The sequence below is a fragment of the Mobula birostris genome, chromosome 22, assembly GCF_030028105.1.
Source record: "Mobula birostris isolate sMobBir1 chromosome 22, sMobBir1.hap1, whole genome shotgun sequence".
NCBI classification, from domain to species: Eukaryota; Metazoa; Chordata; class Chondrichthyes; order Myliobatiformes; family Myliobatidae; genus Mobula; species Mobula birostris.
In genome coordinates, this window is record NC_092391.1 from 24,016,799 (window position 1) to 24,259,381 (window position 242,583).

A 242,583-nucleotide genomic window follows, 5' to 3' on the forward strand; every position below is an offset into this window, starting at 1 on the left:
GCTGTTAAAAATGCAATTGGTCAAAAGATTGATCAAAGAAGTGTGTTTTAAGGAACATCTTATCAAATGCTGAATTGTTAAATTCAGGGATGATAATGCAGAGTTTCAGGGTTGGAGGAGTTTACAGAGGTAGGGACAGACAAGGTCTTCAAATAATTTTAGATAGGGTAAAAGGAATTTGTGCGAACTTGGAAATGGACAGCAGAATATATGATGACTTCTTCCTAACAAGGAAACCAACCAGGTACGTGTTGGGATAATCAGAGAACTTAAGGAGTCAAACTATGGTAGGTGGAGCTCAGTGTGGGCAGGAACAAGGTCTTTTGAATTTGAGATACGTCTCTACTAAAAGAGGTGTAAAGAACTTCCCTTTGCTACCCCACAGATCACCCTTGGGCAAGATGAATCACCTGTTTAGCGCCCCCCCCAATTCTCCCCCCCCCCCCCCCGATCAGGGTCACGTGAAGCCATGGGAGCAGGTGGTAGATAGTTGTATGAGCACCTGGTGCTTATCACGTCCTGGTTATACAATCACTGACAATCTCTGAAGAGTATTGATAATGGCTAGGGTCACCCGTCTTGTAAAGACATTGCCCAGAAGAAGGCAATGGCAAACCACTTCTGTAGAAAAATTTGCCAAGAACAATCCCAGTCACCATGATTGCCTACATCATACAACACGTCACGTAACGATGATGATAGCTGTGGGGAAAACACAGGTGGTGACTATTGGGGAAGTTACAGTATTTTTTCCAGGAGGAGTTTATATTGATGGGAGTTGGGGGAAGTGGTTCTCCCCAGGAGTGCATCAGGTTGAGGGTTTCCCAGGAAGAATATGTTGACATTTATGAAGGGGAGGTAGCTTTGAGTTTCAAAGGTGAACTCCCGGGATATTGTATGCAATTTTATAAGCGCATTGATATTTATAGGAGATTCCCTGGAGAAAGTGTTCACTGGGAATTCCTTTAGAGTGTGCCGACTGTTACAAGACTTGCAGAGAAACATTGTGACATTTTTGAGGGGCGAGGTTGGTGGGAGGTAAGGGTGTGTGGGACAGATGGTATGGTCTATGTGTTCTTATTTATAAATACCCTAAAAGGGTGGGTTGATACTTCAAGATGTCCGTTCGGGGCGTGTTGAAACTTACAGGATGTCTCTTAGAGTGCGTTGTAATTTACTAGGGAACCCCAAGAGATTGTGTTCATAGTTACAGGAGCTGCCTTGAAAGTGTTAATACTCACAGGTATTCCTGGAAAGAGTTAACGTTTTGAGGGGATGGGAAGGAGGTCAGGGAGACTACATGTTACATTTACTGGAAGTCCCGGGAAAGTGCGTTTATATTTTCACGGATCGTGCCAAATATTAAAAGCGTGCACCTAGGCTGGGGAAATATACCCTTGAAGACCAGTGACTGAAAGATAAATAAATAGCATATGTATTTTGTTAAAAAAACTCGGTGCTGTAGAAAGAACAGGACAAGAATTTAAACGGCACGAACACTGAGTAAGGTAAAACGACACGATCACTGAGTAAGGTAAAACGACAGAGGTGGAATAAACGAGGGCGGGTTAGGACAATAAACTACATCTCCCACAATGCTTGAAGATCATAAATCCCGGAAATCGCCCTGAATGAAGATAAAAGGGTCGGTCCAGCAATTCAGTGAGATACGGAGATTCTGTTTCAAATCACCTTCATCCCAGGAGGTCATTCATTCCATGTCAAAGAGAAACGAGTCTGGGGAGTGAGAGTGGAGCGAGGGGACAGCAGTTACAATATTTACTCTGTTACTGATACCGACAGAGGGACTAGAAACTGACGCGGTGGAGCTCAGGGACATTAATTTATCTCAAGCAGTGACCCAACGGCAACGCGGGTGTTGTAATGGGCAAATAATGTGAAGTATTGTGAGCGGTAGCGACAGTGTGAAGCTGCTGGCTGTCTGGCCAGGCGATGACTACAGTCAGCGGCCGCAGAAGGGTGGGTACAGAGAGAGAGAGAGAGAGAGAGAGAGAGAGAGAGAGAGAGAGAGAGAGAGAGAGAGAGAGAGAGAGAGAGAGAGAGACAGAGAGAGATAGGAAGTCAGCAACATCCTCAAAACTGTTACCAGCAGCCCCAGGGCGCGCGCACACACACTCACGCGGGAGTTTCGGCGTCCACCTTCTATTCTGCCGCTGAGTCGAGCTGATACGACACTCGGGACAGGACGAGAGAGAGGGGGAGAGGGAGAGACCGCGGCAGCCCCAGCTTCTCCCGCTCTCTTCACTTCCTCGCTGGGACATGGCCCGGAGCGGGCGAGCCGGAACCGAGGAGGCTGCAACCCCACAGCCGTGCACTGGGAACCGGGCTGTATGTCCTTCCCACCTGAATGAGAATTAGTTCGCTCCTCGCTTCGGGACTCAACGGGAGAAAGGGACGAGGAGCCATCAGCTCCCCCATTCAAATCTCCTTTCCACAAAAAAAGCCTCCCCTCACCGAAAAAGAAAGGTTAAGGATTTTCTACACGAAAGCAGTGTTATTTACTTGCAGTGTGTTTTAAAACACAAAAGCTTAGGGCCTGTCAGGAGCAGATTTCTCTCTAGCCTTCAGTAGAAGGTTGAATGAACGTCTGCTTATGGGAGCTTGTTGACCGAGTTCTTCCCTCGGTGCAGATGTCAATGGTTCGTCTGGTGACCTGGGGGTTCGCGTCTCTCGCTCTCCTCGTCTTCCCACTAAGTGCCATGGGTTGTATCAACAGCCTCGCCTGTAAGCCGAGGGTGTGCCGGGACTCCATCTCCCTGCAGGAGGTCTCGGCCAGCATCGACAGTAACCCCACCAGCATCGACGAGTCGTCCGACATCGTGCTGCGCTACCGGACTCCCTACTTCAGAGCCTCGGCGCGGGTCTGCGTGCCCCCGATCCTCAAGGCGGACACTTGGGTGGTCGGCTGGATTCAGGCTTGCAACCACATGGAGTTTCACAACACGTACGGCGATGTAGGCATGTGAGTATGTGCTTGTGCGTGAGTGCGGCGAGCGAGGGGAGTTTAACCGGGAGCGGCCGCTGACAGGTGGAGGCGCGGATCTGACATTGAGTGCGACTATGTGCTTGTACGTGTTGTGAGCATTACCGTTTGTGGCCGCGCAATGAACCTACTGTGTGTGTGTGTGTGTGTGTTTGTGTGTGTGTGTTACCTCTGTGCGTGACAGTGTGCTGGTAATGACTGCGAGCTCAATGTCAGGGACTCGCACGGGAGGCTGGACAAGTGCTTTAAAAAGCCGGCGGCTGCCAGCCTCCGCCGCGGAGTGAGCCACTGGACGGTGACATTTAACTGACACGGAATGCCCCGATCGAAGCCGGGGACCGGGCCCGCATCAGCACTCGTGCCTGGGGGGTCGGAGCTGCCGCTAGGCTATTTGCAACACCTCTGACTGCTTCACGCAGTGAGCGTGGCCCTGTTCCGCTTTCAGTTCCGCGCTATTCGACTGTAGTTGGGGGAGAGGGTAACGAAGAGATGGCTGGAGTAAATTCACAGCTATATGCAGATATGTTTAATGAAGCAGTTCAGGCTAAAGTAGCACCCACTCTGTTAACCATGTTTTAACTCGACTATAAAGAGCCATACAGTCAGGGTGATAAATACAGTTGCAACAACAAGCTAGAGTAACTAACCAGTCTCAGTCAGAATGTAGTCATTGTGCAAGGTGCGTGATATTCATAGGCACAGATCGGGAATTAGTATTAATGGAGCATCTTGATTGAAAGGCCTTCGCAGGAAGATCATCGTCAACGTCTAAGCAAAGCCAAGCATGGGTGTTAGGGTAGGTGATCAAACTACCTATAGAAGTGGGCTTTTGGGGGTATTTTAGAATAAGAAAGGCAGAGTGAAAGATTTAGAATGTAGGGTATGTTTTTGGGGACGGGGTTAATGGTGGCTTGGTCTAATACTGGAGATGCTCAGCCAGAATTGAAGGCGCGCAGAGGTCTTCAGGTCTGCAGGAGAGAAGGAGCTGGGGCGGGGGGGGGGGGGGAGCCATGGCACGATTTGAAAGTAAGGACGAGGGATTTAAAGACCAGGCACCGTTTATCCTCTGTATCTCGGCGACCACAGGAGTGACGAGGGAAATGAATTTAGTGCAGGGAAAGATTGATCAGCGGGGTCAATAACCCCGACTTTCTGGAGTGTGGAGCCTTTGAGACCCGGCAGGAGCTCTCACAAATGGAGGTCACGAACGTATGGAGGAGAATTCCAGCAATGGCTGAGCTGGGACCACTCCGAGCCGGGAAATAGAACATAGGACATAGAATAGTACAGCACAGTACAGGCCCTTCGGCCCACAATGTTGTGCCGACCCTTAAACCCTGCCTCCCATATAACCCCCACCTTAAATTCCTCCATATACCTGTCTAGTAGTCTCTTAAACTTCACTAGTGTATCTGCCTCCACCACTGACTCAGGCAGTGCATTCCACGCACTGACCACTCGCTGAGTAAAAAACCTTCCTCTAATATCCCCCTTGAACTTCCCACCCCTTACCTTAAAGCCATGTCCTCTTGTATTGAGCAGTGGTGCCCTGGGGAAGAGGCGCTGGCTACCCACTCTATCTATTCCTCTTATTATCTTGTATACCTCTATCTCTAAATAGGTAGTTTTAATGTTGCCGTGGACATCTGCTCGGGGTTAAACGTGGCCCCGATGTTTTAAAAGTATAGTTCAGCTTCAGACACTTGCTAGGGAGATGGATGGAGTCAGTGGCTAGAGAATGGTGTTTGCAGAAGAGACTGAAGATGGTTCTTTAATATTCCCCTTATATACTGAGAGAACATCAGAAGTCAAGAAAACTGTCCACAAATTGGGGACATAGGAGATCGTGCAGATGCCGGAAATCTTAAGCAGCACAGACACGGAATGCTGGAGGAACTCAGCAGGTCAGGCAGCATCTATGGAGGGAAACAAACAGTTGATGTTTTGGACCAAGACCCTTCAATAATCCTGATGAAGGGTCTTTGCTCATAACTTTGACGTTTCATTTCCCTCCATTGATGTTGCCAGATCTGCTAAGTTCCTCCAGCATTTTGTTAGAAATTGGAGATAGTTGGTGAGAATAGAGTCGTGTCATCACTGTGAATGCAGAACCCGATGCTGTATTTTCCAGTGATATTGCCAAGAGTTGCACGTAGATGAGAAATTGTCAATGGAAGGACTGGAAACTACAGTGGTAAAGCTTTGGAGTTGGATGGTGTGATCAAACACTCCAAGGACTTCAAACAGGTCGAGAAGTATGAGAAGGGACACATTACCTTCAATTGTGACTGTGGTGTGACTGTCAGAGGAAGAAAAATAAACTGGAAGCATTTAAACAAGGAGTTCTAGAGAGGACTGGAGACGGCAGCGTTTTCCAGGCATTGGATTGGAAAGAAATGGGGCAGCTGTTTGTGATGAAAGTGGAGTCAATGGTAGGCTTTTTGAAGAAGTGTGTCAGCAGCAGGTTTGATGGACGTGGGTAGTGATGGAAGGTAACAGAGGACCTGGAATTTGCAGCATCATATATACAAGCAAGGTCAATCCTTGAATAACCAACAAAAGGGAACAAATATAGTCCTGAATGGAGTGATAGAGGCAGGGGTAGGAGAGTCCCTGTGTAACTAATAGGATACATACAAGAACAGATCTTGAATAAGTCACATCGTATTTATAGGCAGAGGAACAGCCATGTGATATACATAAAGAGATAATATAGTCACTGTATAATATTCACAGTATAGTCCTTGTGACCGATTTCTGTTCTACTCTACTGGTCATGACTACCTTACTCATGCTGTGCATGCTCCCTTGCTGCTGTCATGCACAGGGCTGGCAGTAGAGTGCAACTTGATATGTACGTGCACTTCAGTAGAAACTCAGCTCAGCAGAATCGTTCTGCAGCAGTGCTGAGGATTCAGTCACATCTGCCCGATCAGATAGCTCTGACACAGCTCTTCCTGGCTGACACTTCACGATACTGTGGTAGTGGGATCGGTACAGAGGCTGCAAGTTCGTGGCACGCTAAAAATATCATCCAGTGTGACTCCTTTGTGGTGCGAGGACACAAGTCCTTCCTACTAAGCCAAACTGATCCCAATCAGAGCAGCAAGAGAGGCCCCTTAATAATCAGCCACATAACGCAGTGTCACAGAAGCAACAGTGGAAAAGTGGATCAGAACAGGGCTTATTAGGAGGAAGCCTGGCATACTAATGAACTTGGAGCTTTTGGCGGTAGATTCTAGTTTAATTCAAAGTCCTAACACTGATCTGCACCAACTTCCTTTCTGCCTGACCGACCAGACCTTCTGCTCACACATGAGAATACAGAGGCAGGTGTCCCAACCGCTGAAGCAAAGGAGTGTTCCAGGCTGGTGGATAAAATTAGCTCAGTCAGGGAATGGGGCCCGCGAAAACAGGCACCAGAAGAACTGCTATAGTTGAAGCTGGTCCATCACCTCCTTATTGGATCTGCGGTTAGAAGCAGAGAGTTTCGGGGAGACAAATATATTGAACATAGAACAGTACAGCACAGGAACAGGCAATTCGTCCCACAGTGTTGTGCTGAACCAGTGAAAAAGCAAATCAAAAATACCCAAGCATTAATTCCTCCTACCTACACCATGTCCATATTTCACCCTCCTTACACCCATTGTCTGCTGGAAGCCTCTACCTCTGTACTAGGCAGCACATTCCAGGCATCCATATTCTGTTCTGTAAGCACATTTCAAAGACAGTCAAAACATTTTCACCGTCGGTTACCTCAATGCAATGTGAATGACATTCAAGAGCAATTTCTTCAACAACGTCACCTTCTCATTTATCCTAAAACTTACAATTATATTTTGGATCGATCCAATAACGAAGCAAAAGCAGAAATTGCTATTTTAGCTCTTCAAGTCTGTTCTGTCACTTAATGAGATGTCAACAAAACCGTCAGTATCAGTCTTGAAAAACAAATTTTGCGAGCTACAGCAGTGGAACATGAAGGATTTACCAAAGAAGCTGGTCCATTTCAGTACTAGGGTGATATCATTTCAGCTGAATGGCCTTCGGAAGGTATGGTCTCAAAATAAGAGGGATTTATTTCAGACAGATGAGGATGAAAATAGATTTTTAATCAATGTGAAGCAGAGTTAATAGGGTAGGAGCAGAACCGTGGATTAAAAATGTTGGATTAGCATGATCCCATTGAATGGCAGACCAGACGTAATGGACGGAATGGTTTAGTCCTGTCCCTACTTCTTATGATGTTATATTTTGTTTTTTTTTTATATTTTAATGCTTGATGGCTATATGTTAACTTCCTCAAAGTTACAACTCACAGGAGTAGGTCATTTGTTCCTGCAGGTAGGTCCACACAGTGTTTATGTTCCACTGGAGCCTCCTATCACCCACTCGTCATTCCACCCCATCAACATGCCCTTACTTCTTTCTCTCCCTCACAGAATCACAATGAAGCTGACACAACAGGAGGTTATTAGTCCCATCCTGGCAAAAGCTATCAAAGCTCTGTCTGTGTCCATTTTCCTTCTCCTGGGCCTGGCAAACACCTTCACATGTTTATCCCATTCCCTTCGGAAAGTTCCCACTGAATGTGCTTTCACTGTTTTCATTCAGCTTCTACTCAACTGTACACATTTGATTTTTCAGCCACTCACTGTGGTAAGTTCTACAATCTAGCTTCACTCTGGGTATGAAGTTTGTCACAAAATTCCTGTTGGATCTATTGAGCATGCCGACTGCAAGTTACTGGCTAATGTCAATATCTTTGGGTCCTCTGTGACCCAGGGGGTGACAATAGCATAACTAAGAGCTCCTGCATTTTTGTTATTTGTTAAAGGTGGAATGAATATATTATAAATTAAGGCACACCTATCTTTGGAGCACATTGGCAGCTCATTTCTAACCGAGTTTTATACTTGCACCTGAATAATGAATATAAAGCAAAGGTCTATTAACCTTCTCAGTAGCAAAATTACATTGCATTTCTTGCCTTTATTTTGCAAAATGATTTCCCAAGAGAAACAAAACTATTGAAATGCACATGGTTCAGAAATACTAAAGCAAGGGGTTAAACTGGAGTAGATAAAACAGCCCTTGAAACTTGTGTAAACTGCATGAATTTGACAAAAATTACATGTGCCTACTGAGGATGTCATAATGGAGAAATAATTCATGAGGACCATAACTGTGCGTTATGATAGGACAGACCCAAACTTGGCATATCACAATTCCTTCATGTCTGATCAGATAACATTGATCCCTGACTCCTAATGAATTGTAATGTAACTGAAGGGGTGACGAGCACTCAAAAACCATAGCAACAAGCTACTCCTGGGAGAACTCTGTTACTTTATTTAGAATAGGGTTGAAGTAAACCAAGTCCCTCTACCATATCCTTTTTTGAAACCATTTGATACTTAAACAGTGGAGCAATTGCAAGGGGCCTTATGATCTCCTCAATTTTTTATTTATTGTTCTTAGGTCTTTCCTAATGACATCCTCTTGACCTTATAGAGCTCCAGGTCAGATGGCAACTAAAAGCTGTACCTGAACTAAAAGTAAAGCAGGATGCAGGGCTGGATCTGACCATGAATGATTCAACAACAGTTAAAGAGCATCAACCAAGATATTAACTGTTATCTCTTGCTCTGCAGGTGCTGCCTGGCCGGCTAAGAATTTCCAATATTTTTATTTTGGAGCTCCACCATTAGTAGTTTGTTTCAGCTTTTCAAGTGATTCGGTTTTGGTTGATGCTTTTGTGCATGGAAGGGGGGAGAAGGGGCTTTGGGGTTCTGACACTTAATGTTATTTATTCTTTGGGTTTTTTCCTGCTTCATGGATGTCTGTGAAATGTAAGAATTTCAGGTTGTATACTGTATAAATTCTCTGAAATTAAATTGAACTATTGAATCATTACTGAAGTCCCCTTCACCACCATTCCATGAAGGTTCCAAAAAACTCTAGTGCCTTTTAGAAAAGCCAGTCTTCCCATAGTGAGGATCAAAGGAGATACCCTTACCTTTAAATGGGTTTTATTTATTTTAGTTTGGACCATAGGAAATATGTAGATGATAAAAAATGTGCAATGATTGCAGGACTTGGACACCTAGAAAACATTGAAATCTTGCTCTCCAGCTAAAGTACGGCAGCATCAGACTAAATTTACTGCTTTAAATTATAATACTGTACAGAGAGAAAGATGTGGTGAACTTACAAATGAGAAAGGTTTGACTGGTGTTTTGTAATGTTGCATCACAAGCACCACAAAGGAAGGAACAAAAATAACTTTCTCAACCTCCACATGCTAAACTTACAACGCACTCAGTTGTAAAATTACAACCCCTGATCACTGCTTCATCTTACCCACTCCTTCTTCTCTCCTCTCCCGTCCTACAACACCTCACAAGCTTTGCTTCCCCCCCTCCCACAAGCATTCAATGCATCCCTAATTTCCACTGGGTTTAAGCTCTGGTATTTTATGAAAATTCCCCAGGGTCTGGTCAATGGATTGTTCTGGGGTTTACTCATGCACCAATTGAAGCCTATACCTAAAAGGACTTAGAGTGAACGTGTTAGAAAGATTTTCTGAATTGTAATTGTGCCTTCAACCACTTTTGCCATGAGATCTGGACTTTCCCCTCTAAATTTTTCCATTTCTCAACCCCTCTGTTAAGACGCTTCTTAAAAAAAAACTCCCTCTTTGACCAAACTTTGGGTTTCCTGTCATAATAGCTGCTTATGTGATCTGGTGTCAGATTTTGTTTAATTTACACCGTTGTGAATCATTTGGGTGATCTCTCGACGGGTACTCACGGGCACAACGTTGAGACTGATTACCAAGTGTAAACTATCACTATTTATCTCGTTACCAAAACTGCTGCAAGCAGCAAGCAAGATCTACCACCTCGATATCAACCTTGGTGGCCAGTTTTACGCACAACAGCTTAAGCAAAGTTGCTAACATGAAGGTAGAAAAGAAAAGGCAATGAAAAATAAATTAGTCTACAGGCATTAGTCTAGCTAGGAAAGAAAGACTTGCATTCTGTGGTGCCTTTCATGATCCTGGAAAACCCTAACATATTAGAACAGGCAATGAGATTTATTCTGGAATTGGTGTCACCATTGCAATATAGTAAATTCAAGTCAAGTTGTGCAGAGCAAGATTTATTTATTTAGGTACAAGAGCAAGATTTATTTATTTAGGTACAAGAGCAAGATTTACTTATTTAGGTACAGGGCAGAATAGGCTCTTCCGGCCTTTTGAGCCATGCTGCCCAGCAATCCCCAGTGTAATCACGGGACAATTTACAATGACCAACTTGTACGTCTTTGCACAATGGTTGGAAGCTAGAGCACCTGGAGGAAACCCAAGCTGTCACCAGGAGAACATACAAACTCCTTACAGGCAGTGGCGGGATTTGAACCCTGGTCACTGGTCCCGTAAAGTGTTGTGCTAACCACTGTTCTAACAAACAGCAATGAGATGGTGGCCGGGTAATCTGTTTTCTGTCATCAGGAGCTGGTGTAACCGTCTCCCTATCTCATCATTTGGGAAAAGGATACGTGCAGCTTAGAGGAGATTTTTATTTTACTCAGTCAGTTGCTCTGATCTGGTTTACACAGCCTAAAAAGCTGGTGGAAGTACAGTCAACAACGATCAGTTGGCATAAATACCTGAAAGGGAGGGAAGAGTGCAGGGCCATGTGAAAAGATGAGAGAAGTAAATACAGCACCTTAAAGACTAAATAATTATTTTGGAACTAGCGCAGCATGTTGTGCTGAATAACGTACAATACTGTATGATTCCATCTGAGGATCTCCATAAAGGTCTGACAGTTGGGAATCACAGAATGCCTGTTTCCTATTTGATAAGAATTAAGATTTTAGTCCCTGGAGCGTAGGAGAATGACGGGAGATTTCATAGAGGTGTACAAAAATATGAGGGCTACATACAAGGTGAATGCTCGAAGGCTTTTTTCAACCCCTCAGCTCGGGTGAGACTAGAAGTAGAGGTCAATGGTTAAGGGTGAAAGGTGAAATACTGAGGGGGATCAACTTCACTCAGAGGGCGGAACAAGCTGCGAACAGAATTGCTGGATGCAGGACCGATTTCAATACTTAAGAGAAGTACATGGATGGGAGGGGTATGAAGGGTGTGTGTCCATGGGACTCAGCAGAATAACAATTTGTCATGGACTAAATAGGCTAAAATGACTAATTACTCTGCAATAGATCCCATGCAACGTAACAGGCCATGATCCTATACTCATTTGTTGACGATCGACTTTAAAGTGCTCAGAAAGGAACATACCATACAAATAGGGAGCTGTCGCATGTGAAGTAACTAGATAACTTTCATGTGACTGTGGAAAGTAAAGACTATGCTGATGGGGTGTGGCACTGTCAGAGGTGTCATCGTGTGGATGAGATCATAAACCGAGGGAGCTACTTCACAGTCAACGTACTTACTGTTGAAATGTAGAAGCAAAGCTGCAGATTACACAAAGCAAGGTTATCCTTGCAAGTGGAACAAGTGCCACACCTGCCCCACACCTCCTCCCTCACGACCATTCAGGGCCCCAAGCAATCCTTTCAGATGAGGCGACACTTCACCTGTGAGTCCGTTGGGGTCATAAGACCATAAGATATGGGGGCAGGATTAGGTCATTTGGCTCAAGGAGTCTGCTCCACCATTTCATCATAGCTGATCCGATTTTCCTCTCAGCCCCAATTTCCTGCCTTCTCCCCGAATCCCTTCAAGCCATGACCAATCAAGAATCTATCAACCTCTGCCTTAAATATACATAAAGACTTGGACTTCACAGCTGCCTGTGGCAAGGAATTCTACAGACTTACCACTCTCTGGCTAAAGAAATTCCTCCTCATCTCCTTTCTGAAAGGACCCCCTCCCCATTCTGAGATTGTGTCCTCTTTTCTTAAACTCTCCCACCATAAGAAACATCCTCTCCACATCCACTCTATCAAAGCCTTTCACCATTTGGTAGGTTTCAATGAGGTCACCCCTCATTCTTCCGAATTCTAGTGAATACAGGCCCAGAGCCATTACACACTCTATTCAGTGCTCCCAGTGTAGCCTTCATAATAGCAGTGAGACCTGATGAAGATTGGGAGACCACTTCGCTGAGCACCTACGCCAGAAAAAGTGGGATCTCCCAGTGGCCATCCATTTCAATTCTACTTCCCACTCTCATTCCAACATTTCACTCCATTCCCTCCTCTACTGCCCCAATGAGGCCACATTCAGGTTGGAGGAGCAACACCTTATAGTACATATAGGTAGCCTCCAACCAGATAGCATGGATATGTATTTCTCAAAATTCTGGTAATGTCCCCCTGCCCCCCCCACACCTTACCATCCCCATTTCTGTTTCCTTCTCTCCCTTATCTCCTTCCCTGCCAATCACCTCGCTCTGATTCCCCTACCCTTCCCTTTCTTCCATAGTCTTCTCTCCTCTCCTATCTGATTCCCCTTTCTCCAGCCTTTATCTATTTCACCAATCAACTTCCCAGCTCTTTACTTCATCCCCCCCCTCCAAGTTTCATCTATAATCTAAGACTTTGTAGCTCTTCTTCCCCTCTACCTGCTTTCTTACACTGACTTCCCTTTTTATCCCCAGTCCTGATGAAGGGTCTCGGCCCGAAACATGAACTGTTTACTCTTTTCCATAGATGCTGCCAGGCCTGCTGAGGTCCTCCAGCATTTTGTGTGTGTTACTTTCCACAAGGCAAGCTTAAGCAAACAGTAGTGTGATAATGACTGATAAAACTATATTGGTGGAAGGATAAATTTTAGCTAGGCCACCAGAGGGGATACACTTGATCTTTGTCAAAACAGTGCCTTGAGGGCAATGTTGGATTCTGATGTTTTTAATCCAGGGTTCTTTCGGAAGTCAGGAAAGAGGCACAAAACTTGTTGCTTTACAATTGTTTTATTAAGCACAAACAGAACAAAAATAAGTGAAAAATGGACAGTGGTAGAGGCTAGTAACAGAAGGTAGAGAAGAAGAAAAAGATGGCATCACTGTGTGGTCAGCTCTTATACTCCATAGAAAAGAAACATTCCATTTAAAGTTGCAGATAAGAGTTAACCAATCAGATAGCTCCTATTCAAATAACGCAGCACCAGAGCTTTCCAGAATGATACAAAAAACTGTAACCACAAGGACACACACTGAACAACTACATATACATACATACTATGACCACTAGGAAACATACTAAACAGTTACGAGTACACAAGTAGTCATATAAAAATACTAGCAGGCATAAATTGTTAAAATGCAATGATAATGACAATTAAACAGTCTAATCTAAGAATTAAGCAGACCAATCCAACAGCAGATAGGGCAATGGTTTAATGTGCATTCCTAATACCTACACATCCAAGAAGAAATATCAGCCTCAGTCCTGTCCTTGAATCTCCAGAGATGGAAAACAAACAACCTGCTGACACTGAGGTGATAATTCTGCCCACTGAGCGACATACATCAACCACTGATGGTGATCCAGGTGTAGAATATCCACTAGTCTTAGAATGCTTCAAAAAAGTGCTGAGCCGACCAATTCATAAGGTCTTCCACGCAGTCACGGCGTTCCACTGTTACTGCTGCTCTAAGTTATCTACAATCAGTTAAATAGTGCTGGAAGGAGCCAAGATTCAATTTGGTCTTTGGCAATGATTCTAAGATATAATATTACATTTACTCAGCTAATGTGAGGTAGCTAAGCCTCTCAAAGTTCAATCTACCTTTTGGAAGCTCTGTTGAAACTGGAATGATGCTGAAGCACTGGAAATAGCCACAGTCAATGTGATCTGCTGTGTAGCACCTTAAGTCCAATAATGACTGCCCTTTGGTTATCTTCTGACAAAATACTGTATCAATAATAAATACTGCATCAAAACATTTACAACAACTGATTCAAGGCCAAGAAAATATCAATGACACCAGCTTGTTTCTCTCTGCAGGAGTATTTCTAGGAATATTAATAAATTCTCAGGAACTCCTTAGAAATTCTGGCCAGCTTTCAGGCATCTGCTGTATTCCAAACGTTCCAATTCCCATACGCACAGGCATGTTTTTACCGATACCCTCTCACCGACCTCTGTAAATAATGACTGGGACTCCAGGATTTTTCACAAATTCTGACACAATCTGGGAATCCCTGTGCAGTACAGAATACCATCTGCACTCATTGTATATCAGTGACGGAGAAAATTCGTTTTTAAGGTAATCATCAGCCAGCACCATGCCCAGGGTCTACATGAGTGATTTGAGTAAAGTGTCATTTCAGTTGTACCCGTGAGGCTTTGGGAAGTCAGGAAATGAGTAATTTGCAGTAGAAGGTTTAACCCCTGTCCACTCGTAGCATTAACATGTCTGATTTCAGTTGCTGCTTTCAAATAGCCAAACTGACTTTGGCTTGCCCAAAGCTCTTTGCTGCCACATTTATTTGGTGTTGAGACAGTCACACCTGCCCCCACAATTCAGTACACATGTACATTTGGCCCAAGGCTGTAATGAAAACCAAGAGGAGTTATCAACAGCTTCTTGCAAATCTTTACGGGAAAATCTGATAACAGGGTAGTCAATGGTACTTAGCCTCTTCCTCTTTGTTCTGCTCTTGTTATTGGATATCATCAATCTTTAACTTGTTTTTCATTTTGTCATACAACTAAATTTCCCCTTTGAACATGTGTCATTATCTCACACAATCTAGACCATAAGACACAGGAGCAGAATTAGGCCATTTGGAGCATTGAGTCTACTCTCCAATTCCATCGTGGCTGATTTATTATCCCTCTCAACTCCATTCTCCTGCCATCTCCCTGTAACCTTTCATGCCCTATTAATCAAGAAACTATCAGCCTCCACCTTAAACATGCCCAATGATTTGGCCTGCACAGCCATCTTTGGCAATGAATTTCAAAGATTCACTACCCTCTGGTTACAGAAAACCCTTCACATCTCTGTTCTAAGTGGATGTCCTTCTATTCTGAGGCTGCACCCTCTGGTTCTAGACTCCTCCACTATAGAAAACATCCTCTCCACATCACCTCTACCTAGGCCTTTCAGTATTTGATAGGTTTGAGATTCCCCCCTTATTCTTCTAAGCTCCAGTGAGTACAGGCCCAGAGCCATCAAAAACTCTTTATATGCTAACCCTTGCATTCCTGGGATCATTCTCTTGAAGCTCCTCTGAACCTTCTCCAATGCTTTATAAGGCCTCAGCATTACATCCTTGCTTTGAGTTCTAGTCTGCTCGAAATGAATGCTAACATTGCATTTGCCTTCCTCACCACCGACTCAACCTGCAAGTTACCCTTTAGTGAATCTTGCACGAGGACTCCCAAGTTCCTTTTCACCTCTGAGTTTTGAATTTTCTCCCCATTTAGAAATTAGTTCATATCTTTGTTCCTTCTGCCCAAGTGCATGACCATACAGTTTGCTGCTCTATATTCCACCTGCCACTTCTTTGCCCTTTCCCCCAATCTGTTCAAGTCCTTCCGCAGACACCTTGCTCCCTCAACACTACCTGCCCCTCCACCTATCTATGTACCTGCTATATTTAATAACTCAAAAACATTAAACTAATCCAGCATCTTCTCAACCACTGAAGTCAGGCTAACTGGCCTATAATTTCTTCTGTGTCCCTTTCTTATTAAAGAGTGGAATGATACAGTATTTGCAATTTTCCAATCCTGAGGGACTATTCCAGAATCTAGTGATTCTTGAAAGATCATTTCTAATGCCTCCACAATCTCTTCAGCTACCTCTTTCAGAACCTTGGGGTGTAGTCTATCTGGTCCAGGTGACCTACCTACCTTCAGACCTTTCAGCTTTCCAAGCACCTCCGCATTAATAATAGCAATGGCACTCTCGAATTTCTGCCATGCTGCTAGTGTCTTCCACAGTGAAGACTGACACAAAATAGTTATTAAGTTTGTCAACATTTATTTGTTCCCCCATTACTACCTCCCCAGCATCATCTTCCAGTGGTCTGTTATTCACTCTCAGCTCTCTTTTACTCATTATATATCTGAAAAAAAAACTTTTTGTATCCTCTTTTATATTATTGGCTAGCTTACCTTCATAGTTCATCTTTTCTCTCTTTATGGCTTTGTTTATTTGCCTTCTGTTGGTTGTTAAAAGCTTCCCAATCCTCTAACTTCCTACTAATCTTTGCTCTATTATATGCCTTCTATTTTGCTTTTATGCTGTCTCTGACTTTCCTTGTCAGCCATGGTTGCCTCATTCTCCCTTTAGAATACTTATTCATCTTCGGGCTGTATTTTTCCTGCACCTTCCAAACTTCCCCCATAAACACCAGCTGTTGCTGTTGTGCCATCACCCCTGTCAGTGTCCCCTTCCAATCAACCTTTGCCAACTCCTCTCTCATGTCTCTGTAATTCCCATTACTCCACTGTAATACTGATACATCTGATTTTAGCTTCTCCTTTTCAAACCATAGGGTGAGTTCAATCGTATTATGATCACTGTCTCCTAAAGGTTCCTTTTCCTTTAGACCTTAATCAGATCTGGGTTGTTACTTAGTACCCATTCTAGAATTGTTGTTCCTCTAGTGGGCTCAACCACAAAATGCTCTAAAAAACCATCTCATAGGCATTCTACAAATTCCCTCTCTTGGTATTCAGCACCAACCTGATTTTCCCAATCTACCTGCATATTGAAATCCTGCATGTCTATCGTAACATTGCCCTTTTAAATGCCATTTCTATCTCCCATTGTAATTTGTAGCTCAAATCATGGCTACTGTTTGAAGGCCTGCATAAAACTCCCATCAGGGGCTCTTTACCATTGTAGTTTCTTAACCCTACCCACAAGGATTCTCTATCTTCCGATCTTTCTAATGATTTGATTTCATTTTTTACCAACAGAACCCCTCCACCTCCTCTGCCTATTTGTCTGTATCTTTTGAAGTGAAGCTCCCAACTATCATCATCTTTCAACCACAACTTAGAGATGCCCAGAACATCATACCTGCCAATTTCTATCTGTGTTACTAGATCACCTGCCTTATTCTGTATACTGCATGTGTTGCAATATAATATGTCATCACCCTTTTTATTTTGGCCCCCTGTTACACTCGAACTATCCTACTGACTGCAAATTTGCCCTATCATCTGCCAGTCCTTCCTCACAGTCTCTTGACACACTGCATCTACTTGTAAACCAACTGCCCCATCCTCAGGCCGATCACTCCAATTCCCATCACCCTGCCAAATTAGTTTAAACCCTCCCTGACTGCTCGAGCAAACCTGCCCACAAGGATACTTGCACCCCTTGGGACTCATCCCTTTTGTACAGGTCGTACCTTCCCCAAAAGAAAAGCCAACGATCTAGAAGTCTGAAACCCTGCCCCCTGCACCAATTCTTCAACCAAGCATTCATCTGCCAAATCACCCTCTTCTAAACCTCACTGGTGCATGGCACAGACAGCAATCCAGGGATTACTACCTTGGACATCCTGCTTTTCAACTTTCTGCCTAACTCCCTAAGTTCTCGATTCAGGACCTCCTCCCTTTTTCTACCTATGTCATTGGTACCAATATGCACCACAACTTCTTTCACCTTCCTGCTTTAGAATACCATGGTATTGGTCCAAGACATCTCCGATCCTGGCACCTGGGAGACAACATACCATCCGGCTGTCTCTTTCTCATCCACAGAATCTGCTGTCTGATCCTCTGATTATAGAATCCCCTATCACTACTGCACTCCTCTTCTCCCCCCCCCCCGCGCCTCCTTCCGAGCCACATAGCCAGACTCCCTGCCAGAGATAGGCTTGCTGCAGCTTCCTCCTGGTATGTTATCTCCTCCAACGGTATCCAAAGTGGTGTACATTATTGAGGGGAACAGCCACAGGGGTAGTCCTGCACTGGCTGCCTATTCGCTTTCCGTCTCCTGACAGTCACCAGGGTACCTGACTCCTGCAACTTCGGAGTGACTACCTCTCAGTAGCTCCAATCTGTCACCTTCTCATTTTCCCAGAGGAGCTGAAGATCAACCAGCTGCAGCTCCTTAACAGGGTCCCTAAGGACCTGCAGCTTGATGCACTTCACACAGGTGCAGTTATCAAGGAGACTGGAGGTCTCCCAGAGTTCCCACATGTCACACAAGGAACATGCCACTACCACTGGATCCGTTCCCAGCACATTAGCTATGTACTAACAGAAAAAAAATAGGATGGAAGATGGGAGACCTAAAATGTGAGTTAATCACTTTGGGAGGTTCTGCACTTTGCAAGATATGAAAACCAGGAACCGGTTATGTGTGGGCTCTGTGAAGTTAACCAGGGGTGTGCGAGTCACACACATTACGGCGCTCGTCTATGAACAAGCATTGCTCACAAACAAGTAGTGATTCTAACCAGAACCTCCACTGGCACTGGTTCAGTCAGATTCTGGGAGTGTTACAGAGATAATTATTATCACGTTTCAAGTGTGAGGCAGTGTCCCTGGCACATTGCTCAATACTGTCAGTACACATTATCCTTCGTTATTGAAGCACTGTTGAATTGCATTTCACATCGAAGGATTTTAAATCAACTTTTTTTTTAAGGCCTTATGATAAAACAGTCCAGTAGTCAACTTCAGATGATTTAAAAAAAACTGATTTAATTGTTCCAATTTGCTCTGAAATTGGCCCACGTTGAGAATATTGGCTTTATTATAACATCACACACACAAAATGCTGGAGGAACTCAGCAGGCCAGGCGGCATCTATGGAAAAGAGTACAGTCGATGTTTCAGGCTGAAACCCTTCCTCAGGACTTGGATTTCCGAAGAAGGGTCTCAGCCTGAAACGTCAGCTGTTTACTTTTTTCCATAGATCCTGCCTGGCCTGCTGAGTTCCTCTAGCATTTTGTGCGTATGACTTTGATTTCCAGCATCTGTAGATTTTCTCTTGTTTGATCTAACGTCCTATGTTTCTTTTGAAATGTCAATGGTATGTTCCGTTGAAGCAGGGAAATGATGGAAGAGTTAAGGAATCATGGTGTACAAAGTATGTAGAAAGTCTAGTTAAGAAGAAAAGAAAAGCTTACAAAAGATTCAAGAAAATAGGTTCTGTTAGAGCTCTAGAAAATTACAAGGTTGCTAGGGAGGAGCTTAAGAATATGTGAAGAGCAAGAGGATGAGCCATGTGAGAATAGGACCAATCAGGTGCGATAGTGGAAATGTGTGCATAGAGTTGGAGAAGGCAGCGGAGGTACTTAATGAATACTTCGCTTCAGTATTCACTAGGGAAAAATACCTTGGCAATTGTGGGAATGACTTACAGTGGACTGAAACACTTGAGCATATAGATATTAAGAAAGAGGATGTGCTGGAGCTTTTGGAAAGCTTTAAGTTAGATAAGTCAACGGGACCAGTTAACACACACCCCAGGCTACTGTGGGAAGCAAGGGAGGAGATTGCTGAGTCTCTTCCGATGATCTTTGCATCATCAATAGGAACGGAAGAAGTATGGAGGATTGGAGGGTTGCAAATGTTGTTCCCTTGTTCAAGAAAGGGAGTTAACCCAGGAAATTATAGACTAGCGAGTCTGACTTCAGTGGTGGGCAAGTTGTTGGAGAAGATCCTGACAGGCAGGATTGATTTATGAGCATTTGGAGAGACATAATCTGATAAGGGATAGTCAACATGGCTTTGTCAAGGGCAGGTTGTGCCTTACAAGCCTGATTGAATTCTTTGAGGAAGTAACAAAACACATTGATGAAGGTAGAGCAGTGGATGTAGTGTATATGGATTTCAGTAAGGCATTTGATAAGGTTCCCCATGCCAGGCTCCTTCAGAAAGTAAGGAGGCATGGGATCCAAGGAGACCTTGCTTTGTGGATCCAGAATTGGCTTGCCCACAGAAGGCAAAGGGTGTTGTTGTAGATGGTTCATATTCTGCATGGAGGTCAGTGACCAGTGGTGTTCTGTAGGGTTCTGTTCTGGGACCCCTCCTCTTTGTGATTTTTATAAATGTCCTGGATGAAGGAGTAGAAGGGTGGATGAGAAAGTTTGCTGATGACACAAAGGTTGGGGGTGTTGTGGATAGTCTGCAGAGTTGTCAGGGGTTGCAGTAGGACATCAGTAGGATGCAGAACTGGGCTGAGAAGAGGCAGATGGACTTCAACCCTGATAAGTGTGAAGTGGTTCATTTTGGTAGGTCCAAATTGAGGACAGAATATAATGTAAATGGTAAGACTTGAGGCAGTGTGGAGGATCTGAGAGATCTTGGGGTCCGTGTCCATAGGACACTCAAAGCTGCTGCGCAGGTTGACAATGTTGTTAAGAAGGGGTACGGTGTACTGGCATTCATCAGCCATGGGACTGAGTTCAAGAGCCGTGAGGTAATGTAACAACTATACAAGACCTTGGTTAGACCCCATTTGGAGTACTATGTTCAGTTCTGGTCACCTCACTACAGGAAGGATGTGGATATTATAGAGAGAGTGCAGAGGAGATTTACAAGGATGTTGCCTGGATTAGAGGGCGTACCTCATGGGAATAGGTTGAGTGAACTTGGCTTTTTTCTCCTTGGAGCGACGGAGGATGAGAGGTGACCCAATAGAGGTATATAAGATGAGGAGAGGTATTGATCGTGTGGATAGCCAGAGGTTTTTTCCCAGGGCTGAAATGGCTAACACAAGAGGGCATAGTTTTAAGTTGCTTGGAAATAGGTACTGAGGGGATGTCAGGGGTAAGTTTTTCACACAGAGAGTGGTGGGTGTGTGGAATGTACTGCCGGCAGCGGTATTGGAAGAGGATACAATAGAGTCTTTTCAGAGACTCTTAGATAGGTACATGGAGCTTAGAAAAATAGAGGGCTATGCACTAGGGAAATTTTAGGCAGTCTCTTGAGTAGGTTACATGGTTGGCACAATGTTGTGGGCCAAAGGGCCTGTAATGTGCTGTAAATTTCTGTGTTCTATGTCATATCTTTGAATTATCATGTGCAAAAGACTTATTGCCCACAGCGTAAACTTTTATTTATTTACTGACTTACTTAGGTTACAGCTCAGTAACAGGCCCATCGAAGCAAATGAGCCTATGCTGCCCACGGACCTAGTAACCCAAACATCCTTGGAAAATAGGAGGACACCAGAGCACCCGGAGGAAACCTCACACAGTCATGGGGAGAACGTACAAACTCCTTACAGACAGCGGTGAAATTGAATCCGGGTTGTTGCCTCTGTAATAGTGTTATGTTAACCACTTCAGAGAGGCATTGCTGGGGCCTTGACCAATATCCTCTTTATCCACAGTGTCCTCTTTAGCCACAGGCAAAGTTCCAGAGGACTGATGAGTAGCTAATGTTATTGCATTATTCAAAAAGGGAAACAGGGTAATCCTGGAAACTATAGACCAGTGAATCTCACGTCATTGGCAGGGAAGTTACTGGAGGAGATTCTTAGGAATAGAATCCATGGACAATTGGAAAGCTATGGCCTGATTTGGGACAATCAGCATGACATCTTACTAACCTGTATTTTTTGAGGAGGTTATGAAGGAGACTGATGAAGATAGTACTGTGGGTGTTGTTTACATGGATTTTAGCACAACGTTTGAAATGGTCCCTCATGGGTGGCTTATCCAGAAGATTAAGAATTCATAATTGTCTTGCCTGTAGAAATAAGGTAGTGGTTGATGGACCTTAGTCTGTCTGGAAGTCTATGTGTAATCTGGGATCTTTGCTGTTATACAGATAAATGACCTGATGAAAACACAGATGGGTGGGTTACTAAGCTTACAGATGATACAAAGATTGGTGGTGTTGTGGACAGCATAGAGAGAGCAAAGGATACAGCAGGATATAGATTAGTTGCAGAAATTGGTGGAGAAAAGGCATGTGGAGTTTTGCCAGGCTAAGTGTGAAGCTTTGCATCCTGGAAGATCAAATATAAAGAAATGGCAAGACCTTTAACAGAGTTGTTGAGAAGAAGGATCTTGAGGTCCAAGTCCATAGCTCCCTGAACACAGGTTGATGAAATGGTTAAAAAAAACATGCTTGCCTTTAGTAATCGAAGAATTGAGTTCGAGACTCAGGAAGTTATGTTGCAACTTTATAAAACTCTAGTTAGGCCACATCTGGGTTATTGCATTCAGTTCCGCTTACTCCATTTTAGAAAGGATGTTGAGGTTTTGGAGAGGGTGCAGGATGCAGAGGTTTAGTGGGATGCTGCCTGGATTAGAGAGTTGCTTTCTCTGGAGTGGCAGAAGCTGAGAGGAGATCTGGTAGAGGTTTACAAGATTATGAGAGGCATAGAGAGTAGACAGCTGCTATCTTTTCCCCAGGGCATGCATTTAAGATAGTTCAAAGGAGATGGACAGGGCAAGTTAGTTTTACAGAAAGTGGTGGATGCCTGGAATACACAGCGAATACAATGGGGGCATTCTAGATGCACATGAATGCATACCAAATAGAAGGATATGGATATTTTGTAGGCAGAAATGATTAGTTCAATTGGGCATTTGATTATTAATTAGTTCAACACAACATTGTGGGTTGCAGCCCTGTTCCTGTGCTGTACTTTTCCCTCCCACTGGCATTATTATGCTTCCCTTTGAATATCCCTGCAATTGGCCTCAACTGCTTTGTGTTGTGAAAAATAACTCTCCCAGTTCCCTACAGGATCTATTTTCTATTTGTAGTCTCTTTGATTAGAGAAGATTTAGGGAGCAGATCAATCAACTTAACAAGTGTCACATTTCGTAGCAACTCTCAAATCATTTGTGCCAAGTTTGAATGTTGTCTCTTCTGTATAGTTTGCACAATTAATGACAGTACACTGAGAAATTCCATTACGTTCAAGATGACGAGAGAGATCAATTTAGTCAAATTCTTCTTGAAGAAGAATCCACACCTGAACGTTACAGAATTCAAGCTAGGTTTAAGCAAGGACTAGAGGAGGAAGGAAATGTATTGGCTTGATTCATGTAGAGGTTTGGTCCAGATCTTGCTTGTGAGGAGGGAGAAAGAGTACATGACTGCATTAGCTTTACACGGAAAGTGTGCTTAATAGCCCAAATAATTTTAACCATTTCATCCCGTGTTCCGTTAGGAAATATTGCAGCAAACTTGTTTGCTCATTATAGTTGCTGGATATTTTGTCACCTGCCTTCAGTATTTTTTTTAGAAAGGATTATCCTTAGGTTCCGTGAACAATTTACCTTTCTAAAGTTTATTTTAATCTGAAGGAAGATGCAACTTCCACTCCCAAACTTTATAAAATTCCTGTACTTTGATGCTTTATTGCCTCAAAGTTGTTGAGCTAATTGCCATTTTATCATTTAACCTGCGGGTTAAATTCAGGACACTTTTAATTCAGCAATCTGGACTTCCTGCAAACCTTTATGCGTGAGTCATAGCTTAGTGGGTTAGCATGCTTGGCTGTGAGTTTGTACAGTAGCGTGTTCAAATCACCATTCTACTGAGCTGAACAAGGAATGCAGCCACCGTGAACATAATCCAGCACCTATTCACATCTGTTTCGAACATCTGGCATCAAGTGCCTTGTTCAAATGGAACAACAGTTTGTCGGCCCTGTAAAAGTCCCATGCATTGACCACAGCACAGGTTTATGAAAACAAAGACCTGCCTTCTCACCACGGAAATCCTCTGTTATGCTGTTTGGCGCGACAACTGGGCCGGAAAGAATAGGCCAGATCGAAGCTGCAGAGGTGTACTGTATCACGTTTAGTTTTGGATGGCTGCAGACAATTAAACAGCTAAAAGAAAGTGGTGGCTCCAAGAGCCTTCCCACCCTTGCTCCCAATCCCAGCAAACGAGTGCAAAAGGCAATCTTGTTCAACCACATCTTGATGGTAAGAAGAAGGGAGAAGTATTGGGAAAGTGATCCACCTCAGCTTCCTCCTGAAACCCCCACCATTGAGGAAGACAGTCTGTAGCTATTTCAGTGCACTTTACTCAATATAAAGCACTGGATGTGGCAAAGGGCATGGGACCAGACAAAGACGTGCTCCAGAACTAGACTTGATTTGAACCAAACCGTTCCCAGACACTCAGCCATGCGGAAGGCTGCCCAAGTTCATCCCCCTCACAAAAAAGCTGGACATTCCAATCTGACTAATTCTGATCCATCAGTCACTGAAGTGATGGAAAATACCAACAAAATTTCAGTCACATGGAACATACTCACTAATAATTTGTTCACCAACAACCAATTATTTAGGGCCACGATCTGAACTCCGGAAGTGAGGTGAGGTGTCCGGGTAGCATTTGACTGAGTGTGGCATCGAGGAGCCCCGGTAAAACTGGAAGCAATGGTCATCTGGGAGAAAACACATTTGCACAAAGGAAGGTAGATGTTGGAGGTCGATCTTCCCGGCTCAGGACACCTTGCAGGAGAAATTACGAGCTGTGTCCTAGGCCCATCGGTCTTCAACTGCATTGTGAATATCCATCATTAGATTCAGAGGGAGGGATATGTTCACTGACGAATGCAAGAAGTTGAATTCCATTCTCAACTTCTCAGTAAAAGTAGACCACACCTGAGTATAGCAAAACCAAGAAACATTTGAAAAGATACTGTTGAGTGAGAGGTAGTATTTGTGCCACAGAAGTGCTAACAGGAGAGACGAACATCTACAGAGGAACAAGTATCAATGAATGAAAGAATTGCATTGTTGCTTGTGGGAGGCTGCAGTGCACAAAATGGAGGTTGGATTTGAGATGCCTTTATGTTGTGAAAGATGTTGCAGCAATGCAATTCTTTCCTTGTCTACCGTTTGTTAATATAAAGCGGCTTGAGGTAACCAGCCTGCACAAAGGCTCCAATTAAAATTGTGGGTTGTGCTTTAAGGAGTTTACTTTTCTATTTCTGGGCCAAAACTATGAGTAAAAACCTGGCTTCTAAAATTAACAGGCCAGCAAAGAGCTGCGGTGTCTCTTCACATCAGAAAGAAAACACATTAGAAGTCAGTCTTTCTTTGTAGTTTTGCCAAGTCCATGAGTTTTAGTAATTCAGTTTCCGAAAAAGATGTGTTTTTTTAAAAAAAGAAAATTTCATCTTAAGATATACATCTTCAGTTACTCTACAATACTGTAATTATCAGGTTCCATAAATATATGACAATAACATTTACTTAACATAGTGGGATATTTTAAAACCAAGAAGCCAAGTACTATGAAGGCACAGAGAAAGAACTTAGCACTCTTATATGTTGATTTCCAATTCAGAATGTCCTGGACTGTTTCAAACCTATGAAATACTTTCCAAGTGTGGTCAGTGTTGTAATACAGGAAACACCACAGTTATGGCCAGGGGGTGGGGGCAATGTAGCAAATTAGTTTGTGCTACAAAGAGCCAGCACAACCACAACAGACTGAATATCGTTCACCTGTGTTGCGTGGCTTATCGATGACGTCTCAGTGCTTTTAAAACAAAAAAAATTATAAATGGTAATTCCCTTCACGCATTTTTTTAAACTGCTAATAGATAGTGTCCTCTTATTTATATTATTTCTTCTCATTCCTCCCAGGTAACATTTCTCACCATTAATATACATCTGTCACCTCCACCAATCTGTCAACATATTGAAGTCTATTATTACATTCCTCACAGTTCCACTGCGCCTCCAAGTGTCACCTGCAGATTCGGAAATTTGGAAATTGTAGACCCAAGTTCAAAACACACACACACATATATAATGTGTGTAAAAACAGTGGTCCCAGTATGAGACAATGAGACATTGGAAGCTTTACTTTTCAGTTCTATTCAGTCTAAACAACCTGTCACTATTACCCTCTTTTCCACTATTTAGACTACTTTCTGTCCAGGTGACTACACTATCTGTCTTTTATTCAATGGCCTTCAATCTAACGGCAGAATCAGAATCAGGTTTAATATCACCAGCATACATCATGAAACTTGTTAACTTAGCAGCAGCAATACAATGAAATACATGATAAGTATAGAAAAACATAAATAGATGAATTACAGTAAGTACATATGCACATTAAATAGTTAAATTTTTAAAAAGTAGCAGTGCAAAATAAGAAATAATAACTAAAAGTGAGGTAGTCAAATAAACTCACGCTGCCAGCTGGGTGCAGGTGTTGATTTTAACCAACATTTCAATGACAAACTGCTATCTTCGTCAGAGTTTGTCATCGAAATATTGGTTAAAATCAATACCCATACCTGGCTGGAAGCCCGACAAGAGTTTATTCATCATACACGACGGGAAAGCACTAGATCCTTTTTCAAAGTGAGGTAGCATTCATGGATTCAATGTCCATTTAGAAATCTGACGGATGATGAGTGTATTATTCCATCAAATGCTTTCTGGAAGATCAACCATATTGTATAAACTCCAGTCCTCTTATCAGCCCTCTGCGAATTAATCAAAAAACTTCATTAAGTTAATCAGTCACAATTCCGCTTTTAACAAATCCATGCTTGTCCAAATGACTGCTAATACCAACCCCGCCCCGCCCCACCGATGATTGTTTCTAGAACTTTACCAAGCATACAAGTCAAATTGACAGGTTTGTGGTTGCTGGGTTTGTTTTTACAGCTTCTTTGCCTGAGGTTGTTACATTTGTAGTTTTCTAATCCTCAAACACTACGTATGAATCTATGGGTGTTAGGAAGACAATAACCAGGATCTCTGTAATCTCCCACCCTCAACAACCTAGAACACCTCCCTTCTGGATCCAGGTGATTTATCCTCTTTGTATAGATGGCCCCTTCTTGCACCTCCTTTTTACCCCTTCCAGAAACTTCACTTGACCTTTCTGAGACTTTAGCAGCAGCGTTTTCCTTGGTGAATCCTGAGGAGGTCAGGGTGTAGGGGCCTGAGGTGAGGGACAGGCCAGTTCAGCTCACTGCTCCGCTCTGCCCGGAACTATGGACAGATTGTGGACAGACTCTCTTCGTGGACCTCAGTTCAGAATGCTATTTGCTTGTGTTTATTGTTTGCATGATCTGTTTTTTTTTCCCTCTCTGCACATTTGTCTTCTATTTTTTTAATGGCTTCTTTTGGGTTTCTCTGTTTTGTGGCTGCCTGTTAGGAGATGAATCTCAAGATTGTAAAACGTATACATGCTTTGATAATACAGGTACTTTGAACTTCGATAGGAAGTACTCAACTACCTGCTCAGTCAAACCCTGAGTCTCCCTAAATAAACCTTCCCGTTGAGTTCTGATCAGCCCCAGCCCTCCTCTTCCAACCCCTTTCTGTTTACATGCCCAGAAGGTATTTTTTCGGTTTCCTTTTATATTTGTTGCCAGCCTTCAACGTAATTATTTCCCCTTTCCCTGCCACACCTCAACTTACTGTATTCAGCCTGGTTCCCACTTGTACAAATTAATAGTATCTGTTTGCTCTTTTCTCTGTTCTATCTTACTCTCAATCTTTTGCATAAGATTTGTAAACTTAAGTATTCTAAGTCTTATGATCGCTATTTTCTAAATGATACTTGCTCTACCTGGCCCGACCCATTTTCCCGAGCACAAGTATATCAGTGACTAGATCATATGTGGATGTGCACATTGAGAGATGAAATTGGCCAAGTTATTGGTCGTAAGTCCATGATCTTTTTCAAAATGATGCTATGGGGTCCCTTTTATTACCAGAGAGATTAAGCAGAAAGGCCTCAAATTAACTTTTCATTTCACATATTTATTTACCTCAGTGCTGAATAGTTTGTCAGCCTAGATTTTTGTGGTTAAATCCCTGGATTAAGACCTGTAGCCACAATTTTCTGACAGGCTCATGAAAATAAAGACCTGTCTTTGACTGTGACAGATTCTCAGTGACACCCTCTGATGCACTGTGTTCTTTCTCATTCAGTTACCACCCAATTCTCAACGCGGAAGTAGAATTATATAAATTGTACAACTCAGGATTGTGCCATTCTGACCAGCTAATTTATGATTGTGTTTATGCTACTCACAAGCAGCATTTGCTCTCCCTGCTTCTTTAAGTCCAATCAGCACAAATTTTCTTCCTTCTTCCCATGCAAATTCATCAAGCTGCTCCTTATACTATTGACTGCCAACACCTGCATTTCTTGCTTTGTTCACAGGATAAGATTTTTGATGGAATTTGTTACCTAATGAGGCACTGGGGAGGGGGAGCAACAAGTTGTCCATAATTTTACAAGTACTTTGTCTCCCCCACATGTGAAACAACAACTTGCAAAAACTTTCCTAATTTTCCAAGCCCTCTGTCATATCTTTTTTTTTTACTTTCCCTGGAGAAGAGTTGCAGCCTGTTCAATCTTTCCTTTTAGGTTCTGCCTCTGATTGTAAGCATCATTCCATACTTTTGTTTGCATCTTTTCTGGTGCCTTTTTGTGCACTGGGGATTAATTTGATCAAGGTCACTGGTAACATCTGATGCGAGGAAGTCCCAGGATTTTCCATCACTTTTCATTCTCCTTGGCCATTCTTTTCCCACCTTAAATATTGTCATCCATCTGTACTGTGCAAAAGTCATAGATATATATATATAGTGTTGGGGTGCTGAAGGCTTAAGTGCATATGTATAGCCAGGGTGCCTATGACCTTTTGCACAGTACTGTAGTAATTTTATGTTTGCACTGTATTGCTATCGCAATAAAAAGCAAATTTCATGACATATGTGGGTGATGATAAACCTGGTTCTGATATGGGTCTCTATTGTGGCTGAGAGTGGGAAGGGGGCAGGGAGAGGGAATCATGGTTGGGAATGGGGGAAGAACGAAGGAAGGGAGTGGGAAGCACCATATCAATAAACCTGTTGTTTGGAATCAAAGACCTTGCTGGGTGTCTCAGGGCGAGAAGTGTCTGCACCTGCAGCACTGGCACTCCTTCTCTGCCACCCGTCCCACACCCCTCCCATGGTGCTCCTCCCTCATCATTCCCAACACCTTTGATCCCACCAGATTTACAAACTTGCTCCCCGCTCCACGTCAACAAATACAGTACTGTGCAAAAGTAGCTTAGGCACCCGAGCTATATATATGTGCCTAAGACTTTTGCACAGTTCTATAGCTGTAGATGGGCAGGATACTAGCTCATTGGTCTCACCATTCCAATCTGAATGGTTCCTCCTGTACCTTTACAGAGCTCAAACACTGACCCCATTCTCATCTTCAACCACACATTGCAACACTTCGTTTGTACAGCATCTCAAACATATTTAGATTGTTAGAGTTTGGAAAAGTTAACTAAAATGCTTGCTCAGAATAATTTATTTAATAGTTCAATAGTTTGATCTTGGAGGACATATTAGTGCTACTGTGTTTGAGAGGAAATTGAATAACTTTGGGCTTAAACAACTAAAGGTGTGGCCACACTTCTCCTACTCAAATTGTTAGTGTTTCTATTGTATCCAACTAATGATTCAGATGCATTTTACAGAACTTTTCATGGGCTCAGATTGTCTAAAAACTTCTTACAGCCAATTAAATACTTTAAAAGTATAAATATCATTGCCATTATTCTTCTCCAGACAAATCAAGTCAGAAGTGGAGCTGTGCTAATGGGTACTTTAGACATCCCAACCACTTCCCTCCATTCATTCTATCCTATAGCAATCGCCCTTCTGGAGGCTGATAAGAACACTGGCAGACATCAGAAACAGCTTTAGTCTGCAGATATATTCAGCAAGACACTCTATTATAGTGTGATAGATGTACTGATGTTACAAACAATAACTGAGTTGTAAGTGCAAAAGATTCTTTAAAGAATGTCTATCCATTTTTGAAACTTTCTGTTCTTTGCTCCTGTTCTCATCTACGTTTACAGCTCACAACCGGAATATTACTAAACTAATGAAACTGCAGGTCACCAAACGTATCAGAGAAATGTTTCCATTATCTTCTTTGACCCTTTAGCAGTTCAACAGCCAACACAATTTCATTTGCATTGCAGTTAAGCAGTTTGTGGTTAGAATACATCCTGTTAGGCAGAAGTGTCATTTGAATTCAACTGAGTTGGTGAGTTGTTGATGAGAGCGTTAGGCATCTTGAACCAAACAGAGGATTGTTATATTCTGTTTAATTATTTTTTAATAACTATTTTAATTAAAAATATATTTTAATAGTAATAATAAAAGTGGGAAAGGAATTGAGATTAGATTTCTGTTCATTGAAAAGAGGTTCTGAATGTGACTGAATTTTATGACTATTTCTCTCAAAAACATAGGTCCAGCTGGGAGCTGCCAGATCTCAGAGATGGAAAGATTAGTGCAATAAGTGACTCCGATGGAGTGAACTATCCTTGGTATGGTAATACCACTGAAACCCACACAATAGTGGGGCCCACCAGAAGGGAGGTCCGCTTTACCGTCAGCATGAATGACAACTTCTACCCGAGCGTCACCTGGGCCATCCCCGTCAACAAGTCCAACATACCCCAACTATCCAGTATAAAGAGAGACCAAAGCTTCACCACTTGGCTGGTCGCTGCCAATCAAGATACAGGTGAGATTATCGTCTTGCAAACAATCAAATGGAGAATGAAGCTTCACATTGCTGTGGATCCGACAGAAAGCCTGGGACAGCGTGCTGTTCTGATGGAGCCCATCAGTCAAGAACATCCTGTGATTCTCACCAAGAACGAGCCAATCCCACACAATGTATTAAAGAAACCCAACGCAAACGATGCTCAGGTGCTGATGTGGCGGCCGAGTTTTGGGGAATCACAGGTAGTCATTCCTCCGAAGAACTGAAAGAACAAAATCACTAGCAATGTGTTGATGCTCCTGAAATACAACACAGCACTGGATGTTCAAAACCAACCTGTGCACTAATCATATAACAACTGCTCTACCTTAAACCAAAACAGTAGAGAACAACATCACTGTGCTGAAATCTGATTTGTTTGCTGAGCTAAAGGCCATCACACTGTGGGATCATTTCATCTTAAAGACTTTAGCTTTGGCTTCTGGTCCTCTGTTGAAGCATCGCACAAGTCAAAGAAATTTTATTGAATGTCGGTCAAAACTGGAATGCAATTGCACAATGAACAATTTTTGCAAAATTTTGTTTTTGTACTAGAAAAAAAAACTATCTCCTGACCATGCTGCCTTAAGTTAGCAAAAGCATCTCATTGCAAGTATTTGCCTTAAAATGTCAAACTGAATGCTGTTTCATTATGACTGCAATATGCGATTGTAAACCAGCCTGCTCTTGATCTGTGAATAATGTTTCTTCATAAATAACATGTTTCATTTTGTGGTGAGGTCCTGAAAAAGAATTGTCAAGTGGAACCTAATTAACCAACCTTAAAATCTATTCATTGATAGTCAAGAATATGAATGGGATGTGGTACTGTCCAGAATGGGGTGATTTCAAGGAACGGTCAACTTAGAACAAACTGAAGTAGACCACAATATTCCAATATCCAAGACCCTGAGAACCACCAATATCTTGGTAGATTACCAAGATGTTTTATACTATTCTTTCAATTTTCATTGGAAAATATTTCATAGACAATGTAGATCCAATGCATATTATTAATCTAATACCATGGATCAACAGGGTCAGGTTTGAAAAGGCTCCTTCAAATCCTATGTTAATGTTTCTTGTTAAGACCTGAAAGACTAAACCTTCCAGCACTAGGTAGGTGGACTTACAGTAAGATCGGTTTCTGATGTGTTTACCACAAGGGTTATTACAGTTGTTCATGTGTTTGTATTTCCCTTTCAACAATGCTTATCACAGAACTGCAGAGAATTTACAACACAGAAACCCATTTGGGTCTAATTGGTTTGTGATCATGTTTAAGTCTCCTTTGTAGGACTTTATCCAACACTTTTACTTCTTCCAGTCTCATAGGTTTTTCTAGTTTACCCTTAAGTATATCTTTGCTGTTGAATCACTCTATGAGCTACTGAGCTTCAAATTCTCATCACTCTGGGAAAACCTGCATTTCTCCTGAACACCACAGTCGATTTATTAGTGACAATTTTATGTTCATTGCTTGTAATTTTGGGTCACCCTGCCTCCTGCACCACAAGTGAAATAACATCTCCACATTGAACTTTATCAACATGTTAAAGCCATCTCTCAGATCACAGGGAAAGAGGTGATAGCTGTAAAATGGTTTAGTGTAATCCGTATGACAATCAGGGTATTTGTTTAGAAAACGGTGGCATCCTCTATGTCAGACTGAGGTGCCGATAATAATTCAGTGAGTTAAGATTACGTGCCCCTTAACTTATTAATCAGTATGAAAGAGAAAGTGTTAAGGGCAACCAATCCTCAAGCCTGCAAAGTTAATTTATTGAACTACTTGGCTGTAAGGTTTTTGGAAATTATGTAAACTTGATGATGTTGCCATTATTGTAAAACACTGCAACATTTGCACCCTGACAACTGAATCTAAAATGGATCTGTTTTTTTTTGCTGAAGTTATGAAGGCTACAAAAGAAAAAAAGTTTGAAAAATACAATTAAAAAAGTGAAATTGCGTACTCTCACTTGTTGTTCCCATTATTCTCTGCATTACACCTTGTGTGGGAATGAGAAAGAATTAGAATTATTACCTATCTACAGGCTGTCCCTGGGTAACAAGCGGGTTTACTTTTACAAATGTCCTTCAGATTGAAAATACACATGATCTGGTAACCATACCTCCAAGGTATGTTAATGGAATCAAAAGTACATAGTGCTGTGTATTTAATATTTCAGTAATATTTGAATAATATAGTAAATATATTGTTTGATTATGTATTTTTGTTATTTACATAATTCATTACGGGTTATATGTAAAAGTACGTGAATGGCACACGTCATCAGGCCACCAAGTCATTGGTGCATGTCTCACTAAAAGTAAAACTGAAAAGTACACACGCTATTCCATGATCCCCTGGGATCAATAAAGTATGACTATGACTATGACTATGACTATTCCTGGGCTCCCGTGTTTTTCTTTCAATTAGTTTTGGAGTTCAAAACTTAACAGTGGTGATGAGCAAGTTTTAAAACAAATCCCAGACGACTACCTACCTGTTGAAGTGCAGCACGGTTTTCTCCCCCCTTCAGAAGCACAGTGAGATAAATGAGTTTTAACAAAAGGCAGAAAACCAATGAAATTCACAAGTTCATAAACAGTGAGCACCAGGTGATGATAATAACAATGAATAAATAAGCCTCTGCATCATGTTCCCTTACCGGTGCAGAGGAAAATTACACTCAGATTGACAGAGAGGCCTTGAGTCTTGCTTGGGGCATAAAATACTTTAACCGGTATTGTATGGGAGAGAGTTTACCTTCATTACTGACCATTAACCACTGGTGTTCATTTTCAATCTATAGAAGGCTGTTCCACTAACACCAGCATGAATGCAGAGATGGGCTCTGTTCCTTGGAGGACACAAGTACAAGATCGAATTCAAGAGGACAACAAATCATGGAAATGCTGATGGATTGTCCTGTTTATCCTTGGAAAAGGAAGTATATGCAGACTTTACAAAAGAGGACACTGCTCTTAATGTATTCTTCCTAATGCAAATCGAAAGTCTCCCTATTACGGGGAGACGATCCAAAGGGAAACCACAAAAGATCCCACACTATCCAGGTCTACATAGCAACCAACATGACTGGAATGTGCAGCAGAACCTCCAGTTCCCCCACTTTTACCAGTGCTGGGATGAACTTGCCCTCGACAGAGGTTGTCTTATGTGGGCATTGAGAGTTGTACCACCCAAGCTGGGAGCTGGTGTTGGAGGAGCTACATCTCAGTCATCTAGGAGCGGTCAAGATGAAAGCATTGGCTCAAAGCTCTGTCAGGATGCCAACATGTCCAGAAGAAAGGTATTCAGAACTGCCAGAACCACTTCCCGCAGTCCCAGAACGACCATGGAGCAGGTCCCAAACACCTAAGATTGTTTCACAGCCACAAGTCTCACCTGCCAAGCAGTGTGATCTCCCTGGTCAGGGAAGACATTATCCCACAAATCCTCCACAGCAATTAAACCTTTAGGCCTAAATGGGACTATTTAAAATTTACTATACTGTGGACATCTATGTAATAGTTGTATTGTACAGTATACTGAGTATATATTAGATGACTAGAAAGCAATGTATTACATATTTGAGTTGAGATGCATTCTATATTGAGTTGGATTTATAGCCAAGTAGGAAAGAGTGTTGTGCATTCAACATTTCAGCAATATTTGAGTAATATTGTAAATTTGTTGTTTGATTACACATTGTTTATTGTACATAATTCATAATGGGTTGCATGTAAAAGTATAGGAATAGCCAATGTCATTAGGCCACCATGTCATAGGTGCATGCCTCACCAAAAGTAAAATCGAAAAGTACACACATTATTCTCAGGCTCCTGTGTTTTTCTTTTGATTCATTTTGGAGTTACAAAACATAATGGGGGGGCAGGGGAGAACATACCTGTTGCACAGTATATCAGACTCTTGAATTTTACATAGTGGGAGCTTGTTTGTACATTGGACTTGTCCATAACCCAGGCGTTTGTAACCTGAAAGAGCCGTGTACAACTGGGCCACTGTATCTTGTATTTATATAGCACCTTTAACATTACAAAATGTCCAAAGGCTTTTCATAGGAGAGTTCTCAAACAAAATTGCACTGTAGCCAATAACCAAAAGCTCAATCAGTAGTGATAGTTTTAAAAACTGTTATACAGAGAAGAGAGATGGTGAAGTTGAAAGAGGAAATGCCTGAACTTCAGGTCTCAAAGTTGAAGACACGGTCACCAATAAACAAAGCAATGAACTAGGGGATATTCAGGAAGGCAAACTGGAGAAGTTTGTGGGTTATACAGCTGGAGAGGGCGAGGATGCAGAAAGGTTTCAAATCAAGATGAGAACTTTAAAAATAAGTATTGTTGGAGTAAAGGATAAGATGGGTCAGGAAACAGAAGGGCACCTGCCCTTTTACTTTTTGACTTATCTTGACACGGGGCAATGTAGGGATTACAGGTTAGGCACAGTATGTATAGGAAGATCACCTGAGACAGCTTTCCATCATCTTCAGTACAAACATGCACCAAACTTTATGACTAAACTTCAAAACCAATTTCCAATCTTATCCCCATCCACATAAGTTATAAATCAGACACCTCATTCCCCCTCTTTCCTCTCTGAATTAACGACGTCATTCAAGTTCCCATTCTCATACACAGCTGTAGTACAAAGGGAAGCAGATTCCCCTGAGACAGAAAGCTGTGGGTTTGGATTCATACTGGAATACTGTGCACACTAACTGGCTGAAAACCAAAAGAAAACTGATGTGCTGCATAGTTGGAGGTATTAATCCATGTATAAAAATATTTTTCAAGTGGATATTAAAATTTCCGGTATTTTTTTTGAAGTGCATGGATGTTTTCCTGGTATCTTAATCAACAATCAGTCTTCATAGATCATGAAAACTTAATTAGCTGCTTCTTCTAATCACTCTCCACTGCCCATAGAATCTTGCAACATACCATTAAGTTTCTATACTCCCCGCTCAACCTCTTCCTTCAGTTGGTTATCGATTACAACCACTTTGGCTTGCTAGAAGTTTGTCTACTAATGCTCCCACATTGCACCCTTGGACATTTTTACCAGCTCACAGTCATACAAAGCAATAGCGTCTAAAGTGAGAAATTATCCATAGAGCACCGCTCAACAATGCCAGCCACAGCCCACACTTCTCAAACCCATCTTCAGAACAACAGTTACGAAGGTAGGCATCCGTTAGTCTCATGAGACCATGGATTTGCGCCGTGGAATGTTTCCAGGGCACAGGCCTGGACAAGGTTGTATGTAAGACCGGCAGTTGCCTATGCTGAAAGTCTCCCCTCTCCACGCCATTGATGTTGTCCAAGGGAAGGACACTAGGGCTGATACAGCTTGGCACCGGTGTCGTCGCAGAGCAATGTGTGGTTAGGTGCCTTGCTCAAGGACACAACACGCTGCCTCAGCTGAGGCTCGAACTAGCGACCTTCAGATCACTAGACTGATGCCTTAACCACTTGGCCATGCGCCAGTATGAAGGTAGACATCTGAAAAATTGGTATTGATCTGCTTTAATTTCGAATGCAATAATCTGGAGGGAATGCACCACCTTCGTATAAGGGTGTATTCATTCATTTATGTAGGGAAACAGCACAGTATCAGATCTTTCTGGTCCACAAGCCCCTGCCACCCAATTGCACCCACGTGACCAATTAGCCTACTAACCCCCCATGTCTTTGGAATGTGAAAGGAAACCCGAGGACCTGGAGCAAACCCATGCGGTCACGGTGAGAATGTACAAACTCCTTACAGACAGAGCGGGAATCGAACCCAGGTCACTGGCGCTGTAACACACACAAAATGCTGGAGGAATTCGGCAGGCCAGACAGCGTCTCTGGAAAAGAGTACACAGTCAACGTTTCGGGCCGAGAACCTTCATCAGGACTGGAAAGGAAGGGGAGAAGTCAGAGGGAGAAAGTAGGGGAGAGGGGCGGAAGAAGTACAGGGTGGCAGGTGACAGGTGAAACCAGGCACTGTAATAGGTGAAAGATGGCATTGTAATAGTCACAAGCAAGAGAAAATCTGCAGATGCTGGAAATCCAAGCAACACACAGAAAATGCTGGAGGAACTCAGTAGACCAGGCAGCACCTATGGAAAAAAGTACAGTCAATGTTTCAAGCTGAGATAGTGTAATAGTGTTATGATACTGTGCCACCTCGAAATGGCTTATGATATGGTTATATTGAATTGCTATCGATGCTTTTCTCGGTGAATATCAACAACCGATTCATCCTTCTGAGAATTTGACTATTAATTTCTGTCAATTGCATTCACTTCAATTCAATGAAGAGCAGGGATGTTCAAGCACTGTCAAACATTTCATCTTTAATGAGTAATGTTAGAGAATAATTCAGAAAATATTTCATGCGACTGTAAAGAACACTGCCAATTAATGATTATCCACATCCTAAATCACGATTATATTAATTGCTGAATTGGTTAATTGCAGAATTTTGTAGCTGAAATCAGCTGAAAGAAGGCATATGGCACCAAAATGAAAGATGGTACGAGATTACAGAAAACTGATCAAACAGCATGCTTTTAATTATCACTGGCAGCTGCTGAGCAAGAAATAAAGTGACTGATCAGTCTGTTGTCAAGGGAAGGAATTATCCATTTGTTATCACAGATTCAGTCCGTTTGTAGCCAGACGAGTTTCTTTCCCGTTCCTGAATCACGAGGTTGTGTTCATGTCTTACGCCAGAGGCTAACCACTGATACACCAAGCAAACCGGGGATGCTGGGCTGTCAGAGGAATGTGACATCCACGCTGCCTGCTCAAAGAGAACCACAGACATTCTCCAAGGTATCCTGGACAACGTTCAACCCTGAAAAATACTGATACTGAGTGGGCGACACTTAAATTGTGCATCCTCCTTTCTTGCAATGATTACACTTCAGAAACACGTCATTGTGTAGGACAGAGGAATGACCTGGAATTGCAAAAGATGCAATGGGAATGAAAGACCCTTTATTCTGAGTCAAATCTATTACATTTCTCAAGAATGTGTAATCACAGATTCATAACCCCACCATCTTCAACGCCCCCCCCCCCAATTCTGCCTTTATTTTCTCTTGGAGTTGTAACCATTTCTAATGCTCAAAGTGAGAGTGGAATTCTTCCTTGTTTTTCTGGTTCATGACATGACATTTCCAATTTAATATTCATTTGGACATTAAACTATAAACCCAACCTTGAACAGGCCACCCTGTTTAGTAGAAAATTAATAGTTCCGGCATATCTGATCAATATTCAATTTAACAACTTGCATCATATAGAAAATGCAACTCAAATTTTTTCTATAGCTCTTTTAATGAACTGAAAACATTTCATTTTCCATAGATGCTGTCTGACCTGTTGAGTTCCTCCAGCATTTTGTGTGTGCTGCCAAGCATTTCAAAATATTTTACAGCCAATGAAATACTTCTGAATATTGCAGGATAAAGGAATTGGGTGTAGTCACATATTAATACTGGAGGGAAGTTGACATTCACTTTCTATTCTGGTAGACATTACCTGTGCCAGTCAGAACTCGCACAGGAGTGTACATTCATTTCATTCACCCATAATCAGAATCACTTTATTGCCAGTATGGGAAACATACCAGAATTGATTGTGATTTGGTGCCAGGTATAAAACACAGGACAATACCATAAAGGATAACACAATAGCAACCAACAATTTTACAAGACAATCGTGCAAACAGCCACAAGTAATGAACAATCAGCAGAACAGTCACATGCACAGATGTCAATAATCAAATTTGAATAAATGTGTGAACATATGAACAGACTCAATAATTATCAACAGAACAAGGAGAGCAGGAAAGACCATTAAAGGATGCTGTGCAGGGACAGTTGAGGTATCACGCCAGAGTGAACTTTGTTGAGAAGCTGGATAGCTGCAGGAAAGAAGCTTCAGAGATGATGTGCAGTTCTGGTGGCAATGGAGTTGTAGTGTTCCCCTGATGACAGATGGGTGAACGGGTGACTGCTGGGGTGGGTGGAGTCAGCATGGAAACAGGTCCTCCAGCCATAGAAACCTATGGCACAGAAACTTTAGCCCATCTAATCTGTGCCATTCTATTTAAACTATCTAGTCCCACTGACCTACACCTGGACCATAGCCCTCCATACCTCTCCCATCCATGTGTAAATTAAAACTTCTCTTACACGTTGACATTTAAACAGCATCCACTACCTGCTCTAGCAGTACTGCCTATACTCTCACCACCCTCTGAATGAAGTTCTCCCTCATGTTCCGCCTAGACATTTCACCTTTATACTTTATTGTCGCCAAACAATTGATACTAGAACGTACAATCATTACAGCGATATTTGATTCTGCGCTTCGCCCTCCCTGCAGTACAAATCGATAGTAAATATTAAAAATTTAAATTATAAATCATAAATAGAAAATAGAAAAGGGAAAGTAAGGGAGTACAAAAAAACCGAGAGGCAGGTCCGGCTATTTGGAGGGTACGGCACAGATCTGGGTTATGGTTTCACCCTTAACCCATGAACTCTAGTTGCTGTCTCACCCAACCTCAGTGGAAAAAGCCTGTTTGCATTCACACTATCTATACCCCTCATAATTTTGCATACCTCTATCAAATCTCCCCTCAATCTTCTACTATTCAGTCATTCCTTTTAACTCTCGTTCTCCAGACCTGGCAACATCCTTGTAAATTTCTCTGTACTCTTTCAATCTTATTTACATTTTTCCTATTGGTAGATGACCAAAACTGCACATAATACGCTAAATTAGGCCTCACCAACGTCCTACACAATTTCAACATAACTTTCTAACTCCAGTACTCAGTACAGTACTTTTATCTATGAAGGCCAGTGTTCCAAAAGCTTTCTTTATGGCCCTATCTACCTGTGATGCCACTTTCAATGAATTATGAACCTGTATTCCCGGATTCCTTTGTATTCCTCACAGTGTACTTCTCACTCTGTAAGACCTACCCAGGTTGGTCCTCCCAAAGTACAACACCTCACACTTGTCTGCATTAAATTCCACCTACCATTTTTCAGTCCATTTTTCCAACTGGTTCAGATCCTGCTGCAGGTTTTGATGCTCTTCCTCCCTGTCCACAAAACTCCCAATCTTGGTGTCATCTACAAATTTGCTGATTCACTTGACCACATTATCATCGAGATCGTTGATATAGATGGGAAACAATAATGGATACAGCATCAGTCCCTGCAGCTCTCCTCTAGTCACAGGCCTCCAGTCAGAGAGGCAATCGTCTACCACTCTCTGGCTTCTCCAGCAAACCCAATGTCTACTCCAATTTACTACCTCATCCTGAATACCAAGCGACTGAACCCCTTGACCATGCGGGACCTTGTCAAAATGCCTTGCTGAAGGCAATGTAGACAACATCCACTACCCTTGCCTTCATCAACTTTCCTGAAAACATCTTTGAGAAGCTCTTTAGGATTGGTTGGATACGACCTACCATGCACAAGGCCATGCTGACTATCCCCAGTCAATCCCTGTCTATTTAATACTCATATCTGGTCTCTTAGATGACCTTCCAATAACTTTCCCAATACTGGTGTTAGGTTCATCAGCCTATAACTTCTCGGTTTATTCTTGGAGCCTTTCTTAAACAGTGGAACAACATTGGGTTTAGATTGATCATTAAGCACCCAGTCATATTAATCTAACACACTTTCACACGCCTCACATTCCCATGAACCACCTTCAATTTCTCCTACTTACGTGTCCACAAGGGGCAACTTACAATGGGCATTTAATCCTATCAACCTGCACGTCTATGAGCTGTGGGAAGAAAACCTAGTATTCAGAGGAAGCTCATCTGATCTCTGAGAGAACGTGCTCCACACAGAAAGCACTGGGGATCAGGACTGAACCCAGGTCACTGGAGTGTTGAGACAGCAGCTCTACTAGTTGGGCCACTGTGTCACCCCTTTCCAGTCTGATAACAGTAACCCAGACTCCAGTGGGAAAAGAAGCTTGCAGAAACAGAATGCTCAAAGACCACAGCACCTTCACGCTTCCATCAAATTTTCACAGATTTCCAGAAAAGCTACTTGATTTTGTGAAGTTAATTTTTGAATGGAGCCACTGTGTTCTATTCACAGGTCCATTGAAGAAACTTGTCAAGGCACTTCACAGATTTGCAACCTTCTCTACTTAGGAGTGCAACATAAGCAAGTGGATGGGAAAAAAAAAACAATGTTCCTTTCCAAGTGACAGAAACAATCAAAATGACATATGTACATTATATTCAGTGGCCTCTATATTAGGTACATTTATACATCTGCTTGTCAATGCAAATATCTAACCAGCCAATAATGTGGCAGCAAGTCAATGCAGACATGGTTCAGAGGTTTGATATTATTCAGACCAAACATCAAAATGGGGAATAAATATGACCTAAATGACTTTGACCGTGGAATGATTGTTGGTGCCAGACTGGGTGATTTGAGTATCTCAGAAACTGCTGATCTCCTGGGATTTTTACACGCAACTGTCTCTAGGGTTTATAGAGAATGGTGCAAGAAACAAAAAAGAACATCCAGTAAGCCTCAGTTCTGTAGACAAAAATGCCTTGTTAATGAGAGAGGCCAGAGGAGAATGGCCAGACTGGTTCAAGCTGACAGCCAGGTGACAGTAACTCAAATAACCAGGGATTGCAACAGTGGTGTGCAGAAGAGCAACTCTGGTGCACAACATTTCCAACATTGAAGTGGACGGACTACGGCAGTGGAAGAACTAATAAAGTGGCTACTGAGTGTATATTAGCCATTTGTTCATGATCTCTAGTCAAATGACAACTTACCTTATTTTCATGTTTGCACTTTATCACATTGTAAAGCACTGTGAACTACATTGTTGTATGTACTCTGTAAATAAGTTATTAATATTATTATTAAATAGGGTCATTGATTGTAGTAAACTGATTCAAAGTGCTTCACAGCAGCACTGCTAAAAAGAATCTTGGAACCTCTGCTCCAACACCACTTGGGGAAGCAATTTCTTGCACAACTTTCACTTCTAGCTTCTCAAGGGGAACCAGGGCTGGTGTGCAGTGGCAGGAGAAAAGGCAATGAAAGTTAGCCTTGTCAGACACTCACTTCATACCAAGAGTACAAAGAAACAAAAGTTCCAAGTCAGTTGTAAGTATTCCTCCTCTGTAAGTTTCCTCCAGAAATTCCTTGGATAGAATTCTCCAGCACTGACAAAAGAGAACAAGAAGGGAGAAATCAAAGTTGCACATAGTCTGTGACGATTGATTAACAAATGGAACAATTGCAATATTATGGCTTTTTTGCTGGAGTATCATCTAGGTTTGCAAGTCCTCCCAATTCTCAGCAATAGAATTCTCCAAAAAATCGTTCTTTAGTTAGTAAAGGTCAAAGAGCAAAAGAAAAATGAATTTGCATACTTTCATTTTTGACCAAATGTTTAAAAACATTGGAATTGTGATGTGCAGTAAAAGACTCCTTCATTGATAACTATGTTTTAATTAATTAGTTAAGAAATATTCTGTTCTTTTTTCCAGTTGCTCATAGAAAAGATAGTGGCATCATGATGTCATGTGAAGTATCGAATGGAGAAAGCAAGAGGTGTGTCATTTAGAGGTGGATGTTATGATGCTGCTATCTGATCCGGGGGATGGCAGAAATTCTTGTGAGAGGTAGATAGACTTGAGGAGTGGCAACAGTGTAAGGAGGAGGAAGACAGAAAGAGGAAGAAAGGGGAGATGAGAAGCTGGGACAAGGTAAATTGAGAGGTTTAGGGGTTACTGGCCAGCTCACGTGCAAGCTCTTCTAAAACAAAACTGATCCAAAGACCAAATTTCCCAGACCACAATACTGCAAGTGAACAACTGGGTTCTCAACTATCTGGAGAAGTGGCTAGACAGAGAAACGCCTAGTTTCAATCTCAGATAGTTTTGGTGATGAGTGAAACACCAAGCATACAAAATAATCCTTCTGAAGCCGAACAACAAAAAAAAAATGTGTGCATTGGACAAATCGATAGGATTTATCGAGGTTAAACCTCACCCACAAGTCCTAAACACAAGAGATTCCGCAGATGCTAGAAATCTTGAACAACAGACTCAAGATGCTGGAGGAACTCAGCAGGTCAGGCAGCATCTATGCGAGGAATAACAGTTAACGTTTCAGGCCAAGTTTGGGAGAACTGGACCCACAGGTCCTAATTAGTCCCTGGATTTGGGATCACAACGCTGCCAACTCCAGAGAGAAAGACAAAATAAGGAGTTGCTGGTTCAGAAAGAAATGTTCAGTGATGGGGCTTTAGAATTTTGGAATTTGGCATGATAAATCTAGGATAAAGAATTATCTGCTTAAAATATGACTAAACTGAGTGGAGCTGAAGTAAGGTATCTTCATATTGTGTTCTTGCAACAATCTACTGATGGTTTGAGGAACAGACCATCAGATCTCCGAATGAAAAAATAACGTGCATAACAAGTTGAAACAGAGGAGGTGGTTGTGGTGAGCACAGAGAGCTGTGTGATTAACTTGGAAAGATCAGGCAAGAATTTAGTCGGTCAAATAGACTTCTTAAATCTGCCACAAATTGTGCTTTTTTGAACACCTCAAAAGAGCTGACACACAAATTCATAAAGTTACCCAATGCCCTCAATTACTACGTGTATTTCAAACTGATATAATCAAATCTGACCCAATTCTCTTCACAAACTTGAAACCATGACAGCGGAAGAATCTCCGTGTCTGATTCCCTCTGGCTGGACCTCTCTGAAGGTAGTGTCACCGGGACGTAGTAATCAGCTAACATCTAATAGTGCCTTTGCTGCACTTGCCCATTAGGGATCTGTGTGTAACAAATTCCTAGGATATGGTGGCTCTGTTCCCAAGGACAAGTAATAGGCCAGGGAGACATTGCACTTCTAAAATTAGCTTGCAGCTGGGATGCATGTTGAGACCAGCTCTGAAGCCAAGGTTAATTTTAGCTTCTCCATATTCTGAGGGGGACCAGATCAGTGGCACCTGCTTTGTGTCCTGTTAGTTTATTACAGATGAAAGTGGGTGGGTGGGGGGGAAGAAACTTTATATTACAAATCCACATTTTGCCTAGGTCTTGCGTTCATATACAGTCACAGTTTCCCCATAAGGTATCAGGTGTTCAGTGTTGAGATTGGGTGAAATCTCTCCTCTGTGGGCTGGGTGTCTGGAATTTTCTATCCCAGAAGAACTTTGATAGAATTCTGGGCAGAATATAAGTCAAGGGATGTAAGGACAGAGTGGGAAAGTGCAGTGGGGTTCATTTTACTGAATAGTCTATTTCCATATCTACATATACCCATAACTAGCTTAACAATTTTGGCCATTGTTGGTTGAGACACTGACTGTGAAAAATATAAAGGCCAGGGCATACCTTTACCAAACAACCACTGATGGACAGGTAGATCTATGGATATCCTCCTAGCTATTCAATCAATGATTAATTTATTTTGAACACGTACCTGTATCAGGAATACTGCTGGGGTGTATTGGCACGGCATGCAACAAAGCCAGCAACATTTAACAATCATAAAGAATGAAGAATTATATAGAGGTTAACGTACAGATATGGAATAAAATAGGCATTATAGACAGTGGTTTACGGTGTTTGCACTGTATTGCTGTGACTGAGACAGAGGGGATTAGGGGGTTGACTAGAATGACAGACCACATTAACTACCTGGGGGGAAGAAACTTTTATGGTGGCATGAAGTTTTTGTTTTAAGAGCCCTATAGTGCTTCCCAGAATGGAGTTTTGGAAAAGGAGTTTGCAAGGTGGCTTTGTGATCTCAATGATTTTTCCTGCCGGCCTCTTTGTCCTGGGCACGTACAGTGATGGTAGACCGCAGCCAATGACTTTTTCTGCTGACCTGACAGTTTGCTGGAGTTTTCAAATCTTGTGAGAGGGTGCTGCGCCAAACCAGACAGTCATGGCTAATGTGAGGATGTTCGCTATGATGGCACCAGTGTGTTCTGGGAAAGATAGAATTTTACCAGCTGCCACAAGAAGCATATCCTCTGTCAAGCCCTTTGTTGTTGAAGGTATATTTTTATCTTTGGCCATAAACCATAAAATATAGGAACAGAATTAGGCCATCAGCCCATCAGGTCTGCTTGCTATTTCACCCTTGTAAGGTTTCACGCCCTGACGAATCAAGAAACTATCAGTCTCTGTCTTAGGTACACCCACTGACCTGGACTCCACAGCTGCCTGTGGCAACTAACTTCACGGATTCACCAGCCTCTGGCTAAAGAAATTCCTCCTCATCTCCATTGTAAATGGACGTCCCTCAATTCTGAGGCTGGTGCCTGCTGATCCGAGACTCCCCATCATAGGAAATATCTTCTCCACTCTGTCTAGGCCTTTTGATATTCACCCCTCCCCCATTCTTCTAAATTCCAGTATGTCCCAGAGCCACCAAACATTCCTCAAACAAAGCCCTTCATTTCCAGAATCATTCTTATGAACCTCCTCTGAATCCTCTCTGATGTCAGCACATCCTTTCTTAGATAAATTGCCCAAAACTGCTCACAATACTCCAAGTGAGACCTCACCAGTCCCTTATAAAGACTCAGCATTACATATATTCTACTGTCTCGAAATGAATGCCAACATTGTATTTGCCTTTCTCACCATTGATTCAACCTGCCAGTTAACCTTTAGATCACGAAACAAAAGAATACAGCACAGGAAAGGACATTTGACCCACAATGTTGTGCTGATCCAGCAAAAAAGCAAATCAAAACACCCAAACCTAGTCCCTCCTACCTACACCATGTCCACATCATTTCAGCCTCCTTACATCCATGTGTCTATCCAAACACCTCTTTAAAACCACTGATGTATTTGTCTATACCACTGCACCAGGCCGCACATTCCAGACATCAATGGCTCTCTGAGTAAAAAACTTATCCCTCACATCCCCTTGAACCTACCGCCTTTCACCTTCAATGCATGCCCTCTGGTATTAGACATTTCAACTCTGGGAAGCTCTGTCCATTCTATCTATGCTTCTCATAATCTTCAAAGATTCAAAAAAATACTTTATTGTCATTCTAACCGTACATCAGCTCTGCAGGGCAGAATGAGACAGCGTTTCCCAGGAGCAGTGAAATCACAACATAACAAACGCAAAACTAAATAATAAACATAACAATAAATAGTAAAACATAACCGCTACATGTCAGTTAAAATCAAGTTATAACTGTCCAGTGCAAGTTAAAAGTGTCCAAAGCAGAGTCAGGTAGAGCAGCTATTTAGCAGTCTGACTGCCTGTGGGAGGAAGCTTGTGGTTTTAGTTTTGATGCTCCTGTAACGCTTGCCTGATGGCAGAAGAACAAACAGTTCTTGGAGAGGGTGTGAGGAGTCTTTAATGATGTACCGTGTCTTCTGGAGGCATTGACTCTGAAAGAGGTCTTGGACAGAAGGTAAGGAGACCACAATAACCTTCTCTGCTCCCCTAACCACCCTCTGCAAGGCTTTTTTGTTGACAGCACTGCAGCTGGAGTACCAGGTTGTGATGCAAAAGGTCAGCACACTCTCAACCACGCCACTGCTACCAACCCTATAGTTCCCACACCCCGCACTTCCCGTTTCTACCTCCTACCCAAGATCCACAAACCTGCCTGTCCTGGCCGACCTATTGTCTCAGCTTGCTCCTGCCCCACCGAACTCATTTCTGCATACCTCGACACTGTTTTATCACCCTTTGTTCAATCCCTTCCGACCTATGTTCATGACACTTCTCACGCTCTTAAACTTTTCGATGATTTTAAGTTCCCTGGCCCCCACCGCTTTATTTTCACCATGGATGTCCAGTCCTTATATACTTCCATCCCCCATCAGGAAGGTCTCAAAGCTCTACGCTTCTTTTTGGATTCCAGACCTAATCAGTTCCCCTCTACCACCACTCTGCTCCGTCTAGCGGAATTAGTCCTTACGCTTAATAATTTCTCCTTTGGCTCCTCCCACTTCCTCCAAACTAAAGGTGTAGCTATGGGCACCCGTATGGGTCCTAGCTATGCCTGCCTTTTTGTTAGGTTTGTGGAACAATCTATGTTCCGTGCCTATTCTGGTATCTGTCCCCCACTTTTCCTTCGCTACATCGACGACTGCATTGGCGCTGCTTCCTGCACGCATGCAGAACTCGTTGACTTTATTAACTTTGCCTCCAACTTTCACCCTGCCCTCAAGTTTACCTAGTCCATTTTCGACACCTCCCTCCCCTTTCTAGATCTTTCTGTCTCTGTCTCTGGAGACAGTTTATCCACTGATGTCTACTATAAGCCTACTGACTCTCACAGCTATCTGGACTATTCCTCTTCTCACCCTGTCTCTTGCAAAAACGCCATCCCCTTCTCGCAATTCCTCCGTCTCCGCCGCATCTGCTCTCAGGATGAGGCTTTTCATTCTAGGACGAGGGAGATGTCTTCCTTTTTTAAAGAAAGGGGCTTCCCTTCCTCCACTATCAACTCTGCTCTTAAACGCATCTCCCCCATTTCACGTACATCTGCTCTCACTCCATCCTCCCACCACCCCACTAGGAATAGGGTTCCCCTGGTCCTCACCTACCACCACACCAGCCTCCGGGTCCAACATATTATTCTCCGTAACTTCCGCCACCTCCAACGGGATCCCACCACTAAGCACCTTTCCCTCCCCGCCTCTCTCTGCATTCCGCAGGGATCACTCCCTACACAACTCCCTTGTCCATTCGTCCCCCCCATCCCTCCCCACTGATTTCCCTCCTGGCACTTATCCGTGTAAGCGGAACAAGTGCTACACATGCTCTTACACTTCCTTCCTTACCACCATTCAGGGCCCCAAACAGTCCTTCCAGGTGAGGCAACACTTCACCTGTGAGTCGGCTGGTGTGATATACTGCGTCCGGTGCTCCCGATGTGGCCTTTTATATATTGGCGAGACGCGACGCAGACTGGGAGACCGCTTTGCTGAACACCTACGCTCTGTCCGCCAGAGAAAGCAGGATCTCCCAGTGGCCACACATTTTAATTCCACATCCCATTCCCATTCTGACATGTCTATCCACGGCCTCCTCTACTGTAAAGATGAAGCCACACTCAGGTTGGAGGAACAACACCTTATATTCCGTCTGGGTAGCCTCCAACCTGATGGCATGAACATTGACTTCTCTAACTTCCGCTAGGCCCCACCTCCCCCTCGTACCCCATCTGTTACTTATTTTTATGCACACATTCTTTCTCTCACTCTCCTTTTTCTCCCTCTGTCCCTCTGAATATACCCCTTGCCCATCCTCTGGGTCCCCCCCCCCTTGTCTTTCTTCCTGGATCTCCTGTCCCATGATCCTCTCGTATCCCTTTTGCCTATCACCTGTCCAGCTCTTGGCTCCATCCCTCCCCCTCCTGTCTTCTCCTATCATTTTGGATCTCCCCCTCCCCCTGCAACTTTCAAATCCCTTACTCATTCTTCCTTCAGTTAGTCCTGAAAAAGGGTCTCGGCCTGAAACGTCGACTGCACCTCTTCCTACAGATGCTGCTTGGCCTGCTGCGTTCACCAGCAACTTTGATGTGTGTTGCTTGAATTTCCAGCATCTGCAGAATTCCTGTTCTCTGTAGAATGTAGTTATGTTAGTGGGGAGTGATGCTTGTTTAAGCTTCCTCAGAAAGTGCAATCTCTGCTGGGCCCGTTTCACAATCTCGGTGGTGTTCCTGGACCAGGTGAGATTGTCCGAGATCTGCACCCCAAGGAACTTGATGTTTTCCACTCTCTCCACTGTGGAGCCACTGATGCTGAGGGGTGTGTGCTCAGGCTAAGACCGTCTGAAATCGACGATCATCTCCTTGGTTTTCGTGACATTAAGCATCAAGTTGTTATCACTGCACCAGCTCTCTAGGTGTTTTACCTCTTCCCTGTACATTGTTTCATCATTTTTGCTGATGAGCCCCACCACTGTGGTATCATCAGTAATTTTAATGATCAGGTTCTCCTTGAATCTGGCTGCACAGTCATGTGTTAGCAGTGTAAACAGCAATGGGCTAAGCACACAGCCTTGTGGGGATCCAGTGCTCAGTGCGATGGAGTCAGAGATGTTCCTGCCAACACGGACTGACTGTGGTTGCTCTGTCAAGAAATCCAGAATCCAGCGACACATGGCAGAGTAAATGCCAAGCAGCGACAGTTTCTCCACTAGTCTCTGCGGGATGATGGTATTGAATGCTGAAATGAAATCAGTGTACAGGATTCTGGCATAAGTGTCTTTGTGTCCAAATGAGAGAGAACTGTGTGCAGTGTGCTGGATATTGTAAACCTCTATCAGATCTCCCCTCAACCTATGATGCTCCAGAGAAAACAACCCAAGTTTACCAGCCTCTCGTGATAACACATGCTCTCTAAAGCAGGCAGCATCCTGGTAAACCTCTTCTGGACCCTCTCCAAAACTTTAACATCCTTCCTATAGTGGGGAGACCAGAACTGTATGCAATACTCCCGATGTGGCAGAACCAGTTTTATAAAATTGCAACATACTTCTTGACTTAACTCAATACCTTGGCTAGTAAAAGCAAGCATTCCATAAGCTTTCTTAAACACCTTATCATTTCAAGGAGCTATGAACTTGGATCTCAAGATCTCTCTACTTAGCAACACTACTAAGGATTTTGCCTTTTACAGTGTACTGTTTCCTTGCATTTGCCCTATCAAGGTGCAGCACCTCACAAATTTATCTGGGTTAAACTCCATCTGCCATTTCTCTGCCTATATCTGCAACTGATCTATATCATGCTGTATTCTTTGCCAGTTACACTCCCTGCATGAGGACTCCCAAGTTCCTTTGCACATCAGATTTTTGAATGTTCTGCTCATTTAGAAAATAGTCTATGCCTTTCTTCCTTCCACCAAAGTGCATGATCATATGGTCCCCAACACTGTATTCTATCTGCTACTTCTTTGCCCATTCTTCTTATCTGTCTAAGTCCTTTTGTAGCCTCCCTGCTTCCTTAACACTAGCTGCTTTTCCATCTATCTTCATACTGTCTGCAAACTTGGATCCAAAGCTATCAATTCTGTTATATAAATCATTGACATATAATGTAAAAAGCAGTCCCAACAACCCCTGAGTAACACCACTAGTCACTATCAGCCAACTTGAAAAGTCTTCCTTTATTCCCACTCTTTGCCTTTTGCCAATCAGCCAATCCTCTATCCATGTTATAGCTTTCCTGTAATACCATAGGCTCTTATCTTGTTAAGCAGCTTCATGTGCGTCACCTTGGCAAAGGCCTTCTGAAAATCAAGTACACAACAGAGCGGCTGAATTGCCTAATTCTGCTCCTATGTTTTATGTTCTTATGGTCTTAAATATGTAGAGATGGCAAAGTATTGATATTTAGACAATCATGAGTGTAATAGAATCATGCTGAAACAGTTTTTGCAAGTCCATAGCAAATAAAAGACACCCACTTACACTAATCAAACATTAACATCATTTTATTCTCCTCAAATTTGCATCAATTCCCCTCGAATTCTACCACTCACCTGTTCACTAGGGGCAATTTACAAGAAATTAAAGGTGGTAAGTCAAAGGTTGAAAATTAGAGGTGCTTATCACAAGATTATACAGTAACTAAGGTGTACTTTAATCAACACAGACTGGACAATCTGATTTAGTAATGGCAATATGAAGGATAAATCCATGGAGTATACAAGAACCAGTTGTCCATAAGATTGTGTTGAGAAACCAATGAGGAAACTACCTGATATGTCCACATACAAATCCAGTCCAAATCTATCCAACTGGCCCCAGCACATGCATCCCCTTGACCTCCTTCTGTAACAATATTAACTCACTCCTTCTCAAAAGCTGCCCTGGACACAGTTCCACCCTATCCTTTGCCAGATTTAGACTTCCAACAAAAGACTTTTTTTCCTTTCTTGTGATAACAACCACACTTGAATTCTAATGCTCCTCTGAAATTTTCACCCATGTCACCTTTGTCCAACTCATCTTTCCTTGTTGGCCCCACCCTTTGTTGCACTTTCTCAATTCATTTTGACAGTTGCTGATACTGAATGATTAGTCCTGGTTTGGTCAAAAGTCTTCATCCCAGATTATGGACCATCTTCCATCTCCAGAACTCTGACTCCAAATGGTCCCCTCTTTCAAGCCTCTCACTTATTCTGGAACTATTCCTTGTTGATAGCCTTCAGGATACTGACATTCTCAATTGTTTTGGTCATCCTTAGTTACTCTAACACACCCACTTCTGAAATTGTAGGACTCTGCCTACTAAGAACCAACTCCAACATTGTTATAAAACCATCTGACAAAGGAACTGATTTGGCAAAATAACCTTTGCCTTACAGAGGTCAGATGTCAAATCTCAATTACTTACTCTTAATTTCTCTGGACCACGACCATCAGACGGTTGTCTCACAGAAGTCACTGAGTTCACTTTCTTTGAAAATCTTCCTTCTCTGGGCCTCAAGCTTTAAAATCTTTCCATTCCACACAGCCCACTTCCTTATCTCTAAGATCCACACTCAGAACTGTCTTTAAGCCTATCCTTATCCCAGCTCCTACCTTGACTATATTCCTTCCCTAGTTCAGTCCCTTCTCATTTCCAGCCATATTATCTCTGGTGCTTCCTGCCACTTTGATAATTGCCAGTTCCATCTTCCACCATATGGTACTCTAAAATGTTGCAATTTCTGCCAAGCTGTACATTTCTTTCATTTTCATACCATCCATACCAACATCATTCCACTCTTAACTTCTCCATCTTTATCTTAGATCAGCTAGCAACCACGTTTCCATTAGTAGCCCAGAAACTCTCACAACTGTCAACAACACTCCCTCTCACCCTGCTGCCTGTAAGGGCTCCAATCTATTCACCCAGTTTCTCAGTCTTTATCATATCTGTCTGATGACAAGACTTTCCACACTAGAGTTTTTGAGATGTTATCTTGCTTCCTTAAAATGCTTCACTTCTCAACAGTATCCCCTTCAGTTTCACACTTCTATTCTTACCCAAGATATGATTCTCCTTGTCCTTATCTTCCACTGCACAGTTTCCACATTCAACAGACTATCCCCCAATTTCTGTCACCTTCAAAAAGATACACCTCTTCTTTTGCAGCACACACAAAATGCTGGAGGAACTCAGCAGGTCGGGCAGCATCTATGGAAAAGAATAAACAGCAGACATTTGGGCCAAGAGCCTTCATCAAGACCCTTATTTCCAATTGTTCTCCTTTTAAACATACCAAGTAAGCAGTTTCTTCTGTGACTTCCAGGTTTGATCTTCATTCTCCACAAACATTTACTTTCTCATGGTGTCTTCCCACAGAACTGCAGTTTATGCAACCCCTATCCCTGTACTTCTTCCAAGACATAAGTAGGTCTTCCAGATGAAGCAGCTTTTTCTACAGCTTGACCTGTTGCATTGTGTTCACAGCTTTGTCTCTTTGACTATGGATGAACCAAATGCAGGCCGGGTGACTGCTTCAGTGAGTTTGTCTCTTCAGTTCACAAGAGACCCAGAACTTCCAGTACTCACTTTAATTCTCCACCCCGCTCTTTACACTGCTTCAATGAAGTCCAGCAGGAGCTCAGGAATAGCACCTCAACTTCCATCTATGTACATTGCAGCTCCTGAGACTAAATATCAAAGTCACCAATATTAAATAAACCAGCCTTTATGGAATGGAAATATATTCTTTTGTTTTCCTCCCCAACACCCATTTGCCCCCAAATACCCTCATTCATCAGGACAATTCTGAAAACACTGTGTCACCTGAACAGTTTCCACACTACCAGTTCTTTGTTCTTTCAATCCCTCCTCATCTCTGCAACTTAAAGCATTTGTCTCTGAGGCAGGTTTTGACCTGAAATGTTGACAATCCTTTCCTCCCACAGATGTCGCTTGACCCACTGAGTTCCTCCAGCCGACCATTTGTTGCTGCAGACTCCAGGCATCTACAGCCTCACGTTGTCTCACTTCTCTCAGTCCGATGAAAGGTCATTGCCCTGAAACTTTAATTCTGATTCTCTCACTAGATACTTCCTGACCTGCTGAGTTGTTTTTTTTCCTCTTTTTTTTCCCTGTTTTTAGTTGTATTTGCCTGAATCCTAATTTCTTGCTTGAGGTGCAGCAGTTTTCAAGCAGATGCAGAGGTGGGAAAAGCAACAGACATAAGGGGAGGTCTGTGATAAGCAGGATGAGCCAATTCACAAAAGGGACCCAAGGCAAGGTAGTGCAGCAACTAAGGAAATAAACGATGGATCTGGATGGTTTTTAAGTGACATTACCAGCACTTGCCATCCAAAAGAGAGCAGCAGTGGTTACAACCTGAAAATTGGTGGTTATGAAAAAAAAATTGTAAAGAAAACAAGTAATTGAAATACAAGCTGCCAGGCCTCAAACATTTGATTAAGTTTCCAATGAACGGCATCTTCTTCTTGGGCTGCTCCTTGGGACTGACAATTGCCATGCTTCTACTTCAGCTTCTTGGGCACTGAGGAGATTGATGAGGTCAATATGAAAACTGATGGGGCACAAAGAAGCTGTTGCACTTCTCCTGCTATTTATCATGGAATTCTCTGAGCTCCTGAAATACAAACTTTTGAGGCTTTCAATACTATTCTGAATACTCTTTCCACTTTTGAGTAGGAAAGTGAGCTGAGCTGTTCCCACAACCTATAGATTCACTTTCAAGGACTTTTCAGTTCATGTTCTTTATATTTATTGCTTATTTTTTTTTCTCTCTGTATTGGAACAGTTTGTTGTCTTTTGCACTCTAGCTGTCTGCCCCATGGGTGTGGTCTTTTCTATTATGGTTATTGGATTTATTATGCCCATAAAAATGAATCTCAGTGTTGTACATTGAACTTTGATAATAAATTTACTTCAAACCTTCCCCCAGTTCTGAACACATCCCTTGAATCATTTCCTTTCTCTGCTTGGTAATCTGTCCTGTGGCAGCACTCTGAAAAAGAATGTCTATTTTTGGGAGTCTGATGTTGGGTAGGTGAATCATATGGTTTGTCCAATGGACCAACTGACTGTAATTACAGCTTGTACTGGGATTCGCTTTGATGCATTTTGTGAGCCAAGGTACAGATATCAAAATGGATTCCCCCATCTAATTGGATCAGGTGAATATATTGAACTATTCCAATTTTTGCCACTTACTATTTGCCTTTGCTATACTTGCTCTTTTTTTTTGTTAAAAGCTCCTGGATTCAAAAGAGAGACATGATTTAATACAGCAACACTAAAGAAAATCGGATATTTTCAATTTGATCATATTATCACTCAAGTTACCTTGAATATAGTTCAGCCCGTATCCAACCTTTCCAATTTGGCCCGGCGCTTAAATCGGTCCAGCCTCAGCTGGCACAACATTGTTGTGTGAATCATTGCGTTTCATGATGATAATGTAAAATTCTTAGGGACTCCTGATAATACAACATAGTCATTTAGAAAATGGCAACAAAAGCTCAAGAACTAATTTGAAAGAAGGCACTTCAAACATCTAACTTTGTTCGTTGCATCTACAAGTCCCTTGCCTTTGGATCATACTGACGTACAGAGATCCATTCCTGTTTCAACTGAAGCAGAGTCAGATCCTGGTGGTTGGTTTCTGCTCTCTGCTCAGCCTTCTCCTTCCCATCTTCATTGGGGCTCCCCATGCAATCAAATCCAATATTACATCTTCAGTTATTTTACCATGCAGTGCAGTGGGCTGCACTAATTTATTTTATCAGCTGTTGGAGAGGAAACCATTGTGCCAGTCATCAGTTTTTGCCCACAACCTCACAATGCTCTTCATCTTAAACTTTAAAACACAGAAAATCTGGTCATTTAAATTCTGCTGCCCAAGAGGTTGTGCACAAATAGATAGCCACCCTTTCTATATTGGAACAGTGATTAACTTTCAAAACAACACATAAAATGCTGGGAGAATTCAACAGGTCAGGCACGTGAGCTCGGTTGTTGAACTTCAAAAGTATACCACTGATACAAAAGCCTTTTAGGAAAATGTAAAGTTTTGAAATCTGTTGTAAAAATGCAAGATGTGATTTTATCTCTCTTGCAGAACCCTATGATTAGCATGTACATTGAAAATGTTTCAGTAAGGTTTCCCTATTGAAGGAAGAGCATGTTGGTTAACATATTCTTTTTGGAGTTGAGCTTTAGAACTGCCTTTTTTTGCAGTGTGAACGGAAGTTTCAAAGGTGCAGGACAGTTGTCGTGTGTCGTGCACAGGCCAAATCGAGGCAGCAGGACCCAGGCCAGACAAGGGGCAACAAGGCAATATTTGGTTATGGGAGTGGACTCAGAGGTGATTCAAAGTGGCAGAACCGAGGTGAGGCAAAGCCCAGGCCTGGAAATGAGGAACAAGCTGAGGCTGGACCGATTTAAGCACCGGGCCAAATTGGAAAGGTTGGGTACGGGCTGAATTGAGGTGTGGGTCCCAGGCCCAGGAGTATATCAAAGTCTGAGAGTGGTGATTGACCCGAAGTTTGACCGATTTAAGCTCCAATTAAAAAGGACAGAGTGTCAGGGCCAGAGGCAGGGTATGGGCTAGTGTTCAGCTCACTGCTCAGTGAGATTTACTTGTCTTTGTGCTGAACTAAGCCCGTGGCCTGCAACTAACAGGCTCCTGGATCGGCCATGACTGGCTTCGAGACTGTGAACTCACTTTTGTGAATTTCAGTTCTTAATGTTATTTGCTTACTTTTATTGTTTGCACGATTTGTTTTTATTTTGTCCCTTCGCATCGGGTGTCTGATGGTCTTTTTTTAAAAAATGGGTTCTATTGGGGTTCTTTGTTTTGTGGCTCCTGTAAGGTTGTATACAGTATATTCACTTTGACAATAAATGTACTTTGAACTTTGGAGCAATCAACTACATTCTAGTAAAATGTGACTCACAGATGGAGCAATACAAACTGATAAAATATTTCACATCCTTATACTGCAAGAAGCAAGTTTGTAAAGATGTTAGGGGAAACAGACAGTTACATTCTCAACCACCAAACCTCATTTAGCACCACTGTGCCACAACTTCTAACTTGGGGGTATCATACTTCCTGATTTTGTACACACAGGATCTTGTTGCTCAGCTAGCTTTCAAGTTAAATCTTTACTCCGGCCTGGACACATGACATGACTCTATTTTTTGAAAAAAGTAATGTTCCTTGTACACTTAATACACACAAATAAGAAAAAATCTGCAGATGCCGGAAATCAAACTAAAACACACAAAGTCTTGGAGGAACTCAGCAGGCTAGGCAGCATCTATGGAAAAGAGTAAATGGTTAATGTTTCAGGTAGAGACTCTTCATCAAGACTGGGAAAAAAAGCTGAGGTCAGTAAAGAAGGTAGGGGGAGGGGAGGAAGAAGTATAAGGTAGTAGGTGACAGGTGAAACCCAGAGGGAGGAGGGTGAAGAGCTAGGAAGTTGATTGGTGAAAGAGTTAAAGAGAGGGGGAAGGGGGAATCTGGTAGGAGAGGACAGAAGTCCATGGAAGAAAGGGAAGGGGGAGGAGCACCAGTGGGAGGTGATGGGCAGGTGAGGAGATATGGAGAGAGAGGAAAAAGGGACTGGGGAATGGTGGGGGGGGGGCAAATACCAGAAGCTCAAGAAATTGGTGTTCATGCCATCAGGTTGGAGGCTACACAGATGGAATGTAAGATCCTGCTTTTTCTGGCGCATGGGCTCAGTGAAGCTGTCTCCCAATCTACATCGGGTCCCACCAATGTACAGCAGTCCACACTGGGAGCACTGCACATAGTATATGCCCCCAATAGACTCACAGATGAAGTGTCGCCTCACCTGGAGGGACTGTTTGGGGCCCTGAATGGTAGAGAGGGAGGTGTAGGGGCAGGTGTAGCACTTGTACCTCTTGCAAGGATAAGTACCAGGAGGGAGATCAGTGGAGAGGGATGAATGGACAAGAGTCACATAGGGAGTTGGGGGGGGGGGGGTGAAGAGGAGGGAAACGTGTGCTTGATGTTGGGGTCAGCGGAACGTGGGGGGAGGGAAAGATTGTACATTTTATTGGCACATTAAAAACATCAAATGCGTTTAAATTGTTGTCTAAGACAGTCATTGAAAAGATTTATGGATAAGCAGCCTAAAACTCAGTCAAAAGCTTTAAAAATAACATTGCTGGAAACATTTAGCAGGTCAGGCAAAATCTGTGTTATAAGGCAAAGCGTTATCATTTCAGATCAAAGACCCTTAATCAGAACTAAATGAGGTTTGGATTAAGGGCCCCTGACTTGAAAAGTGCTGTGGACCCAGCCCAATACATCATAGGCACCCCTTCCTTTCATTGGTATTATCAACAGGAGATGCAACTTTAAGGCTGAAACATCCATCAAAGACACCTACCATCCAGGCCACTTTCTCACAGCTACCATCAGGTAGGAATTATAGAAGCCTAAATTTCCACACACCAGTAGCTTCAAAAACCTACTTCCCTTCAATCATTTGATTCTTGAATCAAGCAGCACAACACTAATCATTACAGTTTAGCAATACTATGATCAATTTATGTGCTTTAAAAAAATCTAATTGTTTTTTTGTAAAAATTGTGTATACTTTGTTTTGCAAGTGACTATTGCTTATCCGATGTTGTATGCCTATTGCAAGTTTTTCTTTATTGCACCTGTGCAGACACGTACTTGTGCATTAATAAACTCGACTTAGGTTTTTAACTATTCACCCCGCCCCCCCAGAGATGCTGCCCGATCTGCTGAGTATTTCAAGCACCTTTTGTACGACACACACACAAAATGCTGGAGGAACTCCAGCAAGCCAGGTGGCATCTATGGAAAATGAGTAAATAGTTAACATTTCCATCCTGATGAAGGGTCTCAGCCTGAAACATCTACTGTTTACTCTTTTCCATTGATGCTGTCTGACCTGCTGAGTTCCTCCAGCATTTTGTGTGTGCTGCTTTGGATTTCCAGCGCCTGCAGATTTTCTCATGTTTGGGACCTTCTGTAAGTGTGTCAGATTCCCTGCATCTGCAGTTTTTGATTTTCAATTAAAAGAGCTACAAGTGTAAAATACTTTACATGACCCCAGTGGTCACAGAAGGAAGAGGAGAGAATAGGGAGCTTTGGCCTGGATAAGTGAAGCCACAGATAATAATGGCAGTGAGATACAAAAAAAGGGCAGGATTGGAGAACAGGGGTTTGAAAAAGTAACTGAACTGAAATCACAGAGACATCTGAAAGTGGGATGAAAAAAAAAGTAAATGTGGCCCTTCCATTCTGGACACCTCATCATAGGAAGGATGTGGAAGTTTAGAGAGGGTGCAGAGATTACCAGGAGGAAAGACTGAGTGAGCTATGGCTTTTCTCTTTGGAGTGGAGGATGAGAGGTGACTTGATAGAGGTGCATAAGATGAGGGGCATTGATAGTGTGGACAGCTAGCACCCTTTTCCCAGTGCAGAAATGGTTAATGCAAGAGGGCATAGTCTTAAGGTAATCGGTGGTAGGGGAGCGGGGGTGGGGGGTGTTAGAGAGCTTTTACACAGAGTGGTGGGTGCATGGAATGTGCTGCCAGGGTGGTGGTAGAGGCAGAACCATTAGAGACATTTAAACAACTCTTAGACAGGCTCATGGATGAAAACAAAATGGTGGATTATGTGGAAAGGAAGGGAGAGATTGATCTTGGAGTAGGTTAAAGGTTGGCACATCATGCGCTGAAGGGCCTGTATGTACCGTACTATTCTATGTTCTGCTCGATCAGAAACAAATGCAAATTAGTGAGCATGCAAAAGTGATGGACAAATGGAAGTCAACCAGGTTGTGACACAGGCCGAGTTGTAAATGAGCTGACATTGACCAAAAAAATACATTGCTGGCCAGGATAATGTTGAAATGATAAATTAAACAGTATATTCTCTGCACCAGTAAGACTTAAGAAAAGATTCTTAATTTTATTGGTCTTTAGAAAGGGACAAGATACAAAAGACACATGTTGATGGATATCGCTGCAATAGATTTCCAGTAGCTGCAGATATCTAACCATAATAAATGAAAGGCAGTTGCTCTGTCAGCAAATACTCAATATGTTGCATTGTTTAAGTTAAAATCTGCACTGCTACTGTTTAAATTTTAGTTTCAAACAATTGAGTGTTTCATGAAGGAAAAGTGACTTTAACATTGCAGCTGGTGAAAAGATAATTACTTGCAATTTTAAATTACATATAATGGAAACATCTCCTAGTTTAGACTGTGGATTCTCTGACCATCTAAAGATTTACCCTTTTAAATAAAAATGTGAGAGTCAATTGATTACAATGACTTCGTATTTAAAAAGAAAAAGTGATTCCTGCCCTCCATCAAGACTTGTTGAGGAAGTTTCTGCTAACAGGTGGCAAGTTGAGGCAATTATCAATGCATCATTGGATGCCATCTCTCCCTCCTAGGAGGATAAAAGGACGGTAACCCCACAGTACTTGTGCTGGCATATTAAACAAGCTATCCAATTAATTCTCTACCATGTCCTATCCTCATAGCCTTACTATTTTCCCATTTCAAATAGTTCTTCAATTTTCTTCTAAAGATTACTTCCATTAAGACTTCCCTCAAACTCCATTCTAAAAATGACTGCCTACTTCAAAGGCCCTTATTCCTGACAGAGATCTTCAGTCTTTGGCTAGTAGAGTCACGTATACTGCCCTCAGCAGCCTTCTCTGTGTTGTAATTGCCCCAAAGTGTTTCGGAATCATTGACCACCTGGTTCATGAACTTGGACAGCACAATCTGATATGATAAAGCAGCATGATAAACTGCAGAAAGGGAAGTTTCTAATAATTCTGGTTAATCAAACCCCACTGCTTTACAAAAATTCTCGGAAAGGCTGATACGTCTTTGCATCAATGTTGTGATTGTTTTCCGGTCAGCCTGCTTTATTCTCACTATTTTTTCTGGCAACTTTCCAGATACAGTGGTAACAAGAATGTGGGAGTCTTCACAATGGGACAACAAAGTATGGCTCCATCACACCCGAGGGAAGCATTGTATGGCTCCACAATTCTACACAGGAACATTGCACGAGGGAACGATCATGATTCCACAGCAGGGGCTCAAATATCAAAATGGGAATCCTTTACTTGGGCAACACCACAGTGACATAATACTTCTAGTGTACAAAACAGTGAAGAATTGTTGCATAGCCAGCTCCACTGGAACATTCCTACCTGTCAGCCTTGAATGTGAGTAGCATTGCAATGCTCTACCACATTTTATTGAAGGGCTTAACCTTCTGACGAGCAATCAAGTAAACATGAAAAAACATGTTCAAAGACTCGCATCACTGCAGAGTAATCGAGTATTAAAAATAGGATTTATATTGTAGATAAAACAAAAATAGAAAATGCTGAAAATACCAAGCAGGTCTTGCTGCATCTATGCAAACAGAAACTGAGCCAACGTTTCAGGTCAGAGACCTTTGTCAGAAGTGAAAAGACGACAGAGGGCTTGTCTCTGACAAGGTAAAACTAGGGATAAGCTGTAAACCAGGGTACTTGGTCAATGAGAGAATAGAAGCAATTGGAGGGTGAGAACATAAGAATAAAGGAGATACAGAGCAGAAGTATAGACAAAGAAGGTCAGACTAGGCATATCCTCCACTCACAGAGATAAAAGCAAACTGAGCTAATATTACTGTTGGTGTCTGATACAGACTAAGAAAGTACTTTGAGGAACAGCACCTCACTGCAGCCTTCACCCAAGTTAATTTATTCTTTTTAATTCTGATGAAGGGTCTCTGACCTGAAACATTGACCCTATGTTTCTCTTCCCACAGATGCAGTCTGGCCTGTTAAGTACCTACAGCACCAGTTTTTTTTTAAGCTTTCTAGCATCAGCAGTTTGCTTTGATCTTCATTTACATTGCAACTATGAAGCAATTCAGAATATCATGAGATTGCAGGAAACATTAAACCACAGGATTTCAAATATATCTTTTGCTCTTGAACATAATTGTGCATCACTTCTAAGTTTACCACATTGTCCCTAGGGTCTTGCACATGATTTTAAAACTTAGCCTTTACAAAAATTCAAATTCTTCTTGTTGTCGATGGAGCAATGCACATTCTGAAATTGAATACTGCAAAATCTTCACAGAGGTGTTAGGAAAAGCAATATATTTGTATATCGTTCTGAGAAAAAAATGGAACATCGTGACTGTGGAAGACTTAAAAGGATAAAGGGTTAAACTTTCAGCAGCATCTCATCAACAAAAATGGGAAGTTAGGCCAAAATTAAAAAGAATTTTATTTGACAAAATACAGTATTTTTTATGACACCATGTGACATTGATTCCCCCCGCATGATTTCCTCAGGATATGACTTTGCCCTGTACTGCACAGTAACCTGTGAGTTCAAAGGCTTGCGTTTTTATTCACTGTAAATCGCACCAATTATGGTACCTCCTGTCGTACCAAATACCATTTCTTCATGTATATTTATATACATTATACAAGTATAAATGTTATATATAAATGTATACTTATATATGCATTATATATAACATAATATATTTTTTAATTATTCAAAGCAAAGTTGCATTGAATTCAGCCCCTCCATCCACTTGTGAATGACTGACCGGACCTGCAAAAGAGAAAAAGTATTGAGGAAAAATTAAACAAAGTCATTCATAATATCAGAGGTCAATGTGAAACCCAACAACCAACTCTAATTAATTACATCTTCGAGCAGCAGTGATATTTTAATGGGTGAAAATAATTACTTTATCAAAATGTGGTCTGCTTTTACGTCACTAAAGGCATTTTTCAAACTCTCAACTCAATTGCCTAATGTTTACTTCTTACTTCTTCTTCATTAATATGTAATACCTCAGTTAGTAGTAAAATAAGATAGCTGCTTTTCTGTGGAACAGACAAAATTTAAGATTTTATGAAAGTATTCAAATTTATATGGATTGTTGATAGAGGGAAGGGGGTAGGAGAAGAGAGGGCAAGGCAAAAGAATTTCCACAAGATTAGGGAAATTTATTTCAAAAATCACTATATTGGTTTCTGGTGTACTCTCTGTTGCTCCACCACCAACCCCCCAAAATATTGCACAAACCAGCTGAAAGTGAAAGGCAACATAAACCATCAAGTCCACTGAGAAAACACTGCTGCTTTAAGCAAATATATACAAAGGCAGCCCAACATTCAGTCAAGCAGTCTCTTGTCAGAGGCAATGAAAACTGGTCAATGAAGAGAGTGGGGAAGGAAAATGTAGTCCCCTTTTAAAATAACACTATTAACACTAAGAAATTCCTATTCAACCATCTCAAAGTGATCACTAGCAGTTAATCACAATTAGTCAAAAGATTTTGTCCCACCCCTGAGATAAGCACCCAAACAGTACATAAAGCATGGTATATTGTCAGTAACATTAGATTATGCCAATTACATTTTTATCTGAGGTGAATGGTCACATGAATGGCTCCAAGGTGCTACTTCAAAAGGCAAAGGAATTCTCTGTCATCTCCAATGTTTAGAATGAACTTCAAAGTATATTTAATTGGCTATGATGAACTTTGGAAAGAAAAGCACTGTAGAAATATCCTCCCCCACCCCCATCCCCCCAGCGGCATGTCCCTTCTCACCAGTGGCAACAGCAGGAGTTCAGTGCATGTCCACCACCACCCATCTGAAACAGCATATAAACATGGCTACTATTTCCTCTGCTTGATTCAGGGGTTTCTTCAGCCAACCTCAAACCTCAACTCCCGAAGTCGGCTGCCTCAACAAAGCCCAGAGATTAGAATTTGTATCACTCTTTAGATCCTGCAGTTTTGGGGAACACAAACCCATTTCTGATCACACTTATGGGTGTCCCAACTTTGAAGAATGGAAACTATAACATTGAAAGGCCAGTTCGGTAACCAGTAACTATGAGTATGTGTTGCAATAACATTTTAAACTTTGTTTCAGGACATACATTCAGTTCTTAGACCACTTCCTTTTTTAAGAAGCTAACTCACTTTGAGAAAATATTAGAGGAAACAAGAGTTAGCACTTTCATTTGACAGCCAGAATAGGCTGTAAATTTATACAATTATACCAGTGCTGAAGAAGAATGTGGTAGCCTGCCTCAATGACTATCATCCAGCTGCACTTGCATCCATCCACTGTAATGAAGTGCTTTGAGAGGCTGGTGATGAGACACATCAACTCCTGCCTGAAAAGTGACTTGGATCCACTCCAATTTGCTGACCGTCACAACAGGTTAACAACAGATGACATTTCACTGGTTCTCCACTCAACCCTGGAACATCTGGACAGCAAACATGCATACATCAGGATGTTCTTCATCGACTACAGTTCGGTATTCAACACTATCATTCCCTCAAAACTAATCAATACGCTTTAAGACCGTGGCCTCAATACCTCCTTGTGTAATTGGATCCTGGACTCCCTCATTTGCAGACCCCAGTCAGTTCAGACTGGGAACAAGATCACCTGCACAATCTGCATCAGCACAGGTGCACCACAAGGCTGTGTGCTTAGCCCCTGATCTACTCGCTTTATACTTAAGACTGTGAGGCTAAGCACAGCTCCAGTACTATATTTATGCTTGCTGACGACACCACTGTCGTTGGCTGAATCAAAGGTGGTGACGAATCAACATATAGGAGGGAGAGTGAAAATCCAGCTGAGTGGTGCCACAACAACTACCTCTTTACTGGAGCTGATTATTGACTTAAGGAGGGGGAAACTAGAGGTCCAAGCACCAGTCCTCATTGGGGGATCAGTGGTGGTGAGGGTCAGCAACTTCAAATATCCCCAGTGATCTCATTCCAGAGGATCTGTTCTAGGTCAATCACATAAATGCCATTACAAAGAAAGCATGGCAGTACTCTACTTCCTTAGAAGTTTGCAAAGATTCAGCATGACATTTAAAACTTTGATAGATGTGTGGTAGAGAGTATACTGACTCATGGCATCACCGACTGGTGTGGAAACTACAATGCCCCTAAAATGGAAAAGCCTGCAAAAAATAGTGGATACGGCCCAGTCCATCACGGGTAAAGCCCTTCCCACTACTGAGCTCATCTTCATGGAGTGCTGTCAAAGGAAAGCAGCATCAAGGTTTCCCAGCATCCAAATCATGCTCACTTCTCGCTGCTGCCATCAGGAAGGAGGTACAGGAGCCTCAGGACCCACACCACCAGGTTCAGGAATAGTTACTACCCGTCAACCATCAGGCTCTTGTACCAGAGGGGGTAACTTCACTTGCTCCATCACTGAGTGGTTCCCAGAACCTATGGACTCACTTTCAAGGACTATCATCTCATATACTTGATATTTATTGCTTATTTATTATTATTATTCCTTTTGTACTTGCAGTTTGTCTTTTGCACATTAGTTGTTTGTCCCATTACCTGCAGCCTTTCATTGATTCTATTGTTTCTTAGATTTACTGCGTATGTCCGCAAGAAAATGAATCTCAAGGTTGTATATGGTGATATATCTGTGTACTTTGATAATAAATTTACTTTGAACTTTCAACAATTCTATGATTTTTGCCTCTCCTGGTCTGCTTCTGAAATTCTTCACTGGAACAAGGCCAGAGTGGATTTGTGTACTGTATCTTAGTTTTGATATTCCAAAGTGGGTTTCTACCACTTTCAAAAAGTGACAGTATTACAGTTTTCATAGTATCCAAGATAAAGTGGGAAGTTGTTACTATAAAAAATATTGTTCAGTTGAATTGGGTAATTCTGAATGGAGCAGTTTCTGTTACAGTGTGTGTGTGTGTGTGTGTGTGTATGTATATAAATAAAATAAAGGGATCTGAGGCTCATTTTCTGACGAATGCTTGTCTTTGTTTCATATTATTTTACATAAATCCAATTTTATCTACAAGGCGTACTTGCCAAAGCAAATTGTCAATTTTGTCTCAATCTATCACTATCAATGAAGACTGCACAAGGTGTTCTATTCACCATTAAAAAAAAAACCCAAAGCAGGAGGTCAATATTCGATGAAGCATATTTTGATGATACAGATTTAGAGTATGTGCCCATTTGCAGGGGATTGCAAAGATTTAAAAAAAAATCCAGTAAGGAATCTAAAAAAATACCTCTATACAGAGTGATTGAAATGTGAACCCCATTGACACCTGGTAAAGTTGAAGATTGAATGGAAGTGAGATAAATGTATAAGAGAGAAAGCAACTCAATATCTTGACAATGCATATAAGAAGCCTATGCATACAGAGCATAAACACCATCCTTGCTGAATGAGGCTAAATGGGCTGTTTCTGTGTTTGGGACATTGTAGTATTACATGATTTTCAATTAAGGTTTAGTGCACCAAGCATTCAATCCGAGACTTAGACATCATTATTATTATATTTAAGATGCACATTTGAATTGATGATGATCGAATTGGAGGTATATAAAGATTATCACTGAGACAATTCTCTGGAGAAAGCACAACAACCACTTAGTTTATATTATTTGATTTGCATATTTTTTTCTTTGGTCTGCAGAGTTACTTATGATTGAAGCACCTCCTCTAGTTTTCTGCTGAGATCTTCCACTAGAAATGGGCGAGGTGGCCTCAGGGGTATCAGTTCTTTTTGGGTATTTGGGCATCAGCGATTGGCCAGCATTTATTACCTATCCTGATTTCTGTGGGAAAGTGCTGATGAGGACCCTTCTATAACCACTGCTGTAACTTTTGGTGAAGGTATTTCTACAGTGCTGCTGGACAGTGAGCTCCAGTACTTAAACATAGTAATGATGATTGACCCAAGTCTCAATGATGTACAATTTGGAGAAGAACGTGTCACCATGTATCTGCTGCCTTCATCCTCTGGGTGGCAGAGGTTGTAGATTTATCAGATGTTGTAGTAGCGCAGGCAAATAACTTTATACACAAGGCACACTGCAACCACTGTATGTGAGCATGGAGAGTGTGGTTGATAGGTGTCAATCAATCAATCAAGCAGCTGAATAGCATTCTCAAGCTTCTTGAGAGGTGCTGGCGCTCAATCACAGGCAATTAAAGAGTATTCCACCAGACTCTTTGTGCTTTGTAAATTGTAGGGAAGAACTTTGGTGACAGGAGATGAGGCGCTTGTCACAGGATACCCAGCCTCTGACTTGCTTCACCTTATTTTTCAGAACAGATTTCCATAAATTCAATTTAAATGAGCCCAAGGCAGCAAAAATTCAGTGGCTAAATAAAGCATGATTAGATAAATCAAAATAAAATGGACATACCCTGACAAACTTGACTGTCCAAATAAGCCCATTGTCTCCGCCTGCTCCTATCCCACTGAACTCCATTCTATCCCCCTTGGTTCAGTCCTTTCCCACCTACATCTGCGACACTTCACATGCTCTTGATCTCCTAAACAACTTTCAATTCTCTGGGCCTGACAACCGCATTTTCACCATGAATAACCAATCCCAATACACTTCTATCCCCCATCAAGAAGGTTTTAAAGCTCTCTGCTTCTTTCTCAACAAAAGACCCAACCAGTTCCCCTCCATCACCACCTTCCTCCATCCGGCAGAACTGGTCCTCGCCCTCAACAACTTCTCCTTTTGCCCTTCCACTTTCTCCAAACTTGAGAGGTTGTCACGGGCCTCAGCTGGACTTGACTTTTTGTCGGGTACACGGAACAGTCCATATTCAGGCCTTCCTAGGAAACGCTCTCCAACATTTTCTGCACTACCTTGACAACTACATTGGCACTGCTTCATGCACCCATGCTGAGCTTGTCAATTTCATTCACTTTGCCTTCAACTTCCACCCTGCCCTTAAATTCATTCGGTCCATTTCTGACACTTGTCTCCCCTTCCTCAAACTCTGTCTCCAGCTCTGGAGACAAACTGTCTACCAACATCTTTTATAAACCAACTGATTCCTATGGCTATCATAACCATACTTCTTCCCACCCTGAAACATCTTCTGTTTATTCATTTGAGTTCCTCCAGCATTTTATGTGTGCTGCTCTGGATTTCCAGCATCTCTTATGTTTATGATTAGAAAAAAATCCCATCAGAGGACCAGCGCACTGTACACCACAGGTTTGCAATCTGAAAGCTGCAGTGTAGGAAACACAGCGAAAATTGGATTTTGACTGTTCCTGATATAAAGGGACAATTGCTCAGAATTTAAATCATAGAACCAAGCTCTTTGATCCAAATGGTCTATCCAAGGGCATATACTGGAGAAGAGTTCTCTCCAACCTCAGTCTGAGGAGAGTTAAATGGGCAGAATAAAGTCACCAGTTACAATATAATGGAATTATTGAACATTATAATTACAGAATCATGATGAGAGATAACATAACGATTTCACTAAAATGAGAAGTAATCATTGAATTATAATCTGAGAGCAGATGATTGTGAAAGGTTGAGGGTTATTGCTTAATTTGCACTATAAAACAGTTGTTTTAGCCCTGTGTGTTGGTTTCAACATAGATAAGGCTGATGACTTAGTTAGTTGGTTAGGGTCAAATGCACTAGCCTGCAGTCAAGCACATGTTCATCATGGCTCACACCATGGCAATAAGTAGATCGGAATTAAGAACCAAGTTATAAAGACAAATTACAGATTTAAGAATTTGCACTGTTCAACAACGTATCGATCTGAAGTCTGTTATAATAATGTTTAAATTACAAGTAAATTATTAGTGGGTCTTTCCTGGAAATGACCTAACCACTTAGCAGCCAAACCAACTAAACAAATTTTAAATCTATTTGAAATAGATGTGTGATATTTTACTTCACAACTACACTACTTCAAAGGATAGTGACAAATATTGATCGATAATGTAGCACTTGTATAATGTATTGAAAGCAAAATGTAAGTATCCATCATTGTTTGAATTATCTGCCATCTCAGAAAAACCACAGTCATGTAGACAAAGAGTGGGAGAATTCTACTGAAAGAAAAAAGATTAACTTATTATTTATACTCTGAAACTTTGGTCTGCGCAAGAGAAAAATCATACTCAACTCTCAACTCATGCGAACAAATTCACACTCCACATTAACCAAATAACAATGGTTATTCACCCTATGTTTTGAAAAGAAGATCCAATTTATTCAGTTGCTTCCTTATTCCTACGCTAAGCCTCCAGAAATTCAAGAACAAGAAAATGATATTAATTTGTTAAGTCTTTAGCCTTCCATCTCCTAACAGTTGTATAATAAAGTATGTTCCTCCACAGATTAATTCTTTATTGAATTTAGAAACAAGATATCAAAACAGAACAATTCTCTTAAAGCAGAAACAGAAAATAACAGATACACAGTTTAAAACAAGTTAAAACATCTGTAATGTAAAACTGGGAAACATGTCTTTTAGCCCGTAAAGGCTTGGTCACATTTTTTGTAGCTTCAGCTTGTTCAGCAGGCAAGGGTTAATACGATTCCAGGTTCTGGTATCAGTTAGAAATGAACTTTCAGCCTCATTACTTACTGATTTGTGGATCCAAAACCACTTCCAAACCCTGCAAATAATGAAAGAACATTCAAAAAATTAGTTTTGCTGTGAACAGATTTATCCCAACACTCATATAAAAGGAAGAAAACTTTGTATTTCGGGAGTACTTTTCACAATATTAGGACGACTGCAACAATTCAAGTTTGCTGGGAAAGTTATCAGAATATTTTAAAAAATGAATTGCTTCATACATCCATTCAATTTGTTATTGGCTAGTCTCCTCAACACCATGCTGTGTCCCATCCCACATACCTTGAAATCCCTGATGTCAAAAACCTTATGAATCTTTATCCTGACTATACTCAGTAGCTAAACGTGGTTAGCTCTTCACAGCAGACTCACAATCCTGTAAGTTAAGATCTTTTCCCCCTATCTTTGTAACTCTTCCTCAAAAGGGGATTGAAACAACCTTTGAATAACTGTAAGGCAGAAGGGAAAAAGATTACTGATGAACAAGGAGGTAAAAGGACTCGAGGGATAAAAGTGCAAGGTTAGAAATATAACCAGATAAGGCATGATCTTTTTGAATGGCAGACACAGTCAGTGTCCTTCTGCTGTTCCAAATCCAAATGTGCCTGCCCCAAATTCTTATCCTTAGATAATGAACTAAACCATCTCAACTAACCAAAAACTCTGGAATTCTCTCCTTAACCTACCTTTAAGATGCTTGTTATATAGTTTCTCAATCACCAAGGCGTCGTTCATCCTCCCTAACATCACAGTGTCATATTTTCTTTGATAATGTTCTCTATCTAGGGATATGCTACTGTTCTAGTGATAGTTAATATTTTTTACTGAATATTGACCTGCGAATCAATAATCACTTTCTGGAACTGAACAGGTTAAGGAACAAGCAAAATGGAAGATGCTGTATTAAGTTCAAAAACTCCAAAAAGTGCTCATTCTGTAATTCTTTTTAAACCTGCAGCATACCAAAGAACCGAACTTTCACTCAGTCAAGTACAGAACAGCCAGCTGTCATGGTGCATGTGGGTACCAATGACATGGGAGGGATGGGGAGGCAAGTAAAACTGAATGAGGTCCTACAAGCTGAATTTAGAGAGATAAAGGTAATCTCAGGATTGCTATCTGTGTCACATCCTTGTCAGAGTAGGAACAGCAGAATAGTTAGGCTGAATATATGGCTTGAGCGGTGGTGCAGGAGGGACACAATGATTAATTAAATCTAAAAGGACAATGAGAGCAAGGGCACTTCATCTGAATGCCCATAGCGGCCATTACAGAAATATGACTACAGGGTGGAAATGACCCAATTAAACATCTCAGGGTATTGGGTTAAAGCACACTTATGTGTATGGGACAGTTCTGGTCTCGATATTACAGAGAGGATAAAGAAAGAGCAAGAAGAACTTACAAAGTTAATAGCAGAAATGAGTGAGTAAAATCCATCAGCAAATATTGAATGGGCTGGTTCCAGGAAATTAATTGAAGACTGGCCTCAAAAGAGGTTTTAAAATTATGAAAAGATTGTAGGGTAGTTATTTCCAAATCCAGGAGGTACAACTGTAAAAAGCCACCAATAAGCCCATCGAAAACTTCTGATCCAGCCTGTAGTGCAAATGCTAAACTTGCAGAAATCTGAGGCAAACAGTACAAACGTCTTTAGTAGCAAGATAGATTAACAACTGAGAAAGAGATGAGGAGAAAATATGCAGAGAGCATTACATTAAAGAGGGGTAGAAACTAAAAAGCAGCAAAAGCCAACTGGACGGACAGGTCTGTTGTGCCGTAAAATGCTGAAACACAAAACTATTCACAACGAACTTCAGCTGAAAGCATGGCAGTTCTTACCGCCTCCACTAGATCCAAAGCCTGAAAAGCTTGTTCCTTGTGTGCCAAATGCTGATCCCTGTTGTGATACAGATCCAAATGTTGCAGCACTGGATTGATTTGCTAGGCTTCCAAAGGTCTGTGCACTGGGATTGTTTGCAAAACTGTGTTAAATAAAATAACAATTCTTAGAAATTATTTATAATTGAAGTATAATTGAACTTTCAATATAGAGTCCTAAAGCAACATGGCAATTAATCCTTAATATGTAACTGTTTCTCTTTCCATACATGCACCTGCTGAGCTTTTCCAACATTTTCTTTGCCATTTATGCCATGCGATCTTAATATCTAATTATTAGGATGTTAACTTCACTGGCAAAGCCTGCGATTATTTCTGAGCTCAAGGTACTCAACAGGCAGTGCTGGCCTTGCTCTTGACTTACTCATGTTGATTTGGTAAAGGCTCACCAACAATGGTATTCACTGCTGAATTCCAGGATTCTGCCCCAGTAAAGATGAAATATTCTTGTCCATGTAGGTTAAAATAAATACTACGGAGAAAAATAGTAAATACACAGACAGAAACCAATGAACCAGCAAGCCATTTGCAGCAACACACATCAAAGTTGCTGGTGAACGCAGCAGGCCAGGCAGCATCTCTAGGAAGAGGTGCAGTCGACGTTTCAGGCCGAGACCCTTCGTCAGGACTAACTGAAGGAAGAGTGAGTAAGGAATTTGAAAGTGGGAGGGGGAGGGGGAGATCCAAAATGATAGGAGAAGACAGGAGGGGGAGGGATGGAGCCAAGAGCTCGAAAGGTGATAGGCAAAAGGGATACGAGAGGATCATGGGACAGGAGGTCCAAGAAGAAAGACAAGGAGGGGGGGACCCAGAGGATGGGCAAGGGGTATATTCAGAGGGACAGAGGGAGAAAAAGGAGAGTGAGAGAAAGAATGTGTGTATAAAAATAAGTAACAGATGGGGTACGAGGGGGAGGTGGGGCATTAGCGGAAGTTAGAGAAGTCGATGTTCATGCCATCAGGTTGGAGGCTACCCAGACGGAATATAAGGTGTTGTTCCTCCAACCTGATCCATCCTCTGGGTCCCGCCCCCCCCTCCTTGTCTTTCTTCCCGGACCTCCTGTCCCATGATCCTCTCGTGTCCCTTTTGCCTATCACCTGTCCAGCTCTTGGCTCCATCTCTCCCCCTCCTGTCTTCTCCTATCATTTTGGATCTCCCCCTCCCCCTCCAACTTTCAAATCCCTTACTCACTCTTCCTTCAGTTAGTCCTGACGAAGGGTCTCGGCCTGAAACGTCGACTGCACCTCTTCCTACAGATGCTGCCTGGCCTGCTGCGTTCACCAGCAACTTTGATGTGTGTTGCTTGAATTTCCAGCATCTGCAGAATTCCTGTTGTTTGCGTTTTTAAAGCCATTTGCAGGGCTATTTGGAGGTTGCACTACTGCTGTGCCATTCTTCAAAGTCTTCTATCCTTCTGGGTGGAGGTTAGTGGGGGACTTATGGAAGTGATTTGCCTCCTTAGCCTTTGAAATACTGGGACATGGACTCGCTGAAAAGAACATCTCACACACTCAGATGAACACCTCTCACGAAATGTGAATTCAGCTCAAAACGGCACTCAGGAAGACCATAAGTCCAAGGAGCAGAATTAGGCCATTTACTCCACCAAGTCTGCTCCACCATTCAATCATGGCTGATCCTCCTCCCCCCCCCCCCACCCCCATGCCCTGGCCTTCTCCTTGTAACCTTTGATGACATGCCCTATCTGCTTTAAATACTGTACACTCAATGACCTGGCCTCCACAGCTGCCTGTGATAACAATTTCCACATATTCTCTGGCTAAAGAAATTTCTCCACATCTCCATTTTAAAAGGACGCCCCTCTATCCTGAGGGTTTTCCCTCTCGTCCAAGACTCCCCCACCACGGGAAACATCCTTTCCACATCTTACTCCATCCAGGTCTTTCAACATTCAAAAGTTTTCAATAAGATCCCCCCCCCCCATCCTTCTAAATTCCAGCGAGTATAGACCCGTCATCAAATGTTCCTCATATAACCCTTCCATTCACAGAATCATCACTGTGAACCTCCTCTGAACCCTCTCCAATGCCAGCGCATCTTTTCTTAGATAAGGAGCCCAAAACTGTTCACAATACTCAAGGTGAGGCCTCACCAGTACCTTATAAAGCCTCAGCATCACATCCCTGCTCTTGTATTCTAGACCTCTTGAAATAAATGCTAACATTGCATTTGTCTTCCTCACCTCTGACTCTACCTGCAAGTTAACTTTTAGCGTGTTCTGCACAAGAACTCCCAAGTCCCTTTGCATCTCAGATTTTTGGATTTTCTCCCCGTTTTAGAAAACAGTCTGCACATTTATTTCTACTACCAAACCGCATGACCATGCATTTTCCAACATGGTATTTCATTTGCCACTTTTTTGCCCAATCTCCTAATCTGTCTAAATCCTTCTGCAGCCTTCCAGTTTCCTCAACACTACATGCCCACCACCTTTCTTCAAGTCACCTGCAAAATTGGTAACAAAGCCATTTATTCCATCATCTAAATCATTGATATACAGAATAAAAAGAAACGATCCCAACACTGACCACTGCGGAACACCACTAGTTACTGCTAGCCAACCTAAAAGGATAGTTTTATTCCCACTCGCTACCTCCTACCAATCAGCCAGTGCTCTAACCATGCCAGTAACTTTCCTGTAATACCTTGGGCTCTTAATTTGGTAAGCAACCTCATGTATGGCACCTTGTCAAAGGCCTTCTGGAAATCCAAATATACAACATCCGCCACATCCCCTTTATCAATCCTACTTGTAATCCCCTCAAAGAGTTCAACGGATTTGCCAGGCAAGATCTTCCCCCAAGGAAACCATGCTGACTTTGTCCTATCTTGTCCTGCATCACCAAGTCATCCATAACCTCCTCTTTAACAACTGACTCCAACATCTTCCCAACCACTGAGGTCTATAATTTCCTTTCTGCTGCCTTCCTCCTTTTTTAAAGAGTGGAATGAAATTTGCAATTTTCCAGTCCTCCAGTACCATGCCAGAGTCCAATGATTTTTGAAAGATCATTACTAATGCCTCCACAATCTCTACCACTACCTCTTTCAGAACCCTAGGGTGCAGTTCATCTGTTCTGGGCGACTTACATATTAAGCATTCAGATTTCTGCAAAGCATGTTCTCTCCTGCACAAAGCCTTGCTGATTATCTATGTTTTACCAGAAGTGAGTGGATACTATCCCTAAGGCTCTTTCCAATTTCCTTACCATTGATGGAAGTGTCATGGCCATAACTTCCTGGTTTGTCTCTATTGCCTTTCTAAACAGAGGAATAATGTTTGTTATTCTCCAGTCCTCTGAGACTTTGCCTGTGGCTTAAGGGGATACAGAGATTTCTGTCAAAGCTTCCGCAATCTCCATTCTTGCCTCTCTCAATTATCGTAGTCTTTGACATCAATGCAGGAGTTCTTTAGAGCAGAATCCTTGACCCAGCTATCTTCAGCAGTCTCAATGACCTTGCCTCTACATATTGGTCCAGAAATCAGAATGTTGGCTATATTTGTAGTTGTGTGGAGTTCTGGTGACCGTATTACAGGAAGTGTGTGGAAGCTCTGGAAAAGATGTAGAGGAGGTTCACAGGATGTTACCTGGATTTGAAAATTCTGGTTGCAAGGAGAGGTTGGACAAACTTGGGTCATTTTCTCTGGAGCATCAGAGGCTGAGAAGTGACCTGATAGTAGCGTGTAAAATACTGACAGACATGGATAGAGTAGAAAAAGTGTATTTTTCCCCAGGGTGCCAATGTCAAATACTAGAGGGCAAAGCTTTAAAGTGAGAGGGGTAAAATTTAAAGGAGAATTATGAGGCAAGATTCATTTGACACAAAGAATGGCTGATGCCAGACAAAGTGGAAGCAGATATAATAGCAATACTTAAGAAGAAATCACATTGGCGCATGATCAGGCAGAGATTGTTTGTACAGGCAGATGGGATTAGCTTATATGGATATCATGGTCATCAGTCATCTTTCTACAAGTTATGCCAAATGTTGCCTTGACATCAGGGCAATCTCTCTTAACTCTAGATTTATGTATATGTATATGCTTGGAGCACGGACATAACCAGATCAGAATAGGAGGAACTCAACTAAGCAGTAAAAGGAAAATTACTGAATAAATCAGAGCTTTCATCACTTCATTGATGACTGATGGTAAGCAGTCAAAAGCTAGGGACATGCTGAAGGCAAGGACATAATTGGTCAACTGTCCACTTTGTTGAGGAGTTACTGGTAGTGCAACTGTGATAAATATATTTAATACAAGATGTAGTCCAAATACTATAGTTGAGATGTTATGAAGGATCTTAGCCTTTGTAACAGTGAGGAATGGGTTTGCTGGAAAGGAGGAAACAAACTGTGACTGCTTCACTGCAGCTATGGTGTGCAGGTAGTGGAGGGAATGAATGCTTAAGATGCCGAACGGAGTACCAGTCAACTAATCATCTTCATCCTTGAAGATGACAACATTGTTTGGTGTTAGAACTGCACTCATACAAGTGAGCAGATTGCAATTCTATTATGATCTTGGCATAGATTGCAGATAGAGGAACATCATTTGGCCCAGAATACTAGGCCACCAGTGTGGTGCTGTGATCGCAGTATTGATGTGATGGGCTCTGTTAAGTTTCTGCTCAATGATGCACCCAAAATGTTAAAGGTGAGGAAGCCAGCTATGATATGACCATTGAATGTCAAAGACAACTTGCCTGGCAGTTTCTGGCCACAAGTACTCCATCCTATTATCAGTCAATTATTCAATGCAAGCAGGGACCGTGTCATTTGCTGATGAGTTGCAAACAGAATTAAACATAGTGAAGTCATCAGCAAATACCCCTGCTTGACATTGATAAAGCAGCCAAAGATATTGGGCCCAGGAATCTGCCCAAGCTTCACCTGCAATGATCCCTTTGGTCACAGATGATTCACTTCCAAAACAAAAAAAACACTTGCCTTTGTACTGTTTGTAGTTCCAGCTGTCAGTTCAAGTTCAAGTTTAATTGTTATTCAGCCATACATGAATACATCAACACGAAACAGTGTTACTCCAGGGCCAAGGTACAAAACACAGTACCAACAGTCAAGCACAGCACATACAAGACAGCAGTAAAACACAGTCACACAAAAAATATTTAGTCCAAGCCTGAGTCCATGAATGTTGCAGCAGTCTGCAGTTAAACACAATACAGCTTGTCTTCTGCCAAGTGAGCACTTGGGGGCAGCACCGACTCCAGCATGGATGCCACGTCACTCAGGTGGAGTACCTGACTTCGATGCCCGTCCACAGGTGACACTGTGGCTTGAGACCTAGTCCTCACTACAACCAAGGCCACACTGCCCCCTAGCTGTTCGCCACTGGACTTAACAGCATTCCATATCTATGTCCAACAGGGTCTTGTGATCACAAGAAAAGCGACTAAGATGATCATTCACTGTTCAACTGCACACCTCTGCGCACCGACACCTCTCTGCCCCAGGCAGTAGCAAGGTCTACATCAAGTCCAGCTACACTGCCAATGACCAATCCACTGATGGGGTAGACCTGCAGTACTTTTAACTTCTTAATGTCCAGCAGGGTCTTGTGATCATAAGTGATACGTTTAAAAAAGACAATAAGACCTTAGGTTGACCCCTGCAGAAGTTGCTGCATTTGAGTGTGCTGCCATCTTACTGGAAGTACATAGATTGGAGTTTTAGAGTGTTTAGTGACCCTTCTTATCAGAGTTCCTTGAAATCATGTTCTCAAGTGCTGCCTTGACATCAAGTCATACTTGCCTCTCCTCTGGAACTTAAGCTCTTTGGTTCTAGTTGGACTAATGCAGCCATAAGGTTTGAAGCAGAACGGTCCTGGTAAGATGGAATTGAGCATTGGTTTGCTTGACGGTACAGCCAGGAACACGTGGGCACCACAGTAGCACAGTGGTTAGCATAATAATATTACAGTTGGAGCTTGGAGTTCAATTCTGTCACTGTCTGTAAGGAGTCTTTGTACATCCTCCCCATGGAATTTCCCTGGGTGTTCCGGTTTCCTCCCACAGTCCAAAGACATACCAGGTATGTTAACTGGTCATTGTAAATTGTCTTATGATTAGGTTAGGGTTAACTGGGGCTGCTGGGGATTGCTGGGGTGGCATGGCTCAAAGGGCTGGAAGGGGCTACTCCGCCCTGTACTGCTAGATAAACAAACAAATAACACTATCCACTTTTCTGATTGGGTAGTAATTATAGCAAGATTCGCTCAGTTTTTTGTAACTGAGACAATTTTCCACCTGTCAGATGGATGTCAATGTTGAAACAATATTGGAAAAGCAATGTTGAAACAATATTGGAAAAGCTTAGCTAAGTGTGGCTGGGATGTTGTCTGGTCCCACAGTCTTCATCCAATTCTCTCAGTTGTTTCTTGACAGCATATGGAGTCAACTAAATCACTTGAAGACTGATTTCTGTGGTGTGAACAATTGTAGAGGAAGCAGTGATCCACATCCCACTTTTGTATTACTGAGTTGCCATGTCATAGAACAGTCCCACCAGTCCCATTCCCCTTTCTTATTATCTTCCACATACCCAAAAACTCCCCAAAGCTAGTTCTTGTCTAAGGAAGAATTTAATCACAGTCTTAAAATTTTCAACTTATCACCTTAAACAGCATTTTTCATTGTAGAGGGAGGGAATGGATGTGTGTACAGGGCCCCAGATTTCCAGCACCTCACACCTGACTACCCAGCTCTAATTTTAAGGTAATCTTCTTAACCTTCAATATTTTAATTCAATCTCTTTATTAATCTGTACTAACCTAGTGCACACAATCTGACTAGTGAAGCAAGATAAACTGCAAAACTGAATGTAGGGATTATGGTTTACAAGGCTAATTTTGTTGTATATTAAACCGAGCTTCCCTTCAGATCAGGAGAATCTTGCAAATAACAACGTCAATTGTAGGTTATTCAAATAAAATATACATTTCTCTTCAATTCTACTCATGTCATGAAATTTTCATATAGAACAATGATTGCATATTATACACAACATCATTCAGAAATCAGATCCTCCCATCCCAACACCAAATATATCTGAAGCTTACCCAAACCCTCCAGCACTGGCAGCTGCTGTTCCTTCACCGAACACCTTGCCTCCTGAGGAACCCATAGGAGATGAAAAAGCTGGTGACCCGCCAAACGCTGGTGATCCACCGAAAGTTGGGGCACCCCCGAAGGCTGGAGAACTGCCAAACACTGGCGCAGCACCAAAACTACCTAAGCAGAAAAGTGAGACATTGTGATGGAAGAAATATACATATTTGATCACTCAATTACCAAAAATTGAGAACATTTAAAGATAAGCTTAAATATGCCATTTAAGCTTCATCATCACCTTCCCCAAATCACAGCCTCCTCTCCCATCAAAGCCCTTTTTAGAAAATACCACCATGCCTCAAAAGACCTGTATTCATCACCTGCAGGTTTTGGTGGAGTGGAAAAGGAGCCAAATCCTTGGGATGCAACACTAGAGCCAGCACTGAATGAGCCTGGAGACTTCTGGTCTGCTCCAAAAGTGCCAAAAGCCTTAGCACCGCTGTTCCCGAACAGACTGGATGCATCTGTAAGGAAAAGGCACTTCAGCATAGCTACAAGTCAAAACCACTTGGCATTACTCTCTCATTTTAGGTCCCATCATATATCTTGTTTGATTGATATAAGGAGATCCGATTATTAGTTGATTATTTAAGAGTCAGGATTATTCTGTCAGTTCTGTGCCCTATTTAATTGCTGAATGATAGGCAAGTTCTCACAGCAAATTTTTTCCACAAAGAGAATGAGATCTTACTGGATTACTTGGTTGATTTTACTAGGTGAACACCTTATACTACTACAAAGAGTTCTATTGCAATGCTTTTTAACCTCTAGTTTCATGCCTTGTCTCAAAGTTGATGCATCTATCACACAATACTGCATTAAAGAGGCAGGCCAGGATATGCGCTTGCAGGATTGAGACCAAAATATTAACTGATCCAGATCCTTCCCCTCTACAACTTACAGTTCTACTATCAGGCAAATTACAGTACATGTTAACTTTGCTCCCCCCTCCCTGCTATCTGACCTGCTGAGTATTTCCAGTATCTTGTTTTTATTTCAGAATACCAACATAAGCAACTTTCAATTACAGAGGGTAATAGATAGATTACACGAGCGGACAAAGATACGGCAAATGTAGTACGATCTTGTATTTTGTTCCTTTCAAGTCACAAATTTTTGAACTTTTCCTTGAAGGACAGTGGAGACAGCCTTTCAATATTTAAAAACAGAGGTAGGTAGATTCTAGATAAGGAAGGAATGAAAGGTTGCCAGGATAAGTGAGAATACAGAGTTGAGATTACACTCAGATCAGTCATAATAATATTGAACGGTGGCTCAAAGAGCCTGCTGACCTTCTCCTGTTCCCAATTGTTTGCATGGCAATATTAATAAATTTTACATTAATTGTCATTTTTGGTCCAATTAAGTATCCCCAGTCTTCACTGCTTACTAAATAAAGCACACTAAAATACACATGGGTAGCCAATGTGGAAAACAGCCCAGCCGCATTCCGTTAAATTCGGCAGATTATTACCTGATCAGCAGCCGCTCAATTGTTTGCAAAGTGGTAGAAGGTGTCATTGACAGCATTTATCAAATGGCACTTAAACTCCACAGCAATATCCAGTTTAGGGTTTGCAACAACCGCTCAGCTCTAGAACTCATCACAGTCCTGATCCAAATCCCAAATGTGAGGTGAGAATGTTAGATCAAGGGGCCCCGCTAAAGCCGTATTTATTTATTGGCATGCACCGCAGAGTAGGGCATTCTGGCCCTGCGAGTTGTGCCACCCAGCAATACCCCAATTTAATCCTAGCTTATCACAGGACATTTACAATGACTAGCTAACCTACCAACTGGTACATCTTTGGAAAGTGGGAGGTGCCCTAAACACCTGGAAGAAACCCACATGGTCATGGGGAGAACGTACAAACTCCTTACAGGCAGCGGGCAGGAATTGAACCAGGGTCGCTGGTACTAAAAAGTGTTGTGCTACACTACCGTGCAGCCTTAATAGAGTCCCACCTTATCCAAAGGATGGTGTTGCAGATACTGGAGGGCGGAAGTTGCTCAGGGCATTGCCCTCGAACCAACCATTTTCAACTGCTTCATCAGGGATGCTCTTTCCACAAGAGTGAAAGTGGGAATGTTGCACCATGCTCAACTTTGTTTGCAATTTTTTTTAGAAAATGATGTGAAAGTAGAGAAGAAATAAAGCAGAAATAGATCGCTTATGCCTGCTCTGTTTTTCAATAGGAAAATGCTGATGCTAGGCCCCAGAGCCACTCTCAAGCATCAACAGCAAATCCAAAAATGCATTTCATTTTAAAATCTGTTTTGAACAAACCGAGTGTCCACAAGCCTCCTAGGCAGAGAATTCCAAAAATTCATGACCTACTATGCAAAATTAAATTCTCATCTCTGTCACGGATAGATAACATTATGTTTTTAAGACTGGCGTCTGCTAGGGGAAACATTAATCTCATATCTAACCTGTCAAGGCTGTAATAATTTTATGCATTTCAATGAGATCATATCACTATTTTCTAAATGCCACTAAACTAAGAAATCTTCAGGAACAGTGATCATGACACATTTTATGTAAAAACCTGAGAGTGATTGAGTCCAGTTGAAACCGAGGTCTTTAAATATGAATAAAGCACACTAGGAAGGCATGGAGGACTGAGATAGAAACATAGAAAACCTACAGCACAATACAGGCACTTTGGCCCACAATGCTGTGTCGAACACGCACTTACTTTAGAAATTACCTAGGGTTACCCATAGTCCTCTATTTTCCTAAGATGTCTTTTTCTAGCCAGGAGTCTCTTAAAAGACCCTATTGTATCCACCTCCACCACCATCGTCAACAGCCCATTCCACGCACTCACCACTCTCTACATAAAAAACTTAACCACTGACATCCCCTCTGTACCTACTTTCAAGCACCTTAAAACTGTGCCCTCTCGTGTTAGCCAGTTCAGCCCTGGGAAAAAGCCTCTGACTATCCACACAATCAATGCCTCTCATCATCTTGTACACCTCTATCAGGTCACCTCTCATCCTCCATCGCTTCAAGGAGAAAAGGCCAAGTTCACTCAACCTATTCTCGTAAGGCATGCTCCCCAATCTAGGCAACATCCTTGTAAATCTTCTCTGCACCTCCTCTACAGTTTCCACATCCTTCCTGTAGGGGGGTTACCATAACTGAGCACAGTACTTCAAGTGGGGTCTGACCAGGGTCCTATATAGCTGCAACATTACCTCTCAGCTCTTGAACTCAAGATGGCCATGCATATTGGGAAATTACCTTAAGGATATGACAATAAATAAGAGACCAACTTCTTAAAAATTAAAATACAGCTTATGTGTAATATAAAGTTAAAAGAGTAGCATACCCACAGCTACCTATCATTAGATCAAATGAAAAACTTTATATTGCCAAAAGCTTCTATAGTCAATCTCGAAATTTGATAGGCAGAAAGTCTGACGTAGCAGTATTTCAGTGGAGAAAAGGAAATTACAGTTGTATGAGAGAGGAGTTGGCCAAAGTAAATTGGAAGGAGATGCTGGCAGAGATGACAGCAAAGTAGCAATGGTGTGAGTTTCTGGGAAAAATGAGTATGATGCAGGATAAAAAAACAAAAACAAAGAAATACTCAAATGGCAAAATAGTACAACCGTGGCTGACAAGGGAAGTCAAAGCTAATGTAAAAGCAAAAGAGAGGACATACAACAAAGCAAAAATTAGCCGGAAGATAGAGGACTGGGAAACTTTTATAAACCTACAGTGAGCAACTAAAAGAATCATTTGGAGGGAAAAGATGAAATACGAAAGCAAGCTAGCAACAACATCAAAGTTGATAGTAAAAGCTTTTTCAAGTATATATATAAAAAAAAAAGAGAAATCAGAATGGATATAGGACCATTAGAAAATGAGGCCTGAGTAATAATAACTGGGGACAAGGAGATGGCAGATGAACTAAACAGGTATTTTGCATCAGTCTTCACTCTGGAAGACACTAGCAGTATGCCAGATATTGAAGGGTGTGAGGGAAGAGAAGTGAGTGTAGTCACTATTACAAGGGAGAAGGTGCTCAAAAAGATAAAAGACCCAATAAGTCACCCAGACCAGATGAACTGCACCCTAGGGTTCTGAAAGAGGTAGTGGTAGAGATTGTAGAGGCATTAATATATTTCAAAAATCATTGGACTCTGGTATGGTGCCAAAGGACTGGAAAATTGCAAATGTCACTTCACTTTTTAAGAAAGGTGGCAAGCAGCAGAAAGGAAATTATAGACCAGTTAGCCTGATCTCAGTGGTTGGGAAGATGTTGGGTTCAATTGTTAAGGAGGAGGAGGTTATTAGATTAGATTCAACTTTATTGCCATTGTGTCGAGTACAGATACAAAGCCAATGAAGTGCATTTAGCATCTGACCAGAAATGCAAAGAATAGTGTTATTTACAAAATAACTGTGAATAAAAAAAGTGCTACAGCACACAAATATAAAAGTACTGAGACAGTACAATACGGATGCAATACTGCTTAGTGCTGTGATGAGAGGTTCAACAGTGTCACAGCCTCAGGGAAGAAGCTGTTCCTGTGCCTGCTGGTGCGGGAGCGGAGGCTCCTGTAGCGCCTACCGGATGGGAGGTGAGTAAAATGTCCATGGTTAGGGTGAGATGCATCCCTGATAATGCTTTTCGCCCTGCCCAGGCAGCGTTTATGGTAGATGTTCTCAATGGTGGGCAACTGGGTGCCGATCATCCGCTAGGCAGTTTTCATCACACGCTGGAGTGCTTTGTGGTCCGATACGTACGATGGAGTACTTGGTAGGACGAAGTCAGCACTGTTTCCTTAAGAGAAAATATTGCCTGACAAACCTGTTGGAATTCTTTGAGGAAATTACAAATAGGATAGATAAAAGGGGATACAGAGGATGTTGTATATTTGGACTTTCAGAAGCCCTTTGACAAAGTGTCACACATGAGGCTGCTTACTAAACTAAGAGCCCAAGTATTACAAGCAAGTTACTGCCATGGTTAGAGCATTGGCAGATTGGTAGGAGGCAGCAAGTGGGAATAAAAGGATCCTTTCTGGTTAGCTGGCAGTGACTAGTGATATTCCACAGGGGTTGGTGTTTGGACTGTTTATTCTTATACTGTATGTCAGTAATTTAGATGATGGAATAGATGGCTTTCTTGCCAAGTTTGCAGATGATACAAAGATTGGTGGAGGGGCAGGTAGTGTTGAGGAAACAGGTAGGCTGCAGAAGAACTTAGACAGATTAGGAGAATAGGCAAGAAAGTGACAAATGAAATACAATGTTGGAAAAATGCATGGTTATGCACTTTGGTAGAAGAAATAAATGTGCAGACTATTCTCTAAATGAGAAAATCCAAAAATCTGAGATGCAGAGACTTGGGAGTCCTTGTGCAGAACACTCTAAACGTTAACTTGCAGGTAGAGTCAGTGGTGAGGATGGCAAATGCAATGTTCGCATTCATTTCAAGAGGTCCAGAATACAACAGCAAGGATGTGATGCTGAGGTTTTATAAGGCACTAGTGACATCACACCTTGAGTATTGTAAACAGTTTTGGGTTTTTCATCTGAGAAAAGATGTGCTAGCATTGGAGAGGGTTCAGAGGAGATTCACAAGGATGATTCTGAAAATGAAAGTGCTAAAGTAAGAGGAAAGTTTGATAGCTCTGGGTCTGTACTCACTAGAACTTAGAAGGAGAAGGGGAGATTGCATTGAAACCTTTTGGATGTTGAAAGGCCTAGACAGAGTAGATGTGGAAAGGGTGTTTCCCCATGGTGGGGGAGTCTAGGATAAGAGGGCACAGCCTCAGGATAGAGGAGCGTTCATTTAAAAACCAGAAATGGGGAGAAATTTCTTTCACCAGAAGGAGGTGAATTTGTGGAATTTGTTGCCACATGCAGCTGTGAAGGCCAGGTCCTTGGGTGTATTTAAGGCAGAGCTTGACAGTTTCTTGATTGGACACAGCATCAAAGGTTACAGGAAGAAGTGGGGCTGGGGTGGGGTGGGGGGGGGGGGAGATCAGCCATGATTGAATACAGAGCAGGCTCAATGGGCCAAATGGCCGAATTCTGCTCCTTGTCTTATGGTCCAAAAGAGAACAGTAAGCTCAAGGAAAACTGAAGAATTCCACAAAGGAGGACTAAACCATCAATAAGGAAAGGTAAATACAACTGCCAGTGAGAAACACAATGATAGATTCTACACACATGTAAAACATAAAAGTTTAGCAGAATACTTATGTAGGACACTTTCAAACTGAGGAAAAATTATATTTGTGAGAAAGAAAATGGAAGATAAACAAATATAATGTTTCTGTCTTGACTAAAGATACAAAAAGATCCTCCTGGAAATAATGACGAACGACAAGCCTAGCATAAACGAGGAGCTCAAAGAAATAAGCATTACAGTAAAACTCCATTAATTTGACATGTTTGGAACCTCACTGTGTCGGACAGGCTGATTTTCTGGAATACTACATGTTATTCTTATTAATAAATCAATACAATTTCAATTCACTTTTATTTTTTAAAAGTTTCATGATAGAACGAAAAAAAAATTACTAAGGAAACCTGGTAAAGGGAATACAGGAACTGGGACCTGGTATGTAAGATGGAATGCAGGAACCAGGATCCACAGAGTGAGGCAGACACAGGATCTCTAGGATTTTTGAATAGATGGACAGCAGATCATCAGAATTCTACTGAATTTTAAAAAACTAGTAGTGGAGAAATTAATGGGAACAAAAGCTGATAAATCGCAAGCACCTGATGACCAGCATCCTAGGATTTTGAAAGAGGAGACAATGGAAATATGTCATCTCCCAATATTCCACTGGAGTTTAATTCGGGAAGTGTGAACTCACGTATTTCAGTAAGAAGAATCAAGAAGCGGATTATTATCTAAATGGAGGGAGATTAGAAATGAGAAAAGTTCAGAGGGATTTAGGTTTTCTAGTGCATGAATTACAAAAAGTTCATAGACAGATGTAACAAGAGGGCAAGGGGTTGGAGTTCAAGCTTTTGTAACAGTTGTACAATGCTGGTGAGGCCATAACTGAAATACCCACATATTTGCCCTCAAAGGTGAAAAGGAATGATCATCTCCAACAAGAGATTCTCACTACTGCCCCTTGTTATACCAATCTCTGTACTTCCATTTTTAAAAAGCACTTGTCAGGCAGCAACTCAACTGCACCAACACTGGTAGGAGTTATGAAAAGGGAGATTCTACAAAATATAAAAGAAATGGAAAAGGAAGCTCTTGGGAAAGGATAATATGATAAGGTCCTGACTAACCCACAACGTGGTATTTATGCAGTATCTCTGGTTAAAGTGGGTAAGTGGATGATCGAAACATACATCTTTTCCCTTCTGTTGTCAAAAAAAAGCCTTCAATTTCTGCAGTAATTTTCACAAAGTCCCAAAGTGCAGTCACAGTTGTGTTCAATGAAACACAGCAAGCAATATGTGTACTGCCAAGTCTCAATAAATGTATTGAGATAACAGCTTAATAATCCATTATGACAATGTTGGTTGAGGACAAATATTTATTAATTAACAGAGAAAGCTTCCTTGCTGTTTAAATATTGTGATATGACCTTCTAAATAAATGGAAGGCACCATATGGGGGCTTAGTTTAATCCTTGATCTAAAAAAATGGCATGCACAAAATGATAAGCAATACTTGAGAGCTGCCACTTAAAATGTCACCTTAGAATTTGTCCTTTAAGTAGCTGAGGTGGGAATTTAAGCCCACAACATTCAGAATGCTTCTTCCGTGGGGACTGATCTAAAACCCCCAATGCAGAACATCTTATCCAACCATCTTTCAAAACCATCTTTAATATTTCATGTAATATTAATATAATTATGTAAAACATTATTTTACAATACATCTAAAATATACAAGTTATACAAATATGAAATATATTTAAATGACATTAACATAAAATAAAACATCCATCCACTCTAGTCTCACTACCCATCCGTATTCAGATGTGAAATGGAATCCATTTTTGCTGACTTAATTAAGCTGCAAAATGCAAATAATATAGACTATTATGTTCTTAAGCATATTAACCAGAAAGTTCACAAACAAAAATTAAACTTACTTGAAGAGTCAGCAGTTCCAAAACCTATCTGTCTGAATGGATTTTTAGTGGCTGCGTCTTGGCTTGGCTTTCCCCCCAGTCCACTGAAGAACCCAGTTGGAGCAGTTGAAGAGCCAAAGACTGTTCCCTTGGCACCCTGTAGAATCAGGGAATAGTGACAATTCAGCTATGCACCAACTTAATCTTTTGACAAACTAAGCTAGCAGCAAAACTTATTGAATGAAACACAAGAGACTGCAGATGCTGGAATCTTGAGCAACAAATAAAACACTGGAGGAACTCAGCAGGTCAGGGAGCTTCTGTGGAGGAAAATGGGCAGCTGCCATTTCGGGTCAAGACCCTTCATCTGGACAAAGAAAATTTATATAGCACCTAAAAAGTACCGATTGTCCAAAAGGTGCTAAAGCAGAGTATTGTCAGATAAAAGTTCACACTAAGCCACAAAGCTACACAAGAACAAATGAACAATAGGTTAAGGAGAACATCCTGGATGAAAAAAAGCTAAGTGGGTGAGAGAATTGGGAAGGGTAGCTCAGAGAAAAGAGCAATGACAGTGAAAATGCAGCTGCCGAACCTGAACATAGAAATCAGAGATGTGCACATACTTGTAGTCAGGAAACTTAAGATTTTGGGAGGCTACAGGAAATCTGGGAAGGGGAAAGCAAAGACCAAAAGGGTCATGCAATTAAGGGTGAGAATTCTGAAACATAGTTATTGCTACACTACAACCCAATGTGGGGACTGGAGACACAAGAGACTGTGACAATAATCAGTTGACAAATAATCAGCTGAGTTTCTCCAATGCAGGTCAGTGGTCATAAAAAGTCACTTTAGGGTACAGTTTTAAACAAGTTGTTGCACATTAGACACGAGATGCTGGAGGAACTCAGCAGGCCAGGCAGCATCTATAGAAAAAGAGTAAAGTCGAATTTTGGGCTGTGACTCTTAGGCAGGACTGGAGAGAAAAAGCTGAGGGTCTCAGCCCAAAACGTCGGCTGTACTCTTCCATATATGCTGCCTGGCCTGCTGAGCTCCTCCAGCATTTTGTGTGTGTTGCTTGGATTTCCAGCATCTGCAGATTTTCTCTCGTTTGTTATACATCAGATACTGCAGACACTAAATCAGCATCTTCTTTTTGCATACACCAGCACCAGCACAGCAAATAAGCGAGAATCAGAACATCGGTAAGTAGGGTCCTTGTGAAATAAATACAATTCAAATCTAATTGACATGAAAAGCCACATAATTATTATGCTTCAGTTAACAATAGATATACTTGGGAGTAGAAGTCAGAAATTTAGCCTTCAGCCATGATCACTATTATCATTTCAGTTGTTCACTATAATTCTAGTCAGCAGTGCAACTTTACAAGTTCATATGTACACATCCTGAAGTACAATTCTCAGAATGAACGCAGTTTACTCTAGAAGAGTCTTGAAGAAGGGTCTCAGCCTTAAACGTCTACTGTTTATTCATTTCCATAGATGCTGCCTGACCCGCTGAGTTCCTCCAGCATTTTGCATGAGTTGCTTTGGATTTCCAGCATCTGCAGACTTTCTCATGTTTACAGTTTACTCTATTTCTACATCTAAACCATTACAGCATTACAAGATGAGACAACAGAATCAATATCTGGGGAATAATAAAAGTCACATCTTAACAACGAGTACAGGAATGAGACCAAGTCTCTGATGTTAACCCCAGTTCTCTATCCAAAAGCTGATGTCTGGCTTGCTGAATATTCCCAGCATCCATTATTTTCTGCTCAGCAACCTTGTGATTACATGAGCCTATGAAAGAGTAGATCACTTTCTGGCTCGGCTTACAATGGAATTCAATGTGGTTGTGTTTCAAAGTTTACAGAACGTTACCTGACCAAATACGCTGCTGGTATTTGCAGACTGACCAAACACACTGCCTGCCGAAGAACCAGTGAAGCCTGAAAATGACAAGAGTACAGTATCTCAGACATGTAATTCAATTCACAAAGACAATATAGCTAGGAGTTTCATTGCAATTGGATAAGACACTGTCTAAAACTTGCTTCGAAACAAAAAAAATTGGAGCTTAAAACAAGAAAGATTATTTACTGTGCCATTCCTTTTAAAAGGTTGTACATCTTTCCCTTATGAAGTATTCCCTTTGGAAGCATACAGACAATTACACTTCTGACATTGGGTTCCACATCATACAGAAAGCTTCTCCCCATCATCTTCTCACTCCTTTGGCAATTATTTTAAATTGCTCTCCTCTGTCTACATACACCTACCTCAAACTGATGAAAAGTTTCACTTTCACCTATTCTCTCTGGGAAAATATGTTCTATACTTCCATTATTTTAAAGATAGCTTTATTTGTCACGTGTACATCAAATCATACAGTGAAATGTATCATCTGCATCAACGACCAACACAGCTCGAGGATGCGCTGGGGGCAGTAATCAAGTCTCTCCATACTTCCAGTACCAGCATCCATAGCATGGCCGCAACTTACTAACCCTAACCCGTATGTCTTTGGAACGTGGCTAGCCTGATGCTATTACAGCTTTGGGTGTTCCAGAGTTCAACTCCAGTGCCGCCTGTATGAAGTCTTTTTGCCCTCCCTGTGGAACGTGTGGGTTTTCTCCAGGTGCTCTGGTTTCCTCCCACACTCCAAAGATGTACCAGATAGGTTAGGGATAATCGAGGTTGTCAGGGGTCACTAGGGCAGAGTGACTGGCAGGACCAGAGGGCCTACTCGGCGCTGTATTACTAAATAAACAAACAAACCGGAGCACGTGGAGGAAACCCACACAGTCATAGGGAGAACATACAAGCTCCTTACAGACATCAGTGGGAATCAAACCCCAATCACTGGCACTGTAAAGCATTATGCTTACCATTGCACTATCATGCTGCCCTGTTAAATCATCCCATAACTTCGCTCGAAGTGCAATCTCAGTTTCTCCAGCATTTCAACATAAATGAAACCTTTCCGATTCCTGGTGCCATCCTCACAGCCAAGGCATGCAGGAGGAAAGAATGTACCAACTGGACACAAAATACTAGGCCTTATTTAGCAATTGTAAAGATGGTCATAGGAACTCAGCAGGTCAGGCAGCATCTATGGAGAGAATAAACAGTCAATGTTTCAGGCTGAGACATCCTGACGAAGGGTCTCAGCCTAAAACGTCGACTATTTATGCTGTCTGACCCGATGAGTTCCACCAGTTTTTATTGTAATGTACTGAGTGTGAGAAATCCTTTTTAATAACGCAAGACATTCAAATATTCTGCAGGGTGGAATAAAGTCTAGTATCAATTATGGTATCCAAGATCACAAAATGCTCTAAATAGTTAAAACTTAAAGAAAGAGATAGGATAGAAGTATTAGGCACAATTAGCCTTTCTGTGATCAGTTCAATACTTCTAGTCAGGAATACAAAGTAAACATACAAAATAGCAGACTGTGAGAATAACCTAATGGATGTTTGAAATGGAAAGGAACTGAGAAATTGAGGGGTACAAATTTTGGTCAGACAAGTTCTGCAAAAAACTTGAGAACACTGCCTGAAATGGTCCTCATCTTCTGAATGAGACTTGCCCTCCATGCCTTATTGCAATAGTTTTGTGGTCAACACATTCTGAGGAATGCGTATGTATCAGCAAAGGGCATGAAGATATCCGAGATTGGTCGCTGCTGCTAAATGTGGCTACTGTAATCGTGTCACAAAGTCCAGTCATATCACCATTGTGTTAGTTCATTACACTTGGACAAATTAACTAGCGCTGCCCATTGCTCTCCCCCAGGATACACATGGTTACTGAGGACCATTTAGAAGCTGCATGGAGAACAGCAAGAGCACAGAAGGTACTGAAAGGGGAGAACAACACATAGCAACAGTGGCTGGGCAGCATTACTGACTATCCTGCCAGACTGGATCTGTGGCAAGTGGTAGGTGGACCTTCTTCACAATCTATTAGCACAGAATGATGGTTTTTCCGTCACATCAATTAAGGCAGATGTAGAAAAAGCAGTTCAAAATTGGGCATTCAGCTGCAGAATTGTATTCCGCAAGAGTAAGATTCATGACTCAGCATACTCCTCAGGTTTTGATTCAGTGAGCAGTGTAGAGTGGCGCATCAAGAACATTATCAATCAATGTAAATTTAGAACACTATAAATACTTTCACTGTATGCTGAAGAGTGACAGAAAGATCTTCTAAATCAGCTTTATTTGTCACAAGTACCTCAAGTAAAATGCGGTTTTAGTCAGTGAGGACTGTGCTGGGCAGCCTGCATTATGTCTCCCCACCACCCCACCCTCCACTTCCAGTGACAACATAGCATGCCCACAACTCACAAAACCTAACCGTTATGTTTTTGGAATGTGGGAAGAAAACAGAGCACCCAGAGGAAACCCATGCAGTCACGGGGAGAACATACGAAGTCTTTAAAAGCAATGGTGGGAACTGAACTCTGATCAGTAATTGTGGGTACTGTAAATGATGTGCTAACCGCTAACACTACCGTGCTGCCCTACTCTCGATACTGTTAAACTATCCGAAACTAACACTTCAGATCAAAGTTCTGCAGTTCAACGACATCCAGCTGAAATTAGCAGTTTAATTGTTTTTTTTACTTATTCCTTCAAGGGACATACATGTGACAGGCCTGCTCATCTCAATTGGACACAGGCTTTACTCAGCAGTTTTACAGGGCAGTTACATTGAGATGGGTCTGGTGTCATGAAAAAGCTAGAGCCAGTAAAGATACAAGTTACATTCCCTCAAGGATATTAGTAAACCAGATAGATTTAATGACAGTTTAGTACTATTATAGTTCATGTTACCGATGATATAAGCTGCTTTAAAAAAAGTCCCAGATTTAAATGTAGTGCACTTAAATTCCCCAACTGACGTCATAGGATTAAGACCGATGTCTCTAGATGGATGTATTGTATATCTGAACTGCTTCAATCCATGCACTGTCCATTCACTAAAGCAAAGAAGTACTGATTCTCAAATTGGTGTCATAGAATGTGTTGCTGGACAGATAGTTCACTGCTCTCATCTCCCATCTTTGGAACATCTCAGCATTAGCAGTTAACAAGTTTCAAAGTCTAGATTAAAATCAAAGCTAATAGTCCATTTTAACAATCTATTACTTCATGGCAATTTGTAGAAATGGCCTTCAAATCAAACTTACATCAAGCCTCAAATATCCATTTACATTTTAGGAACCTGTACACAGCATTCAGCTGGGGTAAAGATAATAAATATGATCAGTGACAGAACTTGGCCTAGTTCAGACATGCCCCTGGAGAGAGTTGTCACTTCACCTGCACTTCTTTGCTATATAAATATCGCAATAAACTGCTCTGGAAGTTGTACTTGTTGGTATAGCTCTACAAATAAAAAAAGTCATCACCTTAACTTGTTGGAAATCCAACCTGTCAGGCATGATATAGCATAGAAAAATGGGCAGCTTCACCTCTAGGAGTAGCCATCTTTCTACTGAGTGGAGATGTATACAAGTGGAGCTGAGTGGAGCTTTTACAAGTATATTAAGAGCAAAAGGATTGTAAGGGATAAAATTGGTCCTCTAGAAGATCAGAGTGGTCGGCTATGTGCGGAACCAAAGGAAATGGGGGAGATCTTAAATAGGTTTTTTGCATCTGTATTTACTAAGGAAGCTGGCAGGAAATCTATGGAATTAAGGGAATCAAGTAGTGAGACCATGGAAACTGTACAGATTGAAACGGAGGAGGTGCTTGCTGTCTTGAGGAAAATTAAAGTGGATAAATCCCCAGGACCTGACAGAGTGTTCCCTCGGACCTTGAAGGAGACTAGTGTTGAAATTGCGGAGGCCCTGGCAGAAATATTTAAAATGTCGCTGTCTACGGGTGAAGTGCCGGAGGATTGGAGAGTGGCTCATGTTGTTTCGTTGTTTAAAAAAGGATCGAAAAGTAATCCGGGAAATTATAGGCCGGTGAGTTTAACGTCAGTAGTAGGTAAGTTATTGGAGGGAGTACTAAGAGACAGAATCTACAAGCATTTGGGTAGACAGGGGCTTGTTAGGGAGAGTCAACATGGCTTTGTGCGTGGCAGGTCATGTTTGACCAATCTGTTGGAGTTTTTCAAGGAGGTTACCAGGAAAGTGGATGAAGGGGAGGCAGTGGATATTGTCTACATGGACTTCAGTAAGGCCTTTGACAAGGTCCCGCATGGGAGGTTAGTTAGGAAAATTCAGTCGCTAGGTATACATGGAGAGGTGGTAAATTGGATTAGACATTGGCTCGATGGAAGAAGCCAGAGAGTGGTGGTAGAGAATTGCTTCTCTGAGTGGAGGCCTGTGACTAGTGGTGTGCCACAGGGATCAGTGCTGGGTCCATTGTTATTTGTCATCTATATCAATGATCTGGATGATAATGTGGTAAATTGGATCAGCAAGTTTGCTGATGATACAAAGATTGGAGGTGTAGTAGACAGTGAGGAAGGTTTTCAGAGCCTGGAGAGGGACTTGGACCAGCTGGAAAAATGGGCTGAAAAATGGCAGATGGAGCTTAATACTGACAAGTGTGAGGTATTGCACGTTGGAAGGACAAACCAACGTAGAACATACAGGGTTAATGGTAAGGCACTGAGGAGCGCAGTGGAACAGAGGGATCTGGGAATACAGATACAAAATTCCCTAAAAGTGGCGTCACAGGTAGATAGGGTCGTAAAGAGAGCTTTTGGTACATTGGCCTTAATTAATCGAAGTATTGAGTATAAGAGCTGGAATGTTATGATGAGGCTGTACAAGGCATTGGTGAGGCCGAATCTGGAGTATTGTGTTCAGTTTTGGACACGAAATTACAGGAAGGATATAAATAAGGTTGAAAGAGTGCAGAGAAGGTTTACAAGGACGTTGCTGGGACTTGAGAAACTCAGTTACAGAGAAAGGTTGAATAGGTTAGGACTTTATTCCCTGGAGCGTAGAAGAATGAGGGGAGATTTGATAGAGGTATATAAAATTATGATGGGTATAGATAGAGTGAATGCAAGCAGGCTTTTTCCACTGAGGCAAGGGGAGAAAAAAAACCAGAGGACATGGGTTAAGGGTGAGGGGGGAAAAGTTTAAAGGGAACATTGGGGGGGCTTCTTCACACAGAGAGTGGTGGGAGTATGGAATAAGCTGCCAGACGAGGTGGTAAATGCGGGTTCTTTTTTAACATTTAAGAATAAATTGGACAGATACATGGATGGGAGGTGTATGGAGGGATATGGTCCGTATGCAGGTCAGTGGGACTAGGCAGAAAATGGTTCGGCACAGCCAAGAAGGGCCAAAGGGCCTGTTTCTGTGCTGTAGTTTCTATGGTTCTATGGTATATAATTCTCTACAGATAATACTTACCTGCTGAACACTTAAAGAGTGTCCCTTTTATTTTATTTCCAGTATTTGTAGTTCTTTGCCATTCATGACATTGCCTATCCCCATAACAAAAAAAATTAGAGATTGTGAAATAATCTAAAGCACTTAGAAGACCTTAGAATGAATCAGAGTATATGAATTAACTGAAACAAAATAGCACAGAAAGAAATAAAGAATAAAATACCAGACGGAGATAAGCCCTAATAACTAGAGTTTAGCAACACAATGATTTCTTAGATTACACTAAAATAGACTATTTTTCTTCTCATTGTTTTTTTCTTTCAAAAATTGTTTATAATTTATGTTTAATTTATATTTTTCTTGTGACTGATGCTTATATGATGTTAGGTGCCTGTGAGGACGTTGCACTTTCTGTGCATACTACAATAAACTCAGTACGAGAAAAGACAAATGATAGAAAGGTAGAAATTTAAAATGTGCTGTTTTCAGTGCCTAATAATTTATAACTAAAAGGGAATGAGGCTCCATTAGTTTATTCTTTTTCTGAAGGAGAATTGCTAATATACAGACATTAATGATTATCACCTCACTCAAAGGGTATTACTTTATATCATCTCTCCCTTCATCCTGGACTCCACCAACAAACATCAGACCATTCCCTTTCATACAGTAACAGACCTCATTTTCCCTAATCTACACAGTTTTTCAATCTTGTCATGCCACAGCCCATTTCTACTTTCTGCCCAAAACACACAGGCAGAACTTTCCAGGAAGACCCTTGTTTCAACCTGCACTTGCCCTACAAAATTTTCCTTCCTACCCCAACCTTTGTTTTTCTCTGTGATCCAGTGCCTACTCATTTGTATTGCCACTTCTTTTGACAGTTTCCTGATCCCAACCGGTTCATCTTCCAATGGACATACAATCTCTTCCAGTGCCATCCCACATCAGGAGGATCTAAAAGCTCTCAGCTTCTTCCTTGAACAAGGGTCCAACTAATTCCCTCCAACAACATTTTAATTTGCCTGACTGAAATTGTCCTCACATTGAACAACATCTTTCAACAAACAACCTGCTGGAGGAACTCGGTGGGTCAAGCAGCATCTGTGGGAGGACAGGAAACATTTAACGTTTCTTGTTGGAAACCCTCCTGCAGGTCAGCATTACTCATTACTATTACTCTCGCTCCTATTAAATTATATTCTGAAACACACTTTTGTAACTGAACTCACTGAAAATTTTCATTAAAACAATTAAGACAATGTGAGAAATGAAATGAATCCACTTATCAATCATAAATTATATGAATTTGATGCAGTTTTCTACGAAAGTGTTTTTATGTACCTGAAAATGTAACAATTTCTCTCACCATTGCTGAGTACTTCCCCCATTTTGTTTAATTCCTGAAGCACAATCACTTAGTAATCATTTACCACATTAAGTTACCTAATTAAACACCACCATAATCAAATATTTAATGCCCATGAACATGCCCCCAGCCGATATGCAGTGACCAGCAAATGAATGCCAAAAACAAGCTTGAGGGATATGTAACCATCTTCAGTCAAAAGTGGCAAGAATATGATAGACCTCAGCCTCTTTCTCATCCCTTTGTCATTACAGAATTTGTCTTCAGTCAATTCATTTTATTTCACTTCCCTTTATGGAAAAAAAAGTATCATTTGCAAAGTAAGAAGTTATCCAGGTATGTGCATACCCAATCAAACTAATTGATGAGAAATGCCCTGATTCTGGAACTAACACAAAGGAGGTTGTCCCATCCTGATGAAGGGTCTCGGCCCAAAAGGTCATCTGTTTATTTCTCCATAGATACTGCTTTACCTGCTGAATTCCTCCAGCATTTGGTGCATGTCACTCTGGATTTTCAGCATCTGCAGAATCTGTGTTTACAAAGAAAGATGATTGTGCTTGTTTTAGGAAATCTTGGCTGCTGCGGATGCTCCTCAGGTCCGTGTCCTTAACTCAACAAATTTTAAGCTGCTTCATCAATAACTGGTCCTCCAAAGCAAGGTCAGTATTACAGAATCAAGATATTTACAATAAAGGAAGCTATTTAGCACACCTTGGTACATACCAATTGAAAGGTGCCACCTAACCTAATACCATCTTTCAAACCTTCGACTATTGCTTCACAGGTTATGACCCCTGAAGTACAATACATACCCCAAAACACTTTTTTTTAATCTAATGAGATCTTCTGCCCCTACCATCCTCTCCAAATTCTAAATTCCTGCTGCCTTTTGGGGAAAAATATTCACCTTCCCAATAACCCTTCCACAAATAGTTTAAATCTATGCCACCAAGTTTTCAATCTCTAACCTTAGTGAAATAGGTCTATCCCATATCCCACTGACCCCTTATAATTTAGAACAGAAAATGCTAGAAATACTCAGGAGTTTTGGCTGCATTGGTGGAAAGAGAAACAAAGTTAACTTTTCAGGTCAGAGACTCTTCAGCTGTTCTGATGAAGAGACTTAAGGCTGATTTATACTTGTGTGTAAGGGCTACGCCGTAAGCCTGATTTATACTTTTGCGTAGCCCTACGCCGCAGCGAGCATGCGTAATTGTGTCTGCGTCGCTCTGCAATTCACCGCCAAAACGCTAGTTGGCAGTGGGGTTTCTATGCCCGTGTTGAGTTTCTTCATGAGAGACATGGACGAGGAAATGCATTTCAAATATTTTCGGATGTTGGCAGATAAATTTGACAATTTGGTTCAACCATTTGTTTTGCATCAGTGTACAGACTTGGCGGAGAAAAGTAACTAGAAATGCATAGGAGGAAATGCGATGCTACCAAGTGGACCAATCACAGCTGTTGCGGTCTGCGTTGCCGCGACGCGCGAGTTACATTTTTGGGGAGGTATATGTCACCCTACAGCGTAGGGTATGCGGTACCTACGGCATACATTTGACACAGAAGTATAAATTGGGCTTTAGATCTGAAACATTGAAACTATTTTTGATTGTGATACCTGCTGTTTCTTTGAGCTTCATTAATTAATCACCAGTTTTAGTCGTGGTTTGTCCTGTGTTTTCTTGTGATATCATTCTGAGGAACGCTGTATATCATTTTTTAACACATGTCCTTCTAAATGACAATAAACGAAAACTGAACTGAACTGAACCTGTGTACTCTCTCCAGTGCAATCTAACAGCAATGTGACCAGAACTCGGGCAGTATTCCAATAATGGTCTAACAAATGCTTAGCTCACCTCTTTCTTATATTCGATGCCTCAGCTAATAAAGGGATACATACTTTATGCCCTTTTAAATCACTAAACTGACCTGTTCTGCTCCTTTGCGGATGCAACCTTCAAAGTTCCAAAGTCCACACCATTCCGTTTACTGAGCAGTTCCCTCACCTTGCTGCAAATCACCACATGCATGACCTGACCATCTGTATTTTCCTGTAGTCCTAAACTTGCCTCCTCACTGTCAACCACATGGCCAGTTTTTATATCACATGCAAACTTTGTTCCATGATCCTTATATTTAAGCCTACAACATTCATGTTTATTAAGGGAAAGGGGTCATATAGTTTCAGGACTCCATTGTTTGTCTATACCATTCAAGCAAGTTCTGTGAAATCCCACCAGTAACAATATTCCAAATACAAACACAAATATCAATTGCCCCTTTGCTTCCTACTACAAAGTCAATTTCAGATCCAATTTGCCAGGGCCCTGTGGGCTTTTGTGCTTTTCTTGGCCAGCCTTCCATTCAGGCATGTTAAAAAGCTTGCAAGCATACAGTGCTTTCAGTGATCCTGTTATTGTTTGTTCAAACAATGCCATCAAGTCAGCTGGTGGACTGGTGTGAGAACAACAAACTAAGTCTGAATGTGGAGAAGACCAAGGAAATGATTGCGGACTTTAGGAAGGTGCAGATGAACCATCCCCCTCTGCACATACATGGCTCCTCCGTAGACAGAGTTAAGTGCACCAAGTTCATGGGAGTTCACATCACAGATGACCTCACATAGTCCCTCAATATCACCTCCCTGAATAAAAAGGCACAGTAGTGCCTCCACTTCCTGAGGGGATTGAAGTAAGTAAGGCTCCCCCTCCACCCCATCTCAACTGAATTTTACAGGAGCACCTCTGAGAGCATCCTAACAAACTGCATCTCCATCTGGTATGGGAGCAGAGCACTGGACCGGAAGTGCCTACAAAAGACTGTGAGAACGGCTGAGGGGATCACAGGGGTCTCCCTACCATCCATCAGGGACACTTAACAGGAGCGCTGTGTACGCAGGGGCCCTTAGTATTATCAAGGATCTCACCCATCCATCTTGCATCCTCTTTGACTTTCTAGCAGCAGGTAGGAGACTCCAAAACACAAAGACAAGAAAAGTCTTCCCTCAGGCTATTAGGGTTCTGAACTCACTGCCATAATTGTCTTATGTAGACTATTTTCTAAATGAGGGTATTATTAAAAAAATCAGAGGTAACAAAGGGACTTGGGTGCCCTCTTGCAGGATTCCATAAAGATTAACTTGCAAGTTGAGTCAGTGGTAAGGAAGGTAAATGCAATGTTAGTACTTGTTTCAAGACGACTAGAATATAAGAGCAAGGAAGTAATACTGAGATTTTAAAAGGCATTGATTAGATCACACTTGGAGTATTGTGAACAGCTTGAGCCCCTTATCTAAGAAAGGATGTGCTGGGCTTGGAGAGGGTCTGAAGGAGGTTCAGGGAATGATTCCAGGAATGAAAGGGTTAACGTAATGAGGCGCATTTGATGGCTCTAGACCTGTACTAGCTGAAGTTTAGAAGAATGAGGGGGGATCTCATTGAAACCTATTGAACTTTGAAAGCCCTAGATGGAGTGGATGTGGAGAAGATGTTTCCAATAGTGGGTGAGTCTATGACCAGCCTCAGAATAGAGGGCTATCCATTTAGAACAGAGAAGAGGAGGAATTTCTTTAGTCAGAGGATGGTGAATCTGTGAAATTCATTGCCGTGGGCGGCTACTAAGTATATTTAAGCTGGAGGTTGATAGGTTCTTGGTTAGTCAGGGTGTCAAAGGATAAATGAAGACAGGAGAATGGAATTGAAGGGGATAATAAGTCAGCCAAGATGGAATGGCAGAGCAGACTTGATGGTCCGAGTGACCTAATTCTACTCCTACTTATTCATTTATTGAGATACAGCATGGAATAGGCATTTCTGGCCCTTTGAGCCACTCTGCCCAGCAACCCCCAATTTAACCCAAGCCTAATCATGGGACAATATACAATGACTAATTAACTGGTACGTCTTCGGACTGTAAGAGGAAACCTACCTGGAGGAATCCCACGTGGTGACGGGGAGAACCTACAAACTTCTTACAGGCAGCAGCGGGAATCGAACCCGCGTTATCTGCACTGTAAAGCATTGTGCTACCGTTACTATCTATGACTCTTTTGGCCTTAAGAGCAGATCAAAGGCTGGTTCATATTTGCTGAAGCCTCATCTACAGGCTTTCAGGCATGATTAAATCTTCTCCGTAGCACCAAGGCTCAAATTTTGACTGGATTGTCAAAACAAAATAAAAAAAAAAACAATACTCTAGATTGACACTTGACTTGCCCAAACTTTCTCTTCCTCCATTATCACTGCACTATGGATAATCTACTATATCTGTTCCAACAGTGTGATTATAGTCTCTTTGACTGCACCTAAGCTTCAGACAACTGCCAGTCAAAAGAGGGGGCACATCTTCGTCAATGATACCTTTATTACATGAGACAAATGGGAATGTCTCACTCTTAGAAACACGCAGTATGTAAAGCCAAGGCTTTTCCTTGTTATGAAACATTCTGAAGAGATAGGAACAACAGATGGCCAAATTACCTTAAGCTTGGTCATTGTTCAATCAGCTCATGGCTGATCTGCATCATAAATTCATTCATCCATCGTATTTCAAGATCTATTCATGCACAAGCTGTCAGAAGTCTGGCAACCTGTTTGGAAAACTGACCTGTGGTTCAGGCAGCTTGTCTTTTGGGTAAATCATGGGAAGAGAAAACTACATACTTCCACTGACCCATGTGTGGTTATGAATGATAGGATATATAAATGCAATAATTTATTAGTTTTAAGAAAAAAGATAATTAGTGTTAAACATAAAAGTATTTCACAGGAAAATGCCCTTCAACCCAAGACCGTGCTGACCATTCTGCTAATCTAATTAATTCCATTTGCCTGCACTTGGTCCACATCACCCTGTTCATATGCTTGTTTAAATTTCTCTTAAGTGTTTCTATAACCTCCCCCGGCATGTACCATTCTATGTGTAAAAATCTTGCCTCACATATTCCTTTAAACAGCACCCCCCCACCCCATTTTAAACCTATGTTCTCCAGTATTTGACACATTTACATGCTAGGAAAAAGACCCCGCCTACCGACTAAATGACTCTCAATTTTATAAAGATGATTACACAGATGTTAAATCAAATCTCTTTTACCTGAAGGCTGGAAATTAAATCCAGGTGCAAGAGTTGCCGATGTGCTGGATCCAAAACTAGGTGCTTGACCATAATTGGTATTTTGTCCAAATGCGGGAGCACTCGATTGCCCAAACATTACCCCACCACTGGAAGATGGGGTGCCAAATGAAAATGCATTGGCATTGGACGGCCCACTGAAGGGACTGGCAGTCGGCGCAGATGGTGCAGCAGAAGTGGGTTGACCAAAGACTGATGGTGATCCAAACGTTGGTTGTGTAAAACTGAACCCAGCACTGGAGGTACTGGCAGGTTGACCAAAGCCCATAGCATTAGTCTGGCCAAAGGCTGGTTTTCCAAAATTGACGGCTGAGGTACTGCCTGTAAAAGGAGAGTTGGTGGCATCAGATTTGCTTGATGAAGCTTGTACAGCACCTAGGGAGGATGCTGAATTTTGTTGACTGAGCATTAGTCCTGAGGATAGATCCTTATTTTCAGTTTGGTTGAACACGGACACAGGTGTGCTGGAGTTGACATGTGGGGACACCAAGAGTGAGGCCAAGCTGGGCTGGGACGAAGTCCCAAGCTGTTGTGGTAAGGCAGCACTGGTGCTGACAGAGGTACCACTGCTCCCTGACACAATAGCAGCAGTGGACTGAGGATAAACAATGGATGAGGCAACAGATGCTGCTGAAGTCTGGCTGGATTCTGTTGTAGCAGCTACTTCAGTTGGAGCACTTACAGAGGCTAAAGATGGAACAGCAGAGGAACTAGTCACAGTAACAGCTGGTGAAACAAGACTAGACGGTGCACTTGTAATTCCTGTGTTATTTGGTGCGCCAGCTGACACTGGTGGCTCCAAAGCTGATTTTTCAGAGGAACTTGAAATGGAGAGGTTCCCACTGCCAATTTCTTTCTTCTCTTCGGAAGTAGGCAACTTTGAAACTTCAGAAACTATTGCAGTTTCGGAAGCCAAAGAGCTTAATGATCCTGTGAAGCCTGAACCTTGGACACTACCTGCTGCTGTAACAGAAGCAGGACTCTGTACAGAACTGTTAGGCTTAAAAATGGAACTGGACTTACTAGATGCTGATGACAAACTACCACGTAAACTGGAAGATTCAGCATTGGTTGTAGGAACATTGGAAAATAATGGTCCAGACTGTTTGTTGTCAACAGATACAGCTGTCGTTGCTTCCGTGGTATCTAACTTTGCCAGCGGAAAGGCATTCCCAAAAGGCAAAGTAGCTGGAGGTGCTGCTGATGTTCTAGGCGTTTGCGCAAAGCTGAAACTCCCCTGTGGAGATTTATCCAATTTGGTGGCATCATCCATCTGATTGACCACTAGACCAGAGAAGCTGCCGATTGTGACTCCTCCAGTGCTGCCCTGAAAGAAAATGCTTTCAGGCTTGGGCAACTGTGGCTGCTGTGCCACCTCAGGCTTGGATGGCAGCTGCTGCTGCAGCTGCACCTCGGGCTTGGGGGGTGGCTGCTGCTGCAGTGCTGGCTCAGGCTTGGGTGTCGGCTGTTGCTCCACCACCTCGGGCTTGGGGGGTGGCGGCTGCTGCTGCAGTGCCGACTCAAGCTTAGGTGCCAACTGTTGCTGCTGCTGGAGTGATGCTTCAGGCTTGGGTGGTGGCAGTTGCTGCAGTACTGGCTCAGGCTTGGCCAGAGGCTGCTGCTGCTGCTCTCCCTCAGACTTGGGCGGCGGCAGCAGCTGCTGTTGCTGTGTCATTTCAAGCTTGGGTAACGGTTGCTGAGGCTGTTGGACTTTAGGTGCTTGAAACTCTGTTGTGGAAGATCGAGTCCCAGATTTGGAAGGGTGGAGCTCGGCTCTTGACTGCTGCACCTCAGTTTGGCTTGTTGTACCGAGAGTGGCAGGCTCAGTGGGTGTTCCACTTGTAAACTGGCTCTCTGATGCTTGATCTGAACTTACGCAAACACTACTGCCAGAAGTAGTGGACCCAGATAAAGAGGGCTCAAGTGAAGAAGCGGAGCTAGGGATGGTCTTTGTGGTCCCAAAGGAAAAGGGGACATCAGTACTTGATCCAAAGGCAGGCTTAGTTACTCCAAAGCTGGTGGGAAGAGTTTCTTTGGTACTTCCAGGTGTCCCTACAGAATAGAAAGGGTTTAGAGACAATGGATTAATTGAAACTGGGAACAAATTCAATTTTTATTAATTAAAGAAGTTTTCTTTTCTATGGAAATATACAAGGAATAAAATAGTTCCAAGAAAACTTAGTGCTGAGGAGCCTACAATTCAGAGAAACAGTTACATTTTCGGGAAGTCTTCACTATAATAAGCCTCCTGAGAAACAGCTAAAATAATAGTGATAGCCCAGGACTTACCCAGAGTGATGCCATTCAGAGCATTTAAGGAGGTGGTGCTTGGATTTGCAAAACGGAACCCACTGTAAAAGAAAACTAACATTAGAGAATGTTTCCGAATTGAGAATATATTCAACAGGTGCTTTTCAGAGAGAGATCTGTATCATCATATCAGGGATTGAGATTTCCACTGGTGTTACTTAATTCAATAAGAGTGGGCCTCACCAATGATACCTCACAAGATAGATGAGATGTACCAATATGGCCAGAAGAGAAATTACTGCAGCTACCACATGGCACATAAACAAAGAAAACACATCAGTCATGCAATAAATGGGGTAATCAGCACCTTCACAAATTACAATGGACAGTAAAGATTTTGCTTCTTGGATACTTTTTGGTGTCTTATGGATTTTATACCACGATCATAAAATTCACCATGAAATTTCCCTATCACGCACTATTTTTATTTCAATTCATAATTCAATTCAGCTAAAATGTTGCCCACAACATAAGCTGAAAAGTCTTCTGTCTAGTCCAGGCATGCCTTAGTAAGCTTTGGGTTGCCAGCATGACCCACAACAATAGCGTCTTTTTATTGATTCTTCGGTGTTTAGCCTGAAAGCTGTGCTGCTACACAAAGGCAATGTCCACCTTCAATACCAAATGGCTGTGCAGTACACATGAATGAAAACTACTGAAATTTGGAAGTCTTGTTGGAACATATACAATACAGCAACGACAACTGGAACATCTGTAGTGATCTGAAAGTACTAACACTGCTACTACAAATGCCAATGGGATAGCCATGCTAAAAAATCTCACTACATTAACAAAGATTGGCCACTCCAGAAGCAGTTGCTTCTATGGCAGAAAAGTGTAGCACATAAGCCACTTGTACACCGAACAAAGATATTATTACCTCCTCTTCATATAAAATTGGAGCATTTAAAAAAAAATTGTGAAAGCGACGAACAAGGAAGGTGAAGGGTTTTGATACTTGAGACAGATGTTTCCCAGAATAACTGATGCCAAGATGAAGAGGGGCATTTTTTTTGGTTCATAAATCAAACAGGTCATCAATAACAGGCAATTTGTAGAACTTCTAGTGGGACCGGAGAAAACTGCATGTAAGACATTCAAGGATGTCACTGAATTTTTTCTTGGCAACTATAGCACTAAGCTACGTACAGCTGGCTAACAACATGCTTCAAGAATACAAAACCACGAAGTGCAATGTGTCATCAAAGATTCATTTTCTGCATTCCCATTTAGACTTCTTCCCTGCAAATCTTGGCAGTCAGTGATTAGCATGGTGAAAGGTTTCATCAGGGCACTGCGGTTATGGAGAAACGGTATCAGGGCAATTGAAATCCATTAATGCTAGTTGATCATTGTTGAACACTTAAGCAAAAAGCCTCAGACACTAAGTACAAACAAAAATCATCAATAAAACATTTTTAGTTTAGTCAAACTATTGCAAACCGTCAGCAATAAAGGTTAATTTCTTGTTTCTCCAAATTCCTATGCGATACAAGTAGTCTGAAATTATATTTGAGTTCAGCTTCAAGTGGTCTATCAGAATGATGAAAAATTTCTGAGGAAGCAACACTTTAGAAAAAAATTTGCTCTCCAATGTTATTTTTAGTTTATTTTTATTTGGAGAAACAGCATAGTAGCAGGCCCTTCCAGTCCAACCGGCCCAATGACCCCCATGTGAACAATTAACCTACTAACACGTACGTCTTTGGAATGTGGGAGAAAACTGGAGCACCTGGAGGAAACCTACACGGTCAGGGGAGAATGTAGTAATTCCTTACAGATAGCGGTAGGAAATGAACCTGGCACTGACACTGCAGCAGCATCACGCTAACCACTACACTACCAAGCCACCCATTTAATTATCAGTAAAAGGCAAACATGACTTTTGATAAGAAAAACTGATTAACCCACTTTTGCTTTCAATGTATAATTCCAATTTATGTAAATATTCTTCAAACATAAAAATTACTTACGAAGAGGCTCCTGGAAACGAGGAGATTTTTTGGGGAGCAGAAATGACATTTTCAGATTTCAAAAGACTTTGCACTTGACCCCCTGTAAAAAGGACAAATTACTTCTGAGTGGCTGACTTTGGCAAATACAGGGGATCAGCAACCTGAGGAAGATACATAGCTTCATTTTGTATGTTGGGATATGGGTTGAAACATGAGGAGCCAGTGAATCAGCAGTACATTGGATTGTAAAGAAGCACTGTTATTCAGATATCTGTGGCACATCTCAGAAACAGAATTTTAAGACACAGAGAACTACTTGTCCATTGCATTTATGCCAGCAATAAGAATCCAACTGAGAAAATTTCCATTTTTCAGCTTCCAGGTTTAATCTTGTTGGCAAAGATGCAAAGAGGTGCCATTTTGAATATGATAAGAGTACCTGGTTCATTCATCCTTTGTGCAGGAATAAAACAAAAGATTCAAAGGTGGTAATTATACAGATATTTTGTAAATAATTAAGGAAATCAGGTGAAGTATGTTGTTAGAGTTGGGACAGGTCTGTATAAACAGAATGCAAAACAAGCTTTTTACTGCACTTGGAACACGTGACAATAAATCAAATCCAAAAAAACCCATCTTCTTTCAGCATTCCAAAAAGTCCATTCCACCAGTGACTCTCTATCCATCTAGCTAGTCATCCTGCTTCTTATTACACATTTCCATGCAACACCTGCCCTTCTAACTCTTCCATTCTGAGTTATAAAAATGATCCTTCCAGCTGAAGCAACAATTCACTTACACTTTGTCCAATTGCCTGCATTGCATCCAGTGCTTTCAATGTGGTCTCTTCTGCACTAGAGAAACCAAATGCAGAGTGACTGACCATTTTGCAGAACACACATGTTCAGTCTGTAGAAGTCTATGCTGCTGGTACTGTCACTTCAATTTTCCATCACACTTACATACAAAGCTTTCTGTCTTCCAACTTTTACAGTGTTCCATTGCTGCCCAACATAAGCTCAAAGAAGAACTCCTTACCTTTTATCTATGCAGTTCCCCAGACTTAAGGACTCTCAGGAAGTACAATTGCATCCTAGAGAACTTTGATGGACTTGCTTAGACCTACCACTTTGCTAATTGTTTCAGCTTCTGTTTTGTTTCAGCACAAAGACTTCACTTCCCACCTCACCCTGATTACTATAATTCATTTTCCCTAGAAGCAAATGACAAAAGACCCTCAAAAAAAAAAACCTCATTCTCCTTACCTGTGGGAGCAGCGAAGGTAAAACTTTTTACAGATGACGTTGATGAGGATTCTGACAGAGTTAATCCAGTTTCAGGGGGCATCATTGAAGATACCTGCAAATTTGAGTACAAATTCCAACTTAGAAAGTGAAGCACATCAACCTCCTCTGAAGTGCCTGTCTGATTCTCGGTGATGAGGTCCGATGCCGCCTTGTGCACATAAATGCCAACAGATGAAAAGGAAGTGACAGAAGCCTCGCCAATGAAATGAGCACTAAACAAAACTACTAGTTTAGTTGACTGTCAAACATATTAAAAACTGAGTGACTTTGAAACTCGCCGATACTCAAATACAAATTATTTAAATACAATAAAAATAATTCAAATTTTATTAAAAATTGAGAAACAAGACATACAAATATAAAATAAAATAACTTTTAAAAACACTCAGTTTTAATGAAAAAATGTTAGTTTCATAGTATTTGTCTTGCTCCTTAGCAATCACTTATTTGAAACTTAAGTGGAAAACTGCAGCAGTTACATGTGGAATTGCCAGACAATACTGTGGGATGAATGGTATTTCAATTGTATTTCCCATCCTTTGCTACTGGCTATCTTTATTCTACTGCACCATCCTACGAGATCTTTGAGAGGCCTGGCTTGTGTGGCCAATTTTCAAACTCATTTCCAATATTATAGGACAAGTTACATCCACTGCTATGAACATTTGATCACACATCCCGGTTATAGTGAATTGCTTCTTCAGCACCCATATACTGGGCCTTAGCGTCACTAGGAGGTGGGGTGTAGTCTTTCTCTCCCAATTTAATTTAATTCTACAATAATTTCCCACTCAGGATCAATAAAGTACTTACTATTATTTTTACTACTATCTGTCCAATTGGCTACTAAATATGGTTGGAGTACAGAGCTCTGACTACTGCATGCAGCATTTGCTGTTCAGCATACATACAGCTCTGTGCTGTAGCTTTTCAGTGACCTTGGTTTCGGATACACTGGTGTTGTTCCTGGTGCACCTTTCTGCATTTCTCATTGACAACTTCCTTAATTACTGCCCTTGATTGTCAAGAAAGTTTCAAGGGAACATATGCTCTATTTCAAGTGACCACACACAAATGCCAAATCAGCTTCCCTACTGCTGAATGACCACCATCAAGAATTTCCCACTCCCAAACGAACATTGTACAGCAACTTGATAGCAGTCAAAAACCTCTGTACAAGAAACAGATTTTTTAAAGAGATAAATAAACGGTAGCTTTACTGGTTTGATCTGGTCTGAGGGTACTTTCGTCAAGTCCTGATGAGTAACATCTGCATTTGAGACTGGTGTAGATGCACTGAGGAGAGAGCAAACAGCATTGATTAACAAAATACTGCACTGAAAATGCCTCTGAACATACAAATGCCGAACATTAAGTCACTTCTATTCCACTCACTGCTGAAGACATCTCAAATATTTGCGTGCACAACTCTCCGGTGAAAAATGATGTTGTATCTGTTAAATAGGGGCTGTGGACAATTCTGATTTGATGAAGAATGGACGTAAGATCACAGAGGAACATCTGTAGAAATTTCTGAAACGCCCGTCCGCTGCTGTCGTTACTGTGTGGTCAGGAATCTTTTGGAGGGTAGGCCTCAAAATCCCCGGCCTTGTCTGCTTTTGGCGACCGAGAAAGAGGTCGAATCGCTGGGACAGAGATGGTGCTCAGTACTCAGTGTCGGACAGCTGATCAGAACTCGAAGTTTTCAGATGACTCAGAGTCGGACTGTGGTCGGCATGGCAGCAAGAGTTTTTCTCCCCCCTCCTGTCTGCGTGAGATGTGGGACATTTGAGAAACTATGAACTTTACTGTGCTCACGGACTTTCTTCATCAAGTTATGGTATTGTGCACTGTTGTAACTATATGTATAATTATGTGGTTTTGTCAGTTTTTTCAGTCTTGGTTTGTCCTGTTTTTGTGATATCACACCGGAGGAAATAATGTATCATTTCTTAATGCATGCATTACTAAATGACAATAAAAGGGGACTACGTGTCTTCATAATCTAAATATTCATATTTATGTTTAAGAAAATCATAACAGTTTCTAAAGAGAAACAGATGTGAATAAACTCTTTTCGGACTTCCAGCTGGGTACAAATATTGATTTTAACTGATGCTTTGATGACAAACTCAGTCTTCATTAGGGATCCGTGGAAGCCCGAGAAGAGTTTATTCATCATATATAGCAGGAAAGCACTAGATCCATTTTTTTAGAAATAGACATGCTCATATTTGAAACAACCAAAATATCTGAAAACTGAAAATTAATCAGGTGTCTGTTGTGACTCTCAATAAAGTCAACAGATTGGAAGTCCAAGTCCAATTGTAGAATTTCAGCACACCCCTCAGATCATCATTCACCCATGTCAAATTGAAACAATATCCTTAATCTAAAAAAAGGCATAAAAGTGCATTGCAAGAGCATTATCAAGAAGCTTTTCCACAAAGTGATACATTAGAGTGAGTATCTCAAAGCTTGGGAAATGAGTAAGATTTCAAGGAATGTTTAAGGAGAGAAAAACTGGTATAACAGTTTTGGGAGGGAGTAACAGAATCTGGACAGAGTTCAATGGTAATGGTAATGGGAAGCAAATAAATAAATCAATCAATCAATCAGGATCCAGAGGTCAGAATTGGAAAGGTTTGCTGCAAGAGGTTATAAATAAGGCAACGTGACACTATGATGAGATTTAAAAACACCTGAAAGAACTACAAATTGTGGAACCAGTATCCAGCTAAAGCAATGTAACCTGAGCTTTGCATACATAGGTTTCACAAAAAAGCAATATACAAGTGGTTTGCAATGCCAAACAACTATCACTTGTGCTCAAATGACCAAAGAATTTCTAAAAGATCGGATTAGATGCTAGATAGAAAAATAAAGATTTGCTTTACATTGCACTTAACATTGTTTTATTCTAATAGTTCAAAGCTAAACTACTGACAAGATAAAATAATGGACTAGAATAACTGCAACCTTCTCTATTCTAACAGGTTTTGTGACACACTGCAATATATAAAAAAAATTAAAATGTAGATCTGAAATCTGAGGTAAAAACAGAAAATTCTGTGAACACTAAGTTTAGTCAACCCAGTTTAGGCCTCAGATATTTAGTGAGTTTTCCGGATATCTGGTGAAATTAAGAATGGACTACGTTTGGAGTATTTGGTACAGTTCTAGGTGCCTATGCTATATGAAGGATGTTGGTGTAGTGGAGAGGGAGCAAAGCAGAATCATGAGGATGCTGTCTTGGATGAAGCTCTTCAGTTGTGAGGAGAGACTGGATAGACTGTCTTGGAGTGGAGGAGGCTGAGGGAGGATCTGATTAAGGTATACAGAATAACATGGGTAAAGATAGTGGGTATAGTCAGAAAGCCTTATGTCATGGCAGAGTTCTCTAAGATTAGAGGACCCCCGCCTTCTGTAAGGGGATAAGAGGTTTCACCCAGAGCACAGCTGGAATTTGGAACTTGGCAAAGTGGATGACAGAGGGATATATCTAGACAAACACTTAAATCACCAATGCATAGGAGGCCAAGGACCAAATGCTGGTAAAATGGTGTTGATGAAGGTGATGAAGGGTATGGTGGTTTGAAGGACCTTGATATATGATGTGTGACTCAAAAACTCTGAGAAAACCACAGGGAAAAAAGTGAACTGAGGTGATTAAAAAAACACGCTGAGAAATAATAGAAATAAGATTTAAAAGACCAAGAAACTGTAACAAGAAAGGCTATTTATTTATTTTACTTATTGAGGAACAGCACAGAACAGGTCGAGTCGAGCCACACAGCAACCCCGATTTATTTCTAGCCTAATAACGGGACAATTTACAATGACCAATTAACCTACCAGCCAGTACATCTTTGGACTATGGGAGAAAATGCGAGCACCTGGAGGAAATCCACACTGTCAAGGGGAGGATGGACAAACTCCTTACAGGCCGCGACAGTAATTGAACCCTTGTTGTCTATATTGTAAAGTGTTGTACTAACCACTGCATCACCATGCTGCCCTGCATATTTGTACTTTGGTCCATGTACTGTAATACTCAATACTACTGGGAATCCCAGCTCAACAGAATACACAGGTCTTGGAAAGGCAGCATTGCAGGTTCAGGTGGTGATAGCAGGATTAAAATGTTTACTTGATGATTTGGATTAAACTTGCATTCCCTAAAACACTGATGATTAAGAAAGTGGTCACATTGAAAGCTTTAAAATGATAATAAAAAAGTTGTAAACATATTTAGAAAGAAAGAATTTCTTCCATTCAGAATAAAGGTGCACAAGATTAGAGCTACACTGTTTAGGGTAACATCATGAGGGTTTGTAGAAATTTGGAACTCTTCTCCTCTAAAAATACAAAAATTAAATTTTTCAAAACTGAGAATATGTATGTGGAACAATGGTGATAGGGGAAAATCAACGTAAAGTTACTTTAATTAATGGAAATGGCAATTATTGAATTTATAAATTGAAAAGAGTGAATTCTGTCCGAGCAATAATATTAATTTGCATCTCCATCTATTTATCTCAAAGAAGAAATGCTGCAGCTTACCTGATGATAGTTGACAGGCTCGGAGTTTGGTTTGTTTCTTTCAGCATTTGTGCATTGATTAACTGAGAAGCATTCTTCACTGCCACTTCTGTGAGGGAAGCATTTGGAATTAAATTTAAAAGGAGTACAAATCAAAGTAAATAATCATTCAATAAAGTATTAATCTGCAGTTGCTAATATTGTACATCTGAAATGCTATAAAAATGAAGAATGTGGTCACACATGCTGAAGCTATAGAAGACTTGTATTACCATAATTTGACCATCTTCCAATTGCACAACATGGAATTTCACATACATTTTGTATACAAGATGTCCTACGCATCTGATATAGTCAGCTTGAACTGCATAGTACTTCATTTTCATTTTTAAATCTTTTTATTATTATTGAAAATCAACAAAAAATACATTAAAGTAGTCAAATCAACAGATTAATATATACAATAAGAGTTAAACTATCAAATAACTGATTAACCAAGCTAAACAGTATACCAATAATAATAAGAAAAAACAAAATGTTAAAACTATTATTTTTTGGAAAAAAGAACTCCTACTAACTAAAACAAAAAAAATCCCTACTAACCAAAAAAAAACCATTAGGAGAACAACCCCGGAACTATACGCCATACAAGCTTCCATAAAAGAAAAACATCAATCCGCCAACCAAAACTAATTCCACAAGAATCAGAAGTGGACCACCTTAATTAACTCAAATCAAATGACAGTAGTGGGTTCGACTTCTAATTTTCTCCAAACATCACCTGAGAGAACCATTATATCAAAGTGGGAGCAGAGGCATCTTTCCATTTCAATAAAATGATTCTGTTTCAAGAAGGTCGATTGATGTCTTTTGAGAAATTAGGAACTAAATATTCTCTCTCACACTCCCATTTCTTGCAATATCTTCAGGTCAGACATTTCTTACAAGAATATTTAAGTTATTTTCCATATATACAAGATTCTGACCTGTTAGACATTATTTTAAAAGTGAATCCTTTAGTGAAAGGTTTTATTGGGAAAATTTATAATTTATTATTACAACAGTATAATTATCCTTTACTTAAGATTAAGCAAGATTGGGAAAGAGAGCTTAACATGACCTTGATAACAGAGGATTGGTTGCAAATTTTGAAGTTGGTTAACTCTTCTTCGATTTGTGCCAGTCACTCTCTAATTCAATTATTTGACAAAGGAGAGACTGTCTAAAATATTTCCTAATGTTGATAGTCAGTGTGATAGATGTAAAATTGAGACGGCTACATTGACACATATGTTTTGGTCGTGTTCTGTATTGAAACAGTTTTGGAAATCTAGTTTCTCTATAATTTCTAAAGCTTTAAAAAATAATTTCTAAAGCATAGTATTCCATATGGGCTTCTGGTCATGCAACAACTTCATTTTAAAAACTATGTTTTACTTCCTTCCAAATCCTTGGATGGACTCACTTATTCCTTATCCCTCAAAAACCCTTCACCTCAACAGCAGTGTATTCGTCTAATGCTGATCTCTTACACATGATCAGTTTTCATTACCCCTTCATCTCAGTTTTCCAAAGCATGGTCTTGAGGTTTTCAGTACTATTCAAAATTCTCCTTTTATGCTTTGGGTAGTCTTGGACTAAGTATCCACATGAATCAGTAAGAACAATGCATCTTATCCAAGGCATTGAGAAAATTCTTGAAACTTTTTCTCTGAACATCCGATGACCTCTTCTTGTGATGGAGCTTTGAATTTTCTAGTTCTGGCTGTGGGCATGTGAACGATATGGCCTACCCAACAAAGACAATGGAGTGCAACTCAGGGCTCACAGCTGAGTATATCGTGCTAGGAAGGACACTGATATAGACTTGTTTATTCAAAGATTCACTTATTACTCAAAGTATACAATTCTGAAATTCTTCAGTTCTCTCAGTAGCCAAGAAACCAAGAAGGAAAAGAAAGGCAGCACAATCATCAACCCCTAAATCCCACCTCCCCACAAACAAACAAAAACAGAACAGGCACATCAATCCCCAAATCCCTCCTCCTGCACACTTGGTGGTTGTCTCTCGGGGTCCGAGGAAGACTAAACATTGTGCAGTCATCTGTGGATATGCATGTGGCTTCGGAGGCCGAAGGCTGAAGCACACATGCGGTTGCAGGTTGGACATGGAATGGCGGTTGTTAGAACAGATGCATACACAGCTTTGTGGTGTTGGTCTCGTGCTGCTGCAAGGCACTGATTTCGGTCATCCTCAAAGTCAGATGCAGCTTTTCTGGTCGGGGCATGCCACGCAACCCTGTCAGCTGCGGACAGGGTTGTCGAGGCTGGAGGTCTGCCCATTTGATGTACGATTTCAGATTGTCTTTGAATCTTTTTTTGGGGCAGCCCTGATTGCGACTGCCATGCTCAAGCTCACCATAGAGCAGCTGCCTGGGGATTCTTGTTTCACCCATGCAGATTACATGGCCAGTCCAGCGTAGCGGGGCCTGGAGGATCCTTGCCTCAATGCTTGTGCTGTTGGCTCTGTCAAGGACTTCTTGGTTGGTAATTCGGCCCTGCCATCGAATCCTCATGATCGACCACAGAGAGCGTGTGTGAAACTGCTCCAGCTGTTTGATGTGCCTGCGGTACAGAGTCCAGGTTTCGCAGCCGTACAGGAGAGAGGTGAGGACCACAGCCTTGTACACCTTGAGCTTGGTTGAAAGCTGAATGTCCTTGTGCTTCAGAACTTTGACACGGAGTTTCCCGAGTGCCTGGCTGGCTTTCTGGATCCTTGCTATGATCTCTTTGTCAATGGATCTGTCACTGGAGATGGTGCTTCCTAAATACTTGAAGCTCTCCACATTCTTCAGGACAGTGCCTTCGATGGTAATGCATGGCTGAGGAGGGTGACTGTTTGGTGCAGGTTGTAGGAGAACTTCTGTCTTACAGAGGCTGATTGTCAGGCCGAACAGCTTTGAGGCTGCAGAGAACTTGTAGACAATCATATGCAGGTGGTCCTCCTGGTTGGCCATGAGGGCACAGTCATCAGCAAACAGGGCTTCAGTGATGAGCCTCCTCAACGTTTTGGTCTTTGCAGCAAGGCATCTCAGGTCAAACATCGATCCATCTAGGCGATATCTTATGTAAATACCCAGGTCTAGGTCCTTAAGAGCATGCTTCAGCATTTGGGTGAAGAAGAGGTTGAAGAGCACTGGTGCTAGAACGCACCCTTGTTTTATGCCATTTGAAAGTCTCAGATGGGGAACCATCTGAGAACACTTCTCTTGCCATACCATTGTGAAGCAGGCGGATGAGTGTAGTGAATTTCTGCGGGCAGCCAAGCTTTCTAAGGATGACCCACAGCGCGTTTCTGTTGACCATGTCAAGTGCCTTTGTCAGATCAATGAAGACAGAGTATAATGTCATGTTCTGTTCCAGGCACTTCTCCTGCATCTGTCTCACTGCGAAGATGTTGACAGTGCTGCGTTCGGGACGAAAGCCGCATTGCGACTCGGGAAGGTTCTCTTCTGACACTGTTGGAACCAGTCTGTTGAGGATGATGCGGGCAAGGATTTTTCCGGCAAAGGAAAGTAATGAGATGCCTCTGTAGTTCCCACAGTCGGTCCTTGAACCTTTATTTTTGTAGAGGGCGATTATCGTTGCATCTCTGAGGTCAGGGAGCATCTCTTCTTCTTTCCAAATGCTAGTCAGGGTGCTGTGGAAAGCCTCGAGTGACTCCTTGCTGAGTGCCTTGTACAGTTCAGCAGGTATTCCATTCTTGCCAGGCGCCTTGCCACTGCTCATCTGTGTGACAGCCTTCTTGACTTCATCCATCGAGGGAGGATCATCTAGTTCCTTGTGAATAGGCTGCTGGGGGCTTTTGGTCCAGAGCAGACTGGTCGACCGATGAAGGGTGGTTCAGGAGCTGGCTAAAATGCTCTTTCCATCTGTGTTGGATGCTCTCTGTCCTTTAGCAGTGTGGTTCCATCAGCAGACAACAGTGGAGATGAGCCAGATCTTGAGGGCCCGAAGATCATCTTGATGGAGTTGAAAAGCAGCTTTGAGTTGTTGATGTCGGCGAAGCATTGCACCTCTTTAGCTTTCCTATCCCACCACAGGTCATGCATCTTGTGAATTTCCCATTCTCTTGGAGCCAAGGATTGGCTTGCACCCCATCCAGCAGCCTGCCTGCTACAAGGTTCCTGCACATTGTCTCTGCTTCATGGAATCCTCTTGGAGACTACAGAGCACTGGAACATCCAAACGATCTGCAAATTCCTGTATTCAACTTGATGTTTTAATCGTCCTTGTCACTTTAATTAGTGAACAATGGAATCTATAATCAGCGAAATGGGGTCAAGTATCGGCTCGTGCACCATCCTGCAAGCTTCTTGCCAAGAGGTTCGCTCACACTGCCTCCCAGAATCCTCTTGGAGACTACAGAGCATTGAAGCATCCAAATGATCTCCAAACAGCAAAAAAAAATCCATCAATTCCAGAATCACATTCAAGACAAGAAACAAATGTAGAAGACAAACAAAGTGAAAAAGATGGTTTCATGATCTATCCAGAAGTTATCAACCAAAGGAGCGTTGTACGCAGGCGCCATCTTGACTGGAAACTGTTCTTGCAGTGAATCTGGAAGATTTTGCAGAGACAGTGTAACAGAGGGGTGTCATCTCATGGCAACCAGGTGAGGTCTCTATCTGTGGTATTGAAATTGGGTTTTATTTATTTTATACATTTATGACGATCTCCAAACCAAGATGTAACCCATAAGTTTGCCATACTCCCTCCCCAATAATGTCCCATCAGTAACAACCTGCAGTTGCCTACCTGCTGCGAGATTAGTCATCTGTCTCCGAACAGCTGCCTGAGCAGCAGCTTGGGCAGCTGGAACGCTGGTGACTGGCTTCTCAGGGACAAGCAGTCCTTGCTTCACCATCTTGCCTGTTGGCTTTGGAACTACTTGCAATGGGCAAGTCATTGGAAAGAAAATAAATTAATAAAACAATCATATGCATTATTTATCAACATTTTAATTTTTGATAGTGCCCTCAAATTGTCAAAAGTTCAAAGACTTCACAGAAGTGATTACAAAACAGAATTTGGCAGGTATACCTACTTAAAATACTAAGTTTTAAAGAGCATCTTAAAAGAGGAAAGACAGCTTAGGAAGACAACTAATGGACAGGGCAAAACAAAACAAATTAGAGATGCACAAGTTAGAGACCTTAGCATATTGTATTGCAAATGGGGAAACAGGCTTGGTTATGCATGAATGAAGTATCATTTTAATGCTGATCACAAGGCACACAGATCACAATCATAATCATGACATCATTTTGGAAGAACTGAAGTTTACAAAGGATAAAAACAGTACACTAGCTGGAGGTGTATTAAAATAAAAATGAAGATAACCACATCAAATATGCATATTAACAGCCATCAGCTTGTTCACCTTGAATCAGTCAGTCCTCAAGTTGAACTTTACTACTGGATATAGTAAATGGTAAAAGTTTAATCATTGCAAAATGGAACTTTGATTCTTTTGTTTGTTAAATTTAAGGGATTGACACAGGCAAAATAAAAGCGACTCCTCAAATAAAATGAATTGGCACAATGCCACTGGCTGATTCTTTTGTTTTCTTCTTCATTCCTGTGTTAAAACAATCTTTTGATCTGAGTTGGTGCTGCTTTAAAAATATAATAGCTGAGAGACGTGCAAGTAGGCTTTACCCTTCAATTGCAAGTACTGACTTGGAATTAATAACTAATAAAAGCAAGTATCTTATAACCCTCTGCAAAGTTGAAACCTTTCCATGTGGAATTGTGGAATTGAGGAATGGGAAAGGTGTAGTGACGCTTATAGGGATGTATTATAGACCAACTAATGGGGACCAAGAACTGGAGGAGCAAATTTGTAAGGAGATAGCAGATATTTGTAGTAAGCACAAGGTTGTGATTGCGGGAGATTTTAATTTTCCACACATAGACTGGGAAGCCCATTCTGTAAAAGGGCTGGATGGTTTGGAGTTTGTCAAATGTGTGCAAGGTAGTTTTTTGCAGGAATACATAGAGGTACCAACTATAGAAGGGGCAGTGTTGGATCTCCTGTTAGGGAATGAGATAGGGCAGGTGACAAGAGGTACGTGTTGGGGAGCACATCGGGTCCAGTGATCACAATACCATTAGTTTCAGTATAATTATGGAGAAGGATAGGACTAGACCCAGGGTTGAGATTTTTGATTGGAGAAAGGCTAACTTTGAGAGATGCGAAAGGATTTAGAGGGAGTGGATTGGGACAATTCGTTTTAAGGGAAGGATGTAATAGAGAAATGGAGGTCATTTAAAGGTGAAATTTTGAGGGTACAGGATCTTTATGGTCCTGTTAGGTTGAAAGAAAAGGTTAAAAGTTTGAGAGAGTCATGGCTTTCAAGGGATATTGGAAACTTGGTTCAGAAAAAGAGAGGGATCTACAATAAATATAGGCAGCTTGGAGTTAATGAGATGCTTGAGGAATATAAAGAATGTGAAAAGAATCTTAAGAAAGAAATTAGAAAAGCTAAAAGAAGATACGAGGCTGCTTTGGCAAGTAAGGTGAAAATAAATCAAAGGGTTTCTACAGTTATATTAATAGCAAAAGGATAGTGAGGGATAAAATTAGTCCCTTAGAGAATCAGAGTGGACGGCTATGTGCGGAGCCAAAAGAGATGGGGGAGATTTTGAACAACTTCTTTTCTTCGGTATTCACTAAGGAGAAGGATATTGAATTGTGTAAGGTAAAGGAAACAAGAAGGGTAGTTATGGAAAGTATGACAATTAAAGAAGAGGAAGTACTAGCACCTTTAAGGAATATAAAAGTGGATAAGTTTCTGGGTCCGGACAAGATATTCCCTTGAGAGAAGTTAGTGTGGAAATAGCAGGGGCTGTGACAAAAATATTTCAAATGTCATTAGAAACGGGGATGGTGCTGGAGGATTGGCATATTGCTCATGTGGTTCCATAGTTTAAAAAGGGTTCTAATTGTAAACCTAGCAATTATCGGCCTGTGAGTTTGACGTCGGTGGTGGGTAAATTGATGGAAAGTATTCTTAGAGATGGTATATATAATTATCTGGATAGACAGGGTCTGATTAGGAACAGTCAATATGGATTTGTGCGTGGAAGGTCATGTTTGACAAACCTTATTGAATTTTTTGATGAGGTTACTAGGAAAGTTGACGAGGGTAAAGCGGTGGATGTTGTCTATATGGACTTCAGTAAGGCCTTTGACAAGGTTCCACACGGAAGGTTAGTTAGGAAGGTTCAATCGTTAGGCATTAATATCGAAGTAGTAAAATGGATTCAGCAGTGGCTGGATGGGAGATGCCAGAGAGTAGTGGTGGATAACTGTGTGTCAGATTGGAGGACGGTGTCTAACGGTGTGCCTCAGGGATCTGTACTGGGTCCAATGTTGTTTGTCATATACATTAATGATCTGGATGATGGGGTGGTAAATTGGATTAGTAAGTATGCAGATGACACTAAGATAGGTGGCGTTGTGGACAATGAAGCAGGCTTTCAAAGCATGCAGAGAGATTTAGGCCAGTTAGAAGAGTGGGCTGAAAGATGGCAGATGGAGTTTAATGCTGAAAAATGTGAGGTGCTACATTTAGGTAGGACTAATCAAAATAAGACATACACGGTAAATGGTAGGGCATTGAAGAATGCTGTAGGACAGAGGGATCTAGGAATAATGGTGCATAGTTCCCTGAAGGTGGAATCTCATGTGGATAGGGTGGTGAAGAAAGCTTTTGGTATGTTGGCCTTTATTAATCAGAGCATTGAGTATAGGAGTTGGGATGTAATGTTGAAATTGTATAAAGGCATTGGTGAGGCCAAATTTGGAGTATTGTGTACAGTTCTGGTCACCGAATTATAGGAAAGATGTCAATAAAATTGAGAGAGTACAGAGGAGATTTACTAAAATGTTGCCTGGGTTTCATCTCCCAAGTTACAGAGAAAGCTTGAAGAAGTTAGGTCTTTATTCTTTGGACCGTAGAAGGTTGAGGGGGGGACTTGATAGAGGTGTTTAAGATTATGAGGGGGATAGACAGAGTTAACGTGAATAGGCTTTTTCCATTGAGAGTGGGGGAGATTCAAACAAGAGGACATGAGTTGAGAGTTAAAGGACAAAAGTTTAGGGGTAACATGAAGGGGAACTTCTTTACTCAGAGAGTGGTAGCTGTGTGGAACGAGCTTCCAGCAGAAGTGGTTGAGGCAGGTTCGATGTTGTCATTTAAAGTTAAATTGGATAGATATATGGACAGGAAAGGAATGGAGGGTTATGGACTGAGTGCAGGTCGGTGGGACTAGGTGAGAGTAAGAGTTCGGCACGGACTAGAAGGGCCGAGATAGCTTGTTTCCGTGCTGTAATCGTTATATGTTATATGGTTATATGAAGGTACCTAATACATAAGAAAGAGCAGTTCAGTTAATGAGTTGTACCAGAGATGTTCGTGTATGCAAGATCTCATTGAAACTTCTACAGCTGGGAAGTCAAGAAGAGAAGAAAGGGGTTAATCTATTGTACAATTTATAGGATCCTAGGCCAAGACATTCTTACTCAAATTTAGCACAAGTTTTAGTAATAGTGTAGTTCATTGCATGCCTTATTTCCTAAACAACTGATGTATAAAAATAGAAAAAATTTTCCCTCACTGCATTGTTTAAAAGGTTAGGAGGGTTTTCTCGAGCAGTATTTGTATCTCCATCAATTCCATATACTAAAATAAAATCAGAAACAATTATATTGCTACTTATTTCACTGCTATTTGTAAGAACTTATGCTTAAGTTGGCTGCTACATTTCCATGTGCCAATAGTGACTGCATATCAAAAAACGTTATATTATTTGTAAAAAATAATTTGGACTTTGAGCTGGGAAATTGCAATACAAAACTTTCATATTCCTTCATGTACCTGAACTGTAAAACATACCTGCATGGACAGGGGGTTGAACTTTGCTAAAGGGAGTTGACTGTGCAGTGATTAATGCTGGTGTGAAGGATGACTGTCTTGCAACCGGGGAATGCTTGAATGATGCCTCCTCTGGTTCTTCAGTCTGAATAACTGCTTTTTCTGGATGTGGCAATGCAGAGATGGTTTGATTTGAATCCTCCAACTCCTCATAACATTTTGGGGATAGAAATGCAGACCTGGACAAATTAGCTATAGGAGAGAATGTATTTATATTAGATAATTTACATGTTGTCTATGACACAAAGAGTTAAGAGCTTTCTTAAAAAAAAACAAACAGCAGAGACTGATTTTAAAATTGTCTTCAGTGTTTACAGCATTCTGCATTAGCATTAACTTGAGTTTCCTGATGTACACATTAAGGTGGTAAGCGCTATTTATAGTATTTTTAAGAACTTTCCACTGACCTTCCATTGGGTTTCCAACTCCTCTCAGTCATGCAAGTATAAACTGCAGTTGTCATTAAAAGCAAACAACTAATCCACATCAAAAGGGACCAGGAGGGTTTAAGTGCACAAGGTGATTTGATCTACGTTTGAAATATATTAATGACCATAGCATAGAGGCTACCACACCAGTGATCACTGATTAGAGTTCAATTCCTGCCACTGTCTATAAGGAATTCTCCCCATGACTACGCGCAGTTCATCCAGGTGCTCCAGTTTCTTCCCTCATTCCAAAAGACTTTGGTTAGGGTTAGTAAGTTGTGGGCAGGTTACATTGGTGCTGGGAGAAAGGCAAACCTTGCAGGCTGCCCGCAGCACAATCCTCAGACTGTGTCGGTTGTTGACACAAAAACAATGCATTTCACAGTATGTTTTGATAAAATATGACAAATAAAGATAATCTTTAGCTGTAATTAAATTCTAATTAAAAGTCCTGAAAATGCAATTATATACACGGTGATCACTGCAGGTGGATTTGAGTGGGTGGTTTACAAGGGTTCAAATATTAGATCACATTAGCTGCATCAACTCCACAAACATCCAGGAGATCTGCCCATACTTATCCTTACAATTATGTCTCACTGAAGTGAAAATTCACAAGCAAACACAGTCATTTCTGCCAGAACAAAGCTCTTAAGTCATGGAAAATGTCAGTTTTGAAAATAGTTATAACTTCCTGGCTGATGTCAGCACAGATATTATCATGAGTTACCCACAAGCTATACTGACCACTACATTGGCCAATCAGGCTGAAATAAATATAATTCTACTCTAAAACAATGAACATTTGTGCCACCAGCTCCTCTTCGACCTCATTGTGAACTTTCCAGAATACGTGCATTACCTGGTGCAGTAGATCGTACAGGAGGAGTCTGTCTTTTTGAAAGGAAATTCCGTAGCTGAGATTGCTTCATTGGAGATACTTTGCCTGAAAATGTGGGGGAAAAGGCATAAAAGGCACTGCACATAATTAGGAGGTGTAAGTCAACCCAGAGGTATTGATTCAGTTCTCAGAATTACACAACCTAGCCTTTGAGATCAAGTTGACAATGAAAGAGCTTCTTCCCAAAACCCTGCATTGCTGAGATTTTAAGTTCTTTACAATCCACTTCCACCACCCTCTGAAGGCAGCATACATTGGATAGCAATTATCAATATTTTAAACGTGCATTTCCTTGGCCTTTTTTGCTCATCTTAAACCTGAAGCATGTTTTCTCATTCTTTCTATCATTCTGAACACCTCTAATCATTCTCCCTTAACCATTTCTCCATAAAAGAAATTCCTCATCGCTCTACCATTCTTGGAAATACCCTCTGCAGCCACCCCAAGGTCCAGGCGTTTTTGCCTCCACATGCCTTATCCATAATGAGGAACAATTATTTACCCAAGATCCGACCAGTGAAACAAAGTTACGGATTTTATATTCTTTTATCTCTATTGATAAAGGAAATAAATTCCAGACTTTTCTTTGGGTTATAATAAAAAGCTTAACCAACTTGTACCACTGTCTTTAAACCCCAAGAAAATGATCGGACCAATGGGTGGTAGCATCTAAACAGATGATGTTAATTATTTAACATCTGCACCTTTTCTTAATGACACATTTAACATTTACTTGTCTCTTATATCATCTAGAGTTAACCAGCTTAAATAAAAAGCTGCACTGAAATGTTGAATTGTCTGTATTCTCCATGGATCCGGGAGTGGCTATTGATACTTTCAGTATTTGGTTCTTTTTATTGCTGCTTTTGAAAACCTATTCCATGTGCAATATGGCCCTTATATCTAAACAAGTTTATAAGCACTTCTCTGACTGCAAAACCCTAATGACCTGTCCATGCACAAGGGTAGTAAAACTAACAAGAGCAAAGCAGCTGCAGCGAAGTTTTTAAACACAGGCTAAGTTCATTTGGTGCAGCCTTCATGATGTTGCTATTTGCTAGGTAGACATTCTCCATCAATGTTCTGCTTCTGAACACATCCTTCATTCTTCAAACACTGACTCTCTTTAGATTCTCCCCCTTAATCTCACCCTATTCCTCAACGTTCAGCTATAATGATTCAGCTTTAAAGATCAGCATTTTTCTCTCCAGCAGCCTGCTCCCCAACTTTGCTCTTCAAATCCAAACTCTTCAATCATACTTCTTGGTCAGCATCTTTCTCTCCCATCTTTCCATAGCTCAAGCAACTTTTTTGGTCAAACTGTAAAGATTAATTGAAAATTCTACAAGTTCAATTGCAACCTTCTGCATGTTAACTGAGGCACTGGACACCAAAGAATATTCAGTGAAGTTCCACTAGTAAGTAGAGAGATGTCATTATCCTGTTGTTAACACAACCTAATTATTAGTCATATATTGTTATGTGATCCAAAATGCCAAAGCAGAGCTTTATTTCTTCTAATGAACATTACCTTCACTGAAATACGAATCTAACTTTTATGCCTAAATCTCTGGATTGAGTCTGGAGCCTACAACCATTTATTCAGACCATATTGGTAATTGGTTTATTATTGTCACATCTAACGTCCATTGCATGTGCAATACCTGGAAGAAAATTGTGTCCCTTGCAATCCCTGCATTCAAACCCCCTTCCTTCTGCAGACACAATACCTCAATGCACCAACAGCCAAGTGCAGTAGAGAACTGAGTTCATTGATGTCTAATGAAGTACGGTAATTCCTTCCCATCCTGTTCAGTGATTCAAATGTACACAGTTTCCATTCTATTCCATGTGCAACATGGCCCTTATAGCTAAACAGTTTATAAGTATTTCACTGGCTGTCAAGTGCAAAACCCTAATGACTTAAGGGTATAGCAAAAGCAAATTTCTTTCTTTACACTACAAGACCTGTCCGTGCACAAGTATTGTGATCTGCAGCAGGCGTACAGGTCAAGTGTGTCCATCCAACTCTTCCCAATATCTGCCTCAGCTTTGCCCATTCTTTGCAGAGAGGAGCATTACATGATACTAGCACAGATCAGCTTAATCAGCATGGAGATCCCAAGATCATCCAAAATGGGTGTGTTAATGATAAAATCAGATCCTTAAAGATCTTGCCTATGATATGAAAGCAGGTACAGTGTTTGTGATGTTGTACAAATAAATACTTAAAAGTTCTCTTCAAATATATAATCACCATCACCACAAATAAATCAGGAAAAACACACGATTTACCAGGGCTACTTGGAGTTAGCTTTGGTGCAGAATCCAAAGTAGTTTTCACCAGAACATTGCGAAGCATCTCCAGTTCTGTATTCCAGCTGAAGGAAAAGAGCACAATGAATGTATACTAGATGGAACGCAAATTTATTAATGATTCATATTTTGATGAGGAAGACAAACTTGTAAACGCTTTCAAGACTGCAGTGACACAGTGACTCAAGTAGTATCGCCTGCACAAATATTTTCTGGACATAACCAGTTTTTTATCTATCCCAGGACTGCCAAAGAGCATTTACAATATTCTTAAAGATCCATTGTGATAGGGGAATCTCATACCTCTTAAATTTAATACCATATTAAATACATCAACTCCGAAGCCAAACTTCATCTAGTCATCAATATCCATGCAATGCAATTCTGCAACAACAGGAACTGCGCCAAGTTACCAATACTTTCCTTGAGTCAGCAATCCACCTACAAAAATAACTTGAAGAGCATCACCTCGTTCCAATCAGGTTTATAAGCTGGAAGACATAAGTATCTTGACAACTGTTGTCAAGGATAATAAAATCTACACTTTTAAAAACACAGCACTGCTGAAACTGAATAAAGTCGAGAGGTTGATGGGTCAAACAATATTGCAGGTTAAGAAAAATAACTTCCATTTATCAGCTCAAGGTTAGGAGAATTCATCCTTCCTCAATGCTCCATTAATCAATTTATAAGAAAGTTTCAGAACTCTTTCAGTAGGCATACCACTTGCAGATGGAAATTCAAAAACCATTCATAGAAAAACAAAACTCCAGGCAAGCCCTAACCATCCCCTCAAGTGCCAAAAAGGAAGTGTTCAGCACATCGTGCAAAACAAAATCCAGATACTATCATGGCTGGTTAACTTCTTTTAGGAGGGCATACATTGTGAAGGTTGATTTATAAATGAGCTTCTACAACTCTTATTATCTATTATACAAATACAAAAAAAGGTAGAAAGTGCAGATGCTGGAAATCTGACAGAAGAGCAATAAATGCTATAAACACCAAACAGGTCAGGTAGCAGCTGTGGAAAGAGAACCCGAATTAAAGCTTCAGGTCAAATACTCCTTGGCAATGTGTTTTTCATAAAGTCCTTTAAGCTGAGATATTAACTCTCATTTCTCTTTCCACAGATGTTCCCTGACCTACTCTTTCCAGCAGTTTCTGATTTCATTTTTGGTTTATATAATGATCTCAATGCTTTACAGCTCGAGATATTTTCAAAGGTGTAATGGTAGGGAAAACTTAATTTCAATTGTGTCTACTAAAGTCTCACAAACAAGAACAAGATAATGACCAGACTACCCTTCCCTTCCTCTAAATAGGATTATATGATTTTTGTGAAATCCTAAGCAGACAGACAGAATCTCTAACATCTCATCTCTGATGGTGTAAACACAACCTCAGGATTTCATTAGACTAGCCCAACGTATACGGTCTGGAGTGGAGCTGGAACCTCTATCTCTCACAATCAGAGATAACTGCACAATTGTCCAAGTCACAAGTGAAAAATTAATGCAACACAGAGAATCTTATTCCTGACAAGAACATATTGAAACATACCATTGGTCACTCAGACATTTGTCATTGGGCACACACCACTTGGAGGTCTGATTATATAAACGGAGATTCTGCAGGCTGTTTATCAATTCATTTATCTTCTTATCCTGCTGGTTAATAACCTCGTGATGACTTGCCAATGCATTAAACAGTACTTCCCTCTCTGGTAGAAGCAAGTGCCTGGAAGGAAAGAGTCCAAGTTTAGACAACAGTAAAGTAGAACCCACAAAAGCTGATATACGAAGAAGAAAATCGGCAAACTTTGTATAATGAGACCACACACAGTAATGTGCATAGTTCTGATTTCATGTTTTCAAAAGGATGGCAAGGCACTGAGAAGGTTTAACACAGGCTTTCAGCCTGGGACCCCAGAACTGAAGAGACCAGACACCTTTATAATCAAGGTGTTATACTGCTTAGCTTTCAGTTACACACATGTTTCCTCCAGTGCTCTACTTCTTTGGTTAGCTGACTTGTTCCTAGAATTAGAGCACAAATCACTGGCACCATTAAAATTTGGATGGGGACATCAGCAGCAGCAAAAAAAAAGCTGTCAGTAACCGCCTTGAAGAGGATTTATGCAAAGATGTGTTGCGACATTCTGACATCTCCCCTTCTCCAATCTTCTTATCATACTAGTATCCAATAGCAAGGACATGGCATTTCCAATCATGCAGCACAAAATGCTACACAAATGGGAAATAGTAAACTTAAAAAGCCAAATAGCAGGATCTTGCTAAGAGTGTCTGGTTCTCTCCTGATTTGAGGATAGTTGTATTCATATAACTATTTACCTTAGTACACGACACATTGCCTTGACTCCTAACCAGCAATTACAATATGTATTTGCTGTTTTAGGACAGGAAATGCAGTTGGCAATTCGTGCTCAAACACCAACGGGATGATTAAGTAATCATTCTCCTCACATCCCACCCCCAATAAAGTAAGTCTTCTCGTCCTGATCGTTACTTTCCCCAAAGGGAACAGGCAGGGCCCTAATTTTGAAATCATGTAAAAAAAACGGTTGCATCTCCAACAGTGCAGAATATTAAAGTCTCTGGAGTGCAGATTTGAAAACTGCCTGACCCTGAACCATAGCCAAAAATGATTATGAAACTGAAGCAGATTTCAAAGGTAACATTAAACCCCCTTACTTGTGTTTCTTGTTCTTTTCCTGGTATTTCTCCCATTCCAAATCCAGCATATTATTAACGCTTTGTACTGCAAACTTCACGTATTGATGCAGATAGCGTATTTCCTACAAATCAGAAGGGTCATCAAGATTATTTTAATATTTTTCTCCAATCATATTCATAGAGCAAGAAAAAGTGCTTGGTAAGTATAAAAGAGCTAACAGCTAAATTACTTTCACATATCACTGGATTCCCTTTCCTGTGCAAATGACCGGGCTACTTTATTTTTGCATTCTGACTGGACACAGGAAGATTCCTCTGAAGTTCAATGGAACAGGAACATTTAGGTATCAATATATTGAATTTATGGTCTGGAGTCAACCTAAATATTTACTCATTGCTTGTCTTGTCTCAACTCTTTACTTGTATTCTGTACAACACTGAGATTGCTCTTTGTCAATGATGTAAAGACTTTGATGAGATAAGCAAAGGTTTACTTTTATGGGAACAAAACATAATTATTAATGGTACATTATTGAATTGCTAATCCAAAGGGGCCTAACTGGTCAGAGTCTGCACATTCAAACCCCACTACAATTGCTCCCATAATCTTAGTTTACCTGAAAACAAACTAGAAATTAAAAAGAATGGTATCTGCCATCCTTTTCCCAATATACCAGAGAAAACTCTAGGGCCCTACACCTATGAAGTCCTTAACTGTTCTGCCAAGACATTCAATTGCACCAAACCTGGTACATTAGCTCAATAACACAGCCACTCACTACCTCCTTCACACGACAACTATGCACAGGTAATATAAATGCCAATCTTTCAGCAACAAGCACCTGAGATTTTTTTTTACTTCAAAATCTGCAGAATAGTGGTTCAAGTATAGTATGCAAGAATTGACTTTGGATTTCTAAGGCTGAGCATTTTATATGTTTAAAATTCAAAGGAATGGAGAGCCTCGTATTGTGCAAGTTGCTAGAGTCCAGGTAAGCAGTGAGGCAAATCAATGAAAAAGTCTCCAACCATTTGGAGTGAGGCTAAGAATAGAACCCCACTTCAGAATGTTTACAGTATAGAGGGTGCCATGCCCATTCTAGCTCAGCTCTATGTAACAGCAAATCAGCTAACCCCACCCTTCTGACCTTCTCCCAGGAGCCCTCAATCTTTTTTTTGCTTTCAGGTATTCAGTCAACTCCTTCAATTGAATCTGCTCCCATTTCTATGGCACAGAGGTGCAACTAGCAGGACTGCTGTCTTGCAGCTTCAGTGACCTGTGTTCAGTCATTACCAACAGTTCTTTATGTAGAATTTACACAGTGACCACATGGGTTTCTGCTAGGTTCTCCCATTTCCTCCAGTATCTCAAAGATGTGCGAGATAGTAGGTAAGCTGGCCAGTGTAAATTACCCCTACTGTGGAGGTGAGTAACAGAATTAAAGGGAGGTGCGATGGTGGGTTAGGGGATGACAGGAATGTAAGAAGAATGAAATGGGCTAATTGGCCAAGATGGTCAGTGCAGAATCACCAAGCCAAAGGGTCTGTTTCCATGCTGTATGACCCCATACCATAACCTTTACCATCTCTGCTAGTGCCATCCAGACACTGTTGTTTTCCTCACATCACATTGGGTTCCTTTTCCAGTCATTTTCAGGCTATGTGCTGAAGCTCTTGCACCATCTTTTTCTTTCTCTCTTTTCTCCTCTCTAATGTCTTTATAATTTTAAATACCACTATTAAAATCCCTTGCAATCTTCTGTTTGAAGTAGAACAATTCCAGCTGCTTCATTCTGAAGTTCCTCTGTCTTGAAGTCTTTTAGCAAATATTTTCTGCATTTACACCTTCATATCTTTTCCAAAGTTTGGGGGGGGGGGGGGTTCACATGGACACAATACTCCTGCAAAAGTCCATCACAACTTGCTTGAACTTATACTCCAGACAATATCCAAGATATAGCATAATCTTTCAATGACTTTCATCACTTGCCATTTTCGACAATTTATGAATGCACCATACCCTCAGATCTCTGTTCTTTTGCCCCTTTTACAACAGAGCATTTAAATATTATATTACCTTTTCTCAGTCATCCATCATCTGGCACTAATCTGTACTTTTCACCAGTCTCCTTGAAGTGCATCACTATCCTCCACATGGTTCAATATACCACCAAGTTTTACGGCTTTGGCAATTTGGCCCTTAGCCCCTTCACAATTAGATCCAAATCACTAATATACATTAAGAATAACATAATGGAAAAAAAGTGCAGTTTTTGTTTTCTTCCATCATAGAGATCTAATTCACAAACTCAATTTGGCAACATGCAGTAAAGGAACAATTCCTTATGACTGTATTAAACCATCAAGGCTGGGTCAAAGGTGGAACCAAGAAAATGTCAGTCCATGAGACCGTACCATAACTTACAAATGGGAAAAGGAGTAATTAACAGGGGATGGTGCCTTCTCACACCAGAACTAGATACCAGTTCCAAATCTTAATTCAGGTGCAGCCAGAGTAGTAGCCACCATCTACAAATTAGGAATAGCTTTACTTGGTGATCAGTCAAGCCGCAGTACAGATTCTGAAGCATTTTAGGTTGCTTAATCCACAAAGGAAATACATGTTCCACGATGTAGGTCAGACCTTCATTCTAATTGCCTTAGAAACTTATTGGCTAAATTACCTCAAAAACTACGTGTGATACATTCACAATCAAAGATTACAAGCCACCACAGATGATGTTTTCCTGACACTGGGGAGAAGTAATTATCTAGCAAAATAAAAGACTAGCCGAACAATTACATCTTCCTAACATTTAAACTTACAAGGAAATACTTTCTGGGGACAGATTCTCCCAGCAAAGGCACCATGTCAATGACAGCAATTTCTCCATTTTATATACATACTCATTTCCCTTCCAGTTTATAATAAATAAATTCTATTACCAAGTTGAAACCTGATGAGAAACCATGGGATTTGCCTTGATGACCTAACTGAATGATATACTTCGCCAATGTTAGCAAAATCAAACAGTGACATACATTAAGTTGAGTTACACTCTTTGGATCAAGTGGTTTTCGGCGAAGAAGCTGAAGGTAATTCTTGTCCATGCGTCGCTGATTTTGTGCAGTTGCATCTTCCACAGCAGCAAATCCTTCCAGCATCTCAGTTTTCAGGGTGCCCATATCTCCATGCAAGGACTATTGAAGTGGAAGTGGTGGAAAAGAGGTAGAACAAAATAAATACAAATTCATCAACAAAAAACACAGCCAATCAAGAAATTTATTCTGAGAAGAAATAATTCTCCAGCAAAATGATGGACAAGCCAGAGAATTATATCGTAACATTTAAACCTTTTAAGGAATACTTTCTGGGCTTAGATTTTCTTAGCAAAGGCACCAGGTCAATGATGATGTTATGCTGATAAGAGACAATGATAGTGTAAGCAGGCAGCACCTTTTTCCAAAAGGCTAACACGAAAGGGTGTAAGGTTATTGGATGAAAGTATCGGGGGGATGCTAGACGTTTTTTTTAAGCAGAGTGGTAAGTGCACGGAACACGCTGCTGGGGTGATGATAGAGGCAGATACATTAGGGGCATTTAAGAGACTCTTAGGTAGGCACATGGATGAAAGCAAAATGGAGGGATGTGTTAGATTAATCTTGGAGTAGGTTAAAAGGTTGGCTCAACACTGTGGGTCCAAGGGCCTTACTGTGCTATAATGTTCTATGTTCTGCTCAAGTCTGAGGATCAAACCTCCGTAACAATTCTCTTGACAAATGTCATTCTGCATTTGCTCTGTGATGATATTCCTTGAAAAATTTCCTTAGTACCAATGTGTAAAACAGACAAGGAATTAACAGAATCACCCTTGGCAATACAAGGATTACACCACGGAGGGCAGAAACACAGTGCTTGGCGCAGATCCAAGACTTCTTCTCTCCTACTCAGTTGTAGAAAGCCAAGAATAGAAGCAATTCTTTTAGCCTCTCCTTCCTCAACCACCTGTTCCACATTCTGTGAATGTGTGTCTGATCTGTGATCTGCTTTAGACCTTTGATTTAACATAATGTTGAAGTTTCTAATCCTACTGTCCATGCAGTAGAAGTAGAGGCTGTCTCCTCTCTTGGACGTGCTTAATAATTCAAGAACTTCCCTTAGATTAGCCCTAGCTTTAGAAATTCGAGAAAATATAACTCAAAATCTGTGCCTCTTCAGTTATACCATGAAATTGAGGTACGATTTTGGACAGATCATTACTTCACTTCTTCCAAGATTCATAAAACATGGTCACTTCACCAGAAATTCTCCAAGGTCTCCAGACCAAGGATTTGAGAGGTCACAGAAATTCATCTACCTCAGTGTATTCTTGTGCTCAAATCAGAAAGCAGAAATTCCATTAACTAAGGGTGATTTCTCATTGCTGTTTCATAATCACGCTCAATACTCTGAATTTTACTAGGTTTCCATTCTCCAGCAGCTCCATCCACTAATGGAACCCCAATTCACCACTTAGATTTCTATACATTAGAAATATAATGGAGGGGGACTTCCGGGTCATCAAGGGAATGGCGGCGTAAGGAAAATGTCTCTCGACAAAAAACAAGGTAAACTGCCCCAAGATCAAATTTAGACAAATACTTAATATTGCATAACTATATTAATAAAAGCGGCAGGGATGATGTCTAAGGACAAGATTAAAAAGTCCACTCCGAAGGCTGATAAACATAAAGAGATGCAGAAAGGCGACGGGCCTAGCTCCCCCACGGCAAGCCAGGACGGAGATAATGAGGGGGAATCGGTGATTCTGTCTTTGATTCTCGGAGAGATTCGCGAATTCCAAGAAGATAACAGCAAACAGCTGGAAGATATTAAAGGAGAAATAGTAAAAACTAACTCGCGGATAGATGAAGCCGAAGCGAGGATAGTTGGAATTGAAGAGAAGCTACAAAACACAGAGGAGGTGATAGCAGAAATGCTGAAGCTACAAGACCAGCTCCAGTGGAAACTAATAGGTCAAGAAGGCCGCTCGAGAAGGGAAAATGTGAGGATCTACGGAGTTCCCGAAGGAACTGAAGGTAAACCCGGATTGATGATTCCTTTCGTGGAGAAGCTGCTTAGAGAGAACCTTGATATACCGGCTGCAAAAGACCTACAGATAGAAAGGGCTCACCGCGCGTTGACACCACAGCCCCCGGCAGGCGCCCAGCCCAGATCGATTCTGGTCAGATTTCTCAGCTACAGAACGAAGGAAGAGGTGCTTAAAAGGGCATGGCAAAATAAAGGTTTCATGTGAAACAACTGTAAAATCAGTTTAGACCACGACTACGCACCGGGGATTCTTGCCAGATGGAAGGAATATACGGAAACACGGAGAGTCCTGAAGGAAAACAACATCAGATTCCAGACCCTGTATCCAGCTCGGCTGAGAGTCTTTTATGACGAAGGGACAAAAACTTACGCTACGGTGGAGGAGGCAACATTGGACCTGGCGGACCGGGAACTACCTATTAAAGTTACCACCCAACCGGAGTCGCTACTGGAGAGGATTCGGCAGAAGTCGTGGCAGTCAGTGGGGCGAGGACGCTCCACTCGAACCAGAGTGTCAAACTACAAGGAAAAGCTGCAAATATTCAGACGCGAATGTACAGAGAATACAGATTAATTAAGAGAAATGAGTGAAAAGAGTAAATCGGACTTAAAAGTAAAATGAAAACTGGTAACTGAAAATAAACTAGGCGGAATAACTTGAATGATAGCAATTTGGTCGAGACATAAATAGGAGAAAATTCTCTATGATTATTCAAACTGCTGAGGGCTCTCTAATACAGGGTGAAGATAGAGGTTATCCCTCTGAACTGAGGCGGGTCGGTGCTCAGGCCTCACTGTGGGAAGTCGGGAAAAATTTTCAAACGTTACACGTTCAAAAATGTCTAGGGTGTGGTTATATGTCTTGGTTTACTGTTGAGAAGGGATTGCTTACTGTTTGGTTAGAAAAGGAGAGTGTTTTTTTTTCTACTAGAGAAAAATGCAAACTGAATTGGTAAAAATAATTTCCTATAATGTTAATGGGATTTTGAATCCAATTAAAAGAAATAAGATTATGTCTAAATTGAAAAAAGAGAGGGCACAAATAGCTTTCCTCCAGGAAACACATGTGAGCCAATCTGAACATGGAAAATTAAAAAGAATGGGCTTTAAGCATGTATTTTATTCATCATATAAATTGAGTCACAAAAAAGGGGTAGCTACTTTAATATCAAGTACTCTTAATTATGAACATACTTCAGAGACTAGAGACAAAGAAGGACAGTTTGTAAAAATCACAGGAAGAATAGAAGGTACGGAAATAACATTGCTGAATGTTTATGCTCCTCCAGGTTGTGAATGGTCATTTTATAGACACATTTTTGACCTAATGGTCAGTTCTCAAGGGGTAGTAATTTGTGGAGGGGATTTTAATATTAGATTAAATCCTATATTAGATTCTTCAAGAATAGTTACTCAGAATAAACCTCTGACTCAAAGTGAATTCATTGATGGAGGAGTTGGGAATTATAGATGTCTGGAGGGAATTACACCCTACTAGTAAAGATTATACATATTACTCTTTCCCTCATTCAGCCTATTCAAGGATAGACTATTTCTTTATCTTTAATACAGATAGACTCAGGGTAAAAAACTGTAATATTGCAACAATTGATCTGTCAGATCATAGCTCAGTCTCTATGTCTCTAATCCTGGAAAGGAAAATGAGGAAAACACTATGGAGGCTAAACTCACATATACTCAATAACCCGAAAGTAATGGAGAGATTAAGGGGAGAAATCAAAGAATATCTAGACCTTAATGACACGGGAGAAACATCACCAGTGATTTTATGGGATACATTGAAAGCTGTACTGAGAGGGAAAATTATTTCCATTACTACTCACATGAAAAAAATCAATGCACAAAAATTAGCAGACCTTCAAGGAAAATTAAAACAACTTCAAGTTGTAGATAGCAACAAAAGTAATTCAAATCGAAAACAGGAAATTAGGAAATTGCAAAGTGAAATTGACGATATTTATACGTTGGAAACTCAAAGAAATTTTCTTTACCTGAGACAAAAGAATTATGAAGTAGGAGGTAAATCAGCTAGATTATTAGCATATAAATTACGAAAACAACAAGCAGACAATACAATTCATAAAATAAAGAATCCAAAGACAAAGCTTGTGGAGAGTACAATAGGGAAAATTCAAGAGAGTTTTGAAACATATTATCGAGAGCTGTACTCCCAACCCCAGGCCCCCAATGAGCCCTATATAGACAGTGTATTGAATTTTTTAGATCTACCTAAATTTACAGATTTACAAAATGAAAGTTTATTAGAACTAGTAACTGTCAAAGAACTGAACGTGGCCATCTCTAGGTTAAAGGCTGGAAAGTCCCCGGGTTCTGATGGGTTTACCTCAGAGTGGTACAAGTCCCTGAAGACACAGTTAGCCCCATTACTACTTAACACCTTTAATTGGATCTTGCAGAGAGGAGAAACTCCACCTTCCTGGAGAGAAGCGATTATTTCAGTTATTCCTAAAGAGGGTAAAGATAAACTAGAACGTGGCAATTATCAGCCAATTAGTGTTCTTAATTTAGATTACAAACTATTTACATCTATATTAGCGCGCAGATTGGAAAAGCTTTTACCTGGCCTAATCCACTTAGACCAGACTGGATTTATTCAACAAAGACAAACACAGGACAACATAAGGAGAACTCTGCACATATTAGAACAGGTTAATAAGAACGAGACAGAGACAATGGTAGTAGGATTGGACGCTGAGAAAGCTTTTGATTCGGTTAGTTGGGCATTCCTATACAGAGTGTTAGGAAGATTCGGCTTTCAAGAAAGGTTTATTAAAGTAATTCAGACTCTATATGACAGCCCTACAGCCCGAATTAAGATAAATGGGGACCTCTCTGACTCCTTCATCTTAGAGAGAGGCACTAGACAGGGATGCCCAATTTCTCCTCTCCTTTTTGCACCATATATTGAACCACTTGCCCAACTAATAAGACAGAGCGAAATCGTAAAAGGTATCAAGGTGGCAGGGATTGAACAGAAAGTGGTGTTATTCGCAGATGATGTTTTGGTCTATCTGAGTGAACCAGAAAAATCATTTATAGGATTGTTTACACTGTTGGATGACTTTGGGAAAATATCAGGTTATAAAATAAATGTAAAGAAAACGCAGGTTATGTCCCTAAATTATACACCATCCAAAAAATTGCAGGGTACATACGATCTTAAGTGGGAAGCTAAATCATTAAAATATTTAGGAATAATCCTGCCGAAGGACCTTTCAACACTGTCACAGGTAAATTATGGGCCATTAATCTCAGAGATAAAAGCAGATATGCATAGATGGAATCTTATCCCCTTTTTAAGTTTAAATTCAAGGATAAATACTATAAAAATGAATATTCTTCCTCGGTTATTGTATCTTCTCCGTACTTTACCGGTGGAGGTGGATGATAATCAATTCAGGGAATGGAACAAATGGATTTCCCGCTTCATTTGGCAAGGAAGGAAACCTAGAATTCGATATAACACCTTACAGTTAGGGAAGGAAAGAGGAGGTATGGTTCTTCCTTGCCTGAGAAATTATTTTTATGCCTCACAGATCACCCCTCTATTATTGGTGTAATAGGGAATATAAGGCTAGATGGAAGGAAATAGAATTTGGATTAGTTGACAGTTTTCCTCTTCAGGTCTCAATAGCTGACAAAGGATTGATGGCCCAGTTGGAAAAATTTAATAACGCTTGGATAAATCTTACATTAAAAGTATGGCAGAAGGTGGTTAATTCATGTGAAATTAACAACATGTTAAAACTCTTTAGATGGTGTGCATATGATACCGAATTCCTTCCCAACAGAGGAGATAAAAGATTTGAGCTATGGATAAAGAAAGGTCTTACAACCTACCTCTCATTTATAGATAAAAGAGTATTACAAAGTTTCCAAATCCTGCAGGACAAACATGGCCTAGAACATAATGACTTTTTTTAGGTACCTTCAAATACGAAACTATGTTAACCAGAGTTGTAGATATACAGACCTATCAACAGTAGAATTAGAATTTTTCAAGATTCTGAATTCGGCTTGCAGTTCAATACCTAGTAAATCAGTTTCTCGCCTATATAATGCACTCTCCCATGCTAAAAATGTAAATACACTGTATATTAAACAGAATTGGGAGAAAGAAGTGGGGTTGGTACTTTCAGAGGAGGTTTGGGGGAAAATCTGCAGCTTTCAATGGTCCTCGACTAATCCTTTGACTTGGAGAGAACATTGTTGTAAAAACATTATAAGATACTTCAAGACCCCATATCAGGAAAAATATAAAGATACAAATGTGATGTGTTGGAGAAGGTGCGGCTCCAAGGAGGCAAATCATTTTCATATTTTCTGGGATTGCCCTAAATTAAGTCTATTTTGGGAAGGTATTCATAGAACATTAGTTAAGGTACTTAGGTCCCAGATACCTCTGAACTTTGAGACGCTCTATTTGGGGCATGTATTGTTCCTTGAACAGAAGGAAGATATAAAGTTGCTGCAGGCCCTCTTAGTGGCAAGTAAGAAATCAATCACTAGAAAATGGCTAAATCCAATACCACCTACATTAGAAGATTGGTACGAAATTATCTTGGAAATATTTAAAATGGAAAAGTTGACTTACTCCCTGAGAACTCAAAAAGAAAAATTTTATCAAATCTGGAATAAATGGATTGAATATATAACTCCAATGTGAGCAGACTTTAGATGACTCTCCTAATGATTTATATTGCTCTCCTCATCAACACAGTAATATTGCTAACGTAAGCACCCCTAGTCTAAATGTTTGGTTTTTTTTTGTTTTTTTTTTGGAAAATAGAGAATTAACACAAGTAAAGGGAAAGATTTGGGAAAGGGATAAAAAAAAATGAAAAAATTAAGTAAATAAGTACATAGGGATTGGATAATTATGTCTGCGGGCAGGAGCAAGCATGAACAAATTAGGATATAAACACCTACAATGGTTGGTATATAGGCTTGTATACAACATTTTGGACCAGTGGAAATGGTCCAGAAGGGTTGTGTGGAAACTATTATTACCATTTTTCTTAACAACTAATTTCATTACTTAGCCTAATAGGTTAGATTTACCACAGTACATAATTATCTATTTAAATGTTTATTTTCCTTTTATATCATCTCAATGTGTACTTAAGAATGTATAAATAATTGTAGTTTTATACATATAAAAAAATGGAAAAGGTTATATGTGTGAAAAAAGTACATGATATTTGTGAATTCCTTATCCAAGTAAAAATAAAATTTAAAAAAAAAGAAATATAATGGAGATGGAAGTGTTATCAAGCTTGAAACAGGAAATTATTATTTACAAATTTGCACTTGCACAAGAAGATCAAGTATCATATAGCTAAAGAAACAGCAAGAAATTAAGAGAACATAGATGAAGTGAGTGGGCAAGGTAACGGCAGAATATAATGAAGTATGAAATCATTTACAGGATTTTTTTTAATACAAAAGTTAACAGCCAGAGTAACTATGTATTAAAGCTTTGTATATTGTTTGCCAAGGCCTGAATCACAAGAATGAGGTGGTTTTCCTGCTGTTTGGAGAATAGTGTTTGTCTGCTTACCAAGAAAGAATACATTTTGGCCACAGAAGAGACAAGACAAAATAGTTCACTGGACTGATGCCTGTGATGAGGAGATTATCTGATATAGAGTTCAAGTAGTACAACACTTTATTCTCTGGTATTTAAAAATTTTCAAAGGTACATTTAATATCAGAGAAATGTATACAATATCCATCCTGAAATGCTTTTTATTCTCAACCATCCATGAAAAACAAAGGAGTGCCCCCAAAGAATGAATGACAATCATATGTTAGAACCCCAAAGTCCCTCTCACGTGTAAGTGGCAGCAAGCAATGATCTCCCCTCCGCCCACCGACAAAAAAAGCATTGGCACCCACCACCAAGCACTCAAGCATAAGCAAAGCAACAGCAAAGACACAGACTTGCAGGTATACCACAGGCTCTCTCTCTCCTTAATAAGGGAGAAAGAGGTGTCTCCGAGAGGGGAGACATAACAAGCAAATGTAAACTTAATGAAACATAACATTTGAAGAGAATTTAATATAAAAAAAATTCTCAGGACCAGGATTTATTCCCCATTCCTCATGCCATTGGGAAATTAATGGCGTACTTCCTGAACAGTTGTGGCCTTCTAGGTGAAGATACTCCCACAGTGCTATTAGGTAGGGATATCGAGGACTTTAGACCCAGTGACCTCAGTTCAATTCTTACCAATGTGTGATATACTTCCAAAATCAGGATGGTGTGCAAACTGGAGGAAACCTGCAGGTGGTGGTGCTTCCCCACACTTTCTTTCTTGGAGATAGACATTGCAAGTAGAAGAGTTGCAGGCAGAATAACCTGGCCTAATAAATACATTGCATGCTGCAGATGACACTGTGCAATGATGATGTAGGAAGTAACTGTTCAGGGTGGTTGATGGAGTGCTTTGACCTAGAAGGCGTTGAGCTCCTCAAGTATTGATGTTGCACTTACCCAAACAAGTGGAGAGTATTCCAGCTCACTCCGGATTTGAGCCTTGCAGCTGGTATAAAGGGTGTCAAGAGGACAATCAGCCTGTGACCTGTTCTTGCAGTCGTGATATTTGTGTGTGTGGCCAATGATGATTCCAGGATAGTGCTGATGCCACTGAATGTCAAGGGCAGGTAGTTAGCCTTACTTGTCAGAGATAGTCATTGCATGGCAATTCGTGATCTGATTCTTACTTGCCTCCCATCACTCCAAGCCTGAAAATTGTATGTGTGGCCTGCTTCATTTGCTGAGATGTGAATGGAACTGAATGTACAAACTACGAAGTACTTCATACATTCGGTTCCATTCAAAGTACATTTAATATCACCAAAGTATGTATACAGAATACAACTCGTCCTCCCGTAGGCAGCCACGAAACAAAGAAATACCATGGAACCCGTACAAAAATCATCTAACATCCAACTTGCAAAAAAGAACAAATTGCACAAATGGCAAAAAGCAAGCAGACAACAGACTATCAAACCTCGAGCGAGGTATCCAATAGTATTCAGTTTAGTTCAGTTCACTGCCATGCCACTTGCCACTGCAGGCCACAGTTGAAAAGCATTTTTCACTGAAGCGCAGCAGACTGCATTGTTCGCCTCAATCCAACCACTCAAAAACAGCAAAAAAAAAGTAACCAGAACCCAGAAACACATGCATCATGAACTCCAAGGTCCTCCAACACGTCCACGCAGCCTCTCCAATCAATCCTTACAACGTGGATCCCGAGACTCCTGCACTTTCCTCTGACAGCAGCTACCGAGGAGAGGAAGACCAGTCAAATGTAGGCAGAGGGTGCCAAACACCTGCAGGTCTTCCACTCTTGTCCTCATCAACCTCAACCTTCTCGATGCCTCAACTGAAGAGAAGCAATGGAGCAGATCATGGGCTCGAGTCTTATCTCCAGGACTCTGGGCCACACATTTAGTTCCAAACCTCACTGAACTCCCTCAGATATAGCAAAGCACCAGATTGCTCAATCAGTCCAAAAACACAGCATCGAATGTAAATCACAGTTTCCAATTGCACGCAGCTTAGTAGTATAAACATATTTGAAAGTAGTAGTAAAAGAACTAGTTTCATGAACTGTCTGCCAGGCGTTGCGGTTGGTCGCATTGTTTGCTGGTACCATCTTACCATTGAATGCTGGACAATTATCAGTTGAAGGGAGGTTACTGACAAGGTAACTGACTTGAGAAAATGTGCAGTGATGTCCTGGGGCAGGGCTGATTGATGCAACCATCTTTTGTGCAAGGTAAAACACCACTTTTACTGTCTTGCCTCTGATGCCGAGTTGACACAGATGGTGCAGACAGGTCTGTATTCCCAGCTGCTCTATCTACAAAGGGCGACTTGGATTTCGGTCCAGTACTAGGCCACGGAAAAGGCACTGGCTTGCGTCATCAGCAATTCTGCAGGCTCTGTCACAGCAGCTCTTTTAAATCAGAAGCCTTGGGTTCCACCAGGTATGGTCGCTCGAGGGGCAGGAACCTCCAAGTGTGACAGTAGAGTGGCCTCCTGCTACCTAGAGGGTAAAATCTGGGAGCACTACTAGGGATGCACCTGGGGGAAGGTGGATAAATGAATGTGGGTACAGTAACAGAAGATGAACTGGATACAAAATGCAGCAGATGCAATCCTTCAGTGCATAACTGGCAGTCTCAAAACAGTCGTAATCAGCAGCTGTCAGTTCTAATCAATGAATGGGATAGAGTAGATGATGTGATTTCTGTGCACTTGCTGTGGAGGACACAGGTTATGAACTTCCTTTTGGGATGAAAATAATATTGTTTTCTTATACTGAGGTGAAATTAAGACACATTCATGTCCAAAATGGAATATATAAATAACTCTGCTACCAAAATCAAACAATTTCATGCACAGTAAAAAAAAATATAGTGGACATATTGTGTAAGCATGTACACAGGGCAGCGCATAGTTGTGTGGCTACAAAGATGTCCGAGTGACAAGATTTTGGTGGTGGCAGGGCATTTATTAACCTCACAGCCTGAGGGAAGAAGCTGTTACCCAATCCTAGTTCTGATGCCTCTATACCTCCTTCCTGGCGGTAGTAGGTCAGAGATTGTGAGATGCATGGTAGGGATCCTCAACAATGCTTCAGGTCCTTCATATACAATGCTCATGGTAAATGTCACAAAGGGTGGGAAGGGAAACCCTGCTGATCCTCTGCAGGGTCTTGCTGTCTGATGCCTTGCAGCTTCCGCACTACACAATGATGCAGTCAGACAGAACACACTTGATGATGCTCCTGTAGAAAGTTGTTAGAATGGAGGGGGGGGGAAGAGTCTTGCATGCCTCAATCTCCTCAGAAGGTGTAGATGCTGCTGTGCCTTCTTGACTAATGAGGTCTTGTTGTCGGTCCAGGTTAGGTCATCCATTATGTGCACACCAAAGAACTTTGTCCTCTTCACTCTCTCTACGGCAGAACAATTGATGTGCAATGTAGAGTGGCTGACCTGCACTTTCATGAAGTTTGACTTGTTCACGTTGAGACTCAGGTTGTTGTTCTCATACCATTTGACAAGCCTCTACACCTCCTCTATATATGCCGATTCATCATTGTTGCTGACGAGGCTTACCATTATTGTATGACCAGCGAACTTGATGCAGTTTGAGCTGGATCTGGCAGTGCAGTCGTGAGTCAGCAGCATGAACAGCAGCGGGCTGAGTTAACACAACCCTGGGGGCACAGTGCGCAGTGTGATGGAGCTTGAGATGTTGCTGCCAACATGGACTGACTGCAGTCTTCCTGCTAAGAAGTCCAAGATCCAGTTACAGAGCGGGGTGTTGAGGACAGTTTACCCACCAGCCTCTGATCGATGATCATGTTAAATACCGAACTAAAGTTGATGAACAACAACCCCAGAGTGTTCTGAAAGCTATTTATAGAGAGGGTAGATCAATTTTTGAAAGATGAGATAATTCAGGACTATAGGAAACCAGCACAGGACAAAGGTGAGGCCATCCTAGATCAGCCATTATCATATTGAATGGCTGGGAAGATCAATAAGCCATGTGGTCTACTTCTTCTTTTGAGAATGACCAAGAGATGAAAGAGCTAATTAACAACATATTCAAGGTGTTTCTGGACTGGTAGCATTGCCTTTCCTCAATGGAAGAGGATCAGCTTTACAGACAACTGAATGCAGAATTCAAGCAGAAAAAAACCAAAAGATCAGATGGAGAAATCATGGGACTATTGTTATTGGGAAAATGATCGACAGGTTGTTTTAAGAACAGAAGATTCCGAAGATAAGTACATGGATAGGAAAGGTTTAGAGGGCTCTGTGCCAAAAGAAAGCAGATGGGATTAGCTTGCTTGGCAATACAGGCGGCTTGAATAGACTGGGCCAAGAGGGCCTGATTCCATGATTCTGTAACTGATTCTACACCTCTTCAAAATTGTGAATAGTTCAAAGGTGTTAGAATTAGAATCTACTGCAACAGAGGCATTTCATGTTATCAGAAAATGCGTCAACCAGAACTGAGTTGTAAACTCAATTAAGGTCTTGGGTTGGGGTGGGGGGGGGAATGGGAACCTTTAAGGGTCACACAAGGACCAGGTGGGGAATATGATGTTGATCAGGAGCAAATTTGGTGAGTGATGGAGATCAAAAGGAAGTATCAAAGTTCAGTGAGGGACAAAGTGTCCCATGCCCAATTATCATTCCAAAGTCCACATTTCCTAGTAATGCCCGAAAGGACATTGTACTTTTGGACCAGAGTATATAATGTCATGAGCATTTGATAACTCTGGGTCTGTACTTGATGGAGTTTGGAAGGACGAAGGTGGATCTCATTGAAACCTGGCAAATAGTGAAAGGATTAGATTGAGTGAACATGGAGAAGACGTTTCCATCAGGGTTTGAGAGCACAGCTTCCGGAAAAAGGAAGGTTCTTTTAAAAATGAGATGAGATTCTGCCAAATGGTGGTGAATCTGTGGAGTCTGTTGCCACAGAAGACTATGGAGGCCTCATCAGTGGGCGTATTTATGGCGGAGATTCATAGGTAAAGTTGTTAAAGGTTAGGGGAGAGAAGACTGGAGAACAGGTTTGAAAATAAAATCAGCTATGACTCAATGGTGGAGCAGAGTGAAAGGGCAGAATGGCGTAACTCTGCTCCTGTACGTTATGGTGTTATGGACAGGAAGGCAATGACGTTATTAAATTCACAAGTGTGTATTGGAAGAGTGACACACAGTGCCTGGAGGAACTTCTAGAGTGATGTGAAATAGCCCATAAATGGTCAGTGTTAAAGCAACACCATTTTTAAGAGGAATGTTCCAGTTGTGGTAGAATGCAAAACAAGGAACCATTCAAAATCTAATCGGAAAATAAGGAGAAATTGCTCAAACTGGTGGAATGTGAAACTTACAACTCATAGAAAATGGCTGAGGCAACAGTTGCAGCATTTCTAAAAATTACACCAGCAAGGAGGGAAAAGGGAACAGAAAGATTGACTCGCATATCAAGTTAAAACATATGGAATGGAGAGCAGGCTCATATAGTATATTACCAGCATAGTCCAGCTGGGCTAAATGGTCTATATCCAAACAACATGTTAAATTTGCAGGCAGCAATTGTAACAATAAGCTGGGGACTGAGGTTGCGATGGAGGAATGAAGGGGAGGGGGCAAGGCAAGATGATTGAGGTGTAAAGGGCATATGACTCAGGATAAAAGTAGAGAACACTAAAACACTCAGATTTAATCTGAAACAGGAACTCTTTCCATAGATACAGCCCAACATACTAAATACTTCTAGCAATTTCTGTTTTCTTTTCAGATGTTTAACAATTGCAGATAATGGATTTTTCATTGGAGATGCAGGATACACAGTTGGAGTTCGTAGTAGATTGGCAGCACTAATTGCTCTCACCTTTTTGAACCAAGTAGAAACCTGCCCAATATTATTCAATTATTCCTTTTCATTTATCAATCTAGATTGTTAAAAAGACAGTTATGACAAGAAAACAGAGTGCTTTGGACTAATTCAATAGGTCAGATAGTGTCGGGAGAGGGAGGAACACAAACTTAGAATGGACACATGCCTTGATAATTATTTACCATAAACTTGGAATGCTATTGCTTACATTAAGCAATAGATTTACTTTTCCTTATTCACATCTGAGGGGGCCAGAATTCAAATTAGCACAAGCACCAGCAGTGACGCTATGGACAAAGTAGCCAAAATGCTCAGCTCTCCACTTGCCTCTGTAGTCTCCTTGATCTTCAACAGGAAATCGTTGAATGACTCTACATCAAATTTTAGGTTAGCCATGTCGTTTGGGCTGCCAATCACAAAGTTAGCACTTGCCGTGCGAGCCTTTAACTCGTCCAACTCCTTCTGAAAAAGAGCAATCTACACAAAGAGCAGAGTATTAGCATTCCAGAGCCAAGAATGTCTGAACAAGTTATTGTTAAAAGAAGAAATCTTTTCATATTCTCAGAGCAGCCAATGACAGCTCATGAATAACAGGGGATATACCATTACTGTTGCACATTTCACCATGTGGAAACTGCACTTTCATCTGTAAGGGCTAATACTTGTGGAAATCTTTCCCAAACTTTCTCTAATCATTACTTGAAAGCTACCCCTTTATTAAAGCATTGATTTTACTTGTTTTATTTTATTTTGTTGTTTTAATACTTCCTTATTATTTGTGAATATTTTACCCCGTGGGATATGTTACAAGTACTAAAACAAATTCATGTGTTCATGCAGTGGTCTGAACAAAACGTTTGTGTTGTAACACCAGACAAATAGCAGATAATTTGCATGAGAAAAAACCCATGAAGCACAAGAAGATGAACAGGTAAGTCACACTGGCGATGCTGGTTCAGCTATAAATAATAATCGGGAATTGGTGCGAATGCTCCAGAGTTTTCAAATAATAATACAAGATCTTTTGCAACTACTTCCCCCTTCCCCTACCAAGTTGATGGATTCAAAACAACTCCAAGAGAAGTAACTCCAAAATTCAGCTGACTGCAGGAAAGCAAGATCCGCTCACAAGTTCAAAAAGAGCCATGAAACATGAGCATATGTGTACCTTCTCAGGTAGAGAAGTACAGGATTCCTTGGCATTATTTCAAAGATAAAACCTTAACGGGCTGCCCAGAATGCATCCCTCAAAACAAAAAATATTGGATTGTTACGACATTACTGTTTGTGAAATCTTTTGCTGTCCAAATTGGCCGCACCATGTAAGATTGCAACATTAGCTAGTTCTTCACTGGCTGCTGTGCTTTGCAATATACAGCTGTTCTTAAAGTTAACTGCTTTAGCAATCTTGATTACTTTCACGATTGCTAAAGTAGTTCATCTTAAAAATAACTGTGCTCATATAGCATTTTATTTCAGGAACAAAATTCAACAGTATGTCATAAGGAACAGCGACCTCAGATGACAAGATCATGACATCACTGTGAATTTAGCTATTTCAAAATCTTGGAGATTACCATTTCTCAGCAAAGCAGTATTTGGTCTAACACAAAGGGAGAGGTATCTTCCTGAAGAAGGGTCTCAGCCAAAACGTTAACTGTTCATTCTTTACCATAGCAGGTCAGGCAGCATCTGAGTTCTTTCAGCATTTTGTGTATGTTGCAAATGGAAAGATAGTTAATAACTGACAAAGTACTGAATTGTATGCTAATAAAACCAGATGCACACAAGCATGTTGAATATTTTAAACCCACTATTCTCACCTCCTCCATGATTCCCATCATCACTGGGTCTGAGGTTGGCTGTTGTTGCAGTTGCTTTTCCAGATCAGATGCGGAAATCTTTGTTGTTGTGGAGGTCTTGAGAGAAAAGATAAAACAATCTGCATTTACAGTTGTTGGCAAATACTGGTACCCATTATAAATCAGACAAGATGAAGTAAGGACTTATATTAAAATACAAAACATACGAAAATGAAGGCTAGCTGGTGCAAATCTAGAGAAAAAATGCAGAGCTTCTTACAAAGGTATTTGAAAGTAAAAGCAGTGACTGACACTCTTCCTATTTGGAGAATCACATACAATTCACTGAATAGGAAGGGTATCATTAAAAAGTATTTACAAAGATGTTACCAGGTCAGAGGGCTTGTATGATTTAAAAAAAAGGCTGGGTAGGCTAGGACCTTTTGTTCTTTGAGTATAAGAGTTTACAGAGGTTCATTAGATCATGAGAGTTATTAGATAAGGTGATTCGACAGTCTTTTCCCCAGGGTAGGAGTCTGAAACAAAAGGACACAGGTTTTAAAGTAAGAGGAGAAATATTTAATAAAGACCTTAGAGCAACTTTTACACACAGATGATGCCAAGAAAAGTAGTACAGGTAGGTGCCATTGAGATATTTAAATGGCATTTGCACCGTTAAAATGTCTAGAAAAGGGTTTAAGAGCTATACAGGTCAAATGCAGACAAATGGGACTAGCTCAGCCAGGCAACTTGGTCAGGAAGGATAAGTTGCATTAAAAGGTCTGTTGTTACCATGCTATATATGACTATATGAGCCAGTTTATCAAGCTTGTTCAACACAAGAGAATGATAAATGAACAGTTCTCATTCCACTTCCAGGGCTATTCTATTCCACAGAATCTATAGAAAAGCAAATACTCAAAGAAGCACAATTCTATTCCCTCAGAAGATCAAAACCAGTCACAGAGATCAAAAACACTCTCACTCTCTCTCAAGATATTTCCTTTTTTTGTTAAATGTGAGAATATACTTTATACTTTACTGTCGCCAAATAATTGATACCAGAATGTAATCATCACAGCGATATTTGATTCTGTGCTTTCCGCTCCCTGGATTACAAATATTAAATATTAAAAATAGTAAAAATTAATAAATATTAAAAATTTGAATTATAAATCATAAATAGAAAATAGAAAAATGGGAAGTATGGTAGTGCAAAAAAAAACCAAGAGGCAGGTCTGGATATTTGGAGGGTACGGCCCAGATCCGGGTCAGGCCGTTCAGCAGTCTTATAACAGTTGGAAGGAAACTGTTCCCAAATCTGGCCATATGAGTCTTCAAGCTCCTGAGCCTTCTCCTGGAGGGAAGGGGGACAAAAAGTGTGTAGGCTGGGTGGGTCGTGTCCTTGATTATCCTGGCAGCACTGCTCCAACAGCATGCAGTGTAAGGTGGGTCCAAGGACGGAAGATTGATTTGTGTGAAGTGCTGTGCCGTGTTCACGATCTTCTGCAGCTTCTTTCGGCCTTGAACAGGACAACTTCCATACCAGGTTGTGATGCACCCTAGAAGAATACTTTCTACGGTGCATCTATAAAAATTAGTGAGGGTTTTAGGGGACAGGCCAAATTTCTTTAGTTTTCTCAGGAAGTACAGGCATTGGTGGGCCTTCTTGGCAGTGAACTCGGCTTGGTTGGACCAAGTCAGGTCATTTGCGATATTGACCCCGAGGAACTTAAATCTTTTGACCTGTTCTACTTGCGCACCACAGATGTAAAATGGGTTGTGCGGTCCGCTACTCCTTCTGAAGTCAACAACCAATTCCTTCGTCTTGCTGACTTTGAGGGATAGGTTATTGTCGTCACACCATGCCACCAGGTTCTTAATTTCCTCTCTGTATTCAAACTTATCATTACCCGAGATACGGCCTACAATTGTTGTGTCATCAGCAAACTTATATATTGAGTTTGATGGAAACTTGGCCACACAATCATGGGTGTACAGTGAGTACGGCAGGGGGCTGAGTACACAGCCTTGTGGGGCACCAGTGCTCAGAGTGATTGTAGAAGAGAGCTTGTCCCCTATTTTTACAGCCTGGGTCCTGTCTGTGAGGAAGTTGAAGATCCAGCTGCAGATCTGAGTGCTAAGGCCCAGGTTCCAGAGCTTAGGAATCAGTTTATTTGTAATGATGGTATTAAAGGCAGAGCTGTAGTCAATGAAAAGGAGCCTTACATATGCGTCTTTATTCTCCAGATGTTCTAAGGAGGAACGTAGGGCCAGAGAGATGGCATCTGCCGTTGACCTGTTGCTCCGGTAGGTGAATTGCAAAGCGTCGAAGTTGACCGGTAGGCTATGATTGATGTGTGCCATAACAAAATCTCTCGAAGCACTTCAGAGCAATTGATGTCAGAGCCACAGGTCGATAGTCATTCAGGCATGCCACCTTGCTCTTCTTTGGCACTGGGATTATTGTTGCCTTCTTAAAACACGAGGGGATCTTACACTGAAGCAAGGAGCAGTTGAAGATGTCAGCAAACACTCCAGCTTGCTCACCTGCACAGGCCCAGAGAACTCATCCCACAATGCCATTAGGCCCATCGCCTTCCTTGGATTTACCTTCAGGAAGGCCCTCTAACATCCTCCTCGGTGACTACGAATCTCGATGCCACCAGGTCCAGTTCATCCAGATGGAGCAGAACACTCCTCTTCTGTTCGAATCTTGCACAGAATACGTTAGTTCGTCAGGAAGAGAAGCGCCACAATTATTGATATTCCCAGCCTTTTCTTTGCGCCCAGTGATCTCACTTAGACCCTGCCATAGTCATAGTTCCTCACTTCCCGTAAGCCTGGGCTTCCAACTTGGCTCGATATTGCCTCTTGGCGCCCTTAATGGCTTTCCGGAGTTCACGCCTGGATTCTGTGTAGCGACTGGTATCCCCGGACCTAAAAGCCGCAGCTCTAGCCTTTAAAAGGGACTTGACCTCATAATTCATCCAAGGTTTCCGGTTAGGGAATACCCGGATCGTCTTGCCAGACACACAGTCCTCCGTGCATTTCCAAATAAAGTCCGTGACAGCTGAGACATACTCATCGAGGTTAGCTGCCGAGTCCTTGAATACTAACCAGTCCACCGATTCAAAGCAGCCACGAAGAACCTCATCTGTTTCCTCTGTCCAACGCGACATTACTTTTGACACCGTGACCTCCCGCTTCAGTTTCTGTTTGTAAGCCGAGAGGAGGAGTACGGCCTGATGGTCCGATTTTCCGAAGTGAGGTCGTGGGACGGAGCGGTAGGCATCCTTGACTGCTGTGTAGCAGTAGTCAAGTATATTCAGGCCTCTAGTGGGGCAGGAGACATGTTGGTATAACTTTGGCAGCGCCTTTCTGAGGTTGGCCTGGTTAAAGTCCCCAGCTGTAATGAGCAAAGCCGCCAGATACCTGGTCTCAAGTTCACTGATGTTGGTATACAGTATGCTCACAGCACACTCCACATCCACCTGGGGGGGAATGTAGACCGCTGTCAGTATGACCAAGGTGAATTCCCGTGGCAGATAGTAGGGACGACACTTCACCGACAGGTGCTCCAGGTCCGGGCTGCAGGAGCTTGTCAGTGCCACTGGGTCTGAGCACCACACAGTGTTGGTCAGTAGGCAGACACCACCTCCCCTTGTCTTGCCCGAAGACGCCATGCGGTTCATCCGATGGATCAAAAATCCCTCCGGTCGGATGGCACAGTCAGGGGTGGCGGGGGAGAGCCAGGTCTCGGTGAAACAGAATACACAGCAGTTCTGCATCTCCCTACAGTAGGTGAGTCTCCCTTTAAGATCATCCACCTTGTTCTCTATGACTTGCACATTAACTAGTAGGATGGTGGGCATAGGGACCCTGAAGCCCCTCAGCAATCTGACCAGCAGCCCAGCTCTTTTCCCACGCTTCCTCAGTAAATAGTGCATCTTTCCAGGTTTCCATCGATGCAGTGTGTTGTTGTCAGCTCTTTGAGGTTGGTAGACACATCCCGCGGGGATCGATCGGCGGGTCGCGTCGTCGGGCGCTCCGGGTCGGGCTGAGTGACGGGGGAGGCTCCGCTGCCACTTCCAGCTGCTGGGGGTCCAGGCTGTCAATTGGGTCGGGCCCCGAAGCCGACACTTAATCCCGGAGGGCTGGGCTCCTGGCTGAAACAAGTCTGTAAACCGAGTCACGGTTGCGGAGGCCTCCGCTCCAGCTGAGCCTCGGGCTCGATTTCTGAGGTCGGCGGCAGAGGCCTCACTTCTGGCAGCTGTGGATGGCCACCAACGGGGCTTTACGGTGGTCGCTCCGGGGAAGCATCTGAGGCACTTTGAGGCCTCCGCTGTCACTTCTGTGCGGTCGTCTGCTCCGGAGAGGTGCTGGTCGGAATGGGCCGTATCTCCAAACACTCCGGTACAGTAGCAGACTGCGGGTCTCCGGGAACACGATGGGCCTTACTGGTCGGGTCCAGGTGCGGTCCGGAGTTTAAGAAGCAATTCTGGCGCGGTGGTCTCCAGCTGGGTCAGTAGCTTCACCAGGGTGTTATTGATCTTGCTAGATGTAGCAGATTGGAGGTTTAGAAGGGTTTCTCGGGTATAGGATAGTGGAGAGGGCAGTTTGCTCGGGAGAGCACGCGCAAAGTCGCCAGTTACCGGCGTCATCTTAGAATCTGGGAATTGCCCAACTCTCACTTTAGATGGTACAAGCATCAACCACCAGATCCATCTTGATAGGCAGAAAATATGAGAAGACAAGATGCAAATCGTTGATTATAAATGTCTTCAGAAAGGCTTAATTTGCCTCATGCTCATAAAGTACTAAAGTCCTCTGAAAAATCTGCAGATCTTCCACAAAGAAAGAGACAACAATGACATTACTGAAAGGTTGGGTTCCTAGAAATCAGTATCACAAAATCTTATTTTTTATTGAATCCCATTCCTGTCAACAATAATGATGAATAACATAACTGGTAGTTGGCAAGTAGGGGGCTAGGGGAAGTGGGTGGAGACCTGGTGAGATCTGTTTTGGTAACAACAAGACAGTTGCTTAAGTGGTTAGCAGCTGTAGTTTGTTGGACACCACTGTTTTTAATAATACTTTAAAAAGTACAAACAAACTCAGGTATTTTTAACAGTATGTCCCCACTCACTGGCAGAAAGCAGAACAGCAGCTAAACTCAAACAAGAGAAAATCTGCAGATGCTGGAAATCCAAGCAACACACACCAAATGCAGGAGGAGCTCAGCAGGCCAGGCAGCATCTATGGAAAAAAAGTATAGTCCATGTTTTGGGCAGAGACCCTTCATCAGGACTCCAAAGTGTCTTGGTCCAAAACGTCAACTGAACTCTTTTCCACAAATGCTGCCTGGCCTGCTGAGTTCCTCCAGCATTTTGTGTGCATTGCTTAGCAGCTGAACTAATGACTTACCATCTTTCTCATTGGCTAAGTATTAGTACATTACCCACGTGATGTAATTTAATTATGTAGCCTATTAGCGAGATTATCCCTATCTAAGGAATTTCTTATATTATCTATAAAAGAGATGGATTTTTCAGAGGCACCATCTTTATTTCTTCCTCTTCGCATCCATTCTCCTCTTTGCATCATCTCTCAGCTCCTCATCTAGTTTGCTTAGTATTTGCAGGTTTGTTTGTACTCTAAAATAAACTGAAATCTTAGAATTAAGTCTGCTCACCATTTCTGACTCCCAGAATAGCCCTATGGATCAGAAAATAAACAGAGAGCCAGCCAAAAGGTTGGAGGTACAAGCATGTGCTGAAGCTTATCACTTTCCAGCTTCTAGTTTGGATGGTGACATACACTTTTCAAAACATATCAAAGTACAGAAAGTACTTTAAAGATATTATTCATAATAAGACAACAGTAATTATTTAGGTTTGGAACTGGAATTTAAATTTGCTAGCCCTGCTTCAGACATCCTGAGGGCAAATAATATGGAAAACTCTTGGGGGAAAAATACTGATTGAACCTAGCAGGCTTTTAAAAAAAAACATTATCTTTGCATACAACAAAAATGCAAGTTGAAACAAACAAATAAAATTAGTTTCTTTCACATATTTTCTGTATTTTTTTAATTTCTTCCACAAAAACTCCTAAGAGTGAATTTTATTCTGTGACTCAGATTTTTTGGATTACGATCTGTGAATTCCATAAGAGTAAATTTCTGTAACCCAAATGGCTGTAACACAGAGGTCACAGGGAGTTAATTCAGTTTTAGCAACTCTTAGTGGTGAAACAAGTACCTGCACCCAGACATCTAATACTGGATAGCATTTCTTCCCCCAGCAGCGTTAGGCAAGTAGCCATGGCACTGCAAAGGATCGATAGTGATGCTTGTGTGGAAACAACTGGAACACAGCCTATATTGTGAAATTTGACCAATACTGTTAACAAGCCAAAAGAAAGAGCCCAAATTTCATTAATAAACTTGCATCCAACTTCCACATTCATGTAAAAAATCAACAGGAACAAGCAAGTAGTATACAAAGATAAACTACACTACAAACTCATCCTAGAGCAGCGGTCCCCAACCACCGGGGCGTGGACCGGCATCGGACCGCAAAGTATGTGCTACTGGGCTGTGAGGAAACAATATGAGTCAGCTGCACCTTTCCTCATTCCCTGTCACGCACTGTTGAACTTGAACATTGGGTTGCCAACTGTCCCGTATTTGCCGGGACATCCTGTATATTGGGCTAAATTGGTTTGTCCCTTATGGGACCGCCCTTGTCCCGTATTTCCCCCGCTAAGGTACAGCGTTCCTATGAAACCTTTCGTGCCGAAATGGCGTAAGGCGAAGGAGCAATTAACATTAATTTATATGGGAAAAATTTTTGAGCGTTCCCAGACCCAAAAAATAATCTACCAAATCATACCAAGTAACACATAAAACCGAAAATAGCACTAACATATAGTAAAAGCAGGAATGATATGTTAAATACACAGCCTATATAAAGTAGAAATAATGTATGTACAGTGTAGTCGGGAAGATGAAGGCAAAACCAATTTGTGGGGGGAAAAAAAATCGGCAAGTACAGGTGCCCGCGCAAGGCTTCATGATCAAGGTAGTCTTTCCTGGGGTAAAGTGTCCTGGGATTTGACTGCTACTTTTGTCCCTTATTTGGGAGTGAGAAAGTTGGCAATCCTAACTGTAAAAGACATGCTGAGGAGAGTTTATCCCTACTTGAACATCACCTCCCCCCACCTCGGTCAGCTGGTCCACAAGAATATTGGCAATACTAAACCGGTCCGCGGTGCAAAAAAAGGTTGGGGACTCCGTCCTAGAGAATGGTCCAAAGTACCAAGAAGGTACTCAGTGATTGTCCCCTCTCACTTGATCAACATGAAGATGAGTTTTCAACATGGAGTTGTCAACCAAAAGAGAGTGGCAGAAAGTAATCCTTGGCAGACTAAAATGAACCAGAATGGAACAACTCATCGAGTCATACAACACAACTCATCTGTGCCAATCAAGCTGCCTTCCTGAATTTATCCTATTTGTGTGCACTTGACCCACATCCCTCAAAGCAATTCTTATCTACGTACCTGATCTACAATCAACACTGGCGCACCTCAGGGGTGTGTACCTAGCCCGCTGCTCTACTCTCTATACACAGATGACTGTGTGGCTAGGCATAGCTCAAATACCATCCACAAATTTGCTGATGATACAACCATTGTTGGCAGAATCTCAGGTGGTGACGAGAGGGCGTACAGGAGTGAGATATGCCAACTAGTGGAATGGTGCCACAGCAACAACCTGGCACTCAACTTCAGTAAGACGAAAGAGCTGATTGTGGACTTCAGGAAGGGTAAGACGAAGGAACACATACCAATCCTCATAGAGGGATCAGAAGTGGAGAGAGTGAGCAGCGTCAAGATCTCTGAGGATCTAACCTGGTCCCCACACAATGTAGTCATAAAGAAGGCAAGACAGCAGCTATACTTTATTCGAAGTTTGAAGAGATTTGGCATGTCAACAAATACACTCAAAAACTTCTATAGTTGTAACGTGGCGAGCATTCTGACAGGCTGCATCACTGTCTGGTATGGAGGGGCTACTGCACAAGACCAAAAGAAGCTGCAGAAGTTTGTAAATCTAGTCAGCTCCATCTTGGGCACTAGCCTACAAAGTACCCAGGTCATCTTTAGGGAGCGGTGTCTCAGAAATGCAGTGTCCATTATTAAGGACCTCCAGCACCCAGAGCATGCCCTTTTCTCACTGTTACCATCAGATAGGGGATACAGAAGCCTGAAGGCACACACTCAACGATTTAGGAACAGCTTCTTCCCCTCTGCCATCCGATTTCTAAATGGGCAATGAAGCTTTGGACACTACTGTACTTTTTTTAAAATATACAGTATTTCTGTTTTTGCACATTTTTAAAAATCTATTCAATATATGTAATTGATTTACTTGTTTATTTATTATGTTTTATTTAATTTATTTTTTTCTCTCTCTCTGCTACATTATGTATTGTATTGAACTGCCGCTACTCAGTTAACAAATTTCACGTCACATGCCAGTGATAATAAACCTGATTCTGATTCTGTCGAAATATCTTTTAAATGTTGCATCTGAAAATTCCACCACATCCATGTACGCTCCACCACCTGTGTGGAAAAACTTGCACTCCCCCCGCCTCCACCGGTATGCTTTCCCTCCTCACTTTCAACCCATGCCTTCTAGGTTTAGATGGCCCTATCCTGGAAAATAAAGACTGGGATAATTCATCTTTTACTTGCCATTCAGGATATTATAAGCCTCTGTAAAGTCAGGTTTTAAAGATTTGCTCAACTGTTTGTGGGGAAGTGAGCAGTCTCCCCATTATGAAGCACTCATCAGGTCTCATCAAAATTAATGAAATAAAGTACCAATTTATTTCAAAGAGTTTTAAAAATAAAACTCAAGCTGCCCTCTATTGCCATTAAGTGCCTTACATCTAAATTCATCATACGAACTCCAAATGTCACTATTCCAAATCAAATCAGGGTTTGAATTTCTTACCTGAGTAGGGCAAGACTTTGGAGCAGGAACTGCAGCAGCAGAGCCCAATGCACTTCGGGTCACAGCTTCAGAAAGAAAACAAAAGGATTGAAAACTGCTCTGTTTAGTCAATTAACCCGCTCCCAAATTGAAGGGGGAAACGAAGGTCATTTGTTACATTTTTTTCCCCTTTACTTGTTATGGGCTGAATCAGAATTGCAGTTTCTAGAGGGCAAATTCTGAAACTGCAGGCCAAGGAAGAGAATGGAGTTACTTATATTTAACATAAAAAGATGCCATAATGCTTCATAGGAATAGTAACAAAAATCAAAACCAAGCTTTGAGTTTTAACAGCTGAAAATACAAAGGGCTGGGAAAACAAAGGAAGTTCCTTCTAACACTGTCTGCTGTCCGGGAGACAACTTTGGTCAGAAAGGACTAAGGTGATAAGTAAGTGGTTCTTCGGACAAAAGTGGCCAAGACAGTGGAGCATAGATGACCCAAGTTTACAAATGATATGAAAATCTATGAACTTCACATCAGAATTGTCAAATCTGAAGGTGAAACTAGAGCACAACCAGGCAACACAGCAGAAGGGAAAATCAACTGTTGTAATGTTAGCACTGATAATAGGGTCTAAAGCTCAATTCAGAATCAAATACCACACTCCAGTTTTGGCCATTTGTGAGGGAACGGAATGAGTGATTATGATTATGTGGACGTACAAGATTCCGGAAGGATTGGACAGAGCAGATGCTAAGCAGCTGTTTTACCTGCATGGAGGATTTACAAATTTCTTTTACACTGTCAGATGCAATTAATGATAATTCTCCACTTCACAACAGGAATTTAAAGAGAAAGTATGAGGGGAGATTGTGGAGTGTTGCAAGAATAAAGGAACTATCATAGTAAGGGATTTTAACTTTCCTAACATAAACTGGGACTACTACCCTGTTAAGGGCTTAGGGAGCAGGAAGCCCAGAATCACATATATCTGTGATGATTGTACGTTCTAGTATCAATTGTTTGGCGACAATAAAGTATAAAGTATAATGTATTCAGAAAGTTTCCTCAGCTAATATACAGAGAGGGCCCTACTCAGGAGAGAGTAACGCTTGACCTACTTTATGTAATTGGATGGGCTAGTGACTGGTGGGGGAGCACTTTGGGACCAGTGACCTTAGCTCTTCCAGTTTTAAAATAGTGATGAAAAGGAATATAACTGGTCCCTAAGTTCATGTTCTTAACTGGGGCAAGGCAAACTTTGATAGCATGATAGGAGCTTGGAAAGGATGATTAGAATAGGTTGTTTGCAGGCAAAGGGACCTCTAACAAAGAGCTTTAGCTCTGCAGGTTCCTATTAAAGTGAAGGGCAACAAAGTCGTGAGGAGTAGGGAACCTGGGTGATGAGAGACATTGAGGCTCGGGCAAGGAAAATGGAGGCATGGGTTAGGTACAGGCAGTTGGGATCCAAGTGAATCTCTGTAAGAGGAGAGAGTTGCAGGAGTATGCTGAAGAAGGGAATCAGGAAGGCAAATAGGAGGCATGACAGTTTCGTGAAGAACAAGAAGAATCCAAAGAGATTTTATATTAAAGGGGAAAAGATCAACCAGAGAGAGTACAGCGCCTCTCAAAGAGCAAAGCAAACATCTACGTGTCCAGCTGCATGAGATGGGCAAGGTCCTGAATGAGTATTTCTCTGCAACACACATAAAAGTTGCTGGTGAACGCAGCAGGCCAGGCAGCATCTCTAGGAAGAGGTGCAGTCGACGTTTCAGGCTGAGACCCTTCCTCAGGGCTAACTGAAGGAAGAGTGAGTAAGGGATATGAAAGTTGGAGGGGGAGGGGGAGATCCAAAATGATAGGAGAAGACAGGAGGGGGAGAGATGGAGCCAAGAGCAGGACAGGTGATAGGCAAAGGGATATGAGAGGATCATGGGACAGGAGGTCCGGGAAGAAAGACGGGGGGGGGGGGACCCAGAGGATGGGCAAGGGGTATATTCAGAGGGACAGAGGGAGAAAAAGGAGAGTGAGAGAAAGAATGTGTGTATAAAAATAAGTAACAGATGGGGTACGAGGGGGAGGTGGGGCATTAGCGGAAGTTAGAGAAGTCGATGTTCATGCCATCAGGTTGGAGGCTACCCAGACGGAATATAAGGTGTTGTTCCTCCAACCTGAGTGTGGCTTCATCTTTACAGTAGAGGAGGCCGTGGATAGACATGTCAGAATGGGAATGGGATGTGGAATTAAAATGTGTGGCCACTGGGAGATCCTGCTTTCTCTGGCGGACAGAGCGTAGGTGTTCAGCAAAGCAGTCTCCCAGTCTGCGTGGGGTCTCACCAATATATAAAAGGCCACATCGGGAGCACCGGACGCAGTATATCACCCCAGTCGACTCACAGGTGAAGTGTTGCCTCACCTGGAAGGACTGTTTGGGGCCCTGAATGGTGGTAAGGGAGGAAGTGTAAGGGCATGTGTAGCACTTGTTCCGCTTACACGGATAAGTGCCAGGAGGGAGATCAGTGGGGAGGGATGGGGGGGACGAATGGACAAGGGAGTCGCGTAGGGAGCGATCCCTGCGGAATGCAGAGAGAGGGGGGGAGGGAAAGATGTGCTTAGTGGTGGGATCCCGTTGGAGGTGGCAGAAGTTACGGAGAATAATATGTTGGACCCGGAGGCTGGTGGGGTGGTAGGTGAGGACCAGGGGAACCCTATTCCTAGTGGGGTGGCGGGAGGATGGAGTGAGAGCAGATGTACGTGAAATGGGAGAGATGCGTTTAAGAGCAGAATTGATAGTGGACGAAGGGAAGCCCCTTTCTTTAAAAAAGGAAGACATCTCCCTCGTCCTAGAATGAAAAGCCTCATCCTGAGAGCAGATGCAGCAGAGACGGAGGAATTGCGAGAAGGGGATGGCGTTTTTGCAAGAGACAGGGTGAGAAGAGGAATAGTCCAGATAGCTGTGAGAGTCAGTAGGTTTATAGTAGACATCAGTGGATGAGCTGTCTCCAGAGACAGAGGCAGAAAGATCTAGAAAGGGGAGGGAGGTGTCGGAAATGGACCAGGTAAACTTGAGGGCAGGGTGAAAGTTGGAGGCAAAGTTAATAAAGTCAACGAGCTCTGCATGCGTGCAGGAAGCAGCACCAATGCAGTCGTCGATGTAGCGAAGGAAAAGTGGGGGACAGATACCAGAATAGGCACGGAACATAGATTGTTCCACAAACCCAACAAAAAGGCAGGCATAGCTAGGACCCATATGGGTGCCCATAGCTACACCTTTAGTTTGGAGGAAGTGGGAGGAGCCAAAGGAGAAATTATTAAGAGTAAGGACTAATTCCGCTAGACGGAGCAGAGTGGTGGTAGAGGGGAACTGATTAGGTCTGGAATCCAAAATGAAGCGTAGAGCTTTGAGACCTTCCTGATGGGGGATGGAAATATATAGGGACTGGACATCCATGGTGAAAATAAAGCGGTGGGGGCCAGGGAACTTAAAATCATCGAAAAGTTCAAGAGCGTGAGAAGTGTCACGAACATAGGTAGGAAGGGATTGAACAAGGGGGGATAAAACCGTGTCGAGGTATGCAGAAACGAGTTCAGTGGGGCAGGAGCAAGCTGAGACAATAGGTCGGCCAGGACAGGCAGGTTTGTGGATCTTGGGTAGGAGGTAGAAACGGGAAGTGCGAGGTGTGTGAACTATAAGGTTGGTAGCAGTGGATGGGAGATCCCCTGAGCGGATAAAGTCGGTGATGGTGTGGGAGACAATGGCCTGGTGCTCCTTAGTGGGGTCACGGTCGAAGGGTAAATAAGAGGAGGTATCCGCGAGTTGTCGCTGTGCCGCAGAATATTTCTCTTCTGCTTTTACTATGAACAAAGATAGGAAAGGAAACACTGGATATTTTGAAGTGTGTGTATATGTTAAAGGAAGAGGTCAGGCAAGTTAAGACCCTTTCTACCCTTGGAGCATAGGAGACTGAGAAGTAATCCTCTAGAGGTGCAAAAAAATCATGAGGAGTATAGATGGAATGAAGTACTCCATCCTTTTTCAAGAGTTGGGGAACCAAGAACTACAATTAAAATGAGAAGTAAAGACTTAAGGGGCAACCTTTGTTTTTCTTTCTCTTTACACTGAGGGCGGTAAGTATGACAAAGTGGCTGAGGCAGAAATAATAACAACTTTTAAAAGACAATTGGACAGGCACATGGATAGGCGAGGTTTAGAAAGTCATGTCCGAACATCTGGCAAAAGGAACTGGCTTGGATGCACATCTTGATCGGCATGGATCAATTGGGCTGAAGGGCCTGTTTGTGCACTGTGTGACTCTGTATGACACAGAAAGAAGACGAAGGAGAACACCAAAAACAGAATGAAAGTTTGGCTTTCATTTTTTTAATATAAAGAGTGGTGATTACCAGCAGAGATTGTTCTTGCATCATGGAATGGTTTTGGCGCATGACCTAAGGGCTGCACAAGTGACAGTTCACTTTCTGAGCTGGACTGCTGCTGGAATGATTCAGATGATGAGTCAGATAAAACTTTGGTTGATTCTAAATCTGAGAACCTATAATGGAAAACACCATCATTACTATTGAAACTAGAAGAAAACAAAACCAATTAATTATTCATGTAATAAGAAACTGTGAAGACAGCAGCTCAGAATGTAAACAAGACACACAACACACTGCAGATGCTCAAGTCCGGAGGACTCAGAACATCAGGCAACATCCATGGAGGAAAATGCTTCGTTGACATTTTGGGTCGAGACCCTTCATCAGGACTGTCCATTGCACTCCACAGATGCTGCCTGACCTGCTGAGTTCCTCTAACAATAAATCAAACCTTTTAGGCCATCAAATATGTACATTTGACAAATAATATGTGGTCTACCCCATATCGCACTGAATCATTTAAACAAGGGAGGCAGAGAACAAGAGAACTGAAGAGGAGAAGGCAGTTCTTAACACTGAGATATATTTATAAACTTTAAGGAAATCAAGTATTCTGGGGCCAAACAGGAAGGTAAAATAGAAGCCAAGATTAAATCAGTTTGGGGCGGCACACGGCTGACCACTGTTCCCAGCTTTTACTGTGATGAATGAGGGGCTGAGCGGCCTCTTCCTGTTCCTACATTAAAATTGGAGCGTTTTTCCAAAAGCTGTAAGATGATGTGATACAAGTCCTTAAGCATAAAAGCTAAAAGGGTAGATATTTCTACATGGGAGACACTCAAGACTCAACAATATGATAGCATTAAGGAATTCAGAAAAAGGAATTATTTAACTAATTAAAGGCATTCATTACCACAACAATGATACAATAACTGGGAAAACAGAGGATTTGCTAATTTCAGGAAGGTGATTATTGGAAGACCCACCTATATAAATGGCCAATTGTTTGAAATAAACTCAATGTAACTCCACGAGCTACTTAAGAAAAAACACAGGATAGAACTTACCGAACAAACTTGGGAGAGGCAAGAGCCTTCTGCTTTTGCATGTCATCTACATCAGAGTCCCAGGAAGAACTGGAACCAAGAGTATAAGAGGAAGGCCAGTCTTTGGTAGGTGCGGCAGAAGTTCCACTCTCAACATTAGTGCCATCTGCAGGACCTGCTTCAGGTTGCATTATTGTAGCCTGAGGTGCCATTGTGTTATTTGAAAAGCGGGCTAAAGTAGGCAAGCCCACTGACGGGAAAGCAGGTGAATGATGAGCAGCAGCAGGCTGCACGATTTTTGAAGAGGGTCGTGACGGTGCAGTTGAAGTCTGCGGCGGCGACAATACAGGAGCAGGGACTGATGGTTGAGCTGCAAGGAAAATAAAGTGTTTCAAATTCACATTAAAATTCATACTTTTCCAAAGTAGCTAAGTACAAGCCTTGCAGAAAATTCAAATAATTTATCTCCATTCACCAATACTCTGCAGATTTTGAAACAATATTAAATTTCCCCATAAACTTCACCACTGAAACAAGATCCTTCGTTTCTCTCATTTCCTCACATAACTCACACCCCTCCTCCCAGGCGACATTCTGAATAAGCCCATCACCACACTTTGCAAGAATAAGTGGTATATTAGTCTCGCATCCTGAATCATTTTAAAAGTTCCACAACTCTGTCAGTCACCTATAAGGTAGCATCACTGTCCCTAAATTGGACGATCAGGAATTTGAATCTCATTTCAGAGATCCAAACAAAAACCTAGGCTGACGTACAATTTTACAGCGACCAAAATATGGATTAATTTTTAAACTGTGACCCAATCTGACCTCAGATGAACAGTTTACATCATACTACTGAGGAAAAACAAAACAAGGAAATTCTGCCTTATGTACTGACTACATTCACACAAAACCAAAAAAACTCACCTTTAGCACATTGCTGGCTATGGAAGCTTGTGCTTATATTAGTTGCTGCATTCTCACATCATCAATGCTGACACCAAGAAGATTAAAGCTGACCCCAAGAGAAACTCTCGTACTCTTAAAGAATTACCATGGCTCAGAAGTAAGTTATTAAGCCCATCATCCCAGGCCACCTCTACAGCATAATTCAAAATCATCCTTTTCCCCTTTCTTTCCCCTACAAATAATTCTTATTCAAGTGCCTATCCAATTCATTTATCAAAGTCCTGACAGGCTCAGTTTCCACCAATCTTACAGAGAATGATCCGAACAACACCATCAGCTTCATCTTAACTTTGCAGACAAAATCATTCATCCCTTGCAAAACATCTGAGCACCTTTTACTTTCATGTGAGGGCACTCGCAGCCAATTAATTTAATAGCATCTTTGAAAGAAACCATCCCGGAAATGAAGTACTTCCTCACTATTGCTTTGGCAACAGCATGGAGTCGAGTCTTTTTACTACTGGTGCATTGGTTCAATCTAAAAGGTGGTAATAATGTGAAAAACCACTTCACGTAACAAGCAAATGAACTTTTCTTTGTGCACAAAGGTCTGTTTTGTGTACTTCTGCTGCTTTCTATAAATTTAGTACATACATGAGGGAGGTTCTCTCTCTCCTTCAAGACGTGGACATACTGATGGCTTCACTACTGATTTCACTCCGGGGTTGTAGTTGAGCATGTGGAATGGACAAAGGAGCCCTTCGGTTGTGAGCAGCATCAAGATAGGAGAAGGAGCATAAATCTTCTCATCACCTACAAAACCATCAAATGAATCCATTTCAAAACTTGCAAAAGAGACAGGATTTCTATTAATCAAACTATTAGATCAAATCTACATTCCTTCTATTTAGAACAGACTTAAATGATAATGACATGAAAACTATTAAATATTAACAGAAAAGAAATTTAACTTCATGCCTACACTTACTGAATACTTGAATCTTGTACAATTGTATCATTTTCCCTCATGTCTTTAAACATTCAAATTTGCTGCGTGCCCTGAGAGTCAAAATTATATTTCACTCTATTCCCGTAACGGACAAGAAACTAAAGAACACATTACTACTACAAGTGTGACAGAATACTGATGCACTTTGATAAATTATATGGAACCATCTATTATTATCATGCCAAGGAAAATAAAGAGGTAAAAATCCACATTAACAAAGGATACTTAACAGCTCATAATCTCCCGAAGTACCGTACACTCACTCTCTTGTAGTTCAATCATAATTGTAATGAGTGAATCAAGGCAGCAAATTTGTTCTCATCCAATTCATTCCAACAGCAATGAATACATAATCAATTTTAGTATTTCCTTATACATTGAAAGAAGATTTTCAGTCTATCAAGTCCATGCTGGCTCTCAGAAGAATGTCATGGATGTGACTGCTCTTGAAGAGTCCTGAACTTGAAATAATAAAACAGCTTCGCTTTCCAAAGATGCTGCTTGATTTGCTGAGTGCTTCCAGTAGTTTTTTTTAAAATAATATCTCCAGCATCCATATTCAATCTCTTTTCCAACACTTTATTCCCCTGTAGCCTATTCTCACTCACGTTTTTGGAGGAAAAGCAGCCAAATTTTAAGGACTATTTGACCCAGACTTGAAAAGAACAGGGCCACATCTCAGCCATATTCTACTCCTGAAGGGTGGACACTGGCCAGAGAATTTCACTGAAGGAAATAACAATAGGTTGAGCCATAAACAGCTGCTCAAAGCACTTGGGACATCAACCTGTACTATATGATTTAAATGAGACCGTATGTAGTTGCAGCATACAGTTTTGCGAAAGGGGGCAGCATTACTCACCCAAGATTACACTGCAGCACCAACTAGTACATGATATTTACACTCCCACAACTCTCCTTCTGATAGCCTATGATTGAGAGGTCCAGTTATGTTACAGGAACAGAATAACGCTGACCAAATTAGGGTGTGAGCAGAGGAAGGAAGTTTACTTTTACACATGATTCTCTATTTCAGGTGCAAAGACCTTGCTATGAACAAGCTCTTAAATGGATCTACACCCTTGCCTCAATGATCAAGATGTTCTATCGCCCCTCTTCTGACAACCGAACATACCATTCAAACCTACAAACAATGCACAAAACTCACCAACTTTTACGGGAGTTTGACTGGTGATATCAATAGCAACTCCAACAGGCATGGTGTCATCACTGTTCTCGGTCACGGGAAGTTCTGCCCGAGCTGCATCTTCAAGGACCCAAACCTCCCAGTTGACCTGAACACAGAGGCTCACAGACTTAGAACTTGCAACACCGAAACAGGGTATTCAACAAGACCGTACCACCACTTGTACCCTACAAGAACTTCGATGTCATCTTAAACACATCCCACCAGCTTGTCATTCATTTCCTTTCATCCGACTTCTCCCTCCAATCTGCTTATGCAAATTATTTTAACTTCTACACAAAGCAAGTCCCACTAACTTCCTTTCACAGGCAAAGAGTTTTCAGAGATTTCAAAATCCCTACTTAAATTTGTATTTATTTTACATTGATATCCTGTCATTTTGTTCCAGCCCACAAATCATATTTTAAAAATCTACCCAATCAAAATCCTTCCAAATTTTAAATGTTTCATTCAACCTGCCTTTTTCTTTTAAGATTAAATGCTCAACCCACTCTCACTCCAGTACTTTCTCAATTATTACAAAAATTAACACCAATTATTTTTAAAAAAGCTTTTTAAAAGAACATTTACCTTGTCTTGTTGCCGAGCAATGACACTGACTTCAATGGATGCTGCTGAAGCAGCAACGAGAAGTTCCCTGGGAAATAATACAGAGTCAATTGCCTCTAATAGCCAGACTGCAACTCAAGTAGAATTTCCTCAGATTCTTGACATTAATGATATACATTAAATAGACATTTACCCTGCAAATAATCTTGACATTAATGATATACATTTAATAGACATTTACCCTGCAAATAATAAATCAACACATCAATGAACATTAACTTAGGTGCAGTTGATTAAAATGGCAAACATATGGAAATGTATGCCAAACTTGCCGAATTTGTAAAAAAAGAAATAGCTCTTTTGGATCCTGATTGCAGAAATATCACCCTCAAAACATTTTCTATGTTTTAGCACAAATCACATTTAAAAATCGGAACTGGACTCAACCCACAAACATCTTTCTCAAAGGTCCAAGTATTATCCATTTGGAATATACCAAGTTCTGCATTGAGCAAAGGAACTAAACCCATTCAGGACTGTTTCAGAGGTGCAATATATAGGTCCTTAAATCAAGAAAGGAGAGGCATACTCACTACTTCTGAACATATTCAACAAGTGCCATAGATATGAAGATCAGTGTCAGAACCAGCCTTTGCTATGATGTCAATAGACATAAGGTTCAATCCCCAAGTAGGATGAAACTTTATTGATAATTGGAACATGCTTGCTAGTTGACATGCTACTTAGTTAATGGATATGAAAATTATATCATTCACACACCAGCTTTCAACGTAGTGAAGATAGTAATGGTGCTGTCTCTCTGTTGTCACTCCAAAACACAGCTCATTAAAGTTCAAAAATTGGTCCTCTTTCTTCTCATCCTTTTTCTGGAAAAAAAAACTTCCTTATCGTAAAACTATGTACACAATTTTACTTTAAACTATGCAGGTGGTATAAAATGTCTGGACACAAGGACAGAAAACACTAATTTTCATTTTCATTAGTTATTTTATGATTACACCAAAGACATGCTTGGCAAATTCAAATAAAGAAAATATTGTAATAATGAAAGTCTCATTCAAGTTCAGCCATCTTGCATTGGATCTGATCAAAGTAATGTGTTCTCGTTCACAACTCTTGCTGTTGCTTTCATGGCCTGGTATGAAACACAAAAAGTAACAGATACAGACCAATCCATCAGAGGTAAAGCTCTCCCCACCGTTGAGCACATCTACAAGGAGTGCTGTACCAGGAAAGCAACATCCATCATTAAGGCGTCCCAACATCTAATCCACGCTTTCTTCTCGCTGCTACCATCAGAAAGGAGGTACAAGAGCCTTAAGTCCCACACCTCCAGTTTCAGAACAGTTATTACCCCTCAACCATCAGGCTCCTGAACCAATGGATAACTTCACTCACACCAACACTGAACTGATTACACAAATGATAAGACTCACTTTCAAGGACTCTCCAACTCATGTTCTCGATATTACTTATTTATTACCATTATTTTGTTTTTATATATATGCACAATTTGCTGTCTATTGCACATTGGTTGTTTGTCCGTCTTTGTGTGCAGTTTTTCAATGATTCTGTGTTTCTTTGTATTTACTGTGAATGCCCATGAGAAAATGAAACTCAAGGCAATATATGGTGACAAAAATTGACCTTGATAACAAATTTACTTTGAACTTTGGATTCTCACTATTGCTGCAAATCCAGCCTGTTTTTCACTTCGCAAAGATATAGTCTAGAATTCGTCAATTTCCCTCTGGTTAAAGAACAAAAATGTATTTCATGCCCTTGGAACTTCACTCCACTGGGTGCAGGTAACCTTGGTGCTTCAGTGTAGTTGATGTAAATTAAACAGTTTCAATGTCTGAAGATTAGCTCCGATGCACCAGAAGCTTGTTGGAGATAAGATACAGCATTGCAGCAAGGAAGATCAAGAAAGTTTGAGGAACGATGCAGCTTTGATTGATGTATTCAATCAATGCCAATTTGCATGTTACTGAGGAAGAAACCCAAGAAATTATCAATCATTTAATCTGAATCCATATTTCTCCCCCCTCCCAGAATCTCCTCCTTCCACAGCACTGGATCCTTCTGCTCCTACTCCCAAGTTTAACTCCAGCCCAAAGGACCTTCAAACCCAGACACCCAGCATGCAACAAGGCTGAGACAACAATGTCAAATGTCCTATTTGCATAAATTTCCATTATTATTATACTCCTCTGCATTCACCAACTTAAATGGTCCACTACATTAGATGGATGGTCAGTTTGCTTAGCCTCCTTGCAGGGTCTGCTCTTATTCACCAGAGGTCACAAATATTTAACAAGTGCATGGGAAGATGTTCTCCCGATGATACCTGCTTAATCCCTCGTCCTTGTCTCACTTGGAGTGTCACCACCTTGAGTGAGCAATCCTGCAGGTTATAATACAAGGCATAGAATCTCGCGAATCTCGCTCGTGAAACAAATCTCAAGCAGCAGCTTATCAATTTGAAACTCAAGTTCTTTGAGCTTGCTCACATGTTACTTCACCTCCGGAGTTGCAATATATCACTGCCCTGCCATGCCCATCATCACAGAATTACTTAATGGATTTGTGTATTTATTTCAATATTAAGCTGCTCATCTGCCTTGTCCAGGCCCACCTTCTTACTCAACTATATACTCTGTAGGCCCGGCACTCGGGTCAACAAAGCAGACCACACAAATATTGGATAAACCTTCCACGCTTCTTAGGCATGGATTTTTTTTCATTCAGTTGAGATAGAAAGGACACCAAACTTAAGTCTTATCTGAAAAAGAGCATCTCTTATGCATTGCAGAAGTCAAGTGTCACTTTGGAATACAGTCTTAATTTTCAGGACTGGGATAGCTGGAGGATAGTACCAGCAACAAACTACGTTCATTTAGAGAGTGCCCTGAACTTAGTAAAAGCTTATGACATTTTTATGTTAGAAAAATAGATGACTTTCAAAAATACAGAGCCTGGCTGGAAGGAGACCAAATATTCCCATAAAAAAACACCTACCGCTAAGGAAATAATCACAAGTTCAGGAGGGTTTTCCAAGGATCCATCTACAGCTACAAACACGACAGTGAAGACATATGTACTGATCCAGTGTATATCCAAAACTGCAAAAGGAAATGTAACAGATTTATAAATAAGTAACTTTTAAATAGTAGAACAGATGTTAATAGCAAAAAATTGAAATCACACCAATGAGCTAACACCTTAAAGGTGTATGTGCCATTTAATTTGAAATGGGGTTGCAAAATCTTACATCCTGAGTGTGATTTTCAGGCTAGAGTAGATCATGTGCTAAAATGATTTCTAGAACATTTTGACGCATAATGTGCTAATGCCCCACCACAACTGAGCTTTTGAACCAGCTCCATCTTGCATTGAATAGTTATTTAAAAAAATGTGCAAAAATAAATTCTACATATATGTGAGATCCAAGCATACTAAGGGCCTCAAATACTGAAACAGTTGAACTACAGAGTTAAAATTAAATCTGTGGTTTTCTGATCTGATCTAACTCAGGCCAATGCCACAAGTTCTGCTGAGTACATCTTCATGATAGATGTCATCTTCAAATCTATTGATCAATTACTGAAATCCCTGTGGCATGAAATCAATTAGTTCTAGCTATTCAATCCTATCAGTGGCCAACTATATGGATTAAAATAAATTTGACAAGTTTTTAATTTGCACTTGTCCAATTCCATAAATAAACACAAACAATGAAACACTGATGTGTGACTTTGCAATTTGTATTGCTAAATCACCAGCCACAAATACAGCTACATTCTCACATCAGAACAATCATAGACAGACACAGCAGAGCACAGGAGCAGGCTATTTGGCTCATAATGTTGTGCCCAACCAGCCTAAAAAGCAAATCAAAAACACCCAAACATTAATCCCTCATACCTACACAATGTCCATATCCCTCCACCTTCCTTACATCCGCATGCCCATCCAAACGTCTCTCAAAAGCCTCCAACATATTTGCTTATACCACCAAACCAGGCAGCGCATTCCAGGCATTCGCGACTCGGGAGTAAAAAACTTACCCCTCATATCCTCCTTGAACCTTCTCCCTCTCTCCTCCAATGCATGCCCTCTGATATTAGACATTTCAACTCTGGTAAACAGATACTCACTGTACACTCTGTCTATGCCCCTCAATCTTATAAACCTCTATCAGATCTCACATCAGCCTCTGGTGCTCCGGAGAAATCAACCCAAGTTTATCCAGCCTCTCAAGATAGCACATGCCCTCTAAACCAGGCAGCATCCTGGTAAACTTCTTCTGCACCCTCTCCAATGCCTCAACACCCTTCCTATAGTGGGGTGGCCAGAACTGTATGAAATACTCCAGATGTGGCCTAACCAGTTTTATAAAGTTGCAACATAACCTCCTGACTTTTGCACTCAATGCCTTGTCTAATAAAAGCAAGCATTCCACAAGTCATCTTAACCACCCCATTGACCTGTCCTGCTGAAGGATCTCAGCCCGAAACGTCCACTATACTTTTTTCCCATAGTTGCTGCCTGGCCTGCTGAGTTCCTCCAGCAGCTTGCGTGTGTTGCTTGGATTTCTAGCATCTGCAGATTTTTTCTTATTTGTTCCTGTATAGCCAGTTTCAAGGAGCTATGACCTTGGATCCCAAGATCTCTCTGCCCAGCAACACCGTTGAGGATCTTGTAATTAACAGTGTACTGTCTCCTTGCATTTGCCCTACCAAGGTGCAACACCTCACATTTAACTGGGCTAAACTCTCTGCCCACATCTGCAATTGATCTATATCGTGCTGCATTATTTGCCAGTCTTCTGCACTATCCACAACTCCACCAATCGAGGTACCATCCACAAACTTACTAGCCCACCCATCCACATTTTCATCTAGGTCATTTATATACATCACAAACAGCAGAGGTCCCAACATAGATCCCTGAGGAACACCATAAATTACAGACCTCCAGTTCAAATAATCCCCTTCCACCAATACCCTCTGTCTTCTACGCACAAGCCAGTTATGAATCCAAACAACCAATTCATCACGGACCACATGCATCTTAATCTTCTGGATTAGTCTCCCATGAGGGACTTTGTCAAATACCTTAACACTCGGTAGCAGATCAAACATTTCCTCGTCCTTGCCCTCTAAATGTGCTAACGTATGTATACACTCAGCACTGATTTCCCGGTCCTCTATGTCCTTTTCCTTGGTAAATACTGAAGCAAAGTTCTCATTAAGTAACACACACAAAATGTTGGAGGAACTCAGCAGGCCCACCAGCATCTATATTATAGAACCTGCCTGGCCTGCTGAGTTCCCCCAGCACTTCGTACATGTTGTTTTGATTTCCAGCAACTGCAGATTTTCTCGTTTGAGATTTGACTATTCATTAAGTATCTCACTCACGTTCTCCCGCATCCGAGCAAATGCTTTTTCCTTGAGTGATCTCACCTTCTCCCTAGTTATCCTTTTGCACTTGATGTTTGGAATGCCTTGGGATTCACCTTAGTCTTATTTGCCAAGGACTTTCCATGATACCTCCTGGTTTTCCTAATTCCCTTCTTTAGTTCTTTTCTGGCTTCTTTGTACTCATGTGCTTCATTTGATCTTAACTTCCGAAGCCTTATATACATTTCCCTTTTCTCCATGACTAAATTCATCACCTCTCTGGACATCATCTTTACAATTCTTTGGCAGCACCATTCAATTTGTCCTAAGCATATACTGTACATGTTAAATTGTACACAGATTACATTCATGAAGCTGACAAATAAACAAAGGAGAGAAAATAAGGAGTATGAAATTGAGGAGAGGTTACGTCATTTAACAGCATTAATTATATAGCCTCATATTATTGCTTCATCATATCAAATACTTATTTAGAAGTACAGCATGATAACAGGCCCTTCCAGCCCAACAAGCCCTCACTGCCCACCTACACCCGTGTGACCAATTAACCTATTCACCCGTAAGTACTGAAATGCGAGGGGAAGCTGGGGCATCTGGAGGAAACCTGTGCGGTCACAGAGAAAACATACAAACGCCTTACAGATAGTGCCAGAATTGGACCTGGGTCACTGTAATAGTATTACCCTACATAATACACTACTGTGCTACCCCAATAATTGAATCTCAGTCCAAAGTTAAAGTTTAAATTTAAAGTGAGAGAAGCAATGGCGTGACAGTGTAGTTGGCCAACATGAGGACAAACTAGTAAACGTTGTTATTAATGATAGAATTGATTTAACTAAATGGCCTGATACTCAGGAATTCAATAGTTAAAGCTCAGTTGCATGTGTATACAAAATTGCTGTATTACCATACTGAAGTATGCAAATATTAATAAAATTTGATCCAGTAAGAAAATATTACCTTCAATGAACAGCCAACAACTAAATGAATGACAAAACAGATTCAAAGGACTGAAAGATCTCTATTCACAAAGTCACAGCAGGAGAAATTGCTGATAGTTTCAATAAATCAGATGCTCAAAATCAGAAGTCCACAATGATTTAAAAATAAAATGAGACAAAACCAATTAACAAATTTTTGCCAGTAGAGGTCCCCACAGTCTGTACAACATCATTAAAGTATTTTACCATTGTATGTAATAAAGTCAGTAAGAGTAACACATTTTGGAATGAAGAGCAACTAGAGGAGAAATTAAATAAAAGACCTCATTTTGAAGGCAGTAAAAAGGTGTGCTCTGCAGGTCTACCAACAGAAGGAATAGTTTCAAGATAACTCAACAGAATTTGGAAATGTAAGCACAAATCTTTCTACTCAGTGGCTGATGGCATATAATTCTTGAAAGAGTGATGGAAACTATTCCTAAAGAGACAATTTTAAATACTTGAAAAGAAAAACAATGCAGATCTACAGAAAGAAAAAAGCGAGCTCTCAGAGACCCAGCATAACAAATAAAACAACTAAGGTTCTGTACATCGCACCTTTAACTGGGTTATCTGAACTGTAGAAGTGTGGGCAAGGGATAACCTTCTTTTCTTGCAATGTCTACAAAGAAAATAAAAACTGTTAATTACGATCATGTTGCAAGTACAAAAACAGCAAACCAGACTTTCTTTTGGAAGATATCACTAATAGGAAAAAAATTAGGAAGAACCAGATCAGATTATTTGTTCCTTTCAAAAGGTCCCACAAAATATTGGCATGCAAATTTTATGTATATGGTATTGAGAACAAGCTATGGATATGGATAAAGAAACGCTTGGTTGACAGGAATCAAGAGGTTCACATATCTATTAAATTCCATAAATTGAAAAACAACTGAAACCATCAAAATAAAATTAAACTCTTGCAGGAAGCTATCTTATTCACAGCTTCATATCACTTTATAATCACACTCTCTACGTCTCTCCTTTCTGCAATCATTTTGGAAGAATTAACCCAAGGAATCAATAAGAGAATGCAGAAGCAATAAGCACATCAAACCTATTCTGCTAGTTTAACATCTACCATGTTGGCTCCTCATCTCCTAACACCCTCACATGACAAAAGGTTACAACTGCTGTTTTGAATTTTTCCAAGGATACATGGTCTCAAAAATTTTCTAAAGAATAAGATATTATATTTATGCTAAAATGACTCTATTCAAAGGCATTGATGGATACATGGTCTCAAAACACTTTCTAAGGAATAAGGTATTAGACTTATGCTAAAATGACTCTACTCAAAGGCACTGATGGCATCAACCCCGAAGACAACAGCTCCAATCCTAAAGTGATACCCCACAAGCTTTGCACTCCTCTAGCCCTGCCTTCAATACTATAATTCCAAGCAAACACAAATCCAAGTTCCTTGAAACTGGACTCAACGCCTCCCTTTGCAATTAGATCCTGGATCCTTGACTTCCCAACAACAGAATCGCAATTAATAAGGATAGAGTCTACACCTCCACAATGATTATCCTCAACACTGGTGTTCCACCCTATTCTACTCCTTAAAACTCTCACGATGTGTGGCCACTTTATTCCGCACTCTGTTTTACCTTCTATTGCCTCAATGCACTGTTGTAATGCGAGACAAGTTTTTTTCACTGCTCAACTTTAAGCAAGAATAGTGTATTAGTTTGGACCTTTCACAATGTGATTTTGCCTACTATTCCTATATATATGAGAGAGAGAGAGAGAGAGAGAGAGAGAGAAAGCGAGAGCAAGAGAGAGAGAGAGAGAGAGAGAATTGTTAATAGCCCAAAGGAGTTCAGAGAATTAAGTCTAAATCGCACGGATATTCCTTAAAAAAAGGAATTAAAAAGGGTACAGTACAAAATTCCAAAAAACTTAGGGCATAAGCAACTGATAATAAAGATAACAAATAACAGACAAGGTCAGAATTGGAGGAGAGTTAAGGCTTCAAGGGACTGAGAGAGGTTGCAGAGACTTAGGGAGAAGAGTAAAAACTCACTAGAAGATATGAGCAAGCAGACCCACTTACCGGTGAATATTGAACTACTGTTCCATCTCGTTTTCCAGCAGCCAACTGCTTCCCTTTTGGACTCCAGCATACTAGAGAATGGAGATGGAGGAGGAGCAAGATTGGGGTGGGAAGTGTGAGAGAGAGCAAAGTGGAGGGGCAAGGACAGAGACAATATATTAAACTTCGAACAATGGATTACAATCTCAGCCTAATCACTTTACATTTTACAACAGCACACTCCTAGAACAGGTTGTTAAGATGGGGCTTCATGTCCAAGATTACTCATGTGGCCAATAATTTAAAGTGGTGGTTGAATTAAATTAGTTTTGCTTCACTCAATTTGTACATTTTCAAGGAATTTGAGTTGAGCTTAGCAAGAAATGCACACATATATTTGCACTTTAAATTATTTTCAAAATATTCAAGATTATGAAGATTGATCACAAATGCATTACAAAATCTAGTGAAGCAACGAGTAAGAACACTATGACAGTTTAACGTTTACACTTTATAATGTAAGTGCTCTAGAAAAATTCTGAAATCATATTATTAACCTACTACATCAAGGTGTGTACTGCCTATTAAAGAGAGCCAAGTAAGGTATAAAGCTGGCCAGTGGTGCAGTGGCATCAGCATCGGACTCCAAAGCAAATGGCCCCGGGATTGAATCTGGCCAGTCTCTTGCACACTTTCCATCCATGCTGGAGAGAGGGCCGAATGAGCAACTCAGCCTTGATAAAAACAGACAAATGCTAAGGAAATGGCAAAAAATGCTGCCCAGGGCGAAAAAGGAACAAGTCACATATAGATAAGCAATACCTACATGAAGTGATGCCAGCTGTGGCTGGAAGGCTGGCATGTTGTTTAATAACATCAGTAACCTCCAATATTGTTACGCTTCCATCTGACATGCAGATTGCCAGGATGGAAGTCACCGTGGGATTCCATTTTAAATCCAACACTGTACAGTTTTTTCCTGGCTTGTAGTGCAAAAATGGTCGTTTCTGAGATTTCTCCTACAATAAAAACAGAACTGCTGTTATTGCATAACGACACACACACAGACGGCACTTGACAGTGGTACAATCAGACAGTTTACAGGGAGCTAGATATGAAGATCTTTAAACACCTGACCCAAAATTTGACCAGAAAGGTTTTAAGGACTAACACACATCTGGAAGTTACTACTCGGTAGTTGATGGAATTGGCAAGGGTTTTTGAACAGGCATTTGGGTCAGCCTTAAAATAAGTTGTAGAGTTTTGGAGTAAAGGAATAACTAAACTTGGAGCTGGCGATGGTCTAACTAGCCTCCTCCTGTAGCATCCAAATTCTGATCTCATAAGATAATAGGAAAACTTGAGATAGTAGCCAGTGTTCATAGTGTTGAAGCAATAAAGGAATATTGAAGAGCAAGGGTACAGAAAAATTAGAACACACTGATCTCAAACGACTGCAGTGCTGGAGAAAACGATGGAGAAGAATCAGCATATAAGGGGAGAATGAAAATCTGGCTAGGTGGTGTAACAATAACATTTTCTCAGTGTCAGCAAGACCAAGGAACTGATTACTGACTTCAAGAGGAGGAAACCAGAGGTCTATGAGCCAGTCCTCACTGGAGAATCAGAGGTGGAGAGAGTCAGCAACTTTAAATTCCTCAGTGTTATCATTTCAGAGGACCTGTCCCGGGCCCAGTACAGTAACTGCAATTATGAAGAAAACACAGCAGTGTCTATACTTCCTTAGGAGTTTGCGAAAATTTGGCGTGACAACTAAAACTTCGACAAACTTCTATAGGTGTGTGGTGGAGAGTGTATTGACTCGCTGCATCACAGCCTCGTATGGAAACACCTATGCCCTTGAAAGGAAAATCCTACAAAAAGTAGTGTTCATGGCCCAATTCATCTCCCCACCATTGATCACATCTACAAAGAGCACTGTCGCAGAAAAGCAGCATCTATCATCAGAGACCCCCACCACCCAGGTCATGCTCTCTTCTCTCTGTTGCCATCATAAAGAAGGTAGAGGAGCCTCAGGACTCAAACCAGGTTCAGTAACAGTCATTACCCCTCAATCATCAGGCTCTTGAACCAGAGGGGATAACTTCGCTCACCCCCATCATTGAACTGCTCCCACAACTTATGGACTCTTCATCTCATGTTCTCGATATTTATTGCTTATTTACTTATCATTTATTTCTTTTTGTATTTGCATAGTCTGTTGTCTTTTGCACAACGTCCAGTTGGTGCAGTTTTTCATTGATTCTATTATGGTTATTATTCTATAATGGATTTATTGAGTACGCCTACAAGAAAATGAATTTCAGGGTTGTACATGGTGACATATATGTATTTGATAATAAATTTACTTTGAACTTTTGAGTTAGAAATGGCAAGGCCATGGGGCTCTGAGCACATGGACTTTAAAAAATTTGAATATCAACCATCAAAGTAGTACAACTGAGATAAGACAACATATTAATATACACATATTATAAAAAGACATTCAAATTAACTGGCTTATTCAGAATTTAAGCTCAATATAAATTTCTTTTATAGATGATCAAACTATTTACCCCTTCACTAATTTGGTTTTCATTTCTTTTACAATCCAACATAAGGAGGAAAAGAACAGAAGAGCATGGGAAAGGGGTTAGAATTTCCATTTTTATGCCATGGACCAATACCGTGTGGGAGCCCTTGAGTTCGATGAAGAAGGACAAGAGCACATGTTGCACAAATACTGAAGATGATCATTTGAGCACTCTGTTCTTGAGTGGCAAATTTTAAATAATTCTTCAGACCCAATGACCCTTCTAACTTCTAAATATAAATATAGCTTGTACTCACTCTCTATCCCACCCCAGAGAGTGAATACAATGAAGCTGATAAGACAACTTCTTCATCCATGTAATACTTTAGTATAACCACTTCAGAAGCCAATTAAAGAACAAGGTTGGTGCAAGATTAGAATTATTTCTAGAGAGGCAGTGGTTTCCTTCTCTAAAATACACACATAAACCAGTTACAGACAAGCCGACAGTTTCATAATCACATTTAAAATAAAAAGCTTTTACCAGCTATCTTTTTCCAATATGACAAACTGATGAGATTTTTTATTTTTGCCCCACTGTTTCACATGAGTGGAACAGAGTGTAACAGCTAAGAGCCAGCGTAGAAACAATGGCCTACTTCTCTGTTCCACAACATCCTAACCAATGAAAGCAAACACAATGCAATGTGTGGAACATATGAATGAAAATGTGATGGATTACATCTACTGGCATTAGATGAAGGAAAGTGTGCGATGACGGCAAGTTTATGTTCACATGAAGAGAACCAGCACCCACCTTGTTCAGCAACGTTCGAACGTCAAAGAAACAAATGACCAGTCCATGCTCTTCTGACACCATGGCAACAGAAAGGGTGAATTCGTCACAACTGAGAGCAATATGGTGCAAAGGGAACTTCAAACTAACTGTCATAAAAGGTGCATCTTCGACTGGAACACAAAAAGAGATAACCTGTTCAATCACTTAGCCATATATAGACAAAATTACAGCTTCAAGATACAGAAACAATATAGCATAGCATCAGGGTCATCTTTTATCTAAGAAGCTGATAGCCTTGGAGAAACAGAAATTCCATTAACTTGCTCCTCTTAAAGAAAAAGGTGAGTGAGAGATCTCAATGCTTCATTGTGGGTGTAAGCAGACTTATGATGGCAATTCCTTTCCCCTCTATATCTCATATATCCTGGCCTCATAAGCACTGTCACTCAGACTCAGCAAAACTGCCTGACAGCCTAATAACCCAAATTGCTGCAAATTTGTTCTGAGACAATGCAATCTCAAGCCCAGTGAGAGATTTGTTTTTTTTAAATAGCCAAGTGAAAATTTGTGTATAAAATTAAGAGGCTAAGAGAGGCTGAATAGTAATAACCAATTTCTCTCAGCATAGATATCATGAAGTAATGGGTTTAGACCTAAAGAAAGAAGATGAAAGGAGTGTTGAGGAAAAGAAATTCAGCCAACATTAGTGAGAGACTGGATGTCACCACCTGAAAGTTCAATGCAGACAGAAAGCCTCGTCATATTTAAAATGTTACGCAGTGGATCCAATGTCACCCACTAGACTAGGGATCAAGAGCTCAAAAGTGGAATTAGTCTCAATATTTCTATTATGTTTCATATGAAAACAATGGGGCAAACAGCTTCCCTCCACACTACAAGTTTCAAAACTCAATATGAGAACAGGCGGAATTTGGTTCTTTATCTCCATTTTGCTCTCACTTCATCTCAGTAACCACCTTGTTTCTATGTACTGTGTTATTCTAGTTCAACAAAAATCTTGGTCTTTTGAAATGGCTTCACTCTAATTTTAAGACAAATGTCTTAAATTTCAATTGGATACTGGAGGCGATTTTCTGTATGAGCCTCTATCATATTAAACATAATTTCCTCTGATAACGAACACAACCTTCTAAACCCGAAAACGAATCTAGTCAAACTGCACAACATCTGTCCAAGGAAAACACTCTTCCTGAGAATCTTCACAAAAACAATATAACTTCTGTGGTTCTAACTAATGCTCTACAAGGGGTGATTGATAAGTTTGTGGCCTAAGGTAGAAGGAGTCAATTTTTAAAACCCTAGCATATTTACTTTTCAACATAGTCCCCTCCTACACTTACACACTTAGTCCAGTGGTCGTGGAGCACACGGATCTTGTACCTCCAGAAGGTGTCCACAGCAGGGGTGTTTGATAAGTTTGTGGTCTAATTTAGAAGGAGATGAGTTATACGGCTCTCGTTACATGCACATGCAAGTCAACTCTTTGAGTGATTATGCAGAAAGTTTGAAGTTAATAACTCATCAGTTAATAACTCATCGGGGTGATTAATAAGTTTGTGGCCTAGGGTAGACGGAGATGAGTTATTAACTTCAAACTTTCTGCATAATTACTCAGAGTTAAACTGCATGCGCATGTAACGAGAGCTGTATAACTCATCTCCTTAGGCCACGAACTTATGAATCACCCCTGCTGTGGACACTTTCTGGAGGTCCAAGATCCATATGCTCCACGACCGCTGGACTAAGTGTGTAAACGTAGGAGGGGACTAAGTTGAAAAAGAAATGTGCTAAGTTTTCTAAAATTGACTCCTTCTACTTTAGGCCACAAACTTATCAATCACCCCCTGTATGCAACTTCTTCACTTTTGAATTCCAAACACAAGCCACCCCACTGTCCCCAACAACTCTTGAGATGAGCATGATGTCCTAAAAGCCACTTTATTTATGAACTAGACACAGAATATGAGTAATTTGCACCAAATCTAATTTTGTTACTCCACACTTCCCATTAAGAGGGAAATCTAATTTCTTTGTCAGACCCAAAATGAATGAAAACACACTTTCTTTCCCTCAATGATTCCATTTGAGTACAGATGGATTAAGAGAGTGGACAGACATTTTCTGATCCTATCTACACAACTACTATTTTCCCAAAAATGGCAACCAAAGACTTCAATTTCTTCATACAAATAATTTGAATTAAAGTAATTCACTGAGAATACAGCTCATCTGATTGTAATCTCACCTACGCATTCCCATCTACACTCAGTTACCACTTTATTAAGTACACATGCTCGCTAATACAAATATCTAATCAGCCAATCATTTGAAGCAGCTTAATGCATAAAACCATGCAGACATGGTCAAGAGGTTCGGTTGTTGTTCAGACCTAAGATCAGAATGGGGATAATTGGGATCCAAGTGACTTTGAACATGGAATGATTATTGGTGCCAGGCAGGGTAGTTTGAGTATCAGAAACTGCCGATCCCCTGGGACTTTCATGCACAAGTCTCTAAAGTTTAAAGAGAATGGTGCGAAAACAAAAAAATATCAGTGAGCAGCAATTCTCAAGGTGAAAATGCCTTGTTGATTAGAGAGGTCAGATGGGCTCAAGCTGAAAGGAAGGCAACAGTAACTCAAATAACCACGCATTGTAACAGTGGTGTGCCGAAGAGCATGAACGTACACTCAATGCCCACTTTGTTAGGTATAGGAGGTACCTAATAAGGTGACCTGAGTGTATCTGCCTCAAACTTTACATTAGAGGGAATGTACTACAAGGAGATGTTGAACAAACAATGGTTGCTTTCTCTAAAGCAATCGACACTGAGGGGAGACCTGAATGAAGTTTACAAAATTATGATAGACGGCTATCTTTTCACCAGGGTTGAAATGTCTAATACTAGAGGCATGTATTTAAGGCAAAACAGGGAAAGTTCAAAAGAGATGTCTAGGGCTTTTTCATATATACGTACACAGCATGGTAGGTGTTTGGAAAGCACTGCCAAGAGTAGTGCTGGAGGCAGATACAATTAAAGCATTTTAAATGCTCTTACATTGGCACAAGAATATGCAGAGAATGGAGGGATATACGGATTAGTGTAATCAGGCATCATGTGCTTAATTAGTTCAGCACAACATTAAGGTCTGTTCTTATGCTGTACTTGCTCTACGCTAATTTCCCTGTAATCCAATATATTGAAACATTGCAGTCTCTTTTCAGAATTCCCAGGGTATCTTAATAAACATAGAAAATAGGAAAATAGGTGCAGGAGTAGGCCATTCGGCCCTTCGAGCCTGCACTGCCATTTATTATGATCATGGCGATCATCTAACCCAGAACCCCGCCCCAGCCTTCCCTCCATACCCCCTGATCCCCGTAGCCACAAGGGCCATATTTAACTCCCTCTTAAATACAGCCAATGAACTGGCCTCAACTGTTTCCTGTGGCAGAGAATTCCACAGATTCACCACTCTCTGTGTGAAGAAGTTTTTCCTAATCTCGGTCCTAAAAGGCATCCCCTTTATCCTCAAACTGTGACCCCTTGTTCTGGACTTCCCCAACATCGGGAACAATCTTCCTGCATCTAGCCTGTCCAATCCCTTTAGGATTTTATACGTTTCAATCAGATCCCCCCCCTCAATCTTCTAAATTCCAATGAGTACAAGCCCAGTTCATCCAGTCTTTCTTCATATGAAAGTCCTGCCATCCTAGGAATCAATCTGGTGAACCTTCTTTGCACTCCCTCTATGGCAAGGATGTCTTTCCTCAGATTAGGGAACCAAAACTGCACACAATACTCCAGGTGTGGTCTCACCAAGGCCTTGTACAACTGCAGTAGTACCTCCCTGCTCCTGTACTCGAATCCTCTCGCTATAAATGCCAGCATACCATTCGCCTTTTTCACCGCCTGCTGTACCTGCATGCCCACTTTCAATGACTGGTGTATAATGACACCCAGGTCTCGTTGCACCTCCCCTTTTCCTAATCGGCCACCATTCAGATAATAATCTGTTTTCCTATTTTTGCCACCAAAGTGGATAACTTCACATTTATCCACATTAAATTGCATCTGCCATGAATTTGCCCACTCACCCAACCTATCCAAGTCACTCTGCATCCTCCTCACAGCTAACACTGCCACCCAGCTTTGTGTCATCTGCAAACTTGGAGATGCTGCATTTAATTCCCTCATCCAAGTCATTAATATATATTGTAAACAACTGGGGTCCCAGCACTGAGCCTTGCGGTACCCCACTAGTCACTGCCTGCCGTTCTGAAAAGGTCCCGTTTATTCCCACTCTTTGCTTCCTGTCTGCTAACCAATTCTCCATCCACATCAATACCTTACCCCCAATACCGTGTGCTTTAAGTTTGCACACTAATCTCCTGTGTGGGACCTTGTCAAAAGCCTTCTGAAAATCCAAATATACCACATCCACTGGTTCTCCCCTATCCACTCTACTAGTTACATCCTCAAAAAATTCTATGAGATTCGTCAGACATGATTTTCCTTTCACAAATCCATGCTGACTTTGTCCGATGATTTCACCGCTTTCCAAATGTGCTGTTATCACATCTTTGATAACTGACTCCAGCAGTTTCCCCACCACCGACGTTAGGCTAACCGGTCTATAATTCCCCGGTTTCTCTCTCCCTCCTTTTTTAAAAAGTGGGGTTACATTAGCCACCCTCCAATCCCCAGGAACTAATCCAGAATCTAACGAGTTTTGAAAAATTATCACTAATGCATCCACTATTTCCTGGGCTACTTCCTGCTGAGCCTGTGCAGCAGCAGTTCTGAGGCCAAAGCACCCTCTCAAAAGGTGCACTGCCCATGTCTGAGAGAAAACCTTTTCAAAGCACGCACATTACTCTGGGCTAAAAGGGAGCAGTCAAATTTTCCCACAGTCTAGCTCAAATAAAGATTCTCAGTGTACTTACTAATTTCATTTATACTTCCTTCTTCCTTGTCAGCCAAAGAAATGTATTCACTACTGAGAATTTTTAGGCCTCCGTTGCCTCCCATAAAGGTGAGTCCATAAGTATTGGAGATGACTAGGAGATTGACCCTGTCCTTCGGCAATTCATCAGGAGACTGAAAGACACGGATTCTCTTCATTTGTCGAAACATGAAGTACTGCAAAAGAAAATGTGACATGTTTAAACACCAAGCATTACAACACTCACTAAAGGAAACCAGTAAAACTTAAAGTGGACATCAAGGCAACAAGACAATCCATGCATGAGAATTAAATACATTGGCATAAGTTGCTGGGCCTTAGGAAAAAACAAGGACAAATTGGATAGCAGTGTCAAAAGGCTCATACTGATATAAATGATAACATGGCAATCATCAACATTATATGATTGTACAATTACTAGCCTCCGTCACATCAGCTTTGTTGCAACAGTTGTACTACCTTAGAACCTTTACTGCAACTGAAATCTGAAATAAAACCACAGCATGCTGGAAAAGCATTTTCAGGATCGCCAAAACATCAGAGAACATTGATGAAACTCAACATGGAAAAGCTGCTGCAATCAACAAAGAAAAAAGTCAAAGTTTGTAAGACTGACGGTATTTTGGCATTCATTACAAGGAAACTGACTACAGGAATAAAATGATGCAAGTTGTGGAGCCTAATGGCAACTCCTTTACTTGCATCCTCGGAAACAGCTGTATTTCTATCTTTAATATCTCTATTTGAAGACCCTGACCTGGAGTTACACGCTGACTTCAGTTGTTTGCAGGAATGGGACCCACTCTCAAGGTCTCACGACTGGTCGCTAATTGATATACCAAGGATGCGGCCTAGAAGACTAGCGCGCCTTCAGGGTTCCGGGATTTCATGGCTCTGGAGGCGGACGGACTCGGGGTCAGTGCCTCCACAGGAAATTGGTGTGTCGCGGGAGTACAGGGAAGATTGAAAGCAGCGAGCTGGCTGCTGGCTGTGTGCCCAGAGACCTGAGTTCTTTGGGCACAGAGCTCAGAAAAAGCGACACAATAGACTTTTAACATCGTAAATCAACGAGCTGTTTTGTTATGTCTCCCCTCTCGCTGTAAAACAGGGGCATCTCTTTTTCCCTTATTAGGGAGAGAGAGCGAACCTGTGGCACGTTGAATTACTGAGTGAACGAGTAGTCATTGGAGGTACTGCAAGTCTGTGTCTTTATTGATGCTTTGCTGCACACTAGAGTGCTCGGTGGGGAATGCCGATACTTTTTTGTTGGTAAGTGAGGGGGGATCATTGTTTTGCTGCTGCTTATGCATGGGAGAGGGGAGCTAGGGGGTGGGCTTTAGGGTTCTAACATTTAATTGTCATCATTCTTTGGGGCACTCCTCTGATTTCGTGGATGGTTGCAAAGAAAAAGAATTTCAGGACGTTTATTGTATACATTTCTCTGATATTAAGCATACCTTTGAAACCAAATTAATTCACACCCAGTGCACAGTTTTAAAATCATTACCTAAAAAAGGGATATACTTGTCATTGAGGTGGTGCAATGAAAATTTACTTGATTAGCTCCAGAGATGTCAGATTTCCTAGGTGAGGAGACATTGAGAAAACTAGATGCGTTTTCTCTCAAATTTAAAAAAACGAGAGGAGATCTCATCGAAACTTGAAAAAATACTTGCAGGACTCAACAAGCTGGATGGCGGACTGAGGAACCAAGAACTAAAGGTTACACTTCCAGACCAACGTGCAAGAAAGTTATGACTGAGCCAAAGGGGAATTTCTTATCCAGAAGACTGTGTATCTTTGGAATTGTCAGAGTGCTGCAGAGGTTCAGTTGCAGAGTTCATTCAAAAAAAGAAAGTGATAGATTTCTCATCAGTAGGGAGACAAGAGAAAAGTGGTCAATGCCAGAAAATAGCATTGAGGTACATAATAGATGACTTAAAGGGCCAAATAATCGACTCTTGCTTCTATTTCTTTTGCATTGGAAGCAATTCAAACAAGTTTTAATCGACCAGTATCAAGAATGAGCTGGCTATCAGTTACTTTTGTATGTGACGGAGTTTAGACGAGTCAAAAGTAATTCGATTGAATTTTAAAAATTCCAATGGACTCTGACAGGAGGACTGTGCAGAGGATTTTTCTTTTGGAGGAGAATCTAGAACTAAAGTGATAATTGTTTAAAGCTGAGAGTTTTGGGTTGTTTTATCCGAGGATCCCAAGGCTTTGAAATTCTCTTCCTCAAAGGGCAGTAAAGGCAAAGACAGATGGATTTTTGAAAAGAAAGGTTACCAGAGATATGCAAAAATGCAGAACTAAACTTACACTAGAGCAGCCACAACCTTACTAAATGTTGTAATCATCATCCTAATCCATATGCTTAAGATGGAAAGGTTTTGATACAACTAAAGATGGTTGGGCCTGGGACACTGACATGAGGCTGGAATGACTGGCCTCAAACAATCATCTTGGCTGTCAAGGCATGGTCCAGCCCAATCAGTGATTTTCCCTTTGGTGCCCATCAAATCCAGCCCTTTAATGTCACACTCAGTCAAACACTGCCTTGATGTCAAGGGAAGTCACTTTTACCTTGCCTCTGCAATTTAGCTCGTAAACGTTTGGACTGAGACTATAGATTCATGTAGCCATTTGGCACAAAAACACGATCTTCAACCTATCGTATACATGCCGTTCGCTATATTTATTGATACTAGTCCCATTTGCTTTGGCAATTCAAGTGCTTGTCTAGATGCTTCTTAAATGTTATAAAAGTACCTGCATCTCACAACCTCCTCAGCATTTCAGATTCCATTGACTCTCTGTATGAAAAATTTCTTCCTCAAATCCTACCTAAACCTCCTATATCTAACCTTACATATACAGTTGCAAGAAAAAGTCTGTGAACACTTTGCAATTACCCGGTTTTCTGCACTGATTACTCATAAAATGTGGTCTGATCTTCATTTAAGTCACATTAATATACAAAGACATTCTGCCCAAACTAATAACGAACAATTGTACATCTTCTCCTCAATACTGAGTGCGCTATTTAAACAATCACAGTCTAGGTTCAAAAAGTATGTGAATCTCTGGGATAATGCTTTCTACAAAAGCCATTTGGAGTCAGGTGTTCCAACCAATGAGATGAGACTTGAGGTGTGGGTTGTAGAGCTGCCCTGCCCTACAAAAAGGATACACAAAGTCAAGTTACTGACAGAGCTTGCTCTTCTCAAGAAAGATTTGTTAACGTGCGCCGTGCCTAGATCAAAACAACTTTAGAGGAATTGTAGAGATGCATGAAGCTGGAAAAGGCTACAAAAGCATTCTCAAAGACCTGAGTGTTCACCAATCCGCAATAAGAGAAATTGTCTACAAATGGAGGAAATTCATTACTGTCGCTACTCTCCCTAGGCCTGATCAAAGATCACAACGTGCAATGCTTAAGGAGGTGTACAAGAACCCAAGGGTAGCAGCAAAAAGACACACAGGAATCTCTATAACTTGCTGAAGTCTCTGTTCACGTGTCCACTATCAGAAAAACACTGAACAAGAATGGTTTTCATGGAAGGACATGAAAAGTACAATTGTTCATGTGTTGCTACTTTTGGCAGATTGTGTTTGTCTATTATTGTGACTTAGATGAAGACCAGACCACAATTTGAGTAATTAATGCAAAAAAACAGATACTTGCAAAGGATTCACAAACTTTTTCTTGCAACGCCATGTCCTCGTATTTTAGACAACCCCCACTAAATGAGATTGTTATCTACTCTACTTATCAACCCCCTCACAATTCTGTATACCTTCAAAGTATTTCTACAGGTTTATAAAGATTGACTTTAAAATATTACTACAGGTTTATAAAGCACTGAATGGTCTGGGGCCAAAATACATCTCTGATCTCTTGCTGGATTGTGAACTTTCCCGAGCTCTCAGGTCATCTGGGGCGGGTCTGCTTACCGTCCCCAGGGTCAAAACTAAACATGGTGAAGCAGCTTTTAGTTACTATGCACCACATATCTGGAATGGCTTTCCAGGGGATCTGTAGTCTGCCCCTTTAAGCTCTTTTAAATCAAAGCCTAAACATAGAACATAGAAATCTAGAGCACATTACAGGCCCTTTGGCTCACAATGTTCAGGTGACCATGTAACCTACTCTAGAAATCGCCTAGAATTTCCCTAGCACATAGCCCTCTATTTTTCTAAGCTCCAGGTACCTATCTAAGAGTCTCTTAAAAGACCCTATTGTATCCACCTCTACCACTGTTGCTGGCAGTGCATTCCACACACCCACCACTCTGTGTGAAAAACTTACTTCTGACATCTACCTTGTACCAACTTCCAAGCACCTTAAAACAATGGCCCCTCGTGTTAGCCAGTTCAGCCCAGGAAAAAGCCTCTGGCTATCCACATGAACAATGACCTCCCAAGTGAAGGCTTAAAACTTTGCTTTTCGCTATAGTTTCTAATTAGAATCTCTGCATTGTAACTTCTATTTATCATATCTATTTTTGTGTGATTTTATTCTCTTACATATTGTTTGATATTTGATATTTATATATTATTCTATGTAAAGCATTTTGAACAGCCCTGTGTTTGAAGAGTGCTATATTAATAAACTGGCTTGCTTTGGTGCCACTTCCAGAGATCAATGGGCTTGTATCCCAAGGTCCCTCTGTTCACCTACAGTCCCACTATCCTACCACTCACTGTGTTTGTCCTTTTCGTGTATCTGAGGCCTTCCGTTGACCATGGGTGTTGCGTGCCAGCTGTCTATGTAATATGCAGACTAGTACACAAACAAGCCAGGGCAGTCTGATATGGAGAGCAAGCCATTGCCCGTGCAGCAGGCTCCCCCTTGCCTCGCCACACAGCTGATGAACCCAAAGGAACAGCAGAGACTGACATAGTTTGGTACCAGCAGCATCACAGGAGTTGCCAGTCAGCATTGAACTCAATGTAGGACAGCCTTAAGGACTCCAGCTCCGGATTTTTCCCTTGGGGTTTACTCCCAAAGCCTTCCCCATGAGTGGGTATAGCCAAAAGGTAGTGGAGGTTAGAGATCATAATTTTCCTTCTCCTGGTCCAGCTGCCAGGTACGGTTGATGAGCTATGTTGCCTCTAAGCCGTGCGTGTGTGTGCATGCGCACACGTTTTTCAACCAGCGCACAAAGGAAATTAATGTGCGCACAAAAGGTTAGTTACCTGAAATAATGTAGTAATTAATAATTATACTTATTGAAAATAATCTTTTAGCTAAATGTTCCTGTTAACTAGTCTATTTTTCAAATACCACAATGCACGTCACTAATCTACGTTACCTCACCTCTCCTGTTCCAGTTTGTACAGCTGCATCACGGCGGCAGCCATCTTTGGCGGACAGTGTTCATATTGTAAAGTTTACAAAGATCTGTTTCAAATCCTGTAGATAGCTTACTAAGTTTTTACTGAAAAAATATTGATTCACTATGTCAAATTCAAAAGAAGCGAAGGGCATGAAGCGCAAAAGACAAAGTGGCAAAGTCAAAGTTTTGCTAAGCCAACAAAGTGAAGAAAACGACACAGTAGATACAAGTTCGCTGTTGACTTTTATAAATAGTCTTTGTGTTCATTTAGAAGAACGGTTTCCTGAAGATGAGGTACAAAAATGGTCAGCTTTTGATTTCTCGGCAATTGCAGACTGTGACTTCACATTTGGCGATGAACAAGGTAATGCCTTATGTCTAAAATATCATGATTTTCTAGCTGAAAATACTGTCATAGTTAGACAGTATTTTCCGTGCAAGAAAAAAATTAAACCCAAACTGATTTCAAACTTTGCTCAAATGGTGGCACTTGTACTTCAAAATGAAGTTTTGCGACCTTGCACAGTTGATGGACATTGGGGGAACCTTTCTTGCATCTAGTGCGGACTATGAGCGAGGTCTTAGCCCAATGAATCAACTCAAAAACAAGCTGAGAAACCGTTTAGGTGAATGTCATTTGGATATGTTAATGAGAATCAAAAGCTATCAATTGGATGGAAGTTCTATTAGTCTAGACAGAGTTTACAAAGAATGGCTAAATGCCAAAGACAGGAGAGAGAAAAAATAACTGAGTGACTTAAACATGTATATTACTTTGTTGTTATTCTGTGCAGTTTTATGTCAAATATTTTGTAAACCTACATAAACTGTGCCATGTGTGCATTCAGTGCTCACATACTTTTGAAGCAGGAAAAATATTTGCACAACATAAGATTTTTGCACACACTGACTACGAAAAATTAGAGGGAACATTGCTGATGAGCCCAAGCTGCCTGAAGCGACTGGTTTAAGGGCACTAGTAACCTGCCTTTCCCTGTATTCTGTCAACAGAAATGGTTTCACCAGGCTTGGTAGTTAAACCACATGTAAAGGCCAAGAGTTGGACTTGGTTGTCAGAGGCTATTTGAGGCGTAGGCCATTGGGAACATTTAATAGATTGTGGAAGCTTATCCCCACTACCTCTTCCAACTACGACAACCTTAAGGAACATGAATGACATTCATTCATACATGACCTTCCAAGATGCATAATTTCACACCTGCCATGACTAAACTTCATCTGCATTGTTCCACACAGTTTTCCATCTGAGCAGCATTACACTGTTGGCTACGACAGTTTTCCTGGTCATATACAGAATCACGAGGTCTTTAGCAGAGAAATCCAAAAGTGGGCATTAGTGAACAGGTTGTTGGTGAATAAGTGCAACTTGATAACACTGATAATTACCCCTTTACTTTACAATGATTGGGAGAAGACTGATTCTGCAATAATCAGCTGGATTGTGGTGCTTTTTATGCATATGGTTTATCTTGGCAATGTTCCACATTGTTGGGTGGATGCCAGTGTTGTAACTGTACTGGAATCACTTGGTTTGAGGGCAGATCTTCAGCATCGCTGCTGAAATTCTGCCTCCTCTCACAGCCCTTATTGTATCCAGAGCTCATCACACTGAATTAATCAATTTGATTAAACACCAGTTTTGTGTCATTTCAGCTTGCTCCTGAGATCCCCACCACAAGCAGAAGAACTACAGGCCGGTCTGCAGCACGCACCTTCTGGGCCCTGCCATCACTATGGGAATATTCATGGAGACTACTCCCCCAACCAGTTGTTCAATTACACACCATAATTCATAATGGTGGACAATGATGGCAGATATGACATTACTGCAGATGTTTTATCTGATCCACTACTTGAGAGATCATTAAGTATTTTCTACTTTTCTGTTTTGCTGATAATCATGCGTGTAGTCCTCTGTTGCAGCTTCATCTACATTTTATAGTATACCCAGAGCTGCTCCCAAGTTAGAAATAGCCAATCAATAGCTTACTATTTCCCTGTTACACAGATTATAAAATATCTTCTCAGGATACTCAAAAATTACTTCGTACTGTTTATTAACTTGGCCCTCGTGAGTAGTTAACTGTGAACAGAAAGTAAACCACGCAAATTTCAAGGGTTAACATAACATACACATTCTGTCCGCAACAATCACACTCGAGGACAACACCACCACCCGTTCCCACTTCTTATCCGTCACTCGCTTCATCCATCACGCTCATCATCATGTCACTCCATCATCATAACTCTCTGTTACCCCCATCCGTGAACTCCAACAAGTTTCTTTCACCAGATGTTCACAACTTACCTTCATCTCCCTGTCGGGGGCAGCGGCCACAGCATCCCCCATCGTAAGTCACTTATTTCCCGCCGCCAACCAACAAACTGCGAACGGCCGCCACCAGGTCCCGGCTCAAGCAGGCCACAACACGCGTCATTTCCGGTATCTCATCACAATCCATGTCAAAGTCACGCGAGAGTGAACGGGCGGATTGACAGCGGCGGGAGGTGGCACCGCGTCACTCCGGTCCAGGCGCGGAGAACTGAGTTAAAGTTGTAAATGCTTATATTTAACACGTTCTTGCTGAACGTTAGAACTTCGGTTCTTCGCTTGAGTCTTGTCCACGTGAAGAAGAACATGCATTTTTATAGCACTTTTAGAAACTCCAGAATGTTTTTAGAGCCCTCCAAATGCCACAATGTGCAAATCGTTGCCCTCAATTTATTCTCAATAGCTTCCAAAAGAGTGCAAAATGACAAATAAAAAACACTTTGACTTTCCGTTTGGTAATGCCAAATTATTGTTAATAATTGGGAGGTCTTGGGGTCCAACTCAGCTCGCTTTCAAATAGTACCATAGACTATTAGACATGACTGGCAAAACAAGATCACAAATGTTTCAGCCTTTAGCATGAGGTCCACTATTGTTATGGAGATAGATATCCTTACGGCCTCTCTTCTTATTAGTTGCTCGGTTGTCTACCATTATTCATGAATAAATGTCACAGCTGCAGAACTTTGATAATCTATTGACTCTGTCTATTGTGTCTAATTTTTGCTATTTAGCACCCATGCAACTTTACCATTGTCCACACCTCATGTATTTGGGACCCACTATGGCCTGCGCTCATAGGACACTGGACAAAGTATCTAGAATATAACAGAGCAGCCATACAAAAGGCCTTGCTGTCCTCCTCCACATCGATGCAGCAATGAAGAAAGCAAGACAGGGGCTATATTTCATTCAGAGTTTGAGGAGATTTGGTTTGTCAACCAAAACACTCAAAAACTTCCACAAATGTACTGCAGAGAGCATTCTGTCTGACTGCATCACCATCTGATATGGGGTGGGGGGGCTACTACTGCATAAAATCGAAGTAAGTTTACAGAAACTTGTAAAATTAGTCAGCTCTATCATGGAGACTAGCTTTCACAGTATCCAAGACATCTTCAAGGGGCGGTGCCTCAGGAAGGCAGTGGCCATCATTAAAGACCCCCACCACCCAGGACATGCCCTTTTTTCATGGCTACGGTCATCAAGGAGGTACAGAAAACTGAAAGCAGACACTCAGCAATTCAGGAACAGCTCCTTCCCCTCTGCCACCTGATTCCTAAATGGACATTGAACCCATGAACACCATCTCACTACTTTTTTTTCGAATTTGTTTTTTTGGTGTTGCTTATTTTAACTTAACTATTTAATGTCTATTACAGTATATATTTACTGTAATTCCATTTATTTTCTCAATATTGATTTATCATGGATTTCATTGCACTGCTGCTGTAAAGTTAACAAATTTTATGACATATGCTGGTGATATTAAACCTGATTCTGATTTTGAATATCCCTTGATTTTGACACATTCAAACAATAATGAACCTCAACCTTTATTTGCTCAATCAGTATCCATAGTAAGGACACACACCTCGGTGTGTCCAAGACAGAAAAACTTTTGATGCGATCTTGTTACACCAGGCAGTCAGTGGGGAAGTTTCGATGTTAATGCAATTTCATTAATGTTACACATCTATGCACATGAGCACCACATCAGTGAATCCCTCTACCAGAGCTGTGAAGCGTTACAGCCAATTATTCGAAATAAACATTTGAATGTTTATGGTTGAACAAAGTGAGACTAACTTCCGTTAAATAATTGGTTTATTCCGCGTCTGAAGCTGTACAAAATCATGAAATGAATCATTATTCCTACAACACAATATACTGAAACTTCCACATACAGGGAGATGAACAGAGAATAAGCAGAAACTATTTCCTAAAGTCAAAACCAATGAGCTGAGAGAATGAGAAATAAATTGTACATCAGAGGCAGGAAAGGTGGCAGAAATGGTGTGGTATTGGCCAACTTAATCAAAGATTATTAACAAAACATTAAATACTACAAAAGCAAAAAGGATTTACAACAGTGAAACCAGAACTCTTGAGATTACTCATTTAATGCTGGCAAGAGTATATATTGAGATCATATTGGTGCAGTCACATAGAAGTCCATATAATCCTTCCTCACATGTAAGTATTACGGTTGATCATCATTCTCAGTCCCCCACACTTGCCAGAACCCAACACCCCTTAAGCATCCAAAAATCTATCATTCTCATGCACAAATGCTGGAGGAACTCAGCAGGTTGTGTGTTGCTCTGGATTCCCAGTATGTACAGAATCTCGTGTTTATAACATGCTGAGTTCCTCCAGCATTTTGTACACATTGTGCTGGATTTCCAGCATCTGCAGAATCTCTTGTGTTCACGTGACCTGCTGAGTTCCTCCAGCATTTTGTGTGCGTAGCTCTGGATTTCCAGCATCTGCAGAATCTCTTGCATTGATAATTCTCAAATTTTATTCACTCAGGTTGGAGCAACTTTGTCTTGACTGTGGTGTGATCTGCAGGAAATCTTTATAAGGTTAAGAAAATATTTTCTTATGTTGGTGCAAGAGAAAATACTTCCACTTCTGTTGAGACTGGAACGTGGGATCCTAAAACTAAGTTAATCAAATCATACACCAAATGGAAGATAGTAGATAGAAATTAGGCCAAATGGGCTGCAATTAAGCATAGAGGTGGGTTATCTCTGATTACCCCTCCCATACCATTGTTTAAGGTAGTGCCACCAGATATAATGAGCACCACATGAAATAGCAGCAACCTATTGAGGGATAGGAAGGAACTGGAGTACCGATCTATTTGAAAAATACCTCCCCGGGCTTTGAAAAGTAATCAGATTGGTGCAAGAGGAAGTAAACTTGGATTTTCATATGGCACATTGTGCAACCCGGGATATCCCAAAGTTCTTCACAGAAAATTACTATTTTTAAAGGGCAAGAATGGTAATGAGTACTGCATATGCAGCAAGCTCCTAGTATTCGTATAATGACCCAATAATCTACTGTGATGGTGTTGGTCAGGGAAAATCCTCAACCAGGACACTATATAGAAACCACCTTTTCTTCAAACACATGCAAGGGGAACCTTTTACATCTACCTCGGAGAACAGTTAGGATTTATCCAAAAACTGCACCTCCGATGATGCTGCACACCTTGGGAAAGATGTTGGTAGTATGGACTGGGGACTGAAGTCCTTGGAGTTTGAAACTACATCTTCCCGGCTCCAAAGTAACAATGCTACCCAAGAAACCAAACGTGAAACTTAAATGGTGTTTTCTATTGAAGATTAGGGGACTGCAACGAAAAGGGCATTACTATATCCAAAACTGGCCGAGCCTGCCGGATAATGTTAGATTGATAATTACGCAGTAAGATGAATTTGAAAAATAGCAGATAAGAATGCTGAGTCTTGACTGACAGGGGCTGCAAAGAGCTTAGTTTGCTGCAATTCCACTCACCCACCACCTCAAAAAGGCCAAGATAAAACATCCCACAAGGCTACTGACAATCCAAGACAGGTGCGTTGTCGTCCCCAGTTCCTCATCAGCAGCTGAGTCACGGGAGGCTGGAGATGTCCCTCTTAGCAGGAGGTCTTGTGGGTTTTGAACCATTTCCGTCACTTTTTCCTTCAAACATCATAATTCTGTAAAGAAATGCTTTAGCTTCAATTTAATTTTTTAAACTTGTGGTATTAGAATCAAAGGAAATTTTCAAACAATACTCTTTTAGTGCACCTGAATAATATAAAAATATTGGGGGAGGACTTTCATTTATATTAGCAACACACACAAAATGCTGGAGGAACTCAGCATCTATGGGAAAAAGCACAGTCGATGTTTCGGGATGAAACCCTTCGGGCAGGACCCTTTCGTAAATGAAAGGCTTTCATTTATACTGTTCATTTCCAAGAAATCCCAAATCATTGCACAGGCACTGAAATAGTTTGGAATGCACTTAGAATGACAGTGCTACAACACAGGAAACAGGATAGCTAATTTGTGCACAGTAAGCTCCCACAAATACCGATCTGATGATGTTGACTGGATTCACAACATAACTTTGTTTATTTTTAAACGGTGCTGGGGATGTAACCAGTGAGAGTTGAAAGAGTCTTGTTTTATATCTAGAAAACTGCACCTCTAGTAGTGCAGCCCCCCTCAGTACTGTTTGAGAATATCAGCCTGTATCAAGCATGTAGCAAATCACGGCAACTGGACTTGCTCCGTTGCCCAGAAGACATTTCGCCGCTCATCCAAGAGGCTGCATCAGTTCTGATCTATGGTGGGTAGTTTTCCGGCTTATAAACTCTGAGAGTTGTTTAAAGGTATAGCAATCACACGAGGGTTGTTAGGAGTCATAGAGGTAACGAGAGAATCATTAGCCTTATAGTCCGACAGAGGGGTTAAGGAGGCCATCTTTGTCAAACAGGAAAACCCATCCCTGAGGGGGTGGGGTATGACACCACCTATCAGCTACTTACAATGCAGCCCTTACATCTCTATCTCGGTGTCTCCACAACAGCTCCCGCCTCCATTCGTGCCAAGATAAGACTAGTGACCCTCTCGTTACCTCTACAACTCTTAACAACCCTCATGTGATTGCTATACAGTACTTTCAAACAACTCACAGAGTTTATAAGCCGGAAAAATACACACCAGGGATCAGAACTGATGAAGCCTCTCAAATGAGTGGCGAAATGTCTTCTAGGTAACATGGCAAGTCCAGTTGCCTTGACTTGCAATGCCAGTGATGACTGAGAACCTTCATAGACAAGTATCGGTTTGTATTTCTGTGTTTTAAGACTCAGCCACCGAAGACATTTAAAGGCCACATGTCAACACCCACATTGTCTCACAACCCCAGCCCCACCAAAGTGTCCCACAGTCTAGTTCCAAATTTTATAAACAGGGTAATTATTGACAGCACTATCTGTTAGAGACGGGATGCAAATGGTACACTGCAGAACAAATAAAAGTAAATTTCCTCAGGGATCAGTTTTGTTAAAGTTCAATTCCTTACAGTAAACGCAGGATATTTTCTCAAGAAACGTGCATGGAATTGAGTGTAGTCACATATAAAACAAGCTCAGATGTAAGCTCATCTTGCAGTCAGGGTTTCCCAACCTTCTCCCTTCTGACTGGCTACCTATTGCAAATAGGATCTCGAGATACTCGACACATTTAACAAGATCATCTGGCCTTTGGATGTTGCCTAAATGGGCAAAGGAGTAGATTCTCTCACAGCAGCAGAACGGTTTAACAAAGGCACTAAATAAATAGAGCAAACGCCCGGGGTCAGTCCCAGGGAAGGGAAAGGAAGGTGTGAGAAAGGGTGGCGAATGTGAAGCAACAGACTGGAGGAACTGCAACACAAGAGATTTCTGCAGATGCCCGAAATCCAGAGTAACACACACAAGATGCTGGGGGAACTCAGGTCAGGCAACATCTATGGAGAGGGATAAAGAGCTGGCATCTCAGGCTGACAGCCTTCGTCAGGACTTGCTGGAGGAACTCAGCAAATTGAGCAATATCCATGGGAGGAAAGGAATTGCCAACATTTCAGGCCCAAACCCTGCATTAGGACTGGGAGTAGAGAGACAAGGTAGCCAATATAAAGAGGAGAAGGGAAGTGGTGAGAGGAGTCTGAGGTGATTGGAAGACTTGGAGGGAGGGAGGAGATGACAGGGGGATCGTGCCAGGTAGGGGAAGGGAGCAAAGGTGGAGTTGGGAGTGGTGACGGGTGAATGAGAAATGGAGGCAGGTAAAGATGGTAGATGGAACAAGGGTGGTGGAAGAGGAGAGCAGTATGAACGTTGGAGACAGCTGCTGGAGGGAGATAAGCAGGAACGCATAGGACTAACACCCCACTACCCAATCATAATTGACTGATTACAAGGGTGAACTGTATAAAGTGCATTGATGGAACCAAGTGGGGGAGGGGGAGATCGTAGGTGGCGGGGGGGGGGTGAGTTTGTGATAAAGGGAACAAAGCTGACAGGACTGCAGGAGGATCAGAAGGAGAGAAGGAGTGCTGAAACAAAATTAGAGTTGTAGACGAGCCTAGGTTGTCCTCCAATGTGCATTGGGCCTCACCTTGGCACTAGACAAGGCTGAAGATGGACAGGTCACTGTGAGAACATGCAGGGGAATTGAAACAGCACGCACCTGAAAGATGAGGAATGCGATTACGGACTGAGTGCAGGTGCCCTGCAAAGCTAACACCCTCCCTTGATCTGGAGAAAATGTGGCGGCGTCTCATTGCAGCTGGAAAATGATATGGTGAACGTGGGGGCTAAAAGCGTGACAGGCGAGGACTAGGCAAACTCTATCTCTGTACTTTCTGGGGGGAGATGGGGTGTGAGACACAGTATGAGACAAGGAGATGGTTCATCAGCCACAGCAGAAAGGAAGCCACACTTCCTGAAAAAGGAGTCCCAATGTACAGATGTCCTGGAACGGAAGAGCTCACCTTTATTTCATTGTGTTTATTTATTGAGATACAACGTGAATTGGCTCTTTTGGCCTTACAAGCCGTGCTGCCCAGCAACCCCAGATTTAACCCTAATCTAATCAGGGGACAATTTACAATGACCAATTAACCTATCACACACTCGGCGATTCAGGAACAGCTTCTTCCCCTCTGCCATACAATTCCTAAATGGACGTTGAACCCATGAACACTACCTCACTTTTTTTTTAATTATCCAAGAAATTTTTAATCTGACTACTTAATATGAATATACTTACTGTAATCGATTTACTTTTTTCTTTCTATGTTATCATATATTGCATTGTACTGTTGCTGTTAAGTTAACAAATTTCATGCCACATGCTAGTGGCAATAAACCTGATTCTGATACCAACTGATACGTCTTTGAACTGTGGGAGGAAACCGGAGCACCCGGAGGAAACCCACGCAGTCACGGGGAGAACGTACAAACTCCTTACAGGCAGCGGCTGGAATTGAACCGGGGTCGCTGGTACTGTAAAGCATTGTGCTAACCACGACACAACCCTTCTATGTGGTGGAGACAAAGAAACAGTGAGAAAGTGTAGCATCCTTACAAGAGACAGGGTGGGAATAGATGTCATCTGTGGGAGTCAGTGGTTTCGTAGGAAATATCTTTATTTCCCGAGACGGAGGTGAAGAGATCTAGAAAAGGGGGAGAGGTGTTGAGATGGTGAATAATCTATAGCGATAGGTAATGCAAGCAATATAAGAGGATATTGAGATATTAGAGAGGGTGAAAAAAAAAAATCACCTTTTTCATCCTGGCAGTGATGCGAGATATCCACCAGGATGAAAAAAACTGAGAAGACTGAGATTTTTTGGTAAAGATAAGACTGCTAGAAGTCTTTGAAAATTTTAATTGGTGTCATACTGCAAAGAGATATTTTCATTTATGGGTTTTACAGCATTTATAATCATTGAGGTTAAGTTATTTACAAATTAAATGAGGAATTCAGCAGAACCTATCCTATTGAAAATGTGGTAAGGAGTGGAAATGACTACCATAGTGAACAGTTAAGGGAGATAACAATGATGTATTAAAGGGAAGTTGGATCAGTACCCAGGGGAGAAAGGAGCAGAGGTTTTGCTGATGGAGGAAGAAGAGTGGGAGAATTCTTCTGTGGAGCATTATCAGCATTAATACCTGCTGATTTAGTGCTCTGCAAATCCAGGATAGCAGAGAGGGATTTTTTTTTATTGCATTAAAATTAGCTTTGTCACGCGCATCAATACATACAGTGAAATGCGTTGTGTGTGTCAAATCAAATCTGAAGACTGTGCTGAGCAGCCCAGAAGTGTCACCATGCTTCCAACACCAACAAAGCATGCCCACAGCTCTCTAACCTTAACCGTACACCTTTGGAATGTGGGAGGAGACCCACGGGGTCATGGGGTGAACATACAAACTCATTACAGACACTGTAATAATACGCTAACCACTGTGCCTCCATGGATTTGGTGCAATGTGCAGGCTTACATCTACGCAGTGAATCTCTGGGATGCAATGGTGATCAAAATACACTGTTGAAATCACAGTGAAAACCAGGGAATTACAAAAACAACCTAGATCCTGCATAGGGTAAGGTGGGTTCAGTTTGATTTTTGGGCATCTTGATAGAATCCAGCGCATTAGCAAAATCCAAGTGGTATAATTCAGCATGCAGTGAAATCCCAGTTCATTGTGGAGGAATTCAGGAAACTCCAGGACAATTCCTGGCAAGTATGGCAGAATTCATTCCAGGAAGTGTAGCAGGTTCTCTGTAATTCTACCCACACAGTCACCCCCACAGGCAGAGGCTGTAAATGCAACATGACTGATTGATATATACTTACAGTGCCCAACCTGTCACAGAGTCCTTTCTCTCCGGTTATTATATAGCTAATTAACAAACAGTTTGGTAGTAAAATATGTAAAATTTTTTCGACATCACTCTCATTTACAGGTATGTACTGGATATTAACCACTGCATAGTTAGTTGTAAGAACATAAGAAATAGAAGCAGGAATTCATCATCTGGCCCGCCGAGCATGCTCCACCATTCCGCAAGATCATGGCTGATCTAGTGGGCTGTAAGATTTCACTATGTCCAAGATTTCACACCATCCTGGGTCTGCAGATCACTGAATCATAAACACGAGCTTTGGATTGTACTGTCCACCAAATCACATCATGCGCTTGGATTGGAACTTGGCATTGAGTTAAGCCCCACACTTCTGAGATCACACTGTGCACTAAATCTCACCATCCAGTTCAGAGATGTCAGTCTGTCCTATCTCTGGTAACTGCTTCCTATTATAGCTTTGGGTACCGAAAACAGAGATGCCTATTTCTCCCTTATTAGGGAGAGAGAGAGAGAGCCTGTGGTATGTCCAATGCGAAGTCTGTAGTATGTGAAATGCGAAGTCTTTGGAGTACTGCAAGTCTGTGTCTTTGCTGTTGCTTTGCTCACGCTGAGTGCTCAGTGGCGGGTGCCAATGCTTTTCTTTAGCCGGTGGGGGGAGGGGGGATTGTTGCTTGCTGCCACTTACATGCGAGGGGGCTGGGGGGGGACCTTGGGGTTCTAACATTTAACTGTCATTCATTCTTTGGGGCACTCCTCTGTTTTTGTGGATGGTTGCAAAGAAAAAGCATTTCAGGATGTATATTGTATACAATTCTCTGACATTAAGTGTACGTTGAAACCTTGAACCACACCATACCCACCAGCAAACTCTAGACTAGGGGTTCCCAACCTTTTTTAAGCCATGGACCCCTACCATTAACGTGAGGTCCGTGGACACCAGGTTGGGAACCTTTGCTTACTCGTCTATTAGAGATTCACTTGGAGTGCAGTGGAGTGTCTGAGCTTTCACATCCCGATAAAGAAGGAGTCTCATTAAAGTGCAATTGAAACCCAAACAGACGATAGGCCCTGTGAACGGCTTTAATGCCTGTACTCATTCTAAATCAACGCAGCCCCCTCATTTTGAGCTGAGTGACTTGAGGCATGATGCATCAACCCACAATAATCCATTCATCCCACTCTCTTATGGAGTAATTCCCATTTAAATGACGCAAGTGTAGGCTTGAGGTTGGCCAATGACAATGCAACAAATGATATCACTAACATGAGGCAAAGAGAGTGCATTTAGTGACTCTTCACTATATTCCTGCTTGGTTTTTATGCTCCATATTTCAAATACAAATTAATTGTTAAATGCCTCCAGCTTGCTTAAATGCAATAATAAACTGATGAAACTAAATTATTCTGTTCCACATACACATTTTGAAATTCTGTACACAGTTCTTGATCCTTAAGTATAGAGAATGATATTAAACACTTATCTCCTTCAAATGGGGAAAAATATCATGGCTTTATAATTAATCCAAAAGTAAAAAGATTGTTATAATGACATCATATAATTGAGAATAGGTTATTACTTATTGATGCCATTTTATCCAGCTACCAACTAAAGAACACCACCCCTTTCCTCTATTTCCCACTCTGACTTTTTACTTCTTCTCACCTATTACTTCCCCCTGGGTCCTCTCCTCCTTCCCTTTCTCCTACGGTCCACTCTTCTCTCTTATCAGATTCTTTCTTCTCCAGCCCTTTACCTTTCCCACCCACTTGGCTTTGCCTGTCACCTTCCAGCTAGCCTCCATCCCCTCCCTCCACCTTTTTATTCTGGCATTTCCCCACTTCCAACTCAGTCCTGAAGAAGGGTCTTGGCCCAAAATGTCGACTGCTTATTTATTTCCATAGACGCTGCCTGACCTGCTGAGTTCCTCCAGCATTTTGTGTATGTTGCTTTGAATTCCCAGCATCTGCAGACGTTCTCATGTTCATGATAAACTGAAGAATCCATCTTTGTATTAAATCTTTATGATTTCAGAACATGCTAAGCATTTCACAGGCTATAAATTAATTTTTGAAGTAAAACCATGTCATAAAATGGAAAATTTATATGCCAAATTGCTCACAAGTCCCACAACTTATTTATATTGCATCTTTAACATTGCAAAACATCCCAAGGCATTCCAGAGGAATAATTATCCAAGTATGATATTGGATCACATTGCGATGAGTAATCAGATAGGAGGGATTTAACAGCCATCCTGTGGAGATGAAAGGAGGAGAGGAGAGCTTTTGAAGAAAATTTCTGAGCTTTGGCGATAAGCAGCTCAAGGCGCAATCATCAATGTAGCAATGAAAATCTGAGCAATCCAAAATCAGGCAGTTATGTCTTGCAATCTTAGATGTTGAGAGGGTTGGATGAGGCATTACAGTTATTTACTTTGGTATCTCAGCCATTGTTACGCTGCTGACAAAAAAAATCTGATCACAAAGGAAAAACCAGTTCTTATGGATGCCGAGGTTTTCAGAATACAACTCTCATTTTAGTTCCAGTCAGTACCAGTGGTATTGGAACCCTGAAACATCAGTGTCTATAGATTTCAACGTCCCTGCCTCTTCATGAGACTTTCACTGGTTCAATTTTGTAAAAGTTGGGAATTTCTAAATCCTCTCCAATGCCTTCTCTTAATTTCTGAGGCTAGATGTGACATTTAAAAGTACCTCCAAAACAGCAAAGCATTTGGCACCCAGTTGCCATGTGTGAGATTGGCCATCATGTCTTTCAGTCCTATCTTTTGTCATTCCTACCTCTCCTTCACTTAATTCTGTCACTTCTGCCAATCAGCCTTCCCTCTCTTCCAGCTTTTCAAAGACCACCCCTTTCATTCTTTCTGCCTTTAGAGGCAAAACAAGTACCAACTTTGACCTGATATGTTAACTCTGATTTCTACCCCATAGACACTGCTGATCTGATGTTTAATCCATGCCCATGCCTGTTTATATAGGATACCTGTAGCCCATGGCTCATTGGCGACATTCCTGCCTCAAAGTCTTATGGCCAATAGTTTGACTCTGAGCAGCCCTTACTCAACAATGACCTCCCGGCCTGACATCTGGACCAAACAACAACCGAGGCCGGGTAGAAAAGAGACTTCTGGCACAACCTCGGCACTTTACAGAAAATACTTTTTGATTGTAGCCACAGTTGTTAGGCAGGAAACAGGGGAGGTAAGGTAGCCCCCAGCAGCCTCTCAGAAACAGCAATATGATAATACTGTGGCGGCCCGCACACGCGGAACTCGAACCGCCATTGGGAGCCGCGGGCAGACACGCGATAGCGCGTTTGGAACTACCCGCTCGGGGCGGACCTTCTGGGGACAGTCTGACGTCACGTCCGCCCCGCGGGTTGCAGGGGCCCATGGGAGGGGAGATTTAAGCGTGCGATTTTGAATCAGTAAAGGCATTCTGAGTTCAGCTTTCTCTGCCTCCGTGTGTTTCTTTAGTAGCGCATTTGCGCGCGACTACATTGGTGACCCCGACGTTCCAGACAGCATCTGGAGCCAGCGACTCAGCGACCAGCCATGAGTTCGAGCAACTCACACAGTGCGGTCTCTCTGAAGCTCCCGACTTTCTGGGCCACTCAGCCCCACGTTTGGTTCGAGCAGGCTGAGGCCCAGTTCAATATCAGAGATATTACAGCCAACGCCACACGGTACTACTACATGGTCAGCACGCTCGACCAGGAGATGGCAGGCCGGATCATCGACTTCCTATGCCAGCCACCAACGGAGGACAGGTACACTAAGCTTAAGGTGCTCCTGATCTGTACCTTCGGGCTCTCCCGCTGTGAACTCCTAGACATGGACGGCCTGGGTGACCACACGCTATCCGAACTCATGAATGATATGCTGGCGCTCATGGATGGCCATAAGCCGTGCCTTTTATTTGAACAGCTGTTCCTCGAGCAAATGCCAGAGGACATTCGCCTCCTCCTCGCCAGTGAGGATTTCAGTGACCCACGCAGGGTCGCGGCTAAAGCAGACGTCCTTTGGCAGAGCAAGCAACGTAGAATAGCCTCCATTGGCCTAGCCACGATCGCGCGCCCCAAAGCCCAGGCCCCGCAACCGAAGCCGTCGAGACCCACGGGGGAAAAAGACTAAAGTTCAGAACAATGGTGTTTCTATCACCAAAGATGGGCTCAGGCGCGCGCCGCTGCCGTCCACCATGCGCTTTTCCAGGAAACGCCGGGGCCAGCCGTCGCTAATGGCTACGATGGCTGGCCACCGAGACAGCCTCCTGTACCTCTGGGACCGACACCCCGGGCAGCGCTTCCTGGTAGACACCGGGGTCGAAGTCAGCGCACTCCCCCCCTCCAACATGGACACTCGTACCGCAGTCCCAGGCCCCGAACTCACCGCTGCATTATTCGGATGTACGGTCCACAAACTATCTCACTGCATTTCGGGTCCAGCCGTTTCACTTGGACTTTCACATTGGCAGCGGTGTCACAGCCACTACTAGGGGCAGATTTCCTACGAGCCACCTGCCTCCTGGTCAACCTAAAAGGCCGGCGTTTAGTCCGCTCCAGGACGTTCCAAACTTACCAGCTCGGAGAAGTCAAGCTACTGGCCCTCCACCTGGATTCCGTAACCCTCTCTGGTAACAAATTCGCCAGGGTGTTGGCGGAATTCCCCTCCATAGTCACCCCGCAGTTCTCCACGGCCAACACCAAGCACGGTGCAGCACCACATCCACACGCAAGGACCACTGCTGCACGCCCGAGCTCACAGGCTCCCACCCGACAAGCTCCACCTCGCCAAGGAGGAGTTCTGTAAGATGGACGAGATGGGAATCGCACGCTGCTCAGACAGCCTGTGGGCATCCCCGCTGCACATGGTGCCCAAGTCCGCAGGAGGATGGAGGCCGTGCAGAGACTACAGAAGGCTCAATGATGCCACAACTGCCGACAGATACCCGGTACCCCACATCCAGGACTTCACGGCGAACCTGCACAGAGCGACCATCTTCTCGAAATTTGACCTGGTCAGGGGATACCATCAGATCCCAGTGCACCCCAACGACATGCCCAAGACAACCCTCATCACCCCGTTCAGCTTGTTCGAATTCCTGAGGGTGCCTTTCAGTCTCCAGAATGCAGCCCAAACTTTCCAAAGGCTCATGGACTCGGTGGGACGCGGCCTGGATTTCGTTTTCATTTACTTGGATGATATCCTGGTGGCCGGCAGTTTGCACCAAGAGCACGTGGCACATTTGCGCCAGCTCTGCCAACGCCTGAGCGACCACGGACTGGCAATCAATATGGTGAAGTGCCAGTTCAGGCTGACGGAGATCGATTTCTTGGGCCACAGAGTCAACCGACATGGTGCAGTTCCCCTACCGGACAAGGTCCAGGCCATCCGCCAGTTCCCCAAGCCCAGCACGGTCAAGGGCCCGCAGGAGTTCGCAGGGATGGTCAACTTTTAACATCGGATCGTGCCGGCAGTGGCATGCATCATGAGACCCTTGTTCAGCCTGAAGGCCGGCAAGGCCAAAGAAGTGGCACGGGACGCGGAGGCGTTCGAGCAGGCCAAGGAGGCGCTGGCAAAGGCGGCCCTCCTAGTGCACCCGAGAGTCGATGTACCCACGGCACTCACAGTCGACGCTTCCGACATGGCAGTCCGTGGAGTCCTGGAGCAGCTCGTCAAGGACCAGTGGCGACCACTCATTTTCTTCAGCCGGCACCTACAGCCACCAGAGGTGAAGTACAGCGCCTTTGACAGAGAGTTGCTAGCGCTCTACCTGGCCGTCCGGCATTTCCGGTACTTCCTCGAGGGAATGGAGTTCACCGTGTATATGGACCACAAGCCCCTCACCTTCGCACCGACCAAGGTATCGGACCCATGGTCGGCTCGGCAGCAGAACCATCTGTCCTTTATTTCAGAATTCACCACGGACATCCGCCACATCACAGGGAAGAACAACGTCGTCGCCGACACACTGTCTCGCCCCTGCCTCCACGCAGTAGGCAGATCGTCCTCAGGAATAGTCTACGCAGCACTGGCAGAAGCACAACGGTCGGACACCGAGATCCTGGCTTACCGCACCACCGTTTCGGGGCTCCAGTTGGAGGACGTCTCCATCAGCCTGGCAGCGGATCGATTCCTGTGCGGCGTGTCTCCCGACAAACCCCGACCTGTGGTACCAGCAGCATGGCGGCGTCGGGTGTTCGACACGCTGCACGTCTTGGCCCACCCGTCCATCCAGGCGTCCATCAAGCTGTTAGCAGACAGATTTGGCTGGCACGGTTTGCGCAAACAGATCAGACACTGAGTCAGGACCTACGTACACTGCCAGACCGCCAAAGTCCAGCAGCACGTGAAGATTCCCCTCCAGCAGTTCCAGCCGACGCACAGGAGGTTCCAACATATCCACGTGGACATCGTCGGCCCCCTGCCAGTCTCCCGGGGCGCCAGGTATATCTTTACCATGCTAGACAGATTCACCAGATGGCCGGAAGCCGTACTGCTCGCAGACACGTCCACTGAGTCCTGCACCAAGATGCTCATTGCAAACTGGATCGCCAGGTTCGGCCTCCCAACGGACATCACCTCCGACCGAGGGGCGCAGTTCACGTCTGGTTTGTGGACAGCACTGGCGCAGCTCCTGGGCACCCAGCTGCATCACACCACAGCGTACCATCCCCAGTCCAATGGTTCGGTAGAGTAATGCCACCGGCATCTCAAGTCGGCCCTGATGGCGCACCTCAGGGGCCCCAACTGGACAGATGAGCTTCCCTGGGTCCTACTGGGCATCCGCACAGCCCCCAAGGAGGACCTGGACACCTCCTCGGCGGAATTGGTCTACGGCACCCCCATGACGGTCCCAGGAGAGTTTGTACCAGAGGCCCGAGGTTCGGAAGAAACTCCAGCAGTGGTGCTAACGAGGCTGCGGGACAAGGTAGGGACCCTGGCACCAGTCCCGACCTCCAGGCATGGTCCCACGCCATCCTTCACCCCTAAGGACCTCCGGGACTGTGAGTATGTTTTCACTCGCAGGAGCACGCACAGGTCACCTCTACAGCGGCCATACGAGGGACCCTTCAAGGTGATCCGGCACAATGGATCCACGTGTGTCGTGGAGTTGGGTGGCCGGGAAGAGACTTTTATAGTGGACCACCTCAAACTGGCGCACTTGGACATTGAGCAATCAGTGAGGGTACCGGCACCGCGCCAGTGAGGCCGGCCACACAGACTGGGGGCTCCACTCCCCCGATGGACGTTTCTGGCGGGGAGGGGGGGGTGGTGTGGCAGCCCTCACACGCAGGACTCGAACAGCCATCGGGAGCCGCGGGCAGACACGTGGTGGCGCGTTTGGAATTACCCGCTCGGGGTGGACCTCCCAGGGACAGTCTGACGTCACATCTGCCTCGCGGGTCGCAGGGGCCCATGGGAGGGGAGATTTAAGCACGCGATTTTGAATCAGTAAAGGCATTCTGAGCTCAGCTCTCTCTGCCTCCGTGTGTTTCTTTAGTAGTGCGTTTGCGCACGACTACAATATACAAATAATCTGTTTATGGTGATGTTGGTTGAGGGATAACCACTAACTCTGGGAAAAACCTCCCACACTTTCTTCAGAGAGTGTCATGGGATCTTTTCAGTCTGCCTGAGTCTCTTTTAAAGTCTTATTTGCAAGGTGAAACATTCAATTCATTAAACACTTGCCTTTGGAATTTAAATCCAACCACTTCCACAGCTGGTTGATACAAATAATGTTCAGTTGCTGTCTATACTTAATCTTGTTCTATGTAAACACAGAAAATCCCTGCTACACACAGTCTGCTAACTAGGTCAAGCTGCACTCTTAAAAGGGCAATGTTTAATATTAGAACAGAATATAAATACTTATAAGAACAAAATGTCCGTTGTCTTAAATATGAGTGATGGTCAGTTTTTGAATATCAGAACATATTCTTCCCCATTATAAACAGCAGAGACAGGCTGGGCCCCATTGTGGAAAGGTGGGTAAAAATCTCTGCTTACAGGTCATTCTGGTCAAATACATCATTGTTCTCCGAATGCTAATTGGCCTACATGTGAAATCATGTATTACAACTCCTTAGTCACAATAAGTTGTGGATTCAAGTCCCGAACCATAGAAACCTAAGTCCAACCTAACAGTCCATTAAGGGAGGATAAGCTTGTCACGTGAAATATTAAACAGAGGTCTTCTCTCCTTCTCCATTCGGCACAGCTGGAGGGTACTTCCCGTTGTTTTGGTCAGTTATCTCTCAACCAACATCACTGAAGAGAATTTAAAGCAAACTGTTGGAGGAATTTAGGAGGTCAAGCAGCGTTTGTGAGGTAAAAAGATAGTCAACGGTTCGAGTCAAGAATCTACATCAGGATTGAGTGTATAAAGGAGAGTTAAGTCCTGATGCAGAGTTTCAACTCAAGCCAAAGCATCAACTATCTTTTTCCCTCCATGGACGCCGCTTTACCGCTGAGTTCCTGCAGCAGAGAGTTCTTTTCGTTGATATCTCAGTAAACTAGAAAGAAAATGATCTGACCGTTTCTGTGTTTCGTGGCTTTAAAGTCCTAATGGAACATTTCCAAAGTCTGCCGGGGCCTCTTATAACAATTTGCATCATTCAGGAAATCAAATCAAGAATCAAAGTACATTTATGATGAACGTACGTATGCAGTATATCACCGAGATTAGTCCTCTCATTCTCTTCATGACAGGCTTTGATCGTGTGGATAGCCAGAGGCTTTTTCCCAGGGCTGAAATGGCTAACATGAGGGGGCATAGTTTTAAAATGTTCGTAAGTGGGTACAAGGGGGATATTAGGGGTAAGTTTTTCCACACAGAGTGGGCGGGTGCATGGAATGCACTGCCGGTGATGGTGGTGGAGGCAGATGAAATGGAGTCTTTTAAGAGACTCTTAGGTACATGAAGCTTAGAAAAATAGGGGGCTATGCCCTAGGGTAATTCTAGGCAATTTCTAGAGTAGGTTACATGGTTGGCATAACATTGTAGGCCAAAGGGCCTGTAATGTGCTGTAGATTTCTAAGTTCTATCCCATTAACTTCCCCAGGTTCATATATGATTTGATGAAGCACTGCATTTCACAGGTCGAAGGTTTGGGAGGCTGAAGGAACGTGTTATGGAAAGCTAAAATGGAGAACAAAACAAGAACATGGAATTTGGTTGGATTCTTGAATCACTTTTATTACTCCATCAACAAGAATGGGGAGAAGGTATGTGACCGGACTCTCGCAAATCAGCAGAATGTAAAACTCATGGAACAGATAGGAAACAGTGGTGGAAGGGACTTTTTCAGGTAGATGGATGGATGAATGCCTCCAAATTAATGGAAACGTTGTTTCATAGCTTTCCAGATTAAATTAGATAACTAGCTGAAAGAATTTGTGGGGTGTGATCCATCGGATTGGTGATTTGGTCTTACATTAAGCAGTTGTGTATTCAGTAAGCCTTCCATGAAGCAACTATTTTATGGTTCTCTTTCTGCACAATGGTGCCCCAGCTTTATTTTTATGGGTCCCAAAGGGGAAATCACTTCACAGTGAATAACTTTGACTGGAACTCTTTTTGACTTATCACAAGTGGATTGCTCAGTGGAAGTGTGCCCAGCTTTTTACCAGGAATGGCCACAGGAGGGAGCTTGGTCAGTCTTAGCAAGGTGGGAATTGAAGCTTTGAGGAGCACCAGTACTCACAATCTGAGGACCGTGGAACGCTTGCCCAGCATCATGATGACAAAGTTGCGGTAAGAGATAGTCTCGCTGCTGCCACCAGTAGCCTCTGAAATCATCTTCTTTACTTCCAGGTGAGTCTTGGGAACTCCAAGTTTCTCCAGCATCTGCTTCAAGCTCATCAAGTCTAAGTCAATAGGAGCAGTGCAGAAAATCATCAGCAATTCTTCAAAGTGCACAACCCTGACAAAGTCTACAAAGTACATTACTGGAAAAACAGATCAGAAGATCATAGGATGTAATTCAGCCTGGGCCACCATTTTGAAGGCTCTCTCCATCCATTCCTATTCCACCTGCCCTGTAATCTCTTCCTTTCCACACATTTATTTAATTCTCTAATCTCACCCTCAAGCTTGTTGCCTCACTTCATAGCAGCTGACTTCCGGCAGTTCGAGCCTGGCTTGGATAGATCCATAGCTTTGCAGATCTCTATGTGCTTTGCTAGAGTTAATTCTGTCTTCCTTGCAGTTCATTCCCTCAGGCAGGACTCCTGAATTCCACATGTAATCCGATCTCTGATAAGTGAATCTCCTAGATCTGCAGATGCTGGAAATCCACAACACACTCAAAATGCTGGAGGAACTCAAGAGGTCAGGCAGTATCTACGGAAATGTTTCCGACCAAGACCCTTCTTCAGGACTGAAAAGGAAAGAGGAAGATGCCAGAGTAAAAAGCTGGGGGGGAGGGGGGTAAGGAGTCTAGCTGGAAGGTGATGGGGGAGGTCGTGGGCGGGCAAGGTAAAGGGCTGGAGGAGGAATCTGATAGGAGAGGAGAGTGGACCATAGGAGAAAGGGAAGGAGGAGGGGACCCAGGGAGAAGTGTTAGGCAGGTGAGAGGAGGTGAAAGGCCAGAATGGGAAAAGAGGGAGGGGAGGGCGATGGAAAATATTTTTTACCGGAAGGAGAAACCGATATTCGTGTCATCAGGTTGGAGGCTACCCAGACAGAATGCAAGGTATTGCTCCTCCACCCTGAGGGTGGCCTTATAAGAGGAGGCCATGGATCAACACGTTGGAATGGGAATTAAAACATTTGACTACCGGGAAGTTCCACTTTTGGCGGATGGAGTGGAGGTGCTCGACTACGTGGTCCCCTAACTTATGACAAGTCTCACCAATGTAAAGGCGGCCGCATCAGGAGCACCAGACGCAATAGACAGCCCCAGCGGATTCGCAGGTGAAGTGTTGCCACACCTGGAAGGACTGTTCGGGGCCCTGAGTGGAGGTGAGGGAGGAGGTGAATGGCAGGTATAGCATTTTGGCTGCTTGCAGGGATAAGTGCCGGGAGGGAGATTAGTGGGGAGATTGGACAAGGGAATCGTGGAGGGAGTGATCCCTGTAGGAAGCGGAGGGGGGGGATCCCTTTGGAGATGGTGAAAGTTGCGGAGGATGCAGATGTGTTCAATGCAGAGGCTCATGGGGTGGGAGGTAAGGAGAAGAGGAACTCTTATCACTGTTACGGTGCCAGGAAGACAGGGTGAGCACAGATCTTCGAGAAAAAGAGGAGATGCGGACGAGAGCAGCGTCCATAGTGGAGGGAAGGAAACCAGCTCTTTGAAGGAGGAGAACTTCTCAGAGGTTCTGGAACAGAAAGCCGTGTCCTGGGAACAGAGGCGGCAGAGGTGAAGGAACTGAGAAAAGGGAAATGGAGCTTTCTCCCTGCTCCTGGTTATATGTAAATAAGCAATTACAGTCAATGTTTCCATTTGGGGTTTCGACGTGCTTGCTGCACATTGGATGCATTCTTCGGGGTTTACTCGAAGGCTTTTTATGCAGTAAAATGTACTGGCATTTTGATTGATAAGATGCAATAATATCTTTCATCTGCTTATCTACCTCATCCAGCTCAATATAAACTCCTCGCTCCTTTTTCCCTGTTTCTTGCAGGGAAATCCAGTGACAGGTGCTGTTTTATTTGTTCCAAGTATGTACCATCTCCAGTGAATGCAATGGATCAAGCCCATGTGTTATCTCAATTTGAAAGGACCACTCCCAGTGTTTAGTCGTCAGATTCAAGTATGGAGACTCAATGGTACGGTTTTGTCAATCTTTTTAGACTCCATATCTCCATATTTTCTCTCATTCACCTAAAAACATTATAGCGATGTATTTTTTTTAAGTGGTGTGTTGTGATCTAGAATGCATTGCTTGGAAAATTGACGGAAAGTGCTTCAATCAAAATTTTCAAAAGAGTGTCAGGAAAGAGCGTGGAGGGAGACTAACTGGAGAACCAGCGGTGAAACAATAGTGAATGGTTTCCGAAGAAAGGTCTCAGCCCGAAATGTCAACTGCCTATTCATTTCCATAGATGCTGCCTGACCTGCTGAGTTCCTCCAGCATTTTGTGTGTGCTCCTCCGGTTGTTCTGCCTGACTCTTTAGTTCTATCATTAAACTATCAAGATGAAATCTTACAAACTGCTGCAAAGGACCAGTACGGAAGGAACTAAAGAACTTAGTGCCAATTTGTTGATATGCTTGGAATCAGAGTGGTTCAAGGCTCTGGTCTGGCTACTTAGTTTTCAAAACTCTATTCAGTTATGAATGTAATAACATTTGAAGTCGCTGCAGGCCTCAGGATCTCTCAGGCACACACCACCATTCTATTTTCTGGCTGATCTATAGCCTCAACTCTGATTTGCCATGTCACCCCTTAACCCTTGATTCCTTTGGGGTTATAAAACCTAAAAAATTATTTCCTTCTATTTTGGTCAATAGTCTTAATACTGTATCTTCTAATGTAACTCGGTGTCAAACTTTTTGCCTGATAACTTCCCTGCCGAGTTCATTAGAGCATGTTTTCACTTTGAAGATACAAATCTTTGTTGCTTGAAAGGAATTTGTCAGTGGAGAATTTGCTAAAAGATCCTGATTTGTGTGATGATAAAGGAGACCCTTTGAGTTCAATTAGAAACACACCCTTAGAACAAGGGAGCCAGAACCAGGCTAAATCTGAACCAATAGCTAACTTTACTGAGATTAAATCACTGACTATTTCATGCTCATGACTCTGAAATGGCGAAAAACGAGAGCAGAGTTTAGAGACAGAGTCACGTTACATTCCGAGCCATTTCACTTTCATGTACAAGATTATCAGGTTGATACAGTGTGCAAATGCCAGAACTCACCAATGTCACCTTGGTCATTGAGATCAAACTCCATATATTTCTCTACAATAAAAAACATGTTATGGTGAATCTCAATGTACTGCCAAAGCACAACAACAAATATTTAATCACAGATAATTCAAGATTCATGTTATTTACTTATTGAGATACAGTATGGAATAGGACCTTCCTGCACTTTGAGCCAATCTGCCCAGCATTCTCCAATTTAATCCTAGCCCAGTCACAGGGTCAATTTACAACGACCGATTAACCTACCAACCGGTACGTCTCAAGGACTGTGGGAGGAAACCAGAGGCCACATGGTCACAAGTTCCTTACAGACAGATGCAGGAATTGAACCTTGGTTGCTGGTGCTATAAAGCACTGTGCTAACCACTACGCTCCCATGCAAAGGAACAAGTTTCCAGTGAAATAGCTCTTTTAAATTCATAAAATAATCTGAAGGACTGCAGGAATGATGATCAAAAGTTAAAAAGAAACAGACGTGGTGCCGTTCCAAAGAATCAATAGTTGTTGTCAAACTGAGTCTGAAGAAATGTCTTAAAGAGGGAAAGGGGGAGGTAAGGTGAAGAGAGGGAGACTATGGAAAATGTGATATTGATGAATGAGGGACAGAGAGGCGAGAAGGAGTAATGAGAGGGGGGCAGCAAGTTGGAGAGAGGGGTGAGTATGGGCAAAGAGAAAAAGGGGAGTAAAAGGTTGGAGGGGATAAGGAGGCAAGGGAACACTGTGGGACAGGGTGCAAAGGGGGATGATGAGGGAGAGTGATGGGAAAACAAGATGAAAGTGAGGGGATGGAAGGTGAGGAAGGTGGGGTCGGGAGGATGCAGCAGAGAGGGAGAGGGAAAAGGGAAAGAATGAGAGGGAGAAGAAAGGGGAGACAGCTAGATGGAGAGGGAAGAGGAAGTGGGATACAAAGAAATAGATTGTCTTGGAAAGATTGGGAAGGAAATTCAGAGCTTGATGTCATAGAAGTTATGTGTATTCAGGAGATTAGAACAGAGAGTTTGGTCTCCTGTAAGCGATGCCTTTGACAGCACAATGATTCTGTGACAGATGTTCTGCCTCCACTTGATCTTAATAAACCTAGAAATAAATTGTTTAGCCTAGAACCGCATACCATGCAAACAATTCTGCTGCCAAGAGGGAGTTCATTTAAGATCAGTACTTTGAATAGTTGTAAATAAACATATCAAGGTCAGTTAAAAATTTACTGCTATGTGTCAAAGGGCAGCAGAGGGAAATGTTTGCTCCTTCCGTTTTGAAAGCTGCCTTGAACCTGTCATTGTAGAAGGGTGAACATGCTGAAGGAAGGATACATGCCTCTGTGGTTTGGTGGGTGTTGGGATTGAAGAGCAATTTTCAAATCTCTCCCTTTAGGTAGAGTTCTGCAAACATTCAGATGTCGAATTTCTCAAGTATTCCTTTTCACTACACAGCTGAAACATTTGACATCCATTCTGTTTCCCCCTGTTTTACAGCAGCAATAACTAGATGATCTCTCATATAAACTAGTATAAAATGATTTAGCCATTGAGTCACACAGGACAGCAACAGATCCTTTGGCCCTTCACATCTACACCAACCCCATTCACAATGCCTTCTCGTTGCTACCATCAGGGAGGAGGTACAGGAGCCTGAAGGCACACACTCAATGATTCAGGAACAGCTTCTTCCCCTCTGCCATCTGATTTCTGAATGGACATTGAACCCATACTACCTCAGTACTTTTTAAATTTGTTTTTGTACTACTTATTTTAATTTAACAATTTAGTATACATCTATAAACTTACTGTAATTCAGTTTTTGTTCTATATTTATCAAGTATTGCATGGTACTCCTGCCACAAAGTTAACAAATTTCATGACATATGCCAGTGAACCCAATTCTGATCCCTCTTGCATTACTTTCATCTTCCCCACACTTCACCAATTTTCCTGCCATCAGCCTACATTGCGACAACTTACAATTGAACATCTTTGGCGTGTAGGTGCAAGTCAAAGCATCTGGATAAAATATATTTGGTCTCTAGGACAGACGCACCCAAGGAAAGATCTTACAGATAAAATACTAAGGTATTAATAAATGAAAACAGGTAACTACTCAAATGGGAAATTTTCCAGGGCCATAGGGGAAATTCGAATTCAATAGCTGTTTCAAAAACTGGCACAGTTACAATGGGCCAAATGGCCTCTATCTTCCGTGCATCTAATGATTAGTTTTTGGGCATCACTATGCTGCCTTCTCGAACAGTCTTCAGGAAGATAATGTGACCACTCTCTCGAATTTATTTGATCAAAAATTCAAAATAGTGTCACAGCCACTCCTATTCTCCCTGGTCAGTTAGCACAATGACTCCAGCAATCAACGATACAAATCATCCCAGCAAGATCCATGGCAGAGAACGAGGAATTCACCAGCACCAGCGACTGACAACTGAATTCAGCAATATTTTTGTGACAGATCCCAAGGGTAAAGGCATAAACTCTACAAAGTAAACTGAAGAGAGAAATGCAGGAGGTGTGGGACAATTTGCATGTAAATATTCATTAAATATGCACACCCACAGGAAACACTATCAGCACTTAGTACCAAACAGATATTCAGCAACAACCTGACATGACAAAGGTTGATGTGATACTGACACCAATGGGCTTAAACAAGATTAATGTGGATAATCGGGAATTGCAGAATATGGCACCAGATTCAATGAGGAAACAGGGCTATTCTGTCACTTACTTTTGAAAGATTCCAGATTTTCTGCTAAATTTTCTTCATCTTGGTACTTTTGGTCTTCCAGAAACTCCTGGAAGAGAGAATTTCTAAATGTAAAAATGATAGTCCACTAAACAGATGATTTTCACTGTGAACAGATCACTCCAACCACAGCCTGTCTTTATAAGCCTGCCAGTGACTGGATCAGTCCAAAACTGCAGAAGAGAAACACAATTCCCATTTCACAGCCTTGGAGGTCCCAGGGAGCTCTGATAGTTGGAAGGAACCACATCAACCAATTTGCACCCTGCACACTCTTACAGTGATAATGACCAGATAATCTGTTTGTAATATTATAAGCCAAGAATGTGCTTCTTTCAAGGGCGCCAAGGAATCTGAAAGAGCTGCTTGGGCACCAATTTCATCTTCATCCAAAAGATAGTGCAGTTTAGGAGTCTTAATTTTGTCTCGGGTCCCTGGAGTAGGAATATAACTCACATACTCCTGCCAGAAATAAGATTACTGCCCTATGTGGCCTATATAATTTAGATTTAATATATAGACGTTATCCACTGTCACCTCAGCCAAACAATACGATCCCAACCAATGCTAAGCAGTAATTCACATATTCATTCCATCACTGGATGTCTGCTACGTCAACCCAAGCCGCCAGCACAAATTGACGCTCAACACCACACCACAGCTACACCAAGGAAGGACAGAATGGTACAGGGATCGACAATTTTTATGGAGTGAGATACAGCAAAACCCTAGATTGAGGCAATTTTTAATCCTCTGGAACAGAGGAAAATGGGAGATTTAATAAGAGCATTCAAAATTATGGGGGCTTTTGATTGAGTAAATTAGAATTGTTTCCACTGGCTAAAGTGGAAGGTTTGGGGAGCATACAGATTAAAGTAGAACTAGAGAGGGTAAAGTGAGATGCTGATTCCCGGAATGTATTGCCTGAAAGGCCAGTGGATGCGGTTTCACAAGTAACTCTCAAAAAGGAATTGGATACATGTTGAAAAGGGAATTAAAACTATCAAAGTTGCATAATTAAGAGCAATAAGCGGGGATACAGAATGGGTTGTGAGGGGAATTGTAAGGCCCTTTCAAACCACGAGCAGAAACACAGTAGACAATGTGCCCTCACTGCTGTGCTGTAGCACGTGAAACAAGTGACTGATTCAGGAGCAGTAAGGTGATGCTTTAGGTAACACAACACCCCGGTCAATCGTTGTCATTGTCACAGCTTCACTGCTGGCCAAGCAACACCTGGTCAGTCCACTTTCAAGTAACTGAAGGTCAAAGATGACTATCTGGCATTAGCCCAAACCTTCAGAGCCACCGGCTTTGAAACCCAGTACTTTACCTAGCAAAGGGTAAATCAGGATGTCTGTGGAAGAAAATCATGAGGGCTTAGGGGTGGTGAAGCTGTACAGTGGTTTAATTTATATTGACTCCAATTCATTGGTATTCTCAATACTGACAAGCCAATACTTCCGATGACAAACTGTTTAGAGTTAATGGACTTGTGCTGACACTACGCTCTTGCAACCCAAAGCAAGGAGACATGGCGTGTTTGTATTTTGACTTCTTTTAAAGTAAATTATAAATTGAAGCAGGATAGAGATGCTTTCGGGTTTTATTGTCAGGAAATGGATGAGTAAATAGGGTTCATAACTCCAGTCCTCTCAAAGAATTATAACTTGTGGACAGCTGCTCTATCCAGAGATACAAATGTTTTAATGTTGAAGTTCCTGAAGTTGTCTGCATTAGAAAATGTATCAGCAAGAAATGTTGCATTACTCAATTTAGGTTATTGTATGAATTACTTTGTTTCTTAATTTAAAGTACTTCTTGTCCTCCAGTGAATGAATGAGAGAATATACTGAGAAATGGTGTCCAAAATGCTGATCGATAAAAAAAAATACAACTATACCACTGAAAGGAAAATAATAAGAGCAGATGCTGAAAACCTGAAATAGAACAAGGAAATGATGGAAACCCTCAGCAGGTCAAGCAGTAAAGAGAATGTAGCTGACGTTTAAAGACCAAAGATCTTTCATTAGAACTGGGGAAAAGAAACTAAGTTATGTTTATTTTGCCAAGAGGTGGGGGAAGAATAAAGGTCCTATCTCTGACAGGGTGAGGTTGTGGTTGGCATGGGGATAAGATATGGTGGTGAGTTGGTTGATGGGTCAATGGGGGAAATTAGAGAGAAAAAGATAGAAAAATGTTTATGAGGGCAGTTCAAGATTGAGGTTCAGGCAAGGTACATACAAAATGCAGCGACATAGGAGATGTCCAGGTTCAGGAGCAACAAACTATTTGCTGGAGTAACCCAGCAGGGCAAACAAGATCTGTGGGCAGAAAGGAAATGTTGATGTTCAGGTCTAAACCCAGTATCCGGCTTCAGGCTGTACTGATGGAGAGACAAAAAGCAAGCCAGCGATGGCCTGACAGAAATGGCCGGTCCTGATACAGACAGAAAAAAATTCTTTGAAATTGTAGAATCTGGTGTTGAGTACTGAGTACTACAACGTGCATAGACAGAAGATAAAGTCCTATTCCGCCAGCTTGTATTGCAAGCTACTACGAAAGCGCCAGAGGACACCGACAGAAGGGCCAAAATGAGAGTGGAATGGAGAATTAAAGTGGAGGGCCACAGGGAGTTCTGAGTCAATCCTGTGAACTGAACACAAGTGCCATCACCAAATCTGGATTTGATTTCTCAGTGTTCGAGGAGAGAATAGATGGAAGCAATAAAAGCAGAACACTATATTGGAAGAAGAGCAAATGAGTTGTCACTCCACTTAGAAGGACTATTTGGATCCCTGTTCAGTGGAGAGGCAGAACCACGTGCCGCAAGAAGAGGATTGGTTGGTAGTGACAGAAAAGTGGAACAGAAACTCCCCTTGAAATGCCCATGGGCGAGAAAGATGTGTTTTGTAATGGAATCTTGTTGGAGCTCATAGGAGTTGCAAAGATTGAACTTTTATGCTCTAAGGCTTGTGGGGGGGAAGGACGGGGGGGGGACCCAGGGGAATTCTGATCTTGCTACCCCCAGAGCCAAGAAGTTAACACTAGATGAAATGCAGTCTAGGGCTCAATTTCCCCACCTAGTTCAGGGAGAAGGAAGGCTTGGAGAAAGATTTTTTTGAAGAAATGAGGTCTATGATTATCAGGGAGATATATTTGGTGATGGGGTCATGGTCTAGAGCAGGGGTTCCCAATTTTTTTTATGCCATGGACCCCTTCCATTAATTGAGAGGTTTGTGCTCCCCAGGTTGGGAATCCCTGGTCTATAGGAAAGTACAAAGATGGTTACAAGAACTTGGATTTGTAAGATAGAGATAGGTTCATCAATCCAGACAGCTGCTTGGCAGGTGTGATGACAACATCAGGATTGAACAGAGTGAAAAGAGTGTTGGAGGTTCAGAAGTTAGTAGATTAGAATGAGTAAGGGGAGGAGAATAAAATCAAGGCAGTCAATGTCCTGTTGACAGCCATTAGCAGAATTCTGGAGACAAGGGAAAAGGTGTGGAGACTCCTGGCCAAAGAAATGGGATGGAGATGGAGACAATGGATGTTGATCTTCAGCTCATAATTCATTAAGATGAGGAGCTAGGGAAGCAAAGCTGAAGAATCTGCTGAGGGTGGTTGCTTGGGATCAGAGAGGAGAAATCAGAAGGGATAGTGAAAACATGGCAGGAGCTGGAGAGACACGTCCAAGAGGGAGGTGAAGGGGGAGAAAGGTGAAGGGACTGGAATCTGAGAGTTATTGAAATTGGCAATATTTGACATCAGAAGGGAAGGGAAAAAGTCACCTGCTTCAGCACAGAAAACAGTGAAGAATAAAACCAAGACACAATGAATTGAGTGTACAAAATGAGACTTCTGCAGAGACAGAGATTGCGGAGTGAGTTGGAGACAGTTCCTTATGCACCTTACGTGCCAGTTTTAAAAAGCAAGTGGGGCCTGTCAGGATTATCTGCAGAGTGGGAGATTACTAGGGTTAATTAGCAAGGGCCAATAAAAAGAAGCAGGTTTGAGTAGAGCGGCCATTGCACAAATGGACAGTGTTAAGAGTGTTCAGGCTTTGGCTCAACAGGCTTGGGCGAGAACAAGTGCAAGCTAGTAGTTAAGTTTGAGAAGTTAGAGGCATACCCAGTGTAGGATACTGTTGGGGAGGGGGATATGACCCATCAAGGCACAGCAGCAGGACAGTGGCACTGTAGCCAGCTCAGAGGCTCAGCAGGGAAGGCTAATGTCAGGCAGAGCGGTCTTGATAAGAGACTCAATAATAAGGGGGGGGGGAACGGATAGGAGATTCTGTGGCTGTGAAAGAGAAGCCAGGATGGTGTGTTGCTTCCCAGGTGCCAGGGTCCAGGAGAACACAGAGTGGTTGCAGAAGATTCTCAAGAGGGAGGGTGAGCAGCCAAAGATCATGGTGCGCAATGGCGCCAATGACATAGGTAGAAAGAGGGGAGACTCCCACACGATGAATATAGGGAGTTAGGGAAAGGGCTGAAGAGCAGGATCCCTAAGGTAGTCATCTCTGGATTACTGTCAGTAACATGTGCTAGTCAGGGCAGGAACAGAATGATGGTAGAGGTGAATGTGTGGCTGAGGAAATGGTGCAGAGGGCAGGGTTTCAAATTTCCTGATCATTGGGATCTCTTCCGGGGAAGGTATGACCTGTACGAAAAGGCCAAGGAGCACCTGAACCCAAGGGGAAGCAATATCCTTGCGGGCAGGTTTCCTATAGCTGTTGGGGAGGGTTTAAACTAAGTTGGCAGGGGGATGGGAACTGGAGTGATGGGGCTGAGGATGGGGCAGTTGGTATACAAGTTGATGCAGTGAGACTGTGAGGATGTACAGGCAGGTGATAGGGCAAAGCTGCGATCAGTGGAATGAGGTATAGTGCAACACGGGGGGCAAAAATCGAAAAGGACAGTGGGTGTTATAGTTGCATGCACGCAGTACACAGAATAAGGTAGCACAATTAGAGAACGGCAGGTACGTTGCAGGCCTCACAGAGGCGTGGTTGAAAGAAGATCATAGTTGGGAGCGTAGTATCCAAGGACACACCTTGTATTGAAAGGATAGGGATGTAGGCAGAGAGGTGGGGTGGCTCTGTTGGTAAAAAATTAAATCAAATCCTTAGAAAGAGGTGACAGGATTAGAAGATGTAGAATCCTTGTGGGTAGAGTTAAGAAACTGCTAGGATAAAAAGACCCCAATAGGTGTTATATATAGGCCCCCAAACAGTAGGCAGGATATGGGGTATAAATTTCAACAAAAAATAGAAAAGGTATTTAATAAGGGTAATGTTATGATAGTCATGGGGGTTTTCAATGTGCAGGTAGGTTGGAAATATCAGGCTGGCGCTGAATCCCAAGAGAAGGAACTTGTGAGACACCCATGAGATGGCTTTTTAGAGCAGCTTGTGGTTGGGCCTACTGAGGAAAAGCAATTCTGGATTGGGTGTTGTGCAATGAACCTGATTTGATGAGGGAGCCGAAGGTAAAGGAACTCTCGGGGAGGCAGTGATCTTAATATGATAGAATTCACCCTGCAGTTTGAGAGGGAGAAGGTAAAATCAGATGTATCAATATTTCAGTGGAGTAAAGGGAATTACAGAGGCATGAGAGAGGAACTGGCCAAAATTGATTGGAAGGGTACTTGGCAGGGATGGCTGGAGTTTCTGGGGGCAATTCAGAAGGTGCAGGATAGATACATCCCAAAGATGAAGTGTTCTAAAGGGAGGATGGGTCAACCATGGGTAACAAGGGAAGTCAAAGACAGCATCAAAGCAAAATAAAAAAAGAGGAGACGTAACGTAGCAAAAATTAGTTGGAAGCTATGTTCCCTCTAAGCTGTGCGCATGTGCACGTGCACACACATTTTTCAACCAGTGCACAAAGGAAATTAATGTGCGCACAAAAGGTTAGTTACCTAAATAAAAAGGGAAGAATACTGCAAAAGGTCTATGTGAGGAATGGCGCACCACACAGTCTCTCTCTCTCTCGCTCTGCACCTTGTAAAGGCATGAGAAAGACATCGTCATCGTCCCGCCAACATCGCACACGCACACACCAAAAAAAATTATACTTATTGAAAATAATATTTTTAGCTAACTGTTTCTGTTAACTAGTTAGTCAGTTTTTCAAATACCACAATGCACGTCACTCCATCTTTCCTATTTCGGTTTGTACAGCTGTGTCACGGCGGCAGCCATGTTTGGTGGACAGTGTTCAGGTCGTAAAGTTTACAAAGATCTGTTTCAAATCCTGTAGATAGCTAAGTTTTTATTGAAAAAAATATTGATTCACTATGTTGAATTCAAAAGAAGCAAAGGGCATGATGCACAAAAGAACTGCAAATTTGTTTAAGGTTGAATGGCTTAACAAAATAGTAGAAACTGTTACACTGAAAGCTCATGAGGTCATGAGCTATGAGGTCATGAGCTATGAGAAATATTTACGTGTGATTCGGAAACTGGAGTTATCTGTTTGTGTTGTCGTGATGTGAAAGTTGCTGGAGGATTTACTATTGGAAAGAAGTAGGATGATATTTGAAAACTTGACTTTTTGAAGCGTCATTTGGCAAGTAAATTGCATTTGGACGGTGTACAGAAGCTCAGGCAACAGAACCCGTCATTACCCGTTACAGGAGTGCTACGCATGTTACGGTTGAGTGCAGATGCGCGACAGCGAAAACGATCAAACCCAGAGGACATCAAAGTTCTTATTGACAGTGTGTTGTTAGCTGTTAAAATGAATAACTCTTTACATTCAGTACAACACATTAATGAACAGATGGAAAAGTATGTTCAACTCCCAGACAGCTGGCGAAGCAAAAGTTATGCTTTCAAATTTCTGGAGACTATCAACTATATTGTGTAGAAAGACATGTTTGAAGAAATAGCACCAGTAGATTTTCACACGTTAGCAGTTGATGAAACCACAGACATATCTCTCAACAAATGTCTCATTCTGTACTTCAAATTCAGATCTAAAGATTGTACTGTTTATAAAATGTTTTTTGGAGGAATAGTTCTGCTGCAGGCGTGTGATGCTTCCTCTATAGTTTCAGCGATCAAGCGGTTTTATGAAGAGAAGAAACTTGACCTCCATAAAATGGTGATGTTTACGTCTGGTGGAGCGTCAGTAGTGTTGGGCAGAGTTAATGGTGTTGCAGCAAGACTTAAACAGGCCATTCCACACTTAGTTCAGCAACACTGTGTAGCACACCGTGAAGATCTTGGGATTTGCGATGCATGGAAAGAAGTCAAGTTAATCAGAGACATTGAAACTTTGATGAACAATCTATACAATGTTTTCTCGATCAGCAGTTAAAAGATGCGAATTTAAAGAAATTGCAGAGGCCTCTGAAAATGAAGCTGTTGCTTTCAGACCACTTAATGAAGTCAGATGGCTATCTAGACACTTTGCATTACAGGCAATAATAAAAAATTTTGAGGCACTGATCACATACTTTGAAGAAGATCAGTCAAATGACCCTGTGGCTAAATACTGCCACAAGAAATTGATAAACATCACATAAGTGATGTGTTTGATGAACTGGCTGCACTGTGCAAGATTCTGCAAAAGAGAGGCCTGACACTGATTGATTCATTTTGCGTGAAGCAAAATTAACAAGATAAGCAAGCAGTATCTGGGAGACAATGTTTCGTGGAGTGACAAAGTTAAAGTTTTGCTAAGCCAACAACGTGAAGAAAACATCACAGTAGATACAAGTTCGTTGTTGACTTTTATAAATAGTCTTTGTGTTCATTTAGAAGAAAGGTTTCCTGAAGATGAGGTACAAGAATGGTCAGCTTTTGATTTCTCCACGATTGCAGATTGTGACTTCACACTTGGCGATGAACAAGTTAATGCCTTATGTCTAAAATATCATGACTTTCTAGCTGAAAATACTATAATAGTTAGACAGTTCAATGATTTCAAATTTTCCCTACAAGAAAAAATTAAATCCAAACTGATTTCAAACTTTGCTCAAATGGTGGCATTTGTACTTCAAAATGAACAGTTTTGTGATCTTGCACAGTTGATGGACATTGGGGGAACCTTTCTTGCGTCTAGTGCGGACTGTGAGCGAGGTTTTAGCCTAATGAATCAACTCAAAAACAAGCTGAGAAACCGTTTAGGTGAATGTCATTTGGATATGTTAATGAGAATCAAAAGCTATCAATTGGATGGAAGTTCTATTAGTCTAGATAGAGTTTACAAAGAATGGGTAAATGCCAAAGACAGGAGAGAGAAAAAATAACTGAGTGACTTAAATAAGTATGTTATTTTGTTGTTATTCTGTGCAGCTTTATGTCAAATATTTTGTAAACCTACATAAACTGCCATGTGTGCATTCAGTGCGCACATACTTTCGTCACAGAAAAAAAATTTGCACAACATTAGATTTTTGCGCACACTGACTACTAAAAATTAGAGGGAACATTAGTTGGAAGTTAGAGGATTAGTAAGCTTTTAAAAACCAACAGAAGGCAACTAAAAAAAAACAATAAGGAGAGAAAAGATGAAATATGAAGGGAAGCTAGCCAAAAATATCAGAGGATACCAAAGGTTTTTTTTCCCCCGCACTATAAAGAGTTAAAGAGAGGCAAGAGTGGATATTGGGCCATTGGAAAATTATGCCAGAGGGGTAGTAATGGGGAACAAGGAAAATGCAGATGAACTTAAATATTTTGCATCAGTCTTCACTGTGGAAGACACTAGCAGTATGCTTCAAATTCGAGTGTCGGGGGCAGAAGTGAGTGTAGTTGCTATTACTAGGGAGAAGGTTTTTGTGAAACTCAAAGGTCTTAAGGTAAATAAGTCACTTGAACCAGATGAACTACACCCCAGGGTTCTGAAAGAGATAGCTGAAGAGATTGTGGAAGCATTAGTAATGATCTCTCAAGAATCACTAGATTCTGGAAAGGTTCTGGAGGAGTGGAAAATTGCAAATGTCTCTCCAGTCAACAAGAAGGGAGGAAAGCAGAAGAGAGGAAATTATACACTAATTAGCCTGACTTCAATGGTTGGAAAGATCTTGGAGTTAATTATTAAGGTGAGGTTTTGAGGTACATGGAGGCACATGATAAAAGTAGGCCAAAGTCAGCAAGGGGAAATCTTGTCTGACAAATCTGTTGGAATTCTTTGAGGAACTAACAAGCAGGATAGAGAAAGGAGAGTCAGTGGATGTTGCTTACTTGGATTTTCTGAAGGTCTTTGACAAGGTGCCATATATGAGGCTGCTTAACAAGATTCAGTGCTGTGCAAAAGTCTTAAGCACATATAGCTAGGGTGCCTAAGACTTTTGCATCGTACTGTAGTAATTTTACTGCTGCCACCAAAAAAAACCAAATTTCATGGCATACGTGAGTGACGCTAAACCTGTTTCTGATACTTGGGTCTCTATTGTGGACTGAGTGTGGGTAGGGGGCAGGGAGAAGACAATCATGGTTGGGAAAAGGGAAAGGGAGAGGGGAGGGAGTGTGAAGCACCAGAGAGAAATTCTATAATGATCAATAAACTGATTGTTTGGAATCAAACTAACTTGCCTGGTGTCTCAGGGCTAGGTGTGTCTGTACCTGTGCTACCCCCTCCCCTGGCACTCCTTCTCTGCCACCTGTCCCCACACCCCTCCCTCGATGCTCCATCCTCACCATTCCTAACATCCTTTGCTCCCGCCAGATTTACAAACACAATTTCTGCCTCATGTTGACAAATGCAGTACTGTGAAAAAGTCTTAGGCACCCTAGCTATATATATGTGCCCAAGACTTTTGCACAGTACCACAACAGCCCATGGTATTACAGGAAATATACCAGTATAGATAGAAGATTGGCTGATTGGCAGGAGGCAAACAGTCAGAATAAAGTGGGCTTATTCTGGTTGGCTGCAGGTGACAGGGATCGGTATCATGACTGCTCACTTTTTTTCACGTTATATGTCAATGATTTGGATGACAGAACTGATGCCTTTGAGACCAAGTTTGCAGATGATACAAAGATAGGTGGAGGGGCAGGTAGCATTGAGGAAGCAGTGAATCCGCAGATGGACTTGGACAGATTGGGAGAATGGGCAAAGAAGTGGCAGATGGAATATAGTGTAGGGAAGTGTATAATCAAGCACTTTGGTGAAGGAATAAAGGCACAGTCTATTTTCAAAATGGGGAGAACATGCAAAAATCAGAGGTGCAAAGGGACCTGGGAGTCCTTGTACAAGAAGTTAGCTTACAGGTTGAGTCAGTGGTAAGGAAGGCAAATGCATATTAGCATTCATTTCCAAAGGACTAGAATATAAGAGCAAGGATGTAATGCTGAGGTTTTGTAAAGCATTGGTCAAGTCACACTTGGGAGTATTGTAAGCAGTGTTGGGTGCTTTAGCTATGAAAAGATGTGCTGGTGTTGGATAGGGTCCAGAGGAGGTTCACGAGAATAATTCCGGGAATGAAAAGTTTAACATATGAGGAGCATTTGATATCTCTGGGTCTGTTCTTGTTCGAGTTTAGAAGAATAGTTGGGGGGGTGGGAGGATCTCATTGAAACCCTTCTAATATTGGAAAGCTTAGACAGGATGGATGTGGAGAGGATATTTCCTGTAGTGGGTGAGCCTAGGACCAGAGGGCACAGCCTCAGAATAGAGGGACATCCATGCAGAACAGAGATGTGGAGGAATTTCTTCAGCCAGAGGGTGGTGAATCTGTGGAATTCATTACTATAGACAGCTGTGGAGGCCAAGTCATTGAGTGCATTTAAAGCAGATTTACAGGTTCCTGGTTAGTCATGGCAGCAAAGGTTACAGGGATAAGGGAGGAGAATGTGGTTGAGAATGATGATAAATTAGCCATGATGAAATAGTGTAGCAGACTCGATGGGCTGAGTGGCCTAATTCTGCTCCTATGTCTTATAGTCTTATATTCTAGTTTTAAGGCACTGAGACTGTTTTACCTATCATTTGATTTACTGCAAAACATTGCACTGTATTATGCATTATCCTGCACTGCCAATACACAGTGGGCAATACACACTGTGCACTGTGAAATTAGACAATCATGATTACCCTTGGCCATCAGCAGGGATGAAAGTACAAATCAAAAAGGAAGATTTTAGGAGTAACTTTCAACAATGTTACACAACTGTATTAAACAACTAACTTTTGTATTTTTGATTGAATTTAGAGTCTGGAGTTCAAATTTAGTTAGATTGCTGATTTAAGTGTTGAGTTTGGAGCTGAAATTGGGGTCAGTGTTAGGATTCAGGGATAAACTTAGTACGATAGTTAGTAATTACATTTCAAACTTATTGAAATTTGAAGCTCTGGCTGGTGCTTTGGTTGAGCTGACATTGAATTTATGTCTGCCTGATTCTCCCTTGACCTGTTTCACTCTCTCCAGCTTTCCCTTCATTTGTATCATCCACACGTGTTACTTCAGTGAAAGAGGATGTTACATGGGAAGTGGCGATTCCAATGGGCTGTTCTTCCATAGAGAAATTACATTATAATAAAGAATTAGGAAAGCACTAAGCACTCAGAATCAGAGTCAGATTTATTATTACCGGCATGTGACATGAAATTTGTTAACTTAGCAGCAGCAGTTTAATGTAATACATAATCCAGCAGAGAGAAAAAATAATAATAAATAAAATAAAACATAATAATAAATAAACAAGTAAATCAATTATGTATATTGAATAGATTATTTAAAAGTGTGCAAAAACAGAAATACTGTATATTAAAAAAGTGAGGTAGTGTCCAAAGCTTCAAAGTCCATTCAGGAATCGGATGGCAGAAGGGAAGAAGCTGTTCCTGAATCACTGGGTGTGTGCCTTCAGGCTTCTGTACCTCCTACCTGATGGTAACAGTGAGAAAAGGGCATGCCCTGGGTGCTGGAGGTCTTTAATAATGGACACTGCCTTTCTGAGACACCGCTCCCTAAAGATGTCCTGGGTACCTTGTAGGCTAGTGCCCAAGATGGAACTGACTAGATTTACAACCTTCTGCAGCTTCTTTCAGTCCTGTGCAGTAGCCCCTCCATACCAGACAGTGATGCAGCCTGTCAGAATGCTCTCCACAGTACAACTATAGAAGTTTTTGAGTGTATTTGTTGACATGCCAAATACTAATAAAGTATAGCTGCTGCCTTGCCTTCTTTATGACTACATCACTGTGCTGGGACCAGAATAGATCCTCGGAGATCTTGATACCCAGGAACTTGAAGCTGCTCACTCTCTCCACTTCTGATCCCTCCATGAGGATTGGTACGTGTTCCTTCATCTTACCCTTCCTGAAGTCCACAATCAGCTCTTTCATCTTACTGAAGTTGAGTGCCAGGTTGTTGCTGCGGCACCACTCCACTAGTTGGCATATCTCACTCCTGTACACCCTCTCGTCACCACCTGAGATTCTGCCAACAATGGTTGTATCATCAGCAAATTTGTAGATGGTATTTGAGCTATGCCTAGCCACACAGTCATGTGTATACAGAGGGCAGAGCAGTGGGCTAAGCACACACCCCAGAGGTGCACCAGTGTTGATCATCAGCGAAGAGGATATCTTATCACCAATCCGCACAGACTGGTCTTCCGGTAAGGAAATCAAGGATCCAATTACAGAGGGAGGTACAAAGGCCCAGGTTCTGCAACTTCTCAATCAGGATTGTGGGAATGATGGTATTAAATGCTGAGCTATGGTCGATGAACAGCACCTTGACGTAGGTGTGTGTGTTGCCTAGGTGATCTAAAGCAGTGTGAAGAGCCATGGAGATTTGTTAGTTATACATCCTTCTTAAGATGTCATAAAGAAACAGTTTGTGTCAAGTAGTTTTTTTTCAGAAGTTTGGTCAATGTTGTAAATGTGTCAGCCAATAGGAGTGCTGTAAGCTCCATATAAAGCAATAAGATAATCTCTTTTTTATTATTAGTAAAGGAAAACTATTCAACCAGGACATTAGGGAGAAATCTACTCTTCTATTCTGGACTTGAAAGGCAGAATAGCCTCATTCCATGCTGAAATGATTCTATCACTGATCTCGCTGTTTATAGAACCATAGAAACTACAGCACAGAAACAGGCCTTTTGGCCCTTCTTGGCTGTGCCGAACCATTTTCTGCCTAGTCCCACTGACCTGCACACGGACCATATCCCTCCATACACCTCCCATCCATGTATCTGTCCAATTTATTCTTAAATGTTAAAAAAGAACCCGCATTTACCACCTCGTCTATAGAACCATAGAAACTACAGCACAGAAACTGTTCTATATCATTTGCAAATCCCGCTGTGCCTTGGGTCTTAACCAAAGGAACAGGGTGGACCATTCAGCCCCTTGATTCTATCCTACTGTTCTACAAGTCCTAAACTGTAATTTGAAGAATTAAATCTTTGACTGGGGAAAGCAAAGCCAGAATGATCTCCACCTGAATGATGCATCTCTCTGGGATATGGCTCAAGATATTGGATTCACAGGCAGCATGAGAAACAAAGGGTGCACAAACAGGAATTAGTTAACTATTTGAAGGATAACAACACTTCCAAGAATGTGGGGAGTGAGCCAGGGAATGGGACTAACCAGACCGCTCTCTTCAAGAACTGGCACAAGAAGAAGCTTGCAACATCTGACCTCCTCATAAAGTTATGGTTGTTTCAGGAAGAGGGTGATTGGGGAGTTTGGTACCTGGAAAAAGCAAGTTGAATGAGTAATTTTTCCTTGAGGCTTCAGAGTGTAATAAGCATAGGATAAACTGTTTAATTATATTTACAAATATGAAGCAGATTGTTTCGCTATAGTTTCTCTCAAAGTTAAATTACAAAATAAATTCTTAAGAAAATGCAAAACTTAACCATGGCTAAGGAGGACGATGGCGCCTCCTTTGCTCCCAAATTCGGAAACAGCTCTATTTCTACCTTTGATATCTCTTTTTTTTTCCTTTTCAGGGTTCTTTTGAAGACCCTGACCTGGAATTACACTCTGACTTCGGTTCTTTGCGGAAACAGGACCCGCTCTCGGGGTCTCACGACTGGCCGCTTTTCGGTATGCCAAAGATGCGGCCTGGAAGACTAGAGCACCTTCAGGGTGCCAGATTTTCATGGCTCTGGAGGCAGGCGGATTCAAGACCGGTGCCACCGTCTGATGTGTCATGGGAGACGGAAGATCAAAAGCAGCGAGCTGGCTGCTGGCTGTGTGCCCTGAGACCCAAGTTCTTTGGGCACAGAGCTCAGAAAAAGCCATGCAACAGGCTTTTAACACCATAAATTAGTGAATTGTTTTGCTATGTCTCTCCTCTCGCTGTGAAATGGGGGCACCTCTTTTTCCCTTATTAGGGAGAGAGAGGGAGAGTCGAATACCAAGTGAATGAGTGTTTTTTGGGGTACTGCAAGTCTGTGTCTTTATTAATGCTTTGCTGCACGCTTGAGTGCTCGGTGGAGAGCGCCGATGATTTTTTGCTGGTGGGGGGGGGGTTGTTGTTTTGCTGCTGCCTGTGCATGCAAGGGAGAGCTGGGGGGGCTTTGGGGTTCTAACATTTAACTGTCATTCATTCTTTGGGGCAGTCCTCTGTTTTCGTGGATATTTGTGAAGAAAAAGAATTTCAGGAGGTATATTATGTACATTTCTCTGACATTAAATGTACCTATTGAAACCTAAGAAGGATTTTAGAGTCGAGGAACCCAGAATTAGATAGGATTAATCCACATCCTGAAAGGCCCCATATGAAGCTCTCCTCCAGCATTGCTGTATTCTGTCAGTCCCTCACTGGGAGAGCTGGCCTGAAATTTTCACCTCTCTGGACAGACACTCGACACTTCCTGTCTCAACTGCTCTGACAGATAACTTGGAATCACAGGCATATGCTTTGTGTTTGCTTAATCTGCAGGAAGCTAGGCTAAGCACAGGCTGATTGTCTGCCTCTATTAGTCCAAAGGCTCTCAGAAGAGAGTGCAATCGGGGCTTAGCGTTTGCTGACCAGGCCCAAGACAACACACCTTGGCAACAGTCTCAAACAAACCTGGACCACTCCCATTTCAGTCATTCCATCTTCAAGCCCAACATTCTGAAACAGTGCCCGGATTCCATGACATGCACATCTCACATTTTCAGTTAAACGTCCTTGCCACAAGAGTTTCTGCAGACGCTGGCAATCTTGAGCAACACACACAAAATGCTGGAGGAACTCAACAATTCAGGCAGCATCTATGACGACGTTTTGGGCTAAGCCCTTTCATCGTATCTTTGATACTGTGGGAATCCACTGCCCAAATGCCCTGGCCTCACTTTAAACCTCTTTCCCACGCTGTGGCTGACACTTTATGGATTATTATACTGGGCTTTCTCATTGTTGATCAACCTTATTATCGAGCAAGGTTGGAGGCAATATCGGATGCACGACAACTCTAGCAGGGTTTGCAAAACATTACTTACTGCAAAGCAAAACTCAATAGCATGAATGGCAGCGAAGCTTCACTATCAAACGAGCTCAATACTCTCCATGCCTGCTTTGAAAGGGAGAACTACAGCTGTGAAGATCCCTGTTGTACCCAGTGACCCTGTGATCTGTGTCTTGGAGGACGATGTTAGGCTGTCTTTAAGGAGAGTGAACCTTCACAAGGTGGCAGGCCCCTATGGAGTCCCTGGTAAGGCTCTGCAAACTTGTGCCAACCAACTGGCGGGAGTATTCAAGGACACTTTCAACCTCTCACTGCTACAGTCAGAAGTTCCCACCTGCTTCAAAAAGGCAACAATTATATCAGTGCCTGAGAAGAGTAGTGTGAGCTGCCTTAATGCCTATCGCCCAGTGGCACTCATACCTATGGTGATGAAATGCTTTGTGAGGTTGGTCATGGCTAGATTCAACTCCTGCCTCAGCAAGGACCAAGACGTACTGCAATTTGCCTATCGCCACAATAGGTCAACGGCAGACACAATCACACAGCCTTAGCTCACCTGGACAGTACAAACACCTATTTCACAATGCCATTCGTTGACTATAGCTCAGCATTTTATACCATCATTCCCACAATGCTAATTGACAAGTTACAGAACCCGGGCCTCTATACCTTCCTCTGCAATTGGATCCTTGACCTCTTAACTGGGAGACCACAATCTGTGCAGATTGGTGATAACATCTCCTCCTCGCTGATGATCAACGCTGGTGCACCTCAGGGATGTGTGCTTAGCCCACTGCTCTACGCTCTCTATGCCCATGACTGTGTGGCTAGGTATAGTTCAAATACCACCTATAAATTTGCTTATGATACAACCATTGATGGTAGAATCTCAGATGGAGATGAGAGGGCGAGATATACCAACTAGTGGAGTGGTGTCGTAGCAATAACTTCGCACTCAACATCAGTAAGACAAAAAAGCTGATTGTGGACTTCAGGGTAAAACGAGGGAACATGAACCGATCCTCATAGAGGGATCAGAAGTGAGAGAGTGAGCAATTCCAAGTTCCTGGGTGTCAAGATCTCAGAGGATCTAACCTGATCCTAACATATCAATGATACAAAAAGAAGGCAAGACAGCGGCTATATTTCATTAGGAGTTTGAAAAGGGCCGGCTGGTGGCGCAATGACACCAGCGCCGGACCCGGGAGCAGAGGTTCCCAGGTTCGAAACCAGTCAGATCCGCTCCCGAGTACACTTTCCATCCATGCCGGGTGGAGTGTCGAGATCACAACTCAACCTCTTAAAACAGAGGGAAAAATACTGCAAAGATGTCTGTGTGAGGAGTGGCGCGTCACACAGTCTCTCTCTCGCTCCACGCCATGAAAAAGACATCATCACAGACGCACACACACAGGAGCACAGACTCGCATGCACGCAGGCACACACCAAAAAAAGAGTTTGAAAAGATTTGGTTTGTCACCTAAACCACCGAAAATTTCTATAGATGTACCGTAGGGAGCATTTTGACAGGTTGCATCACTGTCTGGTGCAGGAGGGGGAAACCATCTTGGGTACTAGCCTCCATAGTACCCAAGACATCTTCAAGGAGCGGTGCCTCAGAAAGGCGACGTCCATTATTGAGGTTCCCCATCACCCAGGACATGCCCTCTTCTCGGTGTTAGCATCAGGAAGGAGGTACAGAAGCCTGAAGGCACACACTCAGCGATTCAGGAACAGCTTCTTCCCCTCTGCCATACGTTTCCTAAATGGATACTGAACTCATGATCACAACCTCACTTTTTAAAAATATATATATTATTTCTGTTTTTTTCACTTTAAATGTATTCAATATACATATATACTGTACTTACTGAAATGTATTTATTTCTATATCATCATGTATTGCATTGAACTGCTGCCAAGTTAACAAATTTCAAGACACATGCTGGTGATAATAAACCTGATTCTGATTCAGAATTTTAAAAACCTAATAAGGTATATTAAGGTGTAATAGTAACAGAATTTATTCAGTCACTGTACCAGTGGCAGATCTGCGATCAAGAAATTGTATTCTTTGCAGCTAACATTTGTCTCATTCAACAGTGGGAAAAAGATTGATTAAAAGTAAAAATACTGTGAGGGAGAAAGTGCCAGGGTTTTGACCCACCAAAGGCGAAGGAGAAATAAGGTGTGGTTCGGAGGGCTATATCCATGTAGTGATGTTCCCTTGTCCTTCTGACTGGTAGAGAGATAGGTTTGGAAGGTGCTGTCTACAAGGCTGATAATAAGCCAATACCAAGATGAAGCAGTCAGTAAGAAGTCAGAATTGGAGAAGGACGATTCCAGAGATTATTCTGGTCATAGGCAGTGTACGGTCATGGAGAGCTTTAAGAAAATATGGATGAAAATTTCAGATCAGGCAGAGTCAATGTAGTTCAGCAAAGGACAGATGGTGGAGGGATGCTGAATGGGACTTGGTGCAATTTTGAAAATGAGCAAAATTAGAACACAGCAGATTTTGTGCAATACAAAGAGAACTGCTCACCAGCCACAAATATCTGTAATTCCACTGAATAAGTGTAGGCTGTGGAAGAATGGGGAAAGCTGAGCTACCCAATTATTCAGGAAAATGCCAGTCTGTTATACAACTATCATCCAATTGGAGATCTACATGCACATGGTAATTGTGGACTCCCGTCTCCTCCCCACCCCCATAGTCCCTCTGCTTTCATGATTGATGCTGGCAGAAAACATTCATGACTGGCTGGCTTTATTCGAAAGTGGAAATTCCCTCAGGTTCATGGTTCACAGTACAAAGCCACTTCTCATTCACCTCTACACTGCTAAGTGCCAAGCACCTGCCGCACTTTTGGAACTTGGGTCAGATCCAAATACTGACGTTGACGAAGCAGGGCAGTTGAGCCAATTCGTGAGTTCCACACGAATGCCAATGCAAGCAATGTCCTTTCAGCGTGATACTGCAAGCTAGGGGAACATACAGAAGTGGTAGCAGATCGGTATAGTTCTCAATCCACTGCCTAGACACGTCAACTTTATGACCACCTCCTGTAGTCTGGCAATCTGCCACAAAGATTGGGGACTCTGTAGTTAGGGGAATATAATCAGAATTTGTTTTCCAAATAAATCTAACTATGACTCATCCAAGTCACCTCTGCTGGTGCACATCCCAAAACCGTCCTTAGTTAGAAGGACAGGAACCAATTTCACAGCCTCAAACTATTGTTCCTTCAGCTGTGGAAAGTGGGTGATTATTACTTGCAATGTCTTGCCTGTTTACCGATGCTAAGTCGGTGCATTTTCTTTTTGTCATTTTAAGCATTTATTCACTGGTAGCGGGTGCGCTTTATTTTTGCCGGTGGGGGAGGGGGATTGTTGGTTGCTACTGCTTACGTGCAGGAGGGAGGAGCTCGGGAGGGGGGGTATCTTTGGGGTTCTAACATTCAACTGTCATTCATTCTTTGGGGCACTCCTCCGTTTTCATGGATGGTTGTGAAGAAAAAGCATTTCAGGATGTATATTGTATACATTTCTCTGACATTAAATTGTACCTCTGAACCTCATTCAGTATTTCAGGGAATGGAGTACAGAAAAGAGTGCCCATAGCTCAGCAGCAGTTTCCCCTTCTCAGGATTCAAACCCTGTTCCAAACTGTCTTGATGTGCTCCAGCTCAGGGCTCACGGTTCACGTTCAGGATTACAGTGACCCTCATCATATGTGTCGTGAGAGCTCTTAAACCCTAAAGCTGGTATAAACACGATTACAGCCACAAAAGTCATGTTCACATCTTGACCAATCCAGTTAATTTCAGAACTGAGAGATTTAGATATCAGCAAAGATGACACAATCTTCGAAGTGTAATGGCGACCTGATAGAGGCCTTCAAAATATGAAGAGGCATATATATCAGTTGTAGAAGACCCTACCAACCTTAGATGAGACTAAAATTAGAATTCATAAATATAAAATAGTTACTAATAAATCCAATAGGGAATCAGGATTACACCTTTTACAAAGAAATAGTTAAGAATCAGTACTTGAAGAAATAATAGAAGCAAACCGTAAAGATGCACTTAAGAGTTCATGTAGAGCATAAAATAGCTTAGACGCCGGGGTTGAATGGCACAAGTTGTGATGAAAATAGTTTGGAATGCTGATAAAGAAGGATACGTCGCAGTCTGATTAAGTGAAGAAAATATGTGGGGAGAAAAATAAAGAGAATACTGTCCTGTAAATCTATTCACTGATCCCTGGAAGGGATGGTTAAGTAGGTTTGAGTATTTTTTTATTAAAAAAAAGAAGCATGCGATAGCAATGTGGCTTTGACAGGATGTGCTACATTCCCTGACAGAAGATCTGGAACAATAAATAGGACTGCAACGCCTGTTGTTGGAGTAGCAATATGCCACAAATAGTGATATTAAAGGACAGAGCCAGTCCTTCACACTAGGCGGTTCTGAGGGATTGGGCGAATTGACAAACCATACAATGAAACTCTGGTTTGACCCATCGGTCTATTAAATGGTTTTATCACCTTAAAAATATTGTAATTGCTACCTGGACAGGTTATTTTGCAACTTCCATGTTATTGGTCTGCTCCCTGGTAAAGGTTGTCCCAAAAATTCCGCCATGGCCACTCTCTGTCCTCAGACTTGGCTTTCTCCAAGCATGGCTGAAAGTGAGGGATAATCACAGCTTGTTTATATTTTATGCCTCCCTCAGGGATGACTCCTTATCCAATTCCCATCGGAAATGTGGGCATCCTTTCTGCCCGTCATGTTATCTAAAGTACTTTACAAACGATTTTTATAGTTCCTTTCCTAACTACTGCATCTGTCAAAAGAGCACGAGGGATTTATCTGGATGTCATGAGGAATTAGAGAGATTGGAAAAGTTGGCATTGATCTTGGAACAGAAGGTTCTGTTAAGTCTTCTGTTAAGGTTAAGTCTCCAGACTTAACAAGGATTTCAAAGGTATGAACAATTTTGAGAGAGCTGAGCAGGGGTGAAAGAAACTTAAATTTCTTACTGTACAGTTATATCACAGAGTTACCCCAACCTATTTCTATTTTCTACTGACAATGTTTCAGCTGCTCCCACACCAGTTTGCTTTATGACTTTTGCCTCTGCAGCAAGCAGAAAGAATTTATTTATTTTTTTGAGATACAGTTCGGAATAGACCTTCTGGTACTTTGAGCTGTGCCGTTCAGTAACTCCCTGACTTTAACACCAGCCTAATCACAAGACCATTTACAATGACCAATTAACCTACCAGCCGGTACATCTTTGGAGTGTGGGAGGAAACGGGAGCACCTGGAGGAAACCCACACGGTCACGGTGAGAACATACCAACTCCTTACACACAGCAGCAGGAATTTGGGGAATGGGTCAGGAATCAAAGATCATTGTTTAAAAGTTGGGTGAAAATCTCCAGGGGGAAGATGAGGAGAACATTTTTCATTCGGGAGGTTTGTCAGGATCTAGAAGTCCCTACCTGAAAAGGTGACATAAAGTCTTTGAGTTATTTAAGAGGTGAGAAAGCGAGAAGCAAGTCTTCAGAATTAAGCATAAGAGTTCTTTCAAAGAGCCAGCCCAAACATGACAAGCTGAATGGCGTTGTGTACTATAAAATCTGCAGCTGCCCTAATTGTGCAAGTAGCTTGATAGTTTGGTACGTGAATAGGTTAGCCAATTGTTATTGACTCAATATGGTTTTGTGAAACATTTTGAACAAAGAAGGTTTTTACTAGAGCCTTACAGAGTGGCACCAGGGAAAGGTCAGGATTCTGATACAATTTCTGATCTCTGGCTTCGTCCCAGCACATTTGCATTGCAAAATGCTTGTGCCACGCCAGCACAGACTTAGCCCAGCTGGTACTGCAGTCTTCTTGGCCAGCTCAAGTGATGTGCCCAGTGACAAATTAATTGGGGAAATCGCTGTTTGGAAAAAAAAGAACAACGAACACCATTTACATAGCACTTGTCACAACCTCGAGCATTTATTGTCCATCTGAACTGAAGGGACAGTTAAGGGCGAACAAAATGAGATATGATGGGTGTGAAATAACTAATGGACAAGGACAGGGAGTGACGGATTCATGAACTAAAGAAGTCTGCAATAAGCCAGTAGTTTCATGGTAACCATTACTGAGACAGTCTTATATAGAGACAGACACACACACACAGATACATACAGTCTATCTTAGTGGCCACTTTATTATGTACACCTGTTTGTTAATGCAAATATCCAACCAGCCATTCCTGTGTCAGCAACTCAATGCATAAAAGCACGCAGACATGGTCAGGAAGTTCAGTTGTTGTTCAGATCAAACATCAGAATGGGGAACAATTGTGACCTAACTGACATTGACTGTAAAATGTTAGTGCATGATGGCGTGGTTTGAGCATTTCAGAAACTGCTGATTTCTTGGGATTTTCACACACAACAGTCTCTAGAGTTTACAGAGAATGGTGCAAAAATCAAAAAAAACATACAGTGAGCTGCAGTGCTGTGGGAGAAAATGTTTGTTAATGAGAGAGGTCAGAGGAGAATGGCCAGACTGGTTCATGCTGACACAAAGGTGACAGTAACTCACATAACCATGCGTTACAACAGGGTTGTGCAGAAGAGCATCTCTGAATGCACGACATGTATATGTATACATATATATGCAGTACAGTACTGTGCAAAAGTCTTTGGCATATCTAAAAAAATCTGCAAAGAGAAATTCTTTCAAAAATAATGAAAATTTTCTTAATATCAAAAATGTATTCTAAAGAGCAGTAAACACTAAAAAACTAAATCAAATCAGTATTTGTTGTGACCGCCCTTTGTCTCAAAAACCATCAATTCTCTTAGGTACACTGCCAGACAATTTTATAACAAAATCAGCTGGTAGGTTGTTCCCGGCATCTTGGGGAACTTGCCACTGTTTTTCTACAGACTTTGGCTGTTTCACTTGCTTCTGTTGCTCCAGGGTATCCCAGATAGCCTCGATGATGAGATCAGGGATCTGTGGAGGTCATACCATCTGTTGCAGACCCCCTTGTTCTTCTCACTGAAGATAGTTCTTTATGACCTTGGCCCGGTGCTTAGGTCATTGTCCTGCTACAGAACGAAGTCGGGACCAATCTGATGCCTCCCTCCTGGTACTGTGTGATGGGTGAGAAACTGCTTGTACTTCTCAGCATTGAGGATTCCATTAATTCTCACCAGATCACCAACTCTATTTGCAGAAATGCAGCCCTAAACTTGCACAGAACCTCCACCATGCTTCACTGCAGGCTGCAGATACTCATCCATGTAGCACTCTCCAGTTCTTCTATGTACAAACTGCTTCCTGTTTGAGCCAAACATTTCAAATTTTCACTCATCAGTTCAGAGAACTTGTTGCCATTGTTCAGCACCCCAGTCCTGTCCTTGTGCTTTTGTGCATAGGGAAGTCTCTTGGTTTTGTTTTCACTTTGGAAGAACAGCTTTTTGGCAGCAACTCTTCCAAGAAGACCACTTCTGACAAGCCTTCTCCAGATTGCAGAGGGGTGTACTTGTGTTCCAGTGGTGCTGGACTTTTTCTGGTTTAGAAGAGATGTCAGTTCAATGTGTCTTGTCGCTGCATTCAACCACTGCATATCTGGTCCTCAATCTTGCCCGTTTCTTTGTGCTTCTTCAGAAGAGCTTGGACAGCACATCTTGAAACTCCTGTCTGCTGTGAAATTTCTGTTTGAGAGACCTTGCTGATGCAGAATGACCAACTTGTGTCTTGTTACTATACTCATTCTTACCATGGTGTAAGAATTGATGATTTGCAGGTTAAACTGTCACATCTGCCACACCCCTCACCTTTTAGTTTGGTTGTCCTTCACTCAGTTTGATTCCTTTAGTCCATTCGACATATTATATCATTCATCATTAGTACCTGTTTGTTATCTTTGTTTAATCATGCACTGGGCTTTACCTACAAGGTAATCAAGTTTTTATTTTTAAAATAGTCTACTACTTAATATGTTACTTTCCTTAATGAAATAAAAATATTTCTCTGTAACATTTAATTTTTTGGAAAATTAATGTTTGGAAATCAAAATTTTGCACTTTTCAACTGACACATTAGTGCAGAAGACAAAATATAAACATCTGAAACAAAATTGATATAAAGAATCTAGGGCGCCCAAGACTGTTGTGTGTGTGTGTGTTTATATAATTCCGGTTAATTGGGACTCATCGAGACCAATACATTTTGTCCCAATTAGGTGGCTGCCCTAATTTGCTGAAATTTCATGGAAATAGTTTTTTTTTAGGCATCCGTTAGTCTTGCAAGACCATGGATCTGCGCCTGGAAAATCTTCACTCTCCAGGGTGCAGGCCTGGGCAAGGTTGTATGGAAGACCAGCAGTTGCCCATGCTGCAAGTCTCCTCTCTCCATGACACCAATATTGTCCAAGGGAAGGGCATTAGGACCTATACAGCTTGGCACCGGTGTCGTTGGAGAGCAATGTGTGGTTAAGTGCCTTGCTCAAGGACACAACACGTTGCCTCGGCTGGGGCTCGAACTCACGACCTTCAGGTCGCTAGTCCAATGCCTTAACCACTTGGCCACGAGCCAACCATGGAAATAGTTAAAAGGTATAAAAAACACAAACTACCACTTAAATGGAATACAGAACAAATTAGAACACTACCAGTACCTTGACAGTACTTTAAAACTGTGGAGAAGTTCCTAATAGTTATCAACTGAGGAATTCATCCAGTGTATGCAATAAACAAAATCAGCAGACATCTAGTGCGGATAATGGACTGCATTCATACATGCTTTAGACAACTGCATCCTCCAAGCCTTCATTTTCATTGTAACACTGTCGATACCTTCAAATTCTCCATAATTCCCAAGTTGTTGAAGTAGTGAGATATTTTCATTTTCACTCCCGGCCATTTCTGACATCCGCAGGCCTCAATGCTTGGAACCGTGTTGGACAAAACAGTTTCAAATTGTTTTACTGCTTATCTCTTGCTAACTATCAGTGACAAAAATCTCTGCCTTTTGAACACAAACATAACACAACTGATGCTATTTAAAACGGATCACTCTAAGTACGGTGTAGTGCCTAACGGCCAGGCAAGTGCATGCAACTGACGCCAGTTAGAAACAGTTTGGTAACAGTCTCCTGTCCCAATTAACCAAATAAACAAAAGTAAACCCATCTATTTTCTTGATTTAGTTTTTGTTCTTTAAAGAGTTGTCCTAAATAAATGGCTGCCCTGATTAACCAATAGCCCAATTTACCGGAATCCACTGTGTATAGTTTCTTGAGTTCCCTAACTCAAGTGGGATTCAATCTCAAGATTCTTGATCAATGGTCCATAATTTTGGCTGCTAATCCAGCAGTCACTATTTTAATGTAGGAAGAGCATTTTACAGGAATTTCCCATAACACAGAGCCCAAAAAATCCGAATTTAGAAATATTAATTTAGAACTATATATATATGGCAATATGGCAGGATGCCAGCGAGAGTTGTTTTAAGTATTGACCTGGACACCAATGAGAATTGTCCTATTCTTTTTCAAAGCAGGGCCAAAAGATCTTGTACTTTCACATGCGAGATCAGACCGTGTCTTGATATAGCATTTTGTCCCCAGTGCGTAGCATCTGCTACTTGGCACTATTTCCACAGTATTTGGTACATTGTCAATCTAGAACTCCGTGTTGCAATTTCTGGAATGGGGCGTGATAGAACCTTCTGAATCAGAAACAAAAAAAAAGCAACCAACTTAAAGCTCCAACTGAAAGAGCTATTGACAGTCACAGCTGAAATTGTGCTTACTATCAGATTCTGTGGAATTCGTTTCCCAGGAGGGCAGTAGGGGGTTCAGCTGGCGAGTAAGTACAAGAACAAACCACACTCCCACAGCCACATGTTCAAAAATGCAACTCATGACAAATTGTCTTAATCTGTAACTTGAACTATCTGTTAGATCTCCTGCAGATTTGCTGGTAGTATCAACTGTTGCACACTTGGGTTGTTCTGAGACATACAGGGGAATATTGTGTTGGAGCACTGGGTAATCTGGCTTGATCCCCTAAATCTATGAAGTCTAATTGCTAAAGGAAAAGAAGGGATCAGTGGGAGTTCTTATTACTACTGAAGTATATTTCTAAAATGGGCCATTCAGCTCTCAAACTCATTTTATCATCCAAGCAGAATTTCACTGACTGTACCAAAACACCATTCACTTGCCCTTTGATCCCCATTAATCGTCCCTTACAGAACACAAAGCTAGTAATCTTATCATTTAGTTATGCCTCCTCCCTACACCACTGTTTGAAGAACAGCTTATGATCCTGGCTAATGTTTATTCCACCCCCCCCCCATAGTCAGTAAAATATTTAAATAGCATCCTTATGTTGCCACTGATGAAATCTTGCATGCGTAAATCGGGCTGCCATGTTTATCTGTATTTCAAAAGAAGTAATTGACTGTAAAGCACTTAGTAACCTCCGGAGGCCAAGAAAAGTTTCTGTAAAATTTAAAGTCTTTAATTTGTTCATGACATGACCTTCAAGGGTTGGCAACATGACATTGGGTTTTGTAAATATGTTAGTACCAGCTAGTCCTGTCTGAGTATTGGGACCCAAGAGCACTGGTGAGGAGACAGTGATTTGCTAAATTCACAGAGGGAACTCAAGTGGTGTTCACAATAAGGGTCTAAGCCACAGCCTCCTGTGGCCAAGAGTGGTCAGAAGTGTTTGCTCAGGTTCACCCTAAACTGTACACATTCAGACTGCGCTGAGCTGGGGTTAAAGAGACGAGGATTGTCTGCCACTGGTTGGTTATCATTCAGTGAAACAAGCCCGTCTGGTCTGCCTGAAACTTTATCTTCCAGCTATCTCTGAACAAATGTTGCACATTCCAAGACCCCTGACTACGGGCTGAGGTACCAGCTGCAGCCTGGCGCACAGAACAAAAGCTAAAGTTTAGCTTTATTTGTCGCATTCCCCCAACGACCGCCACAGTCTGCGGATTGTGCTGGGGGCAGCCCACAATCGTCACCGTACTTGCAGCGCCAATACACACACAACTCACTAACCCGAAGCCCATCTGTACACCTTTTGTGCAGCAGCACGTGGAAGAAACTCGCGTGGTCACAGGGAGAATGTACAAACTCCTTACAGAGAGCAACTGGCGATTACTGGCACTGTATACCAGCCGCGCTAACCACTCCGTTACCACGCAGCCCACTGTTGTGGTGGGAAAGGCTAATGTCAGAGGTCCTCCTACATTCTACACTGGTAGGAGGGCCCCTGACACTCCAGTGTAACCCTCAAAATTTGGATATTGCTGTGTAAGTAAAGGGAAAGCTATTGTCACAAACAAGAGAAAACCTGCAGATGCTGATCAGGCAGCATCTATGGAAAAAAGCACAGTCAAGCTGGGTTCCTCCAGCATTTTGTATGTGCCGTCAAGCGGATGTAGTGTTAATCTTCTTGCTTAGTGGAGTGACCGACTGGTACTGCGAATGGCAAAATATTTGTAACTACTATGAACAAAGTATATTGTTGAAGCGATCGGCGAAAGTAGGGCATGTTTATTGAGCTGGAACACTATTCGAAGAAAAGACGATTTAATGGAAAAATTCAGAGCATATTCCCTAAGACATATCACTTCAGAAATACCGGGATCTGACAGGGACTGGTTTCCAGGGTGGGAAAGCGGCTTGCGGGTTTTTGAACAGACAGGCGGGTATGGCGCCAAGTAAAGACGACGCAGAGAATTTCATAGTACTGTATGTAAAAACCGCGAATAACTGAGGTATAAACGAGGTGACCGAGAGAGCGCGGATACAGAGCAACATAAAGACAAAGCAAAATAACGTGAAGAGCAGAATGAAAGACAAAGAGTAGACAAAAACTGGAAAGGAACTCGGAGGGATGGCGGCAAAAAGCGGCCACCCACTCACCTTATTAACACTGGCCAATCGCTCCTCCTGTTGCGCTTTCAGGATCCCGAACATTTTGCCACCTTTAAAAGTGTGAATGAAAAAAAAACACAGAATTCAGACCAGGTGCCCTCACAGTCGCCGAGGAACGGCTGCCTCCCCCGACCGAAGTCTGAGTTTCTCACCCTGCGCCTGTTGTCCCGAAGGCATCTTGAGAAGCGAGTGGGGTACTCAGCCCCGGCCCTAACTCGCCGAGTCAAAGGCTCATAGTGAGGAGCTGCGCCGCTCGCAGCAGTGAAATGTCCCGGGACCACACGCCCGCTGTGGGAAGGGCGAGAAACTACAACTGGTACCGGGATACACCCCGCCCGGGAGCCTGTCCAGCTACATGCGGAGAACGGTCTGCAGTTCTGGCCACCACGCTAAAAGAAGGATAGGATTCAGCTTGATAGCGTGCAGAAAAGATTCATCAAGATGTTGCGTAGGCTAGAGGGCTTAAATTTGGGGTGGGGGGTGGAGACTGGCTAGGCTGAGATCAGTTTCCCCTGGAGTGAGGGAAACCGAGGGGTGATCTAACAGAAGTTTATAAAATTATGAGAAGCTCAGTCAGAGTAGATAGTCTTTTTTTCCCCCGGGTTAGAGAAGTCTAACACTAGAGGACACAGATATTAATAAGAGTGAGAAGATTTAAAGGAGACCCGGGGGAGGGGGGCAAATGTTTTCATCCAGAAGGTGGTGGGTACAGTTACAATGTTTAAAACTTGTTGGACAGTACTTGAATAGGAAAGTTTTAGGCCAAACCTAGGCAAATAGGAATAGTTAAAATGGTTATCTTAATTAGCAATGATGAATTGGACTAAAGGATTCTGTTTATGTACAAAATAGATATTATTCTAAAACTCCATACCAGTAGGGTACGTACTTAGCAATTTCTCTACATTGAGCCCTGAGCCCCATACTAACCCTAAGTGTAGCATCAATGAAAATCCCCAGTATTTGTCCAGCCTGAATCCCCCATGAGACGTGACCAGTCCCAATCCCCAGAGGAAGTCTAAAACAATCATATTCCCAATCACACGACCCACAACAATCCTACTTCAGACTTGAGATTTCTTACCCAACATCAGCACAAACTCCAGTTGACCAGACACAAATTTAGCATCAACTCAGCTAAAAGCTTCAAATTTCTAAAGTCCTAATTGCAATTGCAAATTATTGTACAAATTAATCTGTATATCTGAACCCTGACACCAATTTTGGCTCCAAACTCAAAAATCTAACCACTTGTAGCTGGCAGCCAATCAGAACAGGCCCTCTGACTCTTTGCCTCCCTGCCAGTCAGCTAATCCTCTATCCACGCTGGTGTCTTTCCTGTAATACTATGGGCTCTTATTTTGTTCAGCAGTCACATGTGTGGCGACTTGTCAAAAAGCCTTCTGAAAATCCACGGAAACAACAGCCACTGACTGACTCTCTGTTATTTCTTCAAAGAATTCCAAAGTTCATCACACAAGAATTTCCCTTAAGGAAGCCTTGCTGAATTTGGCCTACTTTCTCACATGCCTCCAAGTAACCCAAAACCTCTTCCTTGATAATGGACACCAACATCTTCCCAACCACTGAGGTAAACTAACTGGCCCAAAGTTTCTTTTCTTTTGCCTTCCTCCCTTGGAGAGTGGAGTGACATTTGCAATTTTCCAGTTCTCCAGAACCATTCCAGAATCTAGTGATTCTTCAAAGATATTTACCAATGCCTCCACAATTTCTTCAGCTACCTCTTTTAGAATCCTTGGGTGTAGTCCATCTGGACCAAGTGACCTATCTAACTTTAGAACTTTCAGCATCCCAAGCACTTTCTCCTTAGTAATAGCAACTACCCTCACGAAAGCCCCCTGCCACCCTTGAATTTCTGGCATACTGCTAGTGTCTTCCTCAGTGAAGACTGGAGCAAAGTACTTAAGTTCTTTCACCAGTCGTCTCTCCAGTGTCATTTTCCAGCAGTTCAATATACACTCTCACCTCCCTTTTATTCTTCATAAATCTGAAAAAGCTTTTGGTATTATCTTTAATATTTTTGGCTAGCCTGCCTTCATCTTTCATCTTTTCTCTCCTTATGGTTATTTTTAGTTGCCTTCTGTTAGTTTTTAAAAGCTTCCCAATCCTCTAACTTCCCAGTATTTTTGCCATATTATATGCCCTCTCTTTTGCTCATATGCTGTCTTTGGCTTCCTTTGTCACCCACAGTTGCCTCATTCTCCCTTTATAATACTTAATCCTGTGCCTTCTGAATTGTCCCTGGAAATTCTAGCCCTTGCTGTTCTGCCTTCATCCCTGCTAGTACCCCTTCCATTCAACCTTGGCCAGCTTCTCTGTATTTCCCTTTACTCCACTGTAATACTGATACAGCTGACTTAATCTTTTCCCTCTCAAACTGCAGAGTGAATTCTATCATATTATGATCACTGCCTCCCAAGGGTACCTTTACCTTAAGCTGCCTAATCAAATCTGGTTCATTGCACAACACCCAATCCAGAATTGCCTTTCCCTTGGCGGGCTCAACCACAAGCTGCTCTAAGAAGCCATCTCATAGGCATTCTACAAATTCTCCCTCTTGGGATCTAGCACCAGCCTGATTTTCCCACAGGATTTTTAACAATAGAGCCATGCCTCCCCCCACCCCACCGCCTATGTGTCTATCCTTTTGATAAAAGGTGTATCCTTGCATGTTAAACTCCCAACTACGATCTTCTTTCAGCCACGACTCAGTGGTGCCCACGTCATTAGCTGCCCATCTCTAATTGTGCTGTAAGATCAACTACCTTATTCCATATACTACATGCATTCAAATATAACTCCTTCGGACCTGTATTCATCAACCTTTTAAATTTTTCCCCCGTGTTGCACTTCACCTCATCCCACTGATCGCAGCTTTACCATATCACCTGCCTGTCCATCCTCACAGTCTCACTGCATCAACTTGTATACCAACTGCCCCATCCTCAGCCCCATCACTCCGGTTACCATCCCCCTGCCAAATTTGTTTAAACCCTCCCCAACAGCTCTAGCAAACTTGCCTGCAAAGATATTGGTTCCCTTTGGGTTCAGGTGTACCCTGCCCTTTTCGTACAGGTCATACCTTCCCAGAAGAGATCCCAATGATGAGGAAATCTGAAACCCTGCCCACTGCACCATTTCCTCGGCCACTCAATCATCTGTACCATCATTCTGTTCCTGCCCTGACTAGCACATGTCACTGACAGTAATCCAGAGACGACTACCTTAGGAGTCCCATTCTTCAGCCCTTTCCCTAACTCCCTGTACTCATTGTGCGGGACTCTCCCGCCTTTCTACCTGTGTCATTGACACCATTGTGCACCACGATCTCTGGCAACTCATCCTCCCTCTTGAGAATCCTCTGCAGCTGCTCTGAGACATCCTGGACCCTGGCACCTGGGAGGCAACACACCATCCTGGCTTCTCTTTTGCAGCCACAGAATCTCCTGTCTGTTCCACTAACTGTCGAGTCTCCTATCGCTACTGCTCTGCCTTACTTTGCTCTTCCCTGCCGAATCTCAGAGCCAGCCACCGTGCCACTGGCCTGTGCCCTGCTGCTGTGCCCTGATAGTTCATTCCCCCGCCCACCCCCCCAGCAGTATCCAAAGGGGTATACTTGGGACTGAGGAGAATGGCCACAAGGGAACCCTGTATTGACTGCTTTCTTCTCCCGGTGGCCACCCACTTTCTGCAGCTTTTTCCAGTCCTCTGCAGTGGCTCCTCCATACCAGACGGTGATGCAACCGATTAGAATGCCTCCAACCTGATGACATGACAATCGATTTATCTAACTTCCGGTAATAACCCCCACACCCCCCTTCACCATTTTTCCCTGTCTCACCTTATCCCCTTGCCCACCCATCGTCTCCCTCTGGTGCTCCTTGTCCCTTTTCTTTCTCCCATGGCCTTCTGTCTCTTTCACCAATCAACTTCCCAGCTCTTTGCTTCAACCCTCTCCCTCCCGCTTTCACCTTGTGTTTCTCTCTTCCTTTTAAATCTACTCCTCAGCTTTTTCTCTCCAGTCCTGCCAAATGCCAGGTCTGCTGAGTTCCTCCAGCATTTTGGGTGTGTCGCTCAGATTTCTAGCATCTGCAGGTTTTCTCTTGTTTGAGAATGCTTTCTATGGTACATCTGTAGAAATTTACGAGTGTCTTTGGTGACATACTAATTCTCTTAAAACTCCTAATGAAATATAGTCGCGTTGTGCCTTCTTTGTAATTGCATCAATATGTTGGGCCCAGGACAGATCCTCAGAGATGTTGACACTCAGGAACTTAAAACTGCTCACCCTTTCCACCTCTGATCCCTCAATGAGGACTGGCGGGTGTTCCCTGGGCTTCCCCTTCATGAAGTATACAAGAAATTCCTTGATCTAACTGGAAGTTTAGTGCAAGGTTGTTGCTGCGAGACCATTCAATCACCTGCTCTGTCTCACTCCTGTACACCTTTTCATCGCCATCTGAAATTCTGCCAGCAGTAGCTGTTGTCGTCGGCAAACTTGTAGAGCGTTTGAACTGTTCCTAGCCACACAATCATGGGTGTAGAGAGAATAGAGAGTCTAATGCATCCTTGAGGTTGACTGTCAGCGAAGAGGAGACGTTATTTCCAATCCGCACAGACTGTGGTCTCCCAGTGAGAAAATCAAGGATCCAGAGGCCCAGTTTTGGAGCTTGTTGATTAAAACTGAGGGTGTGATTGTGTTGAATACTGAGCCACAGTCAGTAAACAGCAGCCTGCTGTAGATATTACTACTGTCCAGGTGATGCAAGGCAGAGTGGAGAGCCAGTGAGATGGACAAATGGCAGCAGGGCCAGGTCCTTGCTTAGGCCGGAGCTGATTTTAGCCATGACCAATCTCTCAAATCACTTCATCTCTGTAGATGTCAGTGCCACTGGGCAATAGTCATTGAGGCAGCTCACCCCAACCTTCTTGGGCACTGGTATGGTTGTCTGATATGATGGTATAATGTGTGACATTAAACTAAAAGACAACAGAAGACAGTTTCAGTTTAAGAATGAATGGAATGTGAAATGGTTCCAGCTTTCTGTAATGGGATTCCTTAATAATTACAGTTTATTTTGCTCTATTCTAAACTAAGATTCCAGAGCAGGCTTTGATGTTATGCTTGCGATTGTTGGTAAAGAATAGGAACACAATTTTATTCTTCTTAATACAGGATCATATTGAACCTGTCAGCTATATTTGTCTTTGCTAGTTCTTTGAAAGAGTTTTCCAGTAACTCTCTTCTTCTTTGCACATTCCTGCAATAAGCTTGTCACTATCAAAGATTCAAAGTATTTATTATCGAAGTATGTATACAGAATACAACTCGGAGATTCCTCCTCCCGCAGAGAGACACAAAACAAAGAAACATCAGGGAAAATTTCACGCGTTGTGTGTTTAATGTTCAAAGAAAAAAAATCAAAACACTCAGCATGCAAGAGAAGAACAGATTGCACAAAAGGCAAAAAGCAAACAAACAACACATAGAATATCAAGTATCAGACAGGAGTCCAGGAGTATTCAATTTAGTTTAGTTCAGCGTGCGCCACTAGCCGACTGCAGGCCGCAGAGTCAGTCTTCGTTGAAGTACCCCAGTCTACATCAAAGCACCCCGATCAAACCACTCAAAAACAACAAAGAATCCAG

General features: G+C 41.9%; 3 protein-coding genes across 4 annotated transcripts; 1 reads left to right on the top strand and 2 right to left on the bottom strand.

Moving 5' to 3' along the window:
* The first annotated feature begins 1,638 nt into the window (after window positions 1–1,638).
* fam78ab (family with sequence similarity 78 member Ab) lies at window positions 1,639–32,472 on the top strand. Its single transcript, XM_072240322.1, has 2 exons — window positions 1,639–2,983; window positions 30,196–32,472. Exons 1-2 carry the CDS (start codon window positions 2,601–2,603, stop codon window positions 30,719–30,721), a joined length of 909 nt encoding a protein of 302 aa, XP_072096423.1. The 5' UTR covers window positions 1,639–2,600; the 3' UTR covers window positions 30,722–32,472.
* A 28,356-nt stretch (window positions 32,473–60,828) lies between these two features.
* Window positions 60,829–185,573, bottom strand: nup214 (nucleoporin 214). 2 transcript variants are annotated; one of them, XM_072240327.1, is made up of 36 exons: window positions 185,464–185,573; window positions 177,773–177,968; window positions 172,824–172,975; window positions 170,300–170,492; window positions 169,495–169,565; window positions 167,991–168,054; window positions 164,042–164,145; window positions 161,780–161,886; window positions 161,021–161,087; window positions 160,412–160,538; window positions 158,889–159,047; window positions 157,344–157,692; window positions 156,301–156,449; window positions 151,915–151,979; window positions 142,905–143,000; window positions 141,409–141,558; window positions 127,550–127,708; window positions 124,526–124,629; window positions 123,375–123,551; window positions 121,791–121,876; window positions 119,457–119,540; window positions 118,128–118,358; window positions 113,983–114,111; window positions 109,183–109,270; window positions 105,840–105,915; window positions 104,578–104,671; window positions 103,331–103,412; window positions 101,337–101,398; window positions 99,009–101,099; window positions 87,052–87,119; window positions 85,181–85,316; window positions 77,404–77,547; window positions 77,032–77,203; window positions 69,873–70,015; window positions 68,037–68,067; window positions 60,829–61,188 (listed from the first exon to the last, which is right to left on the bottom strand). In XM_072240327.1, exons 1-36 carry the CDS (start codon window positions 185,503–185,505, stop codon window positions 61,152–61,154), a joined length of 6,285 nt encoding a protein of 2,094 aa, XP_072096428.1. In that variant the 5' UTR covers window positions 185,506–185,573; the 3' UTR covers window positions 60,829–61,151. The 2 variants fall into 2 exon arrangements, with proteins under 2 accessions (XP_072096428.1, XP_072096427.1); XM_072240326.1 differs by having other exon boundaries at window positions 113,983–114,114.
* A 1,709-nt stretch (window positions 185,574–187,282) lies between these two features.
* LOC140186271 (allograft inflammatory factor 1-like) lies at window positions 187,283–237,279 on the bottom strand. Its single transcript, XM_072240328.1, has 6 exons — window positions 237,066–237,279; window positions 236,902–236,963; window positions 209,541–209,607; window positions 206,802–206,843; window positions 203,642–203,804; window positions 187,283–189,200 (listed from the first exon to the last, which is right to left on the bottom strand). The coding sequence occupies exons 1-6, from the start codon at window positions 237,088–237,090 to the stop codon at window positions 189,113–189,115; spliced, it is 447 nt and encodes a 148-aa protein (XP_072096429.1). The 5' UTR covers window positions 237,091–237,279; the 3' UTR covers window positions 187,283–189,112.
* Between the last annotated feature and the right edge of the window lie 5,304 nt (window positions 237,280–242,583).

Bases quoted from the DNA above. Each gene is read 5' to 3' on its own strand.
- nup214 (XM_072240326.1), bottom strand. From the start codon at position 185,505: ATGGGGGATGCTGTGGCCGCTGCCCCCGACAGGGAGATGAAG. The intron at 164,146-167,990 runs GTGCGATGTACA...TTCCTTTTGCAG, and splicing joins TTCAGATAACCCAGTTAAAG to TTTTGGATATACACTGGATC. The intron at 161,887-164,041 runs GTAGGTGTTTTT...TTTTTTTTCCAG, and splicing joins TTGTGATTATTTCCTTAGCG to AAAAAGGATGAGAAGAAAGA.
- LOC140186271 (XM_072240328.1), bottom strand. From the start codon at position 237,090: ATGCCTTCGGGACAACAGGCGCAGG. The intron at 206,844-209,540 runs GTAAGTGACAGA...TTTTTATTGTAG, and splicing joins AAATCTGGAATCTTTCAAAA to AGAAATATATGGAGTTTGAT. The intron at 203,805-206,801 runs GTGAGTTCTGGC...CTATTGACTTAG, and splicing joins CAATGACCAAGGTGACATTG to ACTTGATGAGCTTGAAGCAG.
- fam78ab (XM_072240322.1), top strand. From the start codon at position 2,601: ATGAACGTCTGCTTATGGGAGCTTGTTGACCGAGTTCTTCCCTCGGTG. The intron at 2,984-30,195 runs GTGAGTATGTGC...TCAAAAACATAG, and splicing joins ACGTACGGCGATGTAGGCAT to GTCCAGCTGGGAGCTGCCAG.